The sequence below is a fragment of the Callionymus lyra genome, chromosome 6 (assembly GCF_982586985.1).
Source record: "Callionymus lyra chromosome 6, fCalLyr1.hap1.1, whole genome shotgun sequence".
Taxonomy (NCBI): Eukaryota; Metazoa; Chordata; class Actinopteri; order Syngnathiformes; family Callionymidae; genus Callionymus; species Callionymus lyra.
Window position 1 is genome coordinate 20522676 of NC_141823.1, and position 279658 is coordinate 20802333.

At 40.2% G+C, this 279658-nt stretch overlaps 24 protein-coding genes, 2 long non-coding RNA genes, 1 other non-coding gene and 1 pseudogene across 34 annotated transcripts; 14 read left to right on the forward strand and 14 right to left on the reverse strand.

Annotated features, from left to right (window-relative positions):
- Window positions 1–1621: 1621 nt before the first annotated feature.
- Window positions 1622–9771, reverse strand: mazb (MYC-associated zinc finger protein b (purine-binding transcription factor)). Of its 2 annotated transcripts, none has more exons than XM_087794143.1 (7): window positions 9014–9771; window positions 8723–8873; window positions 7230–7336; window positions 6292–6539; window positions 5321–5384; window positions 5003–5174; window positions 1622–3674 (listed from the first exon to the last, which is right to left on the reverse strand). In XM_087794143.1, exons 1-7 carry the CDS (start codon window positions 9044–9046, stop codon window positions 3328–3330), a joined length of 1122 nt encoding a protein of 373 aa, XP_087650269.1. In that variant the 5' UTR covers window positions 9047–9771; the 3' UTR covers window positions 1622–3327. The 2 variants fall into 2 exon arrangements, with proteins under 2 accessions (XP_087650269.1, XP_087650268.1); XM_087794142.1 differs by having other exon boundaries at window positions 6924–7336.
- Window positions 9772–11606: 1835 nt separating this feature from the next.
- taok2b (TAO kinase 2b) lies at window positions 11607–31714 on the reverse strand. 3 transcript variants are annotated; one of them, XM_087794146.1, is made up of 21 exons: window positions 31184–31712; window positions 29186–29326; window positions 28472–28543; window positions 28293–28394; window positions 27125–27170; window positions 26942–27038; window positions 26611–26724; window positions 26009–26100; window positions 25834–25927; window positions 25070–25151; window positions 24821–24988; window positions 23929–24135; window positions 22574–22661; window positions 22360–22471; window positions 22025–22202; window positions 21786–21914; window positions 21488–21691; window positions 21065–21304; window positions 17129–17341; window positions 15919–16101; window positions 11607–14504 (listed from the first exon to the last, which is right to left on the reverse strand). In XM_087794146.1, the coding sequence occupies exons 2-21, from the start codon at window positions 29315–29317 to the stop codon at window positions 13566–13568; spliced, it is 3492 nt and encodes a 1163-aa protein (XP_087650272.1). In that variant the 5' UTR covers window positions 29318–29326; window positions 31184–31712; the 3' UTR covers window positions 11607–13565. The 3 variants fall into 3 exon arrangements, with proteins under 3 accessions (XP_087650272.1, XP_087650271.1, XP_087650270.1); XM_087794145.1 differs by lacking the exons at window positions 11607–14504; window positions 15919–16101; window positions 17129–17341 and having other exon boundaries at window positions 18081–21304; window positions 22360–22406; window positions 22623–22661; window positions 31184–31714; XM_087794144.1 differs by lacking the exons at window positions 11607–14504; window positions 15919–16101; window positions 17129–17341 and having other exon boundaries at window positions 18081–21304; window positions 31184–31713.
- Window positions 31715–34762: 3048 nt separating this feature from the next.
- cabp5a (calcium binding protein 5a) lies at window positions 34763–36652 on the forward strand. Its single transcript, XM_087793215.1, has 7 exons — window positions 34763–34894; window positions 35243–35292; window positions 35518–35548; window positions 35623–35766; window positions 35862–35971; window positions 36041–36188; window positions 36278–36652. The coding sequence occupies exons 1-7, from the start codon at window positions 34855–34857 to the stop codon at window positions 36304–36306; spliced, it is 552 nt and encodes a 183-aa protein (XP_087649341.1). The 5' UTR covers window positions 34763–34854; the 3' UTR covers window positions 36307–36652.
- Window positions 36653–39132: 2480 nt separating this feature from the next.
- trnav-aac (transfer RNA valine (anticodon AAC)) lies at window positions 39133–39205 on the forward strand. The gene has a single exon. It is a non-coding gene; the product is annotated as a tRNA-Val (tRNA).
- A 315-nt stretch (window positions 39206–39520) lies between these two features.
- On the forward strand, window positions 39521–42364 carry nif3l1 (NIF3 NGG1 interacting factor 3-like 1 (S. cerevisiae)). Of its 2 annotated transcripts, XM_087793217.1 has the most exons (7): window positions 39521–39555; window positions 40136–40657; window positions 40773–40929; window positions 41310–41433; window positions 41524–41662; window positions 41919–42002; window positions 42072–42364. In XM_087793217.1, exons 2-7 carry the CDS (start codon window positions 40144–40146, stop codon window positions 42254–42256), a joined length of 1203 nt encoding a protein of 400 aa, XP_087649343.1. In that variant the 5' UTR covers window positions 39521–39555; window positions 40136–40143; the 3' UTR covers window positions 42257–42364. The 2 variants fall into 2 exon arrangements, with proteins under 2 accessions (XP_087649343.1, XP_087649344.1); XM_087793218.1 differs by lacking the exon at window positions 39521–39555 and having other exon boundaries at window positions 39764–40657.
- A 4210-nt stretch (window positions 42365–46574) lies between these two features.
- On the forward strand, window positions 46575–49844 carry tbx6 (T-box transcription factor 6). Its single transcript, XM_087793423.1, has 8 exons — window positions 46575–46629; window positions 46989–47202; window positions 47294–47561; window positions 47652–47795; window positions 47964–48034; window positions 48106–48164; window positions 48235–48511; window positions 48621–49844. Exons 1-8 carry the CDS (start codon window positions 46575–46577, stop codon window positions 49783–49785), a joined length of 2253 nt encoding a protein of 750 aa, XP_087649549.1. The 3' UTR covers window positions 49786–49844.
- Window positions 49845–51433: 1589 nt separating this feature from the next.
- Window positions 51434–57927, forward strand: prodh2 (proline dehydrogenase 2). Its single transcript, XM_087794149.1, has 11 exons — window positions 51434–51474; window positions 53973–54205; window positions 54305–54495; window positions 55137–55263; window positions 55478–55549; window positions 55625–55705; window positions 56603–56746; window positions 56812–56978; window positions 57052–57162; window positions 57345–57433; window positions 57525–57927. The coding sequence occupies exons 2-11, from the start codon at window positions 53975–53977 to the stop codon at window positions 57689–57691; spliced, it is 1380 nt and encodes a 459-aa protein (XP_087650275.1). The 5' UTR covers window positions 51434–51474; window positions 53973–53974; the 3' UTR covers window positions 57692–57927.
- Window positions 57928–58034: 107 nt separating this feature from the next.
- On the reverse strand, window positions 58035–65579 carry eif3c (eukaryotic translation initiation factor 3, subunit C). 2 transcript variants are annotated; one of them, XM_087794148.1, is made up of 23 exons: window positions 65456–65579; window positions 64459–64576; window positions 64312–64377; window positions 64054–64243; window positions 63851–63976; window positions 63637–63688; window positions 63160–63275; window positions 62911–63038; window positions 62563–62716; window positions 62350–62453; window positions 62094–62235; window positions 61906–62034; window positions 61496–61589; window positions 61233–61420; window positions 60883–61107; window positions 60615–60806; window positions 60356–60527; window positions 59896–60055; window positions 59743–59808; window positions 59591–59678; window positions 59354–59519; window positions 59229–59270; window positions 58035–58335 (listed from the first exon to the last, which is right to left on the reverse strand). In XM_087794148.1, exons 2-23 carry the CDS (start codon window positions 64554–64556, stop codon window positions 58265–58267), a joined length of 2769 nt encoding a protein of 922 aa, XP_087650274.1. In that variant the 5' UTR covers window positions 64557–64576; window positions 65456–65579; the 3' UTR covers window positions 58035–58264. The 2 variants fall into 2 exon arrangements, with proteins under 2 accessions (XP_087650274.1, XP_087650273.1); XM_087794147.1 differs by having other exon boundaries at window positions 59226–59270.
- Window positions 65580–65988: 409 nt separating this feature from the next.
- LOC148077492 (uncharacterized) lies at window positions 65989–72367 on the reverse strand. 2 transcript variants are annotated; one of them, XM_087794150.1, is made up of 9 exons: window positions 71679–72367; window positions 68219–71125; window positions 68112–68157; window positions 67682–67828; window positions 67490–67576; window positions 67194–67304; window positions 66949–67059; window positions 66577–66648; window positions 65989–66108 (listed from the first exon to the last, which is right to left on the reverse strand). In XM_087794150.1, the coding sequence occupies exons 2-9, from the start codon at window positions 71030–71032 to the stop codon at window positions 66080–66082; spliced, it is 3417 nt and encodes a 1138-aa protein (XP_087650276.1). In that variant the 5' UTR covers window positions 71033–71125; window positions 71679–72367; the 3' UTR covers window positions 65989–66079. The 2 variants fall into 2 exon arrangements, with proteins under 2 accessions (XP_087650276.1, XP_087650279.1); XM_087794153.1 differs by having other exon boundaries at window positions 71648–72367.
- A 130-nt stretch (window positions 72368–72497) lies between these two features.
- LOC148077493 (uncharacterized) lies at window positions 72498–78335 on the reverse strand. The gene is made up of 6 exons (XM_087794154.1): window positions 78194–78335; window positions 74007–76001; window positions 73765–73939; window positions 73598–73692; window positions 73027–73103; window positions 72498–72956 (listed from the first exon to the last, which is right to left on the reverse strand). The coding sequence occupies exons 1-6, from the start codon at window positions 78236–78238 to the stop codon at window positions 72899–72901; spliced, it is 2445 nt and encodes an 814-aa protein (XP_087650280.1). The 5' UTR covers window positions 78239–78335; the 3' UTR covers window positions 72498–72898.
- Window positions 78336–79401: 1066 nt separating this feature from the next.
- Window positions 79402–89119, reverse strand: LOC148077494 (uncharacterized). Of its 2 annotated transcripts, none has more exons than XM_087793221.1 (13): window positions 88986–89119; window positions 86839–87147; window positions 86466–86759; window positions 84582–84887; window positions 84387–84497; window positions 84142–84303; window positions 83421–83648; window positions 82821–82871; window positions 82417–82671; window positions 82010–82351; window positions 81674–81937; window positions 79837–80103; window positions 79402–79712 (listed from the first exon to the last, which is right to left on the reverse strand). In XM_087793221.1, the coding sequence occupies exons 1-13, from the start codon at window positions 89035–89037 to the stop codon at window positions 79681–79683; spliced, it is 2673 nt and encodes an 890-aa protein (XP_087649347.1). In that variant the 5' UTR covers window positions 89038–89119; the 3' UTR covers window positions 79402–79680. The 2 variants fall into 2 exon arrangements, with proteins under 2 accessions (XP_087649347.1, XP_087649346.1); XM_087793220.1 differs by having other exon boundaries at window positions 83421–83732.
- A 3061-nt stretch (window positions 89120–92180) lies between these two features.
- LOC148077495 (chymotrypsin-like protease CTRL-1) lies at window positions 92181–97668 on the forward strand. Its single transcript, XM_087793212.1, has 6 exons — window positions 92181–92283; window positions 94427–94441; window positions 94886–95054; window positions 95135–95403; window positions 95958–96100; window positions 97098–97668. Exons 1-6 carry the CDS (start codon window positions 92181–92183, stop codon window positions 97443–97445), a joined length of 1047 nt encoding a protein of 348 aa, XP_087649338.1. The 3' UTR covers window positions 97446–97668.
- A 6612-nt stretch (window positions 97669–104280) lies between these two features.
- LOC148077496 (chymotrypsin-like protease CTRL-1) lies at window positions 104281–110127 on the forward strand. The gene is made up of 6 exons (XM_087794155.1): window positions 104281–104412; window positions 105453–105467; window positions 106603–106771; window positions 106865–107133; window positions 107353–107495; window positions 108674–110127. Exons 1-6 carry the CDS (start codon window positions 104352–104354, stop codon window positions 109049–109051), a joined length of 1035 nt encoding a protein of 344 aa, XP_087650281.1. The 5' UTR covers window positions 104281–104351; the 3' UTR covers window positions 109052–110127.
- A 4322-nt stretch (window positions 110128–114449) lies between these two features.
- On the reverse strand, window positions 114450–118486 carry aldoab (aldolase, fructose-bisphosphate A b). Its single transcript, XM_087794156.1, has 7 exons — window positions 118334–118486; window positions 117064–117182; window positions 116047–116313; window positions 115806–115966; window positions 115221–115479; window positions 114950–115149; window positions 114450–114881 (listed from the first exon to the last, which is right to left on the reverse strand). Exons 2-7 carry the CDS (start codon window positions 117173–117175, stop codon window positions 114789–114791), a joined length of 1092 nt encoding a protein of 363 aa, XP_087650282.1. The 5' UTR covers window positions 117176–117182; window positions 118334–118486; the 3' UTR covers window positions 114450–114788.
- A 3213-nt stretch (window positions 118487–121699) lies between these two features.
- LOC148077498 (integrin alpha-M-like) lies at window positions 121700–133333 on the forward strand. The gene is made up of 30 exons (XM_087794157.1): window positions 121700–121862; window positions 122514–122616; window positions 122715–122812; window positions 124143–124213; window positions 124289–124403; window positions 124475–124599; window positions 125101–125243; window positions 125327–125477; window positions 125604–125748; window positions 125826–125899; window positions 125963–126077; window positions 127752–127885; window positions 127955–128101; window positions 128183–128395; window positions 128484–128617; window positions 128990–129132; window positions 129212–129366; window positions 129440–129562; window positions 129874–129947; window positions 130238–130379; window positions 130455–130553; window positions 130624–130703; window positions 130766–130852; window positions 131995–132064; window positions 132155–132247; window positions 132330–132410; window positions 132484–132594; window positions 132684–132797; window positions 132866–132976; window positions 133117–133333. Exons 1-30 carry the CDS (start codon window positions 121826–121828, stop codon window positions 133225–133227), a joined length of 3399 nt encoding a protein of 1132 aa, XP_087650283.1. The 5' UTR covers window positions 121700–121825; the 3' UTR covers window positions 133228–133333.
- A 6283-nt stretch (window positions 133334–139616) lies between these two features.
- LOC148077499 (transmembrane protease serine 9-like) lies at window positions 139617–142580 on the reverse strand. The gene is made up of 10 exons (XM_087793214.1): window positions 142536–142580; window positions 142155–142452; window positions 141843–142005; window positions 141498–141766; window positions 141261–141406; window positions 140891–141179; window positions 140569–140731; window positions 140224–140492; window positions 139987–140132; window positions 139617–139904 (listed from the first exon to the last, which is right to left on the reverse strand). Exons 1-10 carry the CDS (start codon window positions 142578–142580, stop codon window positions 139617–139619), a joined length of 2076 nt encoding a protein of 691 aa, XP_087649340.1.
- An 813-nt stretch (window positions 142581–143393) lies between these two features.
- On the reverse strand, window positions 143394–146977 carry LOC148077500 (transmembrane protease serine 9-like; annotated as a pseudogene).
- A 279-nt stretch (window positions 146978–147256) lies between these two features.
- On the reverse strand, window positions 147257–151709 carry LOC148077501 (transmembrane protease serine 9-like). The gene is made up of 14 exons (XM_087793216.1): window positions 151655–151709; window positions 150641–150800; window positions 150303–150571; window positions 150078–150223; window positions 149728–150010; window positions 149482–149647; window positions 149138–149406; window positions 148901–149046; window positions 148531–148819; window positions 148210–148372; window positions 147868–148133; window positions 147629–147774; window positions 147355–147546; window positions 147257–147295 (listed from the first exon to the last, which is right to left on the reverse strand). The coding sequence occupies exons 1-14, from the start codon at window positions 151707–151709 to the stop codon at window positions 147257–147259; spliced, it is 2589 nt and encodes an 862-aa protein (XP_087649342.1).
- A 6945-nt stretch (window positions 151710–158654) lies between these two features.
- On the reverse strand, window positions 158655–159856 carry vkorc1 (vitamin K epoxide reductase complex, subunit 1). The gene is made up of 3 exons (XM_087794160.1): window positions 159584–159856; window positions 159265–159374; window positions 158655–159095 (listed from the first exon to the last, which is right to left on the reverse strand). The coding sequence occupies exons 1-3, from the start codon at window positions 159772–159774 to the stop codon at window positions 158884–158886; spliced, it is 513 nt and encodes a 170-aa protein (XP_087650286.1). The 5' UTR covers window positions 159775–159856; the 3' UTR covers window positions 158655–158883.
- Window positions 159857–160226: 370 nt separating this feature from the next.
- mapk7 (mitogen-activated protein kinase 7) lies at window positions 160227–166442 on the forward strand. The gene is made up of 7 exons (XM_087794158.1): window positions 160227–160403; window positions 160818–161081; window positions 161156–161321; window positions 162272–163776; window positions 164758–165776; window positions 165856–165986; window positions 166160–166442. Exons 2-7 carry the CDS (start codon window positions 160820–160822, stop codon window positions 166305–166307), a joined length of 3231 nt encoding a protein of 1076 aa, XP_087650284.1. The 5' UTR covers window positions 160227–160403; window positions 160818–160819; the 3' UTR covers window positions 166308–166442.
- Window positions 166443–166879: 437 nt separating this feature from the next.
- On the reverse strand, window positions 166880–171016 carry LOC148077504 (serine protease 27). Its single transcript, XM_087794159.1, has 6 exons — window positions 170753–171016; window positions 170480–170592; window positions 170336–170415; window positions 167758–168029; window positions 167447–167607; window positions 166880–167366 (listed from the first exon to the last, which is right to left on the reverse strand). Exons 1-6 carry the CDS (start codon window positions 170793–170795, stop codon window positions 167112–167114), a joined length of 924 nt encoding a protein of 307 aa, XP_087650285.1. The 5' UTR covers window positions 170796–171016; the 3' UTR covers window positions 166880–167111.
- Window positions 171017–177827: 6811 nt separating this feature from the next.
- On the forward strand, window positions 177828–182691 carry pax10 (paired box 10). The gene is made up of 7 exons (XM_087794162.1): window positions 177828–177985; window positions 178077–178271; window positions 179970–180052; window positions 180129–180285; window positions 180593–180666; window positions 181943–182072; window positions 182137–182691. The coding sequence occupies exons 1-7, from the start codon at window positions 177880–177882 to the stop codon at window positions 182235–182237; spliced, it is 846 nt and encodes a 281-aa protein (XP_087650288.1). The 5' UTR covers window positions 177828–177879; the 3' UTR covers window positions 182238–182691.
- A 5435-nt stretch (window positions 182692–188126) lies between these two features.
- mmp25b (matrix metallopeptidase 25b) lies at window positions 188127–193597 on the forward strand. Its single transcript, XM_087794161.1, has 10 exons — window positions 188127–188370; window positions 188923–189055; window positions 189120–189264; window positions 190117–190403; window positions 190469–190648; window positions 191660–191741; window positions 191815–191897; window positions 191989–192141; window positions 192436–192729; window positions 193106–193597. The coding sequence occupies exons 1-10, from the start codon at window positions 188287–188289 to the stop codon at window positions 193357–193359; spliced, it is 1695 nt and encodes a 564-aa protein (XP_087650287.1). The 5' UTR covers window positions 188127–188286; the 3' UTR covers window positions 193360–193597.
- Window positions 193598–200735: 7138 nt separating this feature from the next.
- LOC148077507 (carbonic anhydrase 4-like) lies at window positions 200736–203399 on the reverse strand. The gene is made up of 9 exons (XM_087794164.1): window positions 203360–203399; window positions 203092–203161; window positions 202650–202676; window positions 202397–202564; window positions 201997–202145; window positions 201836–201931; window positions 201695–201767; window positions 201464–201627; window positions 200736–201392 (listed from the first exon to the last, which is right to left on the reverse strand). Exons 2-9 carry the CDS (start codon window positions 203159–203161, stop codon window positions 201216–201218), a joined length of 924 nt encoding a protein of 307 aa, XP_087650290.1. The 5' UTR covers window positions 203360–203399; the 3' UTR covers window positions 200736–201215.
- A 27690-nt stretch (window positions 203400–231089) lies between these two features.
- LOC148077508 (uncharacterized) lies at window positions 231090–234545 on the forward strand. Its single transcript, XR_015711427.1, has 4 exons — window positions 231090–233105; window positions 233186–233248; window positions 233339–233502; window positions 233581–234545. It is a non-coding gene; the product is annotated as an uncharacterized LOC148077508 (long non-coding RNA).
- Window positions 234546–235763: 1218 nt separating this feature from the next.
- LOC148077509 (carbonic anhydrase 4-like) lies at window positions 235764–240939 on the forward strand. The gene is made up of 8 exons (XM_087793222.1): window positions 235764–235776; window positions 235885–235917; window positions 238640–238807; window positions 239933–240081; window positions 240153–240230; window positions 240314–240389; window positions 240462–240625; window positions 240700–240939. The coding sequence occupies exons 1-8, from the start codon at window positions 235764–235766 to the stop codon at window positions 240937–240939; spliced, it is 921 nt and encodes a 306-aa protein (XP_087649348.1).
- Window positions 240940–251891: 10952 nt separating this feature from the next.
- LOC148077510 (uncharacterized) lies at window positions 251892–252292 on the forward strand. The gene is made up of 3 exons (XR_015711411.1): window positions 251892–251948; window positions 252007–252089; window positions 252180–252292. It is a non-coding gene; the product is annotated as an uncharacterized LOC148077510 (long non-coding RNA).
- A 9149-nt stretch (window positions 252293–261441) lies between these two features.
- On the reverse strand, window positions 261442–264129 carry LOC148077511 (carbonic anhydrase 4-like). The gene is made up of 9 exons (XM_087794165.1): window positions 264069–264129; window positions 263801–263870; window positions 263358–263384; window positions 263105–263272; window positions 262705–262853; window positions 262544–262639; window positions 262403–262475; window positions 262172–262335; window positions 261442–262100 (listed from the first exon to the last, which is right to left on the reverse strand). The coding sequence occupies exons 2-9, from the start codon at window positions 263868–263870 to the stop codon at window positions 261924–261926; spliced, it is 924 nt and encodes a 307-aa protein (XP_087650291.1). The 5' UTR covers window positions 264069–264129; the 3' UTR covers window positions 261442–261923.
- Between the last annotated feature and the right edge of the window lie 15529 nt (window positions 264130–279658).

The window sequence follows — 279658 nt, forward strand, 5'->3', positions numbered from 1 at the left end:
ATATTTTACATTCTGACAATCTCCGTTTAAAACTCTTTTCTTCACATCATTTGAATAATTGTAAGCTGTTTCACTAGCAACCCCTTTCATATAGACATTCTAGTGTTTTCAGTGTTCAATTTCCTTGAATTATTATTTAGGACAAATGTCAAATTTATCTGCAGTCTTGATGGATATATATATATATATATATATACATATATATATATATATATATACATATATATATATATATATATATATTATATAGTTTGATGTTTGATGTTGCACAATGGACCAAAGCAAACCCTCTCCACTTATAATGGCAATAAAGAATTCTGGTTCTCCTTTCGCTTGTCATAAAGGCATTGATGGTTTATCTAGTAATGCATCAACATAGCCATTCAAATGGACTTCAAGTATGGGGTAAGAAAACTTTCTAAAAGGCGTGCGTGCGTAAAACAAGTTTGTGTTTGTAATTCTTTCTTACCACATATTCAGGTAAGAGGAACAGACATATTTAAAAGGAACTCAGGAAGTGTTTTGAACATCTGACACCTCTCAGTATGAGTGTATTTTCACAGTGAATGTAAATTTAAGAATACCTTTCCAGATGGATAGCTTTAAAATATAGAAGTTCAGTTACAGACATGAACACATATTGGTGCTCTGGAAAGACAGGGAAGTACTTAACATTGATCGTGTATAAATGAAGGTTTCGAATGAGCTATCCTTCAAACCTTTGGTCATTACATTACACAGTGTTATAAATAGTAAATATTCTGATATGCTTCTTCTGTGGTCCTAAAGGACATGTTTGGACAAATTAAAAATAAACCAAATTTATTACAGTTGAGGCCTGGAAATGTTATCTTGGCAGCTACTTAATGATGAATAACAATGTTATCCAGCAAAAGAGGGCGTTTGTCAAAATTAATACACACCCAAGTCTGACTGTATGAATCCTTTCTACATTAATTGTGCTTTTTTAACATTGTTTTGTCTTCTTACAAGTTCAGATATTCTGTGGAAAAGTTTCCATGCAATACCCCTTTTTTAATTGTAATAATATTTATTATATACTGTATGTGCGTTTTTAAACACAAGATGTCAATTTAAAAGCTTTCTCTTGTGGTATTTCTTGCTTCATAATCATAAATGTGTGTGTATATTTATATATAAATATACACACACACACATCTATATATCTTTCTAAGTTTTAATGTTTTTAAAGTTTTACAACCCCAAGTTATTATTCTGGGGTTGTCAACAAGTTGGATAGGTGCAGTCACTGGTTTATCTATTTGAATTAAGTGACAATAATTCAGGCACCAGTTAAATTTAGACAAACCTAAGAAAGTAATTCAAAGAAAGTTCTGTTATCATTATTGTTCAAGTTTGATCATTATTGAACATTTGTGCATTCAGCTTTTTTGATTATAATTCCACACAGGGACAGATTGACATGTCAAGCAACAGCTAAATAGTATGATTTATTAAAATTGGGAAATTTTTGTTTTCATCCAGGGTTTGACGCTGCAGGTTGGTAGACATAAAATTAGAGAAAAAAAAAATAGAACATTCTGATGATGCTTTTATTCGTCACAACAGCCCAGCTTACAAATCAGCACCAAACACGGACTCTGTTTGATCAGTTTTACTTTTAATTTCCAAATTACAAAATAATAACATGACCTCTACTTCTACAAAAGAACATTATATTGATGTGATAAGCATCAGTTTTTTTTGTTTCATTTTGTTTTTTGCTCCAACAACATTTTGGACATGCATATTGTTGAGAAATATAAAAATATAAATATAAATACATCCCATTAATATTCTGAATGAATCCATGACTAAGATTTGAAATATCTCATCATAAAAGAATTAAATGCAGTTGAGTACGATAAGGCATTAAGATGTATCACAAGAGCTATACAGAATCCTAGAATAGAGGTATTATTTTTTTTATCTTAGTGTAACTGAGGAAATCTAAAATTTGCGTTTGATAGATTGCTACTTTCTTATCAGGAAGAACACATTTTGACAAGTAAAAAGAATAGAAGAGGAAAAAAGAAGATTCAGAGAAACACACAAAAATGAACAAACCACTCCAGTACGAAACCAGAACTTGTTCACAGTCGGGTCGAAGTGACGACCTGCTGCACACTGACAGTCTGCACACGTTTTCCACATTAAAAACAGCAACTCAAAAGTTACCAACCACTCTTCCTATGAAGTCCACTGACATCGACTTGCATTCCCAACATTATGTGCTATACAGAGTTAGACGACTAAATCTAAAGATTCACCTGGTGGACCGGTGGAAGAGAAAACCAAAAGGACAATGGCAATTACGGTTTATGTCAAATAAATGGCCAACAATTATGTTTTTTTTGTTTTTTTAAAATCAACACTTTAAATTTTAGCCTCCCAGCTTTTTTGAAACTCCTACAGGTTGCTACCAACAATAAGCGCAGAATGCCTGTTTCCATGCAAAAAATATAAGAATTAATGTGCAAGAGTTGTTCTGAACGCACAGTCTATATATTTTTAATGGCCAGACCCAGTAAGGAAGACACAGCGGAAGAAAATTTCAAACTTTCCACTTTGATCTTCGCTGTATCCAACAATTATGGTTTTAAGGTGCTTGACACTGAATACGACCTCATTCTGTACCTTTAAAAATACAAAAAAGGTTTTATCACAACTTTCCATTTTTGATCTACGTGCTCCTTTTCTCCCTCTACAGAAAATAAACTGCACTACTGCTTTGCAAATCAAGCGCTCATTTCAATCCAGCAATCTAACAAGTTGTCATGCTCCAAAATGTCTGTCGCTCACACACACACACACACGCACGCACACACACACACACATACATACACTACTTCCCTTCTACTGTGGACATACACCTCCAGATCCGTGGACTGTTCAGAGCTCTAACCTCATCATACTCAACACAAGTCGGTCGAGTTCTTAGTTAGTCTGCTACAAAATGGAGGTATGTCAAGAGCTGGTGTGAGATATACAGTACTTGGCGCACTTGCTTGGAGCATCCAACGTCGCAGTGGCAAGGAGCGAGGGGAGGGGGGGGAGAAAAGTAATACAGCAGATGGTCATAATACCACAGTTAAAAATGCATAAAAGCATTTAGAAATATTGATGACACATCCATGTTTGTCGTTAGTGTTAGTTAGACCGCTGCAGCAATAGAAGTCATCCGTTTGTGACATTCACAAAAGCTTTTGGATTTCTGTCGCGCAAGTCACCCGGGATGAATGCCTCCACTCCGAAAACACTAGGTGGTAAACTCATCAAGACATGAAGCTCATCCGCGCTCCCCTGCTAGCTGTGCGTCTGCTGTACCGCGATGCTAGAGCAGTCCGTGACCAGCAGGTCCACCACCGTGCCGCCGGTCACGTAGACGGTGGGCGCCGCCACCATGTTGCTAAGGGAGACGGAGCTGCTGGCGGCCGCGCTGGAGGTGACGGGGCTGGGGGCGCCCCCCTGGACGCTGCCGTGGGTGCCCATGTGCCCCTGAAGCTGCGTGGGAGTCTTGCAGTGGACGCCGCATAGATGGCAGACGAGGACCCCGCCCGCGGTCGTGCCCCCGAATCCCCCCGGGCTTTCTTTCCACTCCTGCCCGTGGTGCTTCTGGGCGTGGACACGGAGGTACGTCAGTGTGGTGAAACCTGTTGAGGAAGACAAGAGAGGAGTTTTGTTGCGTTCTATGTCAGAAATAATACAATGGCTCTGCTAAACAGTACTACTAAAATCGCTCTAACGAAAGGTTAAACAAGATGTAGCACCCCCCAGTGTTAGAACAGCGTAATTGCAATGTCGTAAAAAAGAAAAGAAAAACTCCAGCACCTCTGCCGCAGTTCGCATTCGTTTGCCAAACGGATAAGGGTACTTGTTGGGTTGTTTGTTTTTTTTATTTCAAAATGCTCTCTCAGTACTTTATCCATTATGGATATTAAACCGAAAACCAGTGCTCGACTCACTGCCGTAAAGCAGTTTGGTTGTCATGGGGTACGTGAAGAAGAGAGAATCAACCTTTTATTACAATAAATATAGTCATTTTAAATTGGTTTAAATTAATAAATTAATTACTATGGTATCATTGTTAATATCAAGTAGTTATTTAGTAGTTATATAGTTAGATTATCGCCAATTTTACCCATTTTTACAATGATCAGGAAGTCACATACGTCATTTTTTAGGTATAAACATACACTTTTTAATATGTAATGAAAGACAGAAAAAAGTGTGGTTGGTAATGCTTAGGTCTTCTTTGTACGAATCAAAAAGGTTTTTATTTGTTCAGGCTTTTCCTTGATTTTCTGGAACTCCCGTTGTGTTATCAGTTTTATCTTGACCTTTAAAGTAAATACTTTATTGAATATTGTTTTGATTGTTTAAGCGATTTGTGACCCTGGTCTGGAAAAGCGCTATATAAATAAAAATGACTTACTTACTTACTTACTAGACTTAGTTATATTTATAGTCATTCAATATATTTTCCATTTGTATTTTAAACTGGGTTAAGAGGGCAACAACAAACACCAGACATTAGCTTACACATTCGTATACCGATAGTAGTTTTTCATAACATCATTACTGATCAATACATCCAACCTCTGACAACACACAACAATATAAAACTTTTTTTACTCAACATAAGTTAAATTAATGACAAAATCTGACAGTATAGAATTTGTTAGCATTTAAAACTTTTGTAGTTTTTTTATTTTTATTTGTTGTCATGGACGATTGCTGTTAGACTCGATTGTTTCTCTGGCACTATTGAGAATAAGTATTCACTGGGCCAATAGTTTATATATCTAATCTGGTATTTCCTGAACAAACCACTCTTGTCTCCTGCAGTTTCAGTCAAGTCTTACCCCTGAAAGCCACATTGATGATCCACTTACACACCACAGTTCTTTGCATTTTCATTTAACAAGTCTGCTTCCGCAACATCTCTTGCCAAAGTTGGGTGGTAAACCCGGGTACTTACTGCGGTTACAGAGGTGACAGGCGTGGTGCTGGGACTGGTTGTGCACCCTCATGTGATCCGTGATGTAAGCAGCAGACAGCAGTTTGCCACAGATGTGACACGGGACCTTCTCCTCGTGGCGTATCATGTGGGCGCGCAGTCGGTCCTTCGTCGCAAAACTGGACTCACAGGTCTTTAGAATGAAAGCACACAGGGTTTGGTCAGAATTTTATAAATGTTTGTTTGTAAAGCTAGTGTAATGTCAGAAGCCTGACATGCAACTAGAAGTGATCACTGAATGGTGTTTGTGAAAGGTGTGTGACGGAGCAGAGGACGTACCGGACATTTAAAAGGACGCTCTGACGAGTGAACCTGTCGTACGTGGCTGTTTAGGTGGTCCGGCCTGTAGACAGAAAAATAAGATGGTCTTTTTTTTGTATTAATCATCGCTCAAACTTTATCCAGCAGGGACAATTTACAGCAGCTAGAATAGCCATCAAAATTCTACTTGATTAGATCATTTGTATATTTGAAACGCTCCTCAAGCTAATATTATTTTACATTTTCATCCCGTTTATAGATCGCTACACTATACTAAAACATTATAACCATTATATATATTCAACTTTAGACTTTCTTTTATTGTCATTCCACAGAAAAACACAGAAGTGAAACTGGCAACGAAATGTTGTTGCTTGGCAACCGTTAAAAACACAGCAGAGTGAATCTATATATAAAAAGTATAAATATAAATATTAAGTGAAAAATAGTGCAATATAGTATAACAGAATAAATAAATAACATTTTAAATATTGCATGTAATCAATAATGTATATAAAGTATAAATATAAATATTAAGTGAAAAGTAGTGCAATATAGTATAAACAGAATAAATAAATAACGATTTAAATATTGCATATAATCATTAATGTATATAAAGGATAAATATAAATATTAAGTGAAAAATAGTGCAATATAGTATAAACAGAATAAATAAATAACGATTTAAATATTGCATATAATAATTAATGTATATAAAGGATAAATATAAATAAATTTAAAAAAGTGCAATATGTTATTAATAGAATAAATACATAATATATTAAATAGCTCAGTTATTTCGTACTTATTGCTTGAATTTCTTTTAATTTTTACAGACGATCTTCTCAAATAAATGGAATAGGAAGATATTCCTTCACTTTACCGTCTACATGAGCCATTTTTCTTTTAACAATATAGTTTAAAAAAAAGTTTAAACAGTGAGAGAGTCATGCTTATATCCTAATGACAACAGAATGTTTCCTCCTCACCGAGAGAAGGCCTTGCTACAGTGGGGGCACACGTAGGGCTTCTCCACGCCTCCCTGGTGGGAGCGAACATGGTGACTCATGCGATCCTTCCTCTTGAAGCGCTGCTGGCAGATGGGACAGGAGAACGGCTTCTCGTCCGAGTGCGACAGGCGGTGGCGATTCAGATGGTAGACGTCGCGGAAGGCTTTCCCGCAGGTCTCGCAGGCATGGTTCTTTCTGATGGGGTTGGGGTTAGGGTTCGCCGGCCGCTAAGAGAAGGAGGAAGAGAGACGCGAATTAGACCAACAACAAAAAAATCCTACTGTTCACTTAGACAAGCTTTTTTCTTTTAATTTATCTGAACCCAACATTGGTTAGTCGTTGTGGTGCAAAAAACATGCAGGTGGTGTATTTTAGGAGATCTTAGACATTTAAATTGAAGTGAGGGGACTTCATCAAATGCGGGAAAAGGGTTTAAAAAGGCCATCTGTCACTAGCACATTTAGAGAGATTAAAACACCAGGGGAAGTTTTCTCTGGTAAAAAAAGAAGCAGCCAAAAGAAGATGGTGGACCCATCCCCGTGGCCAGGCAGCTTTCAAAACAACATGCTTAAAGGTTTGGGGTTCACGTTTTCAACAAGGCCCTGACCCACCTGTACTGTCGCCCCAGTGGCCATAACGACAGCAGCAGGAGGCGGGGCTAGGGAGTTAACACTAGCCATTACACTGGGCATGGAGACCCCATCACCGTCCTGACTACCCATGTGAGGCTGCTGGTCCCCCGACAGCATGCCGGGAGGCACCAGAGGGAGAGGATCGGACAGGTGGAGCAGGGAGATGGGGATAGTGGGCCTCTCCGGCCTCCCTCCAGCCTCCACTGCCATCGGGATCGCCACCTGGCCAGCTGCTCCCTCCTTTGCCCCCTCCGCCTGCTCCCTGGCCCTGTCCTTCATGCGTACCCCTGTGTGGACCGACTGGTGCCGCCGCAGGTTGTAGTTGTTCTTGAACTGCTTGTTGCATATGGCACAGACGTGTGGCACTCGGGTGGGCCGGGACACTGGCTTCACTGGACCACAGCGGGGGGGGGGGGGAGACACAAATCAAAGAGTGTTAGTTCAACAGATAAGAGTCGATGCACACGTCATCTAAAGCCCAGTCGGACACGAACAAATGCTCATCGGCACTGCTGTCACACCATGAAACATTAATGTGATGGACCTTCTGGTTATGGTCAGCTAATTGACATTTTAAGACATGGATTGTGAATTATTTATTTATGGGAGACAAGAGGAAACTGCTCCGCTAAATTAAATATGCTTGACATTTTCTATTAAAAAAGCATTGCAGCATTGGGACTTATACAGTGACATCTAGTGGTCTGCACGCATATTTCAACAAAATGAAATTAATCATTTAATCCTTGCGTTATCTCAGGGTAAAGGTCACCCGAAGGCCCCAAAAAAAATGTAATTTATTTTAATCCTTTGGGTTGCTTCTGGGTCAAGATGACCAACTCCACCACTGCAAATGTATTTCTGAAAGCCAGGGAGGTCGTTCACCTCGACACACAACCGAAGAATTATTGATCCTGCAAACCTATATTATGTAAAGAGCAATTTCGGAAACATACAAGTATAATAAAATATATTTGACAAAACCATAGAACAATCCAAACACAATATTAAACATTAAAAATATAGGCTATTCATTTATTTTAAAGCTAGAATATTGTGTAGGCTAAATCTTAAAACAAATGTTGTTTAACCCTTTTCAAAAGACAAAACAAACGAACCAATTATAATCATATACAAGAGACTAGTAATTTAAAAAAAGAAAAAGAAAGAAAATTAATTAAACGGGTCATTTTGTTCACATTCTGACTCTATAAACAGCAGGAGCATTATCAAAGTATGAAGGAGCCACATGTGGCTCTAGAGCCATGGGATGCAGGTGACAACGTACTATGTATATAGGTCTATAATATATAATGATCAATATTTAAATGAAATGCAGAGAAAAAGACAGAAGAAATCATCTAATCACAACCGTTTCCTAAATAGCAGTTTAAAGATAATTTGTAATTTGAATGAATCAATAGCGAAGATAAACTTTAAGAACAGATATAATGAAGGCAAGGTCAAGATAAAACTGAGAACACAACAGGAGTTCCAGAAAATCAAGGAACAGCCTGAACAAATAAAAACGTCTTAAGATGTTTCTTGAAGGAGTAATGTGAGTTTTGTTTAATGATTCAATGTTTTAATCCTGGACTCTCATCATCATTTCAATAAAGACTCGAATTGAATAAATGTTTTTAACAGCTGGACACTTTATATGTCAACCACGATGAGAAAACAAGTCCATCTCTTTATGTTTAAACAAAATAATTGACATAATAAAAGACCTGTAGTGACTTCTAAAGTCATTGTGAAAGTGCTCAGGATCCTCTCACCAGGCAGGGGCTCCTCGTTGAGAGCCGCGGTGTCGACCGTCGAGGGGGGCGGAGCCATGTGCTCCGGGGGCGGAGTCTGCTCCGAGTCCGTCTGCACCGTCATGAGTTCTGATTGGAGACTCTCCTCCACTTGGTTTTGGGTGGGAGTATTCTGGGGGAGCAAGAAAAGGCCATCACCAAATGTAAACACACGGCATCACCTGGAGGTTGCTGACACGGACCACGAAGGGCAAGACTAGCAGGTTCCTAAAAAAAACAACCGGCAAAACTCTTTGCAAAAATCAAACTAACCTGGAAGAGAAAATTGCTCCAAGCAGCCTCCATTTTGCTCCGATGGACATCTAACAGTCAGCTTGTGGTTGTAATGGAAGAGATCAGCCTTCGCATCGTTTTCCGATCGAACCCGCCGCCGCCGCTAAGACCCTCTGGCTCGGATCGAGTTGACAATAAAGACCCTCGCGACAGCGATTCTCATTGAGGCAGCATCGATGCCGACAATGGAGGCAGCTGTCGACAGAAGGCCGGTCGCTTCTCTGAGCAACTCTACTGTACGAGGCGATAAATGTCGCGCAAAAAAAAGTCGCTCCTCAAAACTGCGATCGAAACCTCCAGCCTTTCAGATCCCGTCAGAACCCCGAAGACCGAAACACGCGCGGTTTTTAAAACAGTTTAAAAAAAATGCAGATTTAACTGGTATATATTAGCAGATTACGTCATGCTTTGATTTTAATTTATGGATCTTGTTTTCCGATTTCGCCCGATAGGCCCGACCGGGTGTTTGTCAGAAGCCTCGGTCTCGCTTTCAAGCTGTGGCCGCGGTGAGCGGCGCGGTGGCCGGGCACCGGCCCGTGGTTCCCCCTCGGCCCTTCAGCTGCGAGGATGTCATCTTTCTTTTTTTATCGGCCGCTCTCTCTCCCTCCTCCCTCCCGCCCTGTCTCTTTCTTCCTTTTCTTTTTTAATTCCTCTTTCTTCTCCCCCTCCTCCTCGCCTTCTCTCGCACCGCTATGTCCCACTTCGTCTTAAAGGGATATGCTTTCCTCTTCCACCCGCCCCCTCCCCCCCAGCTTCCGCCTCATTCCCCGCACTTCCTGGGCGTGTCGGCCGACAGAAAATGGGTTTTTGACGTAGAGCTGAAAACAGTTCGACAAACGTGTGTTTAAACAAGCGATTCAATGTTGACATTACTGGACAAAACTAGTAATAACTGCTTTATGAATAAAACAGCAGTTTTAGCAGGAAAACAACGTAAAAAGAGATATAAAGATAGATACTTTAGCTTAATCGGATCGACACGTAGATCGCGATTTAATTAAAAACGCCCATAATATATTAAAAAAATGTATATTCAATGCGTATTAAATCCTAAAATGGTTCTTTACACGCGCCCCTCCCCCACAGTCGCTCCACATCTGCACTGCACCGCAGGAAGTCGCCGCAGCCGCTTGTTTATTAACGGCTAAATGACTCTTAAAGGGAGGTGCGCGCGGGTGCTGAGCGATGACGTCATAGGCGATCTATTAGCGGCGGAGAACCAGAGCGTCGGAGCCGCAGTGTTGTGTAGTGACGTCATTCACCTGATCTACACCCCCACCGAAAAGAATGACACAGGTAGGTTTTGCCTATGAAAAAAAAAGAAAGAAAAAGGAGTCAAACATCCCATAATATTGTTTTATTCGCACAGCAAAGATACAGCCTGGACAGTTATTTGAGTGCAAGAGGTCAATAAAACATATATTCTCAATAAAAACCTTTAAATATCAGAATTTAAAAACTTTATTGACAGCGTTGTAAAAACAGCACTGAGTTTTGTTGTGTCATTACATAATATAAAAATGAAAAAAAAAATATGAATATAATGAAAAGAGATTATTAAAATAAAATACAATAAATTAAAATAAAATAAGAGACATTGATCAGGACAGCAGGCGGACGGGGAGGTTGAAAACAGGGTGAGAAATAAATTGTGGCTTGATTAATAATAATAATAATAATAATAAAAAAAATAATATTAATTATTAATAAAGTGTTTAAACATAATTGGAAAAATGTTCTAAATTCATATATTGTCATTTAAGCGAATATGCCTTGAAGTTATCTTTTGATTTTGGTGAAAATAGTTTTGAAATCCTTTTTATTATTAAAAACTAAATGTAGGGCAGTGGTTGGCATGACTGTCTTACAATAAAAGGTTGCCGGTTCACTTCCAAGTTCGTGGGGAAAGGTAACTTGCACCGTTTCTCTGAGGAGATTGTTTGTTCTCCCTGTGTTAAGTGGGTTTACTCCGGGCACTCCGGTTTACTACGGCATTCCAAAGACCTACAAAGGTTTTATGTGTCCTTCCATGACCCCCATAAGGGAACAAGTGGCAGAAAAGGAATGAACACTATTTGCATTTCTTTCTTTTCTTGATTGAATAATAAACAAAACTACCTCCCTCTTAATATTTTGAAAATGTCAAATGGTCTGTTGCTACACTTGCTCAAGGTTTGATCTGAAGCAGCCAGACTTGGACAATGGATTTAGAGAGTAAAAATATGGCCATATACAAGTCCTAGCTTTTCATTGGATGCTTTTAGACAGTTTTGCATCCGAAAGCTGTAGTTTAAAGTCATTCACATGTATAGTAGCTTCAATGATGAAGAACATTCCTCCAGTTGTCATAGAAGAATTGGGATGCAACGTTTTAAATCTCTGGATATTCTAAGGAGGGATTTGACCTCTCTTCCGTGGAAACTTTCCAAACAACGGTGTTTAGGGATCATAAACACATCGGTTTGTCTTCTGCCTCTATTTACATGAGTAATATTTGACCTTTGACCAGTCTCTTATTTTCAAATGCAAGTGTAAACAAGCAACATCAACACAGAAATAGAATACAAACATGTAAATGTGTTAATATCAATTTATTGTATTTTTTTTTTTCAAGTAACTTGCTAAAGAACACATTTCTTTTGCCGTTTCCCTTTAGCGCCCCGCTCTTTCTTTCTTTCTTTCTTTCTTTCTTTCCCAAGCCTCGATAGCCCGACTTAAATATGAATTTAATTAATTACAACCTCAACGTGCTGTCCATCATCTCGAGGTCAGCCGTCCTACCAACACAACAAGCACGTCTCCACACAAAGCTCCTCCCAAATCGTATTTTTTTATGTAACAAGTTTATGCATGCACTGAGATTCCAAACAAGCGTTAAGTAGTAGATAATAATACAGGGAATTGTGTTGAGCTGGTGTTTCGGAGTCATACAAAAAAAACAGAGTGATTATCTTCTTAATAAATACAAAATAAGAAAAGAATAAAACGGGGAGTAGGAATCGTCGGGGCCTCAGCAGCTCTCCTCCCGAGGTCGGGCAGCTGCTCCGGTCACTGCCGCTGTGTTCGGCACCAGACGGTTGCCGGTCCACAGCGGCTCAGTCGAGGCCCGACCCGTTCTCCTCTCGCCCGGACTGTACACGTGAACACAAAGAAACTAAAACCAGTGTTTACATTCCAGTGGCCAATTATAAAATTCCTTTTTTTTTTTTCTCAAGAGGTCAAAGTTCATGTTGGTTTTTTTTAATGGCAATTCCTCCTCAGTTGCTGCGGTGTCTTCGGATTGTTCTCGTTGCTTACAAAAAGTTCGACACGTAAATCATGTACAACCCTCCTGTGGACGACCTGTAACACAGTGAACACCAAACCCCCGAACAACTGTTCTAAAGTTCCTCCCGACTCCTGGTGTTCAAAACTACGACGACGATAACATCAGGATAAGTGATAGTAATATCCACACCCATAGAAAATGCAGCTGTTGCTCTAAATTTTCATTTCAATACTCATTTGAATATATCAAAATTACTATTCTTATCTTTGTTACTATATAAAATCACTGATGTGTTTCGTCTTTTCTTCTTCTTTTTTTTTTGTTGATATTCCCATATATAATTATATATATATGTACACTGACCATCAAAAATGTGGAACGACTCATTTCAAATGCCAGTGAGACTCGAACAGATACGGTACATTTCAGATGTGTTTGGTCATGTTAACAATGCTTTGTACATCAATCTTCATGCGTCAGAGTGATTTCCGTGTCGCTTCAATATTCAACACGACAAGAACCCCTCGTCGTTTTTGTTTTGTTTGTCCAAACAAACTCCAGCTGCAACAGTTTTTTTTTAAAACAAACATTCAGTGTGTTCAGTTGAAATCATGTTGAGGTCATTAAATAAATATTCTGATGGCACGAAATCCCTTTAAGTACCCCTTAAAGGCATTGGTGACGCTCCGGGCAACATGTTCTGTCTGTTGTGTAGTTAAAAACAGCGAAATAAAACAATTGTCCGACAGCAAACCTCCAGCGACTTCTTTTTTGATTCTCTCCTGAAGTTTTGCGAGCGGTTTGCTGGATACATCAGGACACCACGGACTACATACGTGTATACACACACACTCACACACACACACACTTCAAGAAATGTTTCCTCCCTCTTCAATCTTTCTCCATTCCGGCGCAGAATATCATAGAAGACCGCAGCTCTCCGAGGTTAAAGTTTCTCCTTTCATACCGTGAGTTCCATTATAGGCGTGAACAAAGATTGAAACGGAAAAAAACTAAATGTCACAGGTGCTTACATTCCTCCTTCTCGTCCAGATACCTGCCGGGGATCCGCCACTCTCGCCCTGAGTCTAGAGTAGCAGGGTGCAGCTCAATAAGGGGGTCTTCTTTGCCCTCTTTTTTTCCCGCTCATATTGGGGAAACGAGAGGTGGGTGTCGTCCTCAGCTGGTGAGAAGGTTGAGAGAGCAAAGTGGAGATACTGAGCTGCAGCCTGGTCGAGTTCCTATCCCCCGGACCCCCCCCTCTTAGGAGTAGGACAGGTGGGATCCGTTGGAGATGTGTGAAGTAACTGAGGTGCTCCGGCTGAGGACGCCGTCGCTGCCCGCCGCCCCTCCAGGACCTCCGCCGGACGCCGTCCTCCTCAGAGGCTGCGGGCTGTTCCTCAGCGCCATCAGGCTGGGGGCGCCTCGCACGGCGAGCCCACCGCCCCCGTAGATCCCCCCCTGGGAGGAGGAGGAGGAAGAGGAGGAGGAGGACGGGCCGGAGACGGTGGGCGGAGCGGGCGGCGGGGGAGGTAGCATGGCTAGGGACTGGGAGGAGGAGCGTGATGGAAGGTGATGGGAGAAGGGCAGGGGGTGAGGGTGGGCCAGGTCGCCGCCGGAGCCGCGCACTCCGGCCCACTCCCGCTCCTTCTCCTTCTCCCGCTCACGATCGCGGTCGCGGTCCCGCTCGCGCTCGCGGTACAGCTGCGGCGTGCTCTGGTGGTGGTAGTGCTGCGGGAGGTGGTGCCGCTGGTGGTGCGAGGAGGACGAGGACGAGGAGGACGAGGAGGAGGCGGAGGAGCGGGACGAGTGGTGGGACTCCCGGCCCTCCCTGCCCAGGCCGAGGGCCATGGCGAGGCCGTGCGAGGACGAGGACTCGCTCCTGCGGTCGCCGCTGCCGCTGCTGACGCCGCTGCTGCTGCTGCTGCTGTTGTGGCTGCGGCGCGAGTGCGGCGGCGGGGGGGCGCCCTGCTGGTGCATGCCGTGGCTCCAGTGGCCCGCCGAGCGGGACGGAGGGGGCGGGGCGTTCGGGTAGCCCTGTTTGGAGTAGCCGTCGCCGGGGATGCCGGCCAGCGCCATGCTGCTGAAGCCGAGACGCATGCTCTCCGAGTCGAAGGTCTCGATCTCGCTGGCCTGGCGCTCCAGGAGGGTTCGGATCCGCTCGGAGCGCTCGTTCTGCAGGGACAGCATTTCCTCCTCGATCTGAAGGTGAAGAGAGTTAAAAACCAGAAGACAATGTTTCATAACTCCTTAGATCACAGGTGTCAAACTGGTCCAGAGAAGGGCCGAGCCGGTGCAGGTTTTGGATCCAACCAGTCAAGCACATTATAGTTGAACCAATCAGGCGTCTGAAGACAGTAATCAATTAACAGTCAGGTGTTGCTTGTTTAAGAATCCGACACCTGATTCGTTAGCTCATGTGTGCTTGACTGGTTGGAACAAAAACCTGCACCGTCTCGGCCCTTTTCTGGACCAGTTTGACACCCCTGCCTTAGATCATGCGATATGATGACAACTGTACTGAGTAGGGCTGCGGCATGAGGCCCTTCTGTCTCTATATTTGTGGCCCCAACGAGACCGGAGAACAACATTTAGAAAATGTTTTTCTTTCTTTCTTGTTATTGGTTGGTTATTTTCTTTCCCCTCTTTATTGCCCCTTAAAATAAGTATATATTGAGATTTTACTTTTAAATCTTTTTCACTTTTTTTCTTTAGTTTTATAAATATTTAATGGCATATTTAGGTTTATTTTAGATTTTTTCTTTCTTTTTTCAAGTTTCCCCATCATATTATGGCTCTTCGCTCCTCTGCTTGGCTTGACGGCCCCTCACAAAAGTAAAAGTATATAATGCAGGTCCTGGTCAAAGATACTCTGCCAAGCACAACACATGTGACGCTTTTCTACCAGTTTTTTCTCAAGAATTTGTGCGACGGTAGTTCTTGCTGAAAGCCCAGGTGGCTTGTATGTTGACAAGATTCTGGCGATACGCATCACGATACGGTGCCAACAATACGACGTATTGAAATATATTGCGATATGTTGTGATAATGGAGGAACAAGGATATATTTGTAGTATTGTTTAAGTACTTATCTCTTTACACAACAGACAGCATGATTCTTGACAACGCCATAATGGTTTAATTTGATAAAAAACCTAAATATATCCAAACATCATCTGCAGAAGTTGAATGTATCTTCTCGTCCTCAGTCATCACCGGAATATCGCAGGATTGCATTGTTGCTTTAGCTGCGAAGGACGACTGCTGCCATCTAGCAGCGGGAAGTGTAATAGCAACACAAAAATGATCAATAGCCGTAAACATTTACATTTTAATTGTAAAAAAAAAAGTTTAATTGAAATTATAACAACTTTATTAAAATGTAAACCAAAAATTAGATATGATAATAATTATTATAATAATGATTGGGAAGCCATAAAAATGTTGTTATCGTTAAAATAAATATCGCAATATTTAGATGAATCGATATCGAGAGTATAATTGTATAACACAGATAGAAGGGACTATTCTTTTGTCCCTAATCGGGACCAAGCATTGAGCCCTGAGGAACACCAAGCTTGGCAAGTCATGTGTGAGCGTTAACACAGTCGCTCACCCTCTGCTCCAGCAGGGCGCGGCGGATGGACACCCTCTGCTCCAGGTCCTTGACCTCCCGCTCGTGCTGCGTGTCGGTGTGGATCTTGATTTTGCTCTGGTAGGCGTTGAGCAGCTCCAGCTCCTGCTGCAGCTGCATGCGCAGCACCTTGTACTCAGCCTCCTGCGTCTCATCCAGACGTAGCTGAGCAACAGAAACAAACACAAAAGTGAACATCACATCTGGTGGAAACATGGAGGGGGGGGGCAGTGGTGATGGTGTGGGGGGGACAGGAAGCTGGAAATAAGAGACATATGTGGAGAGAGGACGACATATGAGGCGGGGTTTTTCACAAAATTCAAAATGAATGACAAATATGTGAAGTGTTTGATAACGTGTGCCAGGTCCGACTGTTGTGTAACAATATTTTTTTTTCGATTGGACGCCTGTAGTCCAGGAGGATTGAGTTAAATCGCTTTGATGGAAAACTTCCCGAAGAGATTTCTAGCCGGAGGATGAGACGAAGAGTCGCACAAACAAGGGCAGCGGGGATTTGGCTGAGAGGCTTATGTTGGCACCGCGACATGTGAGATAATAACACACCGAGTTATATCATCCGCCGGCACTGACATTTCATAACCTACATCTTTCATTACTGGATCACTGCGTCCGTGTGTTCTGAGGAATTCAGTTTTTTTTATTATTTCAAATTCTTGGTATTTTTTTTAAGAACGTTTTCCCCAAATATGACCCAATCTTCCAAACCCTATCATCTCACATTGACACTTTTATGTATGTAGCCTATGTATGGTGACCTTGTGTGCCAAGAAAGGCGCCTTTAAATGTATTATTATTATTATTATTATTATTATAACTTAGGAAGGAGTGTTTCGTATAAGTTCTACTTTATATCACTCTTTAACCCATTTGTGTGGGTGTCGAGATATTTCTAAAGGGCAAAGGTCAGTGACACAAGCAGGCACCGTGCAGTTAAATGTTCAGGCTGAATGTTCTTCATGTGGAGTAGAGTAGTCAAGACATCTCCAGGAGGTCAGAGGGCGGAGGACTACTCACACAGGACCAGAAACATGGATAAGGTCAACACTGGGGTCAGAGCCGGGGTGGCGGGCTGCAGATGCGGGCGAGCAGGCCTCGGGGGGTCAGACACGGCTGTTGTCCGTGACTGTGTGGTGTGTGTGTGAAGTGAACGACTTGTCCTTGCCTTACTCACAGCCTGTGTGGACAGCATGTCATTGATGGAGTGGTCATACTGCTCGGCCAGGATGGCCAGTTTACGGGTCTGCTCGTCCTTCAGGCGCTTCAGCACCGCCTTGTGGTCCGACTTGGGCGTGTTCTCCAGCAGGTGGTTGCGCAGGGCCTTGTACTGTCGGGTCTGGATCTTACAGGTGTCCTGGAACTGACGCTTGATCTGCAGCTCTTTGGACTGAAGAGGTGAGAAAAGGGTTAGAGGTCAAGGGTCGCTGCTGATGAAGGGTCTTGAAATGGGGGGTACTGACCTTTCAAGGGTACAAAAATGTTGATATCTGATTAAAATGACTTTTGTGACACTCACTGGAGAAGCAAACTTTACAGAAATTAGGGAACACATTTGGATAAAGTTTGACGCACTTTAACTCGGAAGCTTTGGGATTTAGGGTGTCATTTTAAAGTATGGGTATGAGAAATAAAAATCACATAAATCCATGAATAAGATGGTCTCAGCCATATCTAATTTTGAAAAACCAAGAAAGTAAAAAAAAAAAAAAAACGTTTATAAATTTGGAGGTTCAATAAGATTAAATCTAAAATAATCTAAGATTTGAAGTAAATTAAAAGAAGTCATAATGACATTTTGGCATCCTCATACATATTTATTGTAAGAGCTTCAAACTACGTTAAGAAAAAACTGCCAGTGTGAAATCTAAAAGTAAAAAACAGTTTTAAAACTCATGACAAACCTTCTCAACCAATGTGAGCAGTTCTCCTGCCACACGGTTGCCTTAATAGCACACGTTGACATTCAATGTGTATCTGGCCGGCGGTCAATGACACAAGGGGGCGGGGCTAACAAATGATGACGGAAATAAAAGTGTGATGATGCAGCGGCTGTTGAGAAACATAAACGGGGGAAGAACTCAAGAACACAAATTAATGGAAAACTCAAAAACAAACGGGACGATGAATTGAACACAAACAAATTTATTTGGAAGTGAAGAAGTCGGGAAGTACAACACAGAGCTTGTCTGAGAAATACTGCGGAACTTAAACATAGAAGCTCAAACACTCGGGAGGATACAAACGACATAAATGGAGAGATGGAAAAACACATGGTAAATAAAAGTGACATTCATGAGATATAGGAAAGTATATTTGATGCCAAATGTAGGCAATTTTTTTTAAAGCTTTCTTTTTCAAGTATTTGTTTCAATTTAACCTTCATTCTCAAGCAAAAACAACCGGTAAATATTTTGTTTTATGTACTACGACTATATCTATTCTTCATCTGGCGGAGCACGGCTCCATCCTAAATTTGACATTCAGTAGCTCGACCAATCTTTGGACTCGCATATCTGTAACAAAAGATTGTCTTTATGGCTTCATATAAATAAGGCTTCAAATATATATTAATTTTAATACACAGATTGTCTACTGCGGGATCTACCAAGAACATCATGCTGAGATCTTCATCCAGGCACTTAATGGCTATAAATACATATCAAATATATGATGTTTACATGGTAAATCATAAACAAAAATCGCAAAAACTGCAATAATAATAATTACTAACTATAAAATTATCACTAATTGCTGATCGCTCAGTGATAAATCGAAACTGAGCAGCAAAAGCGTGATTCTATTTTAAATAAGACACAGTTATCAAGTTCTATTAAGTCTATATATTTTAAAGGGTGCATAGGAATCAAAATCACTCCGAGGTCCTTCGAGCCACAATAACTGGTCTTGTGTTTTATTTAAAACTTTAAACTTTTTAACTACCTCTGAAAAATCCTTCTTGAATCCAAAACCTTCTTGATTTCCTGAATCTGACTCATCCATCAAATCTTGTTCCAGATATTTATTGCACTTGAGCAGATGATTTAGTGTCAAATATGACAAGAGGTCTAAGCTAATTTGTTTCACAGTCTCTGGAGAGAAAAATGAAGATAAAAGTGAGATTTGTTCGGTCTCTACCTCATCACATTGACTTAAAAGAAAAACAAATGATTGCACAACGGTATAAAACAAATGAATCACCATAAAATACTTATCTTATAAAATAAGAGCAAAATAATAAAAAGATAGTGATTAAAAATAAACTTTTACAAAAAGCAAAACATGAAATGTTAAAGCGTCACTGGGTTTGGTTACAGTAACTGTGGACTGGTCTGCATTTTCCCTACTTCAGGGACTAATCAACTTCCACTCGTGTCCCTTAAAAATAAAAATGATCCTTTTTCTTCTGTGACTAAAGCAACTTCAATGTTAAACATTTTGGACAGAATTGTGATTTGAATTCAGCATCTTAGTGCAAATTAGGTAGAACCTGCTAGCTTCCCTGTTGTCAACATTGATGTAAGTAGCAAACATCTTGACTAAGTGTCAGCTTTCTCTCCGCTCACCTCCATGGTCTAACTTTCCCTCTCACAAATCTTCCAGACGAGGTTCTCCTGAGAGCACACTCCCATCTGGTATCTGAGAACATCTTGTCCCTCTCCTCTCGCCTGCGTCTCTCCCTCTCTCTCATCAGTCTGTCCCTCACCCTCTTCTCTCTGATCTCCCGGGGAAGCAATCGGGGCAGCCGGCTCGGTACCTCCTTCTTCAGGAGGCCCAGAGTTATCAATCCGCTCCGGACAACAGGCGGAAGCTTTTTAACGACATGTCCGGCCATCTTGACCATCACGGCATTGGCCAGGTCTGCAAGGACCCCCAGGGGCCGTCTGGAGAAGCGTCTGATACAGAGCATGCTCCGGGTCCAGAGCGAGGGGCTTCTGCAGAGCGCCTGATATTCTAAAGGCAAACTCCTGAGCGGAACCGGAATGTTGGACCGACGAACACCCCAGTTGCGTCCAGCTTTTGGAAACATCTCGTAGAGACTTCGCTCGGCCATACTTCCCATGACCGACTGGCACATGGCGAAGAGTGGACGAGGGAGCCGGAAGAGGAACCGCATGCACAGTCGATTGACTTTGCGGGGAGCGTGCTGGAGAAACTCCCGGGCCGGCCGGACAACCAGCACCACCACCAGGTAGAGAGAGAGGAAGAGAGAGGGAGAGCTGAGGAAGGAGGCCGAGATCAGGATCATGGGGACGTAATAGATCCCGAGACTGAGCGAGAGCCCGAGGCTGAAGAGCCCGGAGGCCCACAGGCTGAGATACAAGTAGGTGGAGAGAGAGAGAGAGCAGCAGGAGCGCAGGAAGAGATATGAGAAGAAGAGTGCCAGCAGGGCCAGCTCAGTAGAGAGAACGAGGGAGGCCAGTGAGGGGAGGGGAGGGCAGCGGCGGAGGGAGAGCAGGAAGATGACAAGAGCCAGAAGAGTAACGTTAGAAGGACGCGCAGCTGCAGAGAGCGACAGGAGGAAACAGATGAGGTGAGAGAAAAGAGATGGGAAAGAGGTCTGGGGGGTGGGAGGGGGGCGAGGAGGAAGAGATGCTGGCCCGGGATCCAGCTCCTCTGGACTGTCGTGGAAGTAAAACTCCGACAGCTCGTCAAACGCTCGCTCCGGGAGTCTCCTCTTCTCTACAGGCACGGACATGAACTCGGACGGACAACCGTCCGCCACACCCCGACCTTCTGCTTCTGCTTCTTCTTCTTCCGTCTCCAGACGTGCGGCTCTGCCGTCATCCTCCCCGTGATCTCCCTCAACTTCCCTCACCTCTTCCTCATTGAATTCCCACTCCTCTTCCTCTTCTATAATCTTTGGTATTCCCTCTCCCATTTCATCTCGACTTGCATTCTCTCCGTCATTCTCAAACTCCTCCTCTACTCCAGCGCAAACATCATCCGAGTATCCACCTCCCTCTTCTCCGACCACATCATCAAAGCCCTCTTTGTCGTCCACCGGTGACTGACCCTCCACCTCTGCTTCCACTCCCTCCACCAGCTTCCTCTCCTCCCAGCTGCCGCTCTCTGTGGCGGGGCTCTGACTGACGGTGGTGCTCTCACTCACTTTCAGACTCTTGGGCTGCTGACGGACCTCCACGGCATGTTTTTGACGCAGCTCCTGCTCGCGCCTCTTGTTGTACTCCATCTGGTTGGTGAGCTCGGTCTGGTGCTGAGTGCGGATCAGGTCGGCGCGCGTGCGCTGCACCAGACCCAGCTGACGGAACTCCAGCTCCTGGGTGGACTCGTGGTGGCGCAGCAGCATGGCACACTCCAGGTCCTTCAGAGTCTGCTTCTTGTTCAGGTCCTGGTAAGAAGATCGGAAAAGAACGTTTTTTGTTATGATCAGATAAAACTCATCTAAATTGCTCAACTTTATCAAAAGTTGATGTTCCTATCCTCCCTTAAGTGGTCGTGTGTTTGATGAAATTGTGCTTCCTTTTTTTAAACATCAGGAGCATGTACGACTATAGCAAGGCCACTATGGTACCTCTCTGAGCAGGTCTTGCTCCAGGTTGTGGCGCGCCAGCAGCATCTTCCTCTTGTACTGGCGACTCTGGAGCTCGTAGTACTGCCTCTGCCGGCGCAGCAGACCAGACTCCTCTTCTGCCTGCAGCTGCTGCATGCACTCCTTCTGGTGCACCAACCACTCCTGCTTCTCACGCTTTGGTGTGGACTGGTTCTCATTGAGTTCCTGAAATGATGGAAAGTTTAAGTGATAAAAAGGTTAGCGCTCCCAGCTTTAACACAAAATGAACCTCAGTGAGACGAGAGAAAAATAGAGAAACCTCTTTGAGTTGCTCTTTTCGTTGCCGATATTGTCGCTTTTGGGACTCCAGGAGACCCGTCAGCTCCTTCTTCTGCTGACCCAGCATGTGCTGCTGGAACTTCTTCTCCTCGGTCATGACTGCCTTTGTCTGAGGGAAGACAAAAAACACATTAATAGGAATAGGTTAAGTTAAAATAAGGGCAGTCTTACCCTTAGACATGAAATGAATATATCTACAATTGAATGACAACAGCTCACCTCCTTATCCATGATAGCCAAGTGTTTTTTGGATAACTTTTCTCCTTCTAGAGAGAAATTGTTTCTTTGATTCTCCAGCTCTTTGTCCAGTCTCAACTGGTGCTCATCCATCTCCGCCTTCAGCTTGTTCTCCAGGCCCATCAGCTGCTTCTGGTGCTGACGCCGCATCCTTTTGTACCTGTGTGGTTGAAAGGAAGACGAGTTATAACTTTTGAAAACACATTCATGAATCTTAACTACTAATTTGTCACTTGAGGTAAACAGGGAAAACTATTCGTTCTACTCTTACATTTGTGTTTGACTGGATTGAAATAAAAACATTTAAAAAAACGTACCCCGACATCTGCTCTCTGAGTGCAGAGCCCTGCTCGTGCTCCTGGATCTGACGGGTGACAAGAGATGCTGTCCTGATGGTGGCAAAATGATCTCTGCCTCGACGGCGTCTTCCTCCACCTCCTCCTCCTCCTCCTCCTCCTCCTCCACCACCACCACCACCACCACCACCTCCACCACCACCACCACCAACACCTCCTCCTACACCAGAAACACCTCCTCCACCACCACCACCAGCAGAGGGAGCTTCCCTTTGGGAGTCTACCTCTGGTTGATAAGGGTCATCATAGATGTTATCATGGCTCTGAAAGAAAAAAAAAGAAGAGGACAATTAAGCATGATTGAACCAGTGCCTGTTTTATTAACCATTAAAACTTGCATTGAAAAATGTAGGTTTCAAAAATGACAGCATTTGAAAAGAAACAACCTCATACTATCATTTTTGTAACTTCAAATAAGACGCCTGCGCCTGTCAGCGGCAGTATTTTTGGCCACTTATTAGCAAAATGTCTGAGGTTTGACAGGAACCATTACAAGCAGCCAGTTTCAGCATCTACCAGTTAATTATACAGATGAAGCTGATATAGAAATAATTAAAAGTTAATCAATCAATATATATTCAATATGCTCTTTCATCTTCAACTTCAATCTGTTAAGAACAAAGAATGGTCACCACATAGTTTATTTGGTGTAAGAAAACACTTTCAAGTTCAACTCTCCACCTCAATGTATGTACATGTGTTTACTTTTCTATTATCCCTACCAGCATGATCTAAAGAAAATGTGTGATTTTCAATATTATAAATGAATATCAAAGTACATTAATAAGAAACAAAACCAGAGGTTTACAGTTAAGATAATTTCATTATTGCTGCTACCATTTCTTCTTTTAAAAAACAGACTCAATACTTCAAACGTAATCGCATATCAACCCATTTGTTTCCAATAAACCATATTCCATGTAGTAACTTAAAACTAAATTTTAAAAAATGTAACCGTCTCCATCCATAAGTAAGTAATTACGTACATTTTATAAGTGAAAAGAGTGATAATGATTTGGAACCCAACAGGGTTGGAGATATGGCGTTATTAAGAATTTAAATAGTATGAAACTATTTCTTAAAAAAAATAATTGAGAAAAACATTTGAAAAAAATGTGTTGTGTACTAGTAATTTGTTTACTGTAACTGGAATTTGGTGCTAAATAAAGTTTAATCAGTGAGCAGAGAAGCAGAGCAAGCACATGAATGCTCCTTCCCAGATGAAACACTAATAGACTCAGGGACTCATTCATTCTCCGTGTTTGTTTAATTCTGAGTTTGGGGGCAGGAGCAGAGTGAAAAGATGATATTCTATGTTAATATTTGTATCATTTGTCTTTGTTATTTTTCTTTGATTTATGTTCTTTAATTTTAGACTGTGTCATCTTGCACTTTCTTTTTATAGAAACTTGATTCTTGTTCTTTATGAATCTATTGTCTGGGTTGCATCTATCTATCTATCCATCCATCTATCTAAACTAGAGAGATAAAAACAAATGTTTACTAAAGATGCTTTGGAGTAAAACTGACCAGAGGTTTGTGCAGGACAGAACTGTTGGAGGTGACTGTGTGCTCCCCTTCCTGCATCATGGCCATCTCCCCACTGTCATCGGAGCCATCGGCCAGACTGTTGACCGAGCTGCTCTGGGAGCTGGCGCTGATGGACATGGAGGGCAGAGAGTGGGAACTCTCCATGCTGTTGACTGTTCCTGTGCGCAGCATGTACTGCTCCACATCCTGGTACACAGAAAGAAAGAAGGGTTATGCCGATTCAAAAAGAAACATCTGTGGACTAAAATAAAGTTGAGATAATAAAATAAGACAATATTTCTGTACACATTGAAGACTTGTTAGAGATGAGCCCAGAGATAATGCTGAAAGTGAGATTTATTTTTGGAAAATACAATGTATGTTAGAGGAACTCTTCTCTTCTTCTGTGTTAGGGTCTTTAACCTGATAACCTTATGTGTACATATAAGTTCTTCATGAGGCTCACATGCAAGAAAAATTATATCACAGAGAATTTAAAATAAAGTAACCAAACACTGGTGCACTCCTGAATCAGCCATGGAAATTAACTTCTGCTGTTAGCATTCTCTGAATTCCATCATTTCCTTCAGGAAACAGATCAGTCGGGGACTGTTTTTGGGCCTTTGTGAACAGAAATTGACTGACTATAGCCTGGCCAAACACAAAAACAACGGCTCTGTAGATGGCGTCTATATGGAACTCAGATAGGCACATTTTTTATGCACTCCTGGGAGCAGAATTAAAATTCTGATTAATACATAATTTTGAATGATGGAAGATAAAATGTTTGGATCAATTAAAGTTGTGCATCAATCGATATTGCAGTTTAAGGTAACCTTGCTGCGGATCAAGAAGTTTATTCATAAAAAGAATAAAAGAGATACACCCTTACCTCTTCTTCTTCACCTCCCTCTGGTGCAGGACCATTGTGAGCTTCATGGAAAAGGATCTTCTTCATTTTCCGGTACTGCAGGTTGTCTAATTCACGGACAGCATCCTTGGTGCGTGCAATGAGGTCCATCACTGCTGTCACGGGACGCTCTCTGCATAGGAAATGGTGCTGCAGGGAATGAAGGTGAAGAAAGAGAAAGAGCTTTTGGTTATTGTACAAGAACTTATAACAGGTTTTGTCAGGTGGTACCTTGAGCAACACATCAGAGGTAGGTCTGTCCTGGGCGATCTTCTGCAGACAGGAATCCACAAAATTGCGAAAATAATCCGACCTAAAAGTAAAACAACACAACCAAATTTAGATTTAGATCGACAATTGAAAGTTAAATGAGTATTTAAGTATAGCAGTTATCATTATTATAAAACTGAGTTTATATTACTGAGAAGATCATATTTTAGAGGTTCTATGAATACAGTAAACATGCTTCGGAAGCAAAGACAGGACATGACAACATGACGATGTCTCTACTGACGGATTATGTCAACAGCCTGCAAACAGCCAACAGAGTCAGCAGAGACCAACTGTGCTATTCAACTCTCTAAACAGTAGATGCAAAAACTATTTAACCAAAGACACACAAGAATCAGTGCATTGTAGTGATGATTCAATTGCATCATCATCCTGAAGCAAAATGGTGCATAACTATGACTGGTAGTAACATGACACAATAAGAAGAGTTGTTGAAGTGAAGTCATTTCCTCAGACCAATAAATCACATCAGATAATCTTGATAAACTTAACCAAAAGAAATCTACACATTTACAGATCAACGTAATCACAATCTGCAGCAACATAGAAAACAGGTCATTTGTCAGCACATAGCGAAGAATAAATATAGCAGCAATTATTATAAGATTTTATGGGATTCCAGAAAAGTCAAGAATACACAGGAAAAATGACAATACAATGTCCATATTACAATGATGAGGCAAATGAGTTTGAATTCCTCTCACCAGTGATTTGACTGCAGCACGGGGCTCTCATTCTGGGCGATGTGATATAAGGCACTCATCGCATTCATGTTGAAAAGAGGAGGCTTCCTTTCAGCTGTGATAGAGAGTAAAGAAAACTGTAGAACATTTTCACACTCACAGAAAAACACTTGAAATAAACAAGTCATAGTTTTACCAAGCTCTATGCAGGTAATGCCAAGTGACCACACATCCACCTTTCCGTCATATTGACCCTCATCCATGGCCAGAATCACTTCTGGAGCCATCCTGCACACAGAGGAAAAAAACAATTGTATGACAAACCAAATGTATAATAACCATTTAGAAAACATATACTATACACTGCACTTTCAAAAAAGGAAAGAACTAAACTTTTTTTTGATGAATTATCAGGAGTTTAAGAATGAACCCCACTTTTATTGATCAATCCTTGAAATAAAAACAAATACCAGGTCCAAAAACTAAATAAACAGCATAGGACAGAGCACGAGATTCTTTATCTTCCATTTTTCTTTTCTTTCTCAGTTGAGTAAGCGAACACAGCCACAGCAATTACTGCTCCTCCTTAATTAAAAAACTATTTTCAAAGAAACAAAAGACTCCGTTTGTCTGCCAGTCAATAATTACAAGAAATGTACAAGCAGTAGAAAGTAGAAAAGTCGAGGGAATGAAATAGTAAGTAAAAACGGTGCCTTTTGTAGATCCATTTAGAAAAAGATATTTTAAGAATGAGATAAAAAAAAATGCAAGAGACTACATGTTAAATGTGAGTCATACCAGTAAGGTGTTCCCACAAAAGAGTTGGCTGGAGCAGCGATCGAGGCAGAGCCAAAGTCTCCCAGCTTCACCTGGCCTGGCTCTGTTAGCAAGATGTTTCCTGCTTTCACATCTCTGGGTTTGGGGAAAGAAAATTCGATTATTTTATGACAACTTTCAAGACACAAGAATTCTTAGAATCGACTCAATTTGGATCTTTGAATAATGCATCCATTACATAATATATTCGGAGACAGTACAAACTGTGCTTTTGTCCGTGTTCTCATTTTGTCCACTGACAGAGTGTGAAAAAGAAGAGAAGAAAAAAAAAAAGTGCAGAGCTCAGAATTACCTGTGAATCATGTTGTGCGAGTGAAGATAAACCAGTCCTTGCAATGCACCGTGGGTTATGGCAGCAATTTCCACCTCTTGGAGGGGTTTTTTGTGTACTGCAGGGGAAAGATTGAGGACACATGAGACTGCTTTGCATACAATATATATGTGCCAAGTCAATAGATGTTACAAGATAAATTACCTTCCAACAAATCTGAGGCTGAGCCCAGACAATACTCCATCACCAGCTGGAGAAATTGAGGAAAATCATACTTGTAGAAATGTACACGTTTCAGGGAAATAAACAATAGTTGTGGAAACCTCTACTGGAAAAAAATAGCCATTGCTCGAATATGTACATTGTGTCAAAACTTCAGAAGCTACACACCAGTGTATTACCGGAGGTATGCATTTATAGTCTTTATGTGATATTTAAATAATGAAACCTTATATCATCTTGAACCACACTTGAAACAACAGGAGATTACTTACTAAGGAATATAAAGTCAGTAGAGTGGCTCAATAATCAACTTAAATAAAGATATTCGGCACCAGACTTCATATATTTCAGCTAATGGTTTGTTAAACCAAACCGTATTATAATCTGAACATTCTGAATTGTTACCATTTATTATTTTAACCTCATTTATACCAATACTAATTATACTAACAATGATTGACAAGACAAATGGAAGGCCATCTCTCTGTGTTTTTGTTCCAAAATTAAAAGTATTTTCTTTATTATCCTAACGTTTTAGTCGGCTCAAACAGATTTTAATGGTGTTTATGTTACCTGGAGGAAAACACAGTCTGTAAGAAAACTATTAAAGATATTCAAGCAAATCTGTATTGGTTATACAGCTAGAATGTCAACTGATGTTTTTGTGAACTACTCTCTGTGTCACCCAATCATATTTTTAAGTCAGACAATTGCAAATAAATATTTACTGAAATGCTGTATATGGACAACAAAAGGGAGAAGACAATATCCAATAATACAACAAAGAAATATCGATAACACTTAAATAATCTTTCAACTCACAATTGTAATGCTCAAAAACAACAAGTGAGGGCTAATAAATAGACTGCTACGTAAAAAAACAATTTCCGCAGAGCCCAATCTAACATTTAATATATTAGATTTTTAATGTTAGGATTTAGTGAAGGAAGCTTATTCTGGCCCAAGTCCTATAGAGGATAAAGGAGATTAGGAACATTCACAAAAGACCTCATTAAAAACCATTTTGGAAGCCACTAAGAGACAACCACCGGTATTAAAAGTCCTTAAAAGCTAAACTTAAAAATCCCAATTTTGCACCAATCAACTGATTAAAATGAAGAATTGACCTGGGATTAAATGAGTTACTCACCCATGCTGTGTGCTCTCTTAAGTAGCAGCCGTGATACTCAACGGTGTTGGGGTGACGCAGCTTTTGAAGAAACTTCACTTCCTTGATAATATCCTGCCACTTCTAAAGAGGGAAAGTTTTCTATGATTAAGAGACATCTCAACGTACTTTTGACACATTCCTGAACACTTGACACGAACCTCGTTGGACTGTTTGCCGCCATAAGACATCTTCTTGATGGCGACCACCTCATTTGTGCGGATGTCATGGGCCTGATGCAAGATAAGGAAAACAAAATAATCAAAAACGTTTACTATGCTTCAACGAAAATGTAAAAAGCATAACCAATTCAAAGTTATACTATACAGTGGATTTATAATGAAAATCTTCTTTGGTCTTGTTTTTAATTATGGCTATCTTTTACATTTACAATGGTGAGCCACCGTGTTCTCGTCAAGTTTGGGGACTATTTTTTAATTAAACATATGATGAATCTTTGTATTTTAAACAAAAATAATCATCAGGGAAAAATGAACCGAAATGAAGCACTGTGATGCTTTCTGGTATGGTTAATAAGGTTATTGTCAGAACCAGAGTCAATATAGTACAGGTTTTCTATATCCATCCTTAGTTTTGAATGGATAACTTGAAAAAAGCAATTGTATGACGTTGGTCAACTAAATGCAGCTCAGTTTCAAGGTGTTGACCATCTTTATGTTCTTTATGGGTGCATTACATCCTTGTGTTGAGTGACAACTGTTTGTTCTGAGACACTGTGTACAAATACACAATGCATATGTGCTAATGCAGTATGAACACTTAGCTTAACAGTAGGATCAAATGTAATAATATATACATGTCATATTAACATAAGCACATTAGTATGTCAATTTAAAAAGTAAAATGTTACTGACAAAGTAGACTGCTCCAAAGCTGCCATGTCCAATCTCCCTCAGGTCTGTGAAGAGCTTCTCAGGGTCCTCCCTGCAGAACAGCTCAGCCACCTCCGGGTCCTTCAGGCTCCCGGCCCGCACACTCGAGGGCATGACCAGCGCCTGGTGGGGATCAGAACATCAGGCAGAGTGAGAAGATGTTAAGACATCATTACGGAAGTCTGACATTAAACGTTTACCCAACTATTTGCTCTCTATCTTTAACCGTGGAACTGTACCTAGTTAACAAACCACACAGAGAGATGTACTGTTCAACATGTTTTTAACAACATTAATACATTTACCAAGGTTAATAAACAATGGGTGAATTTCCTTGCAGTATTTCTTTTTAATCAAACACTGATAAAATATGTTGATTATTGCTTAATATTTTGTTGATTTTTTCACTTTAAAAGAGGCATCATTTTTAAATTTTAAGTCCACTATTTCATTTGTCGTTAAAAAATATATTGACCACAGTCGGTGTCGTCGTCTTATGTATTTTCAGTATAAGCATTACAGACAAAAACAGTACCAGGAATGAACTGAGGCACAATGTTGCAACTGATGAGGAAGCTTTTGGTTTACAATAGAGAAGCGGAACTTCATTTATGCTCGCAATCCACCCTGAAGGAATCTACCAGCTAATAAACAGCCGTTTATTATGTGTCCTTTATTATCTGGCTCTACGGCCGTTGAGGAAAATGTAATATGACTAGGGTCAAATACACAAAGGGTATGCCAGGGTAACCTAAAGCAGTAGTTATTAAATTGAGGAAAGAGAAAAAAACAACAACTAATAAATGGAACTTTTTTTTTTACATGGTGTTGTGTGACATGTCAATCCATATAGTATGCATGTATTTAGATGGTTAAATATACATTTAAAACAGAAGTAATGTATAAAACAATCGTTATTATTGGCTTTGTGTCTATTGACAGTGAAAAAATATAACAGAGGGTTACGTATGATGTCCATCTTAGTCAATTGCCATCATCAATCTGATGAAAAAACATCTATTGTCAAAAGCAGTTACAAAGGAATATTCTTTACACTTGACTTAACGGACAGATAGTGTGAAACAAGAAGTCAGAAAATAACCTCATGATTTGATTAAATATATATATTCTGGAACATATTTGTGCTTAATAACCTTTAAGCAAATCAAATATGATTAATACAAGCAGTCATCTCCAGTGTCTTGGTAACGATGCAAGTGCTGTTAAACAGACGTCATGAATTACATTGAAGAACGGAACATTTGAGTTCCTTTTTTATGGAAGATAATACATTGAATGGGAGACGAGCATCTCAGCAGAGGAAGCTGGAAGGCTCTTGCACTTGGCTGCTCAATTAGGCTATCTGTGCTTCTCAATGAAGACGTGTATTCAAGAGTCTCCAACAGAACATAAACATTGGTCACATTTTCACTGAGATCTATTTTTATTTTAGTTCCACACAAACACACAACTGCTTCTTCTCTGTCACAACATCATTCCAGGATTGGTTGACACCAAGAATTGAACAGTTTGTAAACGAGATATTTGACTATACAATTCTGATAAAGATTATACTCTTTTATATACATGGATGAAAGGGGACATCGAGTTGTTCGGATACATTGCTTGGGCCCTTAAACCTGACATCCCCCATCATCATCGTTTAAAGATGGGGAGAGATTATGGAATTGAGGGGTCGTCTGATAATCCGGAGGTTACTAGCACGAATCCCTATGTCTGATAACATAGTCCTAAAGCGAATAATTGTATTCAATGTGCAACGTTCGTATCATTAAGCTATTTTTTTTTTAAAGAATAGAGCCTTTGCAAAAAAATAATAAGACACAGATTTGTAGGAAAATACTGCAACTTATTGATCTTCTGTTTTTGCATCATTCGACCCAGTTTTAAAGCATTAAGAATTAAAGACTATTGAACGTCTTCTATTTAGCATTGATCAATGATTTAAAGCAGTCTCACCGTGGTGTATGGGATCCACTGTAGCTAGCCGGAGCTAGCTGACCGGCCTGTTGGAAAATAGTGCTCCTGCTCTCTGTCGCTCGCCGCTGATGTCTCTTCAACACCAACAAACACCCGTCCGTCTCCTCGCCACCCTGGAGCTCCCGCTCAGTCGCACAGACAGCATTTCATCTCGGGGTGACATCAGTGTTAGCGCTGACAGCTACCGGTTAGCAACTAGTCAGCGGTTGGAGCCAGCGAGAACAGCCGAGCAGGGCTTCACTTCAGTCGGATTCTTCCGTTAGCTTCGAGCGCTAACCGGACAAACCTACCGCCGCAAACGGATTTTTTAACGGGGACTTGGTTCATTCACGTTCACGGGTCCATTCCACGGGCCAATTTGTGGTGTCATGGCGTTATAGTTGCCCGTGCGTATCATTCCCAGGCCGCGTTCTCGTCATTTTTTGCTCGACTCTCATTCGTTTTTTTTGTTCAGGACTTGATGATGGCGGAGCGGGGTGGGAGCCGCAAGAGGAAAGCGCTCTTCTTCGACGCTCCTAGACGCAGACCAATCATGAGGGTCTGACCTCTGACGCCCCCGCGTGGTTCGATTAAAAAAGATCTCTATATGGAATGAAGGCAATAATATTCCTTAATATAAAATGATTAATCTGGTGAAAAATATCTATTTTGGAAGAAATATTTTATTCAACTTGACTCAAGGGACATCAAGATAATACTGAGAACAACACAGGAGTTCCAGAAAATCAAGGAAAAGCCTCAACAAACAAGTAAGTAAGTAAGTAAGTCATTTTGTATAGCGCTTTTCCAGACCAGGGTCACAAAGCGTTTAAACAATCAAAACAATATTCATTAAATGTTATAATTTAAAGAGCAAGATAAAACTGATAACACAACACTAGTTCCAGAAAATCAAGGTTAAGCCTGAACAAATAAAAACGTCTTAAGATGTTTCTTGAAGGAGTCAGTAGATCATCAAACACAGAGAGAGAGGAAGATCGTTCCAAAGCTTAGGAGCAACAGCCTGGAAGGATTTCTCTCCTCTGGTCCTGAACCGTGTGCGAGGAACCATCAGTAGATTCTGATCCAAAGACCTCAGAGGCCGAGCTGGGGTGTACTGACTAATACAAGAGGTCAGAAATGTACATCATTATTTTTTATGAAAAATTGCTGTATTTTCTGTGGCTATTGGAAAAAAAAACAATCAATAACGTTTTACCTTACCTTACCTTACCTTATGACTTAATTAAATGTATATATTCTGGACAATATGTTTGTACTTAACAACTTTTACGCAAATGAAATATGATTAATAAAAGCTGTCATACACACACTCTTTAAAATGACTTTGCAAGAATTTGATAATCACAACAAGGCATTTGGGAAAATACAACTACAATATGATAAAAAAAAACTATCTATATCAATGTGAAATAATATATCAAATGGGTTCTAAAGTAATGCAACTGGACTAAGTAACGTTTTGAGAAGATCATTCGCCCCTTATTTAAGAGGCTTCTTCCGTTACTACTCTTGGATGACCGGAGAAACGTCTACTCAATCCAGTTTCCTCACTTTTTAACCACTTGGAAAACCATGACCTGCATGAAGACGGATTTAGTGAAATGATATAATTGACTAGAGTAATCAAAGAGATACATTCAGGGTAGTTTAAAAGAGTGCAGTTATTTTATTAAAATGTAATTCTCACAGCTTTATTTGATTCATTGCATAAAATATCACCTTGTATATACTTAAACAAACACAATTTCAGACTCTCATGCTCTCAATATTCCTTTCACATGAAACAACATGTTCTTTAAGCCCCACATAAACACGGTTATGCAAATGTGTCTAATAATTGTCATTTTAGCTTCAACACTTTGGCTTATTCCAACTTGGGCCTCAGCTCCCCTTTGCCAAATTTTCTGTTACGCATATGTTCGTTTGGATGTTCAACTTGTCCGCCACATAATCTCATCACCCTGGAAATGGCTTCAATGTAACAGCCAAAAGCACACATTTACACACACACACACACTCTCACAACTTTCAGCATTACCCTACACACCTTTGCCATCCGTTGCCATCAGTTACCAGATGGTCATGTGACCGGGTCTAACCTTGGCCTGGGAAGAAAAAGCTATTAAAATCATTATTGGTTGTTGTTGAACGCTAGCGCTCATTCAGATTATTCTTCTTATGCAAACCGCTTTATGGATTTTACGTAAGAGGGAGACAGGCTGTGTCAGAAGGATGTGCTCACGGCTGTGAACTGCCGCTGGAGTTCACCAGCTCATCCAGTCGGTTCAGACAGGAAACATCATTTTTGAAGTAAGTAAAGGCTAAAACGTAATCCTCTCCTTGGTCCTTTGGGTTAATAATGAATGGAATAATCCTTTCTTTTTCCAGGAATGTGTAAATAATACAAGTGCAGATCAGCATTTAATAGGATATATAACAGGATGTGACTCAATATTTATAAACTATATTTATGACCGTTGCGTAATATTAGATTAATATTTAATCTATTTATTTTTGACAACATGACATTCTTATTATTGTGTACATAAACAAAAACATTGAAATAAACCTGTAAACACACCAGATGTTGTACTTTCCCAAAATGTTTCTAAGCTGCTTTATTAACATATGTTATCAATAAATGTTAACTTTAACCCTTGTGTTATCTCAGGGTCTTGGTGTCCCGTTAGCCCAAAAAACAAATGTGTTTCTGGTAGTCCTTTGTGTTGTCTTTGGGTCAAGGTGAACGACCTCCATGGCTTCCATAAATGATGGAGGGCGTTCATCTTGACCCATCTTTTTGATGGCAATAGGCAGAATAAAAAATAAAAAATAAATAAAATCATAAAAATAGTGAATATGAAAATATTATAATAAATGATATATAAGAATATCGTAGCCAGTCTATTCTGTATTAAGCCTGGCAAATTTTATTCTTAAAAATAATAAATATACATTATTTATGATCAGAGTTTTACACAAATTAGTCAAAACAGAATAAATAATTAAGTCAGATTCTTCTGTTTCTTCCCATTAAATAATAATAATAATTAATATAAAACAGTTGTCCAAAGCAAAGCATTAATAATGTTTATATTATAAAGCAATTTTCTTTAAAGCTTTATAGTGAACCAGATATACATTTTTCTGTACTGTCCACCTGACCTCACTGAGACGACTGATCCACACTTTGACATCTTTTCATTTTGGTTTTGTTTGGTTATTTGAAAGCAGGAATAACATTATCAATACATGTGTTCTGTATCTTCTGACATCAGATTAAATCTTGACACTCAAATGTCTAAGAAAGCATAAGTAACACATAAATCCAACAACAAGAGCACGTAAGACATCAGACGCTTTACTTGTAAAAACATTTTTCTGGGTCAGTTGCAAGTTCATATGACAGGATCATTCGTAAAGTGATGTCGTCATTGCTGGCAAAACCAGAGCATCCCTCCTGATCCTGTTGTGGTCAGCCGACTCCTCCCCTGATGCCGCTCCTCCTCCTCCTCCTCCTCGGTACTATCTACTCATCATCAGGCCGACACACAACAGAGGAGCACTGACAGCAGGGAAGCAGTCGACCAGAGCAGAGGAGAGTCCGTCCTCACTCGCCTACAGCTGCACATCGACCTGACAAGTCCATGATGCGTTTGTCTGATGACAAAACTTCACCAGAAACAGGTGAGTGAAACACAACTGCAACTTTATCCAACCATGTTTGTTAGAAGGCTGCGTTTCTGAGGTTTTTATTATGGCGTAACAACAACTAAAAAAAAAGCTTTAATGTGACTTTGCAGATCACTTTTAATTGTCTTAATGAGAAAAGTTTTTAACTACAAAATCCATACATGGAACTGTCTCTACCTGCATCACTAGTGCACTGAAGTTCAACAGGAGAAAACTATTGACAACGATACAACAGTAGTGTTTTTATGTCTTGGAAAATGAATTTGTCATCATAAATTCACTCAACAACTGCATGTTTCAACAAGGTTTATAACTCGATTAATATTTTGTTTTCTTTTGCAGAAATGAGTTTGGGAGCAGCGTGCATTTTCTTGCGAGGAGGAAAGAATATTGTAAGAATTCATTTGATCTAAATTAAAAACACATTTTTAACTTTGCCTTTAAATAAATGTGTATAATGTTTTAGTTTGATTTTTCATATTTATACACCACACACTGAACAAAGTTTTTTTTCACACCCTCGATCAATGATATAGAAAAGCGATTCCCTCTAATGTTTTCTGCTGCTCATCAAAAGAAAACACAATATTTATGTCATTTTGTCTGTTTCTTTACAGTCGAGACAACTGGCCGATGATGAAATTGAGGGTGAGTGAAAAAGAAACAAATGACAATTGTTGGCTCGGTCTGAAAGTCTGTGTGAATGTGTTTCTCTTTCGCAGAGCTGCGCGAAGCTTTCAATGAGTTTGACAAAGACAAGGATGGACTGATCAGCTGCAAGGATCTGGGGAACCTGATGAGGACCATGGGCTACATGCCCACTGAGATGGAACTGATAGAGCTGAGCCAAAACATCAACATGAACCGTGAGTCATGAGCCTAGTGTAGAGCTGTGACATTACAGAAATGTTTCACATCCAGCTGATATTTATGTCTCAAGTTGCCCTTTTTTTCCTTCCAGTTGGTGGCAGAGTGGATTTTGAGGACTTTGTAGAGCTGATGGCGCCCAAGCTGCTGGCTGAAACCGCAGGGATGATCGGCATGAAGGAGCTGAAGGAGGCTTTCAAAGAGGTCAGATTCCTCGAATCCATTAGTTTGATTTGGATTTAAAGTGACATTGTTTCTATATTCCTGCACTAGTTTGATGCTGACGGCGATGGCGAGATCACCACGGAGGAGCTGCGCTCAGCCATGGTCAAGCTGATGGGCGAGCACATGAGCCGGAGAGAGATCGACTCCATAGTCAAAGAAGCAGACGATAACGGCGACGGAACTGTAGACTTTGAAGGTATGGACCTGTCTGTACTGCAGAAAATCCAAACGTTATTGTGGAAGATTTCAATTAAATCATTTTTTATTTGACTTCTGCTCCTCCAGAGTTTGTCCGGATGATGTCGCATCAATGACGAGGAGGACGTGGCCTCATCTGGACTGAACAGTCCTACTTTGTACAGGGATGAGATAACAGTAGCTAAATTCTGCAGAGTCTGATTAAATCATTCACAGATGATTATTTACGTTGATTATTTATTTTTTATAAATATCTGAATCTTCTCTTTCTGAATGTTCCTTATCATGTGGAAAATGTTGCTGTGCAGAGACAGAGTTTTGGACGGATCCGTTGTGACGCCCAATTCTAATTGGATTACATCATTCAATGGTGGACGATGTCCAGTTTGTCGAGTCCTGCTGCCGGGCATTACAGTGAATCTGCCTTTCTGGCAAAGAACAAAATAAAAGTATTAAAATATTGTCATGTGTCAGAGGATTATCTTACGGCATCTGTGAGAGCGTCAATTTATGGGAAGCGTGCACGCCAGTGTGGCGAGGGTTTTATCTGTCTACGTGCTGGTTTCAGGACCTTCAAGTGAACACTTTGTTCTAATCTGGTTCGTCGTGGTGAAGCATTTTTCCCTCCAAAAAAAGAAAATAGTAGAAAGTTACGCAACTATAGCCGGTTGTATAACAGGGCAATGGAATGATCTTTGATTTTCCAAAAAAAGAGGATTTGGAATATCAAATTGTCTGTGTTTCCATAATTTCCTGTAGACAAGGATTGATCTGGTCTAAGTTGGATTTGGCCGGATAAAGAGATTTTGTCCAGAAAATGGACCGGACTGAACACTCATTTATACACAACACATTTTCTGGGTATTAAAGGGAAACATGATGGAGGATTGGTCAGCTTAACCTTGAGGTTTCTGTGGAAAAGGCTTAACATTTTTCGATGACACTTGATGCATCATTAAAAACCACTTAAACTATTGCACTTAACGCACTTCATTACAAAAAGTAAACCAGCGTAAACCCTCAGAATAGTATTGTGTGGTTAGTGATAAGATAATCTTCCTCAGATTTTCCCATGTTGCTGAGCTAGTTTGTCGTAAATGTTAAAAGAAAATAGTGAATAAATATGAGATTTAATAAATATTTGTTTTGCAATAAAATGGCTGACTAAACTGTACTGATTTAGGTCCTATTACGATAATATGAAGTAAATAATACTCATGAAGGAGATAAAACCATTTAAAAAACAAGTTAAAAATACGAAATTAAACACCGAACAAAACAATACAAAAGGACATGGTTTGAATTTCTCTGTACTTTGAAAATGTGTCTTTCACTGCTGAGCCTTGTGTCCAATGTGTTTAAGAAATTATCTTCCTAACCCTTGTGATGTCTCAGGGTCAAGGTGACCCGAAGACCAGTTAACAACCTTCACCTTGACCCAGAGACAACACAAGGGGAACGACAAACAAAATAGTTTTTTTTTCGGCCACCGGGGTCACCTTGACCCAGAGATTACTGAAGGATTAAAGCCTTATTCGTTAAATCAATAGTTCCATTGAATTTAAAATATCTTTCACGATATTCAGCCATTGTTCTTTAGTTGGGGGCTCTTCGTTGTACTACCGCCTCAAATATGAGTAAGAAATTTCCCTTATGAGGGATACATTTATAATTACATTTCCTTACAAGTATTTGTGTAATAAATGAATTCATTATTTTCCAAAGGTCAATGATTACACGGCAAAACTATAAAAAGCATCAAGGCTTGCATTATCTTTTGTCTTTTTTCCGGACTAAAAATAAATCTGATTAATCACTGAACAGTTAATATAATGTCAAAGTCGGTATTTTCTATTATTTTCAGAGCTATAAGGACTTGTTTTAACTACAGATGTGCTCAGTGACCATTAAGGAAGGAAGTGATGTAACCATGTGGGGTCAGTGGAAACCGTATACCTGGAAAGAGGGAACTGGCCAGGATGTTGACATTGCACGACAGACGAGGCACCAGCGGTGGACAGATGGACTTCGAGGGCTTACTAATTAAAAAAAGAGGGAAGCCGCTCTCTTTCTCCGACAATCTAATGAATCCAGCACATCTGTCGGTCCAGCCCCACGAGCCTGACCTAAGAACTGCACCACTAAGCTTTGCTTCAAGGAGGGCCTTTCAGATTAAAGGGGTTGGATTTTTTTTAAGACGACTGTAGACACTCTGAAGGTGTCTGACCTTTGTGACTCTCGCTTGATTCTCACCGGGGGGGGGGGGGGGGGGGTCAAGGTCAGGAGTCGACTCACAAGGAGCAATGAGTCCCAAACAAATGATGTAATGACCGCTCTGAGGTTTTTTTCCCCTGATCCTCATCTGATCTGTCTAACATGTAGCATGGACCTTTTCCCACATTAATCCAGAATAATCCCTCCTCGCCGGGATGCTTTCTGACTCTCTTCTGAGAGAACCATGAGCCAAACTTTTGTTGTCATGCATTAAAGGAAGACTTTGGTTTAACCTTTGTACTCACCTCATAACAGTCGTGAACTTTCCTGAAATACAGAGTACAATTGTGACTGGCTTTAATACTTTAATACACATGACCTCGTCGAGCAGAGGTTAATGCAGATCATCTTATTTAGCGTTTTCCTGTTTCCATTAATCACTGTTAATATGATGACGTTCCATATGAAAGCGTATTACGTAAGATGACGTCCAGGGTTTATGTTGACGTATAGTTGACAGAGTTCACGAAGTGTGGGGGCCGAAACAAGGAATCTGGATCGATTTACAATGAATTTAATAAATCATTTGTCTGATAGCTTACAATTTTCTGTTGCTGGGAAATTAATAAACAAACATTTTGTAAGGTGGGAACGTCATCACTATACCAACAGAATATGGCTGTTGCTTAAGAATAAGTAAGGTGTCAAGCTCCTCTCCATTCATGTGAGTTTCCGTAGTGTAGTGGTTATCACGTTCGCCTAACACGCGAAAGGTCCCCGGTTCGAGACCGGGCGGAAACACCTTTTCCTTTTCATGATCCGAAAAATGTATTATTATTTTATACATTTATTTTTTACCAAATAATTCGCTAACGACTCAACACAACAAACCCCTTTGAATTTTTTTTTTTACTACTAAATGACCAATGTTAATAAGGTTTCGCTTCAGTCTAACGGTTAACCGCGTGGCGTGAAAAACACATAATATTTTACGCAGTCTGAATATAAAAGCATTCAGTATAAAAAATAAAAGTATTTTTGCATTCACATTCGTCAAATATAATAATAAAATAATATCAATTATAACGATTCTCTCCCGGAAAGTGACGTCAGAAGGCGGAAACAGTAAGGCATAGCCACCTGAACTTTGTGTGAGTGTAGAAATATTACGAGGATTTGTTTTTGTTCACTATGGCGAATACATTCGTGTTCTTCTGCTCTTTAAAAGTGGCGGATCTTAAAATAAGGGAAAATGTTCATGCTGTGCTTGCATTAGCCGTCGCTAGCTTAAGTTAGCCTCGCTGCTGCAGCGTGTTGCTCAGATGTTTATACTGTTAGCTTGAGAGGGTCACAGTTGACGTTTAAATTAGACACTAAGTCTAAGAGGTTTATTATTTTGTAAGAGTATGAATTAAGTATTTGATTTAAATACTACATATATGTTTTGAATGTAGCAAAAACAATGTCATTATCAGTCAAACAGGGAATGTAAAAGTATATTTAACCTAAAGTTCCAACTTAATTTAAACCATCAAGTTGCTACTTCATTGAATGTAGTTGTACATCCTGCACTTAGTAGTTTAGTTTCTAGAGAAAAACAATATCTCGACACACCAAGTGGGATTTAGTTTGAATCTAAATACTATTTGCTGCTGCAAGAATATCCAAAAAACATTGCTTATGGTAGAAGATGTTATTGGACTAATGTCGAATTTCTGCCTTATTTTTCAGTTCCCCCGATGTTGACCATATCTCGGGGCATATCTCGGACAGGCTTCTCTCAGGCTATCTTGAGGGCTTTTGTGCCAAAGAAATCCCTTAACTTCTGTGCACCAGCTGTTCCATCAACCTCTCCATTTCAATCGCTTCACAGCGGGCAGCATACACGCAGCAAAGACATGGAGCTGAAGGAGGTTCTGCAGGTGCTGGAGCAACTTGCTCCTCTGGCGCTGGCCGAGTCATGGGACAACGTGGGTCTGCTGGTTGAACCCAGCAAACCTCGACCCGTGAACACCATCCTGCTCACCAACGATCTGACAGATTCCGTTATGACCGAAGCGGAATCGATGAACTGCGATCTTATCATCTCCTATCACCCGCCGCTGTTTCGGCCGATCAAAACTCTGATTCAGAAGGACTGGAAGCAGCGCCTGGCCATCAGAGCCCTGGAGGCCGGGATGGCTGTGTTCTCCCCTCACACATCATGGGACAGTGTTAAAGGAGGAGTGAACGACTGGCTGGTCGGAGGACTTGGTAAGAGTGGAAACTGAGTCACTCAACCATCCTGCTTGAATGCAGTTGTGACAGTAGATACAAACTCACGGGTCGACAAGTCAAGTTTCTTAATTTTGTTTTGTGTCACACTCAGGCAGTGGCCAGGTGTCTGTTCTCAGCCAGGCTGTGGGTGGATCTTCTCATAGTCACAAACTAGAATTTACAGTCCGGAATGCAGAGGAACTCAACTCCATCATGGAAGAAGTGAAGGCTTGTAGTTGTGGAACCACTGTACAGTCTACACACAGCAGGTTCTCCTACTATTTCTGATACATTTTTTGGGGTCAAATTCAATTTTTGTATTTTTCAATAATATTTAAAGGTTTACACAATAACTATATTATTTTAACAAGTGGAGTACGACGGTTATCGAAACAAAATCTAAATTTGAAATGCATAAAAACCATTAAGTAAGTAATTTTTATTTGTATAGCGCTTTTCCAGACCAGGGTCACAAAACGCTTAAACAATTAAAACAATATTCAATAAAGTATATACTTTAAAGATCAAGATAAAACTGATAACACAACAGGAGTTCCAGAAAATCAAGGAAAAGCCTGAACAAATAAAAACAATGTCAGAGTGAATATATCTGTTTCAAGATCCACTGGATGTTTGTTTTTTCCAACAGATTCGACAGCAATGAGATCCAAGTCAACCTGACCTGCAGCGACGCAGCACTGACCCCGTGTGTCCAAAAAGTGTTACAGCATGGAGCTCTTGGCCAGTCCCTCAGCATCCTCAAACTGGAAAAGGTTCAGCGTCAGCACGCGACCGTGGAATATATCGTGCCAAAGAATCGAAACAATCATAAACACTGTGATTATGTCTGTGTCTCTGCGCAGGCTCCTCTCCCGGGTCACGGACAAGGACGACTTAGTGTTTTGAAGGAGTCGGTGAGCGTTGCAACAGCCGTTGAAAAAATGAAGTCTCACCTTGGTTTGAGCCATCTACGGTTGGCTCTTGGTGCAGGTCAAACCCTTGGTGAGGATCTGACGTATACAGGTTACTGTCTGTAAATTAGAACCAATGAAATATATTTGACAACGTTTTAAAACAAGGGTGCCAGTGAGAAGAAAACAATATAGAAAAGAGACAATGATCATACAGTACATATACATTCCAAAGATATATGTGATGATGTAAATACACAACTTTCACTTCTGACAATGAGTTTGTCATCAGGAATGAATACTTTCTAATAAGCAGGATACGATAACGCTGACACTTGTATTTCCAGAGTCCACTATAAGCACTGTAGCTGTCTGTGCTGGATCTGGAGCTTCTGTCCTGACCGGTGCTAAAGCAGATATTTACATCACAGGTTTGAGGCCCTTTTGAAGTGTCAGAGTCTTGTTAACGTTATATACTTATAATTGTCCTTTATGTGCAGGCGAGATGTCCCACCATGAAGTTCTGGACGCTGTGGCGAAAGGAACCAACGTGATCCTCAGTGACCATAGCAACAGTGAGCGTGGATTTTTGACTGTGTTTCGTGAGAGATTGGCGGTCCGGCTGCCGGATTCTTTAAAAGTAGTGGTGTCCAAGGCTGACAGGGACCCACTGGAGATCGTCTGAAGTGACTGTGATGGCGACGTTATGATTGTTTAGAATTAAATTAAATTATCATCACTTTTAAAGTTTGCTTTTTTCTCTCTCAAATCATCAATAAAAAGTAATATCTTATGATTGTATTCTTTCTTAAATAACAATATTTAACATTCAAAATATTGTTTCTGGAGCCTGAGCTACATGTGGATTTGTTTACGAATAAGTAAGTAAGTAAGTAAGTCATTTTTATTTATATAGCGCTTTTCCAGACCAGGGTCACAAAGCGCTTAAACAATCAAATAATAATTACAGTATATACTTTAAAGATCAAGATCAAACAGATAACACCACAGGAGTTCCAGAAAATCAAGGAAACGCCTGAACAAATAAAAGTGTCTTAAGATGTTTCTTGAAGGAGTCAGTAGATCATCAAACACAGAGGGAGAGGAAGATCATTCCAAAGCTTAGAAGCAACAGCCTGGAAGGATTTATCTCCTCTGGTCCTGAACCGTGTGCGAGGAACCATCAGTAGATTCTGATCCCCAACCCTCAGAGCCTGAGCTGGGGTGTAAGGCTGGATCAAAAAGGCTATTTTAGAGTCGGTTTTCCATTTTATCTTCCTGTTAACGGATGAAGACAAATGTGGAATTAGTAGAAGATCTTTGCTCCTACTTGGTTTCCCTCATCCTGAAGAGGCTCGGAGTAGAACTCATGCTTCCCTGCAGTGGGAAACGGATTAAGTGGTGCTTATCCATTAAAATATAGCGAGTGAAGGTTGGTGCGGTCGAGACATATTAAGTGTCATCCACTTAGATAAAGATGAGTAAAAGCCTCAGTTCTAGCTGCTGTGGATTTGATAATTGCTGCAATAATCCTCATCAAATAAATTGGAGAAAAAAAAAATGTAGAAAACAGAATGAGCTTATCCTAAATTGTCTCTAAATGGTAGTACATCGTGTCCGACCAAATCTCAAGCTCATTTGACCTGGAACATTGTAAACTAGAAGCGCACTCGTAATGAACAGACCTCTCGGTAGCAATCCTCTGGCAGCTCAATGTTAAATCAACACATCTGGGCCCTAAAAACACATGGAATACATTCTCCTGAATCTAGTGCCGTGCAGCTCACGACAAATCCTTCAAAGATCGTGGATCCAGGTGATAATATGTGACATCACCAAAATTGAATCATCCCTTTTGAACTTACATTACCTGAAACTGTAATTTGAAGCTGTTTGTAAGCTCTTTAAGACCCATTTATTCGTGCAGGCTTTTTCTTTTGGCTACTATATTTGTCTCCATGTTGTCTTGGCCTCAAGTAGAAGAACTCACATTTCTCCGATCCTTAAAACTCTTCACTGGCTTCCAGTTTCTTTCAGGATCAACTTTAAAATTCTGGTTCTTACTTTCAGATCTATTCATGGTCAGACTCCTCCTTACATCACTGATCTGATCCAGCCTTACACCCCAGCTCGGGCTCTTAGGTCTGTGGATCAGAATCTACTGATGGTTCCTCGCACACGGTTCAGGACCAGAAGAGAGAAATCCTTCCAGACTGTTGCTCCTAAGCTTTGGAACAATCTTCCTCTCTCTTTGCACTTGATGGATGTACTGACACCTTTAAGAAACATCTTAAGACATTTTTATTTGTTCAGGCTTTTCCTTGATTTTCTGGAACTCCTGTTGTTTTATCAGTTTTTATCTTGATCTTTTAAGTATATACTTTATTGAATATTGTTTTGATTGTTTAAGTGCTTTGTGACCCTGGTCTGTAAAAGCGCTATACAAATAGAAATTACTTACTCTTGTTAAGAGTTTAATGTAAAACATAACCTCCTTGGCTGTGGTAATTAAATAACGTTCGATTGTACTAAAGCGATCTTTGACATGTAGCATTATTTAACATAGATACCAGGAGAGCTGAATGGCTCTGCAAACAAGACCATCAAACAACTTCACACATTGCTGACAATCAGCAGCAGCTCAGATCACCGCGACAATCTTACCAAAACACAACCAGTAACTTTAGTCATTAGTGGCCAAGTGTGTGCTGACTGCAACTCACCTGTTTGTTCGTAAATGTATTATCACACACACACACATGCTGTGCTGCTGTTAAAGTAATGACCTTTCTCTTGCTGTGCTCGCACCTCCACTTCCCCTCGCTGGCTTTTATCCACCCGGCACACACACAAATACACAAATGGAGAAGGAAAACAACAACTACAACAACATTGATGTAACTCCAGCTGTCTTGTTTCAAATGAAGGGAGTCAACACTTGATTTCAGTTTACAGCTCTTTAGCAGTAATGAGGAACATTTGAAATTCAAACATCAATATGTGACATGAAAGAAAACCTTCTTTTTTTTTAAATCATTAGAAAAGTATTATTATATTATAAATATTATATTATATTATTATATTATATTAGTATTTGTCTGACAGAAAGAAAATGGTCGATCATACTTTTATAATATATTTCTATTCTTTTTATTTATATATTCACAAGGATTAAGAAGTGATTAAGAAACATATGTTCAATGTGATCCATGGCATGTTTGAACATCATTTCAGAATTGGTTCATTCTCTGTTACTTTTAAGAGAAAAAACCGTTAACAAGACATTATCCTCAGTACAATGACTGACACCTGAATGATTGTTCAGTATGGGTTACTTGATGAAACATCCATACTTGTAATCTTCGGAAATGCAGCACAGAAACTGGTAATAAAGGATCTCACTAGGTTTGCAATGATCAAAAACTAAAAAATTCACCCCAAACTCCACAGACTCTTGTGACCAAATTGCAGCCATGGACCAAACTGTTCTCCATTTCCACCCACATTGAAGACTGGACTCCCTGCGGAGAAAGACTAACGGAGCAACTGCTGCGAGGAAGAAACTTGTCAGCAGGCCATCAAATGACCACAGGGGAGTCGCTGGTTCTCTTTTTATGTGTATTTGAGTAACAGGAATTTAGATAAATGGATTTGTAGTTTCTATATCTACTAGTTAAACATTGTATAACTCTGTTAATCATTGTTCAAGCTGTTGATTTTTGCATTTAAGGCTGTTTAAAGTTATTTATGAGTGACAAAAGGGATCAGATGATGGGAGAGAAAATCTGTGAGTGTGTGACTGGAAGTCATGGTAAACACTTATAAAGATAAACTAAAATTGCTTAAACGTTACTACAACAAACCCTTTTTCTAATTTTATGTTTTAAATTGCTCAATTATAAAACCAAACAGATAATTTTAATACATTTTTTAAACATCATTTTTTTAAGGCCATTACCAGAAATCTGCCCACTGACACTTGCAGTGTGTTTGAATGAGAAAAGTCGTCAGGCAGCAGCTGAGAGATTGATCACTTTTGCTACAAATGAACTTAAAATACACAGATTTATTCAATTATTTTCAGAACAATTCTTCATGTCGAGGCTTCAATACTAGATGGCAGTTACGGACGAGCACCACGGAGGCATTCGGATGTTTTTAAGTGTCTTTATGGACGAAGATGGACTCCAGTCACTACGTTAAAATTGATTTACATTTCCGTCTATAACTCTACAAATCAACAGATTACACTGGAAATAATCCCAACCCTTAGTCGAAGTGAGAGTGAGTAGAGAATGAGTGAAATTTTGGCCGAACTATTACTTTAATACCTCCTCCTTCTGTGTTTGCAACAGCAAACTCATTAGTCTGAAAGTCTAATCCATTTATTGAGCATTTTCATAGCAGATGCCTATGAATGGATTTGTACGCATGCTCATTTGGCTGAGGCAGCATTCACACCTGTATGTTGTTGACGTCCAAAGACACCTGACCATGTCTAATGAAATGATCTACCACATGTCCAGCGATCAGAAGAATACCAGTAAATCCAAAAACATCTGACCAATGATTAAAAAGACCCTGATTATAAAGGAAGAAGCATCATAATAATGAGAGTATAACAGATATAGAAATAATCATGTAATCAAAAGTGAAAAATACATCATATGCCATGGCAACCAAACAACACAGAAATGCAAATAGCCCAAGATTTCACTCTTCAACCAATTGTTATGCTAGTAAAACAATAGTGTGAAGAAGTAAATGAAGACTCTTGTGGCCATTTGGCCTGAATGTGTGAAGAGCCACACACCTATATAACCCTGCCAGACAACACTCGGGGCATTTGGAGTCAGACATCTAGAAGAACAGGAGTAGAAGTTGACCCAAGATCGATCTACAACAGGACGATTGAGAACTTGATAGCAGTAGATTAGAAGTCGTGGAGTGATATGTTATAGCGCAGTGCAGGAACTCACCTCCCAACCATGCTCAGTGTGGACATGTACCCCGGTTTGAATCTGGGGCCGCAGAGGATTGGAGACTGCTTCTACAGAGGTGGGAATCATTTCTTATTTATATTTCATGTTGTTCTTGAAAAGAGCTGCGTTGTTGTCTTTAGAGATTTAAAACATTTCATGTGATGTCAGAATCAATTATTGTAATTCAAGTTTTGAAATCACTTAACTGAAGAAACCAATGTTAAATTGGGTCATGGTATTTGTTTAATGAGTTAATCTTCTTCTCAAGTTAAACTTGGTCCTTCAATTAATTCTGTTATTCTGTGATCATGGACTTCATACAAACAGAAATGTCTAACCTTAATGTATTTTATACATAAACCACTTGCCAGATTAAGACTTCAATTATAGATTTTTAAGATCTTTCCACTGATGAAATACTCATGACCTCCACAGATCGAGACCCATCAGTTCACGTGCCACTGTTCCCACCTACTTGTGACTTGGCGGCGAAAGCCCTGCCCCCCAGGCTGATGGTCCCTCCCACAGTTGCCAATGACAGCGTTGCCAAAACCCCAAAAGACGATGTAAAAATGGAGCTTGAAAATTCGTCACTATGGAAACAGTTCAGCTCGGTGGGCACAGAGATGATCATCACGAAAAAGGGCAGGTGAGTCAGAATGGATAAAAAGTTACATTTTCAGACAAAACATCAACAACAATATTGATAATGACCTAAAATGGATTTGATTCTTTCCCAGACGAATGTTTCCTGGCTTGCGACTAAAGCTGTCCGGTCTCAATCCATCCCTTCGCTACATCCTTCTGCTGGACATAGTCCCTGTGGACAACTCACGCTACCGTTTCCAGGGAGGGGGCTGGCAGGCAGTGGGTGGAGCCGAGGCCCGGCTGCCAGACCGGGTTTTTATCCATCCAGACTCCCCAGCCACTGGAGCTCACTGGCAAAGCCGAGCCATCTCCTTTCACTACGCAAAGCTGACCAACAACACGCTGGACTCGCAAGGACATGTGAGTGGACAATCGCACATGTTTTAGTGTCACTAACGCAACCCTCTGTCTCAGTGGACTTTTTCTAACGTTATCCAACTTTCTCCTCAGATCATCCTCCACTCTCTGCATCGATATCAGCCCAGAATACATGTGATAGAGGCCAGAGACGTGCTGAGGTGGGGCGGAGCGCAGCACTTGTTCATCTTTCCAGAGACGCAGTTCATCACCGTCACAGCCTACCAGAACAACAAGGTACTGACTCTCTCATCATCGTTAAGAGTTACCAGAGATTCCTTCTTCAATCCACCAACATGTGTTGAAGAGACACTGAACACTAGACTAGAAATGATAATGAATTGTTATTATTATTATTATGATTATTTTAATGAAATTTCCATGATTTTCATTTTTTTCTTTCAGATTACCGAGCTGAAGATCAATTCCAACCCATTTGCCAAAGGCTTCCGAGACGAAGGCATGAACAGCAAAAAGTAGGCGATAGTCAGTCAAAACGCTAGAGACCTTGTGTTGTCGTTGCTTATTCGTGTTGCTTTCTGCGCAGACAAAGAGATGCAAGACAGAAGCGTAAACTGTCGGACTTGACAGATCCCTCAGATATAGGTGGGCACCTTTACCGCACTAAAGCTACTAAATGATTTCATACTTCTAAACCAAAATACGACTCTTTCAGTGAGCTGTGACCCCTGCGAGTCCTCCCAGCTGATACCGGAGCCCGGTTCTGACAGAGACCTGCAGGCCCTGGCTCTGGCCTCGCTGCCTGCGCTGACCGACCCGACCTGTGTGTATCAACCAGCAGAGGGCAGCTACCAGGACACGCTCGTGCAGCAACCGCCTCTAGACCTCGGCCAGTCCTTCATGACGAACCAGCTGCCCGATATAAATATGACTTTAAATACAGGGATGCAGGAAACAACAGGATGTGATGTCACAAACGCCGTCATTGAAGGGTAAGTTTGCAGATCTTTTTTTTTGTCGTGGAAAGTAATCGCCATTTTATATATATATATATATAATACATCAAGTAAGATACTCAAACAACTGTTCCTCCCTCCGCAGGTCTGACCCCATCAGTGATTCGGTTTACGCAAACACCTTCACTGCAAACCAGGAAAACTCGTTCCCCTCAAATCTTCTCTCCCAGTCGTCCCCCCCGTTCTCTCTTCCCGACTCCTCAAATCCCAACGATCCCATCAACTATCCTCCGATTCTCTCCTCGTCCCCGACACTTTCCTCGACGTCCAACTCGCCCTCCCTGCAACAGACCTCCTTCACCTTTCCCACCCCACCACCTTCCAACTCCACCTCTCCACAGCCACTCCTGTCCTCCGCCTCCTCCCCCGACTACCAGACCATAGGTCCTGCAGAACTGGAAATGATAAGCCCTCATACCCCGACCGAGACCACGTTTCCTCCCCCTGCTTCCTTGTGCCAGTCCGGTCTGCAACAGGAGCAGATGCCTCATGCGCTGCTTCCACAATCCAACCAAGTCGAGCCTCTCTCTAGTGGAAACAACTCGCCTGATGATCAGGGTTCAGCCACATTTATTTACCCAAACAACCTGCAGGGTGACCTACATCCAGCTCTGGTCACCGCTCAGTTACCCCAAACCACCCTCGGGTTCCCCTCACAAACCTACCCTGCACCCACACATGCTGCCGCTACATCTTTTGGTTTCCCATCTCATATTCAGAATCTGACTTTCTCGAACATGCCGTCAAACAAAGGTCACCCGTCCCTTCATTACCCAAATCTCACGGCTCAAAGTCAGAACCCTGCTATCGCTTCTCAATTCGCACCCGCCTTCACACCTTCCTCCCTTCCTCACCCTTCCTTCCAAACGTCTTCTTGCCTGCCTGTCCAGCCGGGACCTTCACTGCCAGCAGGTCATCCTCAAACCATGCAGACCCCCGCCACCACATCTTACCCACCTGTTGACATAGCTGCCATGTCACAGTTCAACCACCCGGGGTCCTACCGCCCTGAGATGATGCTGCATCACCCTTCCCTCCTCCCCCAACTGGATCCATCACTTCCATCATGTCTCCAGCCCTCCGCCGCCCACCCGAACCTCTACCCTGGCTTCCCGTCCTACCCTATCCGGATCTGTCAGGACCCTCACGCGTCCCTCTCCATCCCACTCAGGCATCTCTACAGACACCAGCATGGCCACGCCCACCCACAAGGGTCCTACCTGGATATGAGCGCAAGAGCTGTGTTTTGAAACCTAGAGCCTCAAAGCTAATGTTCTACTGAAATACTAATATTCTGATGAAATAGCGCTTTTAGAAGAAATCGTAGACTAGGTTAGGTAACTGTAGTAGTTGTACTTGTGTGTGTGTGTTTTTTATCCAAATGTGTAAATACTCCCAACATTTTCATTCCAAATAAAACACATTTCTTTTGAGTGGCAATTCGTATCTGGTCTACTGAGCAGGTACTCACTGTTTAGGTACATGTCGTAGGTAGGATGAGGAAGGCTTGAGAACATCATGAGACAGAAACAATATATATATATATATTTTTACATCTTAATTTATCATACACATGTTAAAATAGTATGTCTATATTGTAAGGAATGGAGGAATGGTATCCAAAGAACCATTTTCCATTTTTTTTAACCCTCAACTTCACATATAATATAAAGAACAAAGCTTGTGCATTAAGTTGGACAAATAATCTGACCGAAGCCAAGCATGGTAATGTAACTCATGCAAGATCATCAAATAGAACACATGTTCCCAAACTTCACCATGTCAAACACCAGCAGTCTCTGGCAGGACACCTCTTCTGCAAAACACCAAAAAAATGCTACAAATTATAAAAAATAACCATAAACTTCAAGTGTGCATTTCTTTACTTTTATCTTTCGATATTTATTATATGTTTAGAATTTCAGGTAATCATGGCTAATTTTCTATTTGTCTGTAAATCCACACTTGATGTACGTTGCTTAATATTTTAGAATGTTAAATGACCGTAAGATATAGCCTTTTTTTTAGAAAGAGAATAGTTCACGGCTGTTGATCGGCTCCTTCTGTCTTTTTATTGTCAGAAATCTGTCTATTTGCTGCTCTCCGAGTAGCTTCAAGCTACTTGCTAACAAGTGCAAACAACCTGGTTGACATAGAAACTGACATCACAGGTGGTGTGTTTAAGTACAATTTGAAACTTCAGAATCCAAAGCCAGTCTTTGTGTTTGTATTTTCAGGACGAATGGAAAAATATTTAATTTTATATTATATCATAACATATTCATTTCCATTCTTCCCTTCCCTCAATTTCCTGGAGCACCACTCGAGGAAAACGACTGCACCTGTGCACTGATGTACTTGGAGAAGATGTCATATTATTGAGTGATAAAGAGCGTTACAAAGAAATGACTTTCAAAAGATGAGACAATTATATACAAGGTATGAATAAGAGGTATTTCTGTTGAATTTAAAAAAGTCAAAATTAATAATGATGAAAAAAATATAGGATTTGATCTTCTTTGAAGTTAAGGTTTTGTTAGTAGACGACGCAATTTAAAAAAAAAAAGTCTTCACATTCTAATTATTGTTTGTTGTTTTTTCAATAATTGATATGCAGAAAGTTGTATTGTTTTGACTATATTTGACTATGTACTGTCTGATTCATTAAAATTACAGCAAAGTCATAGGATAATAATCCCATAAAACGCAATACAGAGTAAATACAATTGTTAGCATTTTTGGTCTCACCAATGTCGTAGCAAATGCCAAAAACTTCCACATAGTTATGTGTAACTGAAGGATCAGATATTATATGACGTGCCCAGCTGTGGGCGGACTTCACTCTGGGAGAAAAAGGAATTCTGCAAACCTGAGCCAGCAGGAGGAAGGTTGTTTTACTACGGGACTCTGTAGAACTGCTGGTCCGATTAACTCAGACGGTAAATATCACTGCAGATAATTTTTATGCACGACAGAATTTACTAATTTAGTATTTTAGATGTGTGTCATTTCTATCTACACAAATTAACTCATAACACATTTTAATTTGCAGGTGATCTGATTTTTTTCAATCTACCTTTTGGATAATTTATTGAATATTTCCATTTTTTCCAGCTCACACTATTTTCACACTCAGTTAGATTGACATTTAAAGGCTATTGGATAAACATATGCTGGTAACAAAATTTCACAAAAACTAGATATTTCTCTCCAGAGGTAATTAGCATAAAGCTGTCATATGAAACTTTTATTGCCAGTGTTGAAAAAAGAATATAGGATTTTTTGGGGGGTAGCGGTTGTTGAAGTAAATAAGATAACACAAAATCCACAAAATCAACAAAATGAACATCACCAGAACCAGACACCAAGCAAGCCATTCTATGGCGCCTATTAAATACTGAATATAACAGCACATAAACAGACATAATAATAATAATAATCTCTATTTATATAGCGCCTTTCTAGACCAGGGTCACAAAGCGCTTTAATGCATCCACTAATATGAAGACTTAATATGCCTATGCAATATGTATAAAAGCCTAACTAACACTCACAGAAAAGGTTTGAATAGATTTAAGGGGTCTATTTAAGAGGAGTTTTAAAATGGGATTTTTGAGGAGATTACAGCGGAAGTAACAGACCCATGGACAACAACATAATACAGATTATAAGATATGAACAATAATATGGAGAAGAAAGTAAAGGACCTACATAGTCTCAGACTTCAATTCACATCCCTTTACCACTTCACCGACACTTTAATACAACAAAACGGGTTTGAATCAAATTTTTGGTGTCGGAAATTGAGGTGAACTCAAGCTTGTCTGATCAAGGATTACAAAAGGACTGCGATCGAGTCTAACAAAATATTGATGTTGACCATCTTCGTTTATGCCACCATGAAAAATTCCCATGTTGTGTTTACAACACTGTAAATAAACGTTTCTTATTCTGATCTAAGTCGACTAACACTCTGCAGAACTGCAACATAAATGAACTACAGCAACCACGAAGCAAATAACTGCAAGAAAAACACGTCTCTCTTAATGGGCTCGCTGTGGCTGTGAGGTCTCTGTTGCACACAGCGAGAGGTTGGATCAGGTCATAGTTCATTACTGCACCACCTGACAGACACAACCATCTGTGGACGATGCACTGACTGACCTCTACATTTTTCTGGTCTATGGGGGGTAATAAGAGAGGATAACTCCACAGGATTTTCCTCATTTGACTTCTATGCACAATCCTTAACGAAACACCAATTTTCTCAGGCCAATAAGACAACAGTGCCACATTTAAAATAAATTAAGATATCAATTGAAAGTGCTTTAGACATCGACTCTGATTGGAAAATCTTTTTTTCTTTCAAGTCTCATTTTTCTACATGGTGACTATAGGCTACAACTTTCTGCCCAACTTTCATCCATTCTATCGAGCTTTCTTTTGAAATGTGACACTTTAGATCAAATTGGAAATACCTCTAGAAGTATTTTAATTATTTTTTTTATTCTCCTTTCTTCCTTGCGACCCCAGAAAACGCTGTTCATATAAATGCCTTCATTCATAACTTTGTTTTAAAGGGAACACAGAGGATTACAATACATTTAGATCGATTCCTCAGAGCAGCGTGTTGGACTTTCATAAGTGGAATTGAAAGATTATTACTTTGTTTTCATAAAGATATATTTTTGTACACAAATATTGATCATTTTCTAGAAGTCCGGTTACATATAAGGGAGGAAAAGATAACACGTCAGTAGAGGCGGGGGGTCACAAAGGTGGGTTGAAGAAAATGCTAAAACGTGATTGGTTAGGCTGGTTTAACCAGAGAAACAAAACTGATTTTACTGCGATGGCGACTTATTCGTAGCAAAGGGCTGGTGAGTATATTCTCTCTCATCTCTGAACACAAACGGAGTCATTCATTGATCATGTTGACATGTTCAAGTGAACACTGACACTGAAGTCTGTCACAACAATAAGTTAATGATTTCATCCAGAATCCGGGGTTGCAAGTTAAAACAAACATGGTTGCGTTCTCCTGCTGGTTTTGTTGAAAGAGTTGATTATTTTGATGTAATAATTAAAATAACAAGGTTAGTCTCTGCTAAGAATTTATGTTGCTTTTATAGTCTTATCACAATAAACATACACGACTACTGCAGATCACTAAAAGCTTATCTCCCATGCAAGCTGTTATAACCGCGTTCACTGACTCGTACAGAAAAAGGTTTCTAGCTGGATACGTCCATCAACAAAAAGAACAAACTGTTTGTATTTAAGTGTGTCATGATCTGAGCTATGGAATAAAAAGGCAGCAAGGAGCGGAGAACATAAGTGGTTTGGGACGTAAGAAGCGCCTCTACTCCTTGCTGGTAGTAAATCTGGATTCTGACTCTGTTCTTATTCTAACACTTGTCTCTGTTCTCATCCCTAGGAATGATGATCCGTTCTGGTTTGCGTCCTGTACTTCCCTCCATCTCCTCTCTGAGGCTCATCGGTCATGCACCCTCAAGTGTGGCGGCAGGTAAACCTGCTGATCTCGCTCCTGCAACTCTGGCCTTCGAGGACCCCAGTGCTTTCAGGGTGAAGAGTTACCGCGAGCTCCTCCGTGCCTTGGTCGTGTTTCGCTTCTGCTCCTTCCCAGTCTTGGTCAACAACTGTGGAAAGGTGAGACAAAACTGGAACGTAATATTGAAAAAGAAAATGATCCTAGTGAAGCCTCAACAATCCTTCCTAACCAGCTTTGTATCTTCCTCCATCACTCAGCTGATGTCGGTAGCTCGGACTCTACTGGGCAGGAGGGGGTTTTCCATGCTGCTGCGTCCAACCGTCTATGCTCAGTTCGTGGCTGGTGAAGATGAGGAAGAGATCTCTCAGTCCATGGAGAAGATCAGCTCACTGGGACTGAGGCCGATGTTGGCCGTGCCCATCGAAGAGGACTTGGGAGAAAGTACTGGGTACTCCTTTTTTTTAATGGCACACCTCGGCCGCCAAAACTACATCTCGAACTGATACATTTTCATCTTTATCGTGACACAGAGACGGCGAAATACTAAGAATACACTCAATCTGAAACTGGCTAATTGTGAATTAAATAAATGTTGGTTTAAAGGTTCTTAATACAGTTTAAAGTGTTCAAACCATTGGCATGAACAGTATTTAGAGGCCAACAGGTAGTAGTATAAATGGACAGAGAAGACAAATGAAAATAAATGGCATGACATGGGGAAATTGTATCAACAAAAAAAACAACCTTTTTTTCAGATTGGAATTAAAAAAATGTTTAATATATATATATATTAACTAAATTATTGTATTCACTTTTATTGCAAATAAATACATAAAGCGATATAACAAAAATGTAAAAACAACAATAAGTGAATTAAAAAATATAATTTTTTCCATCAAGACACGTTCAGACTGATTTAACATTAAAATAATTGAATAAAAGGCACAAAGGCATTTTCTAACTAATATTAATTTTAAAGTAAACAAAACCTCTGGTCCATTTGTGACTCTACAGAATTATTAACAACAGTGAAGTCCTGTTTTTAATTGAATACCAACCTGGTCAAACGATTGTGCTTTTCACGTGAAGGGAGAAAAGATATGAAGACAACATGGAGGCCATGCTGGAGTGTGTGAGAATGTCCCACAGTAACGCCTGGAGCAGAGACCCCATGATGCAGCTCAAGATCACGGCGCTGCTCAGCCCCGAGCTTTGTGTAAGTCCTCGTGTCGGCTGACGTGTAACTTATCCATTATCTTATCAATTTCTGCTTAAGTGGGAAAGGTTTCCAGCACCAAAAAGATAGGCAGGTAAACACAAACTGATTATTGTTGGGAAGAAAGATAGGAAAACGCATGTTTTCAAAGGTATTTTTGTGACTTGTATTTTAGGACTCACTCTGCTTTGTGTGTCTGTTCCTCTGAATCAAGGTCAAACTAACCACCCTCCTCGAAAAACAACCATACGACCTGGATATGCTGGTCAGGGCGATGGATGGAGAAGTAGGAACCCGAGCACTGAAGTATCAACAGACACTCGTATCTCATAAAAATAATGACTTTTGGATGATCTTTTAGATGCTGGACTTTCCTGGTTTGACTGACAGCGAGAATGAACACTTCCACTGCAGCCTGCGCAGACTCAACAAAATATCAGAGGTCATTTGACACTTTTTTTTTTGGCCTTTTCCAACAACTCTCGCAGGACAATACTAAATAAAATAATGCTCGTGAGCAAATAGGATGAACATAATAGCTGCGGTGAATTTAATTTAGACTTTTAGTTGCAGTTATAAAGTGTAGTTAGTGATAATTATGGTTCATTTTCCAATAACTTGTAAATAAAATGACTCATTTTGGAATAAATATATATTGACCGATAAAGAAAACTGGTAATAATATGCATTAATGTTATGGGCTAGTTCTATAAAAGTGTGTGATTTAAATGAACAATGATAAGTTAATATTGTCACTCAGTTTAATACTTAAACTTTTTCAACCGTTCTTTAAACACACTTTAACAAAGTTCATACAACGGAACCGGTATCGTTGAATGATTCACAAATTTAAAAGTAGGAACTAAGAAACACAGCTAAATTCACTTCACAATAGTTGTTCTTAAGCAATATATTCACGTTTCAAAAATACGAATTTAACAGAAACGTATTCTTATTTGTGTTTTTGTCATTTTCTTTTCTTCGACTTACCTGAGCTCACGTCGCGCTGTGTGTCGTCATCAGTCGCGAGTGATTCGTTGTTTGATTTGAAGAAAAAAAATGTATTCGAACTTCAACGAATAGAATTATGTTCCATAAATAATGCAACCCACATACAAAATTAACAATTATTTAAAAAAAAAAATTAAGCTTTTTTTTTACACCAGCAGCAAAGATTCGTCTTGACAAGTCTCTCTTCTGGCTCAGCTTTTTTTCTTTATTTTCGATTGACAGGCCTCAATTTAGGTTCTCTCACGCTTTTTATAATATGAATAATAATAATATAAATGTTACATTATTCATCGCCAGAGGATTTATAATACAGACCTGTTATTTCCAGGCTAGTGTCAATAAAGTTCGGGTCCTGGTGGACGCAGAGTACACATACATGAACCCAGCCTTGTCCCTGGTGACACTGGCGATGATGAAGAAGTTCAACAAAGATGGACCCTGGATCTGGAACACCTATCAGTGCTACTTGAAGGTAACAGTCCCGTCTTTCCAAAATCTCACTTAAGAAAAGCGTTTACTGTCAAAAGAATCCACCAGGAGTCCAGGACTCTCCTGCTGGAAGACCTCCAGGTGTCCAGAAACAAAGGCTTCTGTATGGGGGTCAAGCTGGTGCGAGGGGCTTACATGGACAAAGAGAGGAAACTGGCAAAGAACCAAGGATGTCTCGATCCCATCCACAACAGTTGGGAGGAGACCAACGACAGGTTGAGCCAATTATTATTATTGGCCTTGAAACAGGACGAAACAAGTTTTGATGGATCGTCTGATTGACTTTAGTTACAACGGCTCACTGGAGGTGGTGCTGGGTATTATTTCCCAGAACCCCGGGCGCTACAGCATCATCGTCGCCACACACAACGAAGAGTCTGTGAGAAAAGCTGCAGAACGGTGAGAACCTGATGAAATATGTCAAGTTTTACATCACAAACACTATGCTTTAACTTCAACGCAACCAAACATGAAGACTTCTGACCTATAATACAATTTTATTCACACCAAATCATGGAACGATATCACGAGTGGATAATAAAAGCAACTGGATATTTGACTTTTCAATTTTTTCCCCTCAGGATTGAAGAACTGGGCATCGACCGAGATGGAGGCTCTGTGTGCTTCGGCCAGCTGCTGGGAATGTGTGACCACGTCTCCCTCACTCTGGGTCAGCTGAAGTTCTTTCAATCATTCGCAGTGGAATGCACCTTTGAATGGTCCAGAACGGACCAAAGCTTAATCCGCTTGTCTCCCTGCAGCTAAAGAAGGTTACGCCGTGTACAAGTCGGTGCCCTACGGGTCAGTGGAGGACACGCTTCCGTACTTGGTTCGACGGGCTCAGGAGAACCAGACAGTTTTGAAAGGGATCCGGAAAGAGAGGGATCTTCTGAGGAAGGAGATGTGGAGGAGACTCTGGAGGAGCTAACAGGGATCTCAAAACATGAGAAATGAATAGAGGAAAAGTGTAAAATATCCAGAATAGAATGTTTTTTATGCAGGGCAGATTTTCCCTGTGGCCGGTTCACTTATGTCCAGTATTTAAAGTAAGGCCGGAATCTTTCATGTCCTGTTTGATTTTGTTTTTTAAAATTCACTTATTGTGCAATTTACATGGCTTTATGATCACATCTGCTTATCTAAGAGACATACGTTTGTACAAAGTTGAAATAAATAAAGTAAATAATTTTTATTTTATCTAAGCTGAAGCCGTTTGTCCTCGTCTCACTCCGCTCAGGTAATGATACACAGTTGAAAACAAAACACCGACATGATTATTGTGGTTAATGTTTAATAGATATTTTGAGTTATTTCACAGAATCTCGACCAAAAGTTCCCTCATGGCAGAACTCATCGAATAACCTAAAAATGTTCAAATATCCAAACGGGAGTCTTCGTTGCAGACCCTCTTCTACGATGAGGGAAGAAGCGGAAAGCCAGGGACGATGTCCTCGGTTTGGAATGAAACCAGTTCAAGTCGCTGCTCAAACTTCACCAAAGATCAATAATTGTTTTGGTTTCTGTAGCCTCCGCGCTGGTAGCCCGACTTGTTCTGGTAACCACCTTTCTGATCTGCATGTGTGGGAAATAAGGTGCTTTAGACAAGACACTCGAATGACAGCAAACAAGTAACATGTTAACACGAGATCGTAATTGATTCTGTGAAAGTCTTGCAACAAAAAAAATTAACTAAAAGGTTTCAAACACATTTTACGTACAATTAAACAGACAATTGTTATGATTTCTTCTTAATAAATAATAAAGGTCAACACTGTTTTTTCTTTGAAAATGCACAGATTTTGCCCAAGCACAAAACATGATCCAGGGGTCACCTACTGGGGGGCCCCTGGCTTAAATATGCCCGAGGGTACCAAACACCCAAGGAGTAGCCCACTATGGGCCTGTTCAAAAATATCTTGTATACAACAACCATGTTATTTTGTTTGATTTTGTGTTTCTTTTCTTGTTCCCCCAATGGTAATTATTGAAGAATCAATGATGTGATTAGTTATTAGAGGAAGTATAATTTATAATGCTTAATATATATTAAGTAATTTCAGAAAGTTTAACAAACATATGGACCCTTTGAGTCACAAGATTCCACCGGAGTAGCAAAAAAAAGTTTGTGATCCCTGCATTAAGCCATGCTCTGGTTTTAACCTGATAAACGATTGTGTTACAGTGACATTATGTTCACTCAAGTAAAATATGTTTTTTTTCAGATTATGTAGCCTTTAGCAATCATCATGACTAAATTGAAAATTAAACAGCCAGTCTATGTTAACGCTAGATGCTGCGATCACTACCAATCACCAACACGTTAACAAGTTTCAACAAGAACCAGGTAGCACGACTCGGTCAAGCGAACTGTTGTTTACCAATTATTCCATTAGTCTATGAAACAATTAGATTTGTGTTTTTTTTTTTTATAACATCATAAACCAAAACAATCGTGAACTTACCACCTCTCTGGTAGGATTGCTTCTGTTGGTATCCACCTTTCTGATCTGTAAAACAAACACAAGACATATGAGCAATGTTCCGACATGAGCACTGAGCTTGTTGGGTTATAGTGGACTTCTCTCCTCACCTCTGTTGAAGTAGCCGCCGTAGACCCCTTGCTTCAGGTCAAAGACGCGCTCATTGTTCTCCACCAGGCTGCCCAGTTTCTCGGCCAGCTGCAGGGCCATGTTCTGCAGGGAGGTGGGCTCGGTGCGGTGCATCACCACAGTCTGTGTGGGCTGGTCCAGAGAGGCCTGACAGCAGAACAGAATTAATACAAGTAGATACAATTGCACAGACAATAATGCAGAGTCTAGAATCTCACCATCAGCTCCTCATTGATGATCATTTTGCTGATGATGCTGTGAACTGTTGGGATCTCTAGTTCAAACATCTCTGACAAGGTCTGCATGCTGTGAACGCAAGGGTTTTAAAAAGAGCAGAGCAGTAGGATTACTTTGGAGCGACAGTATTTACCTGATAGAATCGTAAACGCTGCTGTAGGTGAACAGGTAGGTCCTCAGAGATTCTTCTTGTATTTTCCTGCATTTAAAATATTAAACAATAATTAATATAAAGCTTGAAGAAGAACCATGACTTAAAAATGGACAGCATATAAACACGTCTGACCTCACTAGCATCTTGCGCACTCGCTGAGTTTCAGGGAACAGATCCCAAACTTTACTGTTCATCTTTTCATTGATGATGAATGAGTGACATGTGCGCCAGTCTCCCATCTTCATGGCCTTGCTGGCAGCCACCACATGCTCCCTCATGCTCTCAGGGGGTCCTAGAGGGCCGTCAAAAGTTTAGTCATCTCCACACATTTCGGAATGAAATTCAGTAGCAATGAGGGGGAAAAACAATAACTATAGGATACCGTTTTAATAGTTCATGGCTAGAAGCAAAGATATAAAAATAGTATTAATTATAATGTAATTATAATCTACACATAAAAGGATTTAAACACTTAAGTTTAAACATTTAAGTATTGAATTCCTAATAACCTTTGATGAAACCACGACAAAAGACATGCACTGATTATGGCTGACAACCATCCCATCACTTGAAATTAATCAGTATCACATACCAAGTAAGGGCTGTCTCTCGCCCACCCTGAGCTGGTGATGGAACTGCTTGCTGATCATTCTGCGCCTGGCATCAAACTCATGAGCAGCCATGTACGGGATCTCAAGCAGCATGGCCGACACCAGATAGACACATTCCAGCAGCTCCAAGTTGATATGCATGTGGAACGGCACCTGGGTTAAAAACAGAATCATGTTAGAAAACATACATTTCTTTTTTTAACTGACGACACACAGTTCTTTACAAAGATTGAAACCTACTTGTCTTCTCTTCTCAATCTTCTCCTGTTCAGCGTTTCTCTCCTGCATGTTCCTCATGAGTAATCCCTGACCCAAGAGCTCCTTGGCACGACCAGAAGACTGAATGTCAAGCAGAGCATTATGGGCGTCCTTAATCATTCCTTGACGGAAGGCACAGATGCCGAGCTGCACCATGGTTCTGTTGTACAGGATCTGTCAGGAGAAGAAAGCACAAAGATATTATCTTAGACACACCAAGACTAATATGACCGAGGATCTGCCGTCTCACCTGTACAGGGGGATCAGCGTGCTGGATGTTGTCTTGCAAGTGGCTCATGAGCATCAAATCTCTGGCCTGGTACCAGCGGGAGTGGAGGGCGTGGTGATAGATGTGGCAGAGGATGGCACAAGTTCGAATACGGTCGGTACGATCCTTGGCATAAATGAACTTGCAGAGACGGTCCATATTCAGGGCACTGTTCTCTCCCTCTGCCTCCATCTGGTCCTGCTCCGACTATAAACAAAACCAGACTCAGTCCACACATAAACAAAGATCTTCTGACTTCTCTTAGATGTTTTACCAGCCATGATGTGATTGACAATATTTCAGACATGTTGAAAAGAGCTCGTTCCTCCTACCTTTGACTCTTCCTCGAGGGCCATGCTGCGCTCATGGGCCTTGTAGTCAAACTTGTAGTAAGTGTGCATGATCCTGCGCAGGTACACGCGACACACCTCCTCCGTCGTTCCCTTTTTCTCCAAGTAGGAGAGCAGCCGATCAATGATGTCGCACACTCGACCCTCGTCCTTCAGGTTATCAACATATTCTGTATTTGTGAGGAAGGAAAGATTATTTATGAATGTCAGAATTTATTTTACTTTCAATAAAGGCAGCAACAAACCCTGGGAGTGAGGATCAGTGTTCTGCATGATCTTAGTGAACTCTTCATCCATCCTTTCCACCAGGGTCAAGATACAGCCTCGGACACGGAATGGCTGAAATGTATCCAAAGGTAACATCTATTAAAATCAGTATAAAGGTTTGCCTTGTATAATCTGCTGAACAATTCATATACATGAAATATTGTTCAACTGAAAATGTGGTGTCTTTTTTTTTTTTGTTGATGTCTCTGAGAAAAATTGAACACAGCTCTATGATAAATCTGAATAAAAGCATTTCAGAAAATGATTATCATCTGATGAAACTGATCTGAGAACAACCATAGATGACAGGCATGAGAATGTATTTAGTCATTTTTGTTTTTTAAGAACACGGCATGTTATTGTCTTGGTATGTTGTGCGACATCATACCTGATCCGAGATGGACAGATTTTCACTGTCCTCCGCGATGTTTTCCCCGATGAAAATGTCATTATTGTTGTCAAAGAGAATGGTCAGCAATTCCTCAATGCAGTCTAAGCACTTCTTCCACATGTCAGGCTGTTAAGAAACAATAATCACATTAAATAGTATTTTTGAAACAAATTTTGGATCCTTACCTTCATGAAAGCGGCCAGATTGGGATTGTAGTCATACAAGGAGGCGACAATGTTGAATTTTATCTTGACAAGGATTCCAACACCAAGGTTATGCTCGGCTGAGATGGCGGACAACGAGTGGAACAGCTCAATCTGAGCAGCTCTAAAGAGAGAACATTTTTAGAGCCGTTTAAAATATTTGAAGAAAATAATTGTTTGCGTATGTCTGGCAATTCATACACTTGAAAACGAAACAGTATACAGATTTTGATGATACCTGTCTGTGCCTTTCTTGCCTCTTGCCTGCAGGATCTCACTAAGTTTCTTCACCACCACTCCTATGTTAATTTCAGTTCCTTTAGCAAACATCTTTGGCTTTTCCTGAGAAGACAAGAAACAATACAAATGTATAGAAACTATGTTAAGGTAACACGGCTTAACATGCTCAAGTATTAATCCACATACTGAATAATCTTGAATTTGTCTTTACCTTGACCAAGGGGGCTCCTCCCTTCACCTTCTCCCATCCTCCCTCAACTTCCTCCCCAGCTTCTTCCTCTGGCCCCTCCTCTATTGTCTGTGTTTTTTCTTTTATCGTCCTCTTCTTTCTAGAAACCTTTTCTCCACCTTTATCAGGTAACGCCCTGTGTGCAAAGGCAAGAAATTAATTCATCACTTGACAGAATACCAGAATAAATCCATGGATGAAATTTGTTGAAACAATCAGTCTTTGTTATTCAATCATGTACATTTTTAAAAGTAAGCTCATAATAAGAAAAACAAACATACTTGACAAGGAAAAAAAAAAAGGACAATATTTGTAAAGAATAAAACATACTTTCTAAGGAAGGCCATGGCCAGGGAAGCACTCTTTCCTTCTCCTTCATCTGAGCCCTCGCTTCCACTGCCTTCTGAGTCTGAGCCCCAGTCTCCATCATTGTCATCAGAAGACGACGACTCCTCATCCTGCATCAGAAATCAGAAAGAATATTTTTTTCCAGGCATTCTAACAAAGCTGTAAGAGGCCCCCCTACCCCCCATTTGATATGTATCATATAATAATATACCGTTAAACATCATTACTCACCCCTGATCCTTTGGCAGCCTTGGCTTCTGGAGCAGGATCTGGTTTTTTCTTCAAGAAAGATTTAGCTGAAGGAATCTCATCATCGTCATCATCAGAGGAGGAGGGGGAAGAAGACCCTGTAGGACATGATAAACTGAATTTAAATAAAGATTATTTTTAGATCCCTTTAAAATATTTCAAGAAAAAAGAAGGTTGGCGAGTCATACACTTAAAAACTATTAGGGCAGGTATTGACAAGATTCTGGTGACATGATACATATGGGGAGTTTAAAAAAAGGTTGTAATAATGAACATGATACGATTTTTCATGTTCATGTCCAGGTAGTTGTAATACTAAGAAGAAATAAAGAAAAGCTACAACATAAGACAGTGAGGGTGTAAATGAAAGGATTCACAAATAATAAAGTCACACATTTCAACAAAATTCCCAACGCGGATATCATTTTGGAAACTACCAACTTAAAAAGAAACACTTACCTGAATCATCTTGTGCCTTCTCATCTTCTTCATCCGCAGACTCTTGTGGGTTCTGTTGGGAAAAAAAAGGAAATCCATTAAAGATAGTAGCTGCAAAGCTATAACGGTTATGAAACAAACAATGTGCCATTCGTTAAGAAATAAACACAAACATCTACGATCTGTACTAATTGGCTATGGAAGGAGCTTTCGATATACAACATTTTTACATTACCTCTTTATATGCAGTGATTTCTGTCTCATAGTCCCTGTTGTATTTGCGAATCTTCTGACGTAGTGTACTCAGAGCTTTTGCATTATTTTTATTCATCTTCTTTTTGCCTTCCTTGTCTTCCCAGAGCTGCAAAATATAAAAAAAATGATCAAAAGACCAGGAAACAAAATAACTTCACCAATAAATAATGAACGACCACAAACCTGGTTAAGATAGTCCTCCAAGTCGGCAAGCAGACGGATGTAGAAAGAGGGAACCCCCTCTTTATCAACTATGTTCTTGCTTTTAAGAAAGACTCGACATAACTGCTCAAACTCTTCTAGACACTTGGCCATGTCTCGGATCTTCATGGCATTGCGGATTGTCTTAATAAGGTTGGTAAGCTCTTCAAACCTAGAGAAGAAGTGCTTTAATACAGCAGTGCATTAAAATATAAGCGCCGTCAAGTCATCTTCACTGACCTTTTGTCCTTTGCGCTACGAAGCACTCGCTTTGTGTCTTCCTCTTCATCACTGAGCAGTAATGACCTGTGAAAACAGAGGAGTCATATGTTATCTTCAAAAGTTTAAACTTCTGAGTAAACAATTTTAAGAAAACTGAAAACGTACTGCTTAATGTTGGTCCCAGGTGCTTTAGGGGTGATCTCATCAGCAGAGGAGGACTCCTCTGACTCACTGTCAGACCCAGTAGCGAAGAAACGAGACATGATTCGAGAAGACAGTCAAACTGCAAAAGAAGGGGACATAAAAAAGTGTGTCGCCATTATTTAAAAAAAAACAACAACTGACAAACATGGAAGTTTCTCGTTTTGCATGTGTAAGACAATGTGGGTAAGTTTACCGGCTTCAAGAAATATTAAGAAATATGTATGTAGATTATCTAGTTCAAGATAACACATTGAGTTAAAAAATGTTAGTTTCCCTAATGTGACATTTTTAGTATCATGTATAAATGTCTCTGAAAACCGCAGTCCAGTCATTATGAACAACCTAAAATGAATTGGTGGTATCAATGTATGGTTTTGTAAATTTTGCAGACGCGATAAAACACTTTACAAATATTTCATTGTGGTATATTTGAATGGCGGAGGTTTCAAACCAGCCAAGTTACGGACAAAATAAACAGGCCCCATTGTGTTTATTATTTGAGCAGTATTTCACTGAACTCATGCTCCTTGTATTTTGTTGTGGTTAAGTCACAACTGAGAAATATTTGCCAGTGGGTGGAAATCTGAAAAATAATGATTCATGGTCATTCAAGAATATTTTTGGATGAGTTTCTAAGACCCGATGAGTATATAAATGATACAAACGCAGTTGTCATACACTCCTCCAGTTTGGAAGGTGGGCCTCAACAACAAACATGTTACAAGTAGCGCTGACCGGAATTGATGCCGAAATAGTAAATGTACACCGTCAGTTTAACCTCATAAATAAATACACAACCAATGTTTAAAGAAGAAAAGTGCAGTTAGATCAAAGATTGGATACCAACATGGCGCGAGGGGAATGCTAGGCTAATGCTAACCAGAAGCATCTGTCCATGAGAAACAGTAGCAGTCAGCCAAACGAACACACGTCCATTGAATCCGAGGCAAATGCTTACCTACGTCCTCGAATAAAAATGGTTTGCTTTAATCCGTCTGAGTGTAATAGTTTTATAATCCAGTTTTGCGGTGGTAGACCTACAGACAGAAGCGTGCAACAGCCTTGCCGGAGACTTGCGTCAGTGAAAGGAAGTGCTCTCTGGAGCGGGCGGAAGTGCAGTTACACCGATGCAAGTCATTCGTGCGACCGCCCCCTAGCGACAGAAAATGGCACACTTTTCTAAAAGATACCCTCAGTTGTCAATACGGAAAGGATTTCACACCACTTCTCATCAACCAGATGTCATATCAATATTATATTCTCCCATCAATATTTCAAGGTTGCCAGAGAAGAAAAATATCAAATAGTTATCCAAACATTCTTGCATTTATCAACAGGTAACTGACAGATCTGACCGATTATAGTCTGGATGCAGGGAAAAAACAAACAAAAGCAATTTCTGATGCTGAATAAATATGGAAAATCCAACATACAAAAGTGCACATTAACAGCATATTTACATTTATTCAAATAATGAAACTTTCAAGGTAGTGAACATGTTATGACTTTATTATTCACAGTTTGAGATTACAATTGTCAACAATTAAAATAAATTATTAATATGGTGTTCGTGACTTCAGCGCTATTCTCTTTTCTTGTACTTCGAGAGCTCTGAAAGACAAGACAACAAATGATATGCTAAATTATTCAGGTGAATGCTCATCTTAAACACAGTTAAAATTAAAATAAACTAACAAAAAGCAATAAGATATGAATACATTTATTAAAATCACCAACTAGGAACTTTCTATATGGAAAGATAACACTTGCATTTAACCTTTAACCAGCTAAAGAGACCCATTGAGCTCAAGATCTCTTTTGCAAGGGTGACCTGACACTTTGACACATCATAGTTAAATAACAGCAAAGCAATTACTGCAAAATAAACAAATACAAGAGTACAACTTGACAAACAAAGTGCAGGAGTTGTGGTCACACTAACATTTAAAAAGGTAGGCGTGGTCCATCTTTTAAGACGGTCCAGTAAATTGAAAGTTCAGTTTGGAGGGCAGAGAAATAAAGTTTTCAAAAATGTTTTCTAAATGAGCAAAGGTTCCTTGATGGAGGGAAATGTTATACCTGCTTTAAGTCTTTGTACTTCTTCTGTGAGTGCTTTGAGCTTCTGTTCTGATGCGACACAGTTGCTACACACTGCAAGAATCAAAACAATTATTTAAAGTATTATTCTTGTAATTATCACAGCAATATTTTCCTTGGGTTAGACAGACATCAACAATTTGTTCCCACTTTGAGGATTCACACAGGAACACAAAGCTTGAGATCAATCTCAAGCTTTGTGTTCCTTTACATCACTTAAACAATAAATCATCAATCGACAGTTGTGAACTTAGTACAAGTAATAGAGCGCCATACATTTATTCTTGATAAATCAAGTTTTTCCAATAAAGGGAATTTATTATTATTATTACTATTTTTTCTAAACCAACTAACCATGGCCAGACGTTTTTGTCGGTAACATTCGTGGAGCAGTGGGAGGCTTCAGGGATTTGATCCTGCTGGTTTGGTCCTGAGATGCAGTACTTTTATCATGAACTGGTGCATCTGAACATACAAAGTTAAAGGGCATAAGGACAACAGAAATCCATTCATAAATATAAATATATATATTTATCGTCGGAGCACATTCATGACAGTGCTGAAGGTCGATACTGAACAATGTCTTGCTCTTAACTCACCGTCCTTTTTAGCGGGCACAGGCCTCTGCAGTGTTGACAGCTGCCTCGGCATTTTAACTTTGTTTACCACATCAGAGGCGGACGCTGAGGCTTCTAAACTATTGGAAAAATCTGGGGGATCCACACAGAAACAAGATTACACATTTCATCAACACACTCGTTATGTCAATGTTGTGTATTTACCCCTTATTTTTTTGGATCCATTTAAGTCAACAAAATAGGCATGTTTTAAACTTTTTTGGGGGAAAACCTCATCTTAAGATCCTATCAAGCTTCTATGAAATTAAAAATCCTACCGGTCTTTATTTTCTTGGCAGTTGGCAGATTTTCCCCTCGGGCAAAAGGATGTTTCTTTGTTACTGCGGTCTTCGGAGCGACAGAACCTTTTTGTACAAAATACAATTTTAAGACATGATAATTATACTCCAGAGATTGCCTTGGGAATAGTTTATTTGTATCCTACCATTTGCTGTTGTTATTTTACTCACCAGCTGAATCGGTAGGTTTCTCTGTGCTTTGAGCAGTGGCATTATTTCTGGCTGATAAGGGTCTCAGATCGAGTCCCACTCTCTGGATCCCGGACGCAATGCAGCTGAATTGAGGCTTTTGCAGTCCAGAGTTTGGAAGTTTGAATCCTGGTGTCATGAAGAGGAGTGGTGATACAATTGAACAAAGAAACGTACCCAACATTCATTAGTTGGCCAAATGCATAGATATTGCAATCACAGGCTTTTACTTTAAATACAACTTAGGTCCAATAATATACAAATTTCAAGCACATTTAAATTCAAAGTAAATACTACACAACATTTCTTTCAGTTGAACAAAAATGTTGCATTTTGTTCAACTTTCCTGCTCATTTATGCATTCTTCGTTGTCAAAGGCAAACAAAATATAAGTAAGAAATAAATATCTTACCAGTGACTGTGGAGCGGAGATTGTAGAAGCCGGATTTACCTGCAACCTTAGGACACACAAAATAATTAAAAAATTGTGATAGAAACGGGTGATATTTACAAGCCTACCTCCTGTGAAGCCTCAGACATCATTGGAGCACTCAAAACTTTGACTAGAGTTCTCTGTCTTGTCATGGGCAGATGTGACATCAGTGAGTCAGTACGACGTGGAAGTACTGACCCTGGTTGGAGTTTAGTAAGCCGAGATTTTGGAAGAGACCAGGAGGATTTAGCAGTGGGCTTGGCCAGAAATGTTTTCCGGTCAGAGACAATATTAGAGGCGGTCTCCGAAGTGGTCGGACCAGCAGGCCTACTGGGACACTCGCCGTACAGTTTTTTCTGTGACGCTAAAGATCTCTTCTCTTCTTTCATGTTAGTGAAATTAAAAGTTTTACAATCCACCATCGGAGTTGAAGTGAACATGTAGCCTGACTTCATGTCCAGACTGTCATCTAAATTGAACGCATTAGCCTTGAATGTTTCTGAGGTTTGAAGGCCCAGGGAGTCAGAGAGACTCTGGTTTGATGGATTCTTCTGACTTTGATCATCTTCAGATGCCACGTTTTTAATTAAAGTATCATTTGTTTTGCTCTGAGCCGGAGGAAACGCTTCTGTTTGAACTGCCGATACACTTGACTCAGTTTGGGTGGCACACTTGCAAGTGTTACCATCTTTGCTTTTAGGGCTACTTGACAAGTCAACGCTAGTCTGAGGGGAATTCCTGTCATTAGATAGTTGGTGCTTATTGCATGGGTTGGCCTCTTGCAAGGTTGTCTCGACAGAGGTTTTGCTGTCAAATCCATTGTTCCGAGAATCTGTTGCTACAGGGCTGGTTATCTTTGAAGGCGATTCATTTTCTGGACAAGCTTGACTTGCAAACTGTGCTTGACTTTCAATTGCAGCTTGAGCTTCACATAAACCATTTGCTTTTGTCGAGTCAACTCCAGCCTCATTATTCATGTTGGAAGTGTTGACATTTGTTGGTAGCACATCCAATGTTCTATTCTGTAGGCAGGCACTGCTGTCACCCCTGCTCTGGATGGAAGTATTGTTAACAACTGCCTCAGCTGGATCTTCACATTCAAAAGTGACGCTGGAAACATTTAGGATTAGAGGATCCTGTGTCTTTTTTCTCAGAGACGAAAGCTCAGCTTCAGCTGGGATGTTTGGAGTCAAGTTCAATGGAGCAGTGGTTGCTGCATCTTCAGATTCATTGGGAAGATTGCAAACAGTTGGTGGAGAAACATCCAGTGGCATGTCATGAGTGCAGAGCTTCTCAGATTTAGAGGAAACAGAAGAGGAAGCATCTGCATCAGAGAAGGGATTCAAAACGTCACTGTCAAACGTCTGTCCAGCAACACTCTGAGGGCTCATCTGCTCAGTTTTACTTAGGATTGAGGTACAGATGTTGAGAGATTTAGCTTCAATTTCTGTGGTTTGTGCTCCGCAGTTGGTTGTTAAATCCATGGTTTGATTTTTCAGGCAAGCCGGCTCACTGTTTATCAAAGAAGTGTTGGCTGAGTTACTGTTACTTTGAAATGTTCCATCAGCAACATCTTTCGTAAGATCCAGAGTTGTGTTCCTTTGATGATGCTGTGCAGTTGCTGTAGAGACCGTCATAGGTTTGTTGACGAAAGCATCTTCATGCTCAACACTAGGCTCATGTAAATCCATAGTTCTATTTTGGGGATTAAGATCATCAAGGGGAGTCTCATGGATTGAATGAGTAAGATTGATGGTCTTCTGATTTGTGATGTTCTCACTAGTCTCTGGGGTAAGGTCTACAGTCATATTGTGAGGAGGTTGAATTTCAGTCGTGGCACTTAAATTTACTGAGGCATTTTGTTCGGCTGGCTGAATGCTGGTAAATGTGGTGTTTACTGGACAATGACTCTTGACATGTGGTGTCTGTAACCCTCTAGGAACCTCGCCCATCTGACTGTCTTCTTCTTTGGTGCTGTGCTCATTAGGATATGACGTCTCCAGTTGTTCAGAATGGAGATCAAGGGTTACATTTTTAAGACTTCCGTTATGTGATGCGTTACATAGAGGAGACGAGTCATTGCATGGATTCAAGTCATGAGTAACATTAGCAGGATGTCCACTAACTAATGAAGTTGTATTTGCCGTTTGTCTTTTGTTAGACCCTAAAGAAATCCTACCGTCTTCGTGATCATTTCCCATAGATAAGTCAACTCCGTTTTGCACAACTGATTCAGTGAATGAGGCGATGTCTTGCGTAAGATTGCCAGTTAGAGTAGTGGACAATTCTTTAACTGAATTTTGACTTGCATCCTCCCTCTCCTCTCCTGCGGTTGTTTGCTCTAACGTAAGTCTACTTTTCTTGAAACTGGGTTCTTCTGAAAAGTCCTGTGAAGTCTCAAGGAATTGTAGAGTCTCACCAGACAAGGGTGGACAAGTTACTTCTATATTTTGGGTAAGAGTTGGACTCATGTTGTTAAGATTAACATCAACAACTTGCTCCTGTACACGGATTTTCCTGGAAGAGAGAGGAGTCTGCGGGAAATTAACACCAGAAAGCTGCATTGATGAATCACATGTCACATCCATAAGAGTAATGTCTGGAAAGAACTCCTCATCCAGCGCATTGGTTCTGCTGACTGGCCTTTGCAACATTGTAAAACAACTTGCAAATCGGTTATGAAAGGGAGTGAAACGTGATTTCTGCTTGCTTACATCACCATGTGGTGGTGGAACCGCAAAAGAATGTGAGCCAGACTGGAGTTTCTCCATTCTGTGTTGTAAATATTCAGCCTTTTCCGATGAAACAACAGTTAAGTCAGGTGGAATATTCTCTTGGTGTTCATCAACTTCATTACTGTCCTGAATAAAAGAGGTCTTGGTTGATGCTTTGTTAGACATCTTTAAGTGTCGTCTTCCTTCAAGTTATTTTTTTTGTGGGTCCAATTCACCTCATCTCAGGCTTTAAAGTCATTCAGGGTGAGAAAGTGAAGCCTGTGGAAAAGAAATTCAAACATTACAAATCGTATGTCGTGGAAATGTATTAAAGACTACTGTAAATATCAAATGTCAGGTGTCAAATCGAATGTAATGCTTAAGATTGAAATATTACTTTGAAGCATGTATTTATCTGTTGCATGTTTTTTTTTTTAAATAAAGAACACAGTAAAAATGGTGCAGAAGGATTCAGTCGATAAAACTGTTCAGGTTGAAACCAAATACCTGCAACCACGCTGAGCTTTTCTGGATCAACAAGAAGACCGATCAATGTAGGACACTTATATATCTGTATGTATCTGTATATCTGCACATGTTCAATTGTATTGTGTCAGACTGGTGCTTGAACGGCAAATATGTCATAGTAAGCAATTTATCCATAAAAAGTAGACCTCGACGTTTTAGTTCAGTGACTTAAACAGTTATACAGTCAGTTAACTTTTTTTTTAAACATATCAGTGATATATCACCGTCTTTTAATAACTTTTACACGACAGAAGAGTAAAACAAACAGCTAACCGTTTGATAAAGTTAGCGTCAAGTCACTCACCGCACGAAATAAGCGAGCACGACTTTTGTGCCCGTTGATAAATCTTCCAGAATCGTATTTCTCCTAAGAATCGAATGTAAATCCTACTCTTAATAGTGGCTCATGAACCAAAATAATATCCTGTCAGAAGGACGAAGCTAAACGCCTCTTGGGTTTGAAAGTCAGTGGTCGCTTCTCGTCCACCAATCACAGCAGAGAGCTGGTTCATACGTAAACTCAAAACTCACTGCGGCTTTACTGCACCGCCCTCTAGCGTACAGGAATACTAATAACAAGCACACGTGAAAGAAAAAAACATAAATAGCTGGATGAAGATAACTTTATTAAACACGTGAAAAAAAAAATAATTTGGGGAATTGAGATTCCAGGAGCCAACAGAATAAGAATGTGCACACATAGCTTCGGAACAATCTTCCTCTCTCTTTGCGCTTGATGGAGTCTACTGACTCCTTCAAGAAACATCTTAAGACGTTTTTATTTGTTCAGGCTTTTCCTTGATTTTCTGGAACTCCTGTTGTGTTATCAGTTTTATCTTGATCTTTAAAATATATACTTTATTGAATATTGTTTTGATTGTTTAAGCGCTTTGTGACCCTGGTCTGGAAAAGCACTATACAAATAAAAATGACTTGCATACAAATACAAATCAAAAGAACATAGAAAGTATATACAATCCAAACAACATAAAGTATAAATAAGAATATAAAGTGCAGTTTACACCACAGTCCAAATCGTAAACAGGTTGGAAACTATACACTTCCTTCAATGCATTTTCTGAGTAAAAGCTTTGATGGAAATATCAAAAATGAATGCCGAAAATCAGGTGATTAATCATGTTTTTTATTATTTATTTATTTTTATTATATTATATACAAACATTATGTAGACTTATCAAAAATCAACATGGGAAAAGTATAACAGAGTTACAAAGTGTGAACAGAAAACTCAAAAGTAGCTCAGGTGATATAAGTGAGAAAGTCAATCAGTTAAGGATAAGTTCCTTGTGCTTGTGGAAGGTATTTACAGTGAATAATTAAGTGAATGTGCTCACAATAGTCATTTTGTTGATAGGTATATTGTAGATTTCTGTCACCACACAGGCAGACGGAAGAAGAGGTGTGTAAATGATGGGTTGAAATAGTCTTAATGACACTTGAATGACAATCACGCTTAAAAAAAACAATAAAAAAACCTACTCCCAGATATTACAATTTAGGTTTTCACTCATCGGTTTTCTTGAGTTTGCTCTTGAGCTCCGACATGAGAGGATTTCCAAATCTGAAACCAAAATCATTTTTATTAACCTTGAACATCACCATGACATATGGTTAAAAGAAAAACATTTGACCTTGGTTGTGCTGGTGGCATCCATCTGGGGGTATAATGGCTCCCCTTCCTGCTGTCATGGTCTTCATTCACAGTGCCCTGGAGATATTGCATTGAAGTGTTAGCTCAAAGCCGAGACCAAATGTGACACTAAATATATGAGCGAACAGGACACATGCATACATTTGGTGCAATTTATTGTTACAACCTCAAACACTTTTAATGAAAATACTGATGAGCACATTTTCTAACAGTTTATACTTACACTAATCATATACATGTATTGTACAATTTCCTGAGATCATACAATTTAAGTAGAGTTGACTGCATGTCCAATTACACATTAACCCTAAAGCGCTTGAATAAGCATTTAATCAAGTAAAAGTACCAGTCCTTAGTGACAGTGTATATATATATATATATATATATATATATATATATATATATATATATATATATATATATATATAAAGACAGAGGGTTGAAAGGCAACTCAAACAGTAGGTTGAGAATTTATATGGATGAATTTGAATGATGAGCTTATTCAAGAGCTGGGCGTATAAGCAGAAGCCTGGTTAATCTATTACACACACCTGTGACAGAGTAACAGAGGCATCATCATCATCATCATCATCATCCGTCACTGTCCGTTTGTCTGTATGAAACCCCTGAAGTCCAACTCCAAGTCCTTTAAAACAGATATTTAAATCAAAAATTATTATACAACACATGTATATTGAATATACAATAATAACCTCACCTGGAAGTTTTATTTTCAGTGCCTTTCCTCTCATTGCTGTGTCCCTTCCTTCAACGGAGGAGGTCACAGACGGCTTGTTTATAAGGGATCGAGGGTCTGTTGGTGGCCTCACGTTACGGTTTTTCACAGAAATTCTGGATTTTTGTGCAACAAAGTCCAGAGCAACACCATCTACCTGAGATTGCATGTATTATTTATTATGCGACAATATGTGTGGCTTATTAAAGAGTAGAAATGCTGACCTCAAGCGGAGTTTCAATCCCATATTCATCCTCCTCACGTTGAGATGATATCTCTGGGGCGTCGACTGAACCAGTAGTTTCCTTCACTTCAAAGTGCTGAAGGCATGACTCAGACATGGAAGAACCTTCAGCCCCAGATATAGATGCGGTTGGTTCCTCAATTTGAATCTCACACATTTCTTCAATTGATTGCATTATTCTTGGGCACATCTCAGAGTCGGGCTCCTCTGATAAGGCAGCAGAACTCCACAGGTCTTCGATCTCTTCATCGGTCCACACTTTATTTTTCAGCATTGCGGCACATGTTTCTGCACAAATCGTTGAAGCAGAGTGAGGTGTTCCATTTTCCACCGCACAATAAGTGTCCTCGGTGTCTTTCAACAGCCAGTTGTTCAACTCTGGTGTGTCTGACGGATCTTCTGGTGTAAGGTTCGTTGGCGGTTCTGCGTTTGTTAACGGCTCAACCTCTCTCGGTGACAGGAGTCCTGCTGTTTCCATGAACATTTCGCTTCCTCCATCTTCTGCACATTCCTGAGAGTGAACCCAGTTGATTCCTTCCAACTCTGTTCCTGCACTTTGAAAACCTACAACATTCATTATCATGCATCCTGGTTGTACCTCAACTAGATATCCAGTCATGTCATCTTGCAGGCTTAAATCTCCAGACTTAATGGAAGGGAACTCATCATCATCATCATCTTCTTCTTCTGTCTTGTTGGCCTTTTCAAATGTCTCCAAAACGTGTTCAATTCCTTCAGATTCCTTTGTGATAAGTTCATGTGTCGTCGTCATCTTCTTTGGACCATCCAATATCTCACTGGGGATGATCGTGGCATGCATGCTGCCACCGCAGGAGCGATCAAAGGTTGGGACTGCTCCGTGGATCATGTCTTCTGCAAATAAACACTCCGATCTAATGTTGCTACTATTCTGATGGTTCTCCACCTCTTCTGGTAACTGGATTTCCTTGCTATCATCCCCGGCTTCCAAGAACCATTGTGTGGTGTTTTCATTTAGCCCAGACTCATTGTTGTTCGCAGGAAGTGTCCCCTCATACGTTGTGGCATTTAACTCCTGGGACTCGATCAAATGGCCTTCAAGCAGGCCTGTGGGGGTATTGTCAAGCTCTGGAACAACTTCCTGTCCAGGCTCACCTTCAGGGATTACTGGTATTGCCATGATCATGTGTGCATTTTCTAGATTACCTTCTTTGTCGGCCTCTTTCACTTTGTCCACTTTTAATAAAACATCTGGATACGGATCAGACTTTCTGGCGTCAACCCCACTGCTGTTGCCATTGAAGTCGACATTACTTTTCAGGACTGCAGACTGACTATCATCGACCTGCTGTGTCACAGCAAGCAGGTTCAACCCTGTTCTTGATGTCTCGATATTGAGCTCCTCTTTGTTGACTTCCAGGCAGATTTCATCCTCTTTCTGATGAGCAACTTTCTCATTTGTCTTTTCTACATTTGATTCTGGAATAAGCGTTTCATCATCATCATCATCATCAGAGTGGCTCAAAGTGTCTGAGCACAGCGTGAACTGTGATTCCTTTACCTCCCAGTTGATTTTATGGCATTGGAAATTTTGTTCAACTAATTTGTCATCGCACGCAGGACTGACTTCACTGGTTTCTGGTTCGTTTTTTTCCGGGTCTTTCCTCCCACTGTCCTTAGAGACGGTCTGATCCTTCACAGTGACGTCTTGTTTCATTCTTTTGGAATCTGAAAGTAGCGGACCTGCATCAACACTTTCTGGTTGAGTGGTTAGTGACGTCTGACTCGTCTCAAATTCTGCAGACAGCAGAGTCTGCTGCTGATCACTTTCTCTCTGTCTTGCTGAGTTTTCGGTTTCATCGTCAGCTCCTCTGACAGCATCTTCACATTCAGAAAACCCTTCACTGTCATGTTCAGATTCTTGGCTTGGATCATCGCTCACTGCGTTAGAGGAATCTGGCCTCAGGAATCTGCTCACAGCTCCGGACACATAGTACTAAGAACAGAAAGAACAATTAAAAACAGCAAAAACATCAATACTTTATTTTAGTAATTAACTCAAATTTTTTTTTTGATGTTATGTTGTCTGATGTTAATTCAGTGGAAAGGCTGTTAATGAATGAAAATAAGTGATCATATTTCTGTCACACATGCATATTTGATGCTTTTTGTCTGGAATGCCACAACTTTTTTTAAGCATGTTTTACCAAAGACACTAATGGGATTCAGAACAAAACACAGATGGAATAAGTTTAGAGATAAATTCAAATACAAAAATTAATAAGCACGTTAAATCTCATTAAAGGGTCCAACGTGATTTAATGCAGAATATTAAAATAAAGCATTGTTGTGGTTTATTAAGGGACTCAAAAGTGCCAGAGAATAATGGGAAACTACCTGTCAGATGATGATGACAATGTATCCTGTTATTCCTACGTTATTGACATGCATTATAGGCTGAAACCAAAGTGATGCAATATTGAAAATAAGAATAAAAAAATACTTATTATATATGCAAAGAAAAAAACTATAGCAAATTTAGCACACTTTGCTTCAGACATAAACAGTAATGTTACGTGCTATTTTTACATTATAGTTTTATATTTTCTGTGAAACTCATGAAACGGCAGTAGATTTAGAAAGGCACTTCAGATGATGCAAAACAGCAATTTAGATTTATCAGTTGAAGCTTCACCAAAAACTATGGGCATGGGTTTTTATATTGCTATCATGACTTATAATACAAACAAAAGCATCTAGAGTTGACTTCCTCTTCTGAAAAAGGTTTGTGAAATGTTTCCCGTTTCACCAGATTAACATCATGACATACCCCTTTGGTTATGTCCATTTAACATGCACATTTGGCGTCACTAACAATCGAAACTTTACTTAGTCACACGAACAGGAAAGGCGAAGTTGTGGTTTTAAAAAGTAAACCCACAAGCACAAGTTAGCAGAGATGTGTTTTTGTTGCTGGAACAAAACTTTTAGAAATTAATATTAGAAAAAACAATGGTGGCAGGATAAATATTGAAAAACACAATTTAGGATCTATCACTGCTGACTTCAACAACCGATTTCCAATAAAAACAATGCTTTGTTTTGCACACATGCAATGAAACAATGACCCCTTATGGTTGGAATGTGGAATTTTATTTTTATTTTGCAGGTGTCTGGTTAACCATTTGTATTGAAGCAATATAGAATAGGATTTTTTAGTTTGGACTAAGGTACATGCATTCATTTATTCATCCTCTGAAAACTGTTCATTCAAATTTAGAATCCAAGTCTGCAAAAATCCTTTGGGATGATTCTTTGCTATAGTAAACAAATACATAGATGCATGCATTTGAGAAAATTTTTTGAAGGGATATTGTATTTTGATTTAAAATTTTCAAAAAACAAATTAATCTCATTAAAGATTCATTTGTTATTGCCATTGATGGCCCAACATTCGAATCCTGTATCCGCTCCGCTAGTTGGGAAATTTTTAACCAAAAGATAGGTGTGTGTTCTCAAAGATCATGATTGTGTTTCTCAGAAAATGTTTTTGTTTGTTTTAAAGGTTGTTTTTTTTTACTATTTGGTAGAAATATAAAATTTTTGGAATAATTATTTGCTGAAATTCCATTTTTGACCCACATTGTGCATTTAGTTTCAAAATAGAATGACCGGTGTAGCACAGAAACAAATCCTTGGATGTTTATTATTCAGAATTAAGTCTGTAAAGGTTTTCTTAAGTGTGTTAAAGAATAAAGGCTAAGGTTAGAGAGGAACTGATAGATAGAAGTAAAGGCAATAGAAGTTAAAATGTCTGCCTGTGGATTTTAATAGAGAATTTGTACCTCATTTCAACACTTTAAGTAGGTACTGACCACTGCAGACACTTCAAAAGTACCTGCACAATACAAATACTGAAGCTCATAGTATCAACAGAGGCCAGAAATAATTGCTGTAGACGCAGAGACAAACATTTTCCCAGGAAGTTTGTGCAATAACAATAAACAATGTTGGGAGGAGCACAATTAAGGATGTGGTTTAAGTACGTCTATTTCCGAGCAGAGAAGCACTGATGTCGTTTGTTCAAATCATTTCTAAGAGTTATGAGTCACTGAGGAAACACAAAGTTAAAAATGACAAACAAAGTTTGAATCCTGATCCCAGCAAGTGTTAACATGAGGCGCTCACCCAGACGGCCCAGAAAGTTCCCTCAGCTCTTGACAAAGGATCCATCTTGAACTTCTCGCTTGTTAAGTCGTTCGCCACCTGGAAATGATTTGTCCTTGATGATGGTGCCTGAGTCAAGAGTCAATAACACCAAACCCCCTTCAGCCACTCACGACTCTGGGCCCAGCTGATTGTGACTCAGTTCCTGTTTCTGTCTTCATCGTTTGAGGAAGTGACGCCCTCGGTGGTGCTTTTTTACCGTCGCTGCTCTAACTTGGTTTTTAAAACACACGATACCTGCAAATCTTCACAGCAACATAAACAAATAAGAAGAGCATTTCTATTGAGATCATGTTCTTCACTTAAACTAAGGACATTTAATTTTTATTTCTCTAGATTTGTTTTTAATATTGACAATTGAAATACTTGTGTAACCTTCTTTTCATGGTGATGTCAAAACATGTGTACCATATTTTGACATCAAACTGTCACATTTTAGTATCACATTTAATCATTGGTTTAACCATGTGTTGGCAACAAAATAAAATACAAATTGTTTCATGTATTTTCTGTTCTGCATAATTGTCAAGTTAAATAATGGTGAATTTATATAACTACAACTAAGGTCACACTTACACACTTTAAATTTACATTCAGAATTAAAGTGTATCATAGCAGAAAAATGAGGAATACCACTCATTGTGATTTAATATAACTAGATAACATGACATTGATGTGATGAATATCAGACAACACAAGAGGAAAGTAGAGAAACAGCTCCTTGTCGATAAAGAGTGAGTAATCCTACAAAGCAGGGTAGATCCAGATGGTAAATTTAAATGCCTCCAAAGTTGGGTCATCTGTCACTTCTCTTATTATAAACACTATCTGAAAATGTATTTGTTAATTTTTTTTAAATTATTTTGTAGAGTAGTCAACTTTACGTTAAAGAATATGTCAAGCTAAATGAGAGTTTAGGGGCGGTTGAGAGATTCCCCTGCTAGAGTGTATAACGCTGCTAAGACCAGTAAGACCAGTAAGTTTGTGCTGGACGTCCTGCAGAACAAGAGGCTTCTAGTCACCGTACATGAGAATGAAAATACGTTTTTTCAGGGTGAGACAAGGTGGAAAAGAAGGCTGGATCCACTGAAAGGAAACCAGACCTGGTGTAGGAGTTAAAGAAGAGAAAAACGGTTAAATTGATCATTACCCATCCAACTCCCATTTTTTATTGTTTTTACAAGACAACAGCACTACAATTCCATAAAAACCCGATATATATGCCTTAAAATGTTATGGAGGTGAATTTAATATGCTGATAATTGATTAGATGCATGCACACAAAATATGTAAAACAAGTTAAAAAAAAAAAAGGAGTTACAGAGTAGGAAGCAATAAATAAGTACAACTTTGGAATATACATGTGATCACTTGATCTAAAAATAGAACTCATTTTTTGCTATAGATTCATAACGTTATTGTAAAAAAATATATATCTGGTGCAGTTGTCAAGGTGATGGTAACATTTCCTCATTGGGCTCTGAAAAACAAGAAAACAACATGAAAATGAATGAAAAAGGAGAGATAAAGCTGTTTGGACCGTACATGTTAATTAAACCAGGCCAATCTTATTTAGGTTCAAGCTGACATGTTGGCGTTCTCACCTGTCCAAGATCTGTAGACTGGAAGTTTGAGTGCAGGGTGTGTGATTTCCACACACACCCTTAGACGTGCCCTCTCACTCTCCCTGGACTCCCTGGTCAAGTCCACCTTGTTAATATGAAGCGCACCTGAATCCTTTTCTATGTCGTCATCACTGTCTTTGTCAATGTCGGAATTTGTTTCCTGATCCGAGTGGTCGTCGTCCTCCTCTTTTTCATCAATGTATGCAAGTCCTCTGGTGTCTGGGTCTGCGACTGCAGCTTTTGTTTCTGCAGCAAAACATCATATTGACATTTTTAGGCTTATTATCAAAATTACTTTTTTTGTTTGCTGCAACCAGACTAATGACATATAATTAAAATTGATCACCTCTGTGTCATTGTCTCAGCCTCATCTAACTGTGTGTAATGTTCAAAATATTCATCAAAAAACTCCCTGACCTACATTACTCTGGTCCCTTTATAGATGACATCACTATTGTAAATCAGCTTATTATATTTCGTAACTAATAGTCCATTCAATAAAAGCTTTAGACGTGACCTGACAGGTTTAACATGTTTTGTTTATTACATTGCTTTGTTTCTACTCAACTCTCACTTGAACCTTGATGATTCTTTCAATCTTAAAAGATCCTAGTTTTTTTTTAAATTATTGTTCACCAAAAATTCAAATTTCGCTCATTTACTATTCACCTTTATGTTGACTAAGAGTTGGGATAATTTTTATAACAATCAGTTCCTTTTAGAGTTGTAAGTGTATTTTTATTTTAATGTAGTGACTGGTGCTCAGTTGACTTCCCCTTCATTTTCGTCCAAAAAGACTGACTCAAAAACATCCAAATACTTCCTTACTGTAACGTCTGAAGTGTCCATCTTGTGTTTAAGCCTAGACAAGAGGAAGTTTTCCAGAAAAACTCAATAGTCCTATATTTTAAGCTTGTTAGTGGTAGAGGCTTAAAGAATAACAAGCGTTATAGACAGGAAGGACTTTGGGTAAATATCGCAAGTACTTCCTGAGTGCATACAGTGTACTGTCTACCCTGGATGCTCAGCCAAAGTTGTTGTTTAAGTTTGTTTGGAACAATTCCTCATGTCCAGGCTTTAATACATGACACTATAAGACCACTGAGCTCCAGGCACTACATTAAAATGAACATACATTTTTGTCTATAATTGTAAGTGACAGATTACTCCGAAAATATCACAACCCTTAGTTGACATGAGTAGAAAATAGGTGAAATTAAAATTTTGGGTGAACTATCACTTTAACTCAGACATGAAAAAAAACAGTAGACTGAAGAGCAAGGACAACATCCACGCTCAGAGTTAACTTCAGAGTAAGTACTTGAATGACCTCATTTAAAGTGTCTGTAGAGTGGATTTGTACTGTATGATTCTGAAAAAAACAATAAACCTTTACGGCGTGTGCTAGACACAGCTTAATGAACTCCGTAAGAATATTATAAATTATTACTGACAGTTGTGTAGGGTGTCAGTCAACAGCAAAGGAAACCAAAAAAAACAAAAAAAAACATGGTATTTGTCGGCAAACGACATTGTTTTGGAATCTGGAATTTTCTTACACAATGGCCATTTATTTGCCTTTTAAAACCATAATCCCTTCATGATGTTCTTGGATTATCTGAGAGTGAACTTTATTGCACTTGACACACCTCATGACACTTGTGACATGAAATCAGATTAGTTGTGTTTTCAAATGTAATGCTGAGAAATGTGCCTCGAGGCACCTTCCAAAAACACCTCCACACCTCCGGTAATCATCTCAACTCCACCCATTCGTGAGAACATCAATAAACCATTTTAAAAGAAGGACAATTACTTATTGCGTGGCCGTTGCTTCTCTGGTAGCTGGTGTGAGTCAGGGGTCTCGTGGATCTCTCCAACGCACACACACTCTTCAGCTCCCTCTGCCCATCGTCTCCAATCTCCTCGGTTTCACTGGAGATCAACGGCATCAGTGTCTTTCCGCCCGCCGTCCAGAGTAGCTTGACCTTTGGGTGACCTCCTTTCAAGAGCAGGGAGAAAACGCCGACCCCTTCGCTGCTCCAACACACGGTGATGGATGGAGGGATGGAGGGAGACACTGTTCACATCCAAAGTTAAATAAAGAGAGTTGCCATGTACAGGTAGTGACCTCCTGAGATATTCTTCATACCTACGTTCCTCCAGTGTCTCTCGATGGGCTCTTCTAGTGAACAGTGGTCCACTCTACATATGATCCCTTCTCCTCGCTCACCTTTCTCAAGACTGGTTTTCCTTCTACTCAGAGAAGCTGTCGCCCTGTAGAGTCTTGAATGAGTCTCTATCGGACCCCACATTTCTCCTCCCTCGATCTGTTCTTCTTCTCTGTCATCCTGCTCTCCTCCTCTGAGCCTTAGCCAGGTCACCAATAAAGTGGGAGGGTAGAAATCTGTGATTTCACACCCCAGGGTCAGAGACTTGTCCGAGGGACACGTGGAGCCCACGACCTCCGACACGCACGGCCTTTTAATGAACCCTGTGACAGAGACGGTCCTATGTAATCTGCAGCCACAGGGGAAATATGTTGCTTCTCTGTCTCACCTCTTGTCTCCTGAGTCACTGGTTGTTTGAGAGCAATGTGGTGGACACTGACCCACACTTTGGTACCTCCCTGTTCCAGTTCACTTCGGGGCAGTTTGCATTGGCTAAACGCGGAGAAGAAGCCCTCGGAGTCAGGTCGAGGGGAGGACGAGGCCTGGGAGGCCACTGGGCTCAGCTCGCCTCCCTGGCAAAACCAACGAAATGTGATGACATCAGGGTGAAAATTGGACGCCCGGACCGTCAGACTTATGACATCTGTGGAAGGAAAAAGTCAAGTCAGCACAGGATGAGAGGCAATGCACAGAATGTGTCTGTCAGCTCACAACAGAATATACAGATGTTTTAAGCATTTAGAAAGAAATCCATGATCTATTGCAATTTTGAAAAAAGTTGACTTTACTCACCTGGGTCATTGGTTGTCTCTGCAAGCTGGATTTCCGATACTTCTGGCGGCGCTATTAAAAAGTACAATATACCTTTTAGATTGAGTTATATTAAGTTTTTGTTGTAGTTACTTATCTTAAGAAAGCAAAATACAAATGCTGAAAATGTTCTTTGACAAAGAAAAAACTTGAAAAGCACATAAGTAAAAAGTGAATATTTCCACCAAGGAGTTAATTAAATTTATAATATAATACTATTTAAAAACTTCCAAAAGTCAATACCTTTTTAGAAATACCATTATAAAACCCCCAAGATTATATTTGTCACTGCAAATACATTCAAAAGTATTTCACCGGTGATTGCATTGTATACTGTGGTTTAATTTCAATATCTCGAGACGTTCTAAAGTTAGTTTGCATACTTATGCCCACGAGAAAGGTGACTTGTTTGGAGGAGGAAATATTTTTGAGGAATATATCAAAATCCGAAACTGAAAAACGCAGATGTCATTTGTTATTGCCTGTGGAACTGGATGGTGCAGTTCTTTTCAAACAAAAAGGTTCTCATTGCCAGGCCTCACTAACAAATAAAAAAAAAAATCAACTAATAATGCCACTTACACAGAATGCTGAACTTCTCCGACACTCTCTCCACCACTATTTTGTCCTTGCCCTCGTAGGACACCTGACACTTGAACACTGCGCCCTTGTGGACCGAGATCTGAGGGATGAAGGTGAGCGAGGTGATCAGCTGTTGGATTCCAGTTGCAGAGGAGTGAAGGGGTCCATGAGTGTGCAGCTTGTAGTAACACATCTCCTCCCTGGAGAGCAGGGGTCCTTTCTCTGATGCTGTGGAGGTGAGAGTTAGGCCGAAGGGCAGATGGATGGTGGTTAGACGGTTATAGAGGCAGTTAAAGTTTGCATGTGAGGTCCCTTTGTAATTGTTAGCAAAGGTTTAATGTTCATGGGGAAAAAAAACGAGAGGCATTTATAAGTGTTGGCCTTCAGTTAGAGGTAATTGAATGTGTTACTATTGTTTACATCAGTGTGTTATAATAAGACTAAAAGTTAGGGTTTACAGTTGCTCTAAATCCAGGCTTTTCCCAGGGGGATTATGAAGCTATTTGATCGGACAAATGGTGCTAAATTGCTCTTATTGTCTCTTTCCTGTTGCAAAATTCTTGAATAAAGTAGCTAACAAATTACACAATTTAATAAACATTAAAACCAAAATCTCATGTACACTATTTTCCTTCCAAAAGTATACTATATCTAAATGTCTTGTGTCAGTTTCAGGTTATAATATCCTCTTGGAAAGTTAGATACATACTTGACCTCTTACCTGTGAGTGAGGTGTCTGTGATTTGTGTGTTGTTTAGAAACCACAATGTCTCGACTCGGTCCACCCTCCGACCCTCGATACTCAAAGACACTCTGCCCTTTTTGCCGACGATGACACGTGGTGGCAAGATAATGCCCGACACATTCAGGGATTTCTGTTTTTCTAGATGTTAAGAGAGGGAATAGATAATCATTGGAAATGAGTTCATGTATATCACAGTAGCTCACGTGAAGTCTCAGGCTTACCGTCTCTTCTCCGCCAAGAGAAACCGAAACACAGCAGGAAAACAAGCACAATTGAGATGCACATCATTGCGACGGATGCTTTGGCAGATTTTGTCAACACAGGCGATTCATCTGACAAAGAACACAATGACTCATTCACAGGATAACTGGTGTCGGACAGCATTACTACTTACAACGTTGGCAAATCATTATTACCTCTCGTGTTCAAACCATCCAAGTCTACAGAACCACGAACTGGCTCCACAACGCCAGGTTGGTCCACGGCACACTCCACCTTTCCTCCCAGCGCCCTCTGCTCAGGGCTGAGAGTGTAGTATCTCCTAGTTCTGTAGGTTCCATCTGGATTCTGATCCGTGTAAGTCAGCTCGGGGAGGATGCTTCCGTTTTGAATCCATGAGACGGACACCATCTCAGGGTAGAAACGCTCTAACTCACAATACAGTGTGAGGGGGATTTGGTCTGAGGAAGGAGGGATGACAGAGAGACTGACAGAAGGAGGATCTGAGGAGAGATCAACGAGAAACATCTTCAGTCCTGTGGTCGTTTAAATATCTTGAAATCCTCTGGGTAGAGTTGTTACATTACACCCAAATATCTTCTCAAAAGCCATATTAAGCCAAATTATTAGTTATTGTATTAGTATCTAGTGTAGGTACTATGGAGAGGAAGAAGAGAAGGACAACTAATGATGAACCAATGAGATTCATTGAAGACACTAGTAACGGGTTAAGACCAGTTTAGGTGGAAGAGAAGGACAGGGTGTGTCAAGCCACTGGGGAAATACATTTGCATGATTGATAATGAATTAACCGTTAACTCATCCCCAATTTCCAAACCTTAGCGACAAATGCCAACGACCCATATGGGCACCTTTGAGTCGTTGATTAACCTCTATAAGCTTTTTTTGGGGAGGACACCAGAGTTCCCGGAGGAAACTCTAGCAAGCATGAGGTGTACGAACAAACAGAGATGACCCTGGTTAGCTCATAACCTGGTTTTGCACAAGCTGGATTGGAGGCCATAACATTCTTGCTGTTTCAGAACCAACACTAGCATAATGTTTGACCCACTAAGCAAGTGCTTTTTTCCCACTACCAGTGACTTAAATAAGAAATAAAAGGATAAGCTTAGAGAATTAAGATTTTCATTCATAATCACATGATCAAATGTGCACATTACGTATAAAATATTTAAATGACATTAATAAATGAACATATTACTTATATAATGTTGCCATGATCACATGAAACACATAGTATGCACATTACACATAAGATGCTTACATATTATAAATTATAAACATTTAAATGAAATAAACAAAGAAAATAAACTGAAGTTCAAAGTGAATACCATGTTCAGTGTATGGGAGAAATGATAAGAACTTTCTACGCTCAGACCAGCTGTATATCGCTGATTTTAGCTGAAAATAGTTTTTATCACAGCTTTAAATTATTTTATTTCCATAAGAAATGTTGGTTTTCAGGTTATTTGGCCATAGTTGAAAATAGTTGAAAATGTTACATTCAGGCGTATGATGTTTATAAAACAATAATCGTGAATGGTCTGAAGCGTACTACTGTTGAAATAACGACTACGACAGAAAGTCTTTGGATGTTGGATTTTAGTTGAAAATGTATAGGATTGTAAATGTATGTATGATATACACAAAACAAAGATTGTGTATGATCAAAAGTGTAAAGCTGTTGAAAAGTGACTGTTAATGTCTAAAACATGTTGAACTTTAACTGACGTAATGGACAAGATGGAAGTAATTAACAGTAATAGTACTAATAAATAGTTTTTCAAATGACGACCGAGATGTTTGCTTAATAGACAAATGAGCAGTTATTGTTTAGAGTAGTTAAGATTTTTGAAAGATTTCTCTTGCTCATGTTCCTGAACAGACACAGACACTCAATACAAATCTAACATTTTAACTCTACCAACAGACACTCATAACACCCAGGTTAGTTTCTCAAACCTGATTTCAAAGTGTATTCAAAATGTTTTAGTTGCTTGAACAAGATTCTAAACCACATCAACTGTTTTGGGCATCTATGTGGTTCACCCTCTACTTACAGGTGATGTTAAGTTGAAACTTCTGCTCCTCAATGTTTCCATTGTGGGAGACTTTGCATCCAAAGGTTGCGTTCTGGTCCACGCGTGATGGATAGATGGTGAGGTTGCCAACCGCCCTGTACAACCCATCTGGACCTTGCTCACCGTCCAGCTCGTCACCAAAGTGAATCTCTCTACCATCTCTTGTCCAGGAGAAGACAACAGGTGGAGGGTAGAATCCATCGGCCTGGCATTCAAGCTGACTCTGGGTCTCCAGGACAAACCACTGCGGAAGTATGGAAACAGTTGGCGGGGCTAGAGAAAAGGAAAAAGGAGAGCACAAAGAAAAAATGTAAATGTTTTTTTTTAATAACCTTCTTTAATAGAATCCTACCTGTGATTCTAAATGTGACTTCACAGACATGGTGCAGTGTAGAGTTATAGCTGACTGTGCATTTATACGCTCCCTGCCTGCTGAAGTCGGCGTCTAGGACAGTCAAAGAAAAGTCTCCATTGAGGACTGCGCTGGTGTTCCAGCTGAAACCCTCAGTGATGTTTGCAGCTGCCGCCACAAAGGAGACGATCACAGAGCCGTTACTGATCCAGCTGACGTCCAGATCTGGGTCGCCAGGGATGGGTGATGTGAGGTCGCAAGGAAGGACCGCATCAGTATTTGGTCTGGCCTGGACGTCCACCGGAGACACTGTTGATTGAAATGTAGAAAAACAAAATGCATGGTTCAGAAATGATTCTGTGTTTTAATGTGTGATCTTGAGGTGTTTGATTTTACAGAATCCTAACAGGTGATGGAGATGATGAATAGATGGGTAGACAGACAATGCAGACGATTGTGAAGATTGAAACAAAGTCAAAAGTGAAAAGAAAAAGAACAGATCCATTGAGTACAGTGTGATTCTTTTACATGTAAATAGACTAATTAAAATACTTAAATTGTCTTGATAATCAAGATAAATCTATGTCGAATTAAATCAATAAAATAGGTGATGATTGACGAAAAGGTGACTATGTATCCTGGTATTTCTGAAAATATGTAACAAATATGCCTCCTGTTTTTAATGAAATGCTTATTTGAATTCACCTTTCACCCAAAGTTCAATTACAAGATTCCACCATTAAAATAAAGTACAACAAGCGTTGCTTATCAAACATATGTGGCTGGTTTTTACAATTGAATTCAAGAGTGCAATGCACGCTTGAGTGGGATTATAGTTCACTTTATCACCTTTATTGACTTTGTAAAGAATCAAAATCCTATCTAAGCACTTGTGCTGTAATCCCTTAGGTACACAAATCTAATGACACACTTGTCTACCTTCACTACCTTCAATACACATTTCTTCATTTCTCCGACTTTCCTTTCAAGTGCAATCACAAAGCAATAATCTTGAAGAGCTCAGGGATCCACAGCAAACACTTGTCCGGCCGCTTTCTGCTTAATTAGTAACTAGCTCAGTAAATACTCGTCGGCAGGTGTAAAAGTAGAGCAATGGAATTTTTTTCTCCTTGAGTTGTGTCAAGTGTGATGGATAGAGTCAACAGTGAACAATGAGCCATGACTAGAATTCAGTGAGACGAAGAGATTTAGATAAAGACACAACATGTCAAGACAATAAATAAAGGTTTGAATATACACAACAACATTACTTAAAGAGTCTGGACAAACTGCATAACCCTTTCATCAATCACACATATACTTTTCCAGACATAAATGGAATAAAAGTATGTGATTAAATCAAAATGTAATGTTATGCTCATGCTCATAGACTTGCCAAGAAGTCGTAGTCAATTTAATGATTTGTTGATGATTGCAGGGAAGTGTGTCAGAGTTTCATTATGAATGAATGTTGTTTTGATGTCCCTATGGTGAGACATACATTGGTTTCTTCTCCTTAATACAAACACAAAGTGACTTTGAAGAGGTTGAATGTGAAAATAATAAAAATAGGATCTATTGAAAAGTTGAGGACACTCATGGTTACCATACAGATACATTTAACTACACAAACAAACATAAATAAAAACTTAAAAAATACATTAAGACATCAAAAGCAGCAGCAATGGAAATGGCAGGAAAAGTATACAAAAATATATTACCAATTAAAACTATGGTGAAAAACAAATTTAGATACAAAAGTAAAGCAAAACAACTTAAAGCAAAACCAAAATCAACATATTCTTTGTATACGAGATACAAGATAAACATGTTTCAAATGTTGTTTGTTTATAGATCGACACTATTGATTGATATGTTTGTTCATAGATAGTAAATATTATCTTTTCTTTAAGCATTCCAGTATTTCAACATCACTTTTAGTAGTGTGAACACAAACTGAGATAAAGCCCTAGCAATGAAGAAAGATTAAACACACAAACACACACACACACAGCGGTGTTGGAAGTTTGTGTTGTGGATCAAACAAATACGATCAACAATCATTGCTAACATGAGTCAAACTGTGACACAGTATATAGTTTTAAACAAATAAATGTTACAGTAGAAAGTAATGACACAGCACTCACCAGACTTTATGAGAGTCAGAAGGAAGACATGCACGAGGACTTTAGTCTTCATGGCCAGGCTTGAATGGAGACCAAGTTCTTATCATTGGACCCTTTCCTCGTCTTTTATAGACCCGAGAGGCCTGAGTGGGCGGGATTCACAAGCCGGATAGGATATAATAAATTTGGTTCTTAGATGTCAAGAAGTGAAAGAACGCTGAGACTTTATGTCCTCTTGGCCAAAAAAGAAAAAAAAAGCGAATTAAAAAAAGGGGGCATGAAGGGAGATGTGCGAGGACACCCAGAGCACAAAACCAGTTACTTAAAATTCCGACGGGCCTCTGGCCAAGGTTTGGAGGCTACTTTACATTGGCGCAGTGTTGCCCTAAACAAACGGCCGGGGCGATCCCACTGAGCTTATGTGGGCAAACACTCAGGCGAGACTTCAGGCCTTTTGTATCCAGGGAGAGTTTCTATGGTGTTACATTTAGAAACATTTAGAGGAAAGTTTGCAAGGACTCTCTTGGTCGCTGCCGTGTTCTTCATCTTCGTTCAACGATGTTTGGAAGACAATAGAATCTCTCTTTTGTTTTAGATCCATTTAGTTACCTGTTGGTCCTTCATTCAGCAGACCTCAGGACCTCAGGTGAAACTCCTGTTTGCCGAACACTTGACTGTGTCAAGTGTCAACCCAAACAAAAGTAAGAACATTGACGGACACGTTCTATGTCTTTGTTTGAGTTTCGCCGCATCACGTTCAATCTTTCTTTCTCATTCTTTCTGTGACACTTTCTTTAGCTTCAATAGCAAGATTGAGTGCTCTTAGGAATAATTGACGAGGGAATGGAAAGTCTGCTCAAGTTGTTAAAAACTTTAATCCCATCATTTAGACAGAGGAACAACATCGAGCTACGTTAGCAACTTTTCTGGTCTGAGTATTATTTTTGAAAGATGTCGTGCCTGCCTTTTGTCTTTCTACGCCCATTGACATCAACGGCAGTTCAAAGAAGAGATAATTATTCGTAATTATGAACATGACTAGCCTTCGTGCAAATTAGAAAAATAAAAACAAAGCCCAAGGAAACAGCACTGGTGTCCAAAATGAATCATTTTGTCTCTATAATTTAAAATAATTACCATTTTTTCTCTTGTGTCGCATCCATTTGTTTTGTGATGACTTTCTAGTCAGTTTTAAGTGATATTGGCATGGTCTGACGTCATCTCAATGATCACGACATGAAACATCAATACCAGGAATGAGGTACTGATAAACCAGGGTTAGACCTTCAGCTGGGAAAGCTACATTTTTGGGTAACCATCCACCTCAGCTGTAAGCAGATAAATTATTTTTTTCATGTTTACACCCCAAGCGTAGAAATAAAAAGAGCAACTCAAGCACTTGTAGGGATTTTTCAGGAAGCAAATTAAATTGTCTTTATTGAAATATATATTTAAATCTATCTTCAAAACCACGAAAGAGAACATCCGCAGGAAGTGGACTGCATTATTGCATCCTGATTTCTTTAATGATGTACTAAATCTTCCATTATTGATTAGAATAAGAATGAATATACTGAAGTAAAGATACGATTTATACACTCAAGTAAACAGTCATGGTAGTAAACCAGACTGTGGGGAAGAACTAAATTCAAAGTACAATAGAATACCTGATGAGTACCATAAAAAGGGAGGAGATGGGATTAAAACCTCCAGTACAAACAACACTGAATAGATTGTTACTCAAAATGATGAAAAGCCTACAAATTGTTTTGAAATTGATCTTAAGAATTGTCAATTGTATCAGGTGATCAGTGATTGCGTGACACTTGGATAGAAGGAGTCTGGAGGTTCATCTGATTAGATCATCTTTTCTGGGGGAATAATGAGTGGGTGGTGGAGGTGACTTGTACCCCTATATTGAGCCGACCTCCTGACCCACTGCAGAGCTCTCTTGTCGGCCTGAGAAACTTGTTCCAGTTTCACATCAAGTGGTTGTTGTGTGAGAGGATGCTCTCAACAGAACATCTGGAGATGGACAGTAGTCGTTTCTGGGATCAGGTTGAACTTCCTCTGTGAATCACTGTATTCCTCTTAAACTGTTTGAGAATAGTTGAGTTCTTGAGGGAGCAATAGTCACTGAGTTGTTTTCTTTGTTGAAGAAGATTGCACTGACAAAAAATTGGTAAATTTAAGTAAATCTTCAAGGGCAATCATCAAGGTACCTCAAGTCATTTCTGATGATTACTAATATGGACATTTCATTTTACTCTCTCTTGTTGACGTTTTGCTCAAAACTGACCGCTTCGGACTGAAAATCTTACCTAAAACACTTGGCATTTCAAAGTTATTGTTAAATCATTTTCTTCATGTTCTTAAATGTTTTTCTTTACTGACAGAATAAGTTGAAAAAGGAGGCAACTTTTTAATTTAACACTTTTATTTTCTACTGAAAACACCATTCCCCCCCCATAAAACATTATAAAAGTATTATGTAAGTAAGTAAGTAAGTAAGTAATATTTATTTATATAGCGCTTTTCGAGACCAAGGTCACAAAGCGCTTAAACAATCAAAACAATACTCAATAAAGTATATACTTTAAGATGTCCTTCATGATCAAAAGTCATGCTTACTAAAAGCTGAGCATCTCGAGACTTACGGTGTTCTGCCTTAGCTTTTCTCATCTTTAAAAAATAAACAATTTTGCAAAGACGACCCAATATTGGACTGAATACAACTTCCCACCTGATAACTTATCTTCAAGATAATTCCGCTGCTCCTGGCTGACGACCTTTATCGTTCTGAAGCTCACGCATCCTGTATGTGTCATTATGACTGACTTTCTAGATTCACGTGCAATGAAGATTAAACTTGAAAAAATGTGTGAAAATACATAAGAAAACGTTTTTCCACACAGTTTATTTACTACACAGGTTAAATTTATAGTTTGACTTGAATAATCCAAGTTCCCAATCGATCATTACAATTGGAAACTAAAAGGTGTGACAGTTAACCTAGTTAATATTACTACACTACACTGAGAATAAAGGGATGATGGATGAACTGAAGTCAACAAACCACATCCCTTCATTAGTGACGTTTGAGATGATAAAACCATCTGTTCAATGTTTATGCAAATTTCCCAGGTCAAATAATTATGTTGTAAAACAAGTTGGTCAACCAGCGTCCACTGAATCATATAAATTGAAAAAGTAACGATGCATCAAAGTCAACAGAAGTCAGAGAGGAACAAGTGTCAGATGTCTGCATCCATGGCATCCTTTGCTGCTGTTCTTGTGACCGTAATTCTCTGTGGGCACGGTGAGCTCTTCCACTTGGTACCTGTTAAAATTATTTTAAAAATATTCAAATTTGACATTTTTAAATGACATGTTGATTATATATATATATATATATATATATATATATATATATATATATATATATATATATATATATATATATATATATATATTAATATATTATCCTGTTCATGAAGTCACTGTTTCTGTTTTGTCTGCTCTATTTGGATTATTTGTTAATTTTCTGCATCAGGATTTGTATTTCAAATAATATATATATATATTTTTTTACATAAACCCTCATTTAAATTTCTATTCTTAATTGTTTACCATATCAATAATGGTGATATTTACAGCACTTACTAGTAAGTATATTGTCCGATAAAAAAAAAGTTGACTCAAAATGGGACTTTAAATAATTCAGTAAATACCTTTTTTCTTCTTCTTTTAATTACCTTCATTTATTGCAATTAAAAATGGAAAATCTTTTAGAAAGATTGTTACAATTGTGTTGTGTTATCAAACTGAGGTAACATATTTGGAAATAAGCCATTTATGGTTAAAATAAAGTCTTTTGAACTGTCATGTTAATACAAAATTAAAGCTGACCATACATTATCCAGCTATTCTATCAATCTATCATCCAATCATCGCTTAGTTGAAAGTAGTTCGTTTTAAAAGTCTTCTTAACACACTGGAAAAACAAGTGGAAGTATGTTTAGCTGCAACATATGAGATGTTTTTAATTATAGATTTTTTAGATTATACAGCAGATCCTCCCAGTGGCAGTGACTGGTAGTGGCGCCACAGACACACCACAGATGCGCCACAGACACACCACAGTCACACCACAGATGCACCACAGATGCACCACAGATGCACCACAGACACACCACAGACACACCACAGATGCACCACAAATGAACCACAGACACACCACAGATGCGCCACAGACACACCACAGATGCACCACAGACACACCACAGATGCGCCACAGATGCGCCACAGATGCGCCACAGACTGCTACTGTGGTGCTGCAACCTGCCAATGGCACTGTGAGGATCTCGCCGTCTATCCGATAAGAGCTGATTTTGTGCCAGCTCCTGAGAAACCAACTGTTTTTTTTTTAAATATCAAAAAAACGCTGTTTCAGTTATTATTGTTCCTGCTAATATAATATGTCACCTTAACTTCTCTGAAGGGACCTGGCCCACATATTCTACCCTTAAGTTAAACTTACACTGTTCGTTAATGTCACAAATGTCACTTGCCCCTCCTCGTGTTTCCCCGGTCTGACATCATTCCAATGATCACTCATTGTTTCCACTTGTTCCTCATGTGTCAAATAGTCTGTGTCTCACTTTGTCTTGTGCCATCAGTGACAAGCATCATAAATGACCTTGAGAAGAAGCCGAAACACTACGAATTTTTATACCAGGAGTAGATAGGAGTCTATGTATTTTAGTTTATTGCTATTTTACTCCCCCTCTGTAGTGAGTGAATTTAAAAACTTTTTTTTTTTTACTTTGTTTTGGAGTTTTTGTGGCCTCAATCTGTTTCGTGTGTTTGGTTTCTCTGTTTCATATCAAGTTGCGTCTTGTATCAGTTCAGTTTAGTCATTATGATTCATAGCTTAACTATTTAAGTCACATTGCTAAAAAAAATGAAGTAAAAGAAATATACCTTGTAATAAACTTGCTTAAACTGCTTTAATTCTGAGTCCTGTCTTCAGCCCTGGCCTGACAGTTAAGTGTTGGTGCACCGTGTTACCCTGAATAAGTGTGACTTCAATAAAAAAGAGTGTTGTTATTAACCAAGTATTTATTAACCAAATAAATGACTTATTAAAAAATGCGACACATTTCAATACGGTTAACAGATCTGGTAGAAATCCTTTACGTTTCAAATAGACCAGCACTAAAGAAAAACTGTACTGTTCAGAGTCTCTCTCTCGTGGTCACTGACATAACAGCACCTGTAAGCCTCTGGACCTCAAGCCCAAAACGTGTCTCGGCATCTCATGAAAAAAAAAAATCATCTTACACAAAGAATCTAAATAACAACACACTCAACAAAAGTATGAAGGTAGAGTTGTTGTTTAATGTCACTGTGCTCATTGTTTTTGACTTCACTAATGTAAGGATTCTTTCTCACCCCTCCAGCTGTGCCTAATCTGGGTGAGTAAAAACACTTTATCATCACCCTCTCTACCCCAAAACTAGATCACCTGCAATGACCTGGTGTCCACTAGTTTACTGTTTAACAGTGTTCGGCATGGTACGGATCAGAAAGAGGAAGTAGAAGAGTAGATATGCTACGAATCCAAGAAGCAGGATTTTAGTCTCCTAAAAAGTGTAGAATTAACATTAACAACATTTTTATACATCATTATAGTTTATGATTTTCAAGTAGTTTATTCTTTTGTTCCTGTTGTTCAATCAATAACATATATTATACTTACAAAGGTCAACTAAGTTATTCTAAGTAATAATTTTTTCTTATGCATCAAAATAATATGCAAGATAACACAAACTTTGTAAATGCTCAGTTGCACAGTCCTACACCTACTGATTGTTTTCTGTTCATCATAACTGTATTTGATTGACACAACGTCTTCTCAGCTTGTGGAACTGCACCACTGAACTCAAGAATAGTTGGGGGTGATGATGCACCGGCTGGAGGTTGGCCATGGCAGGCCAGTTTACACTATGATGTTTGGAAGCAACACATCTGTGGAGCTACTGTCATCAGTGACCAGTGGTTGCTCACTGCTGCCCATTGCATACTAGTGTAAGTACAAATTATTCAACCCAATATTATTATTGACAAATTAATATTCAATAACTCTTGTTTTGATGTCATTTAAACAGAAGCTCACCTTCAAACTACACTGTCTACTTGGGTAGAGAGAGACAAACAGGTTCAAATCCCCATGAGGAGAAACTCAAATTGTCCAAGATCATTGTTCACCCCGATTACAACAAGGAAACCTTAGTCAACGATATCGCCCTCCTGAAGATTAACACCCTATTGACCTTTAACGACTACATCCAACCTGTTTGCCTGGCAAGTCAAACCAGTAAATTCCACTTCAACACCACATGCTGGGCCACTGGTTGGGGCAGACTTGGAGCTGGCAGTGAGTATATGAATCACATAAGTTTTATCTGAATGCAATCTTGATAACCTTGATTAAATACCTATCCCACGTGATGCTTTTTAGACAATAGAGCACAAAATACATTCTGTCCTATTCTGTTTACCAAGAAAAGGGAGTGACTTCAAGGAAATAAATGTGCTGTTGAAAATATTTGGATACATGATCTGTTGTTACCTTCCCAGCACACTAGAGGAAGTTGGTTTAGAAAAAGAAAGGTTTAGAAATAAATAATTAAATAATAACGTTTATTATACATGTCCATCAGGATGCTACGCCCAAATATAAATACCATAAATAATATAAAACAGTTATAACACCGCTTTGATACAGAGTTTACAACTAGTAACTCATCGTCGTCATCATGTGACAAACTGGAAACAAAGGGATTAATCAAAGAGTGACAAAATGGCTAACAAAGTTAGGCTAGTGGAAGACCAGGCAGGAACCAGGGGCACCAATCAGGAGCGGGGGCTGGCTGTTTTGCACTCTGGCGCAGGAATAACACATTCAAAGCTTTTTTTCTCTCCCCAAAGGGCCATACCCTACGCTGCTGCAGGAGGTACAGATTCCTGTCATTGGAAAAAAAGTTTGTAGTTGCATTTACCAAATTCATGGACTGGATATAATCAGGGATGGAATGATCTGCGGTGGTGAACTCAACAAAGGAGTGTGTCAGGTAAATATTATCATCATTTAATTCAAGCCAATTTATGTGTAACATTGTTTTTATCCACGTTGGTTAGGTTTGTGTTCATGTGAGGTTTGCTTCAAATTTCAAACAAAATTAAAATCACAATTTTGAAAAACCAAACAAAATAAACCAGTAGATGCAGGGATTATTTGAAAAGTAGACCAACTTGTGAGTGACATCTGATTGAAAATTTTCAAGGTGGGGCTTTTTGTGGCAGTGCGTTTATCTGCCTTTACCAATGATAGAAACAGTGGAAACAAATGGTCTAAACTTAGACAACCTGTATGTCATTTAGACACCAACACTTCCACTGCTTATAATACATTATTTGATAGAAAAGTACAAAAACACACACGGACATACATCATGCAGAAAAAAAACCTTTTATTAAAACATCAGGATTCTTTCAACCTACTCATCACAAAGACACTACAAAAAGACCATTAATAAAAAAACCGACCTTAAAAAAAAAGGAAAAAGATTTGAAAAATACAAGTTAAAAGATTAAGAAAAAAAGAGTTAGGTCAATGGGAGGTCGGTGCCCCAGCACCCTATTATCTGATAGATATAGTCTAAATAGATTAATAAAGGTTTGCAGTCTGACAAAATCTAAGAGAAGCTTGTTTCTAGAGCAGGAGAAATGGTTACAGCTTGGCCATCTTTGGACATCAGAATATGTCTTTGTGCAAAAGTGATTAAAACGTAAATAAGTAAATCTAAACAGGACAAATTTGAGAATAGCTTGAAGTTTATGAGATGGACAAACTTCACAATTAAATTCAGGATTCAGCTTAACCACTTTTTTGAATTTTACTTTTTTTTTCATGTAAAACACTTTTAGGTTTTTTAATTGATTCTTTGGTTTTGTGGTTGTTGTTGTTGTTTTTCATCTACTCCTAGTATGAACATTCACAGTGTTTCGTCTTCTTCTCAAGGTCATGTATGATGCTTTTCACTGATGGTGTCGTCATTCACTTCTCAGGGGGATTCAGGTGGACCCATGCAGTGCAAACAAAACTCAAAATGGATCCAAGCAGGCGTCACAAGTTTTGGGTTCCCATGTGCTCTTGGTATACCAGAGGTCTATGTCCGGGTTTCTCTTTACCAGGATTGGATAACAGCCCAGGTGGAAGGGGCTGATGTTCAATTTGTGAAATTCGAGTCTGAAGGTTCTGATCCCGACGATGGATTTAATTCATGCCCAAGGGTTTTTCCCCAGACATTGAACAGCACGACCACCAACACGACGACCAGCGGCTCCACTACCAAAATAATACCAGCTTTAGTGCATGTAGTGATTCTCAGTATGTGTCTGGTCTGTGTATACTAGCATCACAGTTCATTATGATTCACTTCCATCACTTTAACTGTTCAGCAAAACACATAACCTAATGTAATACATACCTATTTACTTTTGGGGTTTTATATAGAAATATAGAAATATTTCCCAAAGATTTTTCACTAAAATCACAGGTAACATGAAGATAATTCTAAAATTAGTTATGTTCATTTATATTCACCTTTATGAACAAATAAAATATGAGTGCATAATCCTTCCCTCCCTTTGTCCAATACTTGGGTTGAACTCTGGCTTCCCATTGGAACTGTAGATACACATTTAGTTTGGAATTGCCTTATAGTTGTTTTTTATTAAAATTCAAATGCTGAATAACTGTTGAAGTTTAATTTCGTTCTGGGTTTACATGGTTGATCTATTTGCTTCTTTAACCCTATATACTTGTTCTAATCCTTAAAATATAACATTCAAATATATAAAGCAAGTTGCTTTTTCCATCAAATCCACATTCATCCACATCATGTGATTTATGGTAGCATATGGAAATTCAATTGAATTATTTTGTCAAACGTAATACCTCTTTCCAATGATTTCTTGGTTGAAAATCTTGCCGTGGACTGGATTCCAATAAATTGCTAATCTAAGCACTTATTTACTAAGATAATTAACAATCATCGTATATTCGACATGAAATTATACATTATAAGAGGATTCATTCGAAATAATGCATTAAAGGAATAGGCTCGTGGGCTACTCTCATTTAGTACTTTTGTGCAAACTGGTACGATTTCGATGACTTCTGAGCATAGCTATTAGTGTATAAATGTATATTGTATGAATATAATACTTCATAATGGATTAATTCAATTCAATTCAATTCAATTTTATTTAAAGTGTCTTATCATAACAAAGTTATCTCAACACACTATACAGTTGAAATAAGACTACAGTTGATTAAGGAAAAATAGATCCCAGCAATTCAACAAAGAGCAAGAAACAAAACACTGTACAGCTTGAGCAATGGCGAGGAAAAACTTCCTTTTAGAAGGCAGAAACCTCGAGTGGAACCCGACTCATTGTTGACGGCCTGCCGCTTTGACCGGCTGGGAGGAAGGATGGGGGGGTAGACAGATGGATAAGGAGAGGAGTGAGGGAGGATATAGTGAGAGAAAAGAGGAGAGTGTAGGAGGGTCCATGGGGGTGCTGGAGAGAACTCGGGATCTGATGACGTGGTGAAGATCCTGGATCAGCAGCAGCTCTGGAGGTGGATCCCTGGATCAGCAACAGCTCTGGAGGTGGATCCCTGGATCAGCAGCAGCTCTGGAGGCGGATCCCTGGGGCTCCGGGAGAGAAATAAAAAGGTGTGGGTTTGGGACAAATGTAGACAATACACAGGTATACAGACTCCGGTGATGGGTGAAGATATATAGAGGGGAGAGGGGGGGGGGGGTTGAAATAGCCAGGCCAGAGGGCACATACCTAGCACAGCAGATCCAGACACAGGGGCCCAAGCCGCGGCAGGAACCCACGGGAGACCAGGACCCGGCAGGCGAGATAACCACCAGAGCCGACCCCAAACACCAGCGAGAAGGCGGACCACCACCGGGGGCGCGAGAGGGCAAGCACAGGCGAGGACGACCGAGGAAGCAGAGAGGGGGAGGCACCAGGCGCAGGCCCCGGGGCAGAGGGGCAGCCAGAAGAACCAGTCAGGGGATAGGGCCCCATGGCCAGGCCGGGCGACGGAGGACCCCCAGACCGTCAGGCTGCCACCAAGTCCATAGCAGGGGACCGAGTCAAGGAGATAGGGATCTACCACAGCAGCGGCGGCGGAGCCCCCCCCAATACCCTGCGGACACGGCAGGTAGCCGGGTCGAGTGCCACCGCATGAGCCCGGGGGAGCAATGGCCAGGCACCGGCCCAGGTCCCCCGGGTCACCGGGCCACGGTTGTGCGGGCAGGGCTCGGGAACGGCCCCCAGTCTTTGAACTGTAGACCGTCCCCAACAGCCGCAGCCCACCTCCCCCATGAGGGAAGTTTGGGGGGCCAGCAGTATTCCATGGGCGGTCCACGGTCTCTAAGGTGCCGAGGCCCCGCCCATCACACGTACTGACCCCCAGCCCCCGCCCAATGCCTCCGCCGTCCCCCCAATGTGGCCCCGCCCAGTGTGGCCCCCCCCACCCGGGAAGCCCCCGAAAGACCGACCAACCCGGCCACGAACCCCCAGGACCAAGGGCGACAAACTCCCCGACCACGGCACATGCCACACAGGGCGGGTAGAGGACCACAGCCACCGCTGCAGCAGACACCCACCCCAAGACAGGCCCCCCACCACAGACCAGGTGAAGCCATCGGGCCCGGAAGGTCATCCAGAACACCCGGCCAGCCCCAGCCCCACCCCTGACGGTTCACCCGCCAGCCCCAGCACCGCCCCCAGCGCAACCCCCCATCCACCACCCCAGCCACCCCCGCCAGCACCCGCCCCCACGCACCATCAAAAACCCCCCGGAAGCGGGCCACCCCCCCGCCGGCACACGGGGCCATCGCGGCACCAGCGGTCACCACCACCAGGCCCAAGGCACCCACAGGCCCCACCCGCCGGACCCCCACACCCGAACCGGCCAAGCCAGAACGGCCCCGGCGAGAAAAGAAGGATATACAGAGCTCGGTGTCTAAAACTAAAACTAAAACTCCTCCAGCATTCTCAGCCTATAGCAGCTAAGATAAACAGTTTTGTTAGTTATGACAGCTAGAGATAAACAGTCAAGTTAATTATAGGCTTTATCGAAAAGTAAGGTTTTAAGATTATTTTTAAACATAGAGAGGGTGTCTGCCCTCCGGACTGAAGCCGGTAGTTTGTTCCACAGCAGAGGGGCTTGAAAACTGAAGGTCCTGGCTCCGAATCTACATTTAGAGATTTGTGGTATAACTAGTAGATCAGAGTTTAGGGATCGTAAGGTCCTTGAGGGTTGGTAAGTTTGGATTAAATCTTTAATGTATGTTGGTGCTAGACCATGTAAGGCTTTATAGGTTAGGAGAAGGATTTTATATTGTATTCTAAATTCTACAGGAAGCCAATGTAGGGACGACAGTACAGGGGAAATGTATTCGCGCCTCTTAGTCTTAGTCAGGACACGAGCTGCAGAGTTCTGAATGAGCTGAAGAGTTCTGAGAGACTTTTTAGAACAGCCTGACAGAAGAGAGTTACAATAGTCCTGGAGGTAACAAAAGCATGGATGAGCTTCTCAGCAGCATCTAAAGGAAGGAAATGCCTAATTTTTGAAATGTTACGAAGGTGGAAGTAAGCAATCCGTAAGATTTTTTTTATGTGTGAGTTAAATGATAAGTCCTCGTCAAAGCATACACCCAGATTCTTTACAGTGGTGCTAGTAGCAGGAGCAAGTCCATTTTGTAAAGCTAGATCATTAGTTAATGATTGTCTGAGATGTTGCGGACCAACTAGTAAAACCTCAGTCTTTTCCGAGTTCAGTAGGAGGAAGTTTTTGGTCATCCATGACTTGATATCTGTGATACAGGACTGTAATTGTGTTAGCTGAATTCTTTCATCTGGCTTCATGGACAGGTAAAGTTGGGTGTCATCAGCATAACAGTGAAAATGTATAGAGTGTCTTCTAATCAAGTCCCCTAGTGGGAGCATATAGATTGTGAATAGTATTGGACCAAGAACAGAACCTTGTGGGACACCATAGCTGACCTTAGTGTGTGTCGATGAGAGGTGGTTGACATGTACATAGTGCGTTCTATCCGACAGGTAAGATTTAAACCAGTTAAGAGCCTAAATGGTTTTCTAGCCTCTGTAGAAGGATTTGGTGGTCGACAGTGTCAAATGCAGCACTGAGATCTAGAAGAACAAGAACTGAAACATGGCCCTGATCAGAGGCCATCAGTAGGTCGTTACTTACTTTTACCAGGGCGCCTCTGTGCTGTGGTGTTCCCTAAAACCAGACTGAAACACCTCAAATTGATCATTGTCCTGGAGATAATCACAGAGCTGACTCGTTACCACTTTCTCCAGAAGTTTTGAAATGAATACTAGATTAGAGATAGGCCTGTAGTTAGTGAGGACCTCTGGATCGAGAGTGGGTTTTTTAAGCAGAGGTTTAATTACTGCAACTTTAAAAATCTGAGGCACATAGCCGGATGTTATTGACAAGTTAATAATGTCAAGTATGAAAGTGCTAAGTAAGGGGAACAGTTCTTTAAGTAGCCATGTGGGAATAGGATCGAGAAGACATGTTGTGGACTTTGAGGAGGAAACAACCTGGGACAGCTGTCGAGGACTCACTGGTAGAAAGGAGTCAAAGTATGTATCAGTCATAGTGTCTGTGACCGGTGAGGCTGCACTGGTTGTATTAGACGAATCTAGGAGGTCTTGAATCTTTCCTCTAATAGTTGCAATTTTTTCATTAAAAAAGTTCATAAAGTCATTGCTACTGAGATGAGGAGGGATGGACTGCTCAATGGACTGATGGCTCCGTGTCAGCCTGGCTACAGTACTGAATAAGAACTTGGGGTTATTCTTATTTGCTTCTATAAGTGATGAGTAGTAGCTGGCTCTGGCTTTCCGAAGAGATGCCTTGTATATTTTTAACTTATCCTGCCAGTCCTGGTAGAATTCATTATGTTTTGATGAACGCCATTTCTTCTCTAGTCGTCTAGAAACCTGTTTTAATTTAAGTATGTCACAATCTAGGCGTAAACCAAGTGCAGGTGAGAGTTAGCCGCAGACTAAATTCAGGTGCAGTGCAGGAGGGAAATGTGACAATTAGTTTGTAATGTTAATGGATATGGTTTGAAACGTCGGGATTTTAACCTCTCAGTTCTGACTGTTAGGTCTTGAAAACCAAACTCTCAGATGATGATCCTGTTACAGAGTTTTGCGCTGAGCTCATTCAAGTCCCTTTTGATGCGTGAGGCTTAGGGATCACTGCAGATTCTTAAGCTACGAATTATTGCCCTGTTCACTGAATCAACATGGCTGTTTAAAGCCCGATTTGCACGGCATAAGTATTACCGGTGGACCAAGGGCGATTTGTAAAAATTGCAGAGAATGTCGGAAATTTAATCCCATGCGAATGCGCCATGTGTGTGATTTGTAATATAATAATTCCGCCTCAAATTACCGACTGTATTTCACCTATCATAGGCGTCACGTGATATTACTTATCGAGTGCGAACCTGCATCCAGGTGTTTGTTATTATATATGGGCGCTCTTCCATCTTGCCACGTATAAGCTATCTTTCTCTTTCTGTAATTCCGCTCCCACACCGTATGGTTGTGCACCATAGATTTGAACATGTGCAAATGTACTTAAATTAACACAGAGGTGGCTGGTAATTTACATATCACCAAAGGTCCGCATGTAAAACTAGTCCTGTGAGAACAGGGCTTGTTGAACAAGAAAAAGGAAGCTCACAAAACCTTAATGCTACACTACACTTTTTGAAATGGTTTATGCAAATGATTATTCTTGTCAAACTGCATCTCACGTGGGACAAAAATGAGTCAGTGACAGGGGTAAGAATGCCGCTTTCTCCATGAATAAGGCAGGAAATGAGTCACAGTAATAACTCTGGAGTAAACCACATATATATGGACCACAACAGTGGTCAGTGTCACAATACTGTTATTGTTTTGCCGGAATTTAGGCTAAAAGTGCATTAAACGGTCCATTTGAGAAAAATAAAAAAAATCCACTTACATTCTGGTCTTGACAATAAACATGGTTATTTATTTAAATGTTTCCTCGACCTTAGGAATTGTTCAGAAAAAATGAAACAAGTCTATATTTTAAGCTTGTATTTAATGGATGCTCCTAGGCTATCAGCTTACATTCTTGAATGAGAAATATATATATATATATTCTATTTAGATTTTTTCATTTTATTATTTTATTTCTGGGTGTTTTATTTGTGGTATATTGCTCTTGCTGTTGTTTAAACCGAATTTCCCCTCGCGGGACAAATAAAGGATTTCTGATCTGATCTGATCTGAAATGACGTCATGCAGCAGCTGAGGAGCAACTTCTGCTACTATCTTTTGGAAAAAGACTTGAGATTCAGTTGCCACATTAAAATTGACAAACATTTTTACCTTTAACTCTAAAAAAAACTAAATTTGTATTTTGGTTTTATTCTGTTTTCTCTGGATATAAAGTAACTTGATGATTAATGACTATTATGTTCAGGTAAAATTTTATTTCCTTGTAAACGGCCTTTATCGACGCTCTCTTCAACTTTGTCATGTGTCAACATTTGAACAATAAGGTTTGACCGCTTGTTTGTTTTTGTTTCAAGACTTTGTTCATTTGTTTTTCATTTCCAACCACACACACTTCTTTCTACCTCCTGCTCAGTTCAACTCTCCAAAATGTCTACTTAACACCTGAATAAAAAAGTTTAGTCAAGGTTTTGGATTTACAAAGGGTGTGGTCATGACAAGTGGATTTAGCATGTTAAGCTGAGGTTGAATGTGAGAACGTACGAACATGAGCATAAGTAGAATAGTGTATTTCTGGAAGATGCTTTGAACAATTAACCATAGGTTAATCAACATTAGAAAAGAAGGTAATATGGAGTCCCTTTACTTGGGCTTGGTTCTTCAAACATTCTAAAACCAAAAAAATGATGATACAAATACTTTAGGGATTTTCTGGTTCGTCACGAGTCAATAGCTCGCACACAGGTTTCAGTAAACAGCATTTTTTTTAAAATTTCAGACAGGATGGAACATTGAAAGTAGACAACCTTATCTTTTGCAAGGTTGTGTAAACCAGTTGGCTATGTGCCTGTAAATGGAAAATTTAGTTCTTGTCCAACCTGTTTGCCTGGCAAGACAAACAAGATGATCCTTGTTATATAAATGTTCGCAGGTGACAGAGGATCTTAGTCAATAGAACATTTTCAGAATCAATCTGCATCAATGGCGCCCCGAGCAACTTTGACTTTTCTCACGACTGCAATTGTCATTCTCTGCGGGCAAGGTGAGCTGTTCCTCTCTGTCACCTATTTAAAGCGCTAATATTTGTTTTTGAAATATAATCCTATGTGTTAAGTTGACTATTTTCAATTTATTTCCTTTACAATCATTTCTCCTCTTCAACATTGCTATTGTATCTCCTAGAATCAATAAGAATAGTCACATTTTGTTTTTTCATCCAGACATTTAAGTTTCAAAATGACCAAACATGTTAACTTATATTATTCCAGTTTGCAAAAAAAATGTAATATTTTGTAATATTTGTAAAGAAAACAAAAAAAACCCTACCATGATATGATATACCAGGGTATTCAAAATTACTGATTTAACAGAAAAAGGTGTATCTTTGAAAAACAAAACAAAAAGTGTTTCAGAGACAAAATCCATTTTTTAAGAACAGTTTTTAAGAACATAGAATAATTCAAATTGCCATTTTTCCACCTAACAAACATAAATATGTAGTTTTAATTCATTCGAAAACAAATAAAGCGAACAACAATGCACTGTGGTGTAAATCATTCTTCACTGTATATTCACTCGTAATTAATACATATTATACTTTATGATATTTCATTAGTAGCTCTTACATTTATTAAATTGAATTTTTGTTTTTGCCTTCTTTGTGTACATGTTGTATACTACTACACTGTATTTTAATAGTGTTTTGTCATTGTTCAACACCCACATTACTATTAGTCTTGATCTTATAGTGCAACGTCAAAGTAATTTGATAGAGATTTATTCAGTTTTTGTTCCATTTTTTTAAGAAGTTGTTAATCTAGCTGCAATACATCAGATAGTGTCATTATTTAGAACAGGCAAACCGAGAAATATTATGTTTTAAGCCATGTTATATTGGGAAAACAAGTTGATAAATAATGTGTAAATGCTAAATTATTTACTTTCAGCCTATGTGTATATGTAGGCGATCATAAAGCTACACTTATGAAGCTACACAAATGAATCTTGAAACGGAAATAAACTGTGACATACAGATGTTTTTATTCAATGAATTCACTAATATAATGTTTCTCATCTCCACAGGTGTGTTCAGTCAAAGTAAGTAACAACAACAACAAGGAAAAAAATCATGTTTTTAATATAATATTTCACAAAGTGCATGGAGCTGAACTCAAGCGTGAATGAGAGTCTCAAGCAGAACACATGAGTTAAAGAAATGTACAATCTAATAAAGTCCAAATAAAATGCCCTTAAACTTGGGGAATAAATAGGAAAGGAGAAAAAAGACAGAGCAGGAAATCTGAAAACAGAAAATAAGAGAGGTCAAACAACTAACTAAATACTTAGGGACTGATGCAAAATTTGCCTCCTCCACCGTGTCCACTGCAATCAGAGAGGCCTTGGTCTTGTGTCCAGTGATGGTTTTGACACCATCCCAGACCTCTCTTATTAGTTCCCCGTTCAGCTTCTCCTCCAATCTCCTCCTGTAGGTGTCCTTTGCCTCCCTCAAGCAATGCTTCACCTCCTGCTGTGCTGACCTCATGGCGTCCCTGTCCCTGCTCCTGAAATTCACCTTCTTCCTGTTAAGGACATCCATGACCTCCTTAGTTACCCACTGTTTATTATTTGGGTAACAGCGGACAGTCTTAGTAGGGGCGACAACATCTAAGCAGAAATTTAAATAATCCGTTAGACAGTGTGTGTGACCCTCGATGTCCTCACCATGAGACTTCAGCAGCACATCCCAGTCTGTGGTGTCAAAGCAGTCTCTGATGGCGTCCTCCACAGCTGGTGTCCACTTCCTGATTGTCCTTGTGGTCATAGTCTGTCGCTGCACCAGAGGAATGTACTGTGACCGTAGATTACATTATTTCTGCTTTTAGTTTGTTCTCGCGTTCCTGTTGTTACCTCTTGTTAGCAAGAAAATGATATTATTTTGCTAATAAAAGATGTCTGTGTCTCGTCTTTCTAGATACAAACTGTGATGAATGCATGTAAACTTGATGACGACGACAATTAGAAATTGACATATTTAAATGGAACAACATACATCTTAAATTATACAAAGGATTTAAAGATGTATTATGTTGTTGTGAATTTATGAGAATAGTTTGCCACTTTAAAGGCTAGATGGACAAAGTTTGGGCCATGCTTTTCCTTGATCTTCAGTAATGCACACAATAGTTCTCTGTTCATCATAACCGTATTTGATTGACATGTGACGTCTTCTCAGCTTGTGGAACTGCACCACTCAACTCAAGAATAGTTGGGGGTGATAATTCATCAGCGGGAGTTTGGCCATGGCAGGCCAGTTTACACTATGATGTTCGGAAGCAACACATCTGTGGAGCTACTGTCATCAGTGACCAGTGGTTGCTCACTGCTGCCCATTGCATACTAGTGTAAGTACATCTTATACTGAGGTGGTCACCCCAATATTGTTATTGACAAATTAACATTCAATAGCTCTTTTTTTTTTGATTTAATTTAAACAGAAGCTCACCTTCAAACTACACTGTCTACTTGGGCAGAGAGAGACAAACAGGTTCAAATCCCCATGAGGAGATACGCAACTTGTCTGAGATCATTGTTCACCCCGATTACAACAAGGAAAACAACGTCAATGACGTCGCCCTCCTGAAGATGGAAACTCCTGTAACCTTTTCCAACTACATCCAACCTGTTTGCTTGGCAAGCAATACCAGTGATTTTCACAACTCCACCCCCTGCTGGGTTACTGGTTGGGGCAGACTGGCTGCTGAAAGTGAGTAAATGAACCACAATTATACAACCTTTTTAGGTGAAGGAATGTTTTAACATAACCTATTAATGCATTAATAATGTTTAAAAATATTCATTTAGTCAGTTAGTTTTAACGGGAACATTTTAAAGTTTTTCTCCTGAAGTGCTGGAGTGTATGTGCAGAGAGCGAAAAGGCAGAGAAAAATACAAATAACAATCACGTGTTCTTTTCTTTTCAAAGAGCCAGCGGCAAATATACTGCAGGAGGTGCAGATTCCTGTCGTTGGAAACAATCTTTGCGATTGTTATTACAAACATTTTGGACTGGATCTGATCAAGACTCAAATGATTTGTAGTGGTAGAGAAGGCGAAGGAGCATGCATGGTAATTAAATTCAAGGCTTATTTTTTATCTGTCTGTTTATGGTACTCAGGTGTCACTGAGTTGCATCCAGGAAAAAATACTTCATAGAAGTAACACACCTATGAAAAGGAAAAGCAAATACCCAAATATTTAGAAAAAAAGAATCAGCAGCATCATAGAAGTGTGTGAGGGTAGTGAAGAACATGTGAGAGTGACGAGGTGTCCGGTAAGAGTGCCTTGAGATTCTAGGTTAGTGTAGGTTAACATCAGGGATAAGCTCTCAGCGCCTTCTTGTTTTTATGGTTTTGTATGGACTGACTGCAGAAGTTAGGGTGAGTCTCCATGGACCATGGAGTCTGCTAATGATATAGTGATTTGTAATGGGCATAATAAAGAGTAGGAGGAGAAGATGGAGAGGTGAAAGTATGAGCTGGAGAGAAAAGAAAGATCAAATAAAGCAGGACAGAATACAGAAGTGAGAATGAGGTAGAGACAAGAACAAGTAAGAGTTCTTTCTCTTGATAAGTTCACCAGGCCGGAAGGTTTCAAGTCGAAATTGGCAAATAAAAGTCAGAACAAAAAGATAAACAAATGGAAACAGAGGGTTGCAGGTTGTAGGCAGTCACTGGAGCTCTAAGGAGAGCAAAAGAGAAACAACAGAAAACGCTGAAGTGTCCAAAGATAATCCAAGATGGATGTCAGAGTAACAATGGTACCAGGAAGAACAACTCTCTCACGTTCATAAACCCTCTGTCCTACAATCATTGCTCAGCGAAATCAAAAGCACACAAAAGGAGTGGAAGCGGATCTAAAAAATAAACCACTAAAAACACAACTATGATGAGGAAGATATAAAGAGTTTGTGAAAATGGCTGATGATTTTGAATCCTGAATAATAAATGAGGGGAGGTGAAGAAGAGAGTGCAGGCAGGGTGGTGTTCTGTTCAGATAGAATGAGTTTTATGGGTTGGTAGTAAGACCTGCATGTTGTTCTGAAACAATGAGAGCAAGACAAGTTAAACCGAAGATGTGACTGAGAAAGACATTATAACCACATTAAACCAGTGTATAAGACGGACATCTCGTGTGTAAAGAACTGGAGTCAAAGTTGTGGAGGACAGATTCAATTGATGCGTTTCCAGTTATCCCTTAAATGCAATTTATGATGCATGTCATTGATAGTTTGCATTCGTTTTCAGGGGGATTCCGGTGGACCCTTGCAGTGCAAGCAAAACTCAAATTGGGTCCAGGCAGGCATCGTAAGTTTTGGGATCCCGTGTGCTCTTGGTATACCGGAGGTCCATGCACGGGTCTCATATTTCGAGGCTTGGATCACCAGCATCGTGAACGGGTCCAATGTTCAATTTGTGACATACACGTCAAATGGCACTGATCCAGACAATAATTTGAATTGTAGTACTGCTGTTCTCCATCTGCCGCCCATCCTAAGGCCCCCGACCACCCCGTCGGCCACCTCCCCCGACAAGACCACCAATGCCACAACCAGCAGCTTCACGGCTCACACTCTTCCAGCTTTGATCCTTGCTGTGGTTCTGACTTTGTATACTAGGAGCTAATTTCAGTAGAAAAAAAGTTTTCTTCCATAACTAAGAAACAATTTAATTTTTAACAGCAAAACACATAACTTGTACATTACATACAACTTACAACCTTTTTTTGTTCATGAATTTAAGATCACACGCCATTTAACACTTGCAGAGATAATACGAGTTACTTCGAGTATCACTCGATTGAGTAAAATTTGCACTCAATTTATACACTTTTTTTTACCTTCCAACAAAAACAATTATGAACAGTTACTGCATTGCTCAAAAATAACTTCATTATCAGGTTTCATCATTTAATACAAACTTCCCAGCATTGGGGTTAACTCACCAGACATTGATGAGGGGCGATGCAAGGGGTTCCCACCAGGGTAATAGGAATTTGACAAAATCCCCCAACATGAACCAGCCAACTACTCTTGCCACCTTAGCAATGTCACCTTCTTCTGAGGAAGGGGAGCCTTGCAGTTCCGTCCATACAGTGGCGCTCTATGGAGTGTGCAGTCCCAGTTAATCAAACCCTGGGGCGTTTCCCTGTATCCCAGGACACTGGGACTTAAAGGGTTATTTCAAACAAAATTAAAATTCCACTCCTTTTTTTCTCACCCTCATCTGTATGTCACTATATAATGTATGTCCATTTTAGGTCATCTAAAACATCTGTAATGTCCATCTTGTATTGAAGCCTCAAGAGCAGTGATTTTTCCGGAAAAAAAAGAGCATCAGCGTAAATCTTGTGCACTGACACTTGCAAGTGTTTGAATGAGGATAAATTGATAGTTGGAGCTGTTATTGATTGAGCCATACGTCTTGAAACCGGCAGCTGATTTGATAGCAAAGCCACTTTTATTTACAAGGCTCTCCATGCTTGATTGCTGCCCTCGAGCATCTGTACACTACTTATACTGAGAGGCAAAAACACATATGTACTGAGATCCAACCATCAGCTGTTGCTCAATGTTCAATGTTCAATGTGTAACTTTTCTGCCTCTTAGCCAGGACTTCTTTTAAAAAAGAGGTTTGTAAACTCAATGGGATTTTCCTCTGGTTAAATAAAGGTTTTATTAAAAAACAAAACAAAACAAAAACAGTCTTGCTCTCATTTTATTGTAACACCAGCTGATAGAAGTTGCTCCGAGACTCAAGAATAAAAAATGTGTGTTTCGTCTGACAAATCACATTACAAACTGTTGATTTATTCTTCTCTGCGGCACATCTTTGTTGTAAAATAACATGGAATCACCATTTCTTACACCTGTGTTTACAGCCAAAGCGTGCACGGAATGAGGCGCCGCATTCCGAGCAGCTGATATAGGATTGACTTCAGTCTTTCCGCATCACGTCATGTCGCTTATATTGTTTGAATTTGTCACGCATGAAATAAGTGGAAAATGTGAGGCGTGGCCAGGGAATGTACAAAGTAAAACATTCTATACAGACATTAAATCACTTCTAATTTATAATTTTGCTTCATGACCAGCATTTAGTTTATTTCACTACTTCACAACCTTTTTTAGTTTCATTACTCATCAATATCTGTAGGAAAAAAAAAAGGGTCAAGATTTGTTCGTTGTAAGGTACCTTTTATTTTAAGTCATGAGCTCCATCAGCAATATCAGTTCCTGGACTTTGAGTTTGTCAGTTGTGTTGATGCTTAATGCTGTGGCTTTAGACAAGTTTGTTGTGGCTTTTGTAATTATGTTGTGCCTTTTGCAAATATGTTGTATCTGAATGTTAATATGTTGTGTTATGACCAATGTTCCCTCTAAGCTGGACGTCTCTTGTTGTGTTATTATTTTATATCCGAATGTTATTATGTTATATCTCAATGTTATTCTGTTGTGACTGAATATTATTATGTTGTGACCGAATGTTATTATGTTGTATCTCAATGTTATTATGTTGTCTCTGAATGTTATTATGTTGTATCTCAATGTTATTATGTTGTCTCTGAATGTTATTATGTTGTATCTGAATGTTATTATTTTATAACGGGGTTTGGTTAGGTCTTTGTTATGCCACCAAAAGCCCTGTCTACTGTGAAATGAGCCATATTATTATCAGTGTTACCATGTATCTCACCACCTTATGACTGTGACTTGGCTCTCCAGAGCTTCAGACTTCAGTGAAAAAGGACTGCTAAATTCTATTGGGGTATGTTTTTTTTTGTTTTTTTTACCAACATTTTAGAGCAGTTTCCCCTTTATCTATAGATTCAACTCAAATTCTCATCGGGTGTGAAGAAGGTTATAGACAAGAAAAATACATCTGATCTTTCATAAAATATTGGACTCTGTTATTTAGCACCTTAAAACAACTGCAGCTGACACAAAGTGCTTTATAAAAACATATAAATACCACATAATAAAAACAAAAACACCAAGATAATACAATAAAAGCAAATAAAATAAGTAAAAGGCACTAAGAACAGCTACTGATTCTCATGCTATGTTAAAAGCCAGGTAATAAAAGTAAAATGTGGGTTTCAGGACCAGTTTCAAAAACCCAACAACCTTATCTACTAACCTCATCAGCAATTTGCTGTTTAATAGCAGAGGGAAAACTTAAAAAGGTGGCTCAGTGCAGAGAAAAAAATCGTAGCTTGCTGAGAAAAGTTAATACGCTCACCACCCAGCAGGGGGCAGTAGTCCGCCCCTATATAAAGCCTCACCTATAACAAAAAGGTATCTGGGGTTTCTACATCGAGCCCAAAGCAGCGAAGTGTTGCCTCTGGGTCAAGGTGCCATCTATTAAGGATTTCTAGTATGCTCTGGCGAATTTGATTTCCTTTGATTTTCCTGTCAATTAATAGAACTTTAACAACCTGCAAACTTAATACTCATTTCAGAGTGACTTGAATTTCGTCGAGCCTTAGGCACACCTGCAAGTAAGTAAGTAAGTAAGTAATTGGTATTTATAAAGCGCTTTTCTCGGCAAAAAAGACGTGTTCAAGCTCAAGTAAAAATTAGTAAAATAAGTAAAATAAATGCCCTATGGTTTATAATTTTGTAAAAAGTTAAGGAGCAGAATGTACTTAAAAAAAAAAAATGTAACTTTGAAATTATGAAAATGAATGGAATCTTCAGGTATAAAAAAACCCCATTATAATACTAAATAATTAATAAACTTCAAAGTTTCAACCAGGTGTATAACATTATTTATGAATAGCGATATGAGCCAAAAATGCATTTTTAGTCAATGTCCGATCTTTATTAACTACACTGAAAGTCTTCTCAGCTTGTGGAACTGCACCGCTCAACGAAAGAATTGTTGGGGTTGATTTTTACAAACTTGTTGGACTGGATCTGATCAGGGTTCAAATGGTCTGTGGTGGTGAAAAATACAAAAAAGCATTCCCAGGTAATTTAATTCACCGCTTTTCATTCATCTGTCTTTTATGTAACTCAGTGGTCATGAAAGACTGGGAGCTCTTCCGGCCGGAGTATAGAAAATAAGGAGCATCCTTAAGGAGGATGATCCATGGACCACTTGCTAATGATTTGTATCACAGCCCCAATCAAAACCACCAAGAACCTCCTGATGTCAGCTGATTCTGGAGTACTCACCATCCTCGTCTTCCTAGACTATCTGCCTCACAACTGTTATCAATATGCCATCCTCCATTTGCAACAACCCGATTTATTTGACTCGTTCATGTCAACTCTCTGGCCAGAATAAGTCTACATGGATTCCCTCGTGTATCACATCTGGACAAAGAGGGCAGTTTCAGTTTTATATATCTCTCTCTGAAGCACTTGGATAACCATGACCTGAATGAATGAGAACCTTCAAAGATGCATTTAAAAAATTTCAGCTTCAATCCCTGTGGTGGTTCTGAGTATGTGCCTGACCTTGGTATACTAACAGCCCATTGCAGTTGAATTTTTTTGTGAATTGGTTAAAGAGTTTCAGTGGCTGTTTTTTTGTAATTTGTTTCTTCAATTGGTGTATTTATTTTGCACCTCTCAGCCCCTAACTTTAATTTAATTTATAATGCAAAAGTGATGAACAAAACAAGTGATTGGCTTCCTCACCAACTGGCAGTTCTACTTCTTGTGTGCTCTTCTTTGAAACTTTCGAGAAAATGTCACACCCCTCCTAGACTTTGCCTTGTGGCTGAATATGCTCAAAGCACTTTCCAGCCTGCAGTGTGTGTCCTATAAAAGGCCAACTCTTCTAGCTGGAAAGCCTTGCAGCTTCTTCAGTGGTGCACAAATGATCTCAGCTGCTCCACTGCATTTAGTCGTGTTTTTGTAAATGCCATGATTTTTAGGAACGACTTTAAGCAATGTCTTTGCCAAAGACTCAAAAGTCCAATTAATCTTTTTGCGACGAGAGATCGCTAAACAAAATAAATCTACATGTTAAAATACTGCAAGAAGAACTGTGTATTTGATAAGAAATACAGAGGTTCCTTTTCCAATTGACCTATTGTTTTACCACTGGTATTTGCTAAAGCTTCTAGGAAAATAGCAGGTTTGGGGATCGATTCCCTGCACATCCTCCTGGCGGAGAACAGCACCTCCTACTAATAGGCAGGGTTAGTTATAGCACAGCGAGAACAGGCACACAGTGTTGTTTATTATTCTTCTTTGAACATTATCTTAGAGACTTGACCCTGACTCCAGTGTAGAACAGACAACGCCAGAATACTTGAAAAAAAAAAAAAGATAATTTTTTTTTTTTATTAAGTTTACTTTTAAAACTTGACCCATTCTTGAAACAGAAAAAGGGGGTATCTCTACAGAGAATCCTTCGTAATACCCAAACATAAGTTGGAAACAGTGTAAGCTTTTCTTTAAATGTGGCACCAGAAAATCTAATGTGTACTTGTCCCAGCTGCTTACCCAAATATGCAACAGTGCCTTTTAAAATTCACGTATTGCCATTTTAATATTTCATCTCCATTTTCGGGATTTACAGACACATTTTAAAAGGGCAGACATGTTTGTTGGATTGATAGGGTACAATCCTTAAAAAACTGTGCAATTGGCTAAGGTTGTAAAATCCAATAACTATTAAGAGACAGCTGCAAAATGCAGGAGTAAGTTAGAAGCAGCCCCTTGAAGTAAAACATTATTAAAGGACACCATCCAATGATTCGTAAGAATTCATCAGCCAATCCCAGCTTCCAGGTGAGCAAGACTGCTAATGCGACAGAAATGTTAAGAAAGATACATGCAGGACATTGTGGTATTGAAAATGTAACCCTTGTGTTATCTCAGGTTCAAGGTGAGCGACCTCCCTAGCTTCCATAAATAAATATGCGGTGGCGGAATTTGTGTACCGGGACCCAGAGACAACACAAGGGATACCACAAACACATTTGTTTTTAGGCCTTTGGGTCACCTTGACCCTGAGATATCACAATGGTTATGAGAGCGTGTGAGGTGATTAATTAGAAACACAATTTAAGGGTTAAGCATTTTATTTTATGACGTTGGTATAAGTCATATACAGCTGTTGATGGAATCAGTCATATTAAAACTTGTACAATATGTGTAAAAATATTGTGGGAATTGTTCACCTGAAACAGGTGTTTTAATCAAAGGGAATGGAGGCAGACCTATTTTTCCATAACTTCCCAGCCGCTGTGACAACCCAACATCCTCATCTTCGCTGGGCAATTTGTACGATTTGTCGTGTAATAGCAGAGAGAAAATGTAAAAGTCGGTGGCTAAGAAGTGTCCATCAATTCTACCGTGATATTGAAACAGCAGTGAGGTGGAAATTTGGCGAGTGTTCAGGCTTAATAAGCATGGTTCTCCACGAAGAGAGACTCTCCGCCGGCTGCACTGGCTCCAGAGGCAACATATTTTCCCTGGCAGGCCTGAGAGTTAGCCTAGAGAGAGAGAGAGAAGGACTTTAACATACATTCATGCAGTCAGAAATGTTCTTTAAAAGACATACCAGAGCTCTCTTGATAAACTCATCCTGGCATGCCTTTCCATTTTCCTTCTTGCCAGCCCAGGCCTTAAGGGCAGAGGCCTGCAGAGCACGGCCATAAGAGAAGGTGACTGCCCATGGTCGGCGCAGGGGACACTGGTTCATGGCGTTCAGGTTGATGGAAGCCTCCTCCTCACTCTGGCCACCGGACAGGAAGGTGATTCCTGCAGAAGAAGATTGTTTTAATGTGCCGGTGAATAAAAAATGTATATAACTACAAACCATTCGTGCTTACCAGGAACAGCTGGGGGCACTGTGCGACGCAGGGCTGTGACAGTTGACATGGCGATCTCCTGGTTGCTGTACTTGTGTGAGCAAGAGTGTCCGGCAGTGACCATGTTGGGCTTGAGCAGAGTGCCCTCCAGGTAAACGTGATGATCGGACAGAGCCTTGTACATTGCAGCCAGGACCTTTTCCGTGATGTACTGGCAACGCTTCAGGTCATGATCACCGTCGGGGAGGATTTCTGGCTCCACAATGGGGACGATGCCATGCTGAATAGGGACAGTAATGTTTATGCCATCAGATCAGAAATAAAAATGAATACTGTGGACCAGTAGTTTGCTTTCTTCATCAGAAACGAAGACGACATATTGTACTCAAAAGCCTTTCTCACCTAATGAAAATGCTGGACTAAATGCTAGCCGTTTGACTTCTACTGTAATTGATTTTTTATTTCCTTATGTTTTACTACCCACACAGAACTGATAGAGTTTAAACAGTAGATTGAGGATTCTTTCTCAAATTATCATACTTTGAAAAGAGAATAAATTATTGTACAATTATCCTTCATTTAAGCTAGGACTTTGTGGATGCCTACCATCTGGCAAATGCTGGCATAGCGGGCTAGGACATTAGCATTCTCCAAGATGGCCAGTTTTGAGGGAGTGGTTGAAGTGATCTTCAGCACACTACGCCACTTGGCAAAGTCAGCGCCATCTTTCTTGTACTGGGCACAACGTTCGTACAGACCATCCAAACCTGTGGAACAAGTAGAACAAACGTGAGGTGCTTTTTCATTGATGTTTTGGATGTTTCTCTTTTTGAGTGAACCGACTCACCCTGGGTGGTGGTCTCGCCATTGGTTCCAGCAAGAGGGACAACACCTTTGTCAACTTTGATGCCCACCACCATGCCTCTATTCTTCAGGTACTGGGGGAAGGTCTTGCCATCATCGGTCTTCTGGTACATGGTCTCATGGAAGAGGATGACTCCACCGATGCAAGGGTTGATGCGGTCATCAGCGGTGAAAAGGAGCTGGCGGTACAGCCTCCTGTTCTCCTCAGTGTTCTCAGCGTTAATGCTCTGGAAGCGTTTGGCAACACTTCCTGGATTAAGCAAACGGATAATTGTTAGTTTTTTTTAATATATATATGTGCGACGTCTACTTAAAAGCATATTCTAACTAATACAAGACAATGTAGTGTTTAAAGTAGGGTTTCAAACTTTACTAGGCCCCAGTAAATTCTTGTCGAGACTGGGCCCCAAGGTGTTCCTGTGGTCTTCTATCATTGCCACATGCCCTTGATATCTCACCAGCGAGGTGTCCAAGAGATATCCTAATCAGATGCCCAGGCCACCTTAACTGACTCCTCTCAATGTGGAAGAACAGCTGCTTTAATCTGAGCCTCTCCCAAAGCTATACAAATCACAACATAAGTTGTGATGATCTTTATTCCTTAACTATCAGACATTGTGAACGTCAGAATATTGAGGCACAGGCCAAAAATATTTGGCTAAAGTTGGGCCCTGGTTTAAAAAGTACTGTTTTGTTAACAAGTGTAATTTGAAACTCTTTTGTACAAGCGTCTTTAACATCAATAATTTATCCTCAGATGTACAACTATTTTCAAAAAGGCATTTTCCTGCTAAATTCTAATAGTGTGCAACTTACGTAAGAGGTAATTTCTGAAAATAACATCATCTAATGCTGCTGAAAGATGTTCTAAGGATTGTACATGACTGCGCATTGATAGCACTAGTCCTGTGTGGGTTCTTTTAAATATCACAACCTAAATCAGTAGATCATTCAACCCTTAAACCATGTTGATAATTATCACAGAACTTTTTTGAATTACCGGTGGACTCGTCTGCGGCGAGGATTCCCTTGCCGGGAGCGACGATCCTCTGAGCAATATCACTGAGCTCCTTCTTCTGCTCAGGAGTGAGAAAGGGGTATGCGTGAGGCATCCTGACTCTGGCAGGGAGAAGAAAAAAGAAGTGAGGATTCTTTGAGGAAGTTAATAACGCAGATGTGTCCGACTCACTGATGACTCCCTATCCTTTTTCAGTCTGAACATACGGAAGTGCCAAAAATAGTTTGACTCATGCAACAAGGCACTTGGAAAAAATAAGGGTATTATAGTACATAAATGGTTGACATACATATGCTAAGCAGGGCAGCATTTCACTTCTTGTCCCCTTCAAGTTGTACTCTCTGACCTATAATAACTTTCTCCATCAACCTCAACCACTAGAACAACTATTTGTTCTCTCTTCATGTCTCTTCACTTTGGAACAAACTGTCTTAGCTCTGTGTGTCTGACTAATGTTCAGTAAAATTCATTATCAGCTTCTAACAGGACAAATAATGGAGGGAGACGTGTCTCTTTCCTGAACTAGGATACCAGCTCCCTTTGAGGCCAAGCCAACGGTTGACTTTAATCCACAAGTCTCGATGTTAAGAATTGTATACAGTATATTAAAGAATGATCATCTATCTCCCCCTATTTAACTAAAACATAATAAAGGTGTCATAAGTAATGTAGTCTTGAGCAACATGGAAGGAACTACGTGCAACACTTAGGTAGCTTCAGCGTTAGCTCGACCTTCCCTGTCCTTCCCACCACTACACATTCCTACGAGGCCTCTGCCCGCAAAGAAATCTTGTGTCATGTGGGTGACCTATTTCATTCTGTATCCTCTTAGCCCTGACCTTTACTTCCTTCTCTATGACCTTCTACTGCATATCTCTCCCACCACACACTCCCTCATGTACACTTGTCAAGAGGGTGAGCTAAATTTAAACACACTGTCCACAACTCAAGAGCTTGTTACATAAGATTGAAGTTTAAGTTTAAACAACCGACACTTGTGCTTCCCTCAATGAAATATGAATGTTTCACCTTTTCTATGCTAAAAACATGTTGATGCCTAAATATTAGGTACAAACTTGAATTAATAAAAGTAAAGTACATACATGAGTGTATTTGCATTAAACTATATACATATATTTAAAGCCAAAAGTAAAGTTGTCACATTTACACATCATAAAAGTAAGTTTAAGAGTGATGCTGTAATGGCACACGTTTAATAATTATGGTAAGAAAATCCAAAACACGATTTTACCTTTGAGTTTCGGAGGAGAGCTGAGAGAAGAGAGAGGGAAGGAGATCAAACCTTCGTCTGCTACAACCTCTCCCTCTGTTGGCCCCTTATTTATCCTGCCATTGTGACCCCTCACATTTCAGCTGTCCAACTATAAATGGAACAGGACGTAACCAGAGACGGCTGGTGACATTCAGAGAGGCTGCTGCTGGAGTAGCGTGTTGAAGAGCCAGGGAAAGGTCAAAGTGTTTTACAGACGATTTGAATATATATGTTTGCAGTGAACCAGTCTGATAATGGTTTGTGTCTCATATAAGACACGTTCATGCAAGATTGAACTGGAAAAAAAGCCCTTTTTAAAAAAAAAACAACAACCATTTCAGTCACGTGAAAGGTTTTCCTTGATGTTCAAGAAATTTCTGCAGAACTTCTTTTTTTATTGTAAAGGAAATTTAAAACGAAAAAAAAAGGTTTTACTGAAACACTGATCTTGCCTTCGCCGGAGGTGAAAACTAAGCTTCATTAAATCCTAAAATCATAATACTCATTATTATCATGATAAAAAGACACCCGTAAGAATGTTTAATTTTTTTTCAAAAAGTGAAGACATAGTTCCATTTTTTGACTGTGTTTTTTCTTTTTTTTCAACATTTTCCAACTATGTTTTCATATACTTTCTTTACTTTTTATTCTATGCTGTGCTACTTTGTTAAAAGATAATGATGAAAAAAGATTAGTTAAATAAAGAAAGAGCAAAAAAAAAGCTTTAAAATTCATTTTTTTACAGGTCATCATGGTAAAGAAAAACCTACAAGAGGAGAAGTTGGAGACATATATACAGTTGTCACTCTGTTAACCAAGCCCAACCATTTTGCCGCCAATATCACCACAAGTGCAGCCTTCCAAAGTTGAGTCATCAGCTAGAGAAGACATCTGTCCATAGAAGGGAAAGTTAACTATTATTGGTCTCTCACACTTCAACCCTATTATGCAACACTATGAAACATCTAACTATTTTGCAATAGATCAACTTACAGCACTTTATATGACTTCATTGTACATCAATACTTCTGTAAAAAAAATATTTTCTCTAAACTAAATGAAAGTATTGCCAGGGAAAAAAGGATAAACCAAATTATTGAAAAGATAAAATTAAGTTTTAATTCCAAGATCGTTTCTGTAAAAGCCCAATTACATTGAAGTACGAATGAGTAAAATGAATCAGTAACCAACAAAATGAACACAGATATATAATTTATGTCATATTTATAATTCAAAGTGTAAAATAAATTTCACATGCATTAATAAACAAAAAAGCTCTTCATCAACCTGACATTAATAAAGGTTAACAGCCATACAAAAATAAACATGCATGTCACCTACATGGCTCCTTAGTATTAAAGTGTTTCTATAAATTGTGTTTAATCTTGATATGACGAGGCACTTCCTCGATTCTGTTTGGAAATAACATTTTGGAAACACGTGTTGGTGTGTGTGTGTCCACAGACACGTCTACTGAATTCACAACCAGCAACGGGTGAACCCTTGTCAATATAATCTAAAGTCTAAATGGAGAAAAAAAAGCAACAGTGATGCTGTTTCACACTTGTGAGATCTTTGGCCGTTTCCTTCTTGACTTGAACATGCATTGCTGAGATCATTGGCCAGCCAGTTATTTACTTCTGACCGTGTTGCTGAGTGACCCTCTACGCCCGGTCACTGCAGTAGTAACAGAGAGTGTCAAACATGAGGCAGTGAAACAATTCTCAACCTAGCGATTATTATGTCCAACTTACTGACTCCTCTCAATTTTGCATGAAAGTCTGTGTACCACCATGCTGGATATCATCAAAGATGAAAGGTCACAAGAATCCAGATATAGAGAGCTGAACCTTGACCTTTGTGTAACCTTTCTCAATTATCTTTGCTCTGCTTGAACGGTTAAGCTTACAAAACATTTTGCAGGAGCAGAGTCATGTTTCACTTTGAGTCTTCATCCGTTTGATAATATCACTTCAAATGTTGCATGAATGTGAAAAATGGTCTCTTGGTGTGAACGTTTCTTACTTTGAAGTAACTACCTGTGAAAGAGGATGTGTCCTTCTTCCTGTGAAGTCAAATGGTTAGCGTGTGAATAAAACTATATTTGTTTCGTTTTTTGTGAGTACAAACTACTATTTATAATAATTGTGATGATATAAATATATAATATATGTACTGTTGACACACATCTTCCCCCCTCTTCAAAGTAACAGGAAAATAGGAATAAAAATGGAGATATTCATATTTATATTCTATATCATATATGGGTGTGTTGGGGGAACTTTATGATACCATAACTTGCTATGAGAAGTCTTCTTTGAGATATAGCAAATCAATTTTAAAATGTATGTGACATGGGGTGAAGATAAATAATATGTGTGAATGGTTGTTTGATGCCTTCCCTTGAGTCCTATCCCACATACTTCCTTCTTTTTTTTTTTATAGAAAGTCAGACCAATGACTCAACATTTGCTCGTAGGCTGCCTTTTAAGGTCAAACATTAATCGTTGTGGCGTTTGGTCATCACAAGTCATTTGTGCTGAGACTTAAAAGCTAAAAAAAACATTTTCTGGAATTCATTTGAAAGTCCGTCAGTGATGAGGTTGAAAGCTGCCTCAGTACAAGTTTAGGTAAATAATATAAAAACATGGTGGTGAAGGTGCTCGTGTACATTCCATCTGAACATCCTGATCTCATTTTTTCAAGCTTTTCTCTGTAACTAATATTGGGCAAAGAGAAACTAAACATTAACATTTAAGAATTCAAATCAGGTTATTGCATTATTAGTAATTGAGGTTTTTAGTTGGCATCATCAACAGTTTACTTTAGCTTTTCATTATTTAAGACTTAAGCAGACGTGGTCCTTGTGGTACACCATGTTGGTTTGTTCGTTTATGTTTTTTAAATGAACAAAAATGACTATGTGTAATCTAGCTGTGTTTTCGATGATTGGAGAAGTTGCACGATTAGTTTAGTTTAGTTTATTTTATTTTTTAAAAGGACAATGTGCAGTTACATTAAAAAGATGGCTGCACCAGATTTAGCACAATGCTACTTTCCATCTGTAGTCCTCAACAAAGATGCAGACAGTTTACATAATACATCACATACAAATAAAGAAAAGTAAATAAATAAATAAGTACAGACGGTAAATCCCAGAACCTAAATTTAAAAAAATGCTGGGATGAAAGGTTTTGTTTTCATATATGATTGGAAAAAAAAATTGTGTTTCCCAATAAGCCCACAAGAGTTTTATCTGATTCTCTTGGAAATGAAGGGGAAATAGATAGCGAATGATGGCAACACAGATGTTAGCCAATATTGAAACCACTCCTACAGCTTACTTCCTCTCTCTATCTGCAGTTTCAGAGAGGTCAGACATTATTTCATTCTTGTATCTTATTTACTACACTTTATTGTTATTATCTTTGGGTTTTCTGTGCCACTTGAGGGCCAGATTGTGTCTTTTCCATGGATTGGACCATTTCTACGCCAGTGTTTCTCTCAGGTAAGGCAGACAGTTGAGAAAAAATCCTTGATTAATGGTTAAAAACTCAACAAGCAACTGAAGAAAATGATTCGATGTATTCTTTGAGGATTTGTATTATTGATGTTTGATATAAACCTATATTATATGATTTTATTTAATCATAGCTGTAATTTAAGATGTGGATTTTTTTCTCGAGGAATACTAATAATTATAATAATAATAATAATTATTATTATTATTACTCTGATGTTTATTTATAACTTCTTTTGATTTCAAAAGTAAAGTTTTTTTTTTTAAAGTTTGATTTCACAGGAAGTGCTATTAGCTTCATTTATGTGTGGCAGAAAGTGTATTCACTTGTTAGCAGTATATAGAATAAGGCTGTTTTATTATACATATCAGCATGGTGGACACTTCCTCTTCCAACACTATCAACCATAGCCATAAACACGGTACTGTACATCATCATGTTACACTTTAGGAAGCGCAACCTTATCATCCTCATGTTCAATGTTTGACCAGAAGAGGGCAGCATTTACTCCAATCCAGTTATTTTAATGTGTAGGAAATATAAACGGAGCGTCTCTAGTAAAGCCACAACAAAAAACACGTTTTTTTTTACATATAATGTAATTGTATCCTCCTTTTTTTCCTTCTGTCATGCTTTAGTATTTGGAGCCGTCCTGAGTTACAACATCGACCCTGTTGCTTGGAGGTCCCTGAGTAACAATGCTGCTGGTTTCGGTTATCAAGTGGTGCAGAGAAAACCAGAGTAAGCGATGGAACTGTGCAGGAAACCACATACATAAAACACACTTCTCTGTTGGTCTCTTAATGTTTCTCCTTTTTTTTTTTTTTTAACTTCCTCAGCTTACTGATAAGTGCTCCCCTCGAACAGTATTCGGAAAATAAAAGAGGAAAAATATTCAGTTGCAGTACTTCATCTTGCAATGAAATCCCAATATCCGGTAAGCAGTGAGCAAAATGCAACAAGCAAATTGTAATAAATTATAACAAAGGTGATGCTAATAGCCTCAGACATTGCACATTGAAACATCATAGTAACTTCTTAATAGTTCTAACAACTGTGGCAAACCTTTCACCATAAAATAAAAAACAGCAATAACAGCAGTAGTACTTCCAGAAGTCTCAATTTCATATCTTAGATGAATGATGCAAACAAATCATTTTAATAGATGCCCAGTCTTCTAGCTAATCTTATAAAAAATTGTACTATAAGTGACCTGGGTTCGGTGAATGTGTGCAGTTTATTCAGAAAGAGTAAGTTGACTGTACAGCAGTCAGAGAAAATTAGTTTTTTCCACCCAGAATTTCCAGTGTCCAAATATCAAAATAAAAATAATATCAAAAAAGCACCGAGACAGCACACACCTCTGCCAAGGACACAATTTACCATTTTTTAATAAAAACACGGCATCCAACTTTCATTTTAAACACTAAGTTGTTTGTTTTCTAGAGTTCTAAGCTTTAGATTGTACTTACAAAGCGTTACATTTTTCTTAAATTGAATTCAATAGTTTTTATTTTATTAGTAATATTAAATTTGTTACATTTGTTTGTATTGAATAATTGAAATTCATATTTTGCATATTGATTTATTGTGTATTTATATTATTCTGTTTTTTTCTAGACAATTGATTTTTTATTTAATCAAACTTTAAAAAAAATAAATGTTTTTTTTTTTCATATTTACATTTCAAAATCATTTTAAAAAATGAGATAATGTTGGAACTGTTATACTAACATTTTTTATTCATAAAACAACAACGTTGCAATGAAGAAATGTAAAGTTTCAACATTAGACAGAGACTCACAATGGGATTGTTTAGTCAAAAACAGAGATTAAGAAAAGAATGCAATATAGATTTTGACCTTGACTACTAAAATATTTTGGCCACTGATTGATTTTCACACACTTGTAAACGCCTGGTCAGGGAACCTATTTTCTCTTTCTTTAAGGATTGGCAACGAGGGCAGAGCTAACGTCTTCTTTTGTGGAAACAATTGTTAAATAACTTTTTTAAATAACCAATCCATTTGAGAACCAGCTCATGCAGTTGTCGTATATTGACTTGAGTCAGTTGAAGTAAAACATTTATTTTTGTACGTTGCACTTGTGAAAATGTGCATCTTATTAGAGGGAAAAAAACAAGTTAAATGTATGAACAGAAACCAGTAAATTCAAAGCAGACAGACACATCTAACAGAACTTCACCATAGTTCTGTATTCACTATAATGAGCTCAGACGGTTTCTTGTATTCTAATGGCTAATGCAGTGCCCGAGTTTGCTGTCAACATGTCTCTGGGGTTGACGATGGTGTCTGATCCCTTGACAAAAGACACACTGGTAAGCTAATCGCTAAAAAATCAATGATTTTGTGTTGTTTAAGTGTTCTCGGTCCTGGTATCTTCTTCATGTCAGGTTTGTGGTCCCACCATCCCGAAAGACTGTGAAAGCATCACCAAGTACAGCGGCGTCTGTACACGAATAGACCGATCCAATCGCATTGTGTTTCAAATGCCCTCTTCAATTCAGGGTCAGATTTTTTTTTTAAATGTCACATTCAAAAAATGGTTTGAGTCTAATATTACATATTCTTTCTGATAGAGTGTACAATGTCAGACATTGCCTTTTTGTTGGATGGCTCTGGAAGTGTCCATAACACTGATTTTGGGAAAATGAAGACTTTTGTGAAAGATCTGATACGGTCGTTCCTTGGAACCAATGCAAAGGTAAGTGTTGAGACACCCAAATGAATAAATCAATTATTTTGGACTGAGTCCTACGCTTGACAGTTAGAATGTAGACTATTGATTTGATCTCAGTGAAGGTTTTAAAGTTGAGGGTAACTCAATTAGATCAAGGAAAAGGGGGCACAAGAAGGGCAGAAAACCTCTTTTAGAAATGTACAATTTTGATAAAATTCGGATCAATACTGTATGTAACATTCTAAATAATAGGTTTACAAAATAAATAATATCAACTTTAAACTGAAGAGTATGAGAGTCATTTAAAAAAAGGGGCTTCATTGTATACTGTGACTGTTGTTATGGGCTGCTGAGCCAAACTTCAAATTGGCAAGGTAAAAGATGCAATTTTTCTAACTTTTCAGATTTATTTTAATATAATAAAATGTCAATGATAACACAAATCTGCAAAATATATTGTACTGACCTTGATGTTTTGTTATATTTGATTGATCCTCCTATAACGTAACATCATGTCTTTCTCAGTTTTCTGTCACAGAATTTGGCCACGTTCCAAGAGTGTTTTACTACTTCGATGGTTATGATGTCAGTAACTGGGAGCGTCTGACAAATAATGTTTTTCAAAGTCGAGGGTTGACCAATACAGCAATGGCCATCACACATGTAGTGTAAGTTCATCAGTCTTTAAATACATCAGTATTTCCCTCGACCAAAAGACAATGATATGTTTTTACATGTTGTGGTTTGACAGGAAAAAGGTGTTTTCAGTGAGTGATGGATCCAGACCGGCTGCGCAAAAGATTTTAATTGTTATTACAGATGGAGAATCAACTGACAGCAATCAACTGAACAATGCAGCTGCTTTAGCTGATGCTAACGGTATTGTTCGCTTTGCAATTGGGGTATGTGCTACTTCATGATTTCCTAGTGTATTGTTTCCATACATTTGTGCGAGTTTTGTTTTCGCTCTAAATGATTTAAGCCCACTAACTCTTTAACACAAATGCTACCATTGCCCACGCCTTCAGGTTGGGTCAGCGTTTACCTCATCCAATGCATTTAGGGAACTGAAAACCATTGCCTCGTCCCCCAACAACGTGTTTCAAGTGGATAACTTTGAAGCTCTCAACAAAATACGTGAGACTTTGCAAGAGAAAATATTCTCTATCGAAGGTTGGTTGAAATTAAACTGCTTCTGGTGTTTAACTACAAACAGACGTCTCAAGGATGTTCCTCTCTTCTCAATGTAGGCTCACAAACAGGTGGGGAGTCACTCAAAATGGAGATGGCCCAACATGGATTCAGCGCTGCCTTCGTTTCAGGAGTAATAGACCTCTGTCGAGACCTAAATAATTATGAATTTAAAGGAATGTCTTTCTAAATTCAGGGGGTACTGATGTCTGTCGTCGGAGCTAACCAGTGGAGGGGAGGATACTTGGAATACCGCAGATCCCTCCCCAGGAGCCATCTGCCTGAGAATATTTTAGGTGACAGCTACTTGGGTAAGAAAGACACAGATGTTGGTTAAAGAGTCAAAATGTTGGATTGCTTACAAATGTATAAAAGTTGTGTTTATATGGATGAGAAAATGTTGCCTTGAATAAAACTGGTCCCAGGAAAGCTTACTAAACTAGATTCATTTACAAAAGGATAGGAAAAGTTTATGGACTTTTGCCAGATTTCATCGTGGCACTCAGATTTCCTCCCAAATATACTCATTTTATAAATCACCCTAAATTTAGTGTGGTTGTCTGTCTCCACACGCCAGATGATGGACTGGTGACTTCTCCATGTTGCCTACTAAATGAATAGTTACAGCGTGTTAATAACCTTTTACTAGTCTTACATGCTTTCATTAAAACTGTTATTATTTTTGCATTATTATTGCATAACAAAGGAGTTATTTGCATATGGCTAGACCGTTTACTTTCTTTGATAGAAAAACGTATTTCTTCTGAAAGAAAAGTTGTCTATGTTAAGGTTTTTTGTGCAGATGTAAACATTTGTCGCCAGGAATGAGGAAGTGATGGACCCATAAGCGATTCAGACAGTAATTCCGTAGAAAGTGTTAATAACATTTTACTGGTCTTACATGCGTTCATTAAAACGGTTATTATTTTTGTATTATCATTGCATAACAAAGGAGTTATTTGCATATGGCTAGACCGTTTACTTTCTTTGATAGAAAAACGTATTTCTTCTGTAAGAAAAGTTGTCTATTTTTAGGTTTTTTTTGTGCAGATGTAAACATTTGTCGCCAGGAATGCGGAAGCGTTGGACCCATAAGCGATTCAGACAGTAATTCTATAGAAAGTCTTTTAATAAACAAAATAGATCCACAGGGAAAAGTTCATAAACAGTCTTAAATCCATAACGTAGTCGATGATTTTCCAAACGGGAAACACGAAGGAAACAAAGCGGGAACTGAGGAGGGAGCAGAGTCACTGGCACTGATGTCCGGCGAGAGGAAAAACAAAATCAGAAAACTAGAATTATTGTCTCCCGTCAACAAAAAACAAGAAACGAATCCCAGAAAAATAACACTCAAAATAACAAATTGAGGACAAAATCATGACAACTTCAAGCTTCATGGAAACCTTGGTGGTTTATATATCTATCCAGTATCACAAAAAAAAAAAAAATAATGGAATTTACCGAACATTTAATCAAGGGGGGTGGGGTTTGTGATCCTGATCTGGAATGTTAAACTTAAAATGAAATGATCCTAGTTTAAGAATGAAGTGACTGTGGGGGTTAAAATCTTGTGTTGTCTCAGGGTCAAATGTGTTTAAGGTATCCCTTGATTCTGGGTCAAGGTGAACGACCTACCTGGCTTCCAGAAGTACCGGGTCACCTTGACCCAGATATAACACAATGGTTAAATGGGAATTATGGGTGAACCTACTTGTATATATACCCTGCTGTTTGATCGATCAACATTTTGTAGACATTGTGTTATTATTAACATAAACAGTACAAAAAATTGTGCACACTTGAGTGCAGTCATTGCAGCAAAAAGGATTTCCCGTTGTTGATTCTACACGTATTAGTCTCTTTCATACTTCATGGCTTTGTAATATATAATTACTTCTAACCTTATTTGCCATAGCAACATAAAACATTGATTTATTATCTATTTTAAAAAAGACTCAATGATCTCTGCTGTTCAATTTCAGGTTACTCCATGGCAGTTGCGACCTCCTCCTCTGGTCCAATAGTAATTGTTGGAGCGCCCAGATATGATCACAGAGGAATAGCGATAGCCGTTTATCAGGGTGTTGAGCAAAGAATTGATCCTTACAAATGGGAGGTATAAGATCTTCGATCCGACAATTTCTTGTATTTTTTCTCTTAACTATTATTGACATTTTTTTAACAGTACAAAATCGGTGGATATTTTGGGGCAGTGGTTTGTGAAATGAAAGTCGACGGAGATGCTGTCACAGACCTCATCCTTATATCTGCACCAATGTTTATGGAAAATGATCAAGAAGGCAAAGTTTATGTCTGCATATTGAAGCTTTGGGTAAGCAAAAGGTTATTCATTCTTATAAACTTCTACATCCTGGAATTACTGAGTTTACCTAAGACCCTCTATTTGTTTCAGGCTATAGAATGTGGCTTTGATGACCCAGTAGTTCTCAGAGGAGAGAAGGGTCACCTCGGACGGTTTGGTGCTTCTCTGGCCGTCTTGCCTGACCTCAACACCGATGGATTCAACGATTTGGCAGTAGGTGCTCCTTTAGAGAACGACGGTCAAGGCAGCATATACATTTTTCTTGGTGAAGGACAGAAAAGAATGAACACATTATTCTCCCAGGCAAGTGAAACTTAATAAATCATTAGGACAATTCACATACTAAGTAGTAGATACTGGAATCCATAAATTGTTTTTCGTTTTATTGCAGAGAATACCAGCCTCTAATGTTAAGCCAGGACTCAAGTATTTTGGCATGTCCATAGGTCAAACATCCTTTGATCTAAGCCAAGATGGACTTCCTGATTTAGCGGTGGGGTCAAAGGGGACAGTGGTGTTACTCAGGTAAGAGATTTCTCTATGAAAAATAAAGCATTTATTATTTATTTTCTAATTACAAAAACAAAGAACGGAAGCAAAGAAGGTGAAATAAGAATAAATAGAAAGGAAAGAATGAATGCAAATTAATCAAAGACAAATATTATCTCTAACAATTTAATAACAACCTTTTTGGACACATGTTGAACATTATGTTGCCGCTCATAGCATGTAATAGACGAATACTTGTTGCATAGTGTCAAGTCGAGTGTTTCCACATCACACTCTTGGAAAATTGTACGAGAAATGTTTACAGTGAAAGCCAACTCCTCTTCTACTAGATGACTGTCATTTGTTTGGTCCAAAAAAAAAGAAAGTTTGTTCTACTAATTTCTTAAGGTCCAGGCCACTTGTGATGGTGAAAGCTACGGTTACGTTCACACCTGGCGAGATCCCTACGAACGACGACTGCACAGCACCAATGACCAACACCGCGACCATCTGCTTTGTCATGAGCACCCGACACTCATCCTTAGTAACAGGTCACTGATCAAACTCATGAGTTCATTCAGCGTCCATGTATTCATTCCCCCATTCACCTTTATGCTAACTGTGTTCTAGCTGAAGCAATGATTAATTACACTCTAAAACTGGACGCCACACGCCGAGTCCCGAACAACAGAGCTTTCATCAGTGACAGAAATCGTGAACAATCGAATACGAAAAGACTCTCTTTGACGAGGAAAGAATGTGACAAAGTGACGTTCTCCATTGAGGTTAGTGTTATAAACCTGCCTACTAGTTCCATTGTGTTTAAAGTAACATGTTTCTTAACAACCTTCTCCTCAGGCCTGCCCAGAAGATTCTCTTAATGCCCTTAATAATGAGCTTAAATTCACTTTTAATGGACTTCCATCATCTCAGAAGCTGAAGCCGAGCCTGGCTCAACAAGCCCAGACGACATTTCATCCTGTGAGTTCCCTGATCATTTAAACCCAGCTCATATAAGAAGGAAGATATTGTATATTGCATCATCATAGTGATAGGCGCCGCAGAATGGCTGCTTTGGTGCTTGGTTGTGTTACTCTTGCTTATTTTGTGTGTTATCTTTTTTCATTCTACACAGCAAAGTCCTATGTTGTGTTTACTACACTGGCCACAAAGGTTTCTGATAATATTGTGTGGACAAATACATTCAAGTCAAACCAATTGTGTTTGAATTGCAATAGTAATAATAATAACAGGAAGAATAAAATGTATATTTTATTGCGCTTCTCTTCCAGCTGGGCTTTGAGATTAACTGTGGCCTGGACAACAACTGTGTTGATAATCTGATTGTGGATTTCAACTTCACTAGGTAAGGCTTCTGATTTGTGTGTCAATCATCCACTTACCACTGTAGCATGTCTCTGTGATTTCAGGCTTATGATTTCTTTAGGGAAAACATTTTTTAAAAGCCCATCTGTCTTTTAGAAAGTGTGAAAATCATTGTGATTTGTCTCAAAGGACAAACGGTTAGACATCACACAGGTGCTGCACATGAGCTCTGTATTTAGAGCAGAAATAGGGTTTAGAACATTCCCAGGGCTCTCTCGAATACGTTCTCTAAAATAAAAAGGTTCCCCTCTCTGTCTTCTCTCTTACCAGCTCTTCAGAGGTCAAAGTTGGAATCGATGAGCTGTTGGATGTCACTGTATCAGTTAAAAACACAAAGGAAAACTCTTACAACTCACTTGTCACTCTAACTTACCCACAAGGCCTCTCGTATAGGAAGTTTACAATTCTAAAGGTAAATTCTCTATATTTGGTGTTCATCCAACCGTTTTTTTTTTTCTCTAAATTTTTATTTTTTCTATGAGCATAGGGAAGAATTCAATGTAACTCACTGGATGGGGAAGTTGGAACAACTCGAGGAAAGACAGAGTGCACACTAAACAAGCCAATCTTCAAAGGCGACACAATGGTTTGTCAAGTACAGCGACTACTCCGTCTTCTCGATACACAAAGTCTAATCCCTATGATTTTCCTTAAAGGTGTTATTTGTCGTTTCCTATGGTATTGAAACCAACAGCCAGTTTGACAGAAGTATTTTCATCACAGCGAATGCCACAAGGTACTGATCAAACAAGTGACTACATGAAAGCGGCAGTAGGACTTACATCTTCTCTTTTTCAGTGGCAATAAACAGAGCTCACCCACAAGTGAACTCTTCAAAAAGAAGAACATCGATGTGAAATATGGCATTTTTATGACACTCCAAAGGTTTGTCTTATATGAGTTTTATATTATAGTTTTTATAACATAGTATAAAAGGATTGTAACTGTCAACATCTATGAATTGATATTTGGCTTTAATTGTATTTAATCTAGAACCAATAATGAGTATCTTAGAAATGATGGCAGGGTGTCACTAATATAAACAAATCTTCTATCCAATATTGACATCCAAGAATAGTCTGCACAGGATAGTTATGATATGACTCTTAACCTTCATTCATGAAATTTAATTTAAGCCATATTAAAATAAACAAGCAACGCATTAATATAAAATAAAACAAGGTTAAAAATGTTTTCTTTTCCTGATGTTTTAAATTTCAAATAACTACTGATTCATACTGTGTCTCAACTTTTAATATGAGTTTGGGAAAAATAAATGGAGGGGCTTCCTGTTCGATCCTTGTAGCAGTGTATGTTTGCTAAACAAATTGAGATCTGCAAGTCTACAAGCACATGCCCAGTACATAGAAACAGCCAATGGCTCATCTTCTCCCTCTGCTGCCACTTTTTACATTCATTCAATCTTTTTACCGTTATTCAATCATCAATTGCCACACATGGACGGCCCCAAACCTTCTGTGTGTTTGTCTGTGGGAGGAAATCAGAACGATCATGAAAAAAAGATAATACAAACTCAAAATAGACGCTTTTTAAAAGGTTTTAAGCAAACCCGCAACCGACTTACTGGTGCTCTTTGTAAATACTGTATTAAGCATTAAGTATATAATAAATATAAAGTATACAGTATATCATAGATTCATATCGAGAAGTTTAACATCCTCTTCTAGCTTTTTCGCTTTCTAAGTTAGCAAATGAATGCAAAGTAAAAAAAATACATTCTAAGGTGATGATTAATTTTTGTTTGTGTTCAGAATTACCATCCGGATGCAATAATCTTTTGAAGGAATTCTCACTCTCTGTGAGATCTACGGCTGTTTCATAGCTATTAAAGATATTTAAAATTCTAAAGACGCTTTAAAAATGATAAACCATAAACAAATGTAAAGACATGAATCTCCATCAGTTTGTTTAGAAGTAAATATAACCATTATTGGACAATTACAGAGTATTGTTTGACTGATTCTGCAGACATATTGTTTAAAACTATGATTTAACTTTCCTTTCAGCTCACTGAGCTATACAAATTTCAGCTTTGGAAAAAATGACTTACAGAAACCCATCAAACAATGGATTATGGTAATTATTGGTCACGGAAATATTTACATTTTCTATTCCATTCTGATAAAAAACATTTAACGACTATGCCATTATTAATTCCCATACTAGGTGAACAATGACATCAGAGCCCTGAATTTCACAGTAGTAATCAGGGTGCCGGTCAAGCTCGGCGAAAAGGACATCTGGGTCGATGATTTGCAGGTTTTATAGAATATTCGGATCGTAATATTTGGAACAATTAAGTGGTTTTCTTTTCTATCAGTTCCTCTGCTAAATCTTTCAGATTCCTGATTGCAAAGCACACAACGAAGAAATGCCAACTGTAACAGAATTTGTAATGCAGATACAGAAAAACAAAGTTGTGGTAAGTCTCATAGAGCAGTCTACACATTGCAATATCTAATTCAAACATCTCTTCATTATCTGTGATCACAAAGGATTGCTCGGTGGCAACATGCAGAGTTTTCAGGTGCACAAGGTTCATGGGACGACTGGAGACCAGGGAGTACAAACTCTCTGCCAACATCAGTTCTAACTGGATAGAACAGGTAAGAAGGTTTTCTCAGACAATCAGGCATGTACTTTGTATCAATAGTTAAACATTGAGTTGAATTTAATCCACAAACTTCATTTCCAGATTGAACTTCAGACTGCCAAATTCATTCTGACTAGCACTGCCAGTCTTGAGTATGACACCAACCAGTACATCTTTTTTTCCACCACTTTAAACAATCAACCTCCCGCCCACAAGGTAAACACTAAATAAGAAATTGTGTTAAGGTTGACTAAATAGCGTAACACTTAAACACATTTTTTCAGATTGAGGCAGAGGTGGATGTGTACCCTGAACCAGACTACACCAAGGAGATCATTGGAGGGTCTTTGGGGGGTGTGGTTTTCCTTGCCTTACTTACTGCGGGTCTGTACAAGGTGAGTTTTGAAATTGCAATGTGAACATAGTTGGATGGGCCCCTTTGAACCTTCACCTGTTACTTATAGATACTTGGGATATCTCTGGGTGCCTTTTAGAAGCAATATTTGTCATTTGCACTTGTTTGGTTCTTTTGTAGGCTGGATTTTTCAAGAGCAAGTACAAGCAAATGATAAGTGAAAATGCAGACACAGCTGATCTTGAAGGGGAAGAAGCTGAAACACCAGGTGTGGAGCCTGAAATCAACTGAATTTTAACTTTATTTTCTCATCATGTTTAACAAGAAAAAAAAGCATTTAATTTTATTTTAAATAACTAAAAGTTTTTTTTTTAAATAAAAATAATCTGGCGTCCCATATCTGCTTTCTGTGAGTTTTTTTGTAAGAACCAAATGACCATATGAGTTAACCATTACTTAACAATATTGCTGTCGTACAGGATCTTAGTAGACTTTTCAGCTTTCTTCAGACTCTACAGAGTGAGACTAAGTCAGGGGCCAGTCATCCATTTCATTTTAATGTAAAGAGGTGAAAAGCTTCAAACTGTGTCTATTTCTATCATAGTTGCCGTATTACATGATTGGCAGTATGAAAAGTTTGGAGCTTCCTAAGACAACATTTGTCAACATAAAATGTCAACCATCCACCTGGTCTTTCCTTCCTTAACACTAATGTATTGCCCCCAAGAGCCATGTGAGTGTCATGTGACCACCAAACTGCTTTGCAGCAGTGGGCCAGGGACAGTGTTTTCTCTGTTTTCGCCCTCCTAATCGTGGGCGAAATGAAGAGGGTTGGTGTCCTGGCCAACTTGCCAATATGTTGTGAAAGGATGGGCCCCAAGAGACAAAGACGACCACAGGATAAATGGGATGAGTTGGTTCTTGATTTTAGAGATAAGCAGTCTCAAAGTTACAGGATCTTTCAATTATTGACCAATGCCCATGGAATGCGGCTAAAACGGTTAAAACTGGAGTCCGTTTCCGTCGCTCCAACACAACGTCACCTCCGGGTCTTAATACTTTGCTTTATGGAGGAAAAAAAGGTCAATGCAGACTCTAACGGGTCGTTAATTTGCCGCTTCAAGTCAAACAAAATACAGCTTCTACGATCGATCGGACGCTCTCTTTGCCGGCAGCTATACAGGTCGATAGCTCCGGGAAAGACGGTCCCAAACGATAGAAATATCGCTATATTTAAGGCAAATTTCCGGGCCGAGCGGTCCTCCCCCTATCGCCCTATTTGTTCCTTCAAACTCCCTGTGTCACGATCTCCTGTGGAGTGTGAAAAGGGCAGACAAACACGTTTAAATAACCGTTTTCATGACTGTCTGTTCCAAGCTTGTCTTGAAATCAGTGTGTCAGTCTGAGTGAAATTTTTGTTTGTGAATGTGTATTCAAACGTTTAAGCTCTTAGATGAAGCTAGTAATTTATACTTTATATTTTGATTATCTTTTTAGCATTAATTTAAGTATGGCGTATACGTATAGTGTATAATAATTTTTAATCTAACACGGCGGACAAAAATGCAGAGTGCAATCAATGGGGAAAAGCGGGGTTTGGACACAAGTTTAGTAAGATAACCACTACAACAAAATAAACAAAAGTCCCACAAAGAATTGTCCAGAATCCGTGTCCATATCAGAATCCAACTTAAAGCACACCACAAGCTGGCTGGAGAACAGGGGCACAGGCACTAGGTGAACTAAGAACAACAAAAGAGAAAATGCAGAAAGTGGAATGACTGGAGAATAAGAACATGACATACCATGGAGCGTAGATTACAATCTGGTGCCTGCTGCTGGGATAGAGTGGCTTTATACTGTCCAGTTGATGGAGTAATTGCTGAAGATCTACAGCTGTTGAAGCAACAGGCGCAGAGGGTCTAAACATATTGAAACAAGTAGAAGCAAAACAGGAAGTGTGTCACAATAAAATCACAAGACATGACACAAACTATGAAGGATGATAGATGACACAAGTAAATAATAACTCATTTACTCTGATCACAAGAACAACATAGTTAACAAACTTTAATGCAGTACAACCAAACACGTTATACAGAATATTTGCTGGACTGTGATCGAATCTAATTCCACATCTATATCAGCGCTGATCATAGATCATTAGCAATAGAATGAACACCTTTGTCCTTCCCAGGATTATCCAAATTAAGTGGTGAAGCTATGATGAATGTATGATTCTTGTTAAGGTACTACTAGTTGATCCGATGACAACGGAATCGCAGTAACCAATCACTTGTTAGATTAACAATTATTATACACTATACGTATACGCCATACTTAAATTAATGCTAAAAGATAATCAAAATATAAAGTATAAATTACTAGCTTCATCTAAGAGCTTAAACGTTTGAATACACATTCACAATTAACATTTCACTCAGACTGACACACTGATTTCAAGACAAGCTTGGAACAGAATTAGAGACATGACACCGGTTATTTAAACGTCTGTTTGTCTGCCTTTTCACACCTTGGGTCGTGGATCAAACAGCGAAGCGGGATATATCCAGGAGGGGTGGGGGGCTGGAAGACAGAAGCCCCCACCCGAGCAAGAGGGCAAGTTAGGAAGTTTCTCAGCGGGTGATCAAGACACAGGCAAAATGAAAGAACCATTTGCCCCGGAAGAGACGACCCCGGGCCGGGAAATTTGCCTTAAATATTGCAATGTTTCTACAGCTCGAGAATGTAAAGATGTAAAGTGTAAAGCCTGTATTTTGTTTGACTTGAAGCGGCGAATACACGACCCGTGACACTCTGCATTGACCTTTTCTTTCCACAAAGCGAAGCATAAGAGCCAGGAAGTGACGGCGTGTTGGAGCGACTGGAACGGACTCCTGTTTTGACCGTTTTACACTCATTAAGACTGATGTTGGTGTTGGCTGATGTTACCTACTTAATTTGGATAGGACAATAAAAGGATCAAAATACGGAGTCACTTCCGTTGCTCAAACACGACGTAACCTCCGTCCCTAGTCTTATACTTCGATTTGTGGAGAAAGATGAACCATCCAGAGTGTGTACAGGTCGCTTTATTCGCCGCTTCAAGTCAAAGAAAATACAAGATTCAAATAAAGATCGGACCGGACCCACTTCTCCTGCCGACTTTTCAGATTGACAGTCACGGGCAGAATGATCCCGAGCTGTAGAAGGCTCGCTGTTTTTAAGTCAAATTTCCCGTCAAGGAGGTCGTCTTTTTCTGGCCAAATTGTTCTTTTAAATTCCCTGTGTCACCGATCCCCGCTGAGAGAGTTCCTAATTTGTCTTCCTGTAATCTAATTATTGAAATGTTCTCGGGCGGGGGTCACCTTCCTTCTTGGGGTGTCTCTGGCTTCTTTTCCGTCCTTCGCTCCCCTCCTCCGGGATCTCTCAAGCTTCGTGCTTTGATATACAATTTAAGGTGTGATTCACAGATAAACAAGACTCTAATTCTGATCCAAGCTTGTCTCGAACAAGTGTGAATCAGTCTGAGTGGAATGTTGATTTTGAATGTGTGTAGCCAAACGTTTTTTCCGCTCTCAATTCAAACGAGTAAATTGTACTTTATATTTTGATGATCTTTTAGCATTACAATTTTAATCGAAAAACTCAAAAAGCCACATTTTTAGGTTTCCTTTGTCTCCAACAATTTCCTGCAAAGGAGGGCTACACATTTTTGTTAAATAAAAGCAAAACATAATCAACCAACCAAATCAATGTTAACACTATTTATTTATGTTGCTATAGACTTCTCTGTCAGAACCATGTCTTCTAAATGAGATTGTTCAAGCATTGTACAATAAGGATGCAAGAGTAACCATTCTCAGTCTCATTGATAGATTCAACTTCTGTAATTAACCAATTACTGATAAAAAAAACTTATATATCTCATGGGCTTTGTAATGCAATGTTGTACCTATTTTTTAAAGTGAACTAGAATCCTCTGTGCATCACCGTCTTGCCCATATTTCCTTCTAACCAATTGTTTTTATCATTACTTATCTACAGACCTTTCTTAACCAACCATTTCAGCAATCTGATTCACACATCCACTTCTACTCAAAATTCTTCCCCTTACTTACAACTGATGGACACAGGAGTCACTCTGTTTACAACCTGTGGAATGCCAGCAGGGGGTCTTTGTCCTCGTTCTATACTGTCCTCACAACACAACTTCCTCCAGCCTCCGTATAGTACTGCAGCAAGTTTGACTCAATACATCTCCAGTTCCCTGCAATAACACAACCCAACACATTCAGTTAGTAATAGCCATACACTTTAATTTATTTATTTTTCTTGCTGATATCCTAATCTATTTTTACCATTTCAATCAGCATAGAAAATCTGTCTTTATTAGTTTTTGTTTTTCTAATAGAGCCAGTCTGCGTTTTTCACTAAACAACATGCTTGTTTTCCTCCTTCTAATGACCTCTAGGTCTAGAGTAATGTTTTTCACAGTTTCCCCAAGAATATCTTCTTCAGGCATCGGCATGCCCCAATCAGGTTGATTTCCAACCTTTCTCTGCTACTTAGCCCATTCATACCAGTTTTTCACAACATTATTCCGATCCAGCAGACAGAGCGAAACATTACAGCACCAAATTATCCTGTTCCACGAGACTGCCATTGGTGTGGCATTCAGCTGGGATTAAATTAATTTATTCTGTTTTAACCTATAGCTAAACTCAGTATTATTGGGCGTCTGGCGCCGCCGTGCAGTCCCGTGTGATCTGTGCGCCCCGAGTCCCTGTGGTGTGTTTCACCCAGTCTGGAATCGGCTTCCTAGTCTGTCCTAGTCGGACGACAAAAGAGGCGGGTTAACGCATTCAGTCTTTTCTTCGCAGTCAGGGTCAATGGTCAATCTGATTGGTCGAGTGCTGTAAACACTAAATAAGCAGCGATGGCGTGGATGAAAACACACTTTTATCGAAAACTTCGCACCAATATTATCATGTGAATAAAGCAGAACAATGCGGCGCAGTCTAGACATGGTAATCTGGTCTTCCTTTAGTACAGTTCCATAGTACATTATCACATCATCTTGTGTCACAGTTTCACAGTTACTAATGATGTGTCACAGTTGTGACACATCATTAGTTGTGTCATCTTGTTCTTCCTCTTTATGTTCTTCTTATTTTTTTTTTTTTTTTATTTTATTTTTTTTTTATTTTTATTTTTTATGTATTATTTTTTATTGTTTATGAAAAATTGCTGGCTATTGTAAAAAAACAATTTCCCAAAGGAGACCTCCTGAGGGATCAATAAAGTTTTACCTTACCTTACCTTACAACATTGGAAAACATCTCATCATCTCCTGCTCCATGTATATTGTCTTGAATTGTTGTTTATCTCAACATTTGTACATTATCACCGTGTCTGATTCTTACATGGTCATTTTGTGGTAGAAATGATACAGAAGGAAAATATTGTTGACATTACCTTAATGATCATTCTACATAATCACAATTATTTCTCTATCTCTTGCTCAATACATACTGTATACAGAAAAGCCCTCCAAGCTGCCGCTGTGAGATCCAGGACTTCACCCACTTAATGTGTTTTTTTGTGACGTCTTTCTACCACAACAAGAAGACCAAGGGTTGACAATGCCAGTGGCTTCATAGTCGTGTCGTTATCCATCGTGTTTTATCTTTTGTTCAATGAGAGATCCCGGAGGAGGGGAGCGAAGGACGGAAAAGAAGCCAGAGACACCCCAAGAAAGAAGGTGACCCCCCGACCGTTCTCAACTAGTCTCAAAGCTTTTCACTTCTCTCTGGCGTCAACACAGATGAGTGCAGCTGCAGCGCAACACACTGTCGCACATGCGCAGAACGTACACTTTTACCGACAATATCTTTGGTGGGTTCCGAGGCATTTTTTCAAGGGACGGGGGCAGAATACTTCAGACCACACAGGACTGCTTGACGGCGTCAGACGGCCGACAATCCCCGCTGTGTGCCCAGGCCTTTAGAGGGCATAGCACTATGTAAAGGAACCCCTGAGATATCTAGACATAACTTCAGGTTGCAATTTGTGCAAAGCGCTCTAACCATGTCGCCCAGGTGCCCACTCTTTCTCGACTGAATCACAATAGGAAGAAGTGTAGTTAGTATCTCCCATCTTTTATGGAGGGGGCTTTGAGTTATTGAGATTTATCAAAGACAATAATAGCCTTGAGGATTGAGCGATAGCAAAGCTTTGTCTAGATAATTTAGGGGTTCTATGACATTGCAGTGACACTGTGAAACTGGGGGACCGGGTAAAATGTTGAGGGATTAGAAATACAGTTTAGGTAAGAAAAGTAACAGAGACAAACAATAATAATGCTTTATTCTTTTTATTCTTCAAAGATTACCCATAGTTAGAAATAAATAAAAATAGAACACTTCTGAAAATTAAAGATCATTTTCACCACATATATATACACATAGAGAGGTATTAGAGTTTAATTATAGAATTTAAGACTAATTTCCTGGTCACTTCAAGTGGAATACATTATGCAAATATGTACTATGTAATATGACCTGTAGGTTGATGTCATCTGCCTAGAGGATCGTAGCACCACACAATTGTGACCAGGTTATTTCAGTCATAACCTAGATTACCAAAAGGCTGAATGAGTGGAGGATTTGATACACAGGTTAAAAAGCGTGAAGCTTGTTACGAGATGGACTGGCAACAGGTTGTAAGTCAGGGGGTGGCAGGCCAGGACATGTGACACTGCTGTCAGGATCCAAACCAATGGAGGAGTATGTAACAAATCCTGGTTTGTCAAAGGTAATATGTGAGTTGATCCATGACTGGTACCCCGACACTTTAGCGTAAACTCCAGGAAGATTAGGGCGGGCACAACCAAAGCCCCAACTGACAATACCAGCTTGAACCCACACAGTCCCATCTTTTATCATCATAGGACCTCCAGAGTCCCCCTGAACACAAAAAACATGTGAAAATTGATGATCAAGATCCTGATTTATACTGGCATTGTGCTTCAAAAAGTACACGTCCTACCTGACAAGAGTCTTTTCCTCCCGCCAGGAAACCTGCACACATCATATTGTCTGTGACTAAGCCGACTCCATTGAGACAGTTGCACTGTCTGTAACCAACGACTGGAACCTCAACTTCTTGTAGCGTTTCAGGGTATGGCAGAAGCACTGAGAGAAATGAGTGGAAATCAAATTTTATGAGGACTATTTTGCTTGTAAGATGACATTTTAAATAGCTGAGACAACATCATTAACTTACCACCCTCATTAACTGATCCCCATCCAGTGACCCAGCTGTCAGTTCCAGCATTGAACACACTGTTGCTGTCTGCCAGACATACTGGTCTTATGTAATCTGTGAAAGTAATTGGTGAGGAGAGTCTGACCAGTGCGATGTCATTATCCATTGTGTTGGCGTCATAATTTGGATGAACGACGACTTTGGCAACACTGAAGGAAACTTCATTTGGGTTATTTCCCTGCAGACTTTGACGACCCAGAGACACCTGCCATTCAGACGTGCTTGTGCTTAAAGAAAATTGATACATGTCAGTCATGCAAAGATAGCAACTTAGTTCATTTTATCTATGACACAGACACTAACCTGCTAAAGCAGTGAGCAGCAGACATTATCCACTGGTTGTTGATCAGGGACCCACCACAAACATGGCTGCCAAATCTTTCGAGACTAGCCTGCCAAGGCCAACTTCCTACTGGAGCATCCTCACCACCGACAATTTTGTTGTTCAGAGGTGTGACTCCACACACTGCAATAGCAAATATCTGTTTATGAGCATATGTAAACCTTGATGTGATGTGGACAGGTTGGGGCAATGAGGCTTGTGGAAAACAAACCATTCACTGGCCGTTATGACAAAATCTCAAAAGTTATATTTGAATAGGTTAGAGGGCCTTACACTGAGCACTAGACGCAGGTAAATCCAAATTAATAGTTGTTGGTGATCTGGTAGAAACAATGGGAGCAGGTACACCACCACATGTGAAGCTGCTGTCAGGATCTACTCCACTCGAGGAGTATGTAACAAATCCTGGTTTGTCAAGGGAAATGTGTGAGTTGATCCATGATTGGTACCCCGACACTTTGGCGTAAACTCCAGGAAGATTCGGGCGGGCACAACCAAAGCCCCAACTGACAATACCAGCTTGAACCCACACAGTCCCATCTTTTATCATCATAGGACCTCCAGAGTCCCCCTGAACACAAAAATTCAAGAAAATTGATGATCAAAATCCTGATTTATTCTGGTATTCTGCTTCAAAAAATACAGTACCTACCTGACAAGAGTCTTTTCCTCCAGTCAGGAAACCAGCACAGATCATGTTGTCTGTGACTAAGCCGACTCCATTGAGACAGTTGCACTGTCTGTTACCAACAACTGGAACCTCAACTTCTTGTAGAGTTTCAGGGTATGGCAGAAGCACTGAGAGAAATGAGTGGAAATCAAATTTTATTAGGACTATTTTACTTGTAAGATGACATTTTGAATAGCTGAGCCAACATCATTAACTTACCACCCTCATTAACTGATCCCCATCCAGTGACCCAGCTGTCAGTTCCAGCGTTGAAAACACTGTTGCTGTCTGCCAGACACACTGGTCTGATGTAATCTGTGAACGTAATTGGTGAGGAGAGTCTGACCAGTGCGATGTCATTATCCATTGTGTTGGTGTCATAATTTGGATGGACGACGATTTTGACAACACTGAAGGAAACTTCATTTGGGTTATGTCCCTGCAGACTTTGACGACCAAGAGACACCTGCCATTCAGACGTGCTTGTGCTTAAAGACAATTGATACATGTCAGTCATGCACAGATAGCAAGTTAGGCCATTTTGTCTATGACAGTGTCACTAACCTGCGGACACAGTGAGCAGCAGAAATTATCCACTGGTTGTTGATCAGGGACCCACCACAAACATGGCGGCCAAATCTTTGGAGACTAGCCTGCCAGGGCCAACTTCCTACTGGAGCATCCTCACCGCCGACAATTTTGTTGTTCAGGGGTGTAACTCCACACACTGCAATAACACATGTCTGTTAATGAGCATATGTAAACCTTTATGTGATGTGGAAAGGTTGGGGCAATGAGGCTTGTTGAAAAAAAACCATTCATTGGCCGTTATGACAAAATCTCAAAAGTTATATTTGAATAGGTTAAAGGTCTTACACTCCGCACTAGACGCAGTTGGATCCAAATGATTAGTTGTTGGTGATCTGGTAGAAACAATGGGAGCAGGTACACCACCACATGTGAAGCTGCTGTCAGGATCTACTCCACTCGAGGAGTATGTAACAAATCCTGGTTTGTCAAGGGAAATGTGTGAGTTGATCCATGACTGGTACCCTGACACTTTGGCGTAAACTCCAGGAAGATTTGGGCGGGCACAACCAAAGCCCCAACTGACAATACCAGCTTGAACCCACACAGTCCCATCTTTTATCATCATAGGACCTCCAGAGTCCCCCTGAACACAAAAAACATATGAAAATTGATGATTAAAATCCTGATTTATACTGTTAATCTGCTTCAAAAAAGTACACGTCCTACCTGACAAGAGTCTTTTCCTCCCGTCAGGAAACCAGCACACATCATGTTGTCTGTGACTGAGGCGACTCCATTGAGACAGTTGCACTGTCTGTTACCAACGACTGGAACCTCAACTTCTTGTAGAGTTTCAGGGTATGGCAGAAACACTGAGTGAAATAGGTGGAAATTAAATTTTATTTGGACTATTTTAATTTTAGGATGATATTTTGAATAGCTAAGCCAACACCGTTAACTTACCACCCTCATTGACTGATCCCCATCCAGTGACCCAGCTGTCAGTTCCAGCGTTGAATACACTGTTGCTGTCTGCCAGACACACTGGTCTGATGTAATCTGTGAACGTGACCTGTGAGGAGAGTCTGACCAGTGCGATGTCATTATCACTAGTGGCGCTGTCGTAATTTGGATGAACAATGATTTTGTCAACACCAAAGGAAACTTCATTTGGGTTATTTCCCTGCAGACTTTGACGACCCAGAGACACCTGCCATCCAGACGTGCTTGTGCTTAAAGACAATTGATACATGTCAGTCATGCACAGATAGCAAGTTAGGCCATTTATCTATGACAGTGTCACAAACCTGCTAAAGCAGTGAGCAGCAGACATTATCCACTGGTTGTTGATCAGGGACCCACCACAAACATGGCTGCCAAATCTTTGGAGACTAGCCTGCCAGGGCCAACTTCCTACTGGAGCATCCTCACCACCGACAATTTTGTTGTTCAGAGGTGTAACTCCACACACTGCAATAACACATGTCTGTTTATGAGCATATGTAATCCTTGATGTGATGTGGAAAGGTTCGGGCAATGAGGCTTGTTGAAAACAAACCATTCATTGGCCGTTATGACAGAATCTCAAAAGTTATATTCTAATAGGTTAAAGGTCTTACACTCAGCACTAGATGCAGGTGGATCCAAATGAATAGTTGTTGGTGATCTGGTAGAAACAATGGGAGCAGGTAGACCATGACATGTGAAGCTGCTGTCAGGATCTACTCCACTCGAGGAGTATGTAACAAATCCTGGTTTGTCAAGGGAAATGTGTGAGTTGATCCATGACTGGTACCCCGACACTTTGGCGTAAACTCCAGGAAGATTAGGGCGGGCACAACCAAAGCCCCAACTGACAATACCAGCTTGAACCCACACAGTCCCGTCTTTTATCATCATAGGACCTCCAGAGTCCCCCTGAACACAAAAATACATGAAAATTGATGATCAAAAACCTTATTTATACTGGTATTCTGCTTCAAAAAAGGTCACATCATACCTGACAAGAGTCTTTTCCTCCCGTCAGAAAACCAGCACACATCATGTTGTCTGTGACTGAGGCGGCTCCATTGAGACAGTTGCACTGTCTGTTACCAACGACTGGAACCTCAACTTCTTGTAGAGTTTCAGGGTATGGCAGAAACACTGAGTGAAATAGGTGGAAATTGCATTTTATTTGGACTATTTACTTTTAGGATGATATTTTGAATAGCTGAGCCAACACTGTTAACTTACCACCCTCATTGACTGATCCCCATCCAGTGACCCAGCTGTCAGTTCCAGCATTGAACACACTGTTGCTGTCTGCCAGACACACTGGTCTGATGTAATCTGTGAACGTGACCTGTGAGGAGAGTCTGACCAGTGCGATGTCATTATCACTAGTGGCGCTGTCGTAATTTGGATGAACAATGATTTTGGCAACACTAAAGGAAACTTCATTTGGGTTATTTCCTTGCAGACTTTGACGACCCAGAGACACTTGCCATCCAGATGTGCTTGTTCTTAAAGACAATTGATACATGTCAGTCATGCACAGATAGCAACTTAGGCCATTTTATCTATGACACAGACACTAACCTGCTAAAGCAGTGAGCAGCAGACATTATCCACTGGTTGTTGATCAGGGACCCACCACAAACATGGCTGCCAAATCTTTGGAGACTAGCCTGCCAGGGCCAACTTCCTACTGGAGCATCCTCACCGCCGACAATTTTGTTGTTCAGGGGTGTAACTCCACACACTGCAATAACACATGTCTGTTAATGAGCATATGTAAACCTTTATGTGATGTGGAAAGGTTGGGGCAATGAGGCTTGTTGAAAAAAAACCATTCATTGGCCGTTATGACAAAATCTCAAAAGTTATATTTGAATAGGTTAAAGGTCTTACACTCCGCACTAGACGCAGTTGGATCCAAATGATTAGTTGTTGGTGATCTGGTAGAAACAATGGGAGCAGGTACACCACCACATGTGAAGCTGCTGTCAGGATCTACTCCACTCGAGGAGTATGTAACAAATCCTGGTTTGTCAAGGGAAATGTGTGAGTTGATCCATGACTGGTACCCTGACACTTTGGCGTAAACTCCAGGAAGATTCGGGCGGGCACAACCAAAGCCCCAACTGACAATACCAGCTTGAACCCACACAGTCCCATCTTTTATCATCATAGGACCTCCAGAGTCCCCCTGAACACAAAAAACATATGAAAATTGATGATTAAAATCCTGATTTATACTGTTAATCTGCTTCAAAAAAGTACACGTCCTACCTGACAAGAGTCTTTTCCTCCCGTCAGGAAACCAGCACACATCATGTTGTCTGTGACTGAGGCGACTCCATTGAGACAGTTGCACTGTCTGTTACCAACGACTGGAACCTCAACTTCTTGTAGAGTTTCAGGGTATGGCAGAAACACTGAGTGAAATAGGTGGAAATTAAATTTTATTTGGACTATTTTAATTTTAGGATGATATTTTGAATAGCTAAGCCAACACCGTTAACTTACCACCCTCATTGACTGATCCCCATCCAGTGACCCAGCTGTCAGTTCCAGCGTTGAATACACTGTTGCTGTCTGCCAGACACACTGGTCTGATGTAATCTGTGAACGTGACCTGTGAGGAGAGTCTGACCAGTGCGATGTCATTATCACTAGTGGCGCTGTCGTAATTTGGATGAACAATGATTTTGTCAACACCAAAGGAAACTTCATTTGGGTTATTTCCCTGCAGACTTTGACGACCCAGAGACACCTGCCATCCAGACGTGCTTGTGCTTAAAGACAATTGATACATGTCAGTCATGCACAGATAGCAAGTTAGGCCATTTATCTATGACAGTGTCACAAACCTGCTAAAGCAGTGAGCAGCAGACATTATCCACTGGTTGTTGATCAGGGACCCACCACAAACATGGCTGCCAAATCTTTGGAGACTAGCCTGCCAGGGCCAACTTCCTACTGGAGCATCCTCACCACCGACAATTTTGTTGTTCAGAGGTGTAACTCCACACACTGCAATAACACATGTCTGTTTATGAGCATATGTAATCCTTGATGTGATGTGGAAAGGTTCGGGCAATGAGGCTTGTTGAAAACAAACCATTCATTGGCCGTTATGACAGAATCTCAAAAGTTATATTCTAATAGGTTAAAGGTCTTACACTCAGCACTAGACGCAGGTGGATCCAAATGAATAGTTGTTGGTGATCTGGTAGAAACAATGGGAGCAGGTAGACCATGACATGTGAAGCTGCTGTCAGGATCTACTCCACTCGAGGAGTATGTAACAAATCCTGGTTTGTCAAGGGAAATGTGTGAGTTGATCCATGACTGGTACCCCGACACTTTGGCGTAAACTCCAGGAAGATTAGGGCGGGCACAACCAAAGCCCCAACTGACAATACCAGCTTGAACCCACACAGTCCCGTCTTTTATCATCATAGGACCTCCAGAGTCCCCCTGAACACAAAAATACATGAAAATTGATGATCAAAAACCTTATTTATACTGGTATTCTGCTTCAAAAAAGGTCACATCATACCTGACAAGAGTCTTTTCCTCCCGTCAGAAAACCAGCACACATCATGTTGTCTGTGACTGAGGCGGCTCCATTGAGACAGTTGCACTGTCTGTTACCAACGACTGGAACCTCAACTTCTTGTAGAGTTTCAGGGTATGGCAGAAACACTGAGTGAAATAGGTGGAAATTGCATTTTATTTGGACTATTTACTTTTAGGATGATATTTTGAATAGCTGAGCCAACACTGTTAACTTACCACCCTCATTGACTGATCCCCATCCAGTGACCCAGCTGTCAGTTCCAGCATTGAACACACTGTTGCTGTCTGCCAGACACACTGGTCTGATGTAATCTGTGAACGTGACCTGTGAGGAGAGTCTGACCAGTGCGATGTCATTATCACTAGTGGCGCTGTCGTAATTTGGATGAACAATGATTTTGGCAACACTAAAGGAAACTTCATTTGGGTTATTTCCTTGCAGACTTTGACGACCCAGAGACACTTGCCATCCAGATGTGCTTGTTCTTAAAGACAATTGATACATGTCAGTCATGCACAGATAGCAACTTAGGCCATTTTATCTATGACACAGACACTAACCTGCTAAAGCAGTGAGCAGCAGACATTATCCACTGGTTGTTGATCAGGGACCCACCACAAACATGGCTGCCAAATCTTTGGAGACTAGCCTGCCAGGGCCAACTTCCTAGTGGAGCATCCTCACCACCGACAATTTTGTTGTTCAGAGGTGTAACTCCACACACTGCAATAACACATGTCTGTTTATGAGCATATGTAATCCTTGATGTGATGTGGAAAGGTTCGGGCAATGAGGCTTGTTGAAAACAAACCATTCATTGGCCGTTATGACAGAATCTCAAAAGTTATATTCGAATAGGTTAAAGGTCTTACACTCAGCACTAGACGCAGGTGGATCCAAATGAATAGTTGTTGGTGATCTGGTAGAAACAATGGGAGCAGGTAGACCACGACATGTGAAGCTGCTGTCAGGATCTACTCCACTCGAGGAGTATGTAACAAATCCTGGTTTGTCAAGGGAAATGTGTGAGTTGATCCATGACTGGTACCCCGACACTTTGGCGTAAACTCCAGGAAGATTAGGGCGGGCACAACCAAAGCCCCAACTGACAATACCAGCTTGAACCCACACAGTCCCGTCTTTTATCATCATAGGACCTCCAGAGTCTCCCTGAACACAGAAATACATGAAAATTGATGATCAAAAACCTTATTTATACTGGTATTCTGCTTCAAAAAAGGTCACATCATACCTGACAAGAGTCTTTTCCTCCCGTCAGAAAACCAGCACACATCATGTTGTCTGTGACTGAGGCGGCTCCATTGAGACAGTTGCACTGTCTGTTACCAACGACTGGAACCTCAACTTCTTGTAGAGTTTCAGGGTATGGCAGAAACACTGAGAGAAATAGGTGGAAATCAAATTTTATTTGGACTATTTACTTTTAGGATGATATTTTGAATAGCTGAGCCAACACTGTTAACTTACCACCCTCATTGACTGATCCCCATCCAGTGACCCAGCTGTCAGTTCCAGCGTTGAACACACTGTTGCTGTCTGCCAGACACACTGGTCTGATGTAATCTGTGAACGTGACCTGTGAGGAGAGTCTGACCAGTGCGATGTCATTATCACTAGTGGCGCTGTCGTAATTTGGATGAACAATGATTTTGTCAACACCAAAGGAAACTTCATTTGGGTTATTTCCTTGCAGACTTTGACGACCCAGAGACACCTGCCATCCAGATGTGCTTGTGCTTAAAGACAATTGATACATGTCAGTCATGCACAGATAGCAACTTAGGCCATTTTATCTATGACACAGACACTAACCTGCTGAAGCAGTGAGCAGCAGACATTATCCACTGGTTGTTGATCAGGGACCCACCACAAACATGGCGGCCAAATCTTTGGAGACTAGCCTGCCAGGGCCAACTTCCTAGTGGAGCATCCTCACCACCGACAATTTTGTTGTTCAGAGGTGTAACTCCACACACTGCAATAACACATGTCTGTTTATGAGCATATGTAATCCTTGATGTGATGTGGAAAGGTTCGGGCAATGAGGCTTGTTGAAAACAAACCATTCATTGGCCGTTATGACAGAATCTCAAAAGTTATATTCGAATAGGTTAAAGGTCTTACACTCAGCACTAGACGCAGGTGGATCCAAATGAATAGTTGTTGGTGATCTGGTAGAAACAATGGGAGCAGGTACACCACCACATGTGAAGCTGCTGTCAGGATCTACTCCACTCGAGGAGTATGTAACAAATCCTGGTTTGTCAAGGGAAATGTGTGAGTTGATCCATGACTGGTACCCCGACACTTTGGCGTAAACTCCAGGAAGATTAGGGCGGGCACAACCAAAGCCCCAACTGACAATACCAGCTTGAACCCACACAGTCCCGTCTTTTATCATCATAGGACCTCCAGAGTCCCCCTGAACACAAAAATACATGAAAATTGATGATCCAAAACCTTATTTATACTGGTATTCTGCTTCAAAAAGGTCACATCATACCTGACAAGAGTCTTTTCCTCCCGTCAGAAAACCAGCACACATCATGTTGTCTGTGACTGAGGCGGCTCCATTGAGACAGTTGCACTGTCTGTTACCAACGACTGGAACCTCAACTTCTTGTAGAGTTTCAGGGTATGGCAGAAACACTGAGAGAAATAGGTGGAAATCAAATTTTCTTAGGACTATTTTAATTTTAAGATGACATTTTGAATAGCTGAGCCAACATCATTAACTTACCACCCTCATTGACTGATCCCCATCCAGTGACCCAGCTGTCAGTTCCAGCATTGAACACACTGTTGCTGTCTGCGAGACACACTGGTCTGATGTAATCTGTGAACGTGACCTGTGAGGAGAGTCTGACCAGTGCGATGTCATTATCACTAGTGGCGCTGTCGTAATTTGGATGAACAATGATTTTGGCAACACTGAAGGAAACTTCATTTGGGTTATTTCCTTGCAGACTTTGACGACCAAGAGACACCTGCCATCCAGACGTGCTTGTGCTTAAAGACAATTGATACATGTCAGTCATGCACAGATAGCAACTTAGGCCATTTATCTATAACAGTGTGACCAACCTCCTGAAGCAGTGAGCAGCAGACATTATCCACTGGTTGTTGATCAGGGACCCACCACAAACATGGCGGCCAAATCTTTGGAGACTAGCCTGCCAGGGCCAACTTCCTACTGGAGCATCCTCACCACCGACAATTTTGTTGTTCAGAGGCGTAACTCCACACACTTCTACAGTATACCATAACACAAATACATTTTCTTGATATTTAACAATTTGTTCGTTTTTGGCGACATGTGAAGTCACTTACCTTCACTGGATGCTGGTGGTTTGATGGTAGCAGTTACTAAAGTTCCAGGGGTAGGTAGACCGGGACAGCTAAAACTGCTGTCAAGATCCACACCACTTGATGATAACTTTTCAAAACATAATTTTTGAGGTTTTACGCGCCTGGCCAACCAGGATTGAAAGTTTGCTACTTTAGTATAGACTCCTGGCTTATCTTGGCGAGCACAACCAAAACCCCAACTAATGATTCCAGCCTGGACCCAGTCAGAGCCTTGATTTATAACCAAAGGCCCACCTGAGTCACCCTGTAAAATGTTGATTAATCTGTTGGTTAATCTGAAAACGTTCAGGAACACTTGCAAACCACCCTACCTGACAAGAGTCTTTTCCTCCTTTGAGAACACCAGCACACATCATGTTGTCTGTGACTGAGCCAACTCCATTGAGACAGTTGCATTGTCTGTTGCCAATGACAGGAATCTCAACTTCTTGTAGAGTTTCAGGGTATGGTAAAGGTGCTATAGAAATCAAATTGGGTAAGTAAACCTGTTACATCTGTAAAATGTGACGACTCTAAAAAACAAATTTAAATCGTACCTCCCTCTGCCGTGCTACCCCAGCCAGTCACCCAGATATTTTTTCCACTGTGGAGCACACTACCACTTGCTGCTAAACACACTGGTTTAACACTCTTTATACGAGGCACCGGTCTTGACAGTCGGACAAGTGCAATGTCGTTGTCAGTGGTGGAACTGGAATAACCTGGATGCAAAATAATCTGAGCCACTCTTCGTTGTATTCTCCCACGACTTTTGCCTTTAAGGTTCAGAAGTCCAAGCTGTACTTTCCATTTTCGCCGGTTGGTGCTGCAAAATAACCAAAACTTCAAGTTTTGAAAAAACTAACAGCTATTAAGCAGTATCATTTTTACTAACCTGCTGAAGCAATGAGCGGCCGAGAGCACCCACTTAGTGCTGATCAGGGAGCCACCACAGATATGTTGTCTCATCATCTGCAGGCTAACCTGCCAGGGCCACCGTCCTGCTTGGGAGTCATCCCCTCCAACTATTCTGGTATCATTTTGCTTGGCATACGCTGTAAAAACAGATCATTCAAATCAGTCATGAAGATTTAGACCCAAAAGAACATGGTTGGTTAAGGGTATTCTAATCAAAGCCAGAATGTTGTCAAGTTCATTATTCAAATACTTTTTTTTTTTTAGGTAAACTAAATCCAGTTAAGGGCTTTGAAACCTATTGATTATTTGTATGAATTATTTGTCAAATAGTTATGGTAATGGTAAATATAAAATAATGTAAATTCATAAATAATAGCAATTATCATGATGATTCTGTAATGAATATAATGGCGCTTTATACTGTTTTTTGTTGTCTTAAACAAGCGAGGAGTTAAAAACAATTTATAAACCACTAAATTATGTTTTCTAATCAGCTTATTGTTCGAAGTCAACCAGCCGAACAGTAGATATGTTGTCTTTTAATCTGCAGTCTAACCATCGTCCCGTTTGTACATCAGATTCTGAATTATCGTTTAATGCCATTATTAGTGGAGGAGAACCACTTATTGGGAAATTGTTTCGATAAAAATGTGCAACATCAAAAACTAAGAAAATCATCAATCATGATCTCTATCCTAATATATATTATCTGCGTACAAAATAAACCCTGGTAGGAACAACAGGAGCGTGTTGAACAGGTAGAACAGCTCAGTAGCTCAAATATTAAGCAAGTTACAGCCTTTTAAAAGTTGAAAGTCCTTTAATATATGAACACATTGTAAAATACATTTTTGTAAAAAAAATAAAATAAATTTATATACTAAAGAAACCTTTTTTTTTTACAGTATGCCAAAGAGACATATAAAGAAATGATTAAAATAATATTACTGTAATTATTATTACTAATGGTGAGTTAAGTTGTAAGACTTACCTGCAGCCAAGACACTCAGTGTCAGGAGGACACTGATCCATCTTTCCAAAGTCATTGTGGAATACCAGGGAGTTCAAGGCTCTGCGCTTATATAGGCTGATGTTTCAACATATTACGTAAACAGGTGTGTCCCACCTCATGACGTTCAAGATGAACGAGAGACCAGTTTTCAGGTTCATGGAAGAATTTGCCCATCAGTGTCAAAGAACATCAACTAATTACATGTTGTGTTTCTGTCTCTTTTAAGTTGAGAGAAATAATAAAGATCGTTTAACCAAAAATGATATTTTGCCTTGACAAAGACAAGTCAAAGGGAAATTAATGCAATAATCACAAGTAATTGTGATTCTGTGTTTGTGAAAAAGACCAAATATAATATCTTAACATCTCCCATGCAGACAAATGCTGTTCTGCTGCAAAATGTGACCAAACCAGCCAAGTGCCATTTAAATCCCAAACTATGGTGACAGATAGCACATTCTTGCAATTTCACACATGTGGGAAAGTTCAAACATGGAACATTTTGTACTTCCTTTAGTGGCTTTTTAATTTTAACAAAACCTGACGCGTTGCAGAGACTTAGAATTAAGGTATCTTGATTAAATTCATGTTGCAAAAACAACTTGAGTCATGTTTAGAGTGTTGGGGGGGAAAAATGATTCATTGATGTTTCCAGCAACATGTAATTGCAACAATTTCCGATTCATCTGTCACACCAAAAGAATACGCAATTAATAAATGATATTATTTATCTCTTTGAAATAGACTAAATAATTGAATAAAAATGTTTATTATAGGTCATCTCCCCATCCCCCCGTTTTTAATTTGTAACAAAGGGACACGCTGTGTAAAATGGTTGTTGAGAACCTGCCCTGACGCTTTTCAAAAGATGGCTGTCGTGTGGATTGATGGAGACAAGGATTATGTAAGACCAAATGGAGAGCTATTTGTGTGACCATCTGTCAACCAGTCTTTGAACAAGAACACAAGGAACATAAAGCATATTTATGGGCATTGAGGGACAAAGATCTTCAGAGGTGAACTGAGTGTTGTTTAAAAATGAAAAAAAAACAGCTAGATAAAATGAGAACATTTTTAAGAGCATGCATTTGTAACTAGTGGTGGTTGTAGTTAGTTAGTGTAGCTAGTTTGATGCAACTTTGGGTCCTTTCCTTGAGTTCAAGGTAAGGTAAGGTAAGGTAAAACTTTATTGAAATTGTTATTTTCCAATAGCCAATACATACAGCAATTTTTTATAAAAAATCAAAAATAAATCAAAATAAAATAAGAACAAGAGAAATAAAGAGAAAGAACACAATTACACAATCTAAGTCTAAAGATAAAGATAATCTGATCAGATGACGAATTAAAGGCCTGTAAATAATATCATATAATTTAAATTTAAATTTCCGAGGTTGATAAAAATTACCACACAAAAAAGTTGATCAAATGCTTGCTCTTCATCCTTTAGTACTACTTCTACTACCACAATAATAATTATAATAATATTTTTGTACTCATCATTTTTTACAATTGTGCCAATTTCACCAACATTAATTGGGCTTAACAATAAAACTTAAATCACAATTCAATTTAACTGATTGAGGAAGTTTAGGGTTTTGTTTTTTAGTCTTTTTTTCTTCCTGATTCCCAAGTGAGGTGACTCACTGATAAACCAAACAAATTGCAATGATTCTGTGTTTTGATATTTAGAAGACAATACATGTGCATGTGCAGATAAGGAACTGGTTCTTATCTTAAACATGGAGGGATAATGTTCTTTAACACAAAAGCTTTAGTTTAGCTTCCTCCATACGTAAGACAACTGCTGGAATTGCATCAAGCGTCTTTATAAGATAGACTTCATTTTATGATCATTTTCTTTATACAGAAAGCATCAGGTTTACATTAACAGTATTTACATGAGCAACAATATATCAGTTGTAAATAAATAGTTGTAATAAAGTTCTACCTAACCTAACCTAACCTAGTTGTCACTCTACGAATTGTGTCTTAGTTTCCCATTAGTGATGGGCACGGCAGTTCTTTTGAGTGTACTGAATCACTAGAATCAGTTCATTAAAATGATTCGTTCAAAAGATTCGTTCAGTTCGTTCATTCACCAAATCAATAACTCTGTGCTTATGGAGCTCTGACTGCAATTTCTTCTACTTCCTGAACGCAGCCAAACAATCCGTTACTAGTTTTAATGATTCAGACCCGAGGTTCACGTTTACTGCACTTGAGGGACAATGCAAAAAAAAAGACGCCCGGTGCGTTCATGGACAAGGACGAGTGACATTCGCGAGGAATTAGCAAATAGAGAAGATCTTGAGGTGTGTCCACAGCCGAACTTGAATCCTCGTTCACTGACCGAATCCCTGACGCGCGAATCACCCGGAAGAGAATCCTTTTCACTGACCGACTCTTTTCGAGAATCCCCGGATGAGACCTCGTTCACTCACTGACCAACTCTTTTCGAGAATCCCCGGATGAGACCTCGTTCACTCACTGAACGAATCTTTGAGAATCCCCGGATGAGAATCACCGGAATAGAATCACCGGATGAGAATCCTCGTTCAGTCAAAATAAAACAAAAATAATAATAATAATAAAATGTAATATAAACTTAAATGCAATCAACAATAAATTAAAAAGGCCTCGTTTAAGTAAAAACAAATATTAAAATAAGAAATCCTTTAAAACTAAATGTTCTGTAGCGGAGTCCCTCTCTCCCTCCTCAGTCCCTCCCCCCGCACCCACGAGTAGCTGCGTCGTTCGCTGACGCCGAGGATTCAGCGAGTCATAGAATCATAGAATCATCATCATCATATCATGATAATCATCATCATAGAATCCTCCCACCGGCACGATCGCGGCTGAGTGAGTTCAACTGAACTGAGAAAGGAACGAATCACTTCATGAAGTGATTCGGTTCAGTACGTTCACTCAAAAGATACGTTCTTTCGAACTATTCGTTCGCGAACGACACAACACTATTTCCCATGGTTCAGGCAAAAAACAAAGCAAAAGCCACTTATCAAAATGAATGCTGGTCAGATGTCAAATGTAAGGCCTGTAAATAATATAATATAATTTAAATTTAAATTTCCGAGGTTGATAAAAATCTCTATTACCACACAAAAAAGTTGATCAAATGCTTGCTCTTCATCCTTTAGTACTACTTCTACTACCACAATAATAATTATAATAATATTTTTGTACTCATCATTTTTTACAATTGTGCCAATTTTACCAACATTAATTGGGCTTAACAATAAAACTTAAATCACAATTCAATTTAACTGATTGAGGAAGTTTAGGGTTTGTTTTTTAGTCTTTTTTTCTTCCTGATTCCCAAGTGAGGTGACTCACTGATAAACCAAACAAATTGCAATGATTCTGTGTTTTGATATTTAGAAGACAATACATGTGCATGTGCAGATAAGGAACTGGTTCTTATCTTAAACATGGAGGGATAATGTTCTTTAACACAAAAGCTCTAGTTTAGCTTCCTCCATACGTAAGACAACTGCTGGAATTGAATCAAGCGTCTTTATAAGATAGACTTCATTTTATGATCATTTTCTTTATACAGAAAGCATCAGGTTTACATTAACAGTATTTACATGAGCAACAATATATAAGTTGTAAATATTAGTTGTAATAAAGTTCTACCTAACCTAACCTAACCTAGTTGTCACTCTACGAATTGTGTCTTAGTTTCCCATGGTTCAGGCAAAAAACAAAGCAAAAGCCACTTATCAAAATGAATGCTGGTCAGATGTCAAATGTAAGGCCTGTAAATAATATAATATAATTTCCAATTGAAATGTCCAAATATTAGGAGTTGTTAACCATCTCTATAACCACTCAGAAACAAATCCAGAAGATTACTGTTGGAGTTCAATTTATTTTCACTGTTGTTGGTATGTTACAAAATGTATTGGTCTTCATCAAAGTCATATTTGTTTTGATATTCTCTTTTTTAATTCATAGCATCTTAAATGAATACGACTTTAGTTTTATTCCCTGTTGGAGTCAGTTCAATTAAACTTGTGTTTCTATTGAATTTGTTTCTCTATCAACCAATTTAAGTAATTTTTATTAGATAATAAAGTTATGGAGTTTTTTGTCTATACGTGGTGACCAAAGATGTTAATTCATCAGGGAAGATTTCATGGAAAGCTGCTACGTTGTGTAAAGCACTATAGTGTTTTAGACACCATTGAGTGTGTACGCACGGCACTCCCTAATTTGGACGCACTCTAGCGAGGGGATTTTTTGACACCGTGTCTGAATTCAACCACAAATTCTCTGTATTTCAAAAGATCAATGTGCAATTAATCCAGTGAGCAACAGGCCTCGTCACAGCAGAAACATGGTGGTCACAGTGTTTAAACACAGTTGAGAAAGAGACAAAGGAACATCATGGTTGGACATCCGCAGTCTTGGATCTGTTCATGGCTGGAATGCATATAAAATCATTTTCCACCTTTCAAGTTAGAATCAAGCCTTGTCACGGCAGACTGATTACCTGTGAATGTTGTTGCAATTCTGCTTTTACAATTGTAATTTTGGTTTAAATGTTTTATATATTATTAACTCTTTGCTAGATGTTGATACTTTTTCCATTGACCCTGATCACTTTTTTTTCTTTGCATTGTTGGTATTGAGTTGTGAACCTGATGTGTTTCATACACTGTCTTGCGACATGTAGCCTGCTCCTCAGATAACACACGAGAAGGTCAGTGCTTCAGAAGCTCCTCACACACACAAGATACTCATGCTGTTTTTTCTTCCTTGTGTTTACAGACTCTTTTGTATTTGTTCACAATGAATTAGCTCTGACAAAGCGTGAGTAACACCTTAAAACCTTGCTTGACAGGCGGGGGATTTCAATCATTTTTGATTGTGTAACATCATGTTTGAATGACAGCCTGTCAGCAGCACAGCCACAGCATTTTAAAACCTGCAATTTACTATTATTGAAGAATCCTCTTATTTCTGCATAGTTATGAACCTGAATTTCAGCTTCCTCCTGTAGTAAAAAGAATGAAGACTAAAAAATATTTTAACGTTTAACCTTTAACCGTGCATTTGCAAGTATTTCAGCATTTCTGGTTTTGTCTGAAACTCAAATCTTAAATTTCCAAATCCTTATATAAGTAATTTACTGGTTGTGTGAGTGAGAATCGCGTCCGATAATGAAAGAAATACAATGACACATTTAAACAGTTATGTCATTGAAAACAGCTTGAGCTTGCCCACAGTCATGCAGAGACTATTATTTCCACGTCATGAGCATAATTTAAAGGGATTTGTGATTTGGTAACCTGAAGATTTCATCATTGCAGTTGTCGTATTAACTTCAACCGCTAATGGTAGGTAGACAAGGCACATAGTGCAGCATTTGTCAGCTGATTGGGACTCAATGCAGTTTCTCAACAACGATGGTATGTGTGGGCCGTGGGTATGATGCAATGTCAGGGAGATTCATCATTGGTCTTTCGGTCTGTATAGAAAAACAAAATATAAAGGAAAGATGTCAACTTGTTCTATTCCCTGCCTTTGTTATTATCATGGTAGAAATTATTGAGTTGAAAGCTAATGCTGGTAGGCATCACAAGGGGATGGAAAAGGAAGAGAGGAGGTCATGGTCATGGAGAGAAGTCTGGATCCGTTGAGATGGTTGTGGTGGAGTTCCTGGATCCAGCAGCAGCTTTGGAGGTGGAGCCTAGAGCTGCTGAAGAGATGCAGAAGGAAAGTGGTTTTAACTGCACATGTGATGAATATAATGCAGTAAAGTAGGATACAGAGAGAGAGAGAGAGAGAGAGAGAGAGATTTGTGTCTAAAAACTCCTCCAACAATCTGAGTTCAGTAAAAGGAAGTTTGGGGTCATCCAGGACTTGATATGTGTAATACAGGACTGTAGTTGTTTTATCTGATTTCTTTCATCTGGCTTCATTGACAAATACAAACAAGTGTCATCAGCATAACAATAAAAGTGTATAGATTGGTTTCAAATCGCATTGCAAAGCATATAGATTGTGAATAGGATTGGACCAAGAACAGAACCTTGTGGGACACCATAGCTGACCTTAGTGTGTGTTGAGAGAAGTGATTGATATTTACATCATGTTTACAGACTGATAGATAAGATTCAAAACATTTAAGCAGTACTTATACCAATGTGTTTTTTTTGTCTCTGTAGAAGAATTTGGTTGTCAACAGTATCAAACGCAGCACTGGGTCCATATAAACTATCAATGAAACCAGGCACTGATCAGTTGTAGAACCCCTGGATCATAAGTGGGCTTTTGAGGGACATAACCTGATGCAATTGACGAGTTAATAATGTCAAGTTCAGGTGTGCTAAGTCAGAACTAACTAGCGGTTCAGCTATGTGTTTGCTAAACCTTTAAAGAACAGACAAAGCTAAAGCTCAAAGATAGAGAGTTATACTGTATCAGTCATAACTAATAAAAATAAACCATCATTTAAAAAATATATATATGCAGGAATAATATGGTCAAAATATCAAGGAAGGTTGAATTAATCTGACCTCAATAAAGGAATAATAAAGATGAGCAAAATGGAATTGGGTTCTTTAAGCAACCTTGTTTAACACATCCATGAATCCCATTGTTCGTTTATATCTTTCCCTTTGCCCCCTGGTATCTATGATATTAATTCATGTCAAGACTTACATTTAATATCTTCTTGCTTGTAATCTATGATTCAAAGAAAGTCACAGCTAAAGCCTATGTGGACAACGTAAGCGCATTTGCGCATTTTCATTGGACAAGTAGCTTTTGTCAGTCTGTTAAGCAACTTAACTTAAGCAACACGAGTCATGTGCTTTTAGATATTTGGTGATGTAATACCCCCCCTTGTGGATCATCTCTAGAATGCTCCCTCGAAAATTACTACTTTATAACAATGAATGATTTAATAAATGATCTCCATTTCCTTCGAGTAAGTAACAAAAAGCAGAAGAAATATTCACAAAATTGTTTTAATTGATGTATTAAAACATAGAGCAAGGAGATTATTCTTTAATAACACATCCCAGATAGTTTACTCTGCATGACCTTTGAACCCGTCATGTTAAGACAATCTGAGGTACATTAACATTTGTTTGTTTGTTTGTTTTATCTGTAATCTCACAACAGGAGTAAATTGCATAGAAGTATTTTGGCTTCCGGAATTCCACCAGTGACCTGCACTATTTGTTCTTTTCCTTCTTCTGTCCGATGGCACTGCGTCTTTTGAGGTTGGTGAAGAGCAGAGCAAAGTTGACGATGTAAGTTGACACACAGACCATGCAGAAGTCTCCAAGTACAAAAGCTAGAATCGACGCAAGATACACTGATCCAGCCACGGACACCCAGGAGGAAAACACCAGAAGTAGAGCCGCCTTTGTGGACATCGACATTCCTGAAATAAGATGAAAGGGTGGATTATTATTATTAAATGATTACTTAATATTGTGCAGGACTTATTACACATTATCAGGAAACAAGTCACAAATGATTTTGTTTTGATTTTTTTTTACCCCCTGTAACACAGACTACTCAACGGTATTTAGGTAAACATGCATACTAACCAAGGCCCAGCTGCAGAGTGTAGAATATGATGCCAAGCACACTGTTGGGCTGATTTAAAGGACTATCTTTGTCAACAAAGATCTGCACCAAACCAAAACCTCGCCCCCACCTGCAGACAAAAACAGATTTTTAGAAGAAACTGTTGGTGTGATGTCAGTGGGTTGTAAACAACGTGGCAGTCACACAGCCATGAGTAAACCTGCTTAAAGGTTTGACACATGTGGGTCTGGCTCTGGGAATTCAATCAGATTCTAAAAATCACACACACACACAAAAAGCGTTATTTACAAAAGGTACATTTTTCTGCAGGACTCGTACCTTGACGTGAAAACTTTGGAGCAGCTCACGGACGCCCCCAGGTCGCACATCGCTTTGTACTCAGGGTCGTGCTCCTTGGACAGCTCGACGTGGAGCGCGTAAACTGACAATAACAAACCAAGCACACAAAGAACGACGCGCACTTTCCTCTCCCACCTCGGCACACTGCGCTCAACAGCCATCTTTTTCATCTGGATACCAAGAAAAAATGTTGGAAAAAAATAAAAATCACAGCATAAGCGGTTCTTTCAGGCTCCCCTGTGGGCGACGTGTTAAAAGCCACACTGCCGCTTCTGATTGGACGCGTGGATTTGAGGTCGAGCTCTGATTGGTCAGTCGGGGACAGATGTTGGAGCTGGTTCAGGGGGGCGTTTGTGTGTTTTGAGTGAACTTCGACCGCGAAAGCAGCGGAAGGAAAAAATATTAAATAAATGTAAATGTTTTATATATAACCCTAAATATATAAAATGTATACTGTATGAAGCATTTATGAGTAATTCAGGTAAATGTATCAGACCCCTATCAGAGCGTAAGCCCCGCCTCTTTAAATCCTCCTGCGCTACTATTGGTCAGTTAAGACCCACCTCCATATCTCTCATTGGGTGTAGTCAGAGTCAATCATGAGCAACGCGGAATAGAACAAGGAAGCGGCAGACAAAAACAACGAGCAACCATGCTAACTACCGTCTCGTAGCACAACAAGTCAGATTGTGTGGAAAGGGATCTCGCTCTTTTTAATGGACGCGCAACTCCATTTGGCTTTAGATGGAAAAAAAGACACGAACCAGCGTCATACGTGCCTCGAAAGACGGAGCCTGAGGTAACGTAAAGGAGCCTACGCCCCTGCGTCAAACAACGGTCTGTCTGCGAAGCTTGTTGCTTCAAACATGGTTTCTCTCTTCGTCCATTCACATTCTTAATTCATGTAGGACACTAAAGATTAATTATAACACACTTCATTTTCTTAAGACAGTTTCTGAAATTTTCGTATTTGTTTATTGGTAGGCAAAATAAGATTATAATCTTGACGTCTGCAAACAAGTAATAACAGTCAACTGAGTCCAAACACAGCTGCCAGATGATGTATCAGTGATCCGAAGTAAAACTAATGAGAAATAAATTTTAATATTTCAAACATGTCAAACTACTTCTTCAATGTAAATAGCGGGATTTGTTGTTGTCATTATGTGTTGAATCACATAATGAAATGAAACTTTGTGTGAACTGTTTCCAGATATGACAACTAAGAGCAGTGCGGAGGAGAAAATCCAGCCTGTGTCCATGTCACCTGAAATCATGTCTACAGAGAAGAGCAGAGAGGACCAGAACCAGCGTGGAGCAGTCCACACGGACACTAGCACGGCAGCCAAAAACTTGGCTTTGCTGAAAGCACACTCGCTGGATGTGAAGTTTGATGTTGGTGAGGAATACGATGTCATCGAGACCATTGGCACGGGGGCGTATGGTGTTGTGTCATCAGCAAGAAGAAGAGACAATGGTATAACTCATTCATACAAGACATTTATTTCTACGTTTGCCATCCCACTGATCTGTTATCTGTTCACTTCGCAGGCCAGCAGGTGGCAATCAAGAAGATATCTAATGCCTTTGAGGTTTTGACAAATGCCAAACGGACCCTGCGCGAGCTGAAGATTCTAAAACACTTCAAGCACGACAACATCATTGCCATCAAAGACATCTTGCAGCCCAACCTCCCTCATGCTGCCTTTAAATCTGTGTAAGTTTCCTTTTTAAAACTTCAAGCGTTATCACTGGAGCATGGTGCTTTCAGGAATCTTTTTTTCTAACCAAAATATCTAAAGGAATTTTCTCATTTAAATTAGAATATGATATTCCCTCATTTTTTAAACATGTTGCTGTATACGTTACGATATTTCGTGACCTATTAAGTTTACATTTATGAGGATAACTTATCAGCTTAATTATGCACTAGATTTAAAATTCTGTGATATCAGTGGTCCATTGTTGTATGAGGAAAAACCTTGGATGGTTTGTCTCCAGATACTCACGTTTGAGAATAGTTTCATTTCAAGCATGATACCAGGTTGGATGTGTATTTTTTTTTAAAACATTTTAATATTTAACCGGGGAAGGTTTGCTTTAAAGCGAGATGTTCTAGTTCATTGATTCATTCATGATTTACCAGAACATGATAACAATAAAACGGAACAAAAGCCTGTCCTGTTGGATGATAGAGGTCTGCCAGTGTAAACTCTATCATCAACAAAGGAATTACTTGTTTTTGTTGCTACTCATTTTATTTAAGCGTCAGTCGCACAGATTTATTTTAATCTATTGCCCTCTTGTGGTCATGTTTTGCAATGGCGGCGGGACTGTGTCTCAGCAAGACAGACTTTCTGTTCTTCCTCTCGCAAAAAAACATCACCAGCTGTCAAAATGATTTAAAGATATTTTCATTTACATATTTTTTCTCATTCCATAAGCTGTGTCTTAATTATTAATTAATTGATTTTCCGTGCCAATGTATCCCTTATGCGAGTGTTAATTATTGTCTAAGAAAAAACAACTCAGTTTCATGAATTAATTCGCAATCGATTCAATAATAATAATATTTTAACTTGACAAAAATAAATGTTTTACCATTTTGTTTCATTTAACTCTATTTTTTCCCCTTTTCTTTCCCTATTCTTCGTTTCATCTATGCAGGTATGTGGTGCTGGATCTGATGGAAAGTGACTTGCACCAAATAATACACTCTGCTCAGACGCTCACACCTGAGCACACACGCTACTTCCTATACCAGCTCCTCCGCGGCCTTAAATATGTGCACTCTGCCAATGTCATCCATCGTGACCTCAAACCCTCCAATCTGCTGGTGAATGAAAACTGTGAGCTAAAAATAGGTGACTTCGGAATGGCACGGGGTTTAAGTTCCCATCCCGAAGAGTCACATTCGTTCATGACTGAATATGTCGCCACTCGGTGGTACCGTGCTCCTGAACTTCTGCTCTCTTTAAATCACTATAGCTTGGCCATTGACTTGTGGTCCGTGGGCTGCATTTTCGCCGAGATGCTCGGACGCAAGCAACTTTTCCCCGGCAAACACTATGTTCACCAGCTGCAGCTGATCCTGACTGTGCTAGGCACTCCTCCCGACAGCCTGATTGGTTCCATTAGAGCAGATAGGGTTCGCTCATATGTCCAGAGTCTGCCCTCAAGATCTTCGGTTCCTTTAGCCCGACTTTATCCACAAGCCGAGCCGGGGGCTCTGGATCTGCTGGGGGCGATGTTGCGCTTTGACCCTCGCGAACGGATCGGTGTGACTCAGGCTCTGGAACATCCTTACCTGGCCAAGTATCACGACGCAGACGATGAGCCCATCTGTGTTCCTGCGTTCGACTTCGAATTCGACAAAGCGCAGATGAACAGAGAACAAATTAAAGAGGCAATTCTCATGGAGATCCAGGACTTCCATCGGACCAAGCAAGCCTGCCGACAGAGGCTGCAGTTCAAGCCCCTGATGAGAACAAACGGGAGAATTGGGGTGGTGCCGACCCAGAGTGCCGGCAACACAGTACAGGCCTCCCAGACAACACTGATCTCTTCAGCACAACACGCACAACCTTCAAAGATTCAGCACCAGCAAGTGAGAGAGGAAAAATCCCACCAAGATGGAGGCATCATCACAGCAGCTAAAGAAGGTCACACATTTCCCAATCAGATGAAATCATTTAACAAAGAACTTGTGCTCCCTCAAGTGACCCACCACTTTCCGTGTTTTACAAAAAGCAAAGGTGACCCGGTAGACGTGGACATGGCCAGTGCCAACTCAGACAGCGGTCAGCCAGAGACGATAGATCTGACCACACCAGTGTCTAGTCAGGAAATCATACCGGAGACGGTGGGCGACGGTGAGGCTCAGCACGCCAGCGATCCAACTCCCATGACTCAACCTGCCACGTGCCAGTCCGTGACCCAGGGTCTCCCCTCCAGTCCTCCAGGGTTGCCTCAGTCTGTGATGCCCACCACTGTCCCCTCCCTTACCCTCTCCACAGCACAAGTCCAGTCTCTCTCACAGGCGCTTTCTCAAGCGCTGCCAAAGAGCGTGAGGCCGACCGGCACCGCAGGAGAAAACACCAGGAAGGAAGGAGCAATATCTGAGGACACCAAAGCTGCACTCAAGGCTTTGTTCCGGAATAAAGCCAGAGGTGGTATGTTCAATCGTCGAAAATTCAAGGATTTTGATTGCAATCCATTTAATATCAATGGCTTGAAATTAGTTTCTTAAGCTAGACAGAAAACATTTTACATTTTTATCTCAGTTTTAATCTTTGTAGCAGTTTCCAAATTAAGAAATCCTTATTCAACTCTGGTCTTAAACTCTACAGAAAAAACAGTTACAGTATAGTCAACATCTTTAAATTTAACTCACAATGTGACCCTTTGGGGCAAATGATTTAATATTTTTTGTTTTGACAAGTATATTTTCATTTATCCCCAATATAAACTTTATAGTAGAGAAGCTTTCTGACCATGTTTAGATAAAAATTATCTTGAACAGTTAACTTAAAATAATCAAGCTTTGGTCTTGAAATAAGATTTCCTGACTAAATAATGCCTTGTCATCAACTCAAAACTGATCTCTAAAATCACGATAATAAAATATACAAAACGCATCTTGTGCCTTTGCTAGAACAAACTAGAATATCTTACGCTACTGTTTTAGAAATGAAATACAGCTTGATAATTGGCTCAATGTATTGACTCTGTCAGAAATAATGTTTTCACCCAAACCTTAATCCTGTTGCCTAAATCAACCTAGTTCCTTCTCGGTATACATTTATATTTGGTCCATTTGTACATTTAGATGATGTATTCAAATAATTTATGTTTGGTAAATTTAGGTGTATACTCGCACAAATACAGTTAGAATCCAACATTTGACTATTTCGAACGCTGTTAAGGCTCGGAAATCTAGATTTTGTTTTTATGGTTGTTGACTAAATAAACTTGTCACTAGATTTTCTAATTATTGTGTGTTTTTTTTTTTTTTAAATCAAATCTAGATCCTGTTTTTAAAGCACATTTGGGTAGGAAAGGGGCAATGGACATCTTAGTGATACAACATATTAACAAAGATTAATGAATAAGATTGTTAGAAATAAGTGGATCATTTTTTTTGCATTCCGCAGATGGAGGTACGGCTGCGTTGGGCCCAGACGGCGGCACCGGAGGAGGAGGCGTCTCTTCCTCGCTCTCTTCTCTATGCGAGCTCCGGCGTCCTGTCACAGCCCAGGAGCGTCAACGCGAGCGGGAGGAGAAGAGAAAAAAGAGGCAAGAGCGAGCGAGAGAGCGGGAAAAGAAAATGAGGGAAAAGGAGAAGAAGGAAGGAAAGAAAGGAGACTCGCTGGGCGGGGTGTTACTGAGCGACGACGACAAAAGCCTTCTACAGCGCTGGACAAAGATGAGGTACAGCTGTCACGAGAAGACTTCTGTGAACGACAGAGCAAAGACCAAGGAATGTAACGCGAGCTCCAAACATGAGGAGGGGAGCAATAATGTCGACAAAGACGCAAGGAAGTTTCAGTCACACGAACATTTGATCTCTCAGATGAAACCAAACCCACAACCTTTTCCTCAACCTCCCAGCAACCACCAGGCACCTCAAATCTTTTCGCTGAGCCAGATGAAACCAGCAGATGCCGCTGCAGCCGGAACAGGAGCGAGAGAGATCGCGGCGGCTCAGGATGGTTTCGTTAAAAATAATGTGCTACGCCAGAGCAATGGTCAGAGCGGGGTCAGCTGGAGCGGACAACAGCCAGAGACTCGGCCAGCACAACTACAACCATGCAGGACTTCTCAACCAACACCAGCAAACTTTTCCCAAACACAACTGCAGCCATTAGTGCACCCTCCACAGGCCCTGCTGCTTCCTCTAGAGACTTTTTTGAACAAAGACCGAACCCCCGTCACCAGAGAGACCAATGGTAGCGTCGAGATTGGAGGTCAAAGAAACATGGCTGCATCAACCACAGGATCCATGGAGAAACTGTGCACGTCTGTCGGGGAGAAACCAATGCCCCAACTTTGTGGGACGTTAGGCGTCCCTTCGCAGCGTCACCCGAGCCTTGGGTTCACCGACACGGGCCAGCAGGAGCCTTCAGCCGCCCCAGACATTCACACTGTGACGCTGCAGCTCTCCAAGTCTCAGGTAGGTCTCTATGGTCCATGCCTTGTGGATGGAAATATCTAATGGTTTTATGTCATGTTGTTATGCTTGTTTGTTTCAGGTGGAAGATGTGTTGCCGCCTGTATTCTCCGTCACCCCCAAAGGTAGTGGGGCAGGTTACGGTGTGGGCTTTGACCTTGATGATCTGCTGAATCAATCGCTAACAGACCTTCAACACTGTGACCGGGACAGGTGACTTTAAACCTCTCTACACAATCCAAGACCATACAAATAAGTAGATGTATGAAAAGTTTTGATGCAAACAAACCTTGTTGGAGCGTTGCAGCCACCAATGTGTAGTTAAGAATCTTCTAAGATCATTCTCGTCACTGTAATCTTCTTAAAAGTGTCTCTTACTCCAACAGTTTTGATTCAGCTCCGCTCTCGGCATCGCTGTTGTCTGACTGGAACGAGGTCCATCGTATGACGCCAGCAGATCTGGAGTCTTTGCAGCAGGAGCTGCAGCTCGGCTCTCCCATGATCCTCTCCGACACCATGCAACCTGATGCCTGAATTCACTGGACATGTTTTAATGTACATTCAAACTTTAATTTAAAAACAACAATTCTTTTATAGCTAGTCATCGTGGTGCTAGAGATGACTTCCAATTAATGCCTGTGAAATCATTAAACTTATTTACAAGTGTAACTTGTGATTTGACAGTACAAAGTCATGTGACCCAGAAACGAGAGTAAATTAATAATACGCAGGCCTGATACAAAAACCAAATATTTCGTCTTGAAGGTCATAAAAAAATGTCCCAACAGCAAATGGATATTTTAAAAAAAACCAAGTTGAATTACCAAAAGGCTCCACAAAATAAATGTGACATTAGTAGCAAGCAAGGGTAAAGATCCTGGGTTCATCCTAAAACTTAGGGCTAGCCATGAGTACCATGATATTTAAGACTTCAATAATTGCACTCAAGATAAAACGGGGTCATGTCTAAAATAGGCTATTCACATTTTGGCACAATTGCCAAGTCATTGTCTAAGTCATTTCTCTTTTGAGATTGAACTGCAAAAAATGTAGTTTTAAAAAACACAAAGAAATTAAATGTTTTGTATAAAAAAGAATACTGAGTAGAATTTTAGAATCAGATCAATTTATTTCAGGTACAAAACAATTGAATCACATTGTTTAAATTGGATTAAAACTACAAAAGATATCAAAAATGAATTGAAGATTCATGAATGAAAAATCATTTTTTACTTTTGATCTTAGCTCTTTGTGCATTTAACGATGATCAGACGTACGCAAGTGTTTTAGTTCATGGCCTCAGTTCAGCAGCAGCGTCATTTTTAAAGAACTCGGATCTCATCTTAGCACCAGGACCAGTGCATGGGATAGAACGCTCAGCAGCAGAACAGTGAGACCACAACAGTTTGCGTCTGCTCGTCCATACAAACGGATCCCCGGTATCGTGTTACTGAGGAAACTGGAGAAACTGGTCACTCTTGCGTAGACACCAGGCTTATTGGCTTCGGCACAGCCCAGTCCGAAACTCACTACTCCAGCCTGCACCCAGGTCCCATTCACCATCTGGCAGACGAGGGGCCCCCCGGAATCACCCTAGTGAAACATTTGAGTCATGAAGTCCCTAGTTTTTACATTCATGCACTCGAGAAAATTAAGTCCTGATCCAGCAGTACCTGACAAGAGTCCTTCGCCCCCTCTTGGTATCCAGCACAGATCATGTCATGAAGGATGTCCACTGGGTCGCTGGGATTCAAGTTGTACATTTCCTGGCATGAGCGGCTGGAGATGATGGGCACCTGAACTTCCTGCAGGGTCCCAATCCCTTGCAGAGGAACTGGTATTTTTAAGACACATATGAGAGAAAGATTTTCGTTAATCTCTTAATTCATCGACAAAAATGATGATCGAAAAGCAATTCTTTAGTAAAAACGATCGTTTCTACTTTATTAGTTGAGTGATGGACAAACAGCTTTTGCACCCTTACCGTCGTTTCGGATGTTCCCCCAGCCGGTGACATAGCAGAGCATGTCGGCGGGAAACAGCGTGTCAGAGGACGGCAGGCACACAGGACGGATGTAGTCTGACCAGGTGACCGGGCTGGACAGCTGAACCAGAGCCACATCCTGCCCTCGGTGAGGCTCCACGTATCCGGACGGGATCACCACCTGCCTAACGCGATGAATCGTCTGGTGCTGGTTATAACCATTCAGTTGGTACCGTCCGGCGTAGATGATGTAGTCGCTAATGTCAGACGGGCTGGAGTCAAGATGGGAAGTAAAACATGATGTGAGATGTTTATTCAGTGAAGAAATCCTGCAGTTTGAAGATGTCTTCATCAACCAGTACAACGCTGGTAAGTACAGTAAAGATTTGGCCTTTTTACATTATTTCTTTCCCGAAACACTAAATTAGACACAAAGTTCTCAACTGAATAAAAGTCATACCTCTTGGGCTAAAAATACACAATACCATAGTTTTAAATCCAGTTTAAATGTATTTGCACAAAAAAAAATTGTGAAAACAAAATCATAATTAAACTAAACTTTCTTTTTTAAACTATCCCCTCAGACTTTCACATGCGTCACATCATGACACATTCCAGACGCACTCGACGTCACCTCTACAAAAATCAACGTATTGCTTCGTTGCTTTTTTCTGTAGCACTGATTTACAACAGTTAAACAACTTGCTTCCCAGTAACTCCATAAACAAACGTGCCGTTTTTGGCCTCACGTACAACAGGACTATTAGGAGAGCGGAGGAGAACCTGAAGAACTTGTTTTTGGCCTTGTTGTGTACATGTATTGCGTTTGCAAAATCCTTTTTATTTCAAACACACACCTAACAATCCGTTATTACTCAACTCTTCTCTTGTCGTTCTGCAGTTTTATCACTTTTCAAAATTCTTCTTCACCAACAGTTAAAAACAATATGAACTTCCAACAAGTTCATTGATTGGTACGTTGTTAATTCATTTTGTTAGTTCTCACAATAGGTTTAAATACAATGAGTGTTAATAGTTAACTAACTACAAAGACATTGCATATTTGCATTGATTTTTTTTTTTTTTTAAATTTCAAACCCACTACATGGGGTGCATTTTCTGTCCCACCAGAATTACAATTTATTCATTAATGATAACTTTGTAAACAAACATATTGCTAAAGAAGATTACAAATCACTACTTTCCAGACCATAATCACAAGTATAAAAGCACAGTGGCCGTTTGTAATTTGTATCAATGTCATCAAGTGCCCAATATTCCCACAATGCACAGTGAGAAACGATTGTCTTTAATGCATTACATACAGACCATTTGAATACTGCGTTTCCATAGCTACAGTTAAGACAGACACACTTTAATGACCAAAATGGGCCCAATATTCAGGAATGTGTTAGACATTTACTGTATATAATAAAATCAAAAATACTGAGAGTGCATGTAGTATAGTGTATAGCATGTAGTATATATGCATTTTAAAGTACTGATGGACGGCTTGTCTGTTTGCTAAACAGCCCAAAGTTTACATTGACCAAACAATCTAGTCAGCTCAGCATTTAACGTGACATGCCTAGATAACATATTGTTGAATTGAAAGTTGCTAGTTTGCATCCAAGATGAATACACCATCATATGATTTGGATTTAATCTTTGAATCAGGTTTACAGTAAGAAACACTTAAATAATTGTATTAGCCATTATTTTGTATTTGTTATAGTATACCTTATCTGCCTATGCAATACATTTGTAATGTATTATTTCATATTCAGAAGTAGGAAAGGAAAATCGTTTTTTAAATAGAAAACGAAAATTAGACTTAAACATGTTGGCGCTTCTGTCACATATATTCGAAGATAAGCTTAAGTAAGTAATTTTTATTTGTATAGCGCTTTTCCAGACCAGGGTCACAAAGCGCTTAATCAAAACAATATTCAATAAAGTATACATTTTAAAGATCAAGATAAAACTGATAACACAACAGGAGTTCCAGAAAATCAAGGAAAAGCCTGAACAAATAGAAACTTCTTAAGATGTTTCATAAAGGAGTCAGTAGACTCCATCAAGCGCAGAGAGAGGAAGATTGTTGTTCTTAAGGGGTAATGCGTTCTAATAAGGAATGTTTTATTGCATGCTAAAATATACATCTATCATCTGAAACAAAAGTTACCTATACTTTAACAAGAAATAAGATTTCAAACAGGACGTAAAACAAGTTTGTTTTTTCCCCCCATTCTTTTGGCTCAAGTAGTCCTGTTTATTAAACATTTTAAAAAGATAAGAATTGGGTGATTATATTTTGAGCGTTTTTTTATGGATTCAAGTACGTTTTGGTGGCTTCATTCATTATAAACAATGCCTTCTGGGTGTGAAGGCATCAGTAATTCAAGTACTTGCACTGAACAAACAGTACTGGATTATACTTTATAATAATGGGGTTTCATTACTAAGCTCTGTAATTGGACAGATTGAATGAAATCCGTTTGAAATGGTTCCATCTTTGAACTGTACATGCAAACATGATTCAAAGAAGAGCCAGAAAACGAAATGAACTCATACTTACTTAGGGAAACAGTGTGCCGCTGACAGGACCCAGTTCTCGTTGATAATGGATCCTCCGCACACATGACCAGCGCTCTCTCTCTGGACACACACCACGTTTAAAAACGACACGAACAACGACAGACGCTTCTTAAAAACTCTTTACCTGCACGTCCACCTGCCACGGAAACTCTCCTTCCTTGGAGGCCATCCCCCCCACGATCCTGTTCTCCACGACAGGTGGTCGCCCGCATTCCTGTCCGTGTGACACCCAGATACCTGGAAACCAACACGGTCATGTTTTTTTTTTGTTGTTTAAACTTCAATTTCGACCCTGGATTTCTCAAAAAACTCGAAGCAAACGTAAGACGAGACGTAAACAAACGTAACGGGGCGAGGGTAACTCGGACAAAGAAATGGCGGAGGGGATTCGACTCACCTGTTACACACCACACAAGCACAGGAAATGGACCCAGAAACATCTTTTTTTTTTCTTCAAATCCACGCAGTTAAAAACTCATGAAAACACTTGAAGGTGTTCGCTTTAAAGCGGTGAAGATGAGATAAATAACAATATGGACTCTGTCTCTCCCAATAGACAAAACAATTCTGAAGATAAAAAAAGGAATTCGTTTAATCTAAATATTGAAGAAAAGTTGTACAGGCGGTAAAAAACAAATCTCAGCCACAGGCTGATGCGAGTTACCTCAGATTCGTTAAAAAATGACTCAGACGATCAGCTGACTACCTGTGTGTACATTGACCAATCACAGCGCGAGCCACGCCTACTTGCCAGTGTTTGGCCAATCAGAGTGAAGTATATGACTGCGCCCAAGCCCGCCTTTTGGAAGCTGCTCAGGTATAGTCAACTTCCTTAAGAGGAAACTAAAACATCTCATCATTGATGGCGATGCAAGGGAGGGTTGAACTGCGCTAAATACTTTATAGAATACTGTGGTTTGTTAGTGTCTTAAAAAGTTGTTTTTGAGAATTTTAGTGTTGAATTTTTTTGAGAGATCCACGTTAGTGACGGTGTAAATCAGCGTTTAAATGATCATTTTGATGTATATATGTGCGTTTGCCTGATTTATAAGCATAACAATGGTTATTTTTATTGATTTATAAAACATAAATATTAGTTTAAAAATGATAAATGAATGAGAAGAGCTTGCAGGCTCAGAGGCTTTTCTTAAATATCAAAGAACAAAAAACTTAAAGCTAAGTAAGTAAGTCCTTTTTATTTGTATACTACTTTTCCAGACCAGGGTCACAAGGCGCTTAAACAATCAAAACAATATTCAATAAAGTATATACTTTAAAGGGCAAGATAAGGGCAACTAATGTCTTTATTTAAGTGTCTCTTAAATAGATCTTGGACCTCTATTGTACTCATCAGTGTATGTCTGTTTGTACAAATTCTCTTTTCATTAAAATATTTACATTATAAAATCATCTTAATTTGTTTTCAATAACCACAACCACTCTGCTGTGATTGGTCTATCATCAATGTTTGTCACGCAGCGTCATGAATCCAAGAAGTCTCCACCTTCAAGGGACTCGTTGTAAAAACAAAGAGGGAGTGATTACAGCTGGCTGGAAGAGGAGTGAAGCCATTATTACGTGATAATGGACTCTGTCCTCGTAACCTCTCGTTCGCCAAGATTGGAGACTGGGGAGAACTTTATGAAGTAATAAGTTCAAAACATCATCATGATGAGAGACTTACTGCATCTTGCAGAATAAGACGTCAACATTCGAAACATGGGAGTGAGTCAGGAGAGTTGGGTTTTCACATTAGTTGCCTTTTATGGTTGACCTCTTATTGTTCAAAGTCTGATGTTGATCCTCAATCACGACTCCTCACAGCAACTTTTTTCAGTATATTATAATCTAATTAAGAAAGTCTGACTAAAATGTAGACAACAACAAGAAACATAGTATTAATAGCCTTTTAGATGAGATCAATAATCCTTATTTTCTATTAACACATTGTTACTTTGAAAGATTGTTTTCGTAGTTTCCAATTGAGTAGAGTTAAAAAGACATGCTACTCCATATTATACGATCCATCAGAGCTTAACAATGCTGCTGTTCTGTATCTCCAGCCATCCATCTGTTCTACTTTGTCCCCAGAGGCAGCGACAGAGCCAGAGCCGCCTATCGCAGGTCACGTTTATAAACAAACACTGACCACTTTACCACCACTGTCTCGCCCTGACTAGCTTCTCATCCCTTCTATTTGTTCGGAAACTTTCTGTCACTTTTTTTTTTTTCACCCAATATGTCATCTGAGCTGTGAGTATAGTTATATATCACATTAATGTTTTGTGAATCTTATCTCAAGTCATGTCTTCCGATGGGGTCAGCGTCGTTGTAGAATATAAACCATTAGAACCGTTTGTCTTGTAGAGCTGACCGCATGTTCAGGACTGACGGATCGAACATCCAAACGTAAAGATAAGTCAATGGATGATAAACAGCCGAGCGAAAGGTCATAAGCAGCCCCGTAAACGCTGTGCTCTCCTCTGCTTGTGTCAGTGTGAACACAACTATTTTTTTTTTAACATGATGGCAAATGTGTCTTCCCTCTGTCTCTGCTGTCTGTCCGTCTGTCTGTCTGTGTGTCTGTGTGTCTCACTTTTTTTCACGAGCCCACCCTCCTCTCCGCCCTCCCATCCCTTCATGCCCCAGGCAGTGTGTCTAGTTTCACAGAGCAATTGAAGGTGACAGGGACAGAGAGAGAGGGAGTGGGAGGGAGGGACAGAGGGAGGACACATCACAGTATCGCCCGGGGCTACACAACAGCAGAGGAAGAGCAGGAGATGGAGGGACAAAGAGAAAAGAGAGAAGACACTCACGAAAAAATTACTCTTAGGGAATTCCATAATGAACAGGTAATCAAAAGTTATCCACAAAGACCATGAGCGTGCGTTTTTTACGTGAATGTCACATGTATTTGCCTGAGGGGGAAGTCCTCAAATCTCTCGCCGTGGTGACACTGGGTTTTGTGTGGGGGGTCCACTTCCTCTCCGCGCCCCTCACTCATAATGTATGAGCGCATTATGGGATCAGTCAGTAAGAGCAATTATAATGCACTCCCGTTTGTTTTTATTTTAACATCTTGATGATTATTTGTCGTGGCATCGTTACCATGGCTACTGCCTCCACTGCCGCCACCCCCACCCACCCCCATTACCCTCCCTTCGTCCACCACCCCATCACCATCCCCCCTTCAGCCATGAAAAAGCAAGGGATGGTGAGAGAGGAAGAGAGAGAGAGAGAGAGGTGACAGGAATGAACTAACAAGATGCACTAAAAAAAATGCATGTCCCGGAGCTACATGAATCTTTGCAGCGAAGCACGCGCCGTCACACACACAAACAAACACACACACACACACACACACACACACACACACACACACACACACACACACACACACACACACACACACACACACACACACACACACACTAGTGAACTCAGCACACGGAGATCACATAGGTTAGGCCACATTCCAACAACTGGAACACAATAAGAATGGTTTTGAAATAGAGGTAGAACAAAAGATCGCTGCTCAGTAAACGAAAGGTTGCAAAATACCACTTTTTATTATTCAATCCTAATAGTGTGTTTAAGTTTCACTAATACTGTAAACTTTAAACCTTTAAAATAATGAGTGGTTAATTTAAGAGAAAAAATGTGATGTTATAAATTTAAAAATCACAATTTTCTTTTGATCTAATATTTGTATATGTGGATTCTAGTATAAACTATAATGCTGTTTATTCTAATTTTGAACGGAACATTAGAAAAGTCTTGAATATTAAAAAAAAAAATGTAATAATGTATTACAACATGTATCATTCGTATATTCATTTTACTAAGATTGATTATTAATATTATCTTCTGAAAGCAGGTGAAGACCACAATATAACGGAATGATATAATGATAATAATAATAAAAACATGTTGATAATGATAATAATATTTAAAATAAAAATAACAACAACAGCTATAATAATAATAAGAAAAACAACAACAGTGTTGCAATATTTACTAAAACAGTAAAACACTAACACTAACACTAAAACTTACATAATTAAGGATAATACCTTTTAATACAGTAACCTGTCTGTCAAAAATACAAAAATATAATACTGTACATATAAACAAACATATGTTATGTTAAAAATACGTTGTTTCTATTTTATGTTTCTACACTTTTATTTACTTTAAACTTAATCGTGACGAGATATTTCAAAGATAATCTTTACATATAAAAATATCATTATGACCACCAGCTTTTTTAATAAAGATTTTAAGCTCCACCTGTTTTTGCAACATGTTTAAAGTTGTGGGGAAAAAATTAAAGTAGCAAAGCATGCTAGACTTGATTTATTTTACACCTACAACAGTTTGGTGAAAAAAGGAAGGTCCACAAAATATAACACAATTTTTCTTCATTACATAGTTCAAAGAGATCTTTAAAAGGTGAACCTGAATGAGTGTATCAGACCTTCTAGTACTTCCAGGCAGATTGTGGTCATCTCCTGTTTTTATTTAAGCAAACATATTTGTATGAGATGAAGAATCCTGCACGTTAATTTAGATTATACTAATTATGACTTGCATTGAAAGAGATGGTTGCTCCAACCAAACACTTGTTTTTTCCTTTTCTTTACCTTTGAACTTGTCAAGTCCTTTTCTTTCTCCAAGGCACGTCTCGGAGGAAAGTAACAGAGAGGAAGGGGGGGTTGGGGGGGGCAATGGGGGCAGCGGCGAAAGAATAGCAGAGTATGAAAGAGAGAGGGAGCGACAGAGAGAAAGGGAGCGCAAAGTCTTGTCAACCGGAAATAAAACAAGCTGGCACCCTCCCCATCCCCGAGCCCCTGCACCCACCCCAAAGTCACATACTTCCTCTTCACTCCATCGCCCTCCTCGCTTCTATCCTCCATCTCTTTCCCTTCTGCTTCAGAGAGATATATTTAAACCCTGGTTTACTCTGCTCTCGCCCTTTCCGATCCGGCAAAGTCCCCGTCATACCTGCGTCATTAGCTACGACCCACATCAGACCTGCTGTGTCTCTGGTGCTCCTCTAACCTGCTCTGGAGCCAACGGCCTCCATCTATTGTCCCTCAGCTCTGGTTCCTGAAACCCTGCGAAACATTGTCATGCTTTCAATGAACACCTTTGCGTCTGTGAAGAGGGAATCACCTGATACCTCAACATGGCATTGTGTCATTGAAATCCAGTGATCATTTAAAGTTAAGTTTAAATTCTGACTAACTTTTATTATTTAATTTACTGTCTCATAACACACCATAAATACCTTTAAAGAATTGTTTTTGTGCCTCTGGTATTGTCGGCTGTAGTTATGCTGTGGATATGGTTTTTATCGTGGCAAAAATAGTCACAATTCTTTCATACAATTTTCTCAGGGAACTGGGGTCAATCAATGGTCTTTTAGGGGAGAAGTAAGGGACACCATGGACGACACAGGACATACAAGAGACCAAAACAATCACTCACTCGCTCAGCACAAGCGCATGTTCTGGAGAATGAGAGGGAAACCAAAGTGGTCAGAAATAATGGAGTCTCCCAGTCTGTGACACGTTTATTTGCGCAAAAGAAGAAGAAAAAACAACATATTTAATTCCTGTTCTACACGTCAAGACAAGTATATTACATTTTTTTTAAATTGTAAACTAGCGTAAATGGGTGAAACAAAAACTCTATATGATTTATTTTTTACTGTTTTTAACTGAAAGGTCAGTCTGTGAATATAACGCAATCATTAAACCGGTTCACGGTGAATAAAATGTGTTAGAGAACTGATCTTGAAATTAATGGCATGACATTATTGATTGTAAACCTTATGTGCAGTGACTATAGAAATAAGGGGCAGAAATAAACAGAACTTTTCTACTCTATGCAATTTCAATTTTGAGAAAGCTGAAAATTCCATCATTATGGTCTGTAATTGAATGATTATAGTTGACATTTTTCTATTATATTTTTAAAACTCTACCTTTGTATTTTGAAATTGGGCATTAGTTGAAGTGTACGATTGTATAAAACTTACAAATACACTGTGAACCCATGGAGATGATGGGATTGAAATAAATGAATAAGTATTCGACATTAGCTTCAATGGAAGAAAGTTGGTGAACTACCTGGACATCCATCTTAATCCAGGAAAAAGTATTGCATGAGCTCCATTGAAAGAGACTATTTTAAGTGAGATTAAGATGGAGAATGGTTCCCCATGTAAACAAAGCAAAGAACAAACTTTAGCATCGTTGTTGTACGACTTTTTGTTAGAACAAAAGAATGAGATTTTGGCTAAGTTTGGATTCCATCACCTATTTATCATCCACTATCACTCCATTATCTGCTTTATGCTCCACTCTCTCGGCCTCCCCTCCTCCTCTCGCTGGCATTAAGTTCAAACTTGACACTGATGTTGACTCACTTTGTCACCCCTCGGTGGCTCTCTGCCTCTCCCCTCCTTCCTCTCCTCTCTCGCTCCCTCTCTCTCTCTCTCTTTCTCTTTCTCTCCATCGCTTGGAGGACAAGAACGCCCGCAGACTCACATCTCTCCAGAGCCCCCCCTCTCCAACGCTTGCTCTCCCTCGCCCTGTCTAACTCTCTCCATCTCTCTCCTCCACTCTCTGCTTTACGCACAGTGTTGTCAACAAAGCTGAGAAAGAAGGGACGAGGGGGGAACTGGGGAGTAAAGGTCCACAGAGAAGAGTCGCTTCGAACAGCCCTCCATGGTGCCGTCCTGACCTCAGGTGAGTTTCAACACTTTTGACTGCTTTTCAATGTGTCTGCGAGAGCGATAGATTCGGGGCGAGAGCTTCGGTACAGGTGTGCAAATGAAAGAAGTTGACCTTTGACTTGTAATAGCGGCTCAAAACTCACCAGATTCGGTCCAGTTGACAGGAATGCACGTCCCGCGGGTAAAAACTTGGAACAGATAAGAGAAGAATGGATACGATTCATTCAGGCTTTGGCAGACACTTTTTTTTTAAATTTTATTTTCCAAACCATATTATACAAGTCAGAAAGTTGAGGAGGAGATGCTGAAGGATTCATGAAAGTGTGTGCGTGCTCGGTGGCAAATAAATATCACATAGTTTTAGTGAATATGACGCTGGGGCTTTTCGGCAAGGATAATGCTAAAAGCAAGTAGCATAATAAATGTCACGGCTCTCAGAGTGGGTTCTAATGTACCTTGGATCCCTGCGGTATACCAGCGTAGCAATGTATAACACACACACGGTACGACAGCGAGCATGTAACCAACTCCAGTTCTGTCTGTCATCGTGAGGCTAATTCACCACAATGCCGACCATGTGTGAACTCATGCGATATCAAACCCCTCCTTCTTCTCCTCCGCACTTTTTCCCCATCTTCTCCCCCCCCACCCACCCACCCACCCAGGAGGAAAGAACGAAGAACCATATTCGTGAGAGTCAAAAGTGGCGAGCGACAAGGGCGGACACCCACAAAAAACAGGAGGCCTGGACTTTTCTTCATGTTGGTCGGGACACTTGTAGTATGTATGAGAAGTTAACCATGCTGAACCTGCAGAGTGGTTCAAACTGGAGCGGGCCCAACAACTGGTACCATGACCCAACTGGCGTGCAAACGCAACACAGCACAGGTGAGAACACTCTTGATAGTTGATCAACACTTTTTTTTTTTTTTTTTTGTTTGGTTCTTCCTCGTCTCACTTCTTGGTGTCACCTGCACAGTGTCAGAGGGCTGCATGCTGGACACCGAGGGCAGCATGGGAGGAGAGTCGGGCGGAGGGGCGGCGGGCAGAGGGGGAGGAATCCCCGTGGACCGAGACGATGGCGAGGAGTCTCAGCTGAGGCTGCAGCTCAAGAGGAAGCTGCAAAGGAACCGGACCAGCTTCACTCAGGAGCAGATCGAGGCTCTGGAAAAAGGTCAGGCCACAGATCTTTGCACGCACATGCTTTCCAGCCAATCACCAGCCTCCGTGGCCAAGCGCCAGAAGTGGATGACGCAGCTTGTGCCCGGCTTTTATTCTCCCCTACACTCTTGTGTCGTGGTGGGAATTATGGACGTAAATTAATTATACAGCAACAAGAAAGGAGAGATATATATATTTTAGCTTAAATTCACAATATTGAATTCACTTAAATCCGACTGCTGACAATTTCTGGAGGTGCCACTGACTGCACCCGAAAAATCTGCGGCCGGAAACCACCCCTGGCGGCAGATCCAGACGTGTTTGCTGAAGCATGTGTACTTAAGTTGTATTATGCAGCGAAGCCATCGCAGTTCGACATCCAGTGAGAAGGATCAGAGAAGAACCCTTGCCCTTGAGCTAAATCAGGCTGCGTTGTCCGCTGTGCAGCCGAGTGGAAGTCTATCTCTGTGGTCACTCCGTGCAAATGACATTAATGAGGTACACTGACCTCAGTGCACGGCCAAGACACAATAACAATCAAGTGTTGACACGGACGCCAATTATAACCCGGCCAATTATAAAAATTTGTCAAGCAGACTTAATTTCTGGAGGCTTTGCTGTTATTGCTCTACAATACGGCTGAATTAGCCATGTGTTAGAGTGCTGGTGAGCTATTAATATTGCATGTATCAAACATCTTCTCTGGCCCTGTACTTTGGATCCCAACATATCTGTTTATGACACCCAGAGAGTGCATTTCATTGTCTCATAATAATTGTCAGCAGTGAATTTACAATGAATTTTCAGGAAAAAAAAAAATGACCACGAAATCAGGATGAAATCTTAAATGATCTTTATAGACTGAGGCTTTGATTCTACGAAAACATGGGGTTTGTCTTTTAAGTTTTCTAGGGACTCCATGAAACTTTACCCAATTTAAAGAATTAGACAGGATCTCAAACCTTCCTTCAACCACTGGTAAAATACAAACACATAAACAGCCCGTCACAAACGAGTATTCACAGTACCGACATTCCTGGAACTCAGACGATTTAGGCGCAATCTGAATTTATCTGTGGAAGAGGATTGAGCTTTGAATCCTCTTTGGGATGAGATAGGAAAGGTCCTGGTGGAGAAGAGTCATCGTAGTGGATCATGCCCAAATAAGAAAAGTGAGAGGACTTTCACTGTGGGTTCATTATTATTTGAAGAAAATTATAAAAACCTAAAGAGTGTTTTGAATGTGTGCGGTCAATAATGGTATATTCAGTATAAACAAGGAGAAATTATACTTTGTGTGTGTTTATACTGTGCGTTTTGTGTATTTTGAAAAACTCAAATGTGTTTTAAGTACAAATGAAAAAGGGGAAAGGCAAAAATGTTTCTGAGATTTATTCCAAGAGTTGACTTTAAAATCTACATTTTGGTTAAAATGAAGGTGAATTGTTTTCTATGAATCCATCTGAATAAGAACACAAATGAACTGGAGCGAACTTGAAATTGAAATATGATTGATAAGTTATATTACAAGAGTATGTTCATGAGTATAAGAGGATAATAACAGATGATTTGATTTAGAAGGTAAATGTGTTGCTATGACTTGAATATGTGTACACACCTTTGTTGATACGGTGATCTGCTCTCCAGTCGTCCTGTCACCTCTCATCTCGTCTCCCATTGTGTGCCTGACATGATTTCACTTCCTCCACAGAGTTTGAAAGGACACATTACCCAGATGTGTTCGCTCGTGAGAGGCTGGCCAATAAGATTGATTTACCTGAGGCCAGGATACAGGTGGGAACAACAACACACGCTCTTTTCAAAAGGCCCAGAAAATGATTCAAAACAAGTCACTTTGTATCATCGACAGGTGTGGTTCTCAAACCGAAGGGCCAAATGGAGGAGAGAGGAGAAGCTGCGCAATCAAAGGCGGTCTGGTGGTGTGACTTCCTGTTCTCAGAGCCAAGCCCCCCTGACCACTTCCTTCAACACATCCGTCTACCATCAGCCGCACGGCAGCAGTTCAGGTAGGATGAAGGCCTCCAGCTCACTTAATGACTGTTTGTTTTCCTGCAGCCGAGGAGTGACGCTGTTAGAAATAATTCATCCACTATGATTTATATATCTTGAGACAGAAAAAACATCATCAGTTTATAATTACAAACTTCCACCACTGCTTATCTGAGAGATGTAGAAAAAACATTACAGTTTTTCCATTAGAGCACATCTATTTTACAACATTCCCACTGCTGCCATGCAAAATTCACGTTCGCTTGGTGTGTGTGCTTCTTTGTGGGTGTGTGTGCGTGTGTGTGCGTGTGTGTGTGTCTCCAGGGTCCATGTTGAGTCAGGCTGAGTCGTCCCTGCCAAGCTACAGCTCCCTGTCAGTCTTCTCATCTGGAGTCCAGGTTAGATGTTCATCATTCTCCCTTCATCAGCACCTTCTAAACTTTACTGAATTAGGTCAACAACTTTGTGTGTTACTGTAGTAGTCAACAGATAAATACAGTGGTCAGTGTACAAACACAAATCATTAATCGCAGAAATTATTTCTCAACTATTAATTGGTCAATTACATGGAAAAATATAATTAAAAAAATATATATAATAGAAGGAGCAAGGGAGGAAAAAGTCCTGTAAATACCTGGAACTTAAATTACCCATGTATATGTACTATTTTATTTACCTTGTGGTATTGTAGAAGAGCATATTTTAAAAGCAAATTAACAGTGATAGATGTTCCAACACACATCCAGAACTTTTAAAATGTACAAAAAGGTAAACCAATAAATTGTATGTTTTTCTTATTGTCGCGTGTTTTTATTCAAAATTCTGCTTAATCCAATTTATAACTGAAATCCCAAAATTCAAATTTATCTATGGCATTTTCACGTGCATAAAATAACGTTTTAAATGATGTGTGGTCAATAGTGAATTGTTGTATCATTTAATACAACAATAGCACCCCCATATGGTGGATTGACCGCTATTACATATAACGATGTGACATTTATTTTGAATTTAATGGTTAATGGTTCGTTTCAACTTCATTAAAGTTACGCTTCACTTTCTTTTTTGTATCGTTTAATACAAGAACTAATCTGCCTGTGAGAATGTATGTCATATCTTATTTCTGTAGGTCTAAAGCGGTGTTTATGGACTGTTAAAAAGTCATTTTTTATACATATGTATGTTTTAAATTAATTAGAATGATCAATTGTTTATCTTTTCCCCGTTAAGATCTATTAATTTTCATCTAAGTCTACTGTCTACTGACATGCACCAATAACCATGAACTAGTTATTTTCGGTTCAAATCCTTGAAAAGCAGGGATCCTTTGGACCTTTAAGTCTTTCACATTGATCTATTGATAGTCCTTTTGAGAAAATATCCAGTTTAAAATCGTACTTTAATTCAAATTGTTTACTGAAATAATTAACTTAAATTTTGTACGAAGCCACTGTTTATAAAATTATATTTAATATATGAAGGTAAAATATCTACCTTAACTTATTCAGTGTGACTTAGATATTATGTTCCTGACATTATAATTGTATTTATTTATTATTTGTTTTACTTTCTAAATATTACGCAAATTAAGGATTTAAATTGACAATCTTTAAACTGTAAAGTAATATTAAATAATACAAATCTGTTCTAAAATGTGCTCAACTCTCTCCTCAGTCAATTCCTCCACAGTCGGCCTCTTCCTATTCCTGCATGTTGCCACCATCTCCCTCCGCTCCACGAAGCTTTGACTCTGCATACTCCTCACCTCACCTGCAGACTCCGTCCTCAGCTAACTCCAACACTGGTAAGACGGCACTGGAATAACACGAGGGAGTCTGTGTCTGACTTCTTCTTCTATTCGCCTCCAGGGCTCATATCGCCTGGAGTATCGGTGCCGGTCCAGGTTCCAGGAACAGAACAGCAGAGCATGAGTCAGAACTTGGGTCAGTACTGGGCCAGACTACAGTGAACACTCACATCATTGGATAAGAAACGGCGTGACCACCAATCAGGAGTGGAGGGAAGAAGGGAAGCACAGAGCTGAGCCACAGAGAGGCCCGGTCAACTCCAGACCCAGAATCATTGTTTACAAATTCAGCAGCTGTGGTTACACTTGACAGTACTTCGCTCACACTGGTGTTTGCTTAGTATTTGACAAATGCACTTTTTTTTTTAAATTCAGGTTTACAAATACAATCTGTGTTTTGGGGTTACAGCCCAGTAGCGGGAAGCCATGAAGTTTACAGTTCAATTTATATTTTCACGCTCTATTTTAATGTAAATATCGTGGAGTCAATCTTTAAATGTCAAATACATAAATGAGTACGCTGCTTTTATAGAACCATTTTACTGACACTGTGGCAGAAAACTGTATTCTTTTTCCTGTTAAACCTATAATAATTACCCCCACCCTAAAAATGCACATACTAAACCATCTTTTTTAAATGATTTTCAATCAAGCTTTTGTCCATGGAATTTTAGAAATAAATTTAGTCATGAAGGTAACAAAAGGTAAAGTGTTAGCTCAGAAATAATAATAAAAAAGATACTAGAGTGAAATGTGGGAATATAATCAGACAAAGTGAAAAAAAATAAGCACAACTTCTCTGTAAATAAATAAATCTCCAAAACACAAATGAATGGACACAGGCAAAAGAAGCCTAGGGTCACCCTGAGGTCATACAATGTTTACTTGTAGAAAGGAGAACTAACATTGATGAAGCAAGCTTTAGAAAACAAACTAAGGAAACCTGCAGGAGTGTAACACAACTTGTCTTCCTCTGGAACATATAAAGGCCCCAACATAGGGTCCCTTGGTACTAAGTAAATGCCAGGAATCGTCCGTATTGTGAAGTGAAACCACATTAGTAAGCAAGTAATGGTTATTTCTAGAGCGCCTTTCTAGACCAGGGTCACAAAGCGCTTTAACAATCAAAAACAATACACAGCTTACGTATTTCTTGAGCAGCTCTGTGTGATGATGGCATCAAGCTGCGAACTACTGTGAAGATTTTAGACAATCGCTTTTACTAAAATGTGTAAATCCTTCCTATCCTGCCAGCAACTGCACACTGAGACTCATACTGCTTATTTTTGTACAGACATCCTTGTGTGATGAAGATTACTGTTGATTATTGTCAGATGTTAATGGAGGAGAGAATGTAGCACCGATTCCATTTACCAGACTGACTGATAGAAATTCAGTGAATGACTATAACGTCATCAGGATATAATTCAGGGCTTCTCTTGTTCATTTTGTTTTAAAAAAAAAGTTACTATATTAAACTGTCATCTAGCTATTGACAATCACTTCAAATCATTTATATACCAAAAAAAATACCTGCAAGCACAGACAATCTTTTTTTGGTGAAAACTGTGAATTCATTGGTCGGCAACAAAAATCCAGAGCAATGAGCAAACAACACTGCGAAGACAATCAGGAGGAATTATGCAGCTCGTGGACCTCGACTCACTTTGCTCTGACTATTGTTTTTGTTGTTGCATCTGAGTTTAACCTGATATGATGTCCTCTTATTTATTTGTCCTCTCACCTGTTGGTTCCAGGTTCTGTGTGGTTTCTGTTGTTGTGTGTTGTGTTAGTACTGTATAGAGACCAAGAGTCAACCCTTTTGTGACTGCCTTGGATCCCTTTAATGAAAATTAAAGCGTGTGTGATAAACAAGGATTATTCTTCGCTACCTGGACACAAATGGGGTCATGGGATTGCTGCGGTCTGAACAAAATAAATCAAAAGTGTAAGGGAATTTTATCCAATTTTCAGTGTTAATGATTAAATTTCGCTTTGATTTCAAGATGCTTAGGGGGAGAGGACATGCCACCAGGTCACACAACCCTACACACACACACCTACAGACAATACTCAATCAACATATATATGTTTTTGAACTCTGGGAGGGAACTGGCGCGCCCGGAGCTAGCATGCGGAGAACATACAAACATCACACGGCAGGAACACAGGTTGCCTTAAGATGTAGGCGAAACGGCGATTCATTCGAATCGTCTTTGAAGTATTCCTGTCAGTCAATATTTCTCAAAGATCGACCAACAGTGGAATTCAAAAGCAGGAGGAGACAAGTGGCTCGTCATAGATATGAAGAATTGTAAATTAGGATTTGTCTTAAACCGTTGAGAGCAAGAGTATCTTCCACAAACTATTGTCACAACTGCAAACAGACACTTTTTATTCTTGTGATAAAAAATTTGAGGAAAATTTAAAAATCAGGAAATCATCTGGGGCTTTCCACATCTGATGCTTACTTCACAACTTTTGCATGTTTTTTTTACTCTGTGGGGGGGTGTGAGTCTTTTCTTACACAGCCATGTCCATTTCAATCACACAAAAGGGCAAAAACTATTCTTAGATCCGGGCTAAATGGAGTGTATATTTACTAAAGTGTCTAAACAGGAACTATGACATTTATTTTCACTCAATCTAAATGTTGACAGTGATATTCTAATCATGACATAAAAATGGATTTTGAGCCAACATAAGACAATTTTCGGGACTGGATTTGGCCCCCAGGCTTTGGAGAAATAGTTTGGGTCAGTTGAATTCATGAAAGACTACCTACCATCTACGTCTCCTGAGATCCGACGCTGAGCCATCAATGCTGAATCCACCATTGAACGTCGATCAGTTAGGTCCTATTAAAAGGTGCATGATTTGGGAAATATGTTAATAAGTCTAGTAGAGTGTGTTGTGAATCACAATAGTATTTGGTCCATGACAACTTTATACAGTGATTGTGATCATTTGAAGATGACTTATCATATAATGAGGTTAAAGAAAAGTTATAAATATTCCAGAGAAGGCTGAAAATGTTTGGCAACATTATGGTGTCTGATTCAGACACTGGCAATGAAGATGGACTGATCAGGACAACATTTCACAAACTAGGCTGTTTATGGTATTGTGAAAAGTAAATGAGTTTAAATAAAAATCAAATAACCATGTACTCAACTATAAAGATATTGTTTTATTCAAGGAAATACGAGGGGAAAAAACGTCCTGCTTACAGTTAGGTAGGTTTTTTCTGAAGACACTTTGCTTTGCTTTGCTTCAGCAATTTCTCAAAGGCAAGTTATTTATCGTTAAGTTGATTCTTATTTTTTATACAAGTTGAATGTAAGTAAGTAAGTAATATTATTTATATAGCGCTTTTCGAGACCAGGGTCACAAAGCGCTTTAACAATCAAAACAATACTCAAAACAGTACATACTTCAAAGATCAAGACAACACCGAGAACAACACAGGAGTTCGAGAAATTCAAGGAAAAGCCTGAACAAATAGAAACGTCTTAAGATGTTTCTTGAAGGAGTCAGTAGACTCCATCAAGCGCAAAGAGAGAGGAAGATCATTCCAAAGCTTAGGAGCAACAGCCTGGAAGGATTTCTCTCCTCTGGTCCTTTAGTTTAGTATGTATTGTTTTAACAATCACAAACTAAAATACATGCTTTAAAGGGTCAAGACACATAAGACAAACACAGGAGTCCCAGAAAATCAGGAAAAAGTACAAATAAGAATGTCTTAAGATGTGTCTTGAATGAGTCAGTAGATCATCAAACACAGAGAGAGAGGAAAATCGTCCCAAAGCTCAGGAGCAACAGCCTGGAAGGATTTCTCTCCTCTGGTCCAGAACCTTGTTCAGGAACCATCAGTAGATTCTGATCCACAGATCTCAGAGCCAGAGCTGGGGTGTGAGGCTGGATCAGATCAGTAATGTAAGGAGGAGCCTGACCATGAATAGATCTGAAAGCAAGAACCAGAATTTTTTTAATTGATCCTGAAAGAAACAGCAGCCGTTGAAAAGTTTTAAGGATCAGGGAAATGTGAGTTCTTCTACTAGAGCCGGTCAGAATTCTCGCTGCAGAGTTTTGTATCAACTGCAGGCGAGACAGGAAAATTAAAAAAACAGGAAATCATCTGGGGCTTTCCACATCTGATGCTTGCTTCACAACTTTTGCATGTTTGTTTTACTCTGTGGGGGGGTGTGAGTCTTTTCTTACACAGCCATGTCCAATTCAATCACACAAAAGGGCAAAAACTATTCTTAGATCCGGGCTAAATGGAGTGTATATTTACTAAAGTGTCTAAACAGGAACTATTTATTTTCACTCAATCTAAATATTGACAGTGATAATCTAATCATGACATAAAAATGGATTTTGAGCCAACATAAGACAATTTTCGGGACTGGATTTGGCCCCCAGGCTTTGGAGAAATAGTTTGGGTCAGTTGAATTCATGAAAGACTACCTACAATCTACAGAGTTTTGTATCAACTGCAGGCGAGACAGCTCCTTCTTTTTTAGACACAAAAGAAACCGTTACAATAGTCTAAACGAGAAGACACAAACGCATGGATTATAAACTCAAGATCGTGTTGTGACATAATTTCCCCAAGTTTAGAAATATGCTATATTAGATCAAATATACAATATTTATCTTTACAACCTTCAGATCTCATTGTTTTGTCCTCTGACAAGAGGATTGTTCTAATGTACTTTACCGTAACTCAATGCTGTGTTAGTGTGTTGGTTAGTGCAATAAAGGAGCGTCTATAGGTGAGTACGAACATTTTTAAAAGGACATTCTTCTGTATGTCATGAATACCATACCGGTCATGATCACACGTCAAAACCACTCTCTTGGTTTTTCCACATCAGCTGCATCATAAGTAAGTGTGTGATAGAAAGCCGGCCATCAATAGATGGACAGTGTCTCTGAGCTAATGGCATGACTCACTCGGGACCCTGGAGAATGTACAGAAATCAAAGATGGGAGAAGTGGAGGAGGAGGAGGAAAGCTAATACTACTGATGGTTCACAGAAACTAGTCACATGACATTGGACGCTAATGGCAACGTAAGAGCCTCTTAAGCTTGGTGCAGTATTGTTTCCCCTCAGTCTGTGTTTCAAGTAACACTGACCGGGTCATTTTATTGTTTTAAAGATAAATATAGCATATTTAATGACCAGCAAATCTCAATAGGACCACATAGATCATGTCTTCTCAGGGTTTATTTCACCATGAATCAATTGGTATGACTGCTTATGTTTAGGGTGCCCCCCCGCCCCCACACACTACTTCAGCTATTTTGGCTGCTTCTAATGGATGATGAAAATTGAATTATATTATATTTACTGAAATTGGTCACACGATATATAGTTTTGACATTCACCTGAATCCAACATGGGACAGTCAAAAACCTAGTGAAACACACAGCAACAATAAAGCATCACACGTAGTGATTTTTGACGTTTGAGTAACGTTTGCATGTCCCACCCTTCTCACTTCCTGTGAATCAACTGAGGTTAGGATGTCAGTTAAAGATGAGATTGAAAGACACTAAGCACAAACATAAACTGTCTATGGTACTTTTTAAAACGTTTTGTCGGCTTTTAAAGTGATTTTTACCAAACAGAACCTTACAAATAGGGCTTTAATTGTTAATTTCCCTTTAAGAGAGGAGGAGTTTTTCCCAGTTATTTTGGGCTCAAGGCACGGACACCCTGGATGGGATGCCAGTCCACTACAGAGCATAACCACTGTGCTTTTATTTAAAGGTATTCTTAATACAGAAAATAGTGGAAAAAATTATAATTAGTGGTACAGCTTGATAATAAAGATTAACAGTAAACATGACGAAAACGCTGGATAATACGTTTGAATTCAAATATGATAAAAATGATCGTTCAATAACAGAAAATGAAAGAACAATGCTGGTTTAATGTGAAGACGCGGACCAGCAAACTTTAACAGTCGTCGTCTAGTCCGTTAGAGTTCCGGAGAGAGAAGACAGGAGTGGGAGGGGAGAGAAGAAGGATCGATCAGACCCAGCCTAGTCTCAGGAGAGAGAGCTGCGGACACAGACAACGGTGCGGGTCGATGCTGCTGTGACACGTTAAAGAACAAGTCTGTAAATATTTATTCATATCGTTTATTCCAAATTTATCAACACGTCGGTTTAAAAGAGAGAAGTTGTGAAACCTTTTCTATGGATTTGAGTCTTCTGCTGTGGATGATTTGGATCCTTGAAGCCAGTTCATCGGCAATTCCTGACCAGTACAGCCGCGCTGTGGTTAGTATTATTATTATTATAATTACTTTTTTTCTTATTGTAATATTATTATTACTGTTATTATTCATAGTTTTGTTATAACCATGTTGATTTTAGCTGTTGTTATTATTGTTATGATTATTATATTGTAACAAACGGATGTGTTTAGTTATGTTGCGGGGCACTTTAAGAAGTTCTGTAATATTGTGTTTTTTATTTTTATTTTTATTATTATGGTTATACACACACACACAAGAGCTGCACTTTGTAGGTGTGGCAACAACTGATTTCAGAAAAAGCAAAAAGTTTCATCTGTTAGGGTGTGGAGGCAGAACTTTAAATTGTCATCTTGACTGAGCTATTTTACAATAGATCAATTCGAAGACCATTACAAGCCAAGCTTTACTGCCTGTCTCCTACCAAAAGACTAAAGTGTTGTTATGATCTACAAGCAAAATGCTAAATAAGTGATCATTATTTTTTAAGATATAATTTGTACACATGTTCTGTTGCGACATGTATGTGAAACTTCTGTTTGCCACATTTCCTCTTTCATCTGTGGTTTCCATTCAGGATTGGCTAAGTCGGTATGGATACCTTCCCCTTTCTGACCCTCGGACCAGTCAGCTGCGGACTAAGGACGGCATCGAGAAGGCCATCCGCATCATGCAGAGATTCGGTGGAGTCCAGGAGACAGGGATGCTCGGTAACCTTCCTACCGAATCTCAAATTGTCTTCTCTGGTTCTTACAATCTCAACTTCTCTTGCAGACAGCGAGACTTTAAAACTCATGTCCACGCCACGATGCTCCCTCCCTGACATAGTGGGCAGTGAGGACATGCTGAGGAGGAAAAGGAGAAGGAAACGATATGCCCTGTCAGGCCTCAAGTGGCACAAGACAGACCTCACATGGAGGTACGTTTCCTGTCATGACTCATGCCCAATATGACTGTGGCAGCGCAGTGACGTTTCTTTGTCGCCGCACTCATGACCAACGCCTAAACCCTAACAAATGTATTTCTTTAAATTGTGGCGGCTAACAATGTGTGATGTTGTTTGAGAATTACATGGTAATTTATGTCACTATTTTGACTTGCTCAACACCTTGAAGGAGATCACCAAGTTTAATTAAATCATTGTCATTTTAAAATGTTCCATTTGCAATTTAAAAAGTCGAAACAACCGATTTAAATCCCAATCAGAAAAGCAGAGAGCTGGTGCATACCCCTGCCAAGGTCTTCATTTCACACGTCTCCCTAAAAAACAGATTAAGGATTAAATTAATTAAACAAATTAAATTACAATTTTTATTGGGACACAGCGTAGAACATGTTTGTTTCCCTCCTGCATTCTGTGGGCCTAATCCAGGGATGGCTAGTTCGATTTCCCTTTACTTATCTATTGATGTGGTGTAAAATTGAATTCTGTCAAATCAAGTCCTGAAAAAAATACATTTTGTATTTAAATGTTAATTTACTCATGGAAAAAGTCAAACATTTAGAGAAAACAACCGAAATGTGACTGTTTTAATTGTTTTCTGCTGTTGTAGGATGTTGAATGAAGAAAAACTTAATTTATCACCACCATCAGATGAGAGGTCATTTATTTTAGGATTTGATTTCAAGCTGTTTTTTAAGACGTCAAGATTTCTTTTTACTGTGTTAATAACAAATCATTATATTGTTCAAGGACCTAACAAGTGCTTCCATGGTTCGCATCATTTACATCAACAATTGTTTCTTGTGTATTTTTTTTAACACTTTGCAGTGTCAACAATTACCCATCACGATCCACCTCTCCAGGACTGCAACCTGGGACCGTAAAAGGCATCCTATCTCACGCTCTCAAAGCCTGGAGTGACGCGGCTCCGCTGAGTTTCCGCCTGGTCCAGAGCGACACGGGGGACATCAGAGTGTCTTTTAGCAGCTTGCTCCATAATGACGGCTACCCTTTTGACGGCCAGGGGGGTACACTTGCACACGCCTTCTTTCCGGGACGGGACGTTATGTCGGGTGATACCCACTTTGACGACCATGAGATCTGGAGCTATGGAGGTGAGGAGCCTCGGGAAAGTCTCCCTTCATCTTTTCACTAAACCATGTGACTCTCTGGTCGACAGGTGACAGCGGCAGCACTGACCTGTTCACTGTCGCGGTGCATGAGTTTGGACATGCACTCGGCCTCTCCCACTCCTCCTCTGATCCATCTATCATGAGGCCGTATTACCAGGGTCCCGTGGGGGACATTTCCAACTTCCAGCTGGCTCTGGATGACGAACTGGCTATCCAGCAGCTTTATGGTCAGTAATAGCTTCGGTGCTGTGCTTTTTAAACTTGAGTGCATGAGGCACATCTGCCCCATTATTGTGATTGTTCAATCGCTTGTCTCCTGCCTTGCTTTTGGTCTTGAAGAATACACATAAACTAATGAAGGAGTTCATTTGTATGATATTTTTTTTTCTTTTAGTAACCAGATAAAGACCATAAAATAATTTTTTTTATACTTTCTTATAACAACTTTTTTAGGATGGTGTTTAACTGTGTCGGTGTTTCCGACGCTGACAACTTCATTTTTATTCCTCTCTGTCTATTCATTAATCTGTACTTCACTTAAATATATATGGTTTTTATCATTTTGCCGTTAAAAATGAACATCACAAGAGAGAGAGAGAGAGAATCCATCCATCCATCCATCCATCCATCCATGAATGGCGGTATCTCTTTGTGTGCGAAAGATTGGCGTCCGGTTCAGGGTGCCCCTCTCTCCTGAAGAAGGCTCGGATAGGATAGGCTCCAGGAACCTATAAGTGAATGAAGGGCAGAAAATGGATATAATTATTAGGATATAATAATTATTAGGATATAATAATAAGTGTTTGCTTCATTTACATTAACCAATCATCTTTTTTTTTCTTTTTTAAAATCTTACCTTTGCTTTAATGCAACTGCATAATTAGACTGTTGACGGTGTTCTTACTTTATCTGTCATACTAAAGTTAATGTTTTTATTTGTCATTATCAATGCCGTCTTTTTTTAATCCTTGTGTTAACACAGGGTCAAGGTGACCCGAAGGCAGAAAACAAAAGTGTTTGTGGTATCCCTTGTGTTGTCTCTGGGTCAAGGTGAACGACCTCCACCAATGAATATGTATTTATGGAATGGTTAGGCTTGATCAACTCACACAACAGTGACATTATATAGTTAAGCCCTTTATGAAAATGATTGTCCACTCATGGTAGGCTACAGAAAATAAATCCAACCTTCAACCAGTGTTTTTTCATCATCACATATGTCATTATTCTGTCGATAGGAATGAAGCACAAAAAGCCGAACGGTGTTGATCCAGACCTCCCTCGCCTGCCCAACCCTCCTCCTGCACAACCCACTCAAAGGTGAGTCCTACACATGCACTGCGAGAGTAGTACTTGAAAGGCAAAGTGTCGCACCTTTAATGTTCAATCTCAGATCCGATCCTGCAGTCCCTGAACGTTGTCAGGGCAGCTTTGACGCCGTGGCCAACATCAGGGGAGAGGTCTTCTTTTTTAAAGGTGCGTTAAAAATGCTGAATAATCTCTGGGTTGTGAACAGAAATCTTGTGACATGTACGACCACATTAGCCTCCCTGTTGTTTTTTATAAGGGGTTCATTTCTGGAGAACCACAAGAAACGGGTCTTTGGTCTCTCTGAAGCCGGCCCTTATCAAGAACTTCTGGTTCGGCCTCCCTGCTGGAATCAACAAGATCGATGCTGTGTATGAGAGGAAAAGTGACAGCAGAATCATCTTCTTCATTGGTAACCATAACTAGAATAATTTGTTTTTGGTTTGCTTTTGCACCATTGAAATGTTAAATGCTTTGACTTGCTTTGACATGTTGTGAAAAACAACTACAACAGACAAGTTACTAACTTACTAAAAAATGTGAAGAAAAGAGAAAAAAAAGGGGGGTCAAAAAATGCTTGATGTGACAAAATGATGGTTAAAATCATATTGTAAATGTTATTCCATGTTTCAAAAACGTTTATCAGTATAATCACATATTTTCAATAATGTCACTTTTCTGAAAAAATTTGCATTCATTCCTGCAGGGTCTCAATACTGGGTCTTTCAAGACACGCAGGCCGAGAGTAACTATCCACGGCCACTCTCAGATTGGGGAATGAGGACACAGAGTGGATTGGAAATAAGGAAGGTGGATGCAGCTTTCATCTGGGCCCATAACGGAAAGACCTACTTGTTCAGCGGCGGTGAATTTTGGAGATTTGATGAGAGTCGTAAGAGAGAAGAGGTCACACGGACGCCAGAAGCTGGCTACCCTCGAGAAAACAGCCTGTGGACGGGAGTTCCCACAAATATGGATGACATCATCAGCTGGGGTGAAGGTACTAAAAATTTATGATCCTGACCTAGATCACATTTATTGGGATGTTTGGCATTTATAGTACTAGTTTATTGTCGAGCAGGTTTTCGGGAAAAGGAGACGTCTACCTTCATGTTTTGATCTGCCAATGACTGGGCCTTTTTATGTCCGTCAACAACGTTAAGACGAGGAAACAATTTATGTTGTTGATATTGTTGAACCATTTTAGAGTTGGCACATACTTATATACTTATACATATTTGACTTTAGTATCTTAGTAGATGCCACTCATGAAAGCACTCACAAGATGAGGAAACTCATTTTGCAGTCTTATAAAGGGAATTAAAGTTTTTTCTTTTTTCAAGATAGTAGATCATGTTTGTTCCCCTTGCCTTCAGGAGACGCATACTTCTTCAAGGATAATCAGTACTGGGTGCTGAGAAGTGGCGGACTGTCTCAAGATATGGTCACTCCCAAATCAACCGCTGTCGATTGGCTCCATTGCACTGAAACGGCCACAAAATCTCCAGCTGCACCCAGAGAGCCCAAGAAGTGCAGCTGTGACCTGAAGGGATCGTCCACGCGTCTGAACAGCAGTGGACTCCTGTTGATTACTGTTCTGTTAGCAGTTGCTGAGTCAAGAGCCGCTTGACGTTGAAGTTTCATTTACAATTTACCGTCGTCCATATAAATATCTGGAACTAATGATGGATGTAAATAATTTCTTCATTTGTAAGTATGTATGCTCTCATGTCCACTTCCTTACCTTGATCAATACCAAGATTCATTTTCCACACATGCAGACACCCTCAAGAACACAAACTTATCTGTATAAATGTAATCAGGCCGATTAAGTAATAAAAGACAAATGTGTTTAAATGTTGAGGCAAGCGTTGTACAAGCTTGCCGTGTTCCTGGTTTTGGCCAAGAGATTTATTGAGTTCTACTAGATCCAGTTTCACAACTGGGCAGATAAAACCTTTTTAGTGCCACCACAAGAACCCGCTGATCAGATCCTACAAAGACCAGGGCGAGTGATCACTTCTTTCCTTCATCTATTAAGCCCAGGAGGACATAACACATGGGAGGCAGCCAAGCAGCATCTCAGCCAAGCAGCAGCTAAGTGAGGGAATGAGCATTTTTGGCATTTTAAAGGCGTCCAAATGTGAGTTGAAGAGTGTTTAAAATACATTGAAAAACTATATTCACTGTGAAATATCATTTTCCAAATTAGAATTTATGTAACGGTGACACTTTATCTTGCTTACTATATAGATAACCCTTTAAAACATTTTAAATCAAAAACACAACAGGACATTTTTTAGGTGTCATTTGTTAAGACGGCCAGGGTCCAGGTAACATCCACCACTTCCTCTCTAGAAACAAGTTGCCGTTGTAGTCAGAGTCAGACCTCAGTAGCTAGCTCGTACGTAGCTCTCCTAGAGTGTCTTAACGTAAGTAACATCTACATTTATTTACAGCAAAGTTACATAACAGTGTATCTCGTACAAATTATGTATTGGTTTCTCTGACGCAAGAATGAGATGGCAGTCAAGGTAAAGAGGGACGCGCAGGTGGGGTTGGATGGTTGGAGACAACTGTCTGGGGTAATCCGAAACTGAAGAAGAGCAGCTGAAAAAGGGGGTAGCTTCATTGGACATTAGCGAGACCTATTATGATGGATGTTCTGTACTCTGACGAGGACAAGATATATCAGAAGGACGGCTCGTGTGGAGAAGCTTGGAGACAAAGTCAGGGTGGTTTAACCAAGATGTTTCGGGCACGTGAAGAGAAGACTTCAAGAGATTTATGGGGTTGTAATCAACTCAGTCCTCCACTTCTCTCAAGTTTGATCCAAGGAGGAGTGAAACTTAGAATTAAAACAGTGAATTTATTTAAGGTAAAATGATTATGAAAAATAGGCCGTGCAAGACCATTAAGTACAATTACAAAAATCAAGATACAAAGTTTAACAAAAATGCAGATTATTCAAACATATTCAAATCATTCAGAAATGTAGAAATTATTAAAGAATGCCAAAGTCCGTTGCACCGACCACTTTCTCCCAAAGAATGGCTTAGAACCTTCAGACTCGTCTACCTATCATACACCTCCTCTCCTTCAAGTGATTTACGACCATTACCCCATAGCTGGATAGCGTTGTGTTGCTCTATCTGACTCCATCTCTTAACTAAAACAAAGATGTTATTCTCATCTTTGCATGTTTTCTTGTCTGCTTCATCTTCTTGTCAAACCTCGGCCATATCTTCTGCGTTTGTCACTTTACACCTGTGATGGTTAGCACACAGACTAATGATTACTGAGCAGAGATAATCTTAAAGATGCCTTTCTAATGGAGTTCTACCATATATCTTTTCAAATGTTCACGACTCACGTTGGGGGCCGTGTCACCTTGAGCTCAACTAATGGCGATTAATCATTAAACCCCCAAACTCTTGAAATGTAGGAACAGAAAAACATTTAGAGTTCACACACTCACAATGCACATGACACACACTTGAATGCAGGATGTTAAAAGTAACCTTATTTATTATGAAAAATATATGCAAATGTAATGAAGCTGAATATATTATGTAATAACAAAGTTATTACACAATGTTTATGAAATATTGCAAGGAAATATTGATATAAAAGAATTTAGAAGGGAATTTGGAAAAAGTAATGACTTTAGTAACATGATATGAAGGTCTTTCGTAAGTGATATGAATTTGGACACCATCGGAGTTGTGATTACGAAGTTATTGCAAAATGTTTATGAAATATTACATAAAATGATAGATTTAAAAGAATCTAAAAGGTAAATTTGAAAAGGTAATGAGTGTAGTAACATGGTATGAAGGTCTTTCATGAATTTGGTGACCATCAGAGTTGTAATTACAAAGTAATTAAAAAATGTTCATGAATAATTGCATGGAAATATAGATTTTAGAGAATTAAGAGGAATCTTTGAAAAAGAAATGAGTGTAGTAACATAACATAATATGGAGGTCCTTCATTAGTCACATAAATATAGTGACCATGTTACTTAAAGTTAAAGAGTTATAAAGACATATCAAAAGAATTCAACCCCTTTTCACTGTTCATCAAGCCGCCTGCATAGAGATCTGTGTAGTTTATTGGGACGATACGATGAAATACTATGGTTCAAACGCGCTTGTTTTCAATACAGCATGTAACTCTGATTAGAAAGAGGTAAGATTTGATGTTGGCAGGTTAGATGGAGCAGGTGCCTTTAGACTACAAGCCTTTGAATACTGTCAACAAGGAACAAAAAAACTCCCCAAGGACTTAGAACTTGAATGACAAAGTGTCCAAAAACAGTGTCAAATACTGGGTTGGGTTAGCTGCTCTGTGAGGGAAAACGTCATCACTGGTATTGTTTTAAGTCACTTTAAAAGTTCGAAACTTTGGATTTTAAGTCATTTTTGATTTTCCCTTTTTTCTTTGTAAAAAACTTTTTGAGGCTCGGGGGCCAAATCTGGCCTGCCAAAACAAAGTATTTTTATGTGACCGACTAGATGGTTGCTCAAAATCAATATAGATCGATATACAATTGTCATGAATAACTTAACAAGGTTACCCACAAGCGGAAGACAGTAAACTGCAGACAGGAGAAAAGTTACAAAAACAACTATTTAATAAACACAATAACACCAGAATGTCCACAGGATGTCAACAAGGTCCAAAACAGTATTTTCCAAAAATAACAATCTAGTCTAGAGTACTTTCTCTTAAAAAGCAGTCAAGGGAAACAAGGGAGTAGATTCTGACAGGGCAGCAAGACGCACAATCCACTGAGGGGGAAAAGAATAAAAGTCAAATCAAACACCCAAAAACGTCAGGAACAACAATGTCTGAGGAACAAAGTTGGAACAGCAAGCAGGTAACGTAGCAGAGTCAAAAATTTACCAAGTGGGACTGGAAACGAGCTGACAACTGCTGGCTGGAGATCAGCCCCTTAAATCTGTCAGGGCTGATTGATTGATCACCAGCAGCTGTGCGACTCTGCCAACCACTGTCAGGAACCGCGCCTGTCAAATGTCAAAGAAAAAGGCGAAGCAGGAAGTACTTTTCAAAATAAAACAGAACAGAAGTGGATCGTGACATTACCAAGGAGCGCCCCCTGGCACTCTTTGAGGCTTGTGTTGAAGGTTGAGGTGTGGCGTCAAGGATGAGGGCACAGGAGATCCAGGACCTCTGCTCAGGACCGTAAACCTCCCAGGCCATGAGATACTGGAAACCTCGGCCTCTGCGACGTACGTTCAGGATCCTATGGACTCTCTAGGCTGGATGATTGTAGTTGACCAAGGGTGGAGGATCAATAGGTGGGCTGAGTTTGCTGGTGGCAACAGGCTTTAGGAGGGAGACAGGGAAGGTGGGATGTACCTGTAGAGTCGCGGAAGCTTCAGGCGGACGGCAGAGGGATTGATGATCCGCTAAATCTCAAAAGGACCAGCGTATCTAGGAGCCAGCTTCCTTGAGTCGACTTGAAGGGGCAGGTCCCATGAAGAGAGCCAGACCTTCTGGCCAGGATGGTTGTTGGGTGCTGGTATGCGGTGTCTGACGGCTAGGGCTCTGTGGCGCAGGGTGGAATGGCAAAGAGCTTGTCTGGTGTGCCTCCAAACGACGAAAAAAACCTGACCCAACATGATGTCAGAAGTTTCTAGGATGGACGGAAGTTTGGCAAGAGGAACAAAGTAAGCCATATGGTTGTCTTGCAGTTGGATGGCGGAAGACCAGTGAAAAAGTCAATTGAGATGTGGGACCAAGGTCGACAAAACAAAATCACAATCAGATATTGTGTAAATCATGTTCAATCAATCGAAGTAGATCTGGAAAGTTTTCAAAAGAAAACACTATGTGCGATGGCTGGAGGATGGTTTAAATCAACAATAAGGAACACTATCCAGTAAAAAAAAATAGTTTTCCTCCTCTATTAGTTTTTTTTCTGAACGAGAAGAGAGGAATCAGATGGTCAGCTTTTTGTATAAAAGATATACTTTACTACTTGAAATGGCGGAATTGTAAAAAAAAAGTGCTGCACGCAGAGATTCATACATCTGAATATTTTTGTGTGTGCACCATTTTCTGGATCTCAGTTGCGTTTCCTAGTTCAGGAGGCCCCTGGCAATTGCAATGGTTATGACATGTGTTCACAGTAACTTCTAGATAGTTGCCACATTTAACAAAGGTGGAGGATTCAACATCAGATCATCAACATCATCACAAAGTTACATTTGACAAAGGTGCACATCTTGCTTTTAAAAGGTGTGTCTTTGCTGTATGACCGTAAATTAAACATTGACAAATAATGATAAAAGGGCATTTTATACAAGGAAGTTTAAACAATTATTATAGGCCATCAAAGAAATCTCTAGCAGGTCATCTGTCATGGACAGAAGCTCAATAAAGTGTATCTGCTATAAAAGAAAAAACGTATTCAGGAAACTCATGTTAAAACAATTTAAAATATAAATGATCTCAAACTTAAGTGTGTATGAGTATAATACTGTGTAGTAATGCTTTTGAAAACGTATTTCAAAAGACAATTCTGAACTTGCTAGAGAACAAGAATAAATTGGATGGTTTAATATCAGCACAACTTTTAAGGAACGATTTTCAGATAAAAACAACAAAAATTAAATGGGCCAATAGAGTTTAATGAGTTCAACTCATTTTCCGTACTTTACTTTTTTATGAGTCAACGTGAGCGAAACATGATCATGACAAGTCAAGAGTCAAATGCTAATATTAAATCATGTCTTTAAAAAAACAAAATTGTTAGAAAATTATATTATTATACACTATACGTATACGCCATACTTAAATTAATGCTAAAAGGTAATCAAAATATAAAGTTTAAATTACTGGCTTCATCTAAGAGCTTAAACGTTTGAATACACATTCACAATCAACATTTCACTCAGACTGATTTACACTGTTTCAAGACAAGCTTGACAGAATTAGAGAAATGACAATGGGGGGTTGAGACATAGACAACTTGAAAGAGCCATTTGCCGGAAAGAGACGACCCCCTGGCTGGGGAAATTTCCCTTAAATATAGCGATGTTTCTACAGCTCAAGGCCGTTTCTCCCGGAGCTATTGACCTGAAGTGCTGCCGGCAGAAAGCGCGACCGATCGATTGTAAAGCTTGTATTTTGTTTGACTTGAAGCGGCGAATAAACGACCCGTGACACTCTGCATTGACGATTTATCTCCACAAAGCAAAGTAATAAGACCTGGAGGTGACGGCGTGTTGGAACGCCCGTAACGGACTCCAGTTATGACCCTTTTAAAATCAACACAACATGGAATAAATTACTTCTTTTCTCTTTTTGTGCGGCCCGGTACCAAATGCCTCGGGGTCCAGAACCCTGTCCCGGCCTGATGGTTGGAGACCAATGTCCTAAATATCTCTCCAAATAACCATTCCAAAATCTTGAAATTCATCTGACACTTTTTCTAAGCTCTCAAAAAGTCTAATGTAAGATCTTCAATAGTGCATGTGACTGCTCTTCGTTGGATTCAGCTCGACTGAAAAGAGAAATGATGATACAGTGTGACAGAAACTTAAGAGAAGGAGAACCTGACAGACACCATACCATACAAGTTGGTTAATGAAGAGTAATTTAGGCCTTGTCAACCTGAAATATATTTTTCTCGCACTGATTTTTAAGGACGCAAGAATGTAAAGAAGACAACATACAGGAATCTGAGTATACATTTATAGATATAGAGATTGTAAATATATTGTCACCTATTTAAAATTATTTATATTTCTCATTAATAGGGAAAATACAAAGTATGATGGAGTTGTTGTAAAACACGTTTTCGTTAAAGGGCAACAAATGTGTTGATTCAAATTTCTTTTCATCTAGATTTTACATTAAAAAGTGTGTTTAAGCCCCGCCCACCAGAAACACTTTTCCCCCCTGAATCTTATTTTCCATAACCACACCCACTCTGCTGTGATTGGTCAAGCCTCAACGTGTCTCACCACGTGTTATCAATCCTGGAAGTCTCGATTTAGAAACTCACCTGCAGTTGATTCAGAACTCTGCAGCGAGAATTCTGACCCGCTCAAGTAGAAGAACTCACATTTCTCCGATCCTTAAAACTCTTCACTGGCTTCCAGTTTTTTTCAGGATCAACTTTAAAATTCTGGTTCTTACTTTCAGATCTATTCATGGTCAGACTCCTCCTTACATCAGTGATCTGATCCAGCCTTACACCCCAGCTCGGGCTCTGTGGATCATAATCTACTGATGGTTCCTCGCACACGGTTCATGACCAGAAGAGAGAAATCCTTCCAGGCTGTTGCTCCTAAGCTTTGGAACGATCTTCCTCTCTCTTTGCGCTTGATGGAGTCTACTGACTCCTTTAAGAAACATCTTAAGACGTTTTTATTTGATCAGGCTTTTCCTTGATTTTCTGGAACACCTGTTGTGTTCTCAGTTTTATCTTGACCTTTAAAGTACATACTTTATTGAATATTGTTTTGATTGTTTAAGCGCTTTGTGACCTTGGTCTGTAAAAGCGCTATATGAATAAAAATTACTTACTTACTTTCACATTAGTTGCCCTTTAATGTTTTGTGTATGTTTTCTTTTGAATATAGGTGCTATTATAACTGTTTAACCAAAAAATATTATAGTGATAACATTTGATGTGATGATCTTTATTCCTTAACCGTCTACAAAAAATGCAAATCTTCGTACCGTCTTCCTTGTGGCTGCTCGACAGGTGCGGCCTACACACTTTCATAATGGCCAAACACTCGACAGACTCAACAGTAACTTAAAAAAATAGTCTCTCAGCTCTTCATATGACAACCCAACCCCTCTTACCTGGTCATCACATGTTAAATGTGGTAATGAGAGGCTGTCAAGGAACAATGACAACGGCTGAGGTGTCAAGTTAAGGGAGCAACAGTATCTGCTTTGAGGAACCAGTATGGTGGCATTTATAACAATGACTCCTTCAAAGAGAAGATATTGACACATGTATTCATGTGGATTACTTTATTTAGGAAAACAGTTGATTTAAATGTACAATAAAAGGCAGAGTGCATCATGGGAGGTAGGTCACAATGGGAATTCATGCCATTTTAACTGGCAACGCCCCTTCATTACATCCACTGACAGCAGCCAGCCAGTTACAATCTTGTGTTTTTCAAATGACAGAAAGTACCATAAGCAATTGACAGATAAAGACAACAGAAAATAGTTTTTTCTTAAGTATTTTAAAACCTTTTTTTCACATTAGTCAAATGCCTTCGGCTCCATCAATAAAAACGCATGTTTAGTGCAATATGAACACTAATAAAACCATCCTGCAACCTATTTCACAGTAACAACAATTTGTAAAGAAAAAGAAAAGAAAAGAAACTAAAAGTATTCTGTAGTTTGTAAGTGTTGACTGGATTTAATCTGATGATTTTTGTCTCTCCATAACTCATTTATCCTTTTCTTCCTTCTCCTGTTGGTTTAAGCCCAAAGCTGGGCCAAGAGTAGAGTCACCAAGCCAAGCATCGATGTGTAGGCTACGTTCCTGCTGCTGCCTGAATATGTGACTTCCTGAGTTGGCTGAATACTTCTGTAGACATCCACCATGTGGGCAGAAGTGCTGTTGCCGATGCGCACAGTTGTTCCAAACATGTCAATCTGTGGGAGGATAGAGGATAACTTAGCTGATTTTCTAAGCTTTTGCTATATCACAATGAAAATGAACTCACCAATTTCTCGCTTATTTTGATTGATTCCTTAAACACAGTCCAAACCACAGCTTCGTTACAGGCGGGCGTGGTCAGAGAACCCAGGTAGCGATAGAACTTTGTCCGATCCACGCTGCCCAACAAATCATCGAGCGATATATCGTGTGTCACGTTAACCTCCGATCCTGTGGAAGGACATTTGATCTCAACAAAAAGTAGCCAACATTAAAGGTTATTCCACTTTCTTCTTACCTGATGTAGTGATAGACGACAGATAGGAGGTCAGCAAAGTCCAACCCGCTGGGTCGTCGCTTTCACCACTTGCCTGAAAAAAAAATATTGATATCTTTAGGCGAAGGTTCAGAAACGTAAAGAGTTCTTCAGTATTCTGACCTCGATGAAGAATCCCAGAGCTGCGAGTCCTTTGGAGTCGGCGACAGCTTGAGTTGTGTTTCCGTTGTAGGACGATTTAGCATTGACAATGTGCAACTAAAACAAGAAAATAATGTTGTTGTGTTTTTCCAATTTCAAATTGTAGAAAGCGTGTATAATACCTCCATTGGATAGCGTTTGCCATTCACAGTGTGTTCTGAACCAGGGGACGTGGTGCCATTTCCCCAGTGCAAGTGGAACTGTAGGGAGTCGTAGTCTTCAGAGAGACCACCTCCTGAAACTTTGACGCCGCTTTCGAAAGTCACTTTCACTGAAACATAAAGAAGAGACATTTGTGTCATTTTTAACACAGAGCAGAAAAACAAGAGAAATACTCCATATTTAGTTTATGGTTTCCGTAACAAATTCAGTTTTACAAAAGGCATAAACTGCAAGAAGTGCTATTAGGAACTGTATCACAATTATGGTCTGTCCTACTGCAAATGGGGTTAAGAAGCGTTGTACTGTTGTTCTAGATCATCAAGACTCCAATGGTGAATGAGAAACTGTCAGACGTGTTACCTGTCTTTCCAGTATTTTGGATGGTCTTCAGTTTTGTTTTGATGTCATAGCCCGTGAAGGTAAAATTGCCCAGATTGTCATCCTTTGCAGATGCATGAACGATGTCGATGGGCGACTGCCGACTACCATTGCAGAAGTTAGGAAACAACTCGGGCCATTTGGCAGCATCTGTAAATTCAAACAACACCATCCCAACTTTTTAACAACAGCAGAACAGCAGCAATTCATGGAAACTCTGAGAGACAATACTTACTGCAAGTGGATTCATGGTAACACCAACCTGTTGGTCAGAAAACAGATAGACGGATGAGCTTCCATGTGTAAAATCAAACTCAATAAAAAAAAGTGTATTGTTAGGAATTTATAAGGTAGATGAAAGAGATGTTGTTAACTTTACCTTTTTATAATACACACATCCACGCATTATAAAAAATACATTGTAAACACTTTTATTATTTGTATTTTAATATCACAGCTACATTTAAATACTAAGAAATGCATGACTAAAATTTTCACCCAAAAGTAAGGCATTAATAGAATTAGTATTTAAGATACATGTCAATAAGGAGGGACAGCGTTTCACCTTTTATAAAGCAACCTCAATAATGTAAGAAGAACTCTTTGGTTTATAATGGTGGGTATACATCATTGAAATTATACATTATATTATAACAGCATTGTAAAAATAAACCTACCAGTACCACCAGCGCAGGTGACGCTGGAAATGAGGGCGCACAGCGCAAGTAGAGTGAGAGGCAACTTCATCTTAAAAAAAGAAAAAAAAAAGGGGGGGAAACAATTAACATTACATATACACAATAAATGTACAAGTTATATTATTGTTTCTAAAATAGTTGTTAGGTAAAGATCAAATAAGTTAAAGACGTGAAAAATAACTGACTGAAAGCTATTTCAAAGAGGTGTGGAGGATTAAAAGCGGGGAAATGTATAGAAGTATCTTACCTTATTTTCACCTGTCCTTTTCTGCTGGTGGCCCGTGGCTCCAGCTCCGCTCTTTTATCCTCTCTGCTTTACTGGAAACGCCTGCAATTGAAACTCAAGCACTGTATGCAACAACAGCGCCGTCTAGCGACAGTAATGTCTAACAACGTCCTCGGGGCGAGTTGTGATTGACGTTTTATATCATGCTTAAACTGAGTGAACTATTTGTACATATATTTCATTTAATACATTAAATACTTTTTTGTTGCGTTTTAAAAACGCCTTTAAAAGGAAAGGAAACACACCATTTAACAGCCTTAGTGCTATTCATTTTGTTCCTGCAATCTGAATGGAAAACTATGAATAACTTTTTTAGTACATTTTTATTCTCAGTAAAGTCTCGCTTGATTACATGGATCAAATGAACAACGCAATATATTGCATTATTTCTAGATAAACAAAAAAAAATAATTTGAAATGAATTGAGTTCAAGATTCTTCATTCAAGGGGAACAAAAATATATTGAGCAGCAAAAAGGTCCGACCGGTTAAAGAGTTAAAAGGAAAACTTAAAAAGACTATTTATTTTTCAACCTGCAAGGATTTTGGAAAACAACAAGATTGTCTCGTCGGGTTAACTTGATTTTCCCTCAATAAAAAAAACTTGTCTTTTATCTCAAGATCTGAGTTTCTATTGACGTAATGGTGTGATGCTAGCACCTCGGTATGGCCATGCATTACTTCTGATCAAACATGGAATGTGTCAAGCGGCACCTCCAGAGTGTCATGTGTACAGATACAGGAAATCGTAGCTTGATTATTATCAGATTAAAACTTACAGATTCCCGTAAGTACAGTGCGAATTTGTGTGTCACAGTTGGTCCGATCATCGCAAAACCACAAGATGGCCATTGAGTTTGCATTACAGCGAGACTAGCTTGAGTAGATAAGATGATCTGATAAGCATGTATGTGTACAAAAACTTTTTAGCCTCATGTAGGAAGATTCCCATTGCGTGACATTAAAAAACAATTGGCCTGTTAAGATTTCATGGGTTAATAAAGGCCTTTGACAACTGGCTCGCGGGTACATTCTCAAAATGTTTGGTCCAAATTAGATTTGTATGTTGTTGTTAATTGATTTGTGGATTTGCCTGTGAATTTGTGCTATTTTTGTCTAATTGTATGTTCCATCTTAACTTTAAAATCAAAAACATAATAACATTTGATGTTATCTTTATTCCTTAGCAATCCAACATTGTATAACGATGAAGTCCATTCATCTGCACACACCCTCATGATGGAAAACACATGCAAGTTACAGAAAGAAACATTAGCAGGTGACAGAAGAAGACAACAGAGTACAATAAAGAAAGTATATTAAAACTTTCCTTTAGGCAACATTTAGTCCAATACTGTAATCGATTAACAAAAACAAGTACCACGATTATAGTTTAAAACGTCTTTCATCCTGCAACATGGGCAAACATTAAATGGACTTGTAAAAAGTAGTATCCTGCACCATTAATTAGTATTATTAATTATAGCTCTGCAAGTTCACCAAAAATGGCTGGCACACTTCTCTTTCTTCTTCTGCTGCTCTCAAGCCCAGAGCTGGACCAAAATCTGAGTCACCAAGCCAAAGAATGATGTGGGAACCAGCTTCTTGCTACTGTTGCTGCTGGTACTGTTGCTGTTGATTCTTCTTTCTCGCTTTGTGACTTCCTGATTTGGTTGAATACTTCTAAAGTTGTTTCCAACGTAGTCAGAGTTCCTCATGCGTACAGTTGTTCCAAATTTGTTGGATGACAAAAACTCTAAGCTACTGCTTCATCACAATCCAAATCCACTCACCAAATCTCTGCCTATTTTGATTGGGTCCTTAAACACAGTCCAAACCAGTTTCTTCACAGTCAGTCATGGTCAGAGAGCCCAGGTTTTTATGTTTCACGATGCTGAACCCAAGAGCAGACAGAGGCGATGTTCCAGGGAATACAAAAAAGGGTTTATTGAATAGGAGGGGAGCAGGTAGTGGATGAGGAAGCCGGAGGGAGAGCGAGGTGGGCGAGCTGGAGTGAGAGATCCGGGTTACTGCAGGTAGAGCAAACTAACCGTTAGATGTGGTCCAAAAAAACAACAAGAGACTAGAGTATGAGAGCGAGGTAGCAAATACACTGAGCCAGTCACGTATAGTTACCACGGTTGTGTGAAGTACGATCTGGCGCCAACCGCGGGGAATCCAAGGGTTTATGAAGGGGGTTGATTGGGGATCAGGAACAGGTGAGCATGATTGATGATGAGGACCAGGTGTGAGGTGAGACGACGAGGAGGAGTGGCAGACCAGGGGGAGGAGAGCACAGCAGACTGCTGTGACCACAACAGTACCCCCCCTTCAAGGGACGCCTCTAGGCGGCCTAGGCCTCTCTGGGTGAGCCCGATGGAAGTCACGGATGATGGAGGGGTCGAGGATGAGACCCCGCGAAACCCAGCTTCTTTCTTCAGGTCCATAACCCTCCCAATCCACAAGGTATTGATGCCCCCTGCCCCGACGACGAACGTCCAACAACCGCCGGACTGTGAAAGGTGGGTGGCTGTCAATCAAACGGGGAGGAGGGGGGCGGGGGGGAGAGAGAGCTGACGGAGACTGGCTTAAGGCAAGAGACATGGAAGGTGGGGTGTACGTGCATGGCTGGAGGCAGCTTGAGTGTGACAGCTGAGGGGTTGACGATTGAAACAATGGGGAAAGGACCAACAAAACGAGGGGTTAGCTTCTTGGAGCCAGTCTTTAAGGGGAGATCCTTTGAGGACAGCCACACCTGTTGGCCCACCCGATAGGCAGGAGCGGGAGCCCGGTGGCGGTCGGCAATGCGCCGGTTCTGCTCGGCGGAGCGCAGCAGAGCGGAGCGTGCGACCCTCCACATCTTGCGGCAATGGCGGAGATGGTGTTGAACCGAGGGGACGGAGATGTCCTCCTCCTCGGCGGGAAACAAGGGTGGCTGGTACCCCAGGGAACATTCGAATGGGGACATGCCGGTGGCCGCACAGGACATGGAATTGTGGGCATACTCAATCCAAGAGAGATGGTTGCTCCATGCAGAGGGGTTGCGCGCAGCCACACAACGAAGTGCGGTCCCTAGGTCCTGGTTAGCTCTCTCAGCCTGCCCATTCGTCTGTGGTTGGAATCCTGAAGACAGGCTGACAGAGGCTCCAAGCGCTCGGCAGAAAGCCTTCCAAACTTGGGAGATAAATTGGGGGCCACGGTCGGAGACAAGGTCAGTGGGAATCCCGTGGAGGCGGACGACATGCTGCACAAGCAGCCGGGCAGTCTCTGTGGCAGTGGGGAGCTTGGGGAGGGCAATTAAGTGAACTACCTTCGAAAATCTGTCCACCACCGTGAGTATCACATTGTGGCCCCTAGAGGGAGGAAGACCGGTCACAAAGTCCAGGCCGATGTGAGACCAGGGCCGACCAGGAACGGGAAGAGGGCGTAGCAGACCAGCAGGAGCTTGCCCGAGTGTCAGTGTCCATCGCTGGCCACCAAAAAGTACCTCTTCAGGAGGGACAGGGTGCCGACCACGCCAGGGTGACAGGCAAAGCGCGATGTGTGGACCCACACCAGAACTTGGGAGCGAACCGCACTGGGGACGAAGAGACGGCTAGGAGGACCGTTACCCGGATCCGGTTCGGTAACTTGGGCCTCCCGGATGAGGGACTTGATCCCCCAGGTGACGGCAGCGATCCTGAGGCAGGAAGGAGAGAGGATAGTGTCAGGGGAAGCCGGTGCGTCCTCAGGGTTGAACTGAGAGGGCGTCAGGCTTGACGTTACGGGAACCCGGACGGTAAGTGAGGGTGAAATTAAAATGCCCAAAAAACAGGGACCATCGGGCTTGGCGGGAATTAAGGCGCTTCGCTGCCTGGATGTAGGACAAGTTCTTGTGGTCGGTCCAAACCACGAACGGTTGTTCAGCCCCCTCAAGCCAGTGGCACCATTCCTCCAACGCCAATTTCACAGCCAACAGCTCTCTGTTACCCACATCATAGTTGCGCTCAGCAGGTGCCAGCCGCCGAGAGAAAAACGTGCAGGGGTGAATCTTCTCGTCAGAGGCAGAGCGCTGGGACAGGACCGCCCCCACCCCCGTATCAGACGCATCGACCTCCACGATGAATTGCCTGGAGGGGTCAGGTTGGATGAGAATGGGGGCAGACGAGAAAAGTCTTTTTAGATCCGAGAAGGCCGTCTCCGCCTCGGGTGACCAGGCAAAAGGGGGGCAGGAGAGGTGAGACGAGTGAGAGGGGCTGCAACCCTGCTGTAGTTCCGGATGAACCTATGGTAGAAGTTTGCAAACCCCAGAAACTGCTGCAGTTTCTTGCGGGAATTGGGGATGGGCCAGTCTGTCACGGCACTGACCTTCTCGGGGCAGGTCCTCACTTGTCCGCTCGCTATGATGAACCCAAGAAAGGATACAGAGGTGACACTGAACTCGCACTTCTCGGCCTTTACATACAGTTTGTTCTCCAACAGCCGCTGAAGAACTTGTCGGACGTGTTGGCAGAGCTCCTCCTGGTTCCGAGAAAAAATAAGTATGTCGTCCAGATAGACAAAAACTGAGCGGTTGAGAAAGTCCCGGAGGACGTCATTTACGAGGTTCTGGAACACAGCAGGGGCATTAGAGAGACCGAAGGGCATGACCAGGTATTCAAAATGGCCGAGGGGGGTGTTAAAAGCAGTCTTCCACTCATCCCCTTCACGGATGCACCCCAGGTGGTAGGCATTGCGTAGGTCCAATTTCGAGAAGACTGTAGCACCCTGCAGTGGCTCGAATGCGGAACTGATGAGGGGCAGGGCATACTTGTTCTTGATCGTAATGTTGTTGAGTCCCCTGAAGTAGATACAAGGACGAAGAGACTTGTCCTTTTTGGAGATTTAAAAGAAGCCAGCACCAACAGGGGAGGAGGAGGGTCTTATGAGGCCAGCCGAAAGAGAATCTTTGATATATTTCTCCATGGCCTCTCTCTCAGGCCGGGACAAGTTATACAGGCGACTACTGGGCAAGGGGGCGCCGGGGAGGAGATCGATGGGACAGTCATAGGGGCGATGAGGGGGCAGGGTGAGCGCACGGCACTTGCTAAACACCTCCCCTAGGTCATGATAGGCTGGGGGAACCAAGGAGAGGTCGGGGGGTACCTGGGGCGAGGGAACACCTCCCTCTGCTGGAGGCAGGACAGATTGAAGGCAGGTGGAATGACAGAAGGTGCTCCAACCCACCACCTTGCCCGACGACCAGTCGAAATGGGGGTTGTGCCGCTTGAGCCAGGGGTAACCCAGGACCAGAGGGGTAAGAGGAGACTGGATGACGTGAAACTGAAGTTTCTCATGGTGATTACCAGAAACAATTAATTCAAGGGGCTTGGTACGATGAGTAATAAGGGCCAGGTGGCGACCATCTAAGGCGTTAGCGTTTAGGTATGGCGTTTCATTTGTGCCTCTATGTTGAGCGTGCAGAAAGACATTTTGAGCATCTTAGAAAATGTTTTGCACGTATGTAAGTGATAGTTTGCATTTTATTTTTACTCGCGCGAAAAATAAAGTGGTTTGAGCAAACAAAAATTTATTTTACATGCAATAAATCTCACTTTGCGCACGCTTTTTCTGCTTTACGAGTGCTCAACTTCATCTCCCTGCGGGCGCTCGGATTTTCTTTTTGCGATCGCTCAACTTCTACACAGCATTTCATTTGTGCCAATGAGTCGACCAATCACAGAGACCGGAGAAAGCTTGTTTCTGATTGGCTGTTTGGTTACCAACGGCAGCGAGGTGCCGGGAAAAGTGTTGCATTCAAGTGTTTCTGAACATTTAACAGTTCACCTCGGACCGACGGAAAAAGACGAAAAAATTAAAAATGTCGACTGAACAACAGGCAGAGCCACAGGTAAGTTGTTTTATGACTTTTATGTGGTCTTTATGCTGCGTCAAGGACTTAATAACCCCTCATAATCCCTGACGTTTAAGTACTATATTTACCACGCTAACCAGTGGCTAGCCAATAACGTAATAATCTGAAATTCTTTGTACGTGCCAAGATGTCGCACTGGAAAGGTTATGATCTGAGTGCACGCACTCACTATTGGATAACACACCGAGTGCTCTCCAAGGTGTTCCACACAGTCATGGTCAAAATTGCACGTTATTTTAAAGAGCCCTTTTTCAGAAGGAAGGATGGGGATGTGAGACTGCCCCGACATCCATTGGAGCACATGCGGAATTGTGAGACGCTGCACTTCAGCAGCAGTATGGTCTGGTTCATCATCTGTAATGGATATGCATGTCAGGTGGCATGAACAGTATGAACTCAAAGCCTTTTACATATTCTAGAACATGGTTGGCACATTAACTTTAACTGCCGAGGTAAAGCCATTTTGCTTGTCACCCAAAAGTAAGCTAGTAACTAGTGATGGGCTGATGCAGGTCAGCATCTTCATTTATAGCATTTATATTTTTCTTTATTTTTAAAGAGGTTTAATTATAAAAGTGTTTCAAAGGCAATGGACAGATAACAAACTGCCATCTGGTGGGCAAATGAAGAAACTTAAATTCAACCTCAGATCCTCAATATGCATATTGCATTACAAACTACTAAATAAATAATTGGGGGATTAATTAATTAAATATATGGATTGAGTCATTAAGTCGAACACTTTATATACTACACCTGCTTCCTCAATCTCCTGCAAGAAATCCTGGAGGAAATTAATAATCCTCCTCTCACTTCTTTCCTTGTTTGTCCCCTTTTCACTGAACTGTGGCTCGCATTTCATCATCATAAAATCAGCATCAGGCTATAAAAACATTAAATAAATATTTTCACAATGACAATGAAAAAAGACAATATTCTATTTATTAAAACATTAAAAATTGACTACATTTACTTACTTTGGTTATCTTTCCAGGAACAAACAGTGAGTGGCAAGCTTTAGGGTTTGCAACCATCTGATCAACCAAGCCATACAATTCCAAGCCCTTCCTAAGCTGCTGCAGTATTGGAATTAGCCGTGTTGTAGAATGTAGGACAATTGCTCTTTGAATAACACAAAAACATTGATAGACATTGGTTTTGAGATAGACATTTTTTTTAAATGTACTGTAAATGTTTTTTTTAAATGAAAAGTTTAATACCTAATGATGTTTTCTTTGCTGTCCAAGTTTATGTTGCTGGTGTATCCACAGCTCAGAATGGTAGTCTATTGCTCCTGTGCAGAGGAAGTTGTAGCACCATTCCTTCATAAAAGCAGGAGGTGGGCCACCTTGTGCCAGGCTGACAGCCATTATCTCACCAATAGTTCTGTGTGCAATGTACAATAAAAATCAAGTTAAAAAGGATATGCTTGGATTAAAAAAATGGTTTAGTTTTGATCAAATAATAAACAACCAAGATGGCTCATCTGTAAAGTAATAACCACCAACCTGAAATTGTCATTATCAATGTCGGTCAAAGAGTAGTTGGGATTTTTACCCTGGTTCCCGTCACCTTCAAAGAACCTCTTTTCAATACCTGAAATCATTTCTGTTCGAAAAAGCAACATTGTTCCTGATCTATTGGGTTTGTTTTAAGTCAGAATAAAATGGTATGTACAACTAACCAGTCAAAAACTCTTTCCTAAGTGCTCCTGTATCAATGCCAGCCTCTCCAATAAAAACTACTTTCAGAGCACTTGTTGGAGACGCATTTTTTTTCCTTTTCCACTGGAGAATGCCCCTGTCAGGAAGTTCTTCTCTGTCGACACACAGTTGGAATTCTTTTATATTGTCAACCTGTTGTTCCAGGAAGTCCAATACATCTTCCACACTTAAACAAGAGGACAAACGGAGTACAAGATCAGCCAACACTGCCTTATGCAATTTGTAAAGTAAAAAAGAGTTAAATAAAATAAATAATAAAATATAGAACTCATGAAAACAAACCTATTTGGTGTGGATACTGTAGTGTTGGCTTCTGTACTTGGACTTCTGAAATTTGGTACAGTGCTGCAGATGAAACAATATGAAGTTTTAAAAACATACATTATTAGATTATGCATACTATGAATTCACCTCTCTCCACACAGGCTAGCATGGACTGTGATGTCATCAATTGAGAATTCTTTGGTGCAAATTGGGCAAAGCACCTGAAATTTTAAATGAACTGTAAATAAATGATTCAGTGTTGAAAAAATGTAAATCAATATGCTGCTTTCATTAATTTGCACCGCATTACTCAAGGTTCTGTTTCTTCTCTCCTCTACATGTTTGTTGCGAGTACTAAAGCTTAGAGATAAAATAAATAAGGCCTGGACTCAAGATGGTTTTGACACTGAATAAACAGTGAACAGGTTGGAAGAAGGATGTTAGAAGTGGAAGCCTCCATTTGTTTATGTGCAATATTTACCTTTAACGTATTCTCCACAATACGCAAGTCATCAGAGGACTGCAAATATGAGAAACAGTAATGTTACTAATGTATATGTTGAGCATCATTTTAATAAAGAAAATGTATATACTCTGTTCTCACATCATCAGTAGTCTCATCAGACTGTTTTCCTTTGCATCTTTTAATGTGCACTGCGAGCATCTGCAAAGGCATCACTTCATTGCACTGATGGCAGGTCTTCTTGGGCATTTTAGAAAAGTGCTTTGAGTCAGCAGGTAGAGGAGAGGTGTCCAATGATTCTTGTAGTGGAACTATATAAAACGTGGCTTTGCCACCAGCTGTGGCTCGCAACGCTCTGACATTATATCCCTCAGCTTCTGGTGGAATGACTGTGAGCTTTCGCCGTCCACTGCCACCTTATTTGTGTTACAAGAGAAAACAGCAAGTACTTTGAAATCAGGTTTTCTGGATTTTTCTATTCATATTCATGTTATACATATTTAGAGCATGACCAAAGACTAAACCAAAACAGTTGGAGACTAAAGAATGAAGTTAAAGTTGTATTAATCAAATAATCAATCAAACAAACCTTGTGCAAGAGCCACCCTCCAGTCAAACCCTCCATTTTAAAAAACGTCTCTGTTAAAAGCACTGAAATCTTGACAGATGACAAAGAGAAGAGAGGGACAGCGACTGTGTCAGATGAAAAAGGCTTGAATTTGAATGGCAGTTAAAGCACTGTACCTCTGCATGGCCACCATTTTCAGGAAGCATCACTGTTTGTCTCCCCATTCCAGCCTGAAAAAGCTCAAGCTCCTCTGTTGGAAAAGGTGTGTGTGAAGTGTTTTTTGGTAGTAGAAAAAAATTGAAAGGGGTTTCCTTATTATTATTTTTTATCTGATGCTTGGTGGCAGTCAAACACCTTCTTTTGCCCCTGTTAGCACCGGATCTGAAATATCCAGGAAACAATCTATGAAAAGAAAAGAAGATGAGTGAAAAAAAATGTGCGCATTAAACTTTAAACTAGAGAAGAAGTATGTTTACCCACAACAAGATTGTCTGACAGTCATTCATCATATTGTCTTGAAAATACATGTGTGGCATATCTTACAAACCTTGCCATTTCTTGGGGCACTGTTACATTTCTGGGGGCCGGGTGCTCCGTCTCTGGGGGCCTTAAAGAGCTAGAAGCTAAAGTGCCCAGAAGACAGGACACCGGGTTTCTGGCAGCTGTCCTTGACCCTAAATAAATTCAGAATGTAACATTTAAACTTCCTGTAATACAGGCTAGTATCCATGATTCAACTCAAAAGAGCTTCATAACAGAATAATAACAAATGAGATGAAAGACATTGTGTGCAATGCAATCATTAGACCTTGTTTTTGTTAAACTTCTACTAAATAAATGTTTTGTTTTTGTTATCCTCGAAGTTCGGTGCCAAATGCTGGGTTCGCTACGTTAGCTGCTGTGATTCGCTGCTCCGTCAACAATTCTGAGATCTTTTGTACGTAGAGCAAGTGCATTTTAGTAAGATAGTAATAGTTATTTGTAGGAGCGAAAAGTCTAATTTCAAATAAGCTAGTGTTAGCAACATACGTTATTGGCTAGCCACTGGTTAGCGTGGTAAATATAGTACTTAAACGTCAGGGATTATGAGGGGTTATTAAGTCCTTGACGCAGCATAAAGACCACATAAAAGTCATAAAACAACTTACCTGTGGCTCTGCCTGTTGTTCAGTCGACATTTTTAATTTTTTCGTCTTTTTCCGTCGGTCCGAGGTGAACTGTTAAATGTTCAGAAACACTTGAATGCAACACTTTTCCCGGCACCTCGCTGCCGTTGGTAACCAAACAGCCAATCAGAAACAAGCTTTCTCCGGTCTCTGTGATTGGTCGACTCATTGGCACAAATGAAATGCTGTGTAGAAGTTGAGCGATCGCAAAAAGAAAATCCGAGCGCCCGCAGGGAGACGAAGTTGAGCACTCGTAAAGCAGAAAAAGCGTGCGCAAAGTGAGATTTATTGCATGTAAAATAAATTTTTGTTTGCTCAAACCACTTTATTTTTCGCGCGAGTAAAAATAAAATGCAAACTATCACTTACATACGCGCAAAACATTTTCTAAGATGCTCAAAATGTCTTTCTGCACGCTCAACATAGAGGCACAAATGAAACGCCATAGAAGAGTGGCATCCAGGAGAGAGCGTGAACCGAGCGGAACGGGGACAGAGGGGGGGTGGCTCAGCAGGGCCCCGAGTCTCACTGCTGGGCCTTGTCTTTTGGCAGTGACGAACAGGTGGAGATGAGATGTCCAGGTTGTGCACAGTACAAACACACCCCGGTCTTTAAACGACGGGACCGCTCAGCTTCGGTGAGACGAGTGCGTCCCAGCTGCATGGGTTCCTCTTCGGGCACGGCACATCTCGCGGGGGCAGAGAGGGTAGCTCTCGGGAAGTGTGGGGAATAGGAAGTAGAGTGTGCTGGGGGTACGGAACTCCCTGTCTTCTCCCTACGCCGCTCACGTAGGCGGTTATCCAGCCGGATGGAAACGGAGATAATTTCGTCTCAGCCTCCTCCCTAGTGGCCAGCTCATCCTTGATGGACTCACTGAGACCGGAAAGAAAAAGCCCACGTAGTGACTTATCGTTCCAGCCCGATCCTGCTGCATAGGTCCTGAACTCTACGGAGAACTCAGTTACACTGCGGGAGCCCTGGCATAAGGAAATAAGGCGGTTGGCGGCGTCCCCTCCCTCCACGGGGTGATCAAAAACCTTCCTCATTTCCGCAACAAAAAGATCAAAATTATCCCTGACTGGAGAATCACTGTCCCATACTGCTGAGGCCCACGCTAAGGCATTACCCTTAAGTGACCCCATAATGTAAGCTATCTTAGCCTTTTCAGTGGGGTAGGTGAGGGGTTGTTGACTGAAAACTAGGGAACACTGGATCAAAAAGGCCCTGCACGTACCCATGTCCCCAGCGTAGCGTTCGGGCGCAGGAATGAGAGGCTCTCGGGCTCGTGGCAGGTGTGTTGGGGAAATGGGGGCAGGCGGAGGAGTCGTAGGCAGTGGGGGTTCCGGTGTGTGGGGAGCCAATGCGTCCAATTGTGCGCCGATCTAAGTGACTCGGGTATGTTTTTGAAGGCTTCCATAGCGTCCCGGAGGGCTTGGCTGTGCTCAGCAATCTGAGTGCCTTGAGCGGCGAGAGCTCCGTGGACTTTGGCCATGTCCACTGGGTCCATCTTGGCCAGATTGTTCTGTTATGTTTCACGATGCTGAACCCAAGAGCAGACAGAGGCGATGTTCCAGGGAATACAAAAAAAGGGTTTATTGAATAGGAGGGGAGCAGGTAGTGGATGAGGAAGCCGGAGGGAGAGCGAGGTGGGCGAGCTGGAGTGAGAGATCCGGGTTACTGCAGGTAACAGTAGTTCGTTAATCATAAGTGTGCAATGAACCTCGATTGGATAACGTTTTCCATCTACAGTGTGTTCAGAACCAGGAGTTGTGGTGCCATTTCCCCAGTGAAATGAAACATATAATCTGTTATAGGGTACAGAGAGACCACCACCTGAAATTGGGATGCCATCACTGAAAAACAAGTCCACAGAAACATGAGATATTTTTGTCATTATTCACAACCAGATCAATGTAACCAAGGTTACAAAAAAAAAGAAGAGGGTTCAGTAAGAGACACTTCATATATATACATAAGAAAGTAAGCTGATATAATTTACAATAATAGTACAGTGAAAATTAAACAACGTAAATGTCCTTACGAATGTTTTTAGTAAAAATTAAAATAGTATTTTCAGTAATAAAATTACCTGTTATTCCTGAGTTCTCCAGGTAATACTGAATTTCGTTACTGTCATACATGGTGAAGTTGAATTCGGTCAAGTTTACATCATTCTTAGCCAGTGCAGTGTCAATATTAATGGGGGACTGACGAGAGCCATTGCAAAAATCTGGAAACAATGTAGGCCATGTAGGAGGATCTGAAACATAAATGAAAGCTTTAGTGCAGGAGGATCAGCAGTACTGGCTGAAGCTCTGAGAAGCGAGAGGGTACTTACCACAAGTATCGGAATGGTAGCACCGCGCTATATAAATAAATATTACTTACTTACTTACTTACTTACCAATCTGTTAGTCAGAAAAGAAAATGGAATGATCACCATTTAAAAAAATATAGCAACTACTGTTTTCAATTCCCTAAAGTCCTCTTTTAAAATGTATTATAATGCATTTCCACACTTAAGAAAACCCAAATGTTTTCAGAGAGATTCTAGAGGTAAATCAAGACAGAGTACATGTGTTGAAAAAAGAAAAAATGTTCATCTATTTATGCTCTTTCTCTCTATAAGCTAATTATCCAGAAAGATCCCAGGGTTAAATTAAGAAAGTCCTTAATTACTTAAAACCACCAAGAATTGTATTATGCAAAACATCCAAATCATGGATCTCTATATTACAAACTTACTCATTTGGCCAGAGACACTGGCGATGATGGTGCACAGAGCAAGTGAAGTGAGAATCACATTCATATGTAAATATACATAATTAAAATTAAAACGTAAAAATGTAGCCAGTTCAGATATGGAAAAAAAGCCAAATATATATATATAGACATCTTGCCTTCGACGCTGCCTTGTGAGGTCTACCTCGAGATGGATTTCTACACTTTTATTCTCTCTGTTGTCCCGGAAACCTTTTCACGTTTGGAATAGTTAAGTTAAACCCTCAAGGCTTTGCTTAATGAAAAACACATCAAAACGCAATAAATGTGATACATATCTTGTGTTCTGACAAGATGTCACTGACAAGACAATTACTTTAATTAAGACATTTCTGGCCATAAAACTGGCTTATTTTAAGTGCACCTGTGGACTTTGTAGAATGTTCAATGTCACACAATGTTCCAATAGATCATCTTTGAATCAATAGATGCTGGTGAGTGAAAGTTAGGTCCGAGATTCACACCAAGATTCAGGTTGTCTTGGGCCGAATTTCTCGATACAGACAGCCAGCACAGAGACATGAAAACACATCTGTTTTCGGCATATGATATGGTCAGCTCCCTGGGCCCAAGAAATAGGAAACGAATATAGAATATATAAAATAGTTTAATCTTTAATGTTGGCTGAGGTTTGCTGAGATCATATTTTCTGCCACAGACAATACAGTTAATACAATACCCCAAATATTGCTTGATGATCTTTTAGGCAGCATAAATCAGACAAAGCACTATCACTTACTGACTTCTAGGATCACCCCTTCCTGTAACGAAGCTGTGGTTTGGACTGTTTCTAAAAAAATAATAAATAGAGCAAATAGTTGGATTGTGATGTAACAGTACCTCAGATTATTTTCATTACATTTTTCCTCTGTCATTCCACAGATTTAAAAATTTGGAACAACTGTACTAATTGGCAACAACAATTCTTGCAGAAATTCAGCGGCAGAAACAGTAGCAATAAGCCAACACCCACATCCTTCCTTGACTTGGTGACTCTTTCAAATGAAAATGTCTTAAGATGTTTCTTGAAGGAGTCAGTAGATCCATCAAACACAGAGGGAGAGGAAGAACGTTCCAAAGCTTAGGAGCAACAGCTTGGAAGGATTTCTCTCCTCTGGTCCGGTATTGTGTTCAGGAACCATCAGTGGATTCTGATCCACAGACCTCAGAGCCCAAGCAGGGGTGTAAAATAGTTTTAGGATCAGGGAAATGTGAGTTCTTTTGCTAGAGCCGGTCAGAATCCTCGCTGCAGAGTTTTGTATTAGCTGCAGGCGACACAGCTCTTTCTTTATAGACACGAAAATAAACAATACAATAGTCTAAACGAGAAGAGAAAAACGCATGGATTAAAAATTAAAGATTGTGTATCTTGTTTGTAAAATCCTAGGAATATAATATGATCTAAATTTTTTTGTTTGTTTGTTAAGTTATTTGTAGTATTACTTCTGTTTAACTGAAATAATAAGTTGAAATACATATTTGCTTGAAGGAAACCTTTTCACGTATGGAATAGTTAAGTTAGCCCCCTCAAGGTTTTTTAAAACATGGTTGGTGTTTTTTTTTTTTCAAACAAGTCTTTGAGTGACGCTTGATTAATATCTTGAGTTCTGAAAACATCAAAGTTCTGTGATTGAAAAGCCAAATTATTTTTTTCTCTAAGGCAAATAATTACGAACAAAACTGGTTCATTTCAAGTGCACCTATAGACTAGATGGTACTATCCAAATGAAAGAATGTCGTTTGGTAGCTAGAGAACTAATGACTTATTCAGCTGTGCTTCCGAACGCTGACATTAAGCAACATGTTCAACATCACACAATGTTTGAGCAGGATATTTGTGTAATTATACATTATCATAGATGATTCACACCAAGATTGAGGAAGCCCTAGTTTTAAGCAAGTAGTCAGAACTGTTTATCCTGAAAACCACTGTGGGTTCAACAGTAAACCCATTTTTGTGAAATACTTTTTTTATACATGTTTCTGAAGAAAGTTTGACCAACCTGATTTGTATGAGTGAGTGTGATTGTGTATTTCAAAGAAATGTAAACACTGAAATGTAAATTTGCAACCAACAAAAAAGCAAAATGTTAGTTTGTTTTACTAGATAATAGTGTTATTGCTAAAAAGTGCGCTATGAACCTCCATTGGGTAATGTTTTCCATCTACAGTGTGTTCAGAACCAGGAGTTGTGGTTCCATTTTCCCAGTGCAATCGAAGATTTGTTGCGTCATAGGGAGACCACCTCCTGAAATTTGTACGCCTGTGTCTAAAAACGCTTTCACTAAAACAAGAAAAAGAGATAGGTGTCATTATTTAGCTCTAGATCAAGATCACCAAGATTATGAAAACAACTTAAGGTTCAATAAAGACATTGAATGATTCTTCAAATTCTTTCCAATATCGACACCATGGACGTGCGGTCAGGGTAGAACTGCCTCACCTCTCAATGTGCAATCCATCACAAACTGCATTGATACATGCAATTGACACGCACTGGTTGCCGAATCTCTGAATGTTGCCAATATAATCCTCAATGATCATTTTATTTGCCTTGGTTTTCCACAGTATGGCTGAAGTCTTTAACCACTAAAGTTCAATGTTTGTAGGGGTCTTTTTTAGTTTCACTGATTTGGAAATACATACGCAGTGAAAAGGTAAAGTTGGAGGCACACTTTTACAACAAAGTAACAGAGGTTTTTGTGGTGAAGGAAAGGAACATGGACTTAATTTACAGATAAAGGTCAGACCAGAAGTGTTTTAATATCAAGATGGGGTAATTTGATTCAGAGAGACAACCTCCTCAAATTTGGACACCTTGGTTTAAAAACACTATCACTGAAACATTAAAAAAAAAAAGAGATATTTGTGTCATTATTCAGCTCTAGATCAAGGTCACCAAGGTTATGAAAACAACTTAAGGTTCAATTAAGACACTGAATAATTCTAAAATTCTATTCAATATTGACACCAGGGACGTGCGGTCAGGGTAGGCAGGTGAGGCAGTGCCTCACCTCTCAATGCGCAATCCATCACAAACTGTGTTGATGCATGCAATTGACATGCGCTGGGTGCCATATCTCTGAATGTCGCCAATATAATTCTCACAGATACTTTTATTAGCCTTGCTTTTCAACAGTCTGGCTGAAGTCTTTAACCATTAGAGTTTAAGGTAAGGTAAGGTAGGTACATTTATTTTTTTTCCAGTAGCCAATACATACAGCAATTTTTTATAACAAAAAATAAATAAATCAAAATAAAATAAGAACAAGAGAAATAAAGAGAAAGAACACAATTACACAATCTAAGTCTAAAGATAAAGACAAAGAACATAGATCAAAGAAAAACAAAAAAGACAAAGGATACAAAGACTAACATAGAACAGAACATCCAGATACTCTCACTCCACTCCTGCCCCGAACTCAGAATTGTACAATTTAATAGCCCGAGGAATGAATGAATCCTTGAGTCTATTTGTTTTGCACCTGGGTAGGAGCATTCGTGCCCTCATTCTGCTTCTCTGCTCACTGATGACAGTGTTGAGACGATGACTGTCATCATCCATGATGGACAGTAGTTTGTTCAATGATCTCCTCTCAGCAACTGTCACCAGTGAGTCCAGCTTCATTCCAACCACAGAGCCAGCCCTCCTGATCAACCTGTCCATTGGACACATTTCCACCCCAACACACCACAGCATAGAACAGGACCCTGGCCACCACAGACTGGTAGAACATGCAGAGGAGCTTCTTGCAGATGTTAAATGATCGAAGCCTCCTCAGAAAGTACAGTCTACTCTGAACTTCTTATATACATGGTCTGTGTTGCAGGACCAGTCCAGTTTACTGTCCAGCCACACGCCGAGGTACTTATAGTTGTCAACTATCTCCACCTCTGATGGACACTGGACGTGGCTTTGTCCTGGACCTCCCGAAGTCCAAGACCAGCTCCCTGATGTTTGAGGTGTTCAGCTGCAAGTGGTTCCTCTCACTCCAGTCCACAAAGTCATGTATCAGATGGTGAAGAGGAGAGGGGCCAATACTGTCCCCTGAGGTGCTCCTGTACTGCACACCACAGTGTCAGACGTGATGTCCTTCAGCCTGATATACTGTGGTCGTTCAGTAAAATAATCCGTAATCCAGGAGACCAGACCAGGGTCCACATGCATCCGTGTCAGTTTGCCCTGCAGCAGAGTGGGCTGGATAGTGTTGAAGGCACTAGAAAAGTCCAGGAACAGGATCCTCACTGAACCACTTCCTTTATCCAGGTGGGAGTAGGTCCGATGCAGGAGGTGAAGGATGGCATCTTCCACACCAACTGCTGGCCGGTAGGCAAACTGCAGGGGGTCTTGCGCGTGCTGGACTTGTGGCCTAAGATGTTTGAGGACCAGCCGCTCCAGTGTCTTCATTAGCTGCGAAGTCAGTGCCACCGGTCTGTAATCGTTCAGCACGCTCGGTCGGATCTTTTTTGGGACTGGAACAATACAGGAAGTCTTCCACAGAGTTGGTACTTTCCCCAGCCGTAGACTGAGGTTTAAGACATGCTGGAGTGGCTCAGCTAGTTCAGCAGCGCAGGTCTTTAGCAGTCGAGCAGACACCTTGTCAGGACCAGCAGCCTTCCCTGGACGAAACCTCCGAAGTACAGGAGGAGTGTCCAAGCAGAAATTTAAATAATCCGTTAGACTGTGTGTCTGTCCCTCGATGTCCTCACCATGAGACCTCAGCAGCACATCCCAGTCTGTTGTTTCAAAGCAGTCTCTGATGGCGTCCTCCACAGCTGGTGTCCACTTTCTGATTGTCTTAGTGGTCACAGTCTGTCTCTGCACTAGAGGAATGTACTGTGACTGAAGGTGGACCAGGTTATGATCGGACCAAGTGGAGGAAGAGGTTTGGCTCTGTACGCGTCCTACAAGTTGGAATAAAGAAGGTCAATTGTCCTGTTATTCCTGGTGGGACAATCCACAGCCTGATGGAAAGTAGGCAGAGTAGAGTCCAGGTTGGCATGATTAAAGGCTCCAGAGATGATGATAAACGCGTCAGGATGTTGATTCTGAAGTCGAGCTGTCATTGTGTGGATCTTCTCACAGACAGATGGCGCCGCAGCGCTCGCAGGAATGTAAACACACAGCGCGATCACGTGACTGAACTCACGCGGTAGATAATATGGACGCATGCTGACAGCCAACAGTTCTAAATCTTGACAACACAAGACTTTCTTCACAGTAACGTGTCCCGGGCTACACCAGCGTTTATTCACGTACATGATCAGACCTCCTCCTCTGCGCTTCCCACAGGCGCGTGTGTCTCTGTCCGCTCTGACGGTGCTGAAACCAGGCAGCTCCACGTGTGAGTCCGGAGTCAGCTGAGTGAGCCACGTCTCCATGAAGATCAACAAGCTGCTCTCTCTGTAGATCCGCTGGTTGTTGAGGGCAGACAGCTTGTCGATCTTATTCGTCAGTGAATTGACGTTTCCCATCGTGATCGTTGGGATCGTTGGTATGTGACGTCTCCGATTGTCCGTTAGCTTAGCCTTTAGCCTCTTTCCTGCTCGACAGCCTCGGTAGCGGCGCTGAAGTTCGATCGGGATCTCGTGGCGATCTCCAGCCCGTGCCTTTGACTGCGACAGTAGAGCCTCTCTTGAGTAAACAAGACGATTCTCTCCATGTTCAAGAGTATCCATTAAAAAAATTATAGTAAAAAAAATTAATAAAAACAGAAAGTTATAGATATTGCTGCGGAGCTACTGGAGAGGCTGCCGTCCTCGTCGGCGCCTTTAATCCAAGATGTAATGTTTGTAGGGGTCCCACTTTCACTGAAACATGAACAAGAGATTTTTGTATAATTGTTTACGTCAACATAACCAATGTTACAAAAAACATTGACGGTGAAATAAAGACACTACAAATGAGTTTTTAAATCATTTCCAATAATTATACAGTAAAATGAAATGATGTAATTGTTCCTAAAAATGTTTATTGGTAAAAATCAAATTGCATGTTCAGTAGTTAAACTCACCTTATTTTCCAGTGTTTGCAATGCTCGTCAGTTTGTTACTGTCATACATGGTGAGGATAAATTCGGTCAAGTTTACGTCGTTCTTAACCAGTGCAGTGTCAATATTGATGGGGGACTGACAAGAGCCACTACAAAAATCTGAAAACAACGTAGGCCATGTAGGAGGATCTGTAACAGAAATGAGAGCTTTAGTGCAGGAGGATCAGCAGTACTGGCTGAAGCTCTGAGAAGCGAGAGGGTATTCAAGTAGAAGAACTCACATTTCTCCGATCCTTAAAACTCTTCACTGGCTTCCAGTTTCTTTCAGGATCAACTTTAAAATTCTGGTTCTTACTTTCAGAGCTATTCATTGTCAGGCTCCTCCTTACATCACTGATCTGATCCAGCCTTACACCCCAGCTCGGGCTCTGAGGTCTGTGGATCAGAATCTACTTATGGTTCCACGCACACGGCTCAGGACCAGAGGAGAGAAATATTTTCAGGCTGTTGCTCCTAAGCTTTGGAACAATCTTCCTCTCTCTATGCGCTTGATGGAGTCTACTGACTCCTTTAAGAAACATCTTAAGACGTTTCTATTTGTTCAGGCTTTTCCTTGATTTTCTGGAACTCCTGTGTTGTTCTCAGTATTATCTTGATCTTTAAAGTATATACTTTTTTGAGTATCGTTTTGATTGTTTAAGCGCTTTGTGACCCTGGTCTGGAAAAGCGCTATATAAATAAATATTACTTACTTACTTACTTACTTACCACAAGTATCGGAATGGTAGCACCAATCTGTAAGTCAGAAAGTGTAACTAATGTAAAGTAAGAAATGTGTAAATTAATGTTTTCAATCCCCTAAAGTCCTCTTTTAAAATGTATTATAATGCATTTCCACACTTGAGAAAACATGGTATTAGAATAATAGTTCAGAGACATTCTAGAGGTAAATAAAGGTAGTAGTTGGGTTGGAAAAAAGATCATAAAATATATATTTTGATAATGCAGAACATCAAAATCATGGATCTCTATATTACAAACTTACCTAATTGGCCAGAGACACTGGCGATGATGGTGCACAGAGCAAGTGAAGCGAGAATCACATTCATCTGTAATCAAATAAAAAATGAAAAGCTAAAATAGAAACTAGTTCAGTCATTCATTGAAACCATTTGCTTGTAAGTAAAGTAAAGGTTATTTGTAAAGCGCCTTTTTAGACCAGGGTCACAAAGCGCTTGAACAATCAACAGACACATAACACAAACACAGGAGTCTCAGAGAATCAGGGAAAAACCTGTACAAATAAAAATGTCTTAAGATGTTTCTTGAAGGAGTCAGTAGATCCATCATAGTTAAGTTAGCCCCCTCAAGGCTTTGAAAACATGGTTGGTGTTTTTTTTTTTTTCAAACAAGTCTTTGAGTGACGCTTGATTAATATCTTGATTTCTGAAAACATCAAAGTTCTGTGATTGAAAAGACAAATTATTTTTTTCTCTAAGGCAAATAATTACGAACAAAACTGGTTCATTTCAAGTGCACCTGTAGACTAGATGGTACTATCCAAATGAAAGAATGTTGTTTGGCAGCTAGAGAAGTAATGACTTATTCAGCTGTGCTTCCGAACACTGACATTAAGCACAATGTTCAACATCACACAATGTTCGAGCAGGATATTTGTGTAATTATACATTATCATATATGATTTACACCAAGATTGAGGAAGCCATAGTTTTAAGTAAGTACGTTTTAGGGAAAATGATTAAAGAAGGAAAATAATAGTTCAAGACATCCAACCAACTATAATCCAAGGTCAAGTCTGGTAGAATGCTGAGTTGTTACCAGGCCAGTAGTGAGAACTGTTTATCCTGAAAACCACTGTGGGTTTAACAGAAAACCTATTTATGTGAAATACTTGTTTAATACATGTTTCTGAAGAAAGTTTGACCAACCTGATTTGTATGAGTGAGTTTGATTGACTAAGTTATTTGTTTTTGTTTACACGGCTGAGCGACGGAGTGTGTGGCAGCAGGACGACTACAAGAGGATGGAAGTAGGAGCCTTTGAGTGTATTAGCGAAATAAATGTATGTAATTGAAAGTATTTCAAAGAAATGTAAATACTGAAATGTAAAATTCTTTAATAAACCTTGTTATTTCAATGCTGGTCTGGCAACTTTGGTTATGTCTAAGCATTTGTACACGTGGCATGGAGAGTGTAGGTTTTGGTCAAACTTCCTTTTAATGACGACACTGTCACGAGTCGAACACGGCAGGAGAACCCAGATGCGGAAGTGAGAAATAATCCTCGGAGGAATAGTTCAAAATCAAAGTCTTTTAATAATCCATACGGTCGGAACGGACCGGAACAAAAACAGAACAGGCGCTCGGGACGGAGGCAGGACGCGGCTGGAGATCGGGGTCTCAGAACAGGAACTAAAAAACAAAGGGGAAAAAGACTCATGTGAGTGACTTAAATCGCTGACAACATTAGGGGTCTTCAAAAGACGGTTCATAAGAATGCGAGCGCAGAGCGAGATCGAAGATGCCAACCTGGTCAGGAAACTCAATACTCTGGCGAGTTCTTCCGGTAGAGATGCTCCTTATCTGTGGGAAGAACCCGCCATTCAATCATCCCCAGCCGCGCACCTGCCAGCGTCTGTCAAAACAAAACAGAGGACACGTACCAAAACGGAAACACAACTTCAAAATAAAACAGGAAGGAACATAAACATGACAGTACCCCCCCCTCTAGGTAGCGCCTCTAGGCGTTCTACCCGGTCTTTCCGGGTGCTCCCGGTAAAAGTCTCGGAGGAGGGAGTGGTCCAGGATGAGTGAGCGGGAGATCCAGGAGCGCTCCTCTGGACCGTAGCCCTCCCAGTCCACTAGGTACTGGAAGCCCCGACCTCTGCGGCGAACCTCCAGGATCTTGTGGACTCTGTACGCGGGGTGATCGTCAATGATGAGAGGAGGAGGTGGAGGCTCGGCTGGCGAACTGAGAGGACTGGTGGTGACAGGCTTCAGGAGAGAGACGTGGAAGGTCGGGTGGACCTTGAGCGACGGAGGGAGCTTGAGGCTCATGGCAGTGGGACTTATGATCCTCTCGATCTCAAAAGGCCCCACGAACCTGGGAGCCAGCTTGCGTGATTCCACAGGAAGGGGGAGGTCCCGGGTGGACAACCAGACCTTCTGGCCAGGTGAGTACCTCGGCGCTGGCACACGGTGCTTGTCAGCGAGACGACGATTCCTTGTGGCTGTGCGGGACAAGGCCGCCCTGGTCTGGTGCCAGACAGACCGACAACGTCGTAGGTGGGCCCGAACTGAGGGAACCGCTGCCTCCCTCTCCTGATAGGGGAAGAGAGGTGGTTGATACCCATAAGCCGCCATGAATGGTGACCTCCCAGTGGCGGATGACGTCAGGGAGTTGTGAGAATACTCCAGCCAGGGGATGTGCTGACACCAGGAGGCAGGATGACGAGCTGACACGCAGCGTAGTGCTGATTCCAGGTCCTGGTTAGCCCGTTCCGTCTGTCCGTTGCTCTGTGAATGGTAGCCTGACGAAAGGCGAAACGCCCGGGTGACACGCTACCCTGTGGTTGTGCCCCCACTGAAGCACCTGGGCACGAGCTGGCTGCGGAACAAAGAGTCTATCAGGCGGTCCAGAGCTAGGTCCTGGCTCTCCTGAGCCTCCTGAACTACCCTCTCTATATCCCAGCTGGCCGCCCTAATGAAGCACGCTTAGGGAGGATGGTCTCATCCACCAGACCCTCCTGGGACGGAGCAAACTGTCGGGATAAGGCATCAGGCTTAACGTTCTTACCTCCTGGGCGGTAAGTCAGGGAAAAGTCAAATCGGCCCAGAAACAGGGCCCAACGGGCCTGGCGGGAGTTCAGGCGCCTGGCCTCCTGTAAGTAGAGCAAGTTCTTATGATCCGTTAAAACCAGAAAGGGTACCTCTGAGCCCTCCAGCCAATGCCTCCACTCCTGAAGTGCCGCCACCACCGCCAGGAGCTCCCGGTTGCCAATGTCATAGTTCCGCTCCGCTGGGGACAGTTTCCGGGAATAAAAAGCACAGGGATGCACCTTGTTGTCCTTGGCTCACCTCTGAGACAGCACTGCCCCTATGCCGGTGTCCGAAGCGTCCACCTCCACGATGAACTGACGGACTGGGTCAGGGTGTCGTAGGATAGGCGCGGAGGAGAACTGCGAGCGCAGCCGGTTGAAGGAGTCCTCCGCCTTGGCGGACCAGATGAAAGCACTCTTAGTGGAGGTAAGCTGGGTTAGTGGAGCGGCAACCTGGCTAGTTTTACCTTACCTTACCTTATAACCCCGGATGAACCTACGATAAAAGTTAGCAAAACCCAAGAACTCTTACAATTGCTTGCGGCTAACAGGCACCGGCCACTGGGAAACTGCCTCCACCTTCATGGGATCTGGCCGCAGCTGACCTTGCCCTAAAATAAAACCCAGAAAACTCACGGTGGAAACTCCGAACTCACACTTCTCTGCCTTGACAAAAAGTCTGTTCTCTAATAGCCGTTGGAGAACGCGGCGGACATGGCTGAGGTGTTCATCCCGGGAACTGGAAAAGATCAAAATGTCGTCAAGATAAACATACACAAAATCATTTAGGAAGTCCCCTAAGACCTCATTAATGAGTCTCTGGAAAACCGCTGGCGCATTGGTCAGGCCAAACGGCATGACCAGATACTCGAAGTGTCCTAGGGGAGTCTTAAATGCCGTCTTCCACTCATCGCCCTCTCTAACATGGACCAAGTGATACGCACTTCGAAGGTCCAGTTTGGTGAAGATCATGGCCTTGTTCAGAGGATCAAAGGATGGGTCTATGAGTGGGAGGGGATAACGATTCTTGATGGTTATGCTGTTTAACCCCCGGTAGTCTATGCAGGGTCTCAGGGACTTGTCCTTCTTACTAATAAAAAAGAACCCTGCACCAAGAGGCGAAGAAGAGGGGCGAATCAAACCGGCCATCAGTGACTCCCCGATATAGGTGTCGAGGGCCTGACGCTCAGGACGAGAAACCTTGTACAGTCGACTACAGGGAAGTGGAGAACCAGGAAGTAGGTCGATGGCGGAGTCATAAGGACGGTGCGGTGGTAGGGATAGCGCCCTCTCTTTGCTAAAAACCCAACCCAAACTGTGATACTCCGGAGGAATGGAGGAAAGATCAGGAGGGGGAGAAATGGGAAGTGGAGGACGAGAGGTAGTGGGTGCAGACCGGAGACACTGTGAATGACAATGAGGACTCCAACCAAGTACCGTTGAGTTCACCCAGTCAAAGTGAGGATTATGGATACGAAGCCAGGGGAGACCGAGAACTATAGGAGAAGAGGGAGATGAAATGAGAAGAAAACAAATGACCTCAGAGTGGTTACCCGAAATAGTGAGGGAAAGGGGAGTGGTCTGGTGAGTCACGTTGAGGAGCGGTCGGCCATCTATGGCGCAGACCGAGCGGGGAACGTCCAGTCTAACCAGGGGAATGTTAAGGGAAAGGGCGAAGTCTCGGTCAATGAAGTTGTCGTCAGCGCCAGAGTCGATCAGAACAACCTCAGCAGTCGAAGTCATGTCAACAGTCAATAGTCCAGGTAGAGTGATCCGGTGAGTGGGGTCATGAGAAGAGCGGGTGTGTCCCACCCGAGCACTAACCTTAGGGCGACTTGGGCAGACACGTAGTAGGTGACCAGGCTCGCCACAGTACAAACACAATCCCCTCGTGAGCCTGTGGGAGCGCTGTTCGGGAGACAAACGTGTACGACCCAGCTGCATCGGCTTGTCGGGTGGCGGCGTCGGAGTCGCAGGAGTCAACTGAGGAGCTGGTCGGTCAAAGATGGAAAAAGGAGGAGAGAAAACGTCCTTGCCACGTTCCCTGCGGCGTTCCCTCAACCTATTATCGATCTTGATAGCTAGGCTGATAAGAGCCTCTAACCCCTCTGGTTCATCCCGTGTGGCGAGTTTATCCCTGACGGAGCTACTTAACCCCTGGGTAAACGCGGTTATAAGTGCGGGCTCATTCCAACCACTCTCGGCGGCTAATATACGGAAATCTACAGAGTAATGCCCCACAGACTCATCTCCCTGTCTTAACCTAAGTAACTTGCGAGAGGACACAGCGGGAGAGCGATGTGGCAGGTCGAAAACCCGGCGCATCTCGTCAGTAAAACCATCATAATTAGCTAGAGCCGGAGAGTTAGAATCCCACAGAGAAGTTGCCCAGTCAGCTGCTCTACCCCGGAGGAGATTTATCAGATACACGATCTGGGCGCGACCAGTGGAAAACGAGGAGGGCTGCTGGCTAAACACTAACTGGATCTGGAGTAAAAAACGTGCACAACCACCCACTTCTCCACTATAATGTTCCGGCGTGGGTATTGTGGGTTCGCGTAGAGCCGGCAGTCTTTCAGGGTGAGCAGGAGCGGAGACAGTCAGCGCGCGCACAGAGGCTGTGGCAGCTGCAACAGGTGTGGGAGGGGCCAAATGAAGAGTCAGCTCACCTACGGCGGCTGACAGCTGGACGAGCGCTGCGTGACTGTCCCGTGTCACCTCCTCGATAGAACAAAGTCTGGTTCCTTGAGAACCGAGGGCTCGGCGGAGCTCCTTTACTTCTGCTGGGTCCATCTGGTGGCCAGGGTATTCTGTCACGAGTCGAACACGGCAGGAGACCCAGATGCGGAAGTGAGAAATAATCCTCGCAGGAATAGTTCAAAATCAAAGTATTTTAATAATCCATACGGTCGGAACGGACCGGAACAAAAACAGAACAGGCGCTCGGGACGGAGGCAGGACGCGGCTGGAGATCGGGGTCTCAGAACAGCAACTAAAAAACAAAGGGGAAAAAGACTCACGTGAGTAACTTAAATCGCTGACAACGTCAGGGGTCTTCAAAAGACGGTTCATAAGAATGCGAGCGCGGAGCGAGATCGAAGATGCCAACCTGGTCAGAAAACTCAATACTCTGGCGAGTTCTTCCGGGTAGAGATGCTCCTTATCTGTGGGAAGAACCCGCCATTCAATCATCTCCAGCAGCGCACCTGCCAGCGTCTGTCAAAACAAAACAGAGGACACTAACTAGATTTACTTATAAAGGAATAAAAGTTGCAATACCAGACAGAGTGCATCATGACAGGTATGTCACAATAAGAATCCATGACATGTGAAATGATTTATTACACTCACTCTAAGTTACAAGAAAAAAAAATTAGCAGGTGAAAGATGAAGACAGCAGTATGTAAAACAAATATCTTAAAAAAAACTTTTTTATTTTTATTTTTACATTGGTTATACTAAAATCATTTTAAAAATATGCTCGTAGTTAATAAATGTTATCCCTATGTATCCTGCGACCTTATAAAAAAAAAAACCATACAGTACACTTATAATTTGATAATCCAAACAATGACAGCTAGACTTCAGAATCAACATCCTGATTCATCATCATTTCTGGAGATTTCAATCATGCCAACCTAGACTCTACTCTGCCTACTTTCCACCAGGTCTGTCTAACGGATTATTTAAATTTCTGCTTAGACTTGTCGCCCCTGCTAAGACTGTCCGCTGTTACCCTAATAATAAACCGTGGGTAACAAAGGAGGTCAAGGATGTATTTAACAGGAAGAAGGTGGCTTTCAGGAGTAGAGACAGGGACGCCATGAGGTCAGCACAGTAGGAGGTGAAGCGAAGACTGACTGCAGTGGACACAGTGGAGGAGGCAAAAGGTCTCAACAACTTTCTCAACATGTTGGAACGGGCCACATCACCCTCACTGCTGCCCGCTTCTGGACCTGCCCCATCTTCTTGTGCCGCCCTCAGCTCCATACAACCACTTCCCAGCTTCACCTAACTCCAGGTACACGACGTAGTTCGGAGGATTCGTCCAGGGTAGGCTGCTGGTCCTGACAAGGTGCCTGCTCGACTTCTAAAGACCTGCGCTCCTGAACTAGCTGAGCCGCTCCAACATGTCTTCAACCTCATTCTACGGCTGGGGAAAGTACCAACCCTGTGGAAGACTTCCAGTCCTGAAAAAGATCCGGCCGAGAGAGCTGATCGGAGGCACTGAATTCGCAGCTGATGAAGACACTGGAGCGGCTAGTCCTCAAACATCACAGGCCACAAGTCCAGCATGCACAAGACCCCCTGCAGTTTGCCTAATGGCCAGCAGTTGGTGTAGAAAATGCCATCCTTCACCTCCTGCATCGGACCTACTCCCACCTGGATAAAATAAGTAGTCTCCTTGATTTTGGACTATCTTTCTGATCAGCCACAGTATGTCAGGCTGAAGGACATCACGTCTGATACTGGGGTGTGCAGTACAGAAGCACCTCAGGGGACAGTACTGGCCCCTCTCCTCTTCACCATTTATACTCCAGACTTCTGCTACAACTCAGAGCTGAGTCTCGTCCAGAAGTATGCTGACGACACTGCCATTTTTGGATGCATCAGGGACAACAGCGAAGACGAGTACAGAAATCTGATACGTGACTTTGTGGACTAGAGTGAGAGGAACCAATTGTAGCTGAACACCTCAAAGACCAAGGAGCTGGTCTTGGACTTTGGGAGGTCCAGGACAAAGCCATGTCCAGTGTCCATCAGAGGTGACGAGATGGAGATAGTTCACAGCTATAAGTACCTCGGTGAGTGGCTGGACATTAAACTGGACTGGTCCTGCAACACAGACCGTGTGTATAAGAAAGTCCAGAGTAGACTGTACTTTCTGAGGAGGCTCCGATAATTTAACATCTGCAGGAAGCTCCTGTGCATGTTCTACCAGTATGTGGTGGCGTTTTGGGGGAGGAGTGGAGTGAACGTAATATCATGACATTCTATTCTATGTTAAACTTTGTATCCTTTGTCTTTGTTATTTGTCTTATGTTCTTGTCTTTATCTTTCGACTTAGATCGTGTCATCTTGTTCTTTTTTTTTATTTCTCTTTGTTCTTGTTCTTATTTTTATTTTTATGAATAATCGTCTGTATTGCTGTGTCTAATTGTAAAAAAAACAATTTCCCGAAGGAGACCTCCTAAGGGATCAATAAAGTTATACCTAACATAAAATTAAGGAAAAAAAAGCCTACACAAATAAAATTGTCTTAAGATGTTTCTTGAAGAAGTCATTAGATCCATCAAACACAGAGCGAGAGGAAGATCCTACCAAAGCTTAGGAGCAACAGCCTGGAAGGATTTCTCTCCTCTGGTCCTGAACCGTGTGCGAGGAACCATCAGTAGATTCTGCTCCACAGACCTCAGAGCCCGAGCTGGGGTGTAAGGCTGGATCAGATCACTGATGTAAGGAGGAGCCTGACCATGAATATCTCTGAAAGTAAGAACCAGAATTTTTAAATTGATCCTGAAAGAAACTGGCAGCCAGTGAAGAGTTTTTTTTAAGGAGCTGTGCAATGCCCCCAGGCGGCACTAGGGTGACGTTACAGGGGGGTCAAAAACGTCGGTTTTAGCCTACACAGGTCACCCAGTAATATACAGAGTACTCCCCGACATCGGATTCAAACGACCTGGGTTACATTTGACGCGTTGCCTAACTCATTGTTGCCATGGTAACGTGACGTGACGTGTCGCTGTTGTCATTTGGCTTCCGTAATTCTAAAACTATGAAGCGCACTTGAAATGTTTAATGTCAACAGTGCGATTCTACCCCCCTCGAACCACTTTGAGGTCGTACACGACGACCATAAATCGGTAAAAAAGTAATGATCCAGTTCCTAATAAATGTTCCTTGTTTATTTAACTTGAAAAATGCGCATTTAATCTGTATTTGACCTTGTTTTTTTACACAGCTCAGACATGATCGTGCACGGAATGTAGACCCGTCACACCACAGGAATTAAATTAGATATTGTGCTTGTTTGTTTAAAAGCGTCATTGTAGATGTGATTGTATAAAGACAGAGTTCAGTTCTGTAGTTTCAACGTCAGGTAAAAAGTTTTCAAACTTCCTCCAAACACGCAACTTCCTCCAAACCTCCGAGTGTTGACGTCACACTTGTTGACAAAGATCTATAGCATTTTGTCCTCACGTTTGTGCAGTAACTTGACGGAACCAGGTGCGCATCACTAGTCTATTGAGGTAAGATATAATTTTTGCTTTAAGTTGACTCAGAAATAATGTTTCATTGCATGTAATTATGCTTTTTAAACTATAATGTAACTCACACACGTATTTTGTTTGGTATTTTGAAAGGAAGAAAATATATTTATATTCCAATAAAAAGTTGGCTATATTGGTAGGTCATGGTAGGCGATTTATTTTATTAATATTCAAGATATTGATTTCATTTATCACTTCCGCATATTAGTACAGATAACATATTTATCGTATTTAAGTATATAAGTATAAGTTTATTTTAACCCTTTTGGATGAGGGATTTGATCTGTTGTAGTTTTCTTTAAATGAAAGAATATATATAAAATAATAATGAAAAGTATTTTAAATTCCAGCATAAAGAGGTAAACCAGATGGAAACACCATAAAACAATGGATGAAGGAAACATGGAGAGCTTATCTCTGAATGATCAAGTATACTTGCTTGTATTTATTTATTTATTATATTTAAAAGGGAGCACTAGTGTGTTTTTGTTTTGTTTTTGCATGGAAGTGACCTTGACATGAAACCTTTCTCTCTGTGGTTCCTGCCAAATGATTTCAAATGTGAAGTAAGTGAGTAAGTAATATTTGTAAGCATAGTGAACACAAACTTGTAAACCTACAGCACATCCCATCATGGAAATAATCTAAAATGCAATTCTATGTTCTTTTCTAGGTGAGATGGAGTGCTGCATCAGGTGCTGGACTAACCATCGGAGGTGGAATGGGTCAACACATGTCAAAAGCAGGTGAGATGGTTACATCATACACACTTTGCTCATTAAAATAGTCATGTTTGGTAATAATGATAAATACATTTCTGTGGCAGGACGCACTGACAAGGTTTTCTGGGTTCTGTTGTTGGAAAAACTTGGTCTTGCCCGTCAAGGTGGTAGGTACCAGACTGAAGAGTCTTTTTTTAATAGATTTTACACTTCAAATGATCGGAATCAAACGACTTCATTAATACAATGTTTTCCAGGTTCTGTTGACTTTCGGACAAAGAGGATTCGACATTGTTATGGCAGTAAGGAGACGGCAGGAAGTGAAAGATTCTTGAGAAAGAGATGAACCACCTCTGGAAGTCTCTGTCCAGTCGTTGTGATTCCCTGAAAGAGTTGCCTCGCATGGCAGCGTCACAGCAAGGTAAGAGTTTATTTAGCAATTGAAGAACAGAACCAGTCCAAGTACAGCTGATCATTCTTATTGTATTATTCTTTTAAGATGCACCATGGGCTTGACTGGTGAGGCTTTGAAGGATCATTTTAGGAGCAGGAGCAAGTCAGAAGGACGTCACTCGAACCATGACTCGGACCAGAAACTACTACACACAAGTCTTCGCTGAGGATGAGACCATCAACTACTATTGGAATAATTACATCTATAATCATACGTTAGTAATCAATAACATGTATTGCATTAGTAGATACATAAGCATACGTTAGTAATCAATAACATGTACTGCCTACAGCTAATCAATAATTAAAAGAGGCTTGATATTGAGGCTAGTGTGAACTATCATGCTCACTTTTAGACCCCCAGGGGCTGCTGGGAATGAACTGGGGCCAAAAACGTGTTTTCAGGAAGCACCTAGAAAAACGCCCTTGAAAACATATGTGTACAAATGGAACATGAAGAACCTCTAAAAGTTTCAGATCATTTAAATTAACAATGGTCGATTTATAGAGCTTCAAAGTCCAGAATTCTCCAAGTTTCCCATGATACCATGGGGCACAGGAAGTTCATAGCAACATCAATCAACTACAAACAAATAAATCATGTTGGTGTGTGTAGTTTTCTGATAGTATAACAGCAGTCTTGAGTCACCTATAAATAACATAAATATGTATATTTTAAAGTTCAAACATGTACTGTGGGTCTCACAAAGCTTTTAGACGTGCTGTCTTCTATTTCATAGTTTGAGTGTAATTTACAAATAGCTCTTCAGTTGCTATTTTAAACAATGATGATTACTGATAAATTAAATCAATTTTTACTGCTTACCCATATCACATGGAATGACAAAATTATGAAAGTTATTGTAAGTGTGGTGATTTCAAGAAAGCAGTGGTTTATCTCTATTTGTCTTAAATATCTCCACTATGTTTTGCTGAATGTTTGTTTGTTTATGTTTGTATTTTGTTTATGTACTTTGGGTGTTGATGGTTAATAATTGAGTAGTGAAGGGGTAGGTATAGACAAGCTTATGCTTCATCCTTCTTACTTTGGACATGTTGGGTTAATGTTATTGTTTTGACTATAATTATTGTTTGACTAATGTCATTGTTTTTGTTTGTTTGTCTTAAGTTTACTTTCTTATGTAACATGTTCGAAATAAAGCATTCATTCATTCATGATTCATTAACATATGGTGTCTGCTTTGCCTGAATGTTGTTCATGTTGAACTCTATGTCGATCTCAAACTAGGGTAAACAGAGACCTTTTTACAACTTTTAAATCACCAATAGTCATTTTCACAACACATTACCTGCACTGATGATGAATACTATGGGACGTTATTCAAAATGATATCAAAGTGTGCTTTATTACAGGTTTCATATCAAACAATTGTTCACAGATCATCACAAATGTCACGAGTAACCATCTGAGTGAATCTGCACGACGTTGATGGTCTCATCCTCAGCGAAGACTTGTGTGTAGTAGTTTCTGGTCCGAGTCATGGTTCAAGTGACATCATGCGGACTTGCTCCTGCTCCTAAAATGCTCTGAAGATCCTTCAAAGCCTCACCAGTCAAACCCATGGTGCATCTTAAAAGAATAAGACAATAAGAATGATCAGCTGTACTTGGACTAGTTCTGTTCTTCACTTGCTAAATAAACTCTTACCTTGCTGTGACACTGCCATGCGAGACCACTCTTTCAGGGAATCACAACGACTTGACAGGGACTTCCAGTCTTAGTTCATCTCCTTCTCAAGAATCTTTCACTTCCTGCCGTCTCCTTACTGCCATAACAATGTCGAATCCTCTTTGTCCGAAAGTCAACAGAACCTGGAAAACATTGTATTAATGAAGTCGTTTGATTCCGATTATTTGAAGTGTAAAATCTATTGAAAAAGACTCTTCAGTCTTGTACCTACCACCTTGACGGGCACGACCAAGTGTTTCCAACAACAGAATCCATAAAATACAATGAAATATTCTATTTTCATAGAAAAGAGCACCGGATTATAAAGAGGATCAAGCGAAATAGCACATCCAGACTTTATTTTACTCATTCATAAAACAATGTCAACATTATGGTCGTCGTGTACGACTTCAAAGTGGTTCGAGGTCGTTAACCACAATCGGGGGTAGAATCGCAGTGTTGACATTAAACTTTTCAAGTGCACTTCATAGTTTTAGAATTACAGTAGCCAAATGACAACAGCGACACGTCACGTTACCATGGCAACGACGAGTTAGGGTCAAATGTTACCCAGGTCGTTTGAATCCGATGTCGGGGAGTGCTCTGTATATTACTGGGTGACCCGTGTTGGCTAAAACCGACGTTTTTGTGTCACCTTAGGGGCGCCAGGGGGGAACTGCACGGCGTCGGACGGTATGACGCCTCGGGTGTGAGGACGTGTTGCATATATGCTGCCTAAAAGATAATCCAGCATTATTTTGGGAAGTGTATTAACTGTATTATCTGTGGCAGAAAACATGATCTCAGCAAACAGCAGCCAACATTGAAGATTCAACTATTTTAAAGTCTTCTTACAAAGCTTTTCTAGCTGAAGACCATGGTCTCAGATTCCTTTCCAATAATTGAACATCTGGGTTCAAGGAGCTGAAATTATCACTATCCAAATAACTGGTGTGTGATTATGTCCCTGTGCTGGCTGTGCTGTGAAATTCAGGCCAAGAAAATTATGAACAGAAACAGTGAACAGGACTGAATAGTTTGAATGGTACAGAATTACCATACAAAGAACCTGGTGTTTTGACCATCACACAGACACTAAGCTTTTCTGCTTAATTTCAAGTGGAAGATTGACAATTCATAATAGACCATCACATAGGTTGTTTTAAGACAACACTTGTGTGAGTGGGCTTATTCTAAAGGGCTTAAAAACATCATGAGTAGGAGGTTCTCAGAATAGATTTTTAATGTTGTTTCATGAAGTGAAACCATGAGGTTTATAGGTTGGAATTATATCCTTATGTAAACACAGTTGGTCAATTTTAACTGAGTCTTAAGTCTATACTTATCTAATTGAATTTGTTGACTATTTGAAATTGAATTAAATTAATTTTGGTCATTCCTAGTCATGGAGTCTGTGTATGTAGTCTGTTGTGGTGAAAGAACCTGGCTGTTCTTTAATCTGGGACCTAACCTTCATCAGCGTCATCTATTATTTCAAAGACGTTTTGCGAGTCATGAACAATGCATGATGTTGAACATTCTACAAAGTCTACAGGTGCACTTAAAATTAGCCAGTTTTGTTAGAAAGTCCTTGCTTTAGAGATAAAAGAACTAATTGTCTTTTCAATCACAGAACTCAAGATATGAATCAAACGTCACTCCAAGGCTAAAGACAACCCCACTTACCATGTTTTCATTAAGCAAATCCTTGAGGGCACTAACTTAACTATTCCATACATGAAAAGGTTTCCAGGACAACAGAGAGTATAAAAGAGTAGAAATCCATCCCATGCCAGACGTCAGAAACGCAGCGTTGAAGGTAAGATGTCTCATTTTACCCTGGAACAAATTGCAAACACACAATAATATGTATTTAATTTTTTTATTTCAGTTAAACAACAGTACTACTAGAAATAATGTAACAAATTCTTCTTCGTTTTTTTGAAGCTCATGTCATATTTGTAGGATTTTACAAACAAGATACACAATCTTTATCTTATAATCCATGCGTTTGTCTCTTTTCGTTCGGGCTATTGTATGATTATATTTTCGTGTCTAAAAAAGAAGGAGCTGTTTCGCCTGCAGTTAATACAAAACTCTGCAACGAGAATTCTGATCGGCTCTACCTGTAGTAGAAGAACTCACATTTCCCTGATCCTTAAAACTATTCACTGGCTTCCAGTTTCTTTCAGGATCAATTAAAAAATTCTGGTTCTTACTTTCAGACATATTTAGGTCAGGCTCCTCCTTACATCAGTGATCTGATCCAGCCTTACGACCCAGCTCAGGCTGTGATGTCTGTCGATCATAATCTACTGATGGTTCCTCGCACACTGTTCAGGACCAGAGGAGAGAAATCCTTTCAGACTGTTGCTCCTAAGCTTTGGAACGATCTTCCTCTCGCTCTGTGTTTGATGATCTACTGACTCCTTCAAGAAACATTTTAAGAATTTTTTTTTGTGCAGGTTTTTACTTAATTTTAGGTTAGGTTAGGTTAGGTAGAAGTTTATTGATCCCTAAGGAGGTCTCGTTCGGGAATTTTTTTTTCAATTAGACACTGCAATACAGACGATTATTCATAAAAATAAAAAGAAAGAACAAGATGACACAATCTAAGTCGAACGATAAAGACAAGAACATAAGACAAATAACAAAGAAAAAGGATACAAAGTTTAACATAGAATAGAATGTCATGATATTACTTTCACTCCACTCCTTCCCCAAAACTCAGAATTGTCCTCGTCGGCGCCTATACCCTTCATTCATTATTTTCATTAGGACTCCTTTGTTTGTCTTACGTGTCTTGATCTTTTAAAGCATGTATTTAAGCTGTATATTATTTTTGTTTGTTAAAGCGTTTTTTTGACCCTGCTCTAAAAAGGCGTTTTAAAAATAACCTTTACTTTACTTTCAAGCTAATGGTTTCAATGAATGGCTGAACTTGTTTCTATTTTAACTTTTCATTTTTTATTTGATTACAGATGAATGTGATTCTCGCTTCACTTGCTCTGTGCACCATCATCGCCAGTGTCTCTGGCCAATTAAGTACGTTTTTAATATAAAGATCCATGATTTGGATGTTCTGCATTATCAAAATATATATTTTATGCTCTTTTTTCCAACCCAACTACTGTCTTTATTTACCTCTAGAATCTCTCTGAACTATTATTCTAATGCCACATTTGTGTTTTCTCAAGTGTGTAAATGCATTATATTACATTTTAAAAGAGGACTTTAGGGGATTGAAAACATTAATTTCCACATTTCTTACTTTACATACTTTACTTACTCTACACTTTCTGGCTTACAGATTGGTGCTACCATTCCGATACTTGTGGTAAGTACCATTTCGCTTCTCAGAGCTTCAGCCAGTACTGCTGATCCTCCTCCACTAAAGCTCTCATTTCTGTTACAGATCCTCCTACATGGCCTACATTGTATCCAGATTTTTGTAGTGGCTCTCGTCAGTCCCCCATCAATATTGACACTGCACTGGTTAAGAACGACGTAAACTTGACCGAATTCAACTTCACCATGTATGACAGTAACAAATTGACGCACATTAAAAACACTGGAAAATTTGGTGAGTTCAACTACTGAAAATGCAATTTGATTCTTACCAATAAACATTTTTAAGAACAATTACATCACTTCATTTTTAATGTATAATTATTATTGGAAATGATTTAAAGACTCATTTGTAGTGTCTTTATTTCACCGTCAATGTTACAAAAAAACATTGACGGTGAAATAAAGAAAATTACGTTGACGTAAACAATTATACAAGAATCTCTTGTTCATTTTTCAGTGAAAGTGGGACCCCTACAAACATTAAACTGTAATGGTTAAAGACTTCAGAAAGACTGTGTAAAAGCAAGGCAAATGAAAGTATCTGTGATCATTATATTGGCGACATTCAGAGATACGGCAACCAGTGCATGTCAATTGCATGTTTCAACGCAGTTTGTGCTGGATTGCTCAATGGGAGGTGAGGCACTGCCTACCCCGACGGCACGCCCTGGTGTCAATATTGAATAGAATTTTAGACTTATTCAGTGTCTTAATTGAACCTTACGTTGTTTTCATAACCTTGGTGACCTTGATCTAGAGCTGAATAATGACACAAATATCTCTTCTTTTTTTTAATGTTTCAGTGATAGTGTTTTTAAACCAAGTTGTCCAAATTTGAGAGGTTGTCTCTCTGTATCATTTGACCCCATCTTGATATTAAAACTATTTCTGGTCTTACCTTTATCTGTAAATAAAGTCCATGTTCCTTTCCTTCACCACAAAAACCTCTGTTACTTTGTTGTAAAAGTGTGCCTCCAACTTTACCTTTTTACTGCGTATATATTTCCAAATCAGTGAAACAAAACAAGACCCCTACAAACCTTACACTTTAATGGTTAAAGACTTCAGCCATACTGTGGAAAACCAAGGCAAATAAAATGATCATTGAGGATTATATTGGCGACATTCAGAGATACGGCAACCAGTGCGTGTCAATTGCATGTATCAATGCAGTTTGGGATGGATTGCACATTGAGAGGTGAGGCAGTCCTACCCTGACCGCACGTCCATGGTGTCGATATTGGAAAGAATTTGAAGAATAATTTAATGTCTTTATTGAACCTTAAGTTGTTTTCATAATCTTGGTGATCTTGATCTAAAGCTGAATAATGACACATATCTATTTTTCTTGTTTTAGTGAGAGCGTTTTTAGACGGAGGCGTACAAATTTCAGGAGGTGGTCTCCCTGTAGCCTATGACGCAACAAATCTTCGATTGCACTGGGGAAATGGAACCACAACTCCTGGTTCTGAACACACTGTAGATGGAAAACGTTACCCAATGGAGGTTCATAGCACACTTTTTAGCAATAACACTATTATCTAGTAAAACAAACCAACATTTTGCTTTTTTGTTAGTTGCAAATTTACCACAAGAGGGCAAAGGGATCCAGTGCTGACAGTGAAGCATTGGCAGTTCTAGCTTTCTTCATCGAGGTGAGAATACTTTTAAATATTAAATTGTCAAAAATAAAATATTCCTAATAAAAAAAATCCCTGAAATGCACTTTACTTTGAAGGCACTGCCGGCTGAGGAAACAGAAGCATCAGAGGGCTGGAGGACCTTAGCTTCCTACCTTACCAATATTGAAACTAGTAAGGAGACTTTCAAAAAAGTGAATCTTTAATGGTGGCTTTTGTTTGCTGAGAAGATATTTTCTTCGACAGATGGGAAAGTTACAATAAACACCCCAATATCGCTTGATGATCTGTTGGGCAGCGTGGATCGGACAAAGTATTATCGCTACCTGGGCTCTGTGACCAAACCTAACTGTAAAGAAAATGTGGTTTGGACTGTGTTTAAGGAACCAATCAAAATAAGCAGAGCTTTGGTGAGTGGATTTGGATTGTGATGTAGAAGTGCCTTAGAAAATTTGTCATTCATCTATCCTTTGTCATTCCACAGATCGACACATTTGGAAGTACTTTGTTCTTTGGTGACAAAAGAGTAAACCGCATGGTAAACACCTTTAGAAATACTCAACCAAATCAGGACGTCACACAGCCAGAAAGCAGAATCATCATCAGCAGCAACAGCAACAGCAGCAGCAGCAGTAGCAGCAGTAGCAGTAATGTGGTTCCAACATCCTTCCTTGGCTTGGTGACTCTATTTTTGGTCCAGCTATGGGCTCGACAGAAACAGTAGAAGAAAGAGAAATATGCCTGACTAAAGGTTATGGTGAATTTAAGACTAGAAACAAAAACTCTTACTTTCAAAAAAAGGAGGATAACTGTACTGTATGGTTTTTTCTTTACAAGGTCGCAGGATACATAGAGATAACATTTATTAACTACAAGCATATTTAAAAAATGATTTTAGTATAACCAATGTAAATGTAATGTAAAAACATTGTTTTTTTTTAAGATATTTGTTTTAAATACTGCTGTCTTCATCTTTAACCTGCTAACGTTTTTCTCTTGTAACTTAGAGTGAGTGTAATAAATCATTTCACATGTCATGGATTCCTATTTTGACATACCTGTCATGATGCACTCTGTCTGATAGTACAACTTTTATTCCTCAATAAATAAATCTAGCACAATATATGCATTAATACCTTCTTTTCTACTCATCATTATAAAGGCCACCATACTGCTTCTTCAAATGAGATACTCTTAGGGATGGTGTTAGCTAGGTGAGGAGTGGTCTCTGTTTGCATCTAGACGCGACACTTGGCATTCATGCCAAAAAGTTATATTTTGGTTTAAAAAAAATACGAGATAGAAGCTTTGAACGTATTGCCAAACACGTTCGTACTGTCGTGTCGTCATTAAAAGGAAGTTTGACCAAAACCTACACTCTCCATGCCACGTGTACAAATGCTTAGACAATGACCAAAGTTGCCAGACCAGCATTGAAATTACAAGGTCTATTAAAGAATTTTACATTTCAGTATTTACATTTCTTTGAAATACTTTCAATGACATACATTCATTTTGTTAATACACTCAAAGGCTCCTACTTCCATCCTCTTGTAGTCGTCCTGCTGCCACACACTCCGTCGCTCAGCCGTGTAAACAAAAACAAATCACTTAGTCAATCACTCTGGCCTGGTAACAACTCAGCATTCTACCAGACTTGACCTTGGATTATAGATGGTTGGATGTCTTGAACACTCTGAACTATTATTTTCCTTCTTTAATCATTTTCCCTAAAACGTACTTACTTAAAACTATGGCTTCCTCAATCTTGGTATAAATCATCTATGATAATGTATAATTACACAAATATCCTGCTCGAACATTGTGTGATGTTGAACATGTTGCTTAATATCAGTGTTCGGAAGCACAGCTGAATAAGTCATTACTTCTCTAGCTACCAAACAACATTCTTTCATTTGGATAGTACCATCTAGTCTATAGGTGCACTTGAAATTAACCAGTTTTGTTCGTAATTATTTGCCTTAGAGAAAAAAAGAATTTGTCTTTTTAATCACAGAACTTTGATGTTTTCAGAACTCAAGATATTAATCAAGCGTCACTCAAAGACACCAACCATGTTTTCAAAGCCTTGAGGGGGCTAACTTCCATACGTGGAAAGGTTTCCTTCAAGTAAATATGTTTTTCAACTTATTATTTCAGTTAAACAGAAGTAAAACTACAAATAACTTAACAAATAATAATAATTATAATATTCATAGGATTTTACAAACAAGATACACAATCTTTAATTTATAATCCTTGCGTTTTTGTCTTCTCGTTTAGACTATTGTATTGTTTATTTTCGTGTCTAAAAAGAAGGAGCTGTCTCGCCTGCAGTTAATACAAAACTGGGCAGCGAGGATTCTGACCGGCTCTAGCAGAAGAACTCACATTTCCCTGATCCTTAAAACTCTTCACTGGCTGCCAGTTTCTTTCAAGATCAATTAAAAAATTCTGGTTCTTACTTTCAGAGATATTTAGGTCAGGCTCCTCCTTACATCAGTGATCTGATCCAGCCTTACACCCCAGCTCGGGCTATGAGTTCTGTGGATCAGAATCCACTGAAGGTTCCGCGCACACACTATCGGACCAGAGGAGAGAAATCCTTCCAGGCTGTTGCTTCTAAGCTTTGGAACGATCTTCCTCTCCCTCTGTGTTTGATGGATCTACTGACTCCTTCAAGAAAAATCTTAAGACATTTTTATTTGAAAGAGTCACCAAGTCAAGGAAGGATGTGGGAGAGTTGGCTTATTGCTAATTTTTCTGCCGCTGAATTGCTGCAAGAATTGTTGTTGCCAATTAGTACAGTTGTTCCAAATTTTTCCATCAGTGGAATGAAAACATGTAATGTAAATAATCTGAGGTACTGTAACATCACAATCCAAATCTTTGCTCATGTTTATTGTGTTTTTAAAACAATCCAAACCACAGCTTCGTTACAGGAAGGGGTGATCCTAGAAGTCAGTAAGCGATAGTGCTTTGTCTGATATATGCTGCCTAAAAGATCATCAAGCAATATTTGGGGTATTGTATTAACTGTATTGTCTGTGGCAGAAAATATGATCTTGGCAAACCTCAGCCAACATTAAAGATTACATTTTTTTTTATATTCTATATTCGTTTCCTATTACTTGGGCCCAGGGAGCTGACCGTATCATATGCCGAAAACAGATGTGTTTTCATGTCTCTGTGCTGGCTGTCTGTATCGAGAAATTCGGCTTATGGGGCGGTATAGCTCAGATGGTAGAGTGGTTGCCTGCAGTCCAAAAGGTTGCAGGTTCAATCACAGCTCCAGATGAGCCATTGTGTCCCTGAACACTTTACCCTGATTGCTCCTGATGGCAGACTTGGCACATGTGTGCACCCTACTCCCATCAGTATGTGTGAATGGCTGTCAAAGCGCTATATAAATAGAGATTATTATCTATTGTGACATTGAACATTCTACAAAGTCTACAGGTATACTTAAAATAAGCCAGTTTTCTTGCCAGAAATTCCTTACTTAAAATAATTGTCTTTTCAGTGACATCTTGTCAGAACACAAGATATGAATCACATTTTACTGCATTTTGATGTATTTTTCATTAAGCAAATCCTTGAGGGTTTAACTTAACTATTCCAAACGTGAAAAGGTTTCTGGGAAAACAGAGAGAATAAAAGAGGAGAAATCCATCTCGAGGTAGACCTCACAAGGCAGCGTCGAAGGTAAGATAGGTAACATATACAGTATATATATATAAATGTTTGGTTTTTTTCCATATCTGAACTGGCTACATTTTTACCTTTTAATTTTAATTACGTATATTTACAGATGAATGTGATTGTCACTTCACTTGCTCTGTGCACCATCATCGCCAGTGTCTCTGGCCAAAGTAAGTTTGTAATACAGAGATCCATGATTTGGATGTTTTGCACAATACAATACTTGGTGGTTTTAAATAATTAAGGACTTTCTTAATTTAACCCTGGCATCTTTCTGGACAATTAGCCTAGAGAGAGAGAGATCATAAATAGATTAAAAAAAAAAATCTTTTTTCAACACAAGTACTGTCTTTATTTACCTCTAGAATCTCTCTGAACACATTTGTGTTTTCTCAAGTGTGGAAATGCATTATAATACATTTTAAAAGAGGACTTTAGGGAATTGAAAACAGTAGTTGCAATACTTTTTTAAATGGTGATCATTCCATTTTCTTTTCTGACTAACAGATTGTTGCGGTGTGGTAAGTACCCTCTCGCTTCTCAGAGCTTCAACCAGTACTGCTGATCCTCCTGCACTAAAGCTCTCATTTCTGTTACAGATCCTCCTACATGGCCTACATTGTTTCCAGATTTTTGCAATGGCTCTCGTCAGTCCCCCATCAATATTGACACTGCACTGGCTAAGAACGATGTAAACTTAACCAAATTCAACTTCACCATGTATGACAGTAACAAAATTCCGTATTACCTGGTGAACGGAGGAATAACAGGTGAGTTTTATTATTTCATTTTTACTAAAAACATCCGTAAGGAAAATTACGTCATTTAATTTTCACTGTACTATTATTGTAAATATATCAGTTTACTTTCTTATTCGAAGTGTCTCTTACTGAACCCTTATTTTTTTGTATTCTTGGTTACATTGATCTGGCAGTGAATAATGACACAAATATCTCTTGTTCATGTTTCAGTGGGAGTGTATTTAGATACGGGCATCCAAATTTCAGGTGGTGGTCTCTCTGAACCCTATGACGGATCACATATTTTTGCACATCATTGCACACTTATGATTAACGAACTACTATCTTGTAAAAGTGGAAAAAACCAACAACATTTTCTCGCTTGTTTTAGCTGCAGATTTATCACACAAAGTCGTCCTTTAACGGTGATTTAGATGAAACTTTTCAACATTCTGAAGGATTTGCAGTTCTTGCTTTCTTCATTGAGGTGAGAATATTTTTAATCATTGAGTTACCCTCCTCAATATTTGAACTAAAACAAACTGAATGTACTTTACTTCGAAGGCATTGCATGACAGGTGCCTTTTATTTAACAGAGGCCGTACAGGCTTGAGTAACATGTAAAACATGGTGAGAGAGACTAATTCTCCCACACCTCTCACTCATGGTGCCGAACTTGAGGACCCATAATGCACCAGTCGCTATATAGCCCCCACCTGAGGGGTCAGTCTTCCCCGACAACCCCAACATCTAGCACAAAGTCTCTAAACCTCCCAGGTCGCCGATGCTGTCGGGTAGGCCATCTAGGTGCGACAGGTGTAGATGGCGAGTAAGGGTCCATGGGGCTCAAGGTGCCGTCTTCAGGAACATCACAACCGGCTGGGGAAGGACTCAGGGGACGGTATGGAGAAAGTCTGTCCTGGTGCAGTACCACCATGCGTCTTCTGTTTGGCAGCCACACCCGATACACCACTTCAGACAAGCGGTCAATTACTTCACCAGGTCCTTGCCAGTGACTGCGGAGCTTAGGGGAAACTCCCTTTTTGCGGACCGGACAGTAAACCCACACCTTGTCTCCCGGCTCAAAGGCACGCCCTCGACAGCGTGTATCATAGGTCCTCTTTTGCCGGGCGCCAGCACTGTCTTGAGACTGCCGACTGTAGTCGTGTACCACCTGTAGTCGGTCCTTCAGTCTGCGGAGGTAATCCATCTCCTTTCCTCCAGGAATCTCAGGTTCTGGCGGGGCACCAAATACCAAATCCACTGGTGTCCGCAGCTCTCTCCCGAACATCAGAGCAGCAGGAGTGCATTGGCTGGATTCCTGCACAGCAGATCGGTATGACCACAGAACCAGGGGTAGGTGACGATCCCAGTCCTTTTGATGTTCACTCGTCAAGATAGCAAGCTGAGTGGCAAGAGTGCGATTAAATCGCTCCACCAAACCGTCGCTCTGTGGGTGGAGCGGCGTGGTCCTTGTCTTCCTCACCCCCAGCCGTCTGCAGACCTCCTGGAACACCCGGGACTCAAAGTTTCGCCCCTGGTCACTGTGGAGCTCGTCAGGAACTCCAAACCGAGAGAACATCTCGTCCACCAACTTCTCTGCTGTTGTGATGGCACTTTGATCTGGTACTGCGTATGCCTCTGGCCACTTGGTGAAATAAACTTTTCTTCAGTTACTGACATCAATTTGGTGTTGGTTGGGGCCCACATTTCGGAAACTCGGCTATTGGCCTCAAGGAGGGTGCCTGGACGGACCAAAGAGATGGTGGACCCAGTGTCCACCAAGGCTTGACATGGCTGACCATCCAGTTGGCAGTACAGGTACAATCCTTGTGTATGTCCACAACGTCCAACCAATGTCCATCTGCCTTGGAGGGAAAGTGGATTTTGGAATGGGCGGTCCCTCATTGCGCCACTCCACTGCAGTTTCCCACCACCCTGGTAATAGGGGTCGGAGCAGGGCAATCTCTTGCGAAGTGGCCGAGCTGGTCACACCGAAGGCATCGATCTGTCGGACGGGGTCGTCGTCTGGATCGTGGCGGCACTGAGGACAGGCGGACCTCCTCAACATCTTCATCATAGTCCAACATCCTGACCTGCGCCCGTGGACCAGGAGCCCTTGATGAGGTATGTTGAGCAGCGAAGATCCCTTGTGCTCGTTCAGCTTCCCTCAGTGCCTCGGTTAGGGACACCGGCATGGAGAGACGAACATGCTGTCGTAGTTTTTCTGGTGCCAGCCCTCGTAGAAAAGCGTGGAGTGCTAGTTCTCCTTGGGATGTAGCATTGAAATGCAGATAGCCTTGCCGGGCATACTGCTGCACGTCAGCGGCGAAGGTGCCCAAATTCTCCCCTTCTTGTAGATGGCGACTAGTCAGCTGCTCTCTGCTCTGGTCGGCATGACACGGCTGGCCAAACCGTCTCTGAAGTGCGGTGGTCAGGTTATGGAAGTCAATGGTTTCCACTGGGGCTAGGTCTAGAAGCACTTGTGTCGCCTTTCCTTCCAAAGCCAGAGCCAAATGGGTCACAGCTTCAGCATTGCTCCACCCATTATGCCGCATTGTTAGTTGCACCTGTGCCAGGTATGGCGCAAGTGGTACCAGTCCATTGTACTTGGGCAGCTTAACCGTTGGCTTGTGTGGAGGTGTACTCACCTGTATCCTTGTGTCCGGGCCATCATCTGCATGCAGTCTTGTTCTTTCCGCCAACAGGTGACACTTGCCAGGCTGCTCCTCTGCTCCAACCCACTCTTCTGGTGGTAGAGAATGCCGATCCAATCTTCGATCCGCCGGTGGCCAGGTCCTCCCTACCCCCAGGGGGCAGTGCGCAGGCGGCTCCTCTGCTCCAACCCGCTCTTCTGGTGGTAGAGAATGCCGATCCAACCTTCGATCCGCCGGTGGCCAGGTCCTCCCTACCCCCAGGGAGAAGTGCACAGGCGGCTCCTCTTTTTCCAGTAGAGGGCGATGTTCCCGTATGGCACTTGCTCCATCAGGTCTGTCTTTCATTAGAAGCCGGGCTCCTCCAGCCACCAGGGGGCGATCGGTAGTCATCTTTGGCGTTGCTCTCATCTCCATCAGTGGAGGGCGGTGTTGGCGCTGGAGCCCAAGATTTAGCTCAATTGCTCGCTCAAGTTCGTAGATTTCACTGTCCATTGTTCAAGAGAAATCCCACTTAGCACCAATGTAGCGAGCTTCAGTGAGCGTCAGGCAAAGGTACAAGGGTGTCTTTTCCACACTGCTACAGACAGGTGCCTTTTATTTAACAGAGCCCTACAGGCGTGAGTAACATGTAAAACATGGTGAGAGAGACTAATTCTCCCACACCTCTCACTCATGGTGCCGAACTTGAGGACCCATAATGCACCAGTCGCTACAATATTTATTTATATCGTTTATTCCACATTTATCAACACGCCGGTTTAAAAGTTCTGAACATTTTTTCATGGATTTGAGTCTTCTGCTGTGGATGATTTGGATCCTTGAAGCCAGTTCATCAGCGATTCCTGACCAGTACAGCCGCGCTGTGGTGAGTATTATTATTATTATAATTACTTTTATTCTTATTGTAATATTATTATTACTGTTATTTTTAATAGTATTGTTATTACCATGTTGATTTTAGCTGTTGTTATTGTTGTTATGTCATAACTAACAAAACTGTTTATCTTAGTTGCTATAGGCTGAGAATGCTGGAGGAGTTTTAGTTTTAGTTTTAGACACCGAGCTCTGTATATCCTTCTTTTCTCGCCGGGGCCGTTCTGGCTTGGCCGGTTCGGGTGTGGGGGTCCGGCGGGTGGGGCCTGTGGGTGCCTTGGGCCTGGTGGTGGTGACCGCTGGTGCCGCGATGGCCCCGTGTGCCAGCGGGGGGGTGGCCCGCTTCCGGGGGGTTTTTGATGGTGCGTGGGGGCTGGTGCTGGCGGGGGTGGCTGGGGTGGTGGATGGGGGGTTGCGCTGGGGGCGGTGCTGGGGCTGGGGGGTTGCTGGTCCCGCTGACGGGGTCGGCGGGTGAACCGTTAGGGGTGGGGCTGGGGCTGGCTGGGTGTTCTGGATGACCTTCCGGCCCCGATGGCTTCGCCTGGTCTGTGGTGGGGGGCCTGTCTTGGGGTGGGTGTCTGCTGCAGCGGTGGCTGTGGTCCTCTACCCGCCCTGTGTGGCATGTGCCGTGGTCGGGGAGTTTGTCGCCCTTGGTCCTGGGGGTTCGTGGCCGGGTTGGTCGGTCTTTCGGGGGCTTCCCGGGTGGGGGGGGCCACACTGGGCGGGGCCACATTGGGGGGACGGCGGAGGCATTGGGCGGACACATGTTACCGTAGTGACCATGTACCGCCCATGCAAGTGCTGCTGTCCCCCTGGGTGCTGCATGGTGGGTGGGGGCGGGGGCTGGGGGTCAGTATGTGTGATGGGCGGGGCCTCTGCACCTTAGAGACCGTGGACCGCCCATGGAATACTGCTGGCCCCCCAAACTTCCCTCATGGGGGAGGTGGGCTGCGGCTGTTGGGGACGGTCTACAGTTCAAAGACTGGGGGCCGTTCCCGGACGGCTGCAGCCCCATTACCCCCGCCCTGCCCGCACAACCGTGGCCCCCCTGTGACCCGGGGGACCTGGGCCGGTGCCTGGCCATTGCTCCCCCGGGCTCATGCGGTGGCACTCGACCCGGCTACTGGCCGTGTCCGCAGGGTATTAGGGGGGGCTCCGCTGCCGCTGCTGTGGTAGATCCCTATCTCCTTGACTCGGTCCCCTGCTATGGACTTGGTGGCAGCCTGACGGTCTGGGGGTCCTCCGTCGCCCGGCCTGGCCCCGGGGCCCTATCCCCTGACTGGTTCTTCTGGCTGCCCCTCTGCCCCGGTGCCTGCGCCTGGTGCCTCCCCCTCTCTGCTTCCTCGGTCGTCCTCGCCTGTGCTTGCCCTCTCGCGCCCCCGGTGGTGGTCCGCCTTCTCGCTGGTGTTCGGGGTCGGCTCTGGTGGTTATCTCGCCTGCCGGGTCCTGGTCTCCCGCGGGTTCCTGCCGCGGCTTGGGCCTCTGTGTCTGGATCTGCTGTGCTAGGTATGTGCCCTCTGGCCTGGCTATTTCAACCCCCCCCCCCCCCTCTCCCCTCTATATATCTTTACCCGTCACCGGAGTCTGTATACCTGTGTATTGTATACATTTGTCCCAAACCCACACCTTTTTATTTCTCTCCCGGAGCCCCAGGGATCCACCTCCAGAGCTGCTGCTGATCCAGGGATCCATCTCCAGAGCTGTTGCTGATCCAGGGATCCACCTCCAGAGCTGCTGCTGATCCAGGATCTTCACCACGTCATCAGATCCCGAGTTCTCTCCAGCACCCCCATGGACCCTCCTACACTCTCCTCTTTTCTCTCACTATATCCTCCCTCACTCCTCTCCTTACCCATCTGTCTACCCCCCCATCCTTCCTCCCAGCCGGTCAAAGCGGCAGGCCGTCAACAATGAGTCTGGTTCCGCTCGAGGTTTCTGCCTTCTAAAAGGAAGTTTTTCCTCGCCATTGCTCACTGTACAGCTCACTGTACAGTGTTTTTTTTCTTGCTCTTTGTTGAATTGCTGGGATCTATTTTTCCTTAATCAACTGTAGTCTTATTTCAACTGTATAGTGTCTTGAGATAACTTTGTTATGATAAGACACTTTAAATAAAATTGAATTGAATTATGGTTATTATATTGTAACAATCCTTAACTGTTGTGTTTAGTGAACTTTAAGAAGTTATGTATTATTGTTGTTGTTTTTTTAATGTTATTATTTTTGTTATTTTTATGCCTATATGTGTTATAAAAGCGCACAAGACAGACCTCACATGGAGGTACGTTTCCTGTCATGACTCAATGCCCAATATGACTGTGGCAGCGCAGTGACGTTTCTTTGTCGCCGCACTCATAACCAATGCCTAAACCCTAACAAATGTATTTCTTTAAATTGTGGCGGCTAACAATGTGTGATGTTGTTTGAGAATTACATGGTAATATATGTCACTATTTTGACTTGCTCAAGGAGATCACCACGTTTAATTAAATCATTGTCATTTTAAAATGTTCAATTTGCAATTTGAAAAGTAGAAACAACTGAGAATAGAGAGCTGGTGCATACCCCTGCCAAGGTCTTAATTTCTCACGTCTCCCTTAAAAAGAGATTAAGGATTAAATTATTAAACAAATTCTGTAATTTATAATTTGTATTGGGACACAGAGTAGAACAGGTTTGTTTCCCTCCTGCATTCTGTGGGTCTAATCCAGGGATGGGTAGTTCGATTTCCTAAAGGGACCCATTATATTCTGTGATTTTTGTAAATGGTTGTCAAGCTTAAACACAACTTGACCTGAAGAATAGCTGGATTTTAATGCAAAGCAGTGAATTTCAGATGTTATTAAAATTTCCATTAAATATTCTCAGTGTAATTTATTAATCTATGAAATGATTGTATCTTTCTTAACTTTCACTTCTATACTTTGATGGTAACTTATGAATGATGTATTTTTGTATATTTGGTCTGTATTTCCCTTTACTTATCTATTGATGTAAGTAAGTAAGTAAGTCATTTTTATTTGTATAGCACTTTTCCAGACCAGGGTCACAAAGCGTCCAGAGCGACAAGGGGGGACAGCAGAGTGTCTTTTAGCAGCTTGCTCCATAATGACAGCTACCCTTTTGACGGCCAGGGGGGTACACTTGCACACGCCTTCTTTCCGGGACGGGACGTTATGTCGGGTGATACCCACTTCGACGACCATGAGATCTGGAGCTATGGAGGTGAGGAGCCTCGGGAAAGTTTTTTTTTCATTTTTATTCCTCTTTGTCTATTCATTAATCTGTACTTCACTTAAATATATATGGTTTTTATCATTTTGCCGTTAAAAATGAACATCAGAATTGCATTTTATAAACAATTATGTTTAAAATGATTAATGGCAATACGGCACAAATGTGGTAGCGTGACAGGGTAGCAGGTCTTTCCTGTGTTTGCGTGGGTTTACTACCGCAATCCAAAATATTGTTATATATAGAGTATATTATTATTTGTTGATAGGCTAGCCACTGCATATGTATTTATGGAATGGTTAGGCTTGATCAACTCACACAACAGTGACATTATATAGTTAAGCCCTTTATGAAAATGATTGTCCACTCAGGGTAGGCTACAGAAAATAAATCCAACCTTCAACCAGTGTTTTTTCATCATCACATATGTCATTATTATGTCGATAGGAATGAAGCATAAAAAGCGGAACGGTGTAATTCCAGACCTCCCTCGCCTGCCCAACCCTCCTCCTGCACAACCCACTCAACGGTGAGTCCTACACATGCACTACGAGAGTAGTACTTGAAAGGCAAATGTTCAATCTCAGATCCGAACCTACAGTCCCTGAACGTTGCCAGGGCGGCTTTGACGCCGTGGCCAACATCAGGGGAGAGGTCTTCTTTTTTAAAGGTGCGTTAAAACTCTGAATAATCCCCGGGTTGTGAACAGAAATCTTGTGACAAGTATGACCGCATTAGCCTCCCTGTTGTTTTTTATAAGGGGTTCATTTCTGGAGAACCGCAAGAAACGGGTCTTTGGTCTCTCTGAAGCCGGCCCTTATCAAGAACTTCTGGTTCGGCCTCCCTGCTGGAATCAACAAGATCGATGCTGTGTATGAGAGGAAAAGTGACAGCAGAATCTTTTTGGTTTGCTTTTGCACCATTGAAATGTTAAATGCTTTGACTTGCTTTGACTTGAAATGAAAGTCATACTGTAAATTGTATTGCACGCTTCAAAAACGTTTTTATTGTCTTCATAAAAAGATATATTGTATCTCTAACACAACTGCAGGAGAGAGCCATGACAAACACAAGCCAACCAATAGTTCCGGTATAGAAGACACAAAATACATTTTTAAGACAGCAAAATAGAGTTTGGTTCAGATATATAAAGCCCTGGTAGCCGACTGTGAGAGAGGGCTCAGTATTTTGCCTTGTATGGATTACTAAATTAAAGTTTGCGGTTCTCTTTTACGCCAAAAGAGGGAGACATTCACCGATCACACGGACGCCAGAAGCCGGCTACCCGCGAGAAAACAGCCTTTGGACGGGAGTTCCCACATATATGGATGACATCATCAGCTGGGGTGAAGGTACTAAAAGTTTATAATCCTGACCTACATCCATGATAGATCACATTTATTGGGATGTTTTACAGCACTATGGCATTTATAGTAGTAGTTTATTGTCAGGCATGTTTTCGGGAAAAGAAGACGTCTACCTTTATGTGGTGATCTGCCAATGACTGGGCCTTTTTATGTCCGTCAACAACATTAAGACGAGGAAACAATTTATATTGTTGATATTGTTGAACCATTTTAGAGTTGGCACATACTTATGTACATATTTGACTTTAGTATCTTAGTAGATGCCACTCATGAAAGCACTCACAACATGAGGAAACTCATTTTGCAGTCTTATAAAGTGAATTAAAGTTTTTCTTTTTTCAAGATAGTAGATCATGTTTGTTCCCCTTGCCTTCAGGAGACGCATACTTCTTCAAGGATAATCGGTACTGGGTGCTGAAAAGTAGCGGACTGTCTCAAGATGTGGTCACTCCCAAATCAACCGCTGTCGATTGGCTCCATTGCACTGAAACGGCCACGAAATCTCCAGCTGCACCCAGAGAGCCCAAGAAGTGCAGCTGTGACCTGAAGGGATCGTCCACGCGTCTGAACAGCAGTGGACTCCTGTTGATTACTGTTCTGTTAGCAGTTGCTGAGTCAAGAGCCGCTTGACGTTGAAGTTTCATTTACATATATCGTCCATATATATCTGGAACTAATGATGGATGTAAATAATTTCTTCATTTGTAAGTATGTATGCTCTCATGTCCACTTCCTTACCTTGATCAATACCAAGATTCATTTTCCACACATGCAGACACCCTCAAGAACACAAACTTATCTGTATAAATGTAATTAGGCCAATTAAGTAATAAAAGACAAATATGTTTAAATGTTGAGGCAAGCGTTGTACATGCTTGCCGTGTTTGTGGTTTTGGACAAGAGATTCATTAAGTTCTACTAGATCCAGTCTCACAACGGGGCAAATAAAACCTGTTTAGTGCCACCACAAGAACCCGCTGATCAGATCCTACAAAGACCAGGGCGAGTGATCACTTGTTTTCCTTCATTTATTAAGCCCAGGAGGACATAACACATGGGAAGCAGCCAAGCAGCATCTCAGCCAAGCAGAAGCTAAGTGAGGGAATAAGCATTTTTGGCATTTTAAAGGCCATCCAAACGTGAGTTGAAGTGTTTTTAAAATACATTGAAAAACTATATTTACTGTGAAATATCATTTTCCAAATTACAATTTATGTAACGGTGACACTTTATCTTGCTTACTATATAGATAACCCTTTAAAACATTTAAAATCAAAAACACAACAGGACATTTTTTAGGGGTCATTTGTTAAGATTTGTCAAGTGTCTTAACGTAAGTAGCCTCTACATTTATTTACAGAAAATGTACATAACAGTGTATCTTGTACAAATGATGTGTTTCTTGCCAAAGAAAACATAGAATAATATTGGTTTCTCTGACAAATGCCTTGGGTAATCTGAAACTGAAGAGGAGCCGCTGAAGAAAGAGGAGAGCTTCATTGGACAGTAGCGAGACCTGCCATGATGGATGTTTAGAGACTCAGACGAGGACAAGATATATCAAAAAGACGGCTCGTGTGGAGAAGCTTGGGACAGGGAGGTTGAACCAAGATGGTTCGGGCACACAAAGAGAAGACTACAAGAGGTTTATGGGGTTGTATTGAACTCAGTCCTCTGCTTCACTCTTGAGTCCTGCGCACTCGTTTGATCCAAGGAGGAGTGAAACTTAAAATGATTATGAAAAATAGGCCGTGCAAGACCTTTAAGTACAATCACAAAAAACAAGATACAAAGTTTAACAAAAATGCAGATTTTTCAAAAATATTCAAATCATTCAGAAATGCAGAAATTATTCAAGAATGCCAAAGTCTGGTGCACCGACCACTTTCTTCCAAAGAATGGCTTAGAACCTTCAGACTCGTCTACCTTTCATTCACCTCCTCTCCTTCAAGTGATTTACGACCATTACCCCATAGCTGGATAGCGTTGTGTTGCTCTATCTGACTCCATCTCTTAACTAAAACAAAGATGTTATTCTCATCTTTGCATGTTTTCTTGTCTGCTTCATCTTCTTGTCAAACCTCGGCCATATCTTCTGCGTTTGTTACTTTACACCTGTGATGGTTAGCACACAGACTAATGATTTCTGAGCAGAGATAATCTTAAAGATGCCTTTCTAATGGAGTTCTACCATATATCTTTTCAAATGTTCATGACTCACGTTGGGAGCCATGTCACTTTGAGCTCAACTAATGGCGATTAATCATGAAACCCCCAAACTCTTGAAATGTAGGAACAGAAAAACATTTAGAGTTCACACACTCTCAATGCACATGACACACACTTGAATTCAGGATGTTAAAAGTAACTTTATTTATTATGAATAATAAAAGTAAATGTAATGAAGCTAAATATATTATGTAATTAAGAAGTTATTACACAATGTCTATGAAAAATTGCATGTAAATATTGATAAAAAAGAATTGAAAAGGTAATGAGTGTAGTAACATGATATGAAGGTCTTTCATAAGTAATTAAAAAATGTTTATGAACAATTGCATGAAAATATAGAATTTAGAGAATTAAGAGGAATCTTTGAAAAATAAATGAGTGTAGTAACATAACATAATATGAAGGTCCTTCATTAGTCACATAAATAATGTGACAAAGTTACTTAAAGTTAAAGAGTTATAAAGACATATCTAAAGAAGTCAACCCCTTTTCACTGTTCATCAATTGGAGCACGGTCCCTCAAACGCCTCATCACTTGCCGCCTGCATAGAGATCCGTGTACTTTATGGGACGATATGACGGAATACTATGGTTCAAACGTGCTTGTTTTCAATACAGCATGTAACTGATTAAAGAGGTAAGATTTGATGTTAGGTTTGAGGGATTATAAATCAATGAATTCCAATCGATGACTTCTATGGATGTATTATAGAAGTTGTATACTACTATAATTTAAAGTATCAGAACATTTGAAAATAAAATTATAGTAGTATACATAAAAACTATATTCTAATTCACCAATCACATATTTGCTGCGTAAGAGGGTCCAACAGTCCCTTATTCGTTTAATATGTGTGAACTAGTCATAATGGCTCACAGGGAATAATAGAAAGTATGACATAAACAGTCAGCATGGAGCCAGTGACTTTACACTACAACCCTTTGAATTCTGTCAACAAGGAACAACAACACTCCCCAAGGACTTAACCCATATGAAACTCTGTAGGCGGATTTAGAACTTGAATGACAAAGTGTCCAAAAACAGTGTCAAATACTGGGTTGGGTTAGCTGCTCTGTGAGGGACAACATCACTGGTATTGTTTTAAGCCACTTTAAAAGTTTGAAACCTTGGATCTTAAGTCATTTTTGATTTTTTGTGAAAACACTTGGGGGCAAATCTGGCCTGCCAAATAAAGTATTTTTATGTGACCGACTAGATGGTTGTTCAAAATCAATATAGATCGATATACAATTGTCATGAATAACTTAACAAGGTTACCCACAAGCGGAAGACAGTAAACTGCAGACAGGGGAAAAGTTACAAAAACAACTATTTAATAAACACAATAACACCAGAATGTCCACAGGATGTCAACAAGGTCCAAAACAGTATTTTCCAAAAATAACAATCTAGTCTAGAGCACTTTCTCTTAAAAAGCAGTCAAGGGAAACAAGGGAGTAGATTCTGACAGGGCAGCAAGACGCACAATCCACTGAGGGGGAAAAGAATAAAAGTCAAATCAAACGCCCAAAAATGGAGGAACAAAAATGCTGACTAGAAAAACGTCAGGACAATGTCTGAGGAACAAAGTTGGAACAGCAAGCAGGTAACGTAGCAGAGTCAAAAATTACTGGCTGGAGATCAGCCCCTTAAATCTGTCAGGGCTGATTGATTGATCACCAGCAGCTGTGCGACGTTGCCAAACACTGTCAGGAACCGCGCCTGTCAAATGTCAAAGAAAAAGGCGAAGCAGGAAGTACTTTTCAAAATAAAACAGAACAGAGGTGGATCGTGACATTACCAAGGAGCGCGACCTGGCACTCTTTGAGGCTTGTGTTGAAACTCCTTATAAAAATCCTTGAGGTGTGGCATCAAGGATGAGGGCAGAGGAGATCCAGGACCTCTGCTCAGGACCGTAAACCTCCCAGGCTATGAGATACTGGAAACCTCGGCCTCTGCGACGTACGTTCAGGATCTTATGGACTCTCTAGGCTGGATGATTGTAAATGACCAAGGGTGGAGGTGGAGGATCTATAGGCGGGCTGAGTTTGCTGGTGGCAACAGGCTTTATGAGGGAGACAGGGAAGGTGGGATGTACCTGTAGAGATGCCGGAAGCTTCAGGCGGACAGCAGAGGGATTGATGATCCGCTAAATGTCAAAAGGACCAGCGTATCTAGAAGCCAGCTTCCTTGAGTCGACTTGAAGGGGCAGGTCCCATGAAGAGAGCAAGACCTTCTGGCCAGGATGGTTGTTGGGTGCTGGTATGCGGTGTCTGTCGGCTAGGGCACTGTGGTGCAGGGTGGAACGGCAAAGAGCTTGTCTGGTGTGCCTCCAAACAGACTTGCAGTGGCGAATGTGAGCCCGGACCGAGGGGACAAGTGAGTCACGCTCCTGGGAAAGGAAGAGAGGAGTCTGATAGTCGTTATCTACCATGAATGGAGACATACCCGAAGAGGTAGGCGATAGGGAGTCGTGGTCATACTCCACCCAGGGTAGCTGCAGGCTTCAGGAAGCCGGGTGACGAGCAGAAACACAGCAAAGCGCTGCCTCAAGGTCTTGGTTGCCTTCTCTGACTGGCCGTTTGATTGAGGATGGTATCCGGACGTGGGGCTCGAGGTGGTGCCGATGGCTTTGCAGAAAGCTTGCTAGACCTGTGAGGTTAACTGCGGGCCTCGATCTGACACAATGACTGTAGGTATGCCATGAGGACGAAAAAACCTGACCCAACATGATGTCAGAAGTTTCTAGGATGGACGGAAGTTTGGCAAGAAGAACAAAGTGAGCCATCTTTGAGAAGCGGTCGACGATCGTCAAGATGATTGTATTGCTGTTGGATGGCGGAAGACCAGTGATAAAGTCAATTGAGATGTGGGACCAAGGTCGACTCAGAATAGGGAGAGGTTGAAGGAGACCAGCTGGAGGATGGTGAGACGACTTGTTTCTGGAGCAGACGGTGCACGCAGCGACAAACTCCTTAACGTCTTAAGTAATATGAAAGTTTTCAAAAGAAAACACTATGTGCGATAGCTGAACGATGGTTTAAATCAACAATAAGGAACACTATCCAGTAAAAAAAAAAAGTTTTCCTTCTCTATTCGTTTTTTTTTCTGAACGAGAAGAGACAAATCACATGGTCATCTTTTTGTATAAAAGATATAATTTACTACTTGAAATGGCAGAATTGTAGAAAAAAAAAGTGCCTCACGCAGAGATTCATACACCTGAATATTTTTGTGTGTGCACCATTTTCTGGATCTCAGTTGCGTTTCCTAGTTCAGGAGGCCCCTGACAATTGCAATGGTTATGACATGTGTTCACAGTAACTTCTAGATAGTTGCCACATTTAACAAAGGTGGAGGATTCAACATAAGATCATCAACATCATAACAAAGTTACATTTGACAAAGGTGCACATCTTGCTTTTAAAAGATGTGTCTTTGCTGTATGACCGTAAGTTAAACATTGACAAATAATGATAAAAGTTCATTTTATACAAGGAAGTTTAACAATTATTATATCAAAGAAATCTCTAGCAGGTCATCTGTCATGGACAGAAGCTCATTAAAGTTTACCTGCTATAAAAGAAAAAACCCATTCAGGAAACTCATGTTAAAACAATTTAGAATATAAATGATCTCAAACTTAAGTGTGTATAAATATAATACTGTGTAGTAATGTTTTTGAAAACGTATTTCAAAAGACAATTCTGAACTTGCTAGAGAACAAGATTAAATTGGATGGTTTAATATCAGCACAACTTTTAAGGACCGATTTTCAGATAAAAACAAGAAAAATGAAATGGGTCAATAGAGTTTAATGAGTTCAACTCATTTTCCGTACTTTACTTTTTTATGAGTCAACATGAGCGAAACATGATCATGACAAGTCAAGAGTCAAATGCTAATATTAAATAATGTCTTTAAAAAAAACAAAGTCAACACAACATGAATGAAATTAATTCTTTTCTCTTTTTGTGCGGCCCTTTACCAAATGCCTCGGGGTCCAGAATCCCGGCCTGATGGTTGGAGACCAATGTCCTAAATATCTGCCCAAACAACGATTCCAAAACCCTGTTGGGTCTTGAAATTCATCTGACACTTTTTCTAAGCTCTCAAAATGAGGTCTCTCCTTCCACCTCGCAGCTAGCAGCTTCAGCAGGTTAGCCCAGACTTTCTTCTTCCAATGGGGCCCCAGGTCATTCATAGGCCAGCTGAGAGACACATACTCTCTCTTGCGTGTCCTTGGTTTTCCCTTGTGGTATCGGTGGAACATGCCCTGAACACTTAGGGGATCAAGGACAAAAAGAGGACTTAAAAAAAAAAACGACGATGCCTGGTCAACAATCATCCTCTCAACGGAGTAACTGTGCTTTGAAAGTAGAAACTCGCACGTTAGTTTTATGTTGTATGTAGCGAAACCCTTGCTTTATTAAAACAGGGTTTTTTCCCCCTAAACTGCATCCTGGGAGTGGCACCTGGACTTCTGCCAGATGCCCTTTACGTAAATGTTAAAGGTGTAATTTTCAAATTCTATTTCTTAACTTTTTATCTACTTTTGTGTCACAATGACTCTGCCATTATCTAACAGCCACTCTAATGATGATCATCCATTGTCCACTTTGTTGTTGTACTGCTGAATCTTCCAATGTGTCTTTATTCTTGTTCAGCTCCACATTACACTCTAAACAAAGTCTCCAACAGAAAAAATATATTTTTTATATTGTTTGCATGTTGGTTATGTCATGTTAAGATCGGACTAACATGGATACAAACAACAATAAGTTTCAAGATGCTTGGCAAGTATAACAAGTTCTTCAAGTATACTGCCCAGAATCTTTAGTCCTGCCAGGAAAGTCTGGTCAGGGTAGAGGGACATATAGTGCCCCCAAGCGATATGCACTTCTGGTCCTTATCCTCAGATGCTATAGCGTTGAGGACTGCGGTTCACAGCTATATCTGTGCACCAGGGCAAACCGGGATCATGGAATGCCATTTAAATACAATGTGATCAAATAATTCCCTGACTCTTGAAGTCTCCTAGAATAAATAATCTCTGATTGTATTGTTTAACTGATGTGATGAGCAACATGCTGGAATTATCCTAAACCTTTTAGTGGATTATCACTATAGAGAAGGGAGACAGTGGAGTCGTGCTTTTTTTATTTGGAGTGCTGGTGAGCCCAATTCATGCTAGAACAGCTGACTCTGCCAAACTCCAAGGATAAAAGCAATAAAAATGCAACTCGAGAGATTCATCTTGCGTTAAAAGTACTGTACTGTTCCTTTCCATTGCCTTCAAAGAACAATGGCTATACCAAATGGAATCTGACCATCTTTCATTCCTGGTTCAGACTAATCTAAGATCTTCAATAGTGCATCAGACTGCTCTTCGTTGGATTCAGGTCGATTGAAAAGAGAAATGATGATACAGTGTGACAGAAACTTAAGAGAAGGAGAACCTGACAGACACCATACCATACAAGTTGGTTAATGAAGAGTAATTTAGGCCTTTTCAACCTGAAATATATTTTTCTCGCTCTGATTTTTACTCATGCAAGAATGTAAAGAAGACAACATACAGGAATCTGAGTATACATTTATAGATATAGAGATTGTAAATACTGTATATTGTCACCTATATAAAATTATTTATATTTTTCATTATTAGGGACAATACAAATTATGATGGAGTTGTTGTAAAATACGTTTTTGTTAAAGGAAAACAAATGTGTTGATTCAAATTTCTTTTCATCTAGATTTTTACATTAAAAAGTGTGTTTAAGCCCCGCCCACCAGAAACACTTTTTCCCCCTGAATCTTATTTTCCATAACCACACGCACTCTGCTGTGATTGGTCAAGCCTCAAGGTTTCTCACCCCGTGTCATCAATCCTGGAAGTCTCCATTTAGAAACACATTTGAAACATGCGCGTAAGTCAGGAAAGTTGGACTTTGACATTAGTTGCCCTTTAATGTTTTGTGTCTTTTGAAGTGGTTACACTTGTTTTTTTCCAGTTTTATGTTTTCTTTTGAATATATGTTCTATTATAACTGTTGAACCAAAAATATTATAGTGATAACATTTGATGTGATGATCTTTATTCCTTTACCGTCTACAAAAAATGCAAATCTTCGTACCGTCTTCCTTGTGGCTGCTCGACAGGTGCGGCCTACACACTTTCATAATGGCCAAACACTCGACAGACTCAACAGTAACTTAAAAAAATGTCTCTCAGCTCTTCATATGCAAACCCAACCCCTCCTATCTGGTCATTACATGTTAAATGTGGTAATGAGAGGCTTTCAAGGAACAATGACAACGGCTGAGGTGTCAAGTTAAGGGAGCAACAGTATCTGCTTTGGAACCAGTATGGTGGCATTTATAACAATGACTCCTTCAAAGAGAAGATATTGACGCATGTATTCATGTAGATTACCTTTATTTAGGAAAACAGTTGATTTAAATGTACAATAAAAGGCAGAGTGCATCATGGGAGGTAGGTCACAATGGGAATTCATGCCATTTTAACTGGCAACGCCCCTTCATTACATCCACTGACAGCAGCCAGCCAGTTACAATCTTGTGTTTTTCAAATGACAGAAAGTACCATAAGCAATTGACAGATAAAGACAACAGAAAATAGTTTTTTCTTAAGTATTTTAAAAACCTTTTTTTCACATTAGTCAAATGCCTTCGGCTCCATCAATAAAAACGCATGTATAGTGCAATATGAACACTAATAAAACCATCCTGCAACCTATTTCACAGTAACAACAATTTGTAAAGAAAAAGAAAAGAAAAGAAACTAAAAGTATTCTGTAGTTTGTAAGTGTTGACTGGATTTAATCTGAGGATTTTTGTCTCTCCATAACTCATTTATCCTTTTCTTCCTTCTCCTGTTGGTTTAAGCCCAAAGCTGGGCCAAGAGTAGAGTCACCAAGCCAAGCATCGATGTGTAGGCTACGTTCCTGCTGCTGCCTGAATATGTGACTTCCTGATTTGGCTGAATACTTCTGTAGACATCCACCATGTGGGCAGAAGTGCTGTTGCCGATGAGCACAGTTGTTCCAAACATGTCAATCTGTGGGAGGATAGAGGATAACTTAGCTGATTTTCTAAGCTTTTGCTATATCACAATGAAAATGAACTCACCAATTTCTTGCTTATTTTGATTGATTCCTTAAACACAGTCCAAACCACAGCTTCATTACAGGCGGGCGTGGTCAGAGAACCCAGGTAGCGATAGAACTTTGTCCGATCCACGCTGCCCAACAAATCATCGAGCGATATATCGTGTGTCACGTTAACCTCCGATCCTGTGGAAGGACATTTGATCTCAACAAAAAGTAGCCAACATTAAAGGTTATTCCACTTTCTTCTTACCTGATGTAGTGATAGACGACAGATAGGAGGTCAGCAAAGTCCAACCCGCTGGGTCGTCGCTTTCACCACTTGCCTGAAAAAAAAATATTGATATCTTTAGGCGAAGGTTCAGAAACGTAAAGAGTTCTTCAGTATTCTGACCTCGATGAAGAATCCCAGAGCTGCGAGTCCTTTGGAGTCGGCGACAGCTTGAGTTGTGTTTCCGTTGTAGGACGATTTAGCATTGACAATGTGCAACTAAAACAAGCAAATAATGTTGTTGTGTTTTTCCAATTTCAAATTGTAGAAAGCGTGTATAATACCTCCATTGGATAGCGTTTGCCATCCACAGTGTGTTCTGAACCAGGGGACGTGGTGCCATTTCCCCAGTGCAAGTGGAACTGTAGGGAGTCGTAGTCTTCAGAGAGACCACCTCCTGAAACTTTGACGCCGCTTTCGAAAGTCACTTTCACTGAAACATAAAGAAGAGACATTTGTGTCATTTTTAACACAGAGCAGTCAAACAAGAGAAATACTCCATATTTAGTTTATGGTTTCCGAAACAAATTCAGTTTTACAAAAGGCATAAACTGCAAGAAGTGCTATTAGGAACTGTATCACAATTATGGTCTGTCCTACTGCAAATGGGGTTAAGAAGCGTTGTACTGTTGTTCTAGATCATCAAGACTCCAATGGTGAATGAGAAACTGTCAGACGTGTTACCTGTCTTTCCAGTATTTTGGATGGTCTTCAGTTTTGTTTTGATGTCATAGCCCGTGAAGGTAAAATTGCCCAGATTGTCATCCTTTGCAGATTTAGGAACGATGTCGATGGGCGACTGCCGACTACCATTGCAGAAGTTAGGAAACAACTCGGGCCATTTGGCAGCATCTGTAAATTCAAACAACACCATCCCAACTTTTTAACAACAGCAGAACAGCAGCAATTCATGGAAACTCTGAGAGACAATACTTACTGCAAGTGGATTCATGGTAACACCAACCTGTTGGTCAGAAAACAGATAGACGGATGAGCTTCCATGTGTAAAATCAAACTCAATAAAAAAAAAGTGTATTGTTAGGAATTTATAAGGTAGATGAAAGAGATGTTGTTAACTTTACCTTTTTATAATACACACATCCACGCATTATAAAAAATACATTGTAAACACTTTTATTATTTGTATTTTAATATCACAGCTACATTTAAATACTAAGAAATGCATGACTAAAATTTTCACCCAAAAGTAAGGCATTAATAGAATTAGTATTTAAGATACATGTCAATAAGGAGGGAGAGCGTTTCACCTTTTATAAAGCAACCTCAATAATGTAAGAAGAACTCTTTGGTTTATAATGGTGGGTATACATCATTGAAATTATAAATTATATTATAACAGCATTGTAAAAATAAACCTACCAGTACCACCAGCGCAGGTGACGCTGGAAATGAGGGCGCACAGCGCAAGTAGAGTGAGAGGCAACTTCATCTTAAAAAAAGAAAAAAAAAAGGGGGGGAAACAATTAACATTACATATACACAATAAATGTACAAGTTATATTATTGTTTCTAAAATAGTTGTTAGGTAAAGATCAAATAAGTTAAAGACGTGAAAAATAACTGACTGAAAGCTATTTCAAAGAGGTGTGGAGGATTAAAAGCGGGGAAATGTAGAGAAGTATCTTACCTTATTTTCACCTGTCCTTTTCTGCTGTTGGCCCGTGGCTCCAGCTCCGCTCTTTTATCCTCTCTGCTTTACTGGAAACGCCTGCAATTGAAACTCAAGCACTGTATGCAACAACAGCGCCGTCTAGCGACAGTAATGTCTAACAACGTCCTCGGGGCGAGTTGTGATTGACGTTTTATATCATGCTTAAACTGAGTGAACTATTTGTACATATATATTTTATTTAATACATGAAATACTTTTTTGTTGTTGTTTATTTTTATTTACAATTATCAACGCAATATATTGCATTAATTCTAGATGAACAAAAAAAAAAAAATTGAAATGAATTGAGTTCAAGATTCTTTATTCAAGGGGAACAAAAATATATTGAGCAGCAAAAGGGTCCAACTGATTAAAAAGACTTAAAAGTCATGGAAAACTTAAAAAGACTATTTATTTTTCAACCTGCGAGGAAGTTGGAAAACTTTTCCCTCGATAAAAAAACTTGTCTTTTATCTCCAGATCTGAGTTTCTAATGACGTCATGGTGTGATGCTAGCACCTCGGTATGGCCATGCATTACTTCCGATCAAACATGGAATGTGTCAAGCGGCACCTCCAGAGTGTCATGTGTACAGATACAGGAAATCGTAGCTTGATTATTATCAGATTAAAACTCACAGATTCCCGTAAGTACAGTGCGAATGTAACCTTGTGTGTCACAGTTGGTCCGATCATCGCGAAACCACAAGATGGCCGTTGAGTTTGCATTACAGCGAGACTAGCTTGAGTAGATAAGATGATCTGATAAGCATGTATGGGTACAACATTTTTTTGCCTCATAGAGGAAGATTCCCATTGCATGACATTAAAAAACAATTGGCCTGTCAAGATTTCATGGGTTAATAAAGGCCTTTGACAACTGGCTCGCGGGTACATTCTCAAAATGTTTGGTCCAAATTAGATTTGTATGTTGTTGTTAATTGTTTTGTGGATTTGCCTGTGAATTTGTGCTATTTTTGTCTAATTGTATGTTCCATCTTTACTTTAAAATCAAAAACATAATAACATTTGATGTTATGATCTTTATTCCTTAGCAATCCAACATTGTATAACGATGAAGTCCATTCATCTGCACACACCCTCATGATGGAAAACACATGCAAGTTACAGAAAGAAACATTAGCAAGTGACAGAAGAAGACAACAGAGTACAATAAAGAAAGTATATTAAAACTAAGTACCACGATTATAGTTAAAAACGTCTTTAACCTGCAACATGGGCAAACATTAAATGGACTTGTAAAAAGTAGTATCCTGCACCATTAATTAGTATTATTAATTATAGCTCTGCAAGTTCACCGAAAATGGCTGGCACACTTCTCTTTCTTCTTCTGCTGCTCTCAAGCCCAGAGCTGGACCAAAATCAGAGTCACCAAGCCAAATAATGATGTGGGAACCAGCTTCTTGCTACTGTTACATTATACTAAAATCATTTTTAAAACATGCTCGTAGTTAATAAATGTTATCTCTATGTATCCTGGGACCTTGTAAAAAAAAAAGAACAACATACAGTACCGTTATAATTTGGAGTATCCTCCAGATTTTTTTGAAGTTTTGAAGTTTAAAGTAAGAGTTTTTGTTTCTAGCACTTTAAGTTCACCATAACCTACAGTCAGGCATATTTCTCTTTCTTCTACTGTTTCTGTCGAGCACATAGCTGGACCAAAATCAGAGTCACCAAGCCAAGGAAAGATGTTGGAACCACATTACTGCTACTGTTGCTGCTACTGCTGTTGCTGCTGCTGCTGTTGCTGCTGATGATGATTCTGCTTTCTGGCTGTGTGACGTCCTGATTTGGTTGAGTATTTCTAAAGGTGTTTACCATGCGGTTTATTTTTTTGTCACCAAAGAACAAAGTACTTCCAAATGTGTCGATCTGTGGAATGACAAAGGATAGATGAATGACAAATTTTCTAAGGCACTTCTACATCACAATCCAAATCCACTCACCAAAGCTCTGCTTATTTTGATTGGTTCCTTAAACACAGTCCAAACCACATATTCCAGACAGAAAGGAACGGTCAGAGAGCCCAGGTAGCGATAATACTTTGTCCGATCCACGCTGCCCAACAGATCATCAAGCGATATTGGGGTGTTTATTGTAAATTGCCCATCTGTGTAAGAAAATATCTTCAAAGCAAACAAAAACCCACCATTAAAGATTCACTTTTTTGAAAGTCTCCTTACTAGTTTCAATATTGGTAAGGTAAGAAGCTAAGGTCTTCCAGCCCTCTGATGCTTCTGTTTCCTCAGCCGGCAGTGCCTTCAAAGTAAAGTGCATTTTGGGGATTTTTTTTATTAGGAATATTTTATTTTTGACAATTTAAAATTTAAAAGTATTCTCACCTCGATGAAGAAAGCTAGAATTGCAATTGGTTCAGCACTGGATACTTGATACTGGATCCTGTGGTAAATTTGCAACTAACAAAAAAGCAAAATGTTAGTTTGTTTTACTAGACAATTTACAATAGTTTTATTGCTAAAAAGTGTGCTATGAACCTCCATTGGGTAACGTTTTCCATCTACAGTGTGTTCAGAACCAGGAGTTATGGTTCCATTTCCCCAGTTCAATGTAATATATAGTGCGTCATAGGCTACAGGGAGACCACCTCCTGAAATTTGTACGCCTCCGTCTAAAAACGCTCCCACTAAAACAAGAAAAAGAGATATGTGTCATTATTCAGCTTTAGATCAAGATCACCAAGATTATGAAAACAATTTAAGGTTCAATAAAGACATTGAATGATTCTTCAAATTCTTTCCAATATCGACACCAGGGACATGCGGTCAGGGTAGGACTGCCTCACCTCTCAATGTGCAATCCATCCCAAACTGCATTGATACATGCAATTGACACGCACTGGTTGCCGTATCTCTGAATGTCGCCAATATAATCCTCAATGATCATTTTATTTGCCTTGGTTTTCCACAGTATGGCTAAAGTCTTTAACCATTAAAGTGTAAGGTGTGTAGGGGTCTTGTTTAGTTTCACTGATTTGGAAATACATACGCAGTAAAAAGGTAAAGTTGGAGGCACACTTTTACAACAAAGTAACAGAGGTTTTTGTGGTGAAGGAAAGGAACATGGACTTCATTGACAGATAAAGGTAAGACCAGAAACAGTTTTAATATCAAGATGGCGTCATATGATACAGAGAGACAACCTCCTCAAATTTGGTCACCTTGGTTTAAAAAGACTATCAATGAAACATAAAAAAAAGAGATATGTGTCATTATTCAGCTCTAGATCAAGGTCACCAAGGTTACGAAAACAACATAAGGTTCAATTAAGACATTGATAAGTCTAAAATTCTATTCAATATTGACACCAGAGCGTGCCGTCAGGGTAGGCAGTGCCTCACCTCCCATTGAGCAATCCATCAAAAACTGCGTTGAAACATGCAATTGACATGCACTGGTTGCCGTATCTCTGAATGTCGCCAATATAATGCAAAACACAGATACTTTTATTTGCCTTGCTTTTCCACAGTCTGGCTGAAGTCTTTAACCATTAGAGTTTAATGTTTGTAGGGGTCCCACTTTCATCGAAACATGAACAAGAGATTTTTGAATAATTGTTTACGTCAACGTAACCAATGTTACAAAAAACATTCACGGTCAAATAAAGACACTACAAATGAGTCTTCAAATCATTTCCAATTATTATACAGTAAAATGAAGTGATATAATTGTTCTTGGTAAAAATCAAATTTCATTTTCAGTAGTTGAACTCACCTTGATTTCCATTGTTTGCAATGGTCGTCAGTTTGTTACTGTCATACATGGTGAAGTTGAATTCGGTCAAGTTTACGTCGTTCTTAACCAGTGCAGTGTCAATATTGATGGGGGACTGACGAGAGCCACTACAAAAATCTGGATACAATGTAGGCCATGTAGGAGGATCTGTAACAGAAATGAGAGCTTTAGTGCAGGAGGATCAGCAGTACTGGCTGAAGCTCTGAGAAGCGAGAGGGTACTTACCACAAGCATCGGAATGGTAGCACCAATCTGTAAGCCAGAAAGTGTAAGTAAAGTATGTAAAGTAAGAAATGTGGAAATTAATGTTTTCAATCCCCTAAACTCCCCTAAAATGTATTATAATGCATTTACACACTTGAGAAAACACAAATGTGGCATTAGAATAATAGTTCAGAGAGATTCTAGAGGTAAATAAAGACAGTAGTTGGGTTGGAAAAAAGAGCCTAAAATATATATTTTGATAATGCAGAACATCAAAATCATGGATCTCTATATTACAAACTTACCTAATTGGCCAGAGACACTGGCGATGATGGTGCACAGAGCAAGTGAAGCGAGAATCACATTCATCTGTAATCAAATAAAAAATGAAAAGTTAAAATAGAAACAAGTTCAGCCATTCATTGAAACCATTTGCTTGTAAGTAAAGTAAAGGTTATTTGTAAAGTCCCTTTCTTGACCAGGGTCACAAAACGCTTTAACAAACAAAAACAATACACAGATAAAATACATACTTTAAAAGATTAAGACACATAAGACAAACAAAGGAGTCCTATAAAATAATGAATGAAGGTTATAGGTGCCGATGAGGACGGCTGCCTCTCAAGTAGCTACGCAGCAATAATCTATATTTTTCTGTTTTTATTAATATTTTTTTGGATGATTTTTTTAAATGGATACTTTTGAACATGGAGAGAATCGTCTTGTTTACTCAAGAGAGGATCTACTGTCACTGAAGTCAATGGCACGGGCTGGAGATCGCCACGAGATCCCGATCGAACTTCAGCGCTGGTATCGTCCCACCTCCTGCATCAGACCTACTCCCACCTAGATAAAGGAAGCGGGTCCGTGAGGATCCTGATCCTGGACTTTTCTAGTTCCTTCAACACCATCCAGCCCACTCTGCTCCAGGACAAATTGCCACAGATGCACGTGGACCCTGGTCTGGTCTCCTGGATTTCGGACTATCTTACTGATCGGCTACAGTATGGCAGGCTGAAGAACATCACGTCTGACACTGTGGTGTGCAGTACAGAAGCACCTCAGGGGACAGTACTGGCCCCTCTCCTCTTCACCATCTATACTTCAGACTTCTGCTACAACTCAGAGCTGAGTCTCGTCCAGAAGTATGCTGACGACACTTCCATTTTTGGATGCATCAGGGACAACAGCGAAGACGAGTACAGAAGTCTGATACGTGACTTTGTGGACTGGAGTGAGAGGAACTAATTGAAGCTGAACACCTCAAAGACCAAGGAGCTGGTCTTGGACTTCGGGAGGTCCAGGACAAAGCCATGTCCAGTGTCCATCAGAGGTGACGAGGTGGAGATAGTTCACAACTATAAGTACCTCGGTGTGTGGCTGGACAGTAAACTGGACTGGTCCTGCAACACAGATGTTTATAAGAAGGTTCAGAGTAGACTGTACTTTCTGAGGAGGCTGCGATCATTTAACATCTGCAGGAAGCTCCTCTGCATGTTCTACCAGTTTGTGGTGGCCAGTGTCATGTACTATGCTGTGGTTTGTTGGGGTGGGAATGTGTCCAAGAGGAGTGTCAACAGGTTGGACAGGTTGTAAAAGAGGGCTGGCTCTGTGGTTGGCATGAAGCTGGACTCACTGGTGACAGTTGCTGAGAGGAGATCATTGAACAAACTACTGTCCATCATGGATGATGACAGTCATCCTCTCAACACTGTCATCAGTGAGCAGAGAAGCAGATGGAGTTCACGAATGCTTGTTCCCAGATGCAAAACTAATAGACTCAAGGACTCATTCATTCCTCGGGCTATTAGATTGCACAGTTCTGAGTTTAGGGGCAGGAGTGGAGTGAAAGTAGTATCATGAGATTCTATTCTATGTTAATCTTTTTATCTATTGTCTTTGTTATTTGTCTTTGATCTGTGATTTTTATCTTTAGACTAAGATTGTGTCATCTTGTTCTTTCTTTTTGTTTCTCTTTGTTCTAGTTCTTATTTTTATTTTTATGAATAATCGTCTGTATTGCTGCGGTTAATTGGAAAAAAAAAACAATTTCCCGAAGGAGACCTCCTAAGGGATCAGTAGTTCAATCAAACACAGAGCGAGAGGAAGATCGTTCCAAAGCTTAGGAGCAACAGCCTGAAAGGATTTCTCTCCTCTGGTCCTGAACCGTGTGCGAGGAACCAGCAGTAGATTCTGATCCACAGACCTCAGAGCCTGAGCTGGGGTGTAAGGCTGGATCAGACCACTGACGTAGGGAGGAGCTTGACCATGAATATCTCTGAAAGTAAGAACCAGAATTTTTTAATTGATCTTGAAAGAAACTGGCAGCCAGTGAAGAGTTTTAAGGATCAGGGAAATGTGAGTTCTTCTACTAGAGCCGATCAGAATTCTCACTGCAGAGTTTTGTATTAACTGCATGCGACACAGCTCCTTCTTTTTTAGACAGGAAAATGATCATACAATAGCCCGAACGAAAAGACACAAACGCATGGATTATAAGATAAAGATCGTGTATCTTGTTTGTAAAATCCTACGAATATGACATGATCTTCAAAATAAAAAAGAAGAATTTGTTACGTTATTTCTAGTAGTACCGTTGTTTAACTGAAATAAAGATTTAAAATACATATTATTGTGTGTGTGCGATTTGTTCCAGGGTAAAATGAGACATCTTACCTTCAACGCTGCCTTTCTGACGTCTGGCATGAGATGGATTTCTACTCTTTTATACTCTTTGTTGTCCTGGAAACCTTTTCATGTATGAAATAGTTAAACTAGTCGCCTCAAGTCTTTGCTTAATGAAAACATTGTTAGTGGGGGTTTTTTTTGGACTTGGAGTGACGTTTGATTCATATCTTGAGTTCTGAAAGCATCAAAGTTCTGTGATTGAAAAGACAATTAGTTCTTTTCTCTCTAAAGCAAGGAATTTCTAACAAAAATGTCTCATTTTAAGTGCGCCTGTAGAATTTGTAGAATATTCAACATCACACATTGTTCACGCAAAACATCTTTGAAATAATAGATGAGGCTGATGAAGGTTGGATCCCAGATTAAAGAACAGCCAGGTTTCTTCACGACATACACAGACTTTATGACTACGGATGACCGAAATTAATTTAATTCAATTTCAAATAGTCAACAAATGAAATTAGATAAGTATAGATTTAAGACTCAGTTAAAATCGACCAACTATGTTAAGATAAGGATATACAGTAATTCCAACCTATAAACCTCATGGTTTCACTTCATGAAACAACATTAAAAATGTATTCCGAGAACCTCCTACTCATGATGTTTTTAAGCCCTTTAGAATAAGCCCACTCACACAAGTGTTGTCTTAGAACAACATCTGTGATGGTATATTTTGAGTTGTCAATCTTCCTCTTGAAATTAAGCAGAAAAGCATAATGTCTGTGTGATGGTCAAAACACCAGGGTCTTTGTATGGTAATTCTGTACCAAACAAACTGTAATGAACTATATTCAATGTAAACCGTCTTTGAGAGCTAAGCCAGTCCCCAGGATCTGTGTCAACATTCCTCCTTGTTGAGACAACACCAGACCAGGTGGAATTGAAATTTCACAAACTTTGCCTGAGTAATCACAGCAGGAAGGGTGATATTTCAGGGCAATACATTCCATTAGCCCCAGTTTCCAAAGCAAGAAGGGTAAGGAATTTGGGAAATAGTCAAGCTGAACCTTCATTGACCAGGTCAACAACACTTCACTCTTGCCAACGAGATCAGATAAGAGAACTTTGTGGCTTCCTCCGGATGCAGTCTGTGAGGATGCTGTTCACCACTGGGACCATTGCCAGATGTCTTCACAGGCAGAGTGTGTGTGCGTGTGTGTCTTGGAAAATGTTCATTGAGGTGTTTGTTACCTGCTTGGAGAGGTGTGCTTGTGGGTGGGTGGAGCTACGTGCAGGGTGTTTGGGGTTATCGGGATGAAGAGAGAGATCAGATGTGAAATGTATGAGTGGAATTGATCATTGTCAAAACCTTCATTTTGCTGGTCCTTGTCCTGGGTTTGTCATGTTTGGTGTTGTTTTGATGTCCGCGTTCCGTGGGAGGAGAGTCTGGAAGGAACACATTTTCCTGACCTAAAAGACTTTCCCTCAGTGAAGTGAACATTCCATGCGTTCAGCGCTGTTCACGTGAGGTGTCTACAACCAGGAAGCCGACACTGTGATTCATCGAAACGTTCAGTGGACCGAATGCAATCGCTTGGCCCCCCTCATCGAAAGAACTTTGATCCCCTCTTTCCTTACTGTCTCATCCTCATCGTCATCTCCTTCATCCTCACCCTCACCTCTAACTCCGTCATCCACCCACTTGCCACCTTCATCTGGTCTCCAACTGCTGCCTAAACCTCCATTCAACATCTACCGTCAAGTAGGAAGCTGATCACTTCATCTTGAACAAATGGATTTGTGTCTGGGTTGTTTAATATGTGGGTAGTCCAGTAAGATTTCGTAAACGATTCTTTTCCCGTTTCCGTTTTTATTCTCGGTTCCGAAACTTACCAAAACAAGCTAATTTTTGTCATTCATTATTCATTCCTTTTTAAATAAATTTAGAAAACGTCAGGTCGTTGTTCGCATCTCTATTCTGGTGTAATTAACGGTCAATTTAAGAGCCTCTTACTCAGTAAAGAACAGATAATCACGACAAAAAGTAGTAAACTTCAGTTAAATGAGATTGATTAAAACTAGTGTTTCATAGTTAATTAGTTAGGCCAATTAATTAATTATTATATATGTAAATTTAATGGTTTCCCTTGCACTATAAAACAAGGGTGGTGTCCCATTTCTTCAGGTAAATCTTACCTAGAGGCAATTTTAAAGTTAAATCTACCAGAACTTAGATGCTCTGAAAATAAACCTTTTTATAAGGAATTTAAAACTACTACAAAACTATTCAGTCCTGTTCACTGTTTCTGTTCATAATTTTCTTGGCCTGAATTTCACAGCACAGCCAGCACAGGGACATGATCACACACCAGTTATTTGGATAGTGATAATTTCAGCTCCTTAAACCCAGACGTTCAGTTATTGGAAAATAATCTGAGACCATGGTCTTCAAAGGTCTACAAAGCTAGAAAAGCTTTGTAAGAAGACTTTAAAATAGTTGAATCTTCAAAGTTGGCTTCTGTTTGCTGAGATCATGTTTTCTGCCACAGATAATACAGTTAATACACTTCCCCAAATATTGCTGAATGATCTTTTAGGCAGCATTTATCAGATAAAGTACTATCGGTGTAAGCCATTTCATAAGCAGACATTTGATTAGACAATAATGACTGTAAGTGTTTACTTAATTATCAATATTTCAAGACCTATTAGTGTGTGAGTGTTTGTCAGGTTTGGAATAATAAAGTGAGTCCACCATGTCGAAGGACCTGTGCTCACCTGACAAGCCATTAATGACTCGTGACTCGACGTCAGATGTTGATGTAAGAATTCAAGAGATAACACAAGGGTTAAGATACACAATTGGAAAAAAAAAACTTTAAAAGCGTTTTAGGTCTTATTTTTTTCTTTCAATATATGGAAACAATACATTTTTAGACTTTTAGTCAAATAAATGGGACTTAAATAAGGTATAAATATATTGTTTTTATTCTAAACATGACTTCAATACTTATATGTCATATATTTTAGAGTTTTTCAGTGTGCAATGTGTTTTATCCAACTCCGGTCTGGTTCCTATGTATATTTATGACCCGTGTCGGGGGGGAGGAAAAGAGCTGCAGAGTGTTGTGGGGATTACTACCACAGGATGAAGAACAGCGCTCACAGAGACAGAGACATGTCCAGTTGATGTTTCAAGAAACCTAGATGGACACATTGAGGCGAGAGGAGAGTGACCAATACAACGGCTTCAACAAGGTGTCCTCTGAGATGTGGCTGTGAGGGAGCAGTAGGAGTAGCTTGTACCAGACAAATTGAAAATAGTTGTAATACTTTTTTTTTTCCATATAAATTATTCATTTACGGTTATGTGTTTGGTTTGTTTTTGTTCAGATTAATTTCATCTTGTCCTTTACATCAGTTTCATAATGTGTATAAGTAACATCTTTATCAAAACTACAAATCTTATGATGATTGAGAATGATCATTCACTGAGGAGACTTTTCTTTCGCTTCCACCTTGTCCGATTTAAATGACAATATTGTTTTTAAGAAGCTCCAAATTTCTCTTGTTATGAATTAATTAATGTGCCTCTGCCCAACACAGCCTCTCCTGTCCGTATTTAAGAAACAAAATCAATATGTTAAATAAATATGATTGGTTTTAAAATACTATGCAAAGGTACAGTGGGGCAAAAAAGTATTTAGTCAGCCACCAATTGTGCAAGTTCTCCCACTTAAAATAATGACAGAGGTCTGTAATTTCATCATAGGTACACTTCAAATGTGAGAGACAGAATGTGAAAAAAAAATCCAGGAATTCACATTGTAGGATTTTTAAAGAATTTATTTGTAAATTATGGTGGAAAATGAGTATTTGGTCAATAACAAAAATTAAACTCAATACTTTGTAATATAACCTGTGTTGGCAATAACAGAGGTCAAACGATTACTATAGGTCTTTACCAGGTTTGCACAGACAGTAGCTGGTATTTTGGCCCATTCCTCCATGCAGATCTTCTCGAGAGCAGTGATGTTTTGGGGCTGTCGCCGAGCAACACAGACTTTCAACTCCCTCCACAGATTTTCTATGGGGTTGAGGTCTGGAGACTGGCTAGGCCACTCCAGGACTTTCAAATGCTTCTTACGGAGCCACTCCTTCGTTGCCCGGGCGGTGTGTTTGGGATCATTGTCATGCTGGAAGACCCAGCCACGTTTCATCTTCAAAGCTCTCACTGATGGAAGGAGGTTTTGGCTCAAAATCTCACGATACATGGCCCCATTCATTCTTTCCTTAACACAGATCAGTCGTCCTGTCCCCTTAGCAGAAAAACAGCCCCAAAGCATGATGTTTCCACCCCCATGCTTCACAGTAGGTATGGTGTTCTTGGGATGCAACTCAGTATTCTTCATCCTCCAAACACGTCGAGTTGAGTTTATACCAAAAAGTTCTACTTTGGTTTCATCTGACCACATGACATCCATGTGCCCTCTGGCAAACTTCAGACGGGCCTGGACATGCGCTGGCTTAAGCAGGGGGACACGTCTGGCACTGCAGGATTTGATTCCCTGTCGTTGTAGTGTGTTACTGATGGTAACCTTTGTTACTTTGGTCCCAGCTCTCTGCAGGTCATTCACCAGGTAAGTAAGTAAGTAAGTAATATTTATTCATATAGCGCTTTTCGAGACCAGGGTCACAAAGCGCTTAAACAATCAAAACAATACTCAAAAAAGTACATACTTTAAAGATCAAGATAATACTGAGAACAACACAGGAGTTCGAGAAATTCAAGGAAAAGCCTGAACAAATAGAAACGTCTTAAGATGTTTCTTAAAGGAGTCAGTAGACTCCATCAAGCGCAAAGAGAGAGGAAGATCATTCCAAAGCTTAGGAGCAACACCCTGAAAAGATTTCTCTCCTCTGGTCCTGAGCCGTGTGCGTGGAACCATAAGTAGATTCTGATCCACAGACCTCAGAGCCCGAGCTGGGGTGTAAGGCTGGATCAGATCCCCCTGTGTGGTTCTGGGATTTTTGCTCACCGTTCTCATGATCATTTTGACCCCACGGGATGAGATCTTGCGTGGAGCCCCAGAACGAGGGAGATTATCAGTGGTCTTGTATGTCTTCCATTTTATGATAATTGCTCCCACAGTTGATTTTTTCACACAAAGCTGCTTGCCTATTGTAGATTCACTCTTCCCAGTCTGGTGCAGGTCTACAATTCTTTTCCTGGTGTCCTTCGACAGCTTTTTGGTCTTGGCCATAGTGGAGTTTGGAGTCTGACTGTTTGAGGCTGTGGACAGGTGACAGGTGTAAGGAGTGGAGGACAGAAGAGCTTCTTAAAGAAGAAGTTACAGGTCTGTGAGAGCCAGAGATCTTCCAAATACTTATTTTCCACCATAATTTACAAATAAATTCTTTAAAAATCCTACAATGTGGTTCCTGGATTTTTTTAATGGATAAGGATAAGTGGGAGAACTTGCACAATCGGTGGCTGACTAAATCCTTTTTTGCCCCACTGTAGTTGTCAGTCACTCTTTTAATAGATCTGCACAAAATAAGTTTTCTAAATTTTACCACACAATCTTGAAGCATACATTCTGTATCAGACTTTTACCAAGAGGCTGTCTAGGAACAATGATGATGGCTGAGGCGTGGTTTTTTTGTCCAAGTTAAGGGAGGAAAGTATCTGTTTTGAGGAACCAGAATGGTGGCCTTTATAATGATGGATTCTACAAAGAGATGGTATTGACGCATGTATTGTGAAACATTACTTTATTTAGGAATAACAGTTATGCAATACCAGGCAGAGTGCATCATGGGAGGTAAGTCACAATGGGAATCCATGACATTTTATTTGGCACTCCCATTCATTACACCCACTGGCAGTTTCAAGCCTCTTTTCTCTAAGTTACACAAAGAAACATTAGCAAGTGAAAGATTAAGACAACAGAGTAAAGCAATAAAGAATGTATCTTCAAAATCTTAATTTTTATCACATTAGCCAAATACTAAAATTGTTTAAAATATCAGAAAATAATGTTCACATTTCTTTGATCCTGCAACCTTCTAAATAAATAAATGTTTAAAGGAGTATATATCTTTGAGGATTTTTTTTTCAATTTAAAATTTAAAAGTATTCTCATCTCGATGAAGAAAGCTAGAGCTGCTAATGGTTCACCGTCAGCACTGGATCCCATGGCCTTCATGTGGTAAAGATTTGCAACTATTACTAGATAATAGTGTTATTGCTAAAAAAGTGTGCTATGAACCTCCATTGGGTCATGTTTTCCCTCTGCAGTCGGTTCAGAACCAGGCATTGTGGTTCAATTTCCCCAGTGCAGTCGAATAAATTGTGCGTCATAGGGTACAGGGAGACCACCTCCTGAAATTTGGACGCCTCCGTCTAAAACCGCTTTCACTAAAACAAGAAAAAGAGATGCGTCATTATACAGCTCTAGATCAAGGTCACCACGGTTATGAAAACAACTTAAAGTTCAATAAAGACACCGAGTCTCAAATTCTATTCAATATTGACACCACCATCACAAACTGCGTTGATGCATGCAATATTCATGTGCTGATTGCCGTATCTCTGAATGTCGCCAATATAATGCTCAGATACTTTCATTTGCCTTGCTTTTCCACAGTCTGCCTGAGGTCTTTAACCATTAAAGTTTAATGTTTGTAAGGTTCTTGTTTAGTTTCGCTGATCGGAAATAGGCAAAGCTTGAGGCACACACTAATGTACCTCGTCAAACTATGTCACATCTAAATTGAGGCGGAGAAACATTTTTTTTCAAGATGGCCTCATATGATTCAGAGAGACAACCTCTTGAAATTTGGACACAATGGTTTAAACTCACTTTCACTAAAACATGAACAAGAGATTTTTGTATTATTTTTACGTCAACTTAACTAAAAAACATTGATTGTCAAATGAAGACACTACAAATGAGTCTTCCAATAATTTCCAATTATTATACAGTAAAAATAAAATGAAGATATTGTTCTTAAAAAGTGTTTATTGGTAAGAATCAAATTGCATTTTCAGTAGTTGAACTCACCTTTCCAGTGTTTGCAATGTCCGTCAATTCGCTACTTTCATACATACACAAAAATGGCTGTTTTCGATCTTGACAATTGTATCTTGTAAATTGAATTATAGTACATTTCCAGATTTAAATGAGCAAACCCAGATATGGCATTGAAATAATAGTTTAGGTCGATTTTATGATTAAATTATGAAAGTACTTGGGTTGAAAAAATATAAAATACAAATAATAATAATTGTATTATGCACAACATCCAAATCATGGATCTCTATATTACAAAAGGTAAGGTAAAACTTTATTGATCCCTCAGGAGGTCTCCTTCGGAAAATTGTTTTTTTTCCAGTAGCCAATACATACAGCAATTCTTTATAAAAAAAATAAAGCAAAATAAAATAAGAACAAGATTACCAAACTTACCATTGCCAGAGACACTGGCGATGACGGTGCACAGAGCAAGGCTTGATATAGATTTCTACACTTTTATCCTCTCTGTTGTCCTGGAAACCTTTTCACCTATGGAATAGTTAAGTTAAACCCTCAAGGCTTTGCTTAATGAAAACATGGTTGGTACTGTTTTTCTTTAGACTAGGAGTGACGTTTGATTCCTATCTTGAGTTCTGAAAACATCAAAGTTCTGTGATTGAAAAGACAATTAGTTTATTCTCCCAGAGGCAAGGAAAGAATGTTGTTTGGTAGCTAGGGAAGTAATGACTTATTCAGGTGTCCTTCCGAACGCTCACATTAAGTAAAATGTTCAACATCACACAATGTTAACACAGAACATCTTTGAAATCATAGTTGACGTTGGTGAAGGTTAGGTCCCAGATTGAGTTTAAATTCACTTTTCAGAGTGTTCAATCCATCCAGCCAACTTTAATCCAAAGTCAAGTCTGTTAGCTAACTACAGACCAATCTCAATACTGCCCCAACCGTCCAAAATACTGGAGAAGCTACAGACTAGATGATTTCATCAACAAACACAAGATTTGGCATCAGAGGAATAGTACTAGACTGGATTAACTACTAGTTAGAGATCACAATATGTTAAAATAGGTGACAATACTTCGACCGGCCTGGACATAGTGTGCGGCGTCCCACAGGGTTCTGTTCTTGGGCCAAAACTGTTTATAATATACATTAATGATACTTGCAAAGTATCGAACATTCTAAAATTAATTATATTTGCATATGACACCCATTTTCTGTTCTGGACGTAATTTGAAGCAACTAGTGAAAACAGTAAACCAGGAAATGGCCAAGCTTCCCATATGGCATATGTAAATAATCACTAAATCTAGCAAAGACAAAATATATGTTATTCGGGTAAAGAGCACAAAACGAAAATATCAACATCCAAGTGAATGGTTTCAATATTGAAAGAGTCAGTGAGAACAAAGTACTTGGAGTTATAATAGATGACATGCTAACTTGGAAGCCACACATCAGACAACTAAAACATAAGTTGACCAGGAGTGTCTCCATATTATGGAAAGCTCAGAAGGTAGTGAATCAAAAAGCACTCCACATTTTGTACGGCACCCTGATCTCTCCACACATTCAATACTGCGTCAATATTTGGGGAAACACGTATGGAGGCTCAATAAAATCGATAGTATTACACTAAAAAAGAGCTCTGAGAATAATACACTATGCCTATATATATCTATATATAGATAATATTGCGATAATTCCTTCCTTAACTTGGTGATTCATCACTTTGTTCCACAATGAGCTTGATATTTAGAAGAGAAGAAAGAGAAGTGAAAAGGTTGAAAGAGAGATCTCTACCCTGGCAGATAATTTTGTGTAAAATTTGTCAAATTTAACATTTTGGGTGAACGAACAGCAAAACTTGTGTTTGTTTTTTTTAATCAAATTATCGACTCTAGAAGCATATAGAT

Coding starts and splice junctions, on each gene's coding strand:
- mmp25b (XM_087794161.1), top strand. CDS start 188,287: ATGGATTTGAGTCTTCTGCTGTGGATGATTTGGATCCTTGAAGCCAGT. Junction 188,371..188,922: donor ACCAGTACAGCCGCGCTGTG/GTTAGTATTATT, acceptor GTTTCCATTCAG/GATTGGCTAAGTCGGTATGG. Junction 189,056..189,119: donor CCAGGAGACAGGGATGCTCG/GTAACCTTCCTA, acceptor CTTCTCTTGCAG/ACAGCGAGACTTTAAAACTC.
- LOC148077509 (XM_087793222.1), top strand. Junction 238,808..239,932: donor TAAAAACACTGGAAAATTTG/GTGAGTTCAACT, acceptor TTCTTGTTTTAG/TGAGAGCGTTTTTAGACGGA. Junction 240,231..240,313: donor TTCTAGCTTTCTTCATCGAG/GTGAGAATACTT, acceptor TTTACTTTGAAG/GCACTGCCGGCTGAGGAAAC.
- tbx6 (XM_087793423.1), top strand. CDS start 46,575: ATGTACCCCGGTTTGAATCTGGGGCCGCAGAGGATTGGAGACTGCTTC. Junction 48,165..48,234: donor GACAGATCCCTCAGATATAG/GTGGGCACCTTT, acceptor CGACTCTTTCAG/TGAGCTGTGACCCCTGCGAG. Junction 48,512..48,620: donor ACAAACGCCGTCATTGAAGG/GTAAGTTTGCAG, acceptor CTCCCTCCGCAG/GTCTGACCCCATCAGTGATT.
- LOC148077501 (XM_087793216.1), bottom strand. CDS start 151,709: ATGACTTTGGAAAGATGGATCAGTGTCCTCCTGACACTGAGTGTCTTG. Junction 150,801..151,654: donor ACTGAGTGTCTTGGCTGCAG/GTAAGTCTTACA, acceptor CTGTTTTTACAG/CGTATGCCAAGCAAAATGAT. Junction 147,547..147,628: donor GAGGAAAAGACTCTTGTCAG/GTATGATGTGAC, acceptor TTCTGTGTTCAG/GGAGACTCTGGAGGTCCTAT.
- LOC148077507 (XM_087794164.1), bottom strand. CDS start 203,161: ATGAAGTTGCCTCTCACTCTACTTGCGCTGTGCGCCCTCATTTCCAGC. Junction 202,146..202,396: donor CCAAAATACTGGAAAGACAG/GTAACACGTCTG, acceptor TTTATGTTTCAG/TGAAAGTGACTTTCGAAAGC. Junction 201,932..201,996: donor GCAAACGCTATCCAATGGAG/GTATTATACACG, acceptor TTCTTGTTTTAG/TTGCACATTGTCAATGCTAA.
- mapk7 (XM_087794158.1), top strand. CDS start 160,820: ATGACAACTAAGAGCAGTGCGGAGGAGAAAATCCAGCCTGTGTCCATG. Junction 161,322..162,271: donor CATGCTGCCTTTAAATCTGT/GTAAGTTTCCTT, acceptor TCATCTATGCAG/GTATGTGGTGCTGGATCTGA. Junction 163,777..164,757: donor CCGGAATAAAGCCAGAGGTG/GTATGTTCAATC, acceptor TGCATTCCGCAG/ATGGAGGTACGGCTGCGTTG.
- eif3c (XM_087794147.1), bottom strand. CDS start 64,556: ATGTCTCGTTTCTTCGCTACTGGGTCTGACAGTGAGTCAGAGGAGTCC. Junction 59,809..59,895: donor GTGCGCAAGATGCTAGTGAG/GTCAGACGTGTT, acceptor TTTTAAATGCAG/GAAAATACAAGAAGAATCTC. Junction 59,271..59,353: donor CGGCGGCTACTTCAACAGAG/GTGAGGAGAGAA, acceptor TTTGTTTTACAG/ATCAGAAAGGTGGATACCAA.
- LOC148077495 (XM_087793212.1), top strand. CDS start 92,181: ATGCATCAAAGTCAACAGAAGTCAGAGAGGAACAAGTGTCAGATGTCT. Junction 95,055..95,134: donor GCTGCCCATTGCATACTAGT/GTAAGTACAAAT, acceptor TCATTTAAACAG/AAGCTCACCTTCAAACTACA. Junction 95,404..95,957: donor GGGCAGACTTGGAGCTGGCA/GTGAGTATATGA, acceptor CTCTCCCCAAAG/GGCCATACCCTACGCTGCTG.
- prodh2 (XM_087794149.1), top strand. CDS start 53,975: ATGATGATCCGTTCTGGTTTGCGTCCTGTACTTCCCTCCATCTCCTCT. Junction 56,747..56,811: donor CCTATCAGTGCTACTTGAAG/GTAACAGTCCCG, acceptor AGAATCCACCAG/GAGTCCAGGACTCTCCTGCT. Junction 57,163..57,344: donor GTGAGAAAAGCTGCAGAACG/GTGAGAACCTGA, acceptor TTTTCCCCTCAG/GATTGAAGAACTGGGCATCG.
- LOC148077511 (XM_087794165.1), bottom strand. CDS start 263,870: ATGAAGTTGCCTCTCACTCTACTTGCGCTGTGCGCCCTCATTTCCAGC. Junction 262,854..263,104: donor CCAAAATACTGGAAAGACAG/GTAACACGTCTG, acceptor TTTATGTTTCAG/TGAAAGTGACTTTCGAAAGC. Junction 262,476..262,543: donor CTCTGGGATTCTTCATCGAG/GTCAGAATACTG, acceptor TTTTTTTTTCAG/GCAAGTGGTGAAAGCGACGA.
- LOC148077493 (XM_087794154.1), bottom strand. CDS start 78,238: ATGGATCCTTTGTCAAGAGCTGAGGGAACTTTCTGGGCCGTCTGG. Junction 73,940..74,006: donor GGATTGAAACTCCGCTTGAG/GTCAGCATTTCT, acceptor ATGCAATCTCAG/GTAGATGGTGTTGCTCTGGA. Junction 72,957..73,026: donor ATGCCACCAGCACAACCAAG/GTCAAATGTTTT, acceptor TTTTGGTTTCAG/ATTTGGAAATCCTCTCATGT.
- taok2b (XM_087794144.1), bottom strand. CDS start 29,317: ATGCCCTCGAGTGTGCGGGCCGGGAGCCTGAAGGACCCGGAGGTGGCT. Junction 28,395..28,471: donor GCGGCAAACAGTCCAACGAG/GTTCGTGTCAAG, acceptor TTCCCTCTTTAG/AAGTGGCAGGATATTATCAA. Junction 22,203..22,359: donor CTCAGAGAGCAGATGTCGGG/GTACGTTTTTTT, acceptor TCAACCACACAG/GTACAAAAGGATGCGGCGTC.
- LOC148077496 (XM_087794155.1), top strand. CDS start 104,352: ATGGCGCCCCGAGCAACTTTGACTTTTCTCACGACTGCAATTGTCATT. Junction 106,772..106,864: donor GCTGCCCATTGCATACTAGT/GTAAGTACATCT, acceptor TAATTTAAACAG/AAGCTCACCTTCAAACTACA. Junction 107,134..107,352: donor GGGCAGACTGGCTGCTGAAA/GTGAGTAAATGA, acceptor TTCTTTTCAAAG/AGCCAGCGGCAAATATACTG.
- vkorc1 (XM_087794160.1), bottom strand. CDS start 159,774: ATGAAAAAGATGGCTGTTGAGCGCAGTGTGCCGAGGTGGGAGAGGAAA. Junction 159,375..159,583: donor TCCAAAGTTTTCACGTCAAG/GTACGAGTCCTG, acceptor TTTTGTCTGCAG/GTGGGGGCGAGGTTTTGGTT. Junction 159,096..159,264: donor CACTCTGCAGCTGGGCCTTG/GTTAGTATGCAT, acceptor ATCTTATTTCAG/GAATGTCGATGTCCACAAAG.
- LOC148077498 (XM_087794157.1), top strand. CDS start 121,826: ATGGATTGGACCATTTCTACGCCAGTGTTTCTCTCAG. Junction 122,813..124,142: donor CAATGAAATCCCAATATCCG/GTAAGCAGTGAG, acceptor TGGCTAATGCAG/TGCCCGAGTTTGCTGTCAAC. Junction 128,618..128,989: donor GGGACAGTGGTGTTACTCAG/GTAAGAGATTTC, acceptor TAATTTCTTAAG/GTCCAGGCCACTTGTGATGG.
- LOC148077499 (XM_087793214.1), bottom strand. CDS start 142,580: ATGATGTGTGCTGGTTTCCTGACGGGAGGAAAAGACTCTTGTCAG. Junction 142,453..142,535: donor GAGGAAAAGACTCTTGTCAG/GTAGGACGTGTA, acceptor TTTTGTGTTCAG/GGGGACTCTGGAGGTCCTAT. Junction 141,407..141,497: donor GGGATCAGTTAATGAGGGTG/GTAAGTTAATGA, acceptor CATTTCTCTCAG/TGCTTCTGCCATACCCTGAA.
- pax10 (XM_087794162.1), top strand. CDS start 177,880: ATGTATGAGAAGTTAACCATGCTGAACCTGCAGAGTGGTTCAAACTGG. Junction 177,986..178,076: donor GCAAACGCAACACAGCACAG/GTGAGAACACTC, acceptor TCACCTGCACAG/TGTCAGAGGGCTGCATGCTG. Junction 182,073..182,136: donor CTCAGCTAACTCCAACACTG/GTAAGACGGCAC, acceptor ATTCGCCTCCAG/GGCTCATATCGCCTGGAGTA.
- mazb (XM_087794142.1), bottom strand. CDS start 9,046: ATGGAGGCTGCTTGGAGCAATTTTCTCTTCCAG. Junction 7,337..8,722: donor CAACGAGGAGCCCCTGCCTG/GTGAGAGGATCC, acceptor GCTGTGGTCCAG/TGAAGCCAGTGTCCCGGCCC. Junction 6,540..6,923: donor CCACTGGGGCGACAGTACAG/GTGGGTCAGGGC, acceptor TCCTTCTCTTAG/CGGCCGGCGAACCCTAACCC.
- aldoab (XM_087794156.1), bottom strand. CDS start 117,175: ATGCCTCACGCATACCCCTTTCTCACTCCTGAGCAGAAGAAGGAGCTC. Junction 115,480..115,805: donor ATGCCAGCATTTGCCAGATG/GTAGGCATCCAC, acceptor GTCCCTATTCAG/CATGGCATCGTCCCCATTGT. Junction 115,150..115,220: donor AGTGCCCCCAGCTGTTCCTG/GTAAGCACGAAT, acceptor CTTCTTCTGCAG/GAATCACCTTCCTGTCCGGT.
- LOC148077492 (XM_087794150.1), bottom strand. CDS start 71,032: ATGTCTAACAAAGCATCAACCAAGACCTCTTTTATTCAGGACAGTAAT. Junction 67,829..68,111: donor TCTCCGCTCCACAGTCACTG/GTAAGATATTTA, acceptor TCATGACACCAG/GATTCAAACTTCCAAACTCT. Junction 67,060..67,193: donor TGTGCCCGCTAAAAAGGACG/GTGAGTTAAGAG, acceptor TTGTATGTTCAG/ATGCACCAGTTCATGATAAA.
- nif3l1 (XM_087793217.1), top strand. CDS start 40,144: ATGTTGACCATATCTCGGGGCATATCTCGGACAGGCTTCTCTCAGGCT. Junction 40,658..40,772: donor CTGGCTGGTCGGAGGACTTG/GTAAGAGTGGAA, acceptor TGTCACACTCAG/GCAGTGGCCAGGTGTCTGTT. Junction 41,663..41,918: donor TGGTGCAGGTCAAACCCTTG/GTGAGGATCTGA, acceptor TTGTATTTCCAG/AGTCCACTATAAGCACTGTA.
- LOC148077494 (XM_087793220.1), bottom strand. CDS start 89,037: ATGAAGACTAAAGTCCTCGTGCATGTCTTCCTTCTGACTCTCATAAAG. Junction 84,304..84,386: donor CTCTTGGCGGAGAAGAGACG/GTAAGCCTGAGA, acceptor CTTAACATCTAG/AAAAACAGAAATCCCTGAAT. Junction 81,938..82,009: donor GAGACACTGGAGGAACGTAG/GTATGAAGAATA, acceptor GGATGTGAACAG/TGTCTCCCTCCATCCCTCCA.
- LOC148077504 (XM_087794159.1), bottom strand. CDS start 170,795: ATGTTTCTGGGTCCATTTCCTGTGCTTGTGTGGTGTGTAACAG. Junction 168,030..170,335: donor GCGGCACACTGTTTCCCTAA/GTAAGTATGAGT, acceptor TCTTGACTCCAG/CCCGTCTGACATTAGCGACT. Junction 167,367..167,446: donor GGGCGAAGGACTCTTGTCAG/GTACTGCTGGAT, acceptor ATGTTTCACTAG/GGTGATTCCGGGGGGCCCCT.
- cabp5a (XM_087793215.1), top strand. CDS start 34,855: ATGATGCGTTTGTCTGATGACAAAACTTCACCAGAAACAG. Junction 35,293..35,517: donor TGCGAGGAGGAAAGAATATT/GTAAGAATTCAT, acceptor GTTTCTTTACAG/TCGAGACAACTGGCCGATGA. Junction 35,767..35,861: donor CCAAAACATCAACATGAACC/GTGAGTCATGAG, acceptor TTTTCCTTCCAG/TTGGTGGCAGAGTGGATTTT.